Source organism: Tursiops truncatus, chromosome 20, assembly GCF_011762595.2.
Source record: "Tursiops truncatus isolate mTurTru1 chromosome 20, mTurTru1.mat.Y, whole genome shotgun sequence".
In the NCBI taxonomy this organism is placed as follows: Eukaryota; Metazoa; Chordata; class Mammalia; order Artiodactyla; family Delphinidae; genus Tursiops; species Tursiops truncatus.
In genome coordinates this window covers 37,221,572-37,509,303 of record NC_047053.1, presented here as the reverse complement: position 1 = coordinate 37,509,303, position 287,732 = coordinate 37,221,572, and the positions used below count along the sequence as shown (strand labels likewise).

The following is a 287,732-nucleotide window of genomic DNA, read 5'->3' as shown; positions in this document are numbered from 1 at the left end:
CTCCCACCCACCCACTGGGCACTGAAACAGCTATACTTCTGCCCCTCCCAGACCTTACACAGACTCACACACGCCCCCAGCACAAAGCATTGCACTAATCTCATTACACTCCTTCAGTTCCCAAACATGCACACGCACCTCTTTCGAAAACAAAATATCTTTTCATCACTGAAAAATGACCGAGTTGGGAGCAGTCGGTCATTTTACAACCCTCTGCTCACTGTTGCAAAAAACAAGTGTGTAGAAATGAAGAGAGAACCATTTGAGCCAGACAAGGGTGTTTTAAAATAAAAAACAAAAAACTATAAAGTTATGAGGATGAAATATTAATGGGAGAAGTCTTTTCAGTCTTAAATTTGCAATTTCAGTGGACTCAAGGGAATCAGCCTTTTTCAGCCTCAGGAATGCTGAAATTTGTAGGGGTGTTGATGAAGTTGGAGGAACACCCCAGAGTTCTATGAGGGGACCTGAGTCTAGGAGTCCACCAGGTAGACAGAGTGGAGCTTGACCTAGCCACAGGCTTCCCCTGACAGGGCCTCGAGAAGCCCTGTGGTCTACACAGGGACAACCCCCTTCCTGCCTGGTGCAGCTCCCAGTAGAAGGAAGCCCTCAACTTAGGCAGACGGAGGAAGGGCGCCTCGGAGGAGCCTTCGGCCCAAGCCGCTTCCCCCTCTCAGGCAAGATAGCCCCAGAGTTCTTTCTCCGATCCTCAGGGACAGAGGCTGCTCTGAACTGACTTCCCAGAAAGAACTACCCCCCCCAGACATCAGTGCCCCCTGGAATATTTGGAGAGGGGTCTAAGTCCCAAAGGCCCCCCCATCCCAAAGCCTGAATACACTTAGGAGTACCAGGACCAGACTGTTTCTGAGTCTGCTTATGTAAATTATTTTTTCATAAATATTTCTGCCCGTTTCAGAGCAGAAATGGGCGTTGTAGTGTTGAGTTTGCGGTTTGAGGTCAGGCACGCTGAAGCTTTTAAAGGTTGGATCGAAGACCCCAAAACGAGAGCACCTTGACAAAGGGGAAAAGGGAAAGGTAGTTGAAGAAGGACTCCCTAGGTGCAAAAGGGAAGATCGGATTATACTCTCTGACCCTGAGCGCGGCGGCTCCCCTAAATGACCGTCCCAGTAGAGACGTGGCCCTCCTTCCTTCACCCCGGGATGGATGGCGCGGAGCAGGGACCGGGCCGGGAGCTGTCCGCTCCCGGGTGCTGACGCTCTTCCAGCCTCGCGCTTTCTTCCTGCCCCAGAGGGAGGCCGAGCTTCCCTGGCTCCAGGGAGTGCCGCGCAGCGTGAGGCCCTTCCCAATGCCTGGCCTGCCGGAATTCTGGGCGGAACTCTCCTACAGTTTTCGGAGAATTTCACTGGAATCCTTTCCAAATTTCACCGCGTTCTCTGGAATTCTCGTAGGATCGCTTCTCTAGCGTGAGATTTAGAACTGGGCCTTTCGTTCTGAGGATTCGCCCCTGTCGGTGGTCTAAGGCGGGGGCTCTTCTAGACCTCTCAATCACCCCTATTCTTAGGAGAAAGAAGTCGGCCCACCTTCAATCTCCCTCACTTCTTGCATGGAGTATGGACCAAGGTGAGAACCTCAGACCCAAATCTGAAGGAGTCAGTTCTGCTCATGGCATGGTCATGGCCTGGCAGGGGCAACTGGAGAGAAAAGGAACTCGGTACACATCCCGAGGCCTGAGTCTTTTCCTGCCCTAAGAGCAAGGTTAATTGGGATTCCCTCCCATTCAGCTGGCTTCCCAGAATGCCCTCTGAAGTCCCGGGCTGGGTGGCATCCAAGTGGCTTGGGGCCCGACGCAAAAGACCCCTCCACGTGGCTCCCCGGGCCAAACCATAGACTCCTGCGCTTTGCTCTTCCACGCGGCTCGATTCTGTTTTTGAAGCCAGATCCCAGCCCTTTCCAAGGATGCTGACGACTCTTGGGCCGCTGCGTCTGTGGTCACTTCGGGTGGACGGAGTGCCCGGGGCCCCTTTTGGGGCGGGGATCCCTAGCGCCTCTGCATCTTGTGAAACCGGCGTCCTTGTGAGCCGCCCTTTTCCCAATTCCTGACCCTTCCTCCACCTCTCTGCACTCCGGCTGCTCTCTATTCTCCCATCACCCCCCTCCCCAACACTCAACTTCCCTGGCGAGATGGCGAGATGAGCAGGAGAAGAAGATGCGTGTGGACACACGGCCCCAAACTCCCCCTCGCAGGTCTTTTTCTCTCGCTGCTCTCCCACTTCTGCGCGCACACACGGAGAAGCTCCAGGAACAGAAGGAGGTGTGTTTGGGGGGGCGGGGAGGAAAAAAGGGGCCAGAGCGGTGGGAGGGAGAGGGCAAGGGGAGACGTCGCATGCCCTTCTTGCCCGAGCCTGAGCAACAGGATCTCCAAGCAGGAACCAGCCCGTCTCAGCTCAACCCCTGGGCTGCCAAACCGAAGGCTGGAGCTGAGATCAATCCGGAGGGCATCCTCCTCTTGACTTTCCCACCCCCGTTCAAAGTCCAGCGTTTGGAAATGACTGGGAAATAGAGATGTCTCTTAGTCCAGGCCATTTGTACATCAGGGGAAAGAGAGGGAAAGCACTACTGATTCTCCCCTCTCCGTTTAACCCTATTTCAGCCAGTATCTGGACTCTGACCCCCCAGTGAACCTCCAGTGAACCCTCAGCTCTGATTTCGTCACCCAGGGGAACAGCTCCATAAATCACTGAGTACAATCCAGGGAAACTGAGCCCCATTGGAGTCAACGACAGGGAAGTCCTGACACACCCTACACTCTACTGTCTTGTGTTTACTTCTCTCTTTTTCCCTTTTATGGGAAAGTCCACAAGATGGGAGATGCAAGGTTTCCCCCTCAGAGGTTAGAGGTTTCATTCCCTCTTGGGCAACATTTTCTTCCTCCTCTTCCCCAAAATCTTTAACCTGAAGTTGCCTGCTCCTTGGAGGAATCTGTTGATTTGAGGGAACATTGAGATGGAGGGATAGTTCTAGATTCCACAGTTTAATTCTCAAGGAAGGCAGGAAGAAAGAGACAGTGGAGGCCAGGTCTGACCAGCCCTGGCCTTGACATCCACTCCCAGGCCCCCCGTGTGACAACCAGGGTGAGCACAGGATTCCACACCTGACTTGCCCATATGTGCTCAAAGGAGAAAGCTTTTTCTTTTGGTGAGATGTAGGAGGGGGCAGACGGGCCTTGGCTGTCACAACAGGCTTCTCAGCTCACAGCCCAAGACACTGTCACTTTTCTTTCTTCAGGGCTGGGTGCCCAGGCACTGGCCACAGGCCCAGAGGGGAGGTGACGACCTGAGCGGTGAAAAGTCTTGAAAGCCTGTTCCTTTTCCAAATCCTGAGGTGGCTTCTGCCTTTCTATTCCTCATTCTTTTAAAATTCTGGACTAAGTTTTCCTGGTTGAGAAGTGGTAGGAAAGGGCACAGACACCTTGGGAGGGTCGTTATTGCTCTCTGACATTTTCTCCACCCTAAAGCAATGGGGTAGGAGCACCCCACCCGCTCAGGAGTGCCAGCATGAGAACGCCCAGACCAAGCCTGGGCTCACAAGCAGGCGGGCAACCTGTTTCTGGGGGCAGATGCCAATGAATGGGAACCTCAGCCCCAGTGCGGGGAGGGGAAGCTGGGGCACTCGGGGCGGGGGAGAGGGCGAGGGAACCCCTAGATGCTGCCTGTGCCAAAGGAGCTGGGGCACTGCGTTGGGTGGAGACGCTGCCCAGATGTGTGCCTGGGTGTGCTCTGCTGCTGCCCACTTGCCTGCCCACTCCAGCGCAGGAGCCCAGCGCAGCCTCCCAGGCGGACTGCGGTTGCAGGGTTCCAGAGCCGAGAGCGTGTGCCCGGTGTTCCGTTATTCGAACCTTTCTCTGGGCTTCTCTCCACTTCTGTCTGCGTCTCATTCCTCTTTTCGGAATTAATTGAATTAGGAACAGGTCTTTCTGGGGCGCTTCCACTTCCCGCCCGAGGCTGTGCTAGCCAGGAGGCCAAGGCTGCGAAGTCAGGTCCGCCAGGGCCGAGGGAGCCCCCAAACCCCTTTGGGGACCCGCGTGCCAGTTCCTACCCTCAGCCAAGTCTTCGCCAAGGGCACAGCTGGGCGGGGTCTGGGCAGTCCGCCCGGCTTGGGACATCTGTTCTCGCCAGAGTCGCATTAAAGGCGAGAGGTGGGCGGGGGTGGTGGTGGTGGTGCTCAGAACCAACCCCTCAATCCCGAGTCGATGCCTGCTTTCTCGACCACAGGCGGAGGCAGCAGGGGACACTGGACTCGCAGAGTTTTTTCTTTCCCCTTGGGAAAAGCGAGCGAATCGTGTGGGGCAAGTAGGGATTTCTCTCTTGCCTTCATCTCTCCTGCTGCTTAATCAGATGCCACATCCGGCCTCACTCCTGGAGGGCAACAGGGTACTCCTGCCCTGCGGGAGGTGCCCAGGAGTCCCCGGGGGCGCCGGCGCCCAGGATACCGTGGGCCGGCCGGCTGTGGAACGGATCCCGCTTGCAGCGAACGAGCGCTCGGCTGGGCTCGGAGGCAGAGGCCGGGGCGCCGCGCAGGGGGTGGGTTCAAAACAACTCAGTTAAAACAGCGAAAACACTTGGGTTTATATCGGGGGGAGGGCGGTGCTTTTTTAAAAAATCTGAGAAGAACCACACAGCCCCTAAGCAAAACCAAAACAAAATCCTTAACTACTGATCTCTTTGTAGCAAAAGACAGAAAAATTCCTCAAACACTTCTCCCTTGGTGCCTCCACGAGAAAAGCTCCCGGCTGGCTAAGCCCGGCGCCTGGACACCTCTTCACCACCCCAGCGCCCTGGCGCTGAGCCCAGGTCGCCCCCTGCCCACCCTTCGCTCGCGCGTTGGTGCCAGTCTGTGCCACTCAGCCGGTGCCCGGTGCCCGGTGCCAGGCGCGGGGGGAAAGCGGGGAGGAGCTGAGGCTCCAGCTTAAATTCCATGGCATCTGTTCATTATTATACAGTGAGGAGTTTTATATGGACAGCTAAATTAAAGACAGATTTTTGCCAGAATTGCAGATCCCATAAAAATGATGACACAGGATGGGGGCTTTTGCTTTAAAAAAGAAAGAAAGAAAAAATTTAAAAAACAATCCAACAAACCACAACCCAAACCCTTCTGTGCCCTCTCCTCCGACATTGTGGAGTTTCTTTGCCCCCTTTGCCTGCCTCCCCTTCTTCCACCAGCATGGGCTGCCCAGGGAGAACAAAACCCCAGTGGCTCTTCATGCCCGCTCTGCTCACAGATGCCCAGTGACCAACCAGGTCGCTCCCACAGCCGCGGGGAGGGGGGGCGGGGCAGACAGGCAGAGGTGGAATAGCCAAGTCCACCTTGGTGTGGAGGGTCAGGATGGGAACTGGAGCTGGGAAAAGAGTGCCAGAAAGGGGCAGGAGTCAGGGGGCCTGACCTTTCCACATTCCTAATTCAAAGGGCAGGCTGCATTTGGGGCTGCTTGCCAAGGCTGGGGACAGCCGGTGAGTACCAGGCATGCGGGGCCCTCCAATCCAGGGCACCAGACAGTGCCCAGGTCCCCCTCTCTAATGGAGAAGGTGATCCAAAGATTGGGCACTGGGCACAATTTGCCCTGGAGTGGGAGTTGTGGAATTTTTAATTTCAGAGATTCTAGACGACTGGAACCTACACCTTAGTGATAGTCTAGGGCTTTGCAGGGGTTCAGAAATTCTGAGTTCTGGGTCAGGGAGCAGACCTCCCAGGCTCCAACTCTGGAGCTCTGGTTGCAACAACTCTAGTTGCAATGATTTGAAGTTCAGGGATGCTGTTGTAGGGTGCTGGGGGAGGCTGGAAGAGTCTGGGCAGGCAACCCAGGGAGGATGGAAGGAGTGAGGGCCACTCTCAGGGGTTCAGACACGTCTCCCCAAATTAGTGGGAACCTTTCTTATTTTTCTTTCATTCAATTTTTTTTTCAGGGAAGAAAAATATCTGTGGAGTTCTGTGTCCTCCAGACAATTGCACTGTCTGTGTCTGTGTCTGTGTCTGTAACTGTCTGTGTGGCTGTCTGCTCATCTCCCTCAGATTTGGAGCTGACAGAATTCATATCAGAAGAGTGAGCACAGGGACATCTGTGTGCGGAATGACTGTGCCTCCTCGAACCTGCCAATCGCTCCTGGCACGAGCTGGGTAACAAATGCCTGTTACCTCGGAATGCTGGCGGGTGGGGGTGGGGTGGGGGAGGGCGCCTGGCACCACCCGGCTGCCGAGCCCTGCCAAGGCCCCCGCCTGCCCTCAGCGGGTCCCGCCCGCCTTCCCCGAGTTGGGGGTCCACGGAATTGGATTGCTCGTTAATTAGCAGCGGTTAGAGAATTTGGGTGTCTCTCAGCCCGGGCCGACCGGCCTCGTCAGCCTCCCTAATCCGGAGCCTCCTCCCCTCCTCCCCTCCCTCCATGTTCTCCGGATAAGCTCCGGGTTTCTACTGAGGGCGGGCGGGCGGCCAGCTGGGGATGGGGTGGCTCGCGGAATGCAGGGAAAGGGGTCTCTGGAGGGAAGAATTCCGCCGAAGTTGCCAGGAGGTGTTTCTGTCTCGAAGCGGGAGGCTCTGTGCGGAGGGGGTCTGCATAGACGCGGCTGGGCTGTGGGGTGGGGCAGAGAGACCGTAGATCGCGGACAGAGGACCGAAGAGAGACGGGGCTGAGGAGCTGCGGCAGAAGGGAAGGAACGAGAGAAGGCAAGAGGCCGAGCCGCACCGTCCCCGGTTCCCTCCGCGCCAGGAGCCTCCGAGACTCGGCCCAGCCCGCAGCCGCGACCCCGCGGGCCTCCGCCGCCCCTCGGCCCAGGCCTCCGGCCGCGCTCCCCGATCCATCAGCCGGTTCTGCTGTCGGAGGTGGGGGAAGGGAGGGCGCCACACCACAGCCGGTGCCAGCTTGGGGTGGGGGTGGGGGTTATTGCGAGGAGGGGCGGAGAGCACATCTAAAATTCCGAGACATCTGTTCACCCAGGGAAGAGGCACCGGGCGCAGGAAGGTTGGGCGCCCCACCCGCGGTTCTGCCCGCGGTTCCAGGGGCGGGACTCCCGACCCCCCCGACCTCAGCCAAGCCCCCACCCCCAGCCACCAACGCTGGCCTGCACAGGGAGGAGGAGGGGGGCGCCGATCTGGGGATCGGACTGGGGGTGTGAAATTCAGGAGCTGCTGTGCTACTGGTGGGTCCTCAGAAGGGGAGAATCAGGGCCCAGGAGGGCTGTGTGGGGTGGAGATCCTGCAAAGGAGGATGTGGAAGGATGTCTGTCAGGCTAGATCTCCTCAGAGCACCCACAGACACCCTCCACAAACACACAACTCAGAGATCATACACACTCAGATATGAATGCTCCCCTTCTTGTAAACATGCATAACTGGCCCCCTTCACACTCAATCACTTATTCATTCAAGCAGTTTTACAGATACTTGGTCTGTGCTGGGCCTGGGCTAGATAGTGGGGACATACCTTCTTACCCAACAGGAGCTGTGAGCACATTCAGATACCCAAGTGCACGGGCCCTCACACTGCCCTGACACTCACATAGATCCTAGTGGGAGGGGGACCTGGAGGGAGGAGGTTCCAGTGGCAGCACCCTCCTCCTCATCATAAGCAGCTTCCCCCAGGGGAGCCCAGGGCAGTGTCTAGGAGCCCCAACGGGGGGCTCTGGACCCACTGCCAGGCACTTCTCACTTGCTTACCTACTCCTTATGGGTGGGAGCCCCTGCCCCCAGGTTTTCCCTGAACAAGTTCCAACCCCATTGCCCATCAAGTCTTAATGACAACCTCTCTCTCTCCCTGCCTTGACCTGGCACCTGCCCCTCCACCTGGGCCGCCCTAGCTGGGCTAACAGAGGCCAGGCCTCTCAGCTGGGAAATGTCCACGTGGTTGCTACTTAAAAACTGATTTATGAGGCCGTGGCGGCTGCGGAGGTTTGGCCTGCGGTCCTGGTAGTAATCAAGGGCATATGCCCATCTCGCCTGGCACTGCCCAGCTTGTGAGCCCAGCCCTGGCCTCTGCTCTCCTGTTGGGATGGGAGAGGCATAAAAGGTACCAAGTCTTCTTTCTCTTCAAGTCATCTCTCTCCTCCTCCACTCTCTTCCTTTTCCTCCTCCTCCTCTTCTTCCCTTTCCTCTCTCCCTCCTCCTTTCATCCCTCCTCCTTCCCTCCCTCCCTCCCTTTCTCTTCCTTCTCTCCCAAGTGGCACGGACCAGCCTGTGTGCCGGGCTGGCGCTCACAGCTGCAGCCCATCTGCTATGATTGAATAGTGACAGTGATGAGACAGGAGCTGGGGGGAATGGGAGGACATGGGGGCTGCCCTGCCACCCCTCACCCCTCCTTGTGCCAGCCCCCACATGCTTCCTTGACCTCCAGAATGAGGCCATCCGTTTGGCCTGTGAAGGGTGGGGAAATCCCACACCTCTAAATAGTGGGGGAATTCCTTTTCTCCCAACTAGATTCCTGAGAAGAAAGAAGGTGAGGGGTAGGTAGAAAAAAGGCAAAGGAATCGAGGTTGGGAGAGCAGTCTGGAAGAAATGCCCCACATGTCCACATCCGTACAGGCTTGAGCAGGACCGAGGCACCAGCACTGAATAGGGTGGGGTGCTGAGGCTCCAGTCTTGGTAGAGAAACACTGTTGTAGGTCCAGGGTCCAGCTCTTTCAGGAATCCAGGAAAACATCCTTAATGGTCCCTGAGGCACCCTGTTCCCTGGACCATGAGGTTCCCCCTCTGTACCCCAGCAAACCTCCTGGCTCCTTCTCTTCAGGAGTAAATTTGAAAAGCCGGGAAAATCACAGTGCCCAAAGGTGGACCTGAGACTGTAGCAAGAAGGTCTAGTCATAGATGAAAGATTTCTCAGCTGATCCTAGTGCAAGACCAAGATGCAGCAACAACATGGAAACTAGCATATGTTTGGAGTTTATTATGTATCAGTAACTGACAAGCATTATACATGACCTGATGAGCACCTCAACCACCTTATGAATTTGGGACTCTGGTTATACCTATACTATAGGTAAGGACACACATTTTGCCCAGCTTGTATCCTAGGCTTGGCTTCTTCCCTCTTGATAGGAAAAAAAGAAAGAATAATTACGAGGTCAAAAAAACTTTAGGAAAAACAAACAAACAAAAAAAAAACTTCAGGAGATCCAGTATCCTTTCTCTTCCACTTACTCTTCTTCTTCTGCTTCTCTTCTTCCTCTGCCTGCTTCTCATCCTAAGTCAAATATCCACTCTCCAGTGACCATCCACACATGTTGCTTTCTCTTCCTGCCACTGGTGTAAATAGGTGGAAATACCCCCAAGGGGGCACCCACTCTTCCCATCCCACCCACGGGGAAACCACACAGGCAGATTTGATTGCATCTGGCCTCACCCACCCTGTTTGCTAGGGCAGCTTCTCCTCACATCCATAGTCTTGGCCCATGGGGTCTTTTGCTTGAAGCTCTGGGTGAACGATGCCACTGTGAACAGCTCCAGGACTTCCAGTCTAATCTGGGCCTCTGGGAAGCTCGAGAGAAGCAATTTGCTCCACCTGGCATTCTTCCTCTGCCCTTTCCCTGGACACTGTAGTCTGTCTGGGTCATTCATGCCCTCTCTCACTCCTCCCATCTGCATCTCCACCCTCCCCCTTCCTCATTCTCCAATCTCTTTCCTCCTCCCTTCCTTCTTTCATCCTCTGTCTATCTTCACAATTCTTTCTCTTCCCCTTTCCTCTTTTTTCTCTCTCTCATTTCCCCCTTCATTCTCTCTTGCCTAGTTATATGGTAAACGTTTTGGTCCTTGAAATCCTCCCCTCCCAATCAGGAAAGTGGGCATTACTCGTGTTCCATAAATTTCACAACTAAGAGGCTGCTGGTGGGAGATCCATTCTTACTAGGCAATCCTACCAGAGGGAAGCTTTTATCTCAAGAGAGGGAGATAGTAAACCATAATCCAATCTTGTGGATAAAATTAAGCAGTCACTAAATCCCTGCAATCCCCAGAACAAATCCAGATCAACATTGTTGTCCACTTGCCCAACACCATTTGGGATAAGAAATCATGTGGGGAGCTATTTGCAGGGTCACTATTGGGTTTCCCTGGTGTCTCTCTCCTTACTATACTGTTTTAAGATCCTCCAGGGCAAGAAGACACCCTGAAAAAGACAACTGGGGGTCAACAGAAAGCACACATCCAGGGTCCCTCACATGCCATTGTACCCTTACCAAACTCTTTTCATTCTTGGCCCTGAAAGGCAAAGATAGATAAATCCTTGAGCCTGATACTGCACTTGGGCAGGAATGGGGGACTGAGATCACCTTCCATTATCATCTCCCTCTCCTTGTCCCAGTGTTCACAATATTTTGTTTCTCCTGGTATCTTCTAAACTCTCTCTCTCTCTCTCTCTCTCTCTCTCTCTCTCTCTCTCTCTCTCTCTCCCCCCTTTATCTGTGGATTTCCCCCTCCCTTCTCTTCTCTCTCCTCCATTCCTTCTTTCTTGTCCATTACCTATCCTAAGTCTCTTTCCAGCTCTTCCTTCTGTAAAGAGGTCTGTCTGATTTCAGCACCACGGACAGAGGCACTGGGTGGGTTTGCCTGACCGGCGGGGCCGGACCCTAGCGGGTCTACTTCTGCCTGCCGGGATCTGTGCAAGTGGTGACTGCCCACGAGTTACTTTCGGCGTGTGTGATTGTGCGTGTGTGTGTGTATGTGAGTGTACCCAAGCCTGTGTGAAGCCCGTGTCTGTGCCTCTCTGGGGCACACGCCTGTGGGCATTTCCGGGTGCATCTGTGTGTTTGTATCTGTCTGTGCTGTGTCCCCGCCTGCTGCCTGTGTCCCTGGCTGAGAAAGGGGACGGGATGGGGACGCTCCGTTCTGGAGGTGGGGGAGGGAGCGGGTGGCTTAGTATCCCAGCCAGGCCTGGGGGGCGTCTTCCTTGCCCAGACGTGCTCCAGTCACCATGTGGCATGTGTGCCAGCCGGCACAGGCTGAGGGCATTCTGCCCCGGCAAGGGGGGAGGTGGAGGGGGATGCAGGCAGCTGGAGACAGGCAGGAAGAGGTGGGAACTGAGCTCAGAACTCAACTCTGGGGCCAGGCCCTTTCCATCCTGCATGAACTCCACTCACAGTCACGGGCATGAAGAAATATACAGATTATTTGCCTTTGTGAGGGCCTAGACAGCCAGATACCTCACTCACACACACACACACACACACACACACACACACACACACACATATCCTGAGGGAAATGCATGGGAGGCAGGTCTATTCCGGCTTGCACATGTGTGCAAGTCACCTGGCCCTTTTTGTACCAGTTCCTGCACAAATGCACACACACATACACAAACGCCCAAGCCATTCTTAGAGTGTGGGGGAGGCTTTGTGTCACAGAACAGGACATCATCATGTGAGTGGGCCCTTCCCTCCAATGATACCAGGCAACCACGGTAAGGGTCTGGTAGCTCCTATAACAACTGTTCATTGCCCGACAAACGGGCGGTGCAGGCCCTGGGGTTTTCATCAGGAGCGCCTGCCCTCTGCACCCAGGTAAATCTGGGGGGATACTGCTGTTTCTATGCTTCATCTGGGACAGAATGAGTGAGGGAGAGGGGACAGGCATCCGGATGGCTGTCCTCTCCATCAGTCACGCGCTCCTCGTGAAGTGCTCATCCCCCTCACAGAGCCTGGCGTACTGGAGACAATCCTAGATTACTCATCCCAGTTTCAATACTAAGTGGCTGTGCGACCCTGGGCAGGTTATTTCTCAGTGTAATTTAAATATGACAGTTCATGTAAAGGACTTAGCTCAAGAGAGTTGTCATTAAGTGCTCACTATCTGTATTGTGACATTAATACTATGGAAAGAGTGGTTAGCCAGATTGGATGAAATAATGTAGCTAAGCTTCCAGCACAGTGTCTGACCCATAGTGGGTGCTCAATGCATAGGAGGATAGTATAAATTTAGTGGTAGAATTTCAGGAATTTAGGCAGTTAAAGGGAATTGAGAATGAATGACAGTATTCTCTCTCCAAACTTGACCGGCATGCACTCCCAAGCACAGCGGGAGTGGAAGTTAGACTTGCAGAAAAGCTGAAGGGCAAGCGAGGAAGCAAAGGACTGGGGAGGTGAGAGGGAACCCCACTGTTGTGGGGCAGCCAGATCTCTGTCCTTCAGAAGCCTCTAGAGGGTCTCCATTCAAAGTCTGAACCCATCGTCCACATGTCTTCCCTCTTGTTTCTTCTCTTGGCTTCCCCATCAATAAATGGTACCACTGGTTAGTTGCTCAAGCCAGAAACCTGGCAGTCATCCTCAAGTTCTCCCTACCTCACTCTCCACATAGACTCTCACCAAAAACCACTGATGTACCCCGAGTCCAGACACCTCTCTCCTTCCTCAATGCTTCCCCCCTAAGCCAGCTCATGTCACTTCTCATCTCAGTCTCTGCTCTACCTCCCACCTTGCCCCCCTGCAATCCAATCTCCCACAGCAGCTAGGGTAATCTTTTTTTTTTTTTTTTTTTTGTGGTACGCGGGCCTCTCACTGTTGTGGCCTCTCCCGTTGCGGAGCACAGGCTCCGGACGCGCAGGCTCAGCGGCCATGGCTCACGGGCCCAGCCGTTCCGCGGCACGTGGGATCTTCTCGGACCGGGACACGAACCCGCGTCCCCTGCATCGGCAGACGGACTCCCAACCACTGCGCCACCAGGGAAGCCCTAGGGTAATCTTTTAAAAATATAAGCTGGGCCTTTCGCTCCCTGTCTTAAAATTCTGCAGTGGCTTCCTTAGCACGTAGAATAAAATCCAAACTCCTTACCTGCTGGGTCTGGTCCCTGCTTCCCTCCCCAGTGTCATTTTCTGCCTCTCCCTCTTCATACTCCAGCTTCACTGGCCTTTCTTTCCACTCTGCAAACATTGGAAAGATCACCTTCCCACCCTAGGGACTGAGCTGCTTTCTTGGCCCAAATCAATCCCCTCGCCTCCCTCTCACTCTTTTTGTGACCAGCTCCTTTTCACCCTTCAAGTCTCAGTTGTCCCCTCACCCCCATGAGAAACCTTTCCTGATGTCTTTATCCAAAGTGGTGCCCTGGTTATTCTCTAGTTCAGCATTCTGTTATTTCCTTTGCAGCACTTTACTTAACTCTTCATTTTATTTTTGTAAATTTATTTTATTTATTTCTTTTTGGCTGCATTGGGTCTTCGTTGCTGTGCCCCGCCTTCCCCTAGTTGGGGCGAGCAGGGGCTAGCTACTCTTCGTTGCGGTGTGTGTGCTTCTCGTCATGGTGGCATCTCTTGTTGTGGAGCACGGGCTCTAGGCTTGCAGGCTTCAGTAGTTGTGGCACGCGGGCTCAGTAGTTGTGGTTCGTGGGCTTAGTTGCTCCGTGGCATGTGCGATCTTCCCGGATCAGGGATAGAACCCATGTCCCCTGCATTGGCAGGCGGATTCTTAACCACCGTGCTACCAGAGAAGTCCTTTATTAGCTCTTGACTTGGTGTCTGTCTGTCTCTCCTGCTGGTCTGTAAGCTCTCTGAGGGTAGGGACTGTAGTATTTGTTCTGTTCCCACGGTAAACTCTGGGCACAGCATGCAATAGGTACTTAGCCAATGTGTTTGTATGGTTGAATTGATGAGTACTTTGATATATTCGAAGAGGAGTGGGGGAAGGGTAAGCAGGTCCTGTAGCCTGGGCTCCAGCCTGCCCCATTAGGGGTCTGTCTCATCTCTCTTTCTTCCTCTCAGGGGGCCTGTCTACTGGCAGCCTCCTAATTATATTTTACTTGACTATAAATCTTTTCGTTAAATGTAATTGAAAAATACACCTTTCCAATCATCACATTAACCTAGCATCCACTCTGAAGCTGTAATTAAAGACTTCCTAGAATCTCCCACTGGCTTGGGAAGAACTGGCTCAGAGATCATCCCCTGCCAATCCCAAACGTGTCAGCAACAGCCTTCCTGCCTCAGAGAAGGTGGAAGCACAGGACACATGCTGCTCACAGTTCAGGTTCAGGGGGTCGAGTATATTTTCCCTGTTCTCTCCCCGCTGCAGGACTCAGACAGCTGAGAGCAGTGCTCAGACCCCAGGCCAGCACTCCCTCTGGGACCTGAGGTCTGCAAGATCCCCCCTCCTCATTCTCTCCTGGGCTCTGGCTCAGAGCTGTCTCAGGTGGAAAGTCAGGGAGTAAGGGGAAAGAGAATGAATAAAAGCTCTCCCAGCACCTCAGATGAGTCAAGTCTGTCCCAATCAGTCTTTGCAGCTCGCTGAAAACAGGCTGAGGAAACTGATGCTGTGAGGGGCTCTGCAATACGTAGGGATACAGTCCAAATTGAAAGGCCAGGCTCTTAGAACCTAACTCATAATATTGCCCCTCTCAGAGTCCTGGTGCTGCCCTTGGTGACTGGTGCCCTCAGGCTAGCCCCTCTCCCTTTCCAGGACTCTAGTTCCTCAACTCTTCTGGTTCCCTAAGCCCAAAACTCCGGAGTCATTCTTGATAATGCTCTTTTACACCCGCACCTGATTCAAAAGCAAATCTGTCTGCTCGGCCTTCAAAATAAATCCAGAATCAGAGCACTTCTCATCTCCCCACTGCTACCACCCTGGTGCAAGCTGCCATATTCTAGCTCCTGGATGCCCACAGCTTCTGTCCTTGGTCTGCTTCAGTCTCTTTTTGTTGTAGCAGCCAGAGTGATTATTTATTTATTTAATTTTTGGCTGCATTGGGTCTCTGTTGCTGCGCACGGGCTTTCTCTAGTTGCGGAGAGCAGGGGCTACTCTTGGTCGTGGCATGCAGGCTTCTCATTGCAGTGGCTTCTCTTATCGCAGAGCACGGGCTCTAGGCATGCAGGCTTCAGTAGTTGTGGCGCACGGGCTTAGTTGCTCCGCAGCGTGTGGGATCTTCCAGGACCAGGGCTCGAACCCGTGTCCCCTGCATTGGCAGGCGGACGCTTAATGACTGCGCCACCAGGGAAGCCCCTATTTATTTATATATTTATTTGAAATATAGTTGCATACAATATTACATTAGTTTCAAAGAGTAACTTTTTAAAAAATAACAGCTTTAGGGAATTCACTGGTGGTCCAGTGGTTAGGACTCTGCACTTCCACTGCAGGGGCACCAGTTCCATCCCTGGTGGGGGAACTAAGATCCTGCCAGCCGCATGGCCAAAACAAACCAACCCACAAAAATAACAGCTTTATTAAGATATAATTCACCTATTTAGGTGTACAAGTCAATGGCTTTTTAGTATATGAATGGAGCTGTGTGACCAACACCACAGTCAATTTTGAACATTTTCACCACCCCCCAAAGAAACCCATACCCCTTAGCACTCACTCCCCATTTCCCCGCTAGGCAAACAAGATTAAACATCACCTTCTCTAAGAAGTTTTCCAGACTACCCCATCCAAAACTGTGCCTTGTTTCCCTTTCCCCCTTCTTGCTTTTTCTGTTGTTGTTGGTACGTATCACCACCTAAAATACTATGTCTGTTGCACATTTATTATGTTCACTGTCTAGTTTCCCCATCCCCACATCACACTCAACAAGGTTCCTGAGGGGGGCGCTTTATTTATAGTAGCACTCCCAGCACCTAGGACAGGAACAGGTACATAGTAGGTGCTCAGTAAACAAATGTTGCATGAATGAATGAACTCAATAATAAAGGTATTGAGATCAAGGACCTCAAAAGTGGCATCCATTCTCTAGGGGCTGGCAATGAAGACCCATCCTGGGGCCAGCTCTCTGGTGCCTGGATTTCTCTTTCTCCTTACTCTTCCCTCTTGGTCTTCTTTTCTTTCCTGCTTCAGGCACATATTCCCCTCACCTCCACCCTCTGGGCAATCCTTATCACAAACTCCCTAATCTGTAGACTTGACCCTCCTCCTACTCTCATTCTGCCCTGACCAATCCCTGGCTCTTCCCCATTCTGTTTTCAGACTCAACCCTGGAGAACATCAAGCGGGCGGTCTTCGGCAGGCTATTGGAAGAATTGTCGGTTTCACTGCTTGAGTCCTTCAAGAGTGATGAGCCCTCCAGTAAGCGTTCACATTACTGTGCATACAACTTTGGCCAGGCCCTGAGTTGAGTGCTTTGGACCAGCGCTGTCAGATAGAACTTTCTACAATTATGGAAATGCTCTATTTCTTTTTCTTAAAATTTATTTTATTCAAGTATATTTGAGTTACAATGTTGTGTTAATTTCTTCTGTGTAGCAAAGTGATTCAGTTATATATATTCTTTTTTTTTTTTTTTTTTTTTTTTTTTATTAAGAGATTAACGTAGTTTAATCACACCCAATTTACTTTCTAGGTTAGCTAAGTAATATTAAATGGTGATAATTTTTCTTTGAAATTACAAGTACAATCTGCACAGACATGATTTTGAGAATAATTTAATACGTTAACTTCGCCATACAACTATATTGTAATGTCATATTTAAATGTAAAGAAACGGATCCTTACAAGACCAAAGTAACCCACAGTCCATGAGACTGGATTTTCCTTTTTCCTTTTTTTTTTGTTTCAACAAATGTGCACCACGATGGTTCAACAAGTAAGGCAAATGCCGTGAATACGAAAGCTGTAGTTTGCAATATACCACATCTAGAACCCAGGGGAGGTGAATTAGACACAAGTGGTACTCATTCTAATTAAATGATCAGGAAACATCATGACAAGTTGGTCTGCAGCATCAAAAGTGTCCATTTAAGTGTCTTTTTTCTTAATGATCAGAGGTCCCACGTTGTCTCCAGTTTCTTCATTGTGTTTTGTGTGAGAGCCATCACAGAGTGGGAACTTCTTGGACCTCCAACAACGGCAGTACACAGCTTTATCTCCCAAATCCTCCATGTCAAAAGCATGTACTACCTTGGGGTTGTCTTTCTGGATGTGAGGGTTTACCATAGATTTGTTGCGATGATCTTTGATATAAAATCTTTTGTAAGCTAGATAACCAACTGCAGCTGTCCCAGCAGCAATGGTAACCGCTGCAATCCATTCAACTCGTACGCTGGAAGTCATACTCATGGCGCCGTCGCTTGCAAGAATGTACACAAGACACTGAGCACAGACCGGCTCGAGTGGACAGCGGGAGTCAAGGTAAAACAGATGTCTGTCCTAAGGGCGAACTGCAGGCTGCCTATATATTCTTTTTCATATTCTTTACCATTATGGTTTATCACAGGATATTGAATACAGTTTCCCTGTGCTATACAGTAGGACATTGTCGTTTATCCATTCTAAATGGAATAGTTTGCGTCTACCAACCCCAAACTCCCAGTCCATCCCTCTCCCTCCCCACCCCACACCTTGACAACCACAAGTCTGTTCTCTATGTCTGTGAGTCTGTTTCTGTTTTGTAGATAGGCTCATTTGTGCCATATTTTAGATTCCACGTATAAACGATATCATATGATATTTGTCTTTCTCTTTCTGACTTACTTCACTTAGCATGATAATCTCTAGTTGATCCATGTTGCTGCAAATGGCATTGTTTTGTTCTTTTTTTTTTTTTTTTTTGCGGTATGCGGGCCTCTCACTGTTGTGGCCTCTCCCGTTGCAGAGTTGTTCTTTTTTATGGCTGAGTAATATTCCACTGTATATATGTACCACAACTTCTTTATCCATTCATCTGTTGATGGACATTTAGGTTGTTTCCATGTTTTGGCTATTGTGAATAGTGTTGCTATGAACATAGGGGTGCATGTGCCTTTTCAAATTATAGTTTTGTCTGGATATATGCCCAGTAGTGGGATTGCTGGATCACATGGTAAGTCTATTTTTAGTTTTTTAAGGAACCTCCATACTGTTTTCCATAGTGGCTGCACCAATTTACATTCCCACCAACAGTGTAGGAGGGTTCCCTTTTCTCCACACCCTCTCCAGCATTTGTTAGGAAATGCTCTATTTCTGTTCTGTTCAATACAGTAGTCACTAGCCAATATGAGATTATCAAGTGCTTTAAATGTGGCTAAATATGACCAAGGAAATGAATTTTAAATTTTATTTAAGTTTTGGACTTCCCTGATGGTGCAGTGGTGAAGAATCTGCCTGCCAATGGAGGGGACGCGGGTTCGAGCCCGGGTCCGGGAAGATCCCACATGCTGCGGAGCAACTAAGCCCGTGCACCACAACTACTGAGCCTGCACTCTAGAGCCCGCAAGCCATGACTACTGAAGCCTGTGCGCCTAGAGTCTGTGCTCCACAACAAGAGAAGCCACAGCAATGACAAGCCCGTGCACTGCAACAGAGTGGCCCCACTCGCCGCAACTAGAGAAAGCCCTCATGCAGCAACGAAGACCCAACGCAGCCGAAAATAAATAAATTTATATTAAAAACATCATTTAAAATTTTTAATTTAATTTAAATCAATTTAAATTAAAATAGTCACATGTGCATGTGGCTAGTGACTTCCGATTGGGCAATGCAGGTTTAAACATGTTATTTTATTTAATCTTTACAATTATCTTGAGGAGTAAGTATGATTGCCACCATTTTACAAATGAAGAAGAGTGGTTAAAAATGGGACCACCCTCCAATCTAGATCACCTTTTCATGACTTCCCCCGCACCATAGCATTTACTGCCTTCTAATATAATTTACTGATGTACTATGCCTGTCTCCTCAGCCAAAATATAAGTTCTCTGAAGGCAAGAATCTTTGTCTGAAACATCCCAGAGCCTCAAACAGTGCCTGGCACATGGTAGGATATCAATGAAATTCTGTTGAATAAATGAACACACATGCTCAAGGTACTTCTGCCTTTGCAGCAGGAGGGCTGGATTCTAACCTGAGCCCCTTTGCTTCCAAAGCCTGAGTTCTTTCCCTTGAAGCCATTTTCTCTTAAGTAGTCTCCCCAGCTCCCTCCCCAAGTTCTCTTCCTTGGTGACCCTGGCCTGACCCAGGAGTTCCCTGCTCCTGCAATTTCTAGCCCAGGCAGAGATATGGCTTCTTTTATATGACCTTGGCTATGATGCTCATGAATTTTACTAAACTTTACCAAAACTCAGAGATCCTCCTGCCTTCAAGGCAGGAGCCCTGGGTCTGTTTTTCAGGCTGTGGCCCCAGGAGGTCTCCCCCTCCTCCTTGGTTCTCTTCCCACCTCAGACACTGCTATTCCTTCCCCTCTCTGCTGAGGAGGGGCTGGGCCAGGTGGCCTGGTCATTTCCTCCTTTCAGAGGGACACCTCTGGGGATGCAGCGACATGAAGGTAAGTAGGTAGAATCCTCCCCCATCCCCTGAGTCCCACCCCATGAGGAAGGTGATGAGGTATGTCCTCATGGCTGGGTGGAGGGGCAGGGGCTCTTCCTTGAAACTGGCAACTGGGGTTATTCATGACTCCATTAGGAGAGATGAGAGTTAGATAGCAGGAAGGACCTCCCAAAAGTTCGGAAATGAAGTAAAGGTATGAAGCCTCTTCCCAACTTAAGGGTTAAGAGAATTAAATGCACTCACTTTCCTGTACACTTTCTTGTACATCTTCCTGAATGGTCAATCACAGGTAAAAATGACTGCCGGCTCTCCCCTCAGAGCTCCAGAGCTCGTCCTTCTCCAACTTCTCTTTTCCACTCCTCCGCACCCCTTTTCCCACATCCCTCAGCTCAAGGCCACTTGCTGGGGCCAAAGGGGAGGGGGGCCAACTCCCTAGGTATCCCAGGGAATATTAAGCCACACCAAGAGGGAAGAGCTGACTTCTGATGTGTGGCCCAACCACCTTCTGGCAGTGAGATGGGAGGAAAGGCTAGGGCTTCAGGTCAGTCCCAGCTCTTCCGGATCATAGCTGTGTTGTCCAGAGAAGCTGGTCAACCTCTCTGAGCCTCAGCTTTCTCATCTGTAAAATGGGACTAACAGTATCTGCCCTACAGCATTATACGAGTTGGAAATGGCTCATGGGAAGTTCCTGGCACAGGGTAGACACTTAATTATTATGATTATTATTACTTAGGCTCCAGGAGGCCCTCTCTTTCATCCCCATGGATGATGGAGGACCTTTTCCGCGCCTTGTTCTCCTATTAGACCAGTGCAACGGTTTCCTTACTGGATTCCCTGCCTCTAGTCTCACTCTGTTCCAATCCAACCTCTACACCCTGCCAGAATTCTTCTTCTAAAACTCAATACAAACACATCACTCCCTTCTGAAAATTCCTCCCAAGTTCCCCACTGCCTACCAGGACACAGGAAGCATAGTGGATTAAGAGTGTGGCCTCTGGGGTCAGACCTAGGTTTGATGCTCAGTTCTGTTGCTTTCTAGCTATGTCTCTTGGACAAGTTACTTAATACCCCTGAGCCTCAGTTTACTCATCTTAAACATAAAATAACAGTATCTGCTTAGTGTGGTTATTGAATGAAGACACAAGGCAATCAATATAAAGTGTCTGACACGTGGAAGATGCTAGCTCTACCTATTACAACAATATGCAAAAGTTGTAACTCCTGAGAATGGCATGCAAGGCTGTCTATACCAGTTAGACAATAGGAAAGACTTCCCAGGTTTTGGGGGGGTTTTTTGCGGTACGCGGGCTTCTCCCGTTGCGGAACACAGGCTCCGGACCGGGGCACGAACCCGCATCCCCTGCATCGGCAGGCGGACTCTCAACCACTGTGCCACCAGGGAAGCCCCAGACTTCCCAGTTTTTAGAGCAGGATTGTCATGATGAAGCAGCTGGCCTGCCTGTCCAACCTTGTTTCTCCCCATCCTCCACTGAACCCCACGTTGTGGTTGGCAAGTGTGTTACTCACCATCCCCCACGCTGAGACTTCTTTCAGCGCCTTTGCACATGTTGTTCTTGCTGCCTTGAATGCTCTTTCCTTGCCCTCCTGGTAAATTCCTACTCATCAGTTAAGACCTCATTCAAGCCTACTGTCCTCTTCAAAGATTTCCCAGACCCCTGAGCAGGCTCAGTCGCGTTCTGGTCCTTCACCAGCCCAGCCCTGACCTCTGCTCAGCATCGGGTTAAGAGCCACATACTTCAGGACCAGGCAGCCTGGGTTTGAATTCTAGTTCTGCCACTTCCTAGCTGGGTGACCTCAGGCAAGTTACTTCACCTGTCTGTGCCTCAGTTTCCTGATCTGGAAAGGGGGGTAATGATAATCGTATCTATGCGATAAGGGTGTGAGGAGTAAATGAGTTACTACGTGTAAAGAATTTGCTCCCACTTGGCACAGGGTAAGTAATTATTATTCAAGCCTCGCTTGCCTTCCAGGGCAAGGTTTGGTCTACATGTGTGTCTTCCTCACTAGGCTGTGAGCTCAGAGGTTAAGGGCAGGAGCTGAATCATAGGCTGCTGCAGAGTAGACACTTGGCACCTCCACCTGGATGGACAGTCACGAAGGCTCTCCTTTATCAAGAGCTTTCTCGTCTGTCCCTTAGGGTGATTCTATGAGCTGGGTACTAATGTTCTTTCCATTTTACAGATGAGGAAACTGAGGCCCAGAGGTAAATGCCTTGGGGTCCGAGTAAGCGAGCAAGTAGCAGAACCAAGGGCTACTCTTGGACCCAGATGACTCCAATCAACCCCTCCTCCTCCCACTCCTGAGCCTCAATTTCCTCATCTATAAAATGGGACAATAGCTATTCTTCCCCTGTCTCAGGTCTACAGTGTGGATTAATTTATGTAAATGTAAGAGATCTTGAGGAAGAATGAGGTTGGAGTCCCCCTTATGAACTGGGTAATGCTTTGTCTAGGATAAAAACAAGAACTTTTCTAGGGGTGAAACTGAGGAGTAACTGAGACCCAAAAGGCCCCAAAGCCCCAATTCACCCCTCTCCTTAGGGTTTGTCTGGAGCCTGGGGCCAATTCAACAACCTCCCCCCTTTCCTGGACCCACTGCCAGCCCCTCCGCCCCTTCACCCGCCACCCATTGCCACTGGAAGACAATGGTGGGCAGGCCCAGCCTTTGTGAGAGAGGTCAGGCCAGTTCATCTTGGGCTGGGCTGGGGAGGGGCGCATAGGGGGACCAGGGGAAGGGAGGAGAGAGGACGGCTAGTGGGGACAGACAGCAGAGGGTCTGTGAGGGATGGGAGGACGTGGGAGGCCAGAAGCCTGAGGAATAAAAGCTTGAAACAGGCTTTGGGGAGCTTTTCCTCCGAATGTAGATTTGAGCTCCTATTAAACTTGCCAAAAATTTGTGTTAGCTAATGGATTCTTAATTCTGTCTAAAATGAGAGAGGGAAAATTATGCCATTCATCTTGTATTGGTTTGAAATTACATCTGACACCTAATCGATCATACTGTGGAACATTAACTCTTTGGAAGAGGCCCAACTTCTCCTCTCTCCCTTGCTTTCCAGTGTTCTCCAGCCGCTCCCACCCCCTGACTCCTTCTTTTGTATTTCATTAACTAAGCAAAGCTCTGGCTGTCTCTGGGGGTGAGGGGTGGGAGTTAGGGAAAGGGTTCATTTGAATCAAAGGAGATAAGCAGGCCCCCAATCTTGTGCCCAAAACCAGAGCCCCAGCTTCCAACCTTCACGTGACCTCTCTCTGCCTCCTTTTTCCTGTGCATCCTGAGATCTGGAAGCACAGAATGGAAGGCATTGGGGTGTGGGGTGACCTCAGAGCCACCTTGGGGGCACCAGGGAGAGGCAGGGAGCCAGTCAAAGCTGAGCTAGCACCTGGGGCTGGGGCAGGGGCCGTGGCAGGGGGCTCACCTGCGACTTGCCTGGCAGATGGGTGAGACGGAGGAGGGCAGATGACAATAGATTTGCCTCTGGGGATCCTGATGAGCTCTGACTGAAAACCCCAACCCCAGACCTGCTTTTCCAGGAGGAGGACTTTCTGGCAGCAGGGAGAGCCCACTGGAGGCCGACAGACCTGGGCTAGGATCTTGGCTTCACTGCTGATGAGCTGTGTGACCTTGGGCAAGTTACATAACACCTCTGAGTCTCAGTTTCCTCCTGTGGCACAGAGCTTTCTGTGAGGGTGAGAACTGGATGAGACTATCCAGGTAAAACTGGGACAGAGCCCGTCGCCTGGCACACAGTAGGTGCCCAATAAAGGCGACAGTCAGAATCCAGACCAACACCCTCCCTCCCCACTTCTGCTGCTTCCCCTCCTCGCTCCCCTGCCCCCAACCCCATTCTTCTCTCCCACCTCCAACTCCCTGGCCCCTCCCTCAGGGCAGACACAGGGCTGAGAAGCCACAGGGTCAGGTCAGGCCAGGAGGGCCAGTCAGAATCTCCTCCTAAGAGGACACCCAAAGGAGGCCTGGGCCCCTGGGTCTCTGCAGCGCCCCCAGCCCTCTTCCTTCCTGGAGCTCCTCTGTCTCTTTCAAGAGTTGTGGGAGTTATCGCCTGCATGGAGTTCTCTCTCAGCACTCCCCTCCCTGCCCGAAAGGTAAGGTCTCTTGAGGAAGGGGATCTCCCGGAAGCGAGGCCAGGAGGAGCGGCAATCCAGCTGGGAGAGAGACACCTGCTTCTATTGCAGCATCTCTGACCTCTGCCTGCGGATTCCAAAGGGCTCCTGTCCTCAATCCCGGCATCCCATCTTTTATTGGCGAGGGGTAGACTGGACTGGGAGGGGGGCTTGGTCCCTCAAGAGCATGGGAGGGCAAAGGGAACCAGGTGGGTGTGAGAGAGGGGAAGGGTGCAGGGACACTGCCACCATCTCTATTCCCCAGGGGGTACCATGGATTCTCCCCTTGGCTGACTTCGGGCACTAAGGAAGGAGAAGGTTCCAGCGCCCTCCAGCTCCGTGTCAAGGGGGTAATCATGGAAGGAATATAGCATGCAGCTGGTCTCTGGTGCAGGACGCCATGGGAAGCTGAGATGCCTTTTCATGAAAATCTGGGCCATTTCTGGACCGTCTCAGTGTAGACTACTCTCGTTAAGCACCCACAAATACTAGAATAAATAAACGTGCCGATGAAGGGCCCAGGCTGGTTTAAGTGACCAGTCAAGGTCACACAAGGAATCATTAGCTCCTATCAGGTACCTGCTCCAAAGGCAGGAAAGAACGGCCTAGAATGTCCTCACTGCATTCTCGGGCCTTGTGGAGGAGCTCCAATGCGGGGGGCTAAGAATGATGGGGAAGTCTCACCTAGCGCCCTCATTTTACAGAGGAGGAACCCACGACTCAGAAAGGGGGCGCAACTGACCGGGGCCACAGGGTGAGGCAGGCAGCCGAGGATGTGGGCCTCTGGCTCTCAGTCCCCTGATTTCCCCACCCGCATCATGAGTCTGAAGGGGTGTTTTCTGGGTCACTTGTCCAGCAGAACCCACATGTTTCTGGGGAGGGGCTGGAGTTTGGGGAGGGAGTAAGGAGAGATGCTGAGAGATGCTTTCCCTGAAGAGTGAAGAGCAGAGGGGGTTGGGTGAGGGTTTCTTAACTCCACCTCCGGCCCCAACACACATACAAACACACAGAGGCAGGATTCTACTTCCCAGTGTCCCTGCTCTGGGGAGCTTGCTGTTTCCCAGGAGACGCCTAGCGGAGATGCCCCTTCCTGCCAGTCTCCCTGGTAGCCACTAGGCGGCTGTGGCTCCCTCTTCTGCCTAGAGACACCACAGCAAGGGTCTCACGTGGTTTGTATTAATAGGAAGTGGAGCCCAGGCCTATAAACGCTGAGGATGGAGCAGGCCAGCCAGGAGCAGGTGGGAAGCAGGGTCAGTAGGTAGACTCAGGCAGCTGCTCACAGGGCCACATTGATCAAGGGCCCTGGACGGCCTGGCATGCCTAGATACGTCTGGTGACCAGAGGGGAAAGAAATCCTCCCTCCCTGACATCTTTTTTCCCAAATTGGGAATGTTTTTATTGTGTTTTTACCTTGAATATGAAAGTAATGCATGATTGTTACAGAAACAGATAATTCCAACAAAACAGAATAAACAAAAGCTCCAGGCTCAAATTCTAGGCTCTGCCTTTTCCCACAGGAAAGCAATTAGCTTCTGGCTCAAGAGTCCAGGGCAAGAGGCTGCTGTGTTCAGGAAGGAAGGCGGAAGCATCACGACACTGCGGAACGTTCTATAATCTGGGGGATCCTCCTGAAGTAAATACCCTTGTATTAGAGAGGCTGACATGTGTGTCTGTCTGTTTTGCCCCCGGATCAGTGGCTTCAGGGTAAAGGTCTTCCCACCCACTCTGTGTTATTCCCAAACTCCCACCTGCTGGGTGCACCAGTGTGGTCACCCAGGAAATACAGACTGGAAGAATAAATGAATGAACTCACCCATGAGGAAACACGCCCAGAGATAAGACACTGAGTTGCCAGAGTGGCCCAGATCAGGTTCGCAAACCCCACTATCACTGGAAAAACTGGCCTCAAATCCTTCACCAGCTTTCTCTCTCCCAGGGCTGAGGAAAGCTGAAGGTTGGAGTTAGCCAAAAAGCCTAAGCGTATATAAGAAATAGTCCACGTTTGGCCCTTGGAAAGGACAGGGCCCAGGCACTAGAGGGAGACTGTCATGGCTTGTAGGAAGAGAGGCCCCATGGAGAGAGGCATGGAGAACCTGATGTGAATTAGAAATTAAGTCTATGCCAGATTAAGCTCTAGGAGAACTCTTTTTTTTTTTTTTTTTTGCGGTACGCGGGCCTCTCACTGTTGTGGCCTCTCCCGCTGCGGAGCGCAGGTTCCGGACGCTCAGGCTCAGTGGCCGTGGCTCACAGGCCCAGCCACTTCGTGGCATGTGGGATCCTCCCGGACCGGGGCACGAACCCGCGTCCCCTGCATCAGCAGGTGGACTCTCAACCACTGCGCCACCAGGGAAGCCCTATGAGAACTCTTGAACAACAAGATTTGATAAGCTTCTGGGCTGGTGAATGTATCATGTGCTGGGAAGGTGGTGCACCCCAGTTCCATGAGGATCCTTCTGGACCTTGCCCTGTGTACCCCTTCATCTGCTGTCTGCTGTTCTTTTGCAATCTTTATAATAAACTGGCAAATGGAAAAAAGAAAAAAGAAAAGAAAAAGGGAGGGAGGAAGGAAGGAAGGGAGGGAGGGAGGGAGGAAGGAAGGAATGAAGGAGGGTAGAAGTTAAGTCCATGCCATACCAATGAGGTGGAGAGTTTTGTCCCTTTACCCTGACAAGGAAGCAGCTCTGGCTGGAAGGTTCCAGGTCTTCCTCCAATTAAAAAGGGATGTAAGCATATGGAGACTTAACCTCCTTCAAGGAGAGAGCAGGGATCCACCCAGCACAGCAGCAGGGATGGAAGCCAGCCCCTCATCTCCCTTTCTCTTTCTGGCCAGAATTTAGGCAGGGTCCTGCCATCAACATATTATCCCATTCAGCTATTGACAACTGTCAGGGGAGTCTTAACCCCATTTGACAGATGAATAAACCAAGGCTAAGAAACGTAAAGTCACTTGCCCAAGTCACAAACCAAGTAACTGACCTAAGAAGAGCCTCTAATCTCAGGTCTGGCCCCAGATGCTCTTTCCACTGAGGCCTCCCCTCAGCACTTGGTTTCCTGGGGGCCAGGATTTCATGGCCAGACCACCCCTGCTAGATGTGGGGACAGGTTCTCTAGAGGCCCCTGGCCTTCCTTTGAGCGCAGATCCTTGCCATGTCCTGTGTTGTTTGAGCAGACGCTGTCCCTACTTCCCCTAAGAACTGTACTTAAGGCACCCAGGGAAGCATCTGATAAGACATGTGCCACCCTGTCTTGGCCCATGTGATCAGTTCTCCTCAAAGATGTCACATTCCCCATTTTGCCAAGGCTTGTTGCACCGAATTTCTCAGTCCATCACTGTGCTCCCTCCCCACCCCAAACCATCCGTACCCTCCTGTGGAAGGGGCAAAACTTTTGCTGAAGGCAGGCCCGAGGCCGGCGGTGTTCTTGGCCCAGGGAGGGCATCTTGGGCCCTTGGGACGGAGTTCAGAGCCGGCCTCAGCTCCGCTCCTCCTTGGGGCCCTCCCCGCCCACCGGGGGCAAAGGCCGGCCGGCTCTCCCTACCCGCTCTGCCTGGCCTGCCGCAGCACGGCACCGAACACCCGGCAGCCCGAGGAGCGACTGGGGGCAAAGGCCGGGGAAGGGGCCCGCAGATGCGGCCTCGGCCCCCCCCTTCCTTGGCCGGGGCCCCCACGGTGTCGGGGAGCAGGAGGAATCAATCAGGATAATGAAGCCGCAGCCTGCCACGCACCGCGGGGGCACTGAAGAGCCGGGGCCGGTGCCAAGTCCGCCAGACGGTTCGGAGGAGCCGAACCCGTGGCGGCGGCGGCGGCGGCGGCGGCGGCGGCGGCGGCGGCGGCGGCGGCGGCGGCGGCGGCGGCGGCGGCGGCGGCGGCGGCGGCGGCGGAGGAAGCCCGGAGTCGGCGCGCGGAGGCCGAACGCAGCACCGCGCAGGCCCCTGGCAACCGCGCCTTGGCAACCGGGACGCCCAAGAGAAATCTTAAAGCTGCAGCGCCTCTTTCCTTGCCGCCGCCACCGCCTCCTGGACCCCAGGGGAAAGGGGCGTGCCCTTAGTGGTGGGAGTCAGGCTCTGTGCCTCTCGGGATTTGGGGGTCTGACTCATACCCTCACTCGTTTGTTTATCAAATGTAGATTGAGCCTACGCGCCCAAGCAAGGGCTAGACTGGGGAGGGGAATGGGCAGTGATTAAAAATTGAGCGAGGTCCTGCCAAGAGGAGTTCACAGTCTAGCGCGCAAGGCAGACCAGACTGGCTGAGGTGAGCAAAGAAAGCCCGGTGTTACCCAGGATGAAGGGCTTCGGCTGGAGGGCTGAGGGGCTGTTACAAAATAGTCTCACAGCACCTGCCTTGCTCCAGGCTATGGGTTAGCTGCTTCTTTCCTGTTATTATACCCCCACCAGCCCTGTGAGATGGTATTATTATCATTATCGATCCCATTTTAAAGATGAAGAATTAGAGGCCCAGAGAGGTGAAGGGACTTAGCCAAAATCTCGTGTTATGTTTTGGACAATCTAGGACCGATTTACATGACTTCTTACGCTGGCCAGTTTTCATTACAGCATGATGTTTGGAAGGTTAGGCTTGAGTGAGGACTTCCCAACACAAATCGTGTAAGAAGTGGGGAGAAAGGGTAGCTGAGATAAGAGATGGCTACTTCTCCCTTCTGCTGCCCACTACCCTGACCCTGTCTGTCCTGTCCTCATGTGCAGGCCTGTATGTGGGCAGAGGGCTAGAAGCGGTGACCTCCGGAGTTCCCTCTGGTTCTGTGATTTGATATCTCCTGCCTGAAGTCCAGGCACTGTGCCACTCCTCTGGGCAGTAGTAGTTGGCAGGGGGCTACAAACTGGGGGAGATTCCAGTCTTCTGAAAAAGGGGGTCAAGGGTGATGGGGGAGGATTAAAGAAGTGGTAAGGGGTCTTTGGCAAAAGAAAACCTGAGTCAATATCATTAGGCAGGCTGGGCCTCATCTTCCTGTCTCTTGTCCACCTATCTTTCTCTTTCGGCACATCTATTCAGGTAAGAAATTTGTGCCAGGGCCTGAGGTAGGCTCTGAGGCTGTTGGTGAGGCAAAAATCATGCTGGCTTTGGACCCAAGCTCATCTGGTTTTAAATCCTGCTCTGACACTCATCAGCTATGTGAGTTTGGGCAGGTGGCTCAATCTCCCTGAGCCTTATTCAGTTTCTTTATCTGTAGAGTAGAGGCATTAATATCTACCTTTCATAATACCTTTACTGTGAGACTTAAATGCAATGAGAAAAATGTATATATGGTGTTTGGCACATGGCAAATGCTTATCAAAAGGTAAATTTAAAGATGTCTTTGCTTCTTTTGGTAGTCTAAATGTCCACATCCTGATCCCTGGAACCTGTGAATGTTACCTTATCTGCAAAAAGGGCCTTTGCAGATGTGATTAAGTTAAGAATCTTGAGATAGAATATCCTGGATCATCTGGGTGGGCTCTAAATGCCACAGGTGTCATTATAAGAGAGAGGCAGGGGAGATTATACACACACAGAAGAGGAGAAGGCGACGTGAAGACAGAGGCAGAAATTGGAGTGATGTGCCCACAACCAAAGAATGCCCAGCAGCCACTAGAAGCTGAAAGAACAGATTCTCCCTTAGAGCCTCTAGAGGGAGCACAGTCCTGCTGACACCTTGATTTGGGCCCAGTGAAACTGATGAACTACTGGCCTCCAGAAATGTGAGACAATAAATTTCTGTTATAAGTCACCAAGGTTGGGGGAATTTGTTACAGCAACCTGGGGAAACCAATACATTTACATTGGAAATTCCATCTTGAACAAAACCCAGTGCCTGCCCTCTAGGAGTTCACAGTCTAGTGGGAAATGAGAGAAGTAGACAGTGCACAGGGATGCCCAGAGGGTGGAAGGGTAAGGTAGGTAAGGCTGTTGTAGTTGGAGAAGAAGTTAGCCAGGTGAGGGGCTAAAGCAGGAAGGGCATTCCAAACAGAGGAAACAGTGTGGGTAAAGGCACAGAGTAAGAGAAAACACTGTCTTCAGGAAACTCCCCACGTTTGGAATGGCAGGTGCATGGGGATGTGGGGGGTGGCATGACAGAACTGCTGAGGTGGGAGGCAGGGGCAAGAGAGCCGAGTAGCTTCCACCCCTGAATGGAATCAAGCTGTCTGCCCTGGGCTGGCACTGGGTCCCCAATCAGAGAATCCTAGACTGTCAGTTATGGACAGAAGCCTTAGAGACCATCCTGTCCAGTCCTGCCATTTCACACATAGGAAAATTGAGGCCCATAGAGAGAGTCCATCCGGGGAATAAGCTAGAACCAGATGGCCACACTCTGGCCTCTCTTGAGCCTGGGTGTCCCATATCTGAGGGTCTCAGAGACACTGCCTGGTGGTTCCTCAGTAGCCCACTTCCAAAAAGCACAGGCCCTGTGGTCTCTAAACAAAGAGGGGATTATTTGCATATTATTTGCATGTTGTTAATTAGATGAGGGAGGCAGATTCACTCAGCCCCTTCCCTTCATGTCCCCCTGTCCTGTCTCACTCCCATTGAGTTCTTCTTCCTCAACCATCTCTTGCCCTCAGCAACTTCTCCCATGATTCCAGCCCAGGCCTCACCCCTCAAAGCCCCTTACCTAGCCCCAGCCCAACCCCTACTGTGTTGTTTGGTCCTGTCTGGAAAAAGTACCTGGTGTGTCTTTAGTATATCTAATCTGGATGGAGGTTCTTGGAGCATGTTGTAGTGGAAAGGGAGTTGATGGGCTTTCCAGCTCGAGGTTTTCTCTGAGAATGGGGAGCGGTGAGCTCTGTCTCCCGGTAGCCCAGGGGCCATCTAAATGGGGCTATGGAGTGAGGGAGGAGGGTGCTCCTTGGGGATCTGGGGGGCAGGTGCCAGCTGCATGCCCCAGGCCTGCCCCAAGCCTCTTGGCTGGCAGCCACACCAGCCCACAGAAGAGCTGCCTCCTTCTTTTAGGGAGGGGGAATCCTGGGGAAGGTCAGGGAGCATCACTTGGCCTAGCAGCCTAAGATGGATAAGGTTGAGGTTACCATGCGAGTCCTTATGGATCCTCCAATGGGGACAGCACATCCAGATTCTGGGGCTGTCATCAACCCCGTCCAGAAAATTATGAGGCACTGTGCTAAACTAAGCCCGGTGTCTCCCTGAGGGTAGACGCTCAATCGAGTTTTTCTGATAATGAGGGGAAACAGGTAAGGAGGAAGGCGAGTCACAGAAAGGCACAGGCTCTGCCTCTCTCACCTGCCATTAGCCCCCTCTTCTCTCTGAAACCAAGGCTATGCCCAGAACCTCTCTCAGATGAGATGTCTGAGCCTGTCACCTGATGGCCACTGGAGAAGGCACCACACTGTAGCCATGACAGGTACACAGGATGAGCCCCCTACGCCATCCTGGCAGAGTTGATCCGGGCTGACTCAAGGTAGCTGCCGGGAGCTGGGGAACGTTGGTGCATTAGGATTCGTGGAAAAACCTGAGGCACAGCTCTGGCTAGCACCTTGCAGAAACCAACTTGCTCTGGTTAGGACAGTGGTCTGGATATGAGAAGAAAGACTGACCTGCACATGTGAATAATTCTTCTCCATGTATGAGTGATGTACAAGGTGCGTGTATACATGCTACAGGGGGACTCAGGAAGCATTCTGACCTGCATACACAGCTGTGTGTACATATCCCAGTGTGCACAAGTATATGTGGCATGTGAGTGTCTTCATGGAATTCTACCTTTTCTCTGCTCTGGGACTTCTTTTCTTGTTTTCTGGTAAAACGGGAAGTGGGAATGTCAGTTTCACCGTCCCCCTTGTGTAGAGGTCCCCTGCCTCCATTTGCCCATGACAGCAAGCAGTGGATCCCTCCCTGGTCCTGAGTGGGGGGTTCTAGTTGCTTACTGGCCTGGATGACTCCATCCTGCACCAATTCCTTCTTCCCCTAGTGTGCCCCATGCCACTCCCACACCTAGTGTCCAAGTCAAGGGGAGAGGTGGGAGGAAGTGGGGTGATGCTATGGGCGTGGGTGTAGGAAGGGTGGATCAGATACTGTTCGATTTTGCCCGGGTCCCTCTGGATCACTGCTGCTCATTTAAAATTCTGATTTAAAGCCGAGCGGCTCTTTAAATTTCCACATTAGCATGCTGCCCTGATGCCAGGCCAAGATGTTGGGATGGATTTGGCAAGAACGCCTCCAACAGCAGCACTTGCCAGCAATAAAACAACGCATGAATAAAAGAAGGCTGGCTTGGCGGCAGCGGCAGCCCAGGTAGCTGGGTGAGTCAAGGAGGGGCCCTCATATGCAGAGGCTCAGAGACATGAAGGCCTGTGCAGGGCACATGTGAGTGTAATACTCTGCGGCTGTCTTGGCCCTCACCCTCAATCTGTGCCTGCAGTGGAATCTGGAGGGAGGGCCCGGGAAGGATGGTGGTTCCTACCCTGTGCCTGTCTCACCCCCCTCTCCACAGGGTTATCTTCCTGGAGGGGACAGATGTTGCTTTTGATGAGGACACAAGGACTTGGCCCATAGCCTGAGTTGTCCTACTTCATTAGGGGCCCAGAGAACAGGTGGGGTCAGAGAGAACAACACTGCCTAGAATGGCTTCCAGATCCATGACCCCGGGTGCCTAGGTGCTGAGGGGCACTGTCAGGATAAGGGGGCTGGGTGAGAGGCTGCCATGAGCACTGGGTATTGGTCCTGAGCTGGGTGGGAGAGATGCTCTGGGCTGGGTGGTTGGCTAGAATGAGGAGTGGCCAGGGAGAGCAAAGGGCGGCTGGGCCTGGCCTAACTCGAACTTTCTGCAGACTCGGGAATGTTATTTGAGGTTAGATGGCAAGGGCAGCAAAGAGGTCAGATAAAGCGCTGGACTGAAGCCTGGCCACTCCTAGAGGTCATTTTGTCCACCCCTGCTTCCCAGGGTCTAGAGAGTTCAGCTCCAAAGGACTTGAGGCCGCTGGATTCTGTGTTCCTCTGCTCCAATCACCTGGCCGAAGCTCATCACCAGCCCCCAAGAGATTTCAAGGAACAAGCGGACTATCCTGCTCTTACCATCCAGCCCTCCCACTTGGTCAAACCATCTTCTTCCTTGAAGCCCAGGGGAAGAGACAGAAGCAAACAGAGGGGTGATAGCAGATAGTCTCTGCAGTCTCACCTAAGGCAGTAAGGCAGAAAAGGGGGGTTTTATGCAGAGCACCCTTCCCCAGTGGAACTCCTCCCTTCCAGCTCACGAGTGATTTCAGGCCCCAACATGGGGAGACATTGTTGGGACTTTGAATTCTCTCAATCCCTGGAGAAGCTGGAGGGCAGACAGGCAGGACCAGGCTTGGGCAGGGCAAGGGCCCCATATCCTGGGACTTGGCCTGTCCTGTCCTGATAGCTTTTTCCAGGGAAAATGAAGTGGCCTGGCCTCCCAGGCACCTTGTTCCCTGTTCCACACATTGCAGATGAGTCAACACTGGGGTGGGGGTGTGGCTACTAAGCTGAGTTTAGGCCAGAGAGATGTCCTTCTGTCATTTTTTCATTCACTCAACAAATATTTTCCAAAGAGCTGCTTTATACTAGGCACTGTGCTGGGCACTGGGAGCACACTGGTGAACACAGACAGACATGGTCACTGTCCTTGTGGAACTTTCCATCTGGTGAGGGAAATAGGATCATTATTCAAATGACTGCACAAATAAGTATGAAATAACTGCACTAAATGTTATGAAAGAAGACTATATAGTACCATGAAAGTATATAATCAGGGGACTTGGCTGAGTCTAGGGAGCTGAGGATGAGCTTGCAAAGGAGGCAGAGAAAGAGCAGCTAGAGTGGTAGGAGAACGGCAGTGACATCACAGAACCAAAGGACGAGGTGCTCAACTGTGCTGGGAGATGCTGCGAGCTGGTGAGACACCTATTTGCCCTGACTCTTCACCTGCTAGCTGTGAGTACAGGTATGGAAAGGCTCTGGCATTGTGCCTGGCTCACAGTGGCGCTCTGTAATGTTAGCTCCCTCCCTAAGCTGAGCCTCCCTCCAGGGACCCCAGATTTCTGGAACAAAGGAACTGCCTAGGCTTAGCCTCCTCTGTCACCTCAGGCCCCAAACCCCAGCCTTCCAGTGGTCAGTGAGGGACTCTGGGCCTCCCCACTTTAGTCCCTTTACATAGAGCTCTACCATCCCCCAAACTCCTTCTTCCTTTGCATTGGTCTTCCATGAAGAGGGGCTGGGGTTAGGTCTTGGAAAAAGATGGCATTCTGGCTGTGCTTCTGGGGCTGCGTCTGAGAAGGCAGTTGGAATCCTCAGCAGCTCTCAAAGCTGCCTGGGGTGAATCTGAGGGTCTTAGGTAGTGAGAGGGAGCAGTGGGGAGATGAGGAGGGGGGCTGCCCACCCAAGGCGGCGTAGAGCCCAGAGCCTTTTCCATTGCAGACACCCCATCTGTCTCCCACAGAAGGCTCGGGTTGGGGGAGGTGCCGAGGAGGGGGGTACAGAGGGTGAAACTGTACAGTCTGAAAGTGAGTACAATGGCAGTGAAGGTGCTGACTGGGGAGAAGGTGGAGGGTCAGGACGGGGAATCGGCAGGAAGAACTAGAGGTCAGAGGCTGGGAATGGAGGTGGGGAGGGTAGGGGCACTGCATGCTACTCTCCCATATAGCTTTGTGTTTGATTTTGATTTAAAGTTCCCTACCCCACTGACAAGAGGGCAAAGAATCACACTTTTCTGGCTAACAAACTAATGACGTTCCTAAGCCCGGGGCCAGGCTGGATTCATGATGCTTCTCTCTTCCCAGCAGTCAGACCTTTGCCAAACCTTAAAATAATATTTTAGTTAAATTGGATGGCTTCCAAGGTGTTTTCTTTCACATATTACTTTAATTGATCCTGCTAAAGTCCAGGGAGGTAAACATTATTATTATTCACCTGTAAATAAAGCAACAAGGAGTTTCAAAGATTAAGTGAATAACTTGGATCACAGGAGAGTAAGGAGAGGGGACCGGAACCCAGGTCTCCTGACTCTACGTGCAGCCATTAGGCTACTCTTGGGCCTTCCTTGCTCCTCATTTTTGTTGATTATTGTACCACCTCCACTGCCAGGTCAAGTCTGAGGTTTTCTAGTAGAGAGCTCAGAACTCCTTCCCTGAAAAACCCAGGCCTTGTTGAACACACATCGACACAGAACCCCCCTTTCTAAAGTCTCATCCAGACATTAGAAAACTGGACATCCCCAGAGGGGTGAGCCTACCATATACGGAAATATGAGAGCGCCCTAGACCGGAAGTGGTGAGGACGGAGGGACGGGGCAGGGTGTGGGGAGAGGAAAATGCCAGGCCAGGAAGCAGCTCTGTTGGCATCCATTCCAGGTCCTGAGTGGACCCTTGGGAATCCCTTTGGGGAATCCTTCCCCACATTCCAAGTTCTAAATACTAGTTTTTTTCCTCTACCTATACTTAAGAGAATATGATTCCACAGCTTCCCTACCTACTCCAGTCTTTTCTCCAACTCTTCCCTGTTTGGAAATTCTTCCTAGGGTGTAACTTTATAAGGCTGCAGCTTATTCCTTCTAAAACAGATGCCAAGGGAACCCAAGACAGGGCTTCGGCTATTAAATATAAATAGACAAGGGAGGGAAACTGAATATAGAGACAGATATTATATCTCTCAGTCTCTGCGAGTTATTAGGAAGAAGGCACTAGTGGTTGCTAAGCAACAGGTCTCCATAGATGACAAGGCACCTAGAGGAAAAGCCTCCTTTGACTGAATATTGGGGTGAGAGAGTAGGGAGGGTGGGGGTCGAAGGGCTATAGACTGGCAGGCTGGGCTTCTGGGGAATGGTTGGTGTGTCCTCCAAGACCAGCCCTATTACCCAGGCCTTAGCAAACTCCGCCTTTATAGCCTTCAGGATTGGTGGAAGGAGGAAGGCCTCAGGCACTCCTCCCTTCCTGCCGGGAGGCAACCTGGTTTCCATAGCAACCCAGAAACAAACCTGGCCTTGTTTTGCTCATGGCTTCTCTGTAACCCCCTCAAGGAGCACCAGCTTTCATAGAGCCCTTTCTCTGACCCCCATCTTCTGATTTGAGGGGCAGAGCCCACAGAAAGGTTAGGGGTGGGGATGCCACAAAGCTGGTACACTTGGCTCTAAAATGACCTGTTAAGACTCTAAAGGGGGAGTGACTTTTAGGGGAAAGGACTTCCAGGTGTCCTCTGACCTCTGCACCTCCTAAGGGCTGAAAAAAGCAGGGGCAAGTGGTGGCATCAGAAGCAAATTCTGGGCCCAGGCCTCCTTTCTAAAGATCAGGTACAGGCTGGGGCTGGGGGGTCAGGAAGAATGAGGAGGCAGGGTCTTTTTTTTGCCCCTTGGCCGCCCAGACCCCCATCCTCCTAGACCTGAAGTCCTCTGTCATCAAGCCCCGAGAATGGAGATATAGAACATTAACGTATGTCAAGTATAAGTGAGTGGCACCGAGGGGCATAATCTGTTTTTCTAATATGACCACAAGCAGAGTGTTAGAAGAATTAGGCCGACAGCTGCTGGGTTCCCCCTCCCTTTCTACCCCCCCTCCTCGCTCTCCCTCTCCCTTGCTCCTCGGCGTTTGCACACACCAATGGCAGCCGAGCCCTGCTCGCGATTTCTCTTAATCTTCCTCCACCATCCTGCGCTCTTTCCGCAGGCGGTGCTGCGAAACCGGCAGAACTCCGCGTCACACCTTACTGCTCTCTGAGATTGCTCCACAGAGAGCTGAAGGAGATGGCAATTCGGCGCTGATGCCGGCTGGCAGCAGTTGGGAGAGGGGAAGGAGGAGAGAGAAGGAGGAAGGGAGGGGGGAAAAAGTTGGCACGGATACCAAGTTTTTCCCTAGAGAGACATGGTTTGGGGGGGGCGGTAGAGAAGAAGGGAGAAAATGACACAGAGAAAAGGAAATGAGGAAAAAGAGGCAGAGGGAGAGTGACAGAGGCAGACGGAGAGAATTAAAGTTCTCTCAGACATTCACATGTCGGTATCCTTAGCACACCTCACTCATGACCCTCTAAAGATCACACCACCCAGTGGGGGTTCCCAGCCCCCACTCTCTCTCTCCTTCTCTCTCCCCCAGCCAACCTGGAAGTCAAATAGGCGGAGGCATGTTGTGTGTAGTGGTGCAAGTGTGTGTGTGTGTGTGTGTGTGTGTGTGTGTGTGTGTATACGCCTGTATGTTGTCTGTTTTGGATCGCAGTAGAATGCAGTATGTAAATGAGATGGTTATTACCGCAATGTTCATCAAGCTGAGCCGAGAAGACATTAATAGCCTGATGAATATGCATGTGAATTTGTTAATTAAGTTAATTATTCTGCTGAAAATGCATTCGTCTTCCAAGGACATTTTCCCAATGATTTTTACATGCTCTAGCCATTAGTCATGCTATATTTTATCAGGGAAATGAGTTTGCTTAAGTTGTAAAAAAAAAAAAAAAGAGAGCAAGAAGAGAAATAGAGAAAGGAAGAGGGAAAAAATGAAAGAGGAAAATGTGTTGAAGTTGAGAGTCGGAAGGCATCTGAGGCCAGCCTGAAGTTTGAGGCCCAGCTGGGCTTTTGAAGCCTGCCCTCGATTTTTATGGGTATCTCACTCTACAATTTTTGCCCTTTTTTTGATGACAAACTTTTTTTTTCCAGTGCCAAATTTCCAACACATTAATTAATTGTTGTAGCCAATTAACTGTAGTTGTGCAAATGAGTTTAGCACTAATTACCATGCAGTGCCTGTAATCACATAAAAAACTTGCTGAGAGAGAGAGAGAGAAAGGAGGGATGGGAAGGGAGTGGTGGCAGGAGAGGAGGGTACCTGGAGTAGAGGGGCAGCCAAGGGAAGGGAAGAGGCAGGGGCCCTGAAGTTTCCTGATTAGGCGCCATCTTGGCTTCAAGGGCAGGTAGCTGTCTCCACATTCAGGACCTCTGACAATCAGGAAATCTCAGAGGGGATAAAAGCCAGTAAATAGTGATCTCCTTTTGTCTAAGAACTTCCACCCAGGGAATTTCCTGACGGTCCAGTGGTTAGGACTCCATGCTTTCACAAACAAGGGCACTAGTTCAATCCCTGGTCAGGAAACTAAGATCCTGCAAGCCCCTAGGCACAGCAGAAAAAAAAAAAAAAATAAGTCCACCCAAAAAAGAGGTTTAGAATGGACATCTCTGGTTGCTTCAACAATGCAAAGTACTCCCTATACATTCTGAAGCCCTCAGTGTTTATCCCCCATGGCTGGAATTACTGGATAAGGATGGAGGGCACCATTGGAAGAAGATGTACCATTTCTGATGGGCCATGGAAGATGGAGAAGAGTGATATGCGCTCTCAGCCTGGTTCTGGAGCTTTAAGTAGACAGAGAAAGTTGTTATAAGTCCACCACAGCTACTAGAATAGGCCAAGGGAGCAATGGTAACATCAACTGTAAAAAATCCAGTTCCAGCAGGAGGTGAGAAGAGGCAGCGTTTGGGCTGACTCTAGGTTTCCACCTGTCAGCTTCTACCAGTGCCCAGAGGCTGGGGGATAGACCAAATGATTTCTCTAGCTCCTTCTGACTTAGCTGTCCATGATTTGGAGAGAAAGAGCAGTGGTAAAGTGAGGACTAAGTGTGAACTGGCATTTTTCTTTTTTTTTAAGCAGATAAAGGCTTGTTTTTTATTGAATGAGTGATCTGTGTAATTGCCGAGGCCACTCTGAACAGAGAAGAGGGAGAGAACTTTATGTCTTTGTCTCTTCCTCCTTGGACAGAGCCTTGACGATTTCCTCCTTCTTGGCCTGGAGCCGCTCTTCGCGCTTTTGGGCTTCCTTGGTCTTAGACCTGCAGGCCTCAGCCTGGTCCGCCAGCAGCTTCTTGCGAGCCTTGTCTGCCTTCAGCTTGTGGATATGTTCCATGATAATCCGCTTGTTTTTGAACACTTTACCCTTCACTTTCAGGTACAGGCTGTGATCACGTGGCAGTCAATCTTCTTAGAGTGATGGTATTTTCTGAGCAGCGGGCGCAGAATTCTCGTCCTCCTCAACCAGGTTACCTTCTCGGGCATTCGAGCATTGGTAGCACCCTTTCTCTTACCTATGCCCATGTGCCTGCCCTGCCGGTGGGCCAAGGTGTATTTCAAGGAATGGACTGTCACAGGCTTCCAGATGATCAGCCCACCTTTGATCAGCTTCCGGATCTGCTGATGGGAGTTGGCATTGGTAATTTCATTAGTCTCATTGGGGTCCAACCAGACCTTCTTTTTGCCACAGCGGAGGACACCGAAGCCAAGCCTTTTCTGAAGCCTGAGCATACTCATGCCTGCGGCCGCAGCAGCAAAACCATTTTTGATTCCACTTTGCTTTCCCCGAACCATGTCCCAGACACTGAGCCTGCCCAAGGGGTGTGTGTATGTGTGTGTGTGTGTGTGTGTGTGTGTGTGTGTGTGTGTAAATGACCTATAGTTCCCCACCACACTAAAATAAAATTAAAATGCTATTTCTCCCTTACTGCCCCCCGCCCCAGAATAGAGAGCTCACTTGTCATGGGACTCAACTTCCTCAGACCTCAACAGAGATACACTCAATTTCACATTTCCAAGGAGACCCTTGACCATTTATGCTCTGATGGACACCCAAAGGCTGAGTCCTCCCTTTCCTATTCTAGGCCCCAGGTCTGTGGGCAGATTGCTCATGGGCTCCATCCACTTCAGTCTTGAAGCAGCAAAGGGGAAACAATTTGAAGGGCATAAGCCGTATTGCCCCCCGCTTCATGACACTGATCTTCTAACCTATGAACCAAAGTTAGCTGTGAGGACCTGAAGTGGTCCAGGCTGCTCCAGTGCTCTTCCTGCCTCCGACATCTCTCTTCTGGTTCTGCCTATACCCTCTTCCCAGCAACCTTCGTCAAGGTCTGAGAAAGCCTGGTGTAGTAGAAAGAGCCCTACCGTCTTGAGTTCCAAGCTCTTCTTTGCCATTTAACAGCATGTGATTGTGGGAAAATCATTTACGATAAGCCTCAATTTTCCCTGTCTATGAAATGGAAATAATAATAGGTACCATGCCTGAAGGGTTAAGGAACACTCAGGACACCAAGTAAAACAGGCTCTTTCATTAATTGCTAGCGAGTACAAAGTGGGAGCACAAAGCGTTCCTTTTATAAAAAAATTTTTTATTGGCGTATACTTGACTTACAATGTTGTGTACAAAGTGTTCTTTAACAGGTGAATGGTTAAACTGTGGTACATCCATATCATGAAATAAATAAAAGAAACAAACTACTGATACATTCAAAAACTTGAGTGGATATCCAGAGACTTACGCTGAGTGAAAAAATCCAATCCTAAAAAGTTACATAGTGTATGACTCCATTTTTCGAAAGAAAAAATTTTAGAAGTGGAGGATAGATTAGTGGTTGCCAAGGGTTAAGAAGGGGGTGATGTAGGCGTGATTATAAAAGAGCAACATGAAGAATCCTTGTGGTGTTGGAACTGTTCAGTATCTTGACTGTAGTGGCAGATGTAAGAACTTACACAGGTAACAATATTGCGTAGAACTTACTATACACACATACACAGGTAAAACTGGGGAAATATGGATCGAACTAATGTCAGTATTCTGGTTGTGATGTCATACTATAGTTTTACAAAATGTTACTACTGGGTAAATGTGGGCAAAATGTACAAGGGATCTCTCTGTATTATTTCTTACAACTGCATGTGAATCTACAATTACCTCAATTTTTTAAAAAGGATATGATAGATTATTAATGTTTCTGCTGGGTTTAGGAGAAAGAAGGGGCTGCCCATGTGTTTCCATTGAAGAATTCCAAAGAGGAAGATTAAAAAATATTATTCTTATTATGGTACATCAATAAAGTGATCATACCTATGGGGAGGGGGGATATTTGTATCTGTTGACCCAATAATTTCACTTCTTGGAATTTACTATAAAAAAATGCATGAAGTTTTAGGATAGGATGTACATCATGGTATTATTTATAACAGTAAATATGTCTAAATGATTAAAATAGTGGATGAGCGTTATACATCATAGCAGATCTAGGTGATGAAATACTCTATAGACTTTAAACATACTTAAAAAAATATATACACTGAGCACAATGCCTGGCAGTCAATAAATGGTAGTTCACTTTACTGGGATGTTCTGGGTATTAAAAGGCTAATATAGGTAAATGCACTTGACAAACTGTAAAGTGCTTGGCAAGTGCTCTGTGTTGCTATCTTGTGTTTTTTTTCTTTTTTGGCTGCACCATGTGGCATGTAGGCTCTTAGTTCTCTGACCAGGGATCAAACCCATGCCCCCTGCAGTGGAAGCACAGAGTCCTAACCACTGGACAGCCAGGGAATTCCTCTGTGTTGCTATCTTAATGGCTGTCTCTCCCAGCTCCACCCTAGATGAAGCTGTACTTCCAGGCAGAACACTACCTAAGGAACTCCTAGCTGGAGGCATGGGAATGGGGAAACTGACTTCTTTGGGAGTATGAGTCAAAGGATTGGGGCTACTTCTGTTCCAGGAGACTGCCACCCCCTGCTCCAAATCATCAGTAAAACTATGGACATTCTCCCCACCACACGCACATGCTCACATTTGGCCTATAATTCCAGGGGACTCATAGAGTCTTTGACACGGTGTCAGCCCTGATGATTCCATAAAATTAATAGACTCTATTGTATCAACCACTGTTGACTGAGCACCTACTCAGTATCAGGCACTGTCCTAGGTACTTTACACACATTATTTCACTAAACTCTCTTCACCACCTTAAAAGGTTGTTTATCTGCATTTCACAGACAAGGACACTAGGGCTAAAAGAGGTTAAGCGACTTACCTAGGTGGCACAGCTCGTAAACGGCAGCACTGGCATTACACTCTAACCGCCACACATACTACATTTAGAAGAAATGAGGAGGAAACTGCACTGAGGCCCCCATCTGGAGGAGCCCCAGAAAAATACCCTTTGTTCTTCCAATGCCCCTTGGGTGGACACAGACTTAAACTCATACCAGGCAAAAGAAAAATCTCTGAAGAGAAGTAGGTCCATTCTGAAGTCTTATATCCCATGAGTAAGTTTTTCCATGTGTCTAAACTCTATCCTTTCTGCTAAAATCCAATCCCTTTTCCTCTCTTGTTTCCAGTGGGGATGGTGAATATATGACATGGTGCCCCTCCATGAAAGGTTCTGAGTCAGGAGGGGATCGAGGAATTTCTCTTTCCCCAGGACTACTGAGGCCTCAGTTCCCTTGGTCTCTTGGATCTTCCCCAAGGTATCAAACCAAAAGATGAGGAGCAGAAAATGGACCAGGAAGAAAAGCAGAGAGAGTAGCCTACCCAGACCAAGGAGACCAACTTGGAGGACGGCCTGGGACTCTTTCAGGACCTAAGTCCTGGGCTCAGGGTGAAGTTAAGGTGGTCAGTTTTCCCCACCAGGCTCAGCAGCCAGCTTCATGTTTGACATCTACCCAGCTGTGGAGGTCTGGCCAGCATCCCTCACGCCAGAGCCTCTTGTTTGTCGCAATGTGACATCTCTATAGAAAGGAGGGATCTGGGGCTTCTGCCACTCTGCATTTATTCCTCCCGTCTCAATACTACCTTGCTGTACTTGCTCAGGACCAGCCAGCCTAACGGGAGGAGCTTAGAGAATAATCTGAGGAAAAAGAATAATCTTATGAGGAGGAGGCTGGGATCCCAAGACTAGGTCCAAAGCTCTTTTCTCTCAACATGAGAGCCAGGAGGGAAACTGGGGCCTGAGTCTAGACATAGATTGGGAACAAGAGGTGTCTTCCCTCCCTCCATCCTTCCTTCCCTCCTCCACGCACTATTCTACCCTGCCAGGGCCTAAGCATGCTCACAGCTCACTTTGGCTTCCCTTGGCCCATCTACCTTATGGACAGGAGAGAGTTAAAGGCATGGTATGGGCAAGCTATAAATTTCCCATCAGTGTGGGGAGAGGAGGACTGTTGGCAGGGAGGGGGTTGGGCTGGGGGGGGAGGGGGAGCTGGGAAAAAGCCAGGAGGTTGTCTCTAGGTAACAATAAACACTGCAAGCAAGGAGCAGCTGTTACACTTACTCTCTCTGCATCACAATGCTGAAATAACACTAATAAACCAGTGTGCCCAATACACAGAGATATATGCATTTAGGGCCAAGCCCCACTGTACCCCTAGGGCTGCCCTTCGCTCCAGGTCAGGGGCCTTGGTGCCAGTGGACGTACCTGTCTTGGCCTGGCTATACTTATGTGGAGGATGAGGACTGGTGAGTCAGTCTCAGAGCCAGAGTGGCATTCTCAGAGGAAGGGGGTGATTCCAGGTTCAGATCCTGATGGCATTCACTGGTAGGAAGAGGTCAAATGGGGTAACTCTTGGCTGGGAGTTGGGAGGAGGGGAGGAGAATGAGAAAGAGAAAAGTATAGGGAACAGACAACTACTTACCATGTCTTCTCAGATTGGAGGGCAGGAGGTAGCCAGGAGTGGAGTCAGCTGAAGGGAGGTGGAAGAAAAGGGGGACTGAGGAGAAGGTTTAAGAGGAGGAACACGTGGTATTGAGGAGTGATCCTTGTATCTCCTGGGGCTGAACTCCCTACACCTGCCTACACCCCACCTGGTACACCCAGGCTCCCCCTCAGCACCACTTTTATACCAGAGCCAGGTGATATGTCAGTTCAGTTCAGGATTGGGCTTTATTATGGGTGTTCCAGCAGGGGCCCCTGGGCTCCTGATGCTGCCAGGGAGAGCTGGGGGAGTGGAGCTGATCCCATCTCCCTACACGAAGAGCAGCTGGTCTGTCCCTTCCTCCAATCAGAACTGTCTCTGGATCCCCAGGAGCATCCCGCAGAGGGCCCCTCATCCCAGCTGGACAGCAGAGCCGTCATCGGTGAAAGCAATAGAAATAGGCAAATGGAACCTTAGGCTCTGTCCGAGAACTCCCCTCCTATTCTCCTCTGAGGTTAGAAGGAGGATATCTATTATGTGTCTGGATACACTGGTATCCGAGATCCCTGTTTCCTTTTGCTGAAACAGGGAGGCCCTTGGGACTGTGGTCAGAAGCACAGCTGATTCTCCTGGTCCACTTTCTGGCCCTGTTCTGCTGATATGACCTCAAACACAGTAGTCTATCATCCCCTTGATTCAGAAAGTCAGGAGAAGATGCACATTGCCTACCTGACCTGTAAGGGAAGAGAAAATCAGCACCTTTGAAGATCATGGTTTCTGTTTCCAGCAAAAGAGTACTGAGACCAAGTAGTGGTAATCCTTCCAGGTTCTGGTCCTGTAATAGTGCCTTTTTCTTTTCTTTTTTTTTTAATTTCTAAGTCGTGCGGTGTCAGCTGGGTACCCAGACCTCCGGGCAGGTAAGTGAGAGTAGGGAGGAGTAGCTGTGTCTGCCTGGAAAGCCCCTTTCCTGAAAGGTGCCTAGGAGCACTGAGCTGCCTCAGCACAGAACCCTCTGTGCAGCCCATGGATACACTGGGGCAAGAGTAACTAGTCTCTCCTATCCTTTCCTCACTGGGAAGCCTCTCCCTGGGAATGCTCAGCTTCCCTGCTATCTTCTCTCCCATTTCCCTCTCTTCTTTCTTAGCTGGGGCCTCTCCTTGCCCCACAATCCAGATGAGAGACCTCTATCCACGGCTCAGAGTGGGGGAGAAATGGGGTAAAAGAGAGCTCTAACAGGCCTGGACCCCCTTCCCCTCGGTTGTTTTCATGAGCCACCCCTGTTGCTATGAGCCACCAGAACCTTGAACTCAGGTGAGCTGCCAGCAGCCTTCTCCCGCCCCACAGCCACTCCAGCCAGGAAGATACGCACCTAAAGGGCCCCAGAGCCCACTGTCTTCCTACTCGCAGGGCCACAGCCCCCTCCTGCATCCCTAGGAATCTGCACCACAGACACACTGGGATGAGTTAGAAAGAAGTGCGACAGACCCCACCACGCGCTCTGTGCTGGAGCAGAGGGCCAGCTGCCTGTACAGCAGAGCAGGATCACCAGCCAGGAGAGCCGGCACAACTTGGGCACAGAGCCTTGTTGGCATGTTGGAGGGGGCAGGGGAGGGGATGGGGTAAGAAGGCTGTTTCAGGAGCACACATCTCCTCCTGCCTCCCTCTCTGGGCACTGTTTCTTCTCCTTGGCTTCTCTCCCTGGGTACTGATGGACATCATGGCGCTGCCACCTCTGAAATATCTTCCTTCACTTCTTCCATGGCTCTGGGAGCTAGAGAGGGGATCTGCATGATAACCTTCGAGGTGCTGAGGTGGGAGGTTCAGACATCCAGCTCTCTCACCAACCAATGGGACACACTGAGGGAGAAGGAGGAAAGGAGTCCCATCAGAGTAAAAGCTAAACCCTGGGCCAGCAATGAGCTCCTCAACAATTCCCTCTTCTCTAGAGCGCATGGGATTCTGGGTACCGCTATCTCTGCCTTCTACTTACTTCAAGTCTATCCCTCCTTCCCTGCAAAAGCTCAGGGTTTCTTCTGGATTCCAGAGTAGGCTCCAGGCTCTGACTCCAGGGCTGTAGATCTCATACCCTTGGCTAAACCTTGGGAGTATGAGGCAGGGCTGGTGGGGATTGAGGGGAGGGAGATCTTGTTCCTTAGAGAAACATCAAGAATCTAGATTGAATGCTTTAAGGGCCTTTTAGCCCCTCCAATATACCTCTAATCTTGGAGTAGGGGTGGACAAGGGGTGAGAAAGAGGGCCTAGAGAAAGCCTGACACCTCCTCTCTTTCTTCACTGCGTGCTCCTCCTCTGCTGCTCTCTGTTTCGGAGGAGAAGCAGCAGCTCTGAAACAGGAGCCATCTAATAACCCCCCTGAACAATACTCAGTATGAACGGCCTGCCTTATGTTATGCAGCCAGCCCCACAGGCGGGACTACAGGCCTCAGTTTCCAAATTTCCCCTCTCTAACTTCTCTCCTCTTTCAGGCTTCGCCCCCATCTCCCCCCACAAGAGAATCTTCCTTTTCAACTCCCTGGCACAGTTTTCCTCCCCCACCCCCACTTCTGCAGGCCCTTGGAAACAGGGGAGGAGCTAGATGGAGTCTATCCAGACTGTCCTGAGGCAATGCAAGGGGGCCCTTCTCATCTTGTTTGGTAGCAGAAAAGGCAGAGAATTAGGTAGCCAAGGAGATGACCCTGAGTGTCTAAGACAGGGCAGGGTGAGTCTGGGGGCACTTAGAGAGGTGCATCTTGCTCTTCCCTAGGGACTCTGGGGATATTAAATGGTGTACTAAGATAGAGGAGAAGACAATTCTGGGAGTAAAGGATAAGTATTGGGGGTTTGGAGGGTGTGACGAAGTTTCTACCCATACTGCTTTCCGCAACTTAGTCTCATGAAGCACAGAAAAAAGAATGTTGAATTTTTTGAGGAAGGAAGGAGATGCCAGGAAATGCCATCTTTGGCAACTTGGTGGGCAAGCCACTTCTCTCCATCATTCTTTCTTAACTCTAGTGTCTGAATAGTGAAGGAGGTGGGGGTGGGAGATGGGGACAGCTGGAAATGTGCCCCTCTCTCCAGTGTGCACCAACACCGCATAGAGCCAGATGGGGCTTGACTAAGAGCTCTGGGCCATGGCACCGTGTGAATACAGGGGCATTTCTGACTCAGCTTTCAGAGCCTTGAGTTTTAATTCTGTCTCTCTTCTTGGCTTAGACATGGGACAAGACCACTCCTCGCTACATTTTTTTGGCATAATTTTCTCTAGCAGCTTATACTGCAGCAGAGAAACTTGTGATAAGATCTCAGAAAAAGCTCAATATTTAGTCACCATTGGGGGATTTATTTCTTGGTTAAGGAACTGGGGAAGTTAGTGTATTTCCTTCCCTGTGGACCTTTTAGAATATGGTAAAATCTCATGGGAGTGGGAGGTTATGGGGGATCTGTCTACTTGGAAACAAGGGAATGGATGAGATGACCTCTGGAACAGGCTGTACAAGGGAAATGTTCCCCCAGTAATGCACCCACCTGACTCCCCTGAGTTGCTTCCAAGACTTAGGAGCCAGAGACGCGAGACTCCAAGCAATAGAGAATAATATTCTGCCTACCCTCTTCCCTTGACTTTCCTCCTCACACCCTACGTACTTACATTTCCCTGTGTTCCCAGGAACTCTCCAAATCCAGGAAGAAAAGCAACTCCAGGGCAGGATTCAACTGATTTCCCTTCTCTGGGTCTCTGTTTTCACATCTGTAAAATGAATCGTTTGGCAAGATGAGCTCCAGCTTCTCTTCCTTGCAACAGTAAGGGTCTATGATTCATACCCTAAAGGCACCAGCCCTCATTTGCATGCTGTTTTGCATGTAATCTCAACGGCACTTATTTTATGTCTAAACACACAGAAATATCTTTGAACCCTGCCCTTCTCCTCCCTGTCACCACAGTCTCTGGTTCTACGGTCCCTAGTTCCTGTCCTCCCCTTCAAGGACCTCAAAGCTCTGTCCCCACCTTCCTTTCACAATTTTACAGCACTCAGTGGGACAAGCTCAACCAAACAAAACCTCGGGAACAAGAAAACAGCCTTACCTAATATCCTGGCTGCAATTTTGGGGCCCCAAACTGAGTCAGCTGGTACAGTTCCATCCTTTTTGGAGGTCCTGGCCATTGGGGGGAAATCCTGGTACCTCTCCCCAGTGCCTCCCCTCCTCCTCCACCTTGCTATTCTCCATGCCAGAACGCAAAGTGGCCAGTGATTGATGGGCCTGGGTTCCTGGTAACCGCACCCAGTGGCCCAATCCTCCTCCCTTACCCAATCCCTCCCCTGTCCCTATTCAGAGATCAGATTGTCTCATGTTGGTCCCTGAGGTCCCATTAATTAAAAATACATCCAATTAAATGGCAGGTGAAAACGTGCTATTGGAACTCTCCACCCCCCTGCCCCAGCTTGGTCCTCCCCACCCCCATTTTAAGGCTCAGCTGTGCTTTGAGCTGAGAAAAAAAAGAGAGAGGGAGGAAGAAAGAGGGAGAGAGAAGAGGAAGACATAGAGGTGGGGGTATTCGGCGGGGGAGCTATTTGAACTTCTGCCAGGGTAGCATGTGCCAGCCTGGGAGGGTGGCACTGTGCCCTGGTGTCTAATTTCTGGAGGTGTGAGTAGGTTCAGTCAGCTGGGTACCCACTTCCATTTCCCTTAAAGGGGCAGAGGGAAGTCAAAGGGTGTGTCTAGCTATACTGCCCTCCTTCTGGGCTTGGTGAAGGAAGGAGTAGAAGTATAAATGGTAGAGGGCCCTTAAGAGGGGGTGTGATGTTCAGGGGTTGGGAGAATCTGAGGCTTCCGTTCTTGGCATATCCCTGCTCTTCCCTGAACTGCAAAGAAGATAACGAGAAGCTGTTTGGGACCCAGGTGGCAGGGCATGGCTGTGCTCCCAAGCCAGGCTGTACCTACCCCTGCCCACAGGAAAGCTGAGAAAAAAACGGAGCGATGAAGGAAGGAGCCATAATTTGGGTGGGAGCAGATGGGTCAAATAGGATAAAATATACAAGCGTGTACATTTGTGTGGGCAGCACCTTATAGGTAAGAGGATCCGGAGGGACTTGTCCTATTTGCCCTTTCTCTAGGCAAAAAGAAGCAGCAGTAGTGTGAAGTCACCTCAAACTGGCAGCCTGTGAGTAGGGCATCTCTGCTCCTCCACATTTATGGTGTCCCCAGCATTTTGTCAGGTAAGGCATCAGCCCCACCCTCCACCCCTCTAAAGCCCTCTGGCCCCAAGCAATGCAAAGCTAGTAGGCACTGAGAGATGTTGGGAGAAGAGCTAGGAAAAAAAGGGTGGTACTCAGAATCCAGGCAGTAGTGGGGCTATCTGCCGACCGAGGGCCCCCGTCTGGCCTCCTTGGCAGCCTCAGTACCTCCTCACTTCACTTTAACGCTAATTGGAGATTTTAATCTGCACTGCTGCGCTGCTCGGGGTGCTGGGGGGAGCGCCAGCTGTGCAGCAATTCCAGCAGCACCGACTGTTTAATCAAGCTGTCCTCCTGGGGAGGGGCCCTCGATCATGGGGGTAGGAGGGAGGAGGAGAACCTCTGTCACCTCCCTTAGCCTGTTCAGCCTGGAAGGGCTTCATGGAGACTGAGGGTCAAATATGGGATACCTCATCCCCATAAGGGCTCCACGGCCACTTGGATCCCTAGCAGAGACATTACACAGTACGGGGGCGGCATGAGGATCAAGGGTCAGAGCAGCCGCCCTCCCCATCCTGCTTTCTGAAACTACTGTCGTCGCAGCGCCCCAGAGTGGCCTGGGTGTCCTCCAGCCATGCAGGTGGTAAACATCCTCCAGACCATCTTGAGCTCTGCGGGTTTGTGCTGGGGGAGGTGACGGGGGCATAGAAGACTGAACTTTCCTAGTCTCTCAGTCTCTCTGAGAGAGTCCTCTCCCCAAAACTCTTTCCTAAGAGAGCTAGTTCTTTAAGAGCTACTTCTCTTAAAACAATTGTAAGAGATTTTTTTTTTTTCCTCTCTGAAAAACCAGATACCTCCACCCTCTGGGCCAGAAAGAGACTGTCTTAGAGGCTGGGGACAGTGGGGTGGACAGCTGGAGCCTGCTACACCTTGAAGGAGAGAAACACATGTGCAAGGTGTTTTGTGACTAGAGCTAGGGGGCTTCCCAGGTTCAGCTGGGAATATAGTGACATGTCAGTCCACTAGGGAAGAGCATTCAGGGTCTCAGGCCATTTTTAAGGAAGAAGAAGTGAAAGAACAACTAATTATTCTTCTGGCTCCTTGGGCCCCTGGTCTCAGGCTCTCTGGGCGGTGTTTCTGACCCCTATCTTGGAGAAAGATCGCAGAGTCCCCCTCTCCCCTCACCCAAACTGTCTGCGGAGGGGCAGGAGTTTTAATTGGTCAGCAGTGCCCTCGTGTGGCAGAAACCAAGACTGCAGCCGCCCAAGTGGACCAGCAGCTTTGAGGGATCAGACATCCAGGTTGACAGAGAGGTAGGCAGGGTACCCCAGGTGCCCAAAGCTTACTTACTGCTCAGCCACTTCCAGAGACATTTCCTACTTTCTAACACCTACTCTGTCCTTCCATCCATCCCATCCTAACTGCTTCACCTCCAACTCAAGGTATGTGCCTACCGGGGGAGGGAGCACCTTACCCAGACCTGGCGCTTATTTAGGCCTGCTGCTTGTGCTGTCTGGATTGCAGGGGTGAGAGGGGCATTGCTGAGAGATGAGACCTAAGGTCAAAAGGGTAAGCTGATGTCAACTCCAGTGGCAGGAGAGGCTCTGGCACCCCTGCCAACTCCCTATAAGTGCCAGACAAGAGCTGCCACCCGAGCTCAAGACAGAGTATTACCTATTGCTGGGTTCTTCCCTGTAGCAATCCGTTCGCTACCCCTTGGAGGGGTCTGGGAATGAATATGGAGAGACTCTTAGAGTCTGAGATCCTTGTCCTCAGGAATGGACACCAGATAAAACCTTTCCCTCAAAAGATTCAAGTATTCCCCAAGGATGCCAGGCCACTGGACAGAATGCACATCTGGACTTCAGGCTTTCAGCTCGAAGAGAAGGGTTGCCTGTCATTAGACCCTTCCCCTCCAGTGTCAAATACCAACCATTTACTGTTTACTGTTCCCTTCTTTCCACATGCACTAAATGGGGGAAATGTATTTGTTTTGTTTTGTTTTGTTTTTTTGCGGTACGCGGGCCTCTTAATGTTGTGGCCTCGCCCTTTGCAGAGCACAGGCTCTGGACGCGCAGGCCCAGCGGCCATGGCTCACAGGCCTAGCTGCTCCACGGCATGTGGGATATTCCTGGACCGGGGCACGAACCCGTGTCCCCTGCATCCGTAGGCAGATTCTCAACCACTGCGCCAGGGAAGCCCGGGGAAATCGTTTTAAACTACAGAAAAGGGGGTAGACAGTTAACATTGGGAAGGGCTTTCTAAAATTTAGGGCTGGAAGTCACCAAGGTGGAGAGCTGAGTCACAGAGGCCTTCCCCTTGTTGGAGATATTTAACAACAGAGAGAAATAGTCCCAGGGAGAAATATGACCCTGTTTAGGGTTGGTGGGTAGGGAGAGGAGCACACCTACCTGGCAGCAAGAAGGGTAGGGGTAGGCATAGTAGGTTGGTGACCTGCCCAGGTCTAGGCATTGAGGATGGAAATAAGCAGGCTGGCAGACCTCTACTTCTCGTGTCTTTGCACAGTGTTTGGACAGGGGGGATCTCCCATCAAACCTGGAAATGATGTGGAGAAGCTGATGAGAGGTAGTAAGAAGGGATATCAATGCCCTACCCTCACGCAAAAGAAAGAAAGAGAAAATAGCTTCTTGGGGAAGAAGAAAGCAGGACTATGTGTACGTATGAGGTGGTGGGTGAGCGGGGCAGGTGCTGTAGAGAGGCTGAGAGTAGCCAATATCAGCATCACACTATTGAGGAATATTCATTAGCACAGCTGTGGCCAAGAGAAAAGAACAGGAATGAAATGACCACAATGCCAATTGACAGGGTTACCCACTCCAGCCAGGAGGGAGGAATTGCTAATCAGAAGACAGGACACCATCATAGGGTCAAGTAAAAAGCTAAGGATCTCCCAAGGCAATAGAAATAAAAGCAAAAATAAACAAATGGGACCTAATCAAGCTTATAAGCTTTTGCACAGCAAAGGAAACTATAAACAAAACAAAGAGGCAGTCTATGGACTGGGAGAAAATATTTGTGAATGATGTCACCGATGAGGGCTTAATTTACAAAATATACAAACAGCTCATACAACTCAATAACAAAAAATCAAAGTACCCAGTGAAAAAATGGGCAGAAGACCTAAACAGACATTTCTCCAAAGAAGACATATAGATGGGCAGTAGACACGTGAAAAGATGTTCAACATCACTAAGTATCACCTCACACCAGTTAGAATGGGCATCATTAAAAAGTCTACAAATAACAAATGCTGGAGAGGGTGTGGAGAAAAGGGAACCCTCCCTACGTTGTTGGTGGGAATGTAAATTGGTGCAGCCACTATGGAAAACAGTATGGAGGTTCCTTAAAAAACTAAAAATAGAGATACCATATAATCCAGCAATCCCACTACTGGGCATAATATATCCAGATAAAACTATAATTTGAAAAGATACATGCACCCCTATGTTCATAGCAGCACTTTTTACAATAGCCAAGACATGGAAACAACCTAAATGTCCATCGATAGATGAATGGATAAAGATGTGGCACATATATACAATGGAATATTACTCAGCCATAAAAAAAGAATGAAATAATGCCATTTGCAGCTACATGGATAGACCTGGAGATTATCATATTAAGCAATGTAAGTCAGAAAGAGAAAGACAAATACCATAGGATATCACTTATATATGGAATCTAAAATATGACACAAATGAATTTATCTATGTAACAGAAACAGACTCCCAGACATAGAGAACAGACTTGTGGCTGCCAATGGGGAAGGGGGGTGGGGGGAGGGTTGGATTGGGAGTTTGGGACTAGCAGATGCAAACTATTATATAATATATAGAATGGATTAAATAACGTCCTATTGCAAAGCACAGGGAACTATGTTCAATATCCTATAATAAACCATAATGGAAAAGAATTTAAAAAAAAAAAAAAAAGCTAAAGAAACTCCTCTGGAGATCTTTGGGTATAAGAACTTCCCTGAGACTGTGTGTGTGTGTGTGAGTGTGTGTGTGTGTGTGTGTATTAATCCCTTACAAAAGCAGGCCAGTGGCCTCTGATTGGCTTAAGGTCCCTACCTGGCCTTAAAGTCTGTGAAAGAGACTGAATTTTGCAGGGGTCCGGATGTCAGGTAATTGATGGACATTACCAAATTCCTCAGGGGCCATCACTCCTACTGCTGCTGCCACCTGTAAAAGAAAATTCAGGTTATATTAGAAATGAGATAAGGGATTAGACACCAAAAACGGTCTATGGATTTTCACCCAGGGAGCATGGCCTTGGTAGGTAAAGTGATGGCGATGATCACCACTCTTCTAATTCACAGAGCTGAGAAGGATTCTGGTGAACCTTAAGTATGCTCCCAAAGAGAGTTGTAAGTGTTCTAAGATTCCTAGCTCCAGGGAACTAGCTCCCAGTCTGATAAAGTAAAAAACCATGGTTCCTATACTTAAAAGTTAGGAATTCAACAGAAATAGAAGCTGTGAAACCCAGAATTATAAAGGGCAACGAAGGTTCAAGGCTAATGGAAAGTTAATGCAAGAAAGTGACTCAAAGGAGGGCATCTAGTTTTAGATCAGATAATCAGATTGTATTTGAAGCCTCTCTTGTCCAAAACAGCTTCTTGAAGAAAGGCTCAGAGGCCAGAAAAAGGTCCTATGAGATAGAAAGGAGGTTTGTGGGACAGCAGATTTGATGCAATCTGGGCAGGTAGGTCTATACACTCCCTGTGTAGGGATTAATCTGCATGGGGACCAACTCCACATTCCTCCTGTGCTATCAACCAGGGTGTGATGGAGAAAACGTAAAGATATGTACTGGGATCTATATGTCAAGAGCAGTCAATACTCATTTTGCAGCCTCCCGGCCCCTCTGACCCAGACCTATAATTCTTTCTATCTCTAAACTGCCTTACTCCCTCCAAGATACTGCTTCCACTTTAGGAACTCGTTAGCATTCCCCTCCCTGCACATCAATAGCTCCCAGACTCATGCTCAGAAAATAAGCATTGGAAGGGACTGTAGAAACATCTGGGAGAGGTCCAAAGAGGGGAGGGGAGTCTCAGTACCAGAGTGAGATGACTTTAGACCCTGCTGTGCATGTCAGTCCATTGAGCACACTATTCAGGGCTTAGGTCATTGTGGAGCACACCACCCTCCTTCCGCCCCAACAAAGGAGAAAACCAACCCAAAGCTAAATAACAGGGGGGAGGAGTACAGCCCCACCCCCATTTGCCTGTAATCTCAGAGACTATTTTATTTTACTCAGAGTTCTATAATCCCTTCTCTCATTCAGCAATTCCCCTTAGTTTCCCAGCAAGTGAGGTGTTTTCTTTCTCCTTTCCTTCTGATTTTATTTTTCAATATAGCTGTATTATAATGCAAAGGAGCCTGAGTTGAGCTTTGGGGTAAATTCCTCACAATGCCTCTGAGGATCTTTCCCCTACTATCCAACCCCCAGAGATAGTTGGCAACGAGCTCCTAGAACTATGGTGTAACTCTGAGGCATCAGGATATTTGGCTGTGGCTTGCCACTTGCTTCCCAACGAACCAGAGTTCTTGACTCTAAATAAAAATTACAGTTGTACAATTTTCATGTCATTGAAAGATTAATCTTTGAGGTAAAAATATATAAAGCTTCTCAGTTTTTCTACTAATTTTTTTAAACCTAACTTTCCCCCTCAATCTGTCCTTCCCCCCTCAAAATCTCACAGCCCTACCTTCCTTTCTGGAGGAAGCACAGGGCTGTCAGGAATTGATGCTCTTGGATTCTAATCTTGGCTGGCTGCCACTAACTCACTGTGAGACTGTGGACAAGGCATTTCCCTTCCCTAAGCCTCAGTTTCTTGCTCTGTAAACTGAGAAGTTGAATTAGGTGGTCTCTAGTTCCCTTTCTAGCTCTGGCCATCTATGATTCTATCAGGAAGAAGACACAAGTGTCCTTCCATCAGGAAGTGAGATATTCCTACCCTTCACACCTTTCTCTCAGGGCCACTGCATAAAGAAGCTCCCCTGTAGATGCCTGCCTCTCTCATGCTGGCTTAACTAAAGGGACAAACAAGTGAGTTCCAGTAGGAGGCCAAACTCCTCTGATTATGAAGAAAAGATGTTAAAAAGGTGATCTAATTCTAACCTTGAATCTTGAAAGCAGATAGGAGAAAAGGCAGGTATGTGGCAGGAAAGAGTATGACAAGCATGCCCCCCTAACACACTGAGCACACTCACCCTAGGGAGCCCCGTATAACCAGTGACTGCTTAGCCAACACAACTGTGTGTGGATGGAAGAAGAAAGCGAGGACATGTGTAAACACTTCAGGAGCATAGACGTAAATGTCCGATCAATGCATATACACTCACTCCTGTTCTCTCCTACTTAGGCCTATACATGCCTTGTAAGAAGCTATAGTGGGAGGGGACACCACATCCCAGTCTTCTCCCTCCCCAAAGTCAGAAAGGAAGAGACAGTGAGACAGGAGATACTTGGCTTCCTATAAATTGTTTTGTCCTTCCTCACAGCTGCAATCAGAAGCTAAGGGCTCCCGCAGGCCTTGTTCTGATCTGCTGCAGGCAACAGAGGGTTTTTGAAACCGAGAGGACTTGGCTGCGGCCCCGTTTCAGCTGCCATTGGGGCTGGCTAATGGGCTCATTCGGGAAGACCCCCGCCGGCTGCACTAAAGAGTCCCCTGCCGACCCCTTCCCCAGTCCCAACCCAATTAATAAATGGGGGCTCCCACTTTATGGCTCTGGGAGCAGGAACCAGAGATACAAATGACCCCCAGGGAGGGAGAGAAAAAGGCCTTCCAAGAATCAAGCCAGAGAATTGTGCATCCACAGGCACATGCTGCCACAGGCTAGTCCTATCCCATTTTCAAAGCATTAAAGGGGAAGAAACTGGCAAAAAAACTGTATTTTCTTTCCCAGATCCAGAGTGGGATAGCATTCCTGAAGTCTGCGGGTACACCCCAGGAATAAACTCTCTTTCACTTGGTTCTCCAACCTGAAAAAGGCAGAGTGCAGGTGATCATCTGGGCACATAGCATGTGCTCAACTATTTTCCAGGGGCTGTGCCTCCTCCTAGACTCCGCAATAATGAACATAGACATAGTCCATCAATTGGTTAATAAAGTAAACACTTTCTACTTATTAAAAACAAAGCAGCTACCTCTTTCCAAGTTCTCATCACCAGCAACAGCATAAATACGTCCTGGGGTTATCATCTTCAGCCTATCTTCTATTCCTCCCCTCACATCCAAACTATCATCAAGTCTTGCTAATTCTACTGCCCCCTCTCTTTCATCTCCTTCCCCTTGTCCTACTCTAGTCCTGGCTCTTGGGGCCTTACATCTGGTTAAGAACAATAATATCCTAGCAAGCTTTCCTGCTTCCATGACCTAGTATAGCTGCAAAAGGCCTCAACGTCATATTCATCTCATCATGCTCTGCTGTGTTACTGCTTACCAAATCAAATTCAAATTCCTCATTCAGGCCAACAAGATTGCTCCTCCAACTTCGGTTCCTAATATTCCTTTCCCGTACTACCCTGACTACTCCACTCATAGCCCTCTGCACAAAACACATAAGCTTTCCATAAGTTTTCTCCCTCTGATCACCTTCCTCTCTTCTGTTTCATGTCCTCTATCCTCATTACCTTCGAGGAATCTTTTCTGGTTAACTCCAGTTTTTCTGATTACTTCTTTGCTTTGGTTCCTTCTGTACTATGTTACTATTTTATTTTATAACCTGCATTAATGTACTTATTTCCCTACTTCCCACCAGGTATAAGCCTCATCTCTCACTAGACCCAGAAGCTTCCTAAAGTTGGGACCCTCTCATCATCTTCCCCAGAAGTTGCCCTGTACTCAGGACATGATCCAGCTAATGATATTACTGCTCCCCATAGAAGCAGCCCTCATGGTATAATTCGGGATATCATATCAAACAACTACAAGAAATACAATCTTATTCTCAATGTCAGTTTTCAGGCTGCCACCTACCCTTACCAACATTGAACATGACTTCAAAGTGTGTTGCAAAACAAAACAAAAACCTAAAAAATATATATATATACAGTAACCATAGGATTTTGTTTATCTTCTTAATTCATAGTATATATACTATTTTTTTAAGACCCCTTAGGATGAGAAGCCCCATTTTGTTCCCTATTTCTAAGATTAATCCTATGTTCTCAGGTCATGACCTGATTTTCTAGAATGAAATCAATCCCAGAGGCAATAGTAATCTTGTTTCCTACCAGCCTTGTCTCTAGCCTGCCTCTGACCCATCACATTTTTGGAAGGTACCTAGGAATAGAGAAGTTATTCATGAGTCTCTCTCAACTACTTAGCAAGTACTTCCTTAGATTAACCTCACTCTCAAATGTTGACTCCACTTCCTCTAGTTTAGCCCTGTGTGCTTAGACAGGCAAAAATTATCTGCCACACCCCTTTATCTCCTACATATTGCTCAGGACAATAAGGATTTGCCTTTTATTCTTTCCATCCCTTGGCCTCAAGGTGCTTAATAATCCAGATAATAAAAGCAAAGGTACTATGGTATCTGACACAGTAGGTTCCAGACAACGTTAGTTCCCCATTCTTTCCCTTCTTCCTCCCAACACTTTCTCAACCGTTTTGGGTCTGTTTTTTCACTGGCTAACGACGGCACTGAACTAGACAAACTAATGTCCTTTTGTAGCTCTAACATTCTGTGACTCTAATTCACATCTTCTGGTTTGTTTGCTCTTCTATGCATCATCCTCACTTGGGTCTAAAATGAAGGGGAGAGGAATAATTAGCTTGCAGGTTGACCTAAAACATACAGAACCACTTGCAGGAGAGTTTTAGAACTCCGAAAATACAAATAATTTTTAGCTTGATGCATCCATATCATTTCCTTCTTATTCCTGAAATACTGTCTTGAACTACATAGATAGCAGTGCTAAGAAAAATGTCCTTGATATAAATTATTTGCTTAATATAATCTAGCTTCCCTTGTGAAACTGTCTGCAGAGCATCCCCCAGCTTAAGGGTTCCAGGCTCATCCTCCAACCATAAAGGTAACACTACTGTAATCAAGGGGACACTTTACTCTTTAATGGGGCTTCCTTGAAATGAATTGTGAACCTTTAAGGCACTTATCCCCTTTCAGTACCCCAACAACAATTTTTCCTTCCATCCTCATATCTGTATCTCTTCTTTATAAGCAATGATACACTGTTTCTTTCTGCAGCCCCACCCCCAGACTCCTCTGGTTCTCCCTTCTTTCCCTTATTTCCATCTCCTTCTCATATTGCTTCATTTTATATGAGGTCTTTGGTCCCCTAACAGAAATTGCAAATACTGATACAAGGCCAAACCTAGAAGTTCCTGAATTTATAAAAGGGATCAGACTCCTAGGCTTTCTCTAGGTCTCTGAATTCAGCCTCCTTTCTCCAGGGCCAAAAGCATTCAAAACTGCGTTAGCCTTGGTAGGGAGGGCTATCTGTCTACAAGCTGATCCTCACCAAGGGTGTCCCTCATCAAACACAAGAGGAAGAAAGATCCTCTCCTTGAGACAACCCATCAGGCAGGCGCCTTCAACTAAAGACAAGACGCTCTCAAAGACCCAGGCTCTGCTCTTCACTTAGCTTTGCTACATTATAGCCTTTTTAAGGTTTCTCCATGTTGACGGCGTCAGGGATGGTTTGGCTCGGATACAATGTCCTTCATTCTTTTAGAGCTATCAATATTATCTTCAGGTTACAACTATGCCAGAGCAAAGCATCCCCAAATCCATCTATTTCCAGGTCCTAGGGAACATATGTCTGAATGAATTTACTTTATGGCTATACCCTCTCATTCCAGAGAAGTATGATGTGGCTGAAGGCTGCATATTGAGAAGGCTTGGCTAACAACTACCCACCTAGGGAGTATTAAAGACTAACAGCATATCAGCCTCTTTCTCTCAGCCTTGGACTAGCAATTCTTGAGACAGAGATATGAGAGCAACCCAGTGGTCCAGTGTTTTGGCAACCTAGTGATTAAATCACCAGGACATCAAAGCAACCCTCATCTGCTTTCTCAAGGATAGCAGGGCCCTCTTTTCATCAAGCTTTACTTCCTATAGACACCATCTGCAACCGAGCTTCGAAGTGTTATCAGCAAAAGCAACAGTCTCAGGATATGAGGGAAGAGAATGAAGAAGCAAAGGTTAACCAGTTAAAGAATCTCTTGTACCCCACACAACATATATTAAAAGCTCCTTTCATAGCTTTTAGCAATAAGAAAGTTATCTTACTTTCTCCTTCACCTCTCACCCCATTAAGTTGAGGATTTGGAATAGACATTTGTCTCCTGAATTGCTTCTCACTACCCTTCAAAACTACTAAGCAGCAATAACTCTAAATACCCTGCAGGGTTAATCAATCAATATTTCTGGCAGGACTAAAGCATGTGAGTTGGGTAGTGAGTTGGGAGAAGAGAGAAAAATAGGAAATGAAAGGAAGTGGGTGGACAGGAGATGGAGAGATAGCTGCACATGGTGAGGAGTGGTAGAGTACCACCAGTAATTCATTTAGGTGTCATACCTCCCCCAACTGGCTTGGAGTATACTCTCACTTGAGAGTATTCCTAAGGCTATATAGGAACACTAGAAATGCCACACCTGGACAGTAAAATTAACCAAAGTGTCCAGGAATGCTCACCTTTCCTCTCAGGACAACCAGAAGACTCAGCAGTTCCATTTTTCCCTTGGAATGTTTGAATATTTACTCACTTGAGGAACTCCCCACTTCCATTCCACCTAGCCGTTCAGGATGACTAAGTTGTGAACAGAGAAGTAACTCAATACCAAAAAAAAAAAAAAAAAAAAAAAAGGCAAGCTATTGGGCAGTCTTTAGTAACAATGTAAATCCCAGTTCAGCACAAAGAATATTAACTGTTAACTTCCTTGAGGCATTAACCTTACCACACAGTTAAGGATGCCTGTCTAGGAAAAGATAGTGCCCAAGAAATTTAGGTACTGAACAGTATGGCTTCTACTTAGAAATAGCCTTGAGTGTGATAGAGAAAAAAGTCCAGGTTAGTTAGGTCCTCAACTTTCAGGCCCAGAATTGAAGACAGCCATTGCTATGAAGTGGAAACAATATTCTCTACTAGGTTGAAGTTCACACTCCTAGTCATGAACTTGCAGTACATTAAGATCAAAAACGAATTCCTTTTCTCTGGAGGGTAACAAGGAACACAGGACTCCAGGAAGTGGAACAATCTTGAGCCCTCCATTCTCCTTCTGGGTAAAGACATGACAGCCCACAGGCAAGGAAACATCTTACTTAAACTGTGGGGATTCAAAAACAAGCTGGCAACCCTCATCATCACGTTTTTGAATCAGATTTCTTCCCAATTTCCTTGTGCTGGTGTACCCCTTAACCTTGTATGATTGCTTACCCCACTCACAACTTCCTGATACCTGTTCTCCCCTCTTCCTGTCTCCTGATGCTTTTTTTTTTTCCTGTCCTCTGCCTACTTATGTCATAACTAGCAGGACTGTAGCACATATTACAAGGGAACGTTTAGTCCCCAGTGTCCTAAACCATGAAAGGGAAGGGAAAGCAATTTTCTCATGTGGAGACAGGAAAAGATTTTGGAAATAATAGGAATTTTACCCTTATAAATAACTTCTATTTACTTCCTGGATTGGCAATGTATCAGGAAATCTCAACAGAACTAGCAACACTAATCCATCCCCATGCTGGCCCTACTCAAGGCAACACAGGAACTGGCATGAGGGTGAGAGTTTCTGATTTAAGAGACTATTTTTTTTTGGTCTAAACAGCTTCTTACCAACTTCTCTTGATGACAGTTGAGCTCAAACCCACTTACCTCTCCTTTCAGGAGGAGTCAGGGTACATGAAGCTCAACTCTTTTGATGGCCTAGCACCATCATTACTTTTGTACAACTGTTTTTTACTTTAGAAAATCACATCTTATGATTTCCCCCAATTCTTTATTCTCTAGTTCCTAGTCTAGTGTTTTGAAGCACCTCTTCAAATCCTGAGAACTTTTTTTTTTGTGATAATTTATGAGTCTACAGAGATTCTGAGACAAAGAACCCCTAGGATAAAGTGGAGGAGAAATGCCCTTTATACATATAATTAGATCTGCTCAAAGGGTACAGATTAAGAAGTAAATGCAATGGAGCAAAAGTGGTATAGTAACAGGAAATATTTAATTTTCCAATCTCCACTTTCCATTTTTATAAACTGAAAGAAAAAATTTAATATATTACAAAATATCTATACATAGACAAGGTAAACCCGATGGGGGGCAAAAACAAGAGAGAGAAAGGAATACAGTGTCAGGAACCTAAATCAGGGAGAGAGGTGGCAACTGACACTTTTCTGATGCAGCATTCTCTCTCAAAACCTGCTGGTAACCATTTTAGTACTGTAACTATATATGCATATCACACACACACACACACACACACACACACACACACACACACACACACACACACACACACACACACACACACACACACACACACACACACACACACACACACACACACACACACACACACACACACACACACACACACACACACACCTGGGTGATGTCTATGGAATAAGCTAACAGAAATCCGACTTACAAATTTGTGCCAACTGCCCTGATTTTAAACATATAGATCTGATGTTTTCAAATCCTTATTGTTCCCATGGACAGTTGAAGGAAAAAACTAAAGAAACTGGGTCAGGCAAATTTGTTTTCAAAACACAAAAATGATCATGGTCAAACCAGTTTTGCCTCTCATTCGTGAACAGAATCAGACTTCTCATCTGTTCAAAATAATGTATTTAATGGACAATATCTCCCATGGTTCAGTAACTAAAACCAAAACCACTTTTGAATATAATTGGGTTTGTAATTTTCTAATAGCCAAGCAGAAATTCTGCCAAACCTGTACTTCCATCACGTTTATAGATAACATAGCTGAAAAATTAGCAAATACCTCTTCTTCCTCCAGACAGATTACAGGTTGTTTCTTTGTCCCTCCGCCTTTAGAAATAGTCCAAAATATTTTTTTTCTTTTTAAAGGTTAGACTCCCAAAATGGGGGTGGGGGTTGAGATGGGATCATACATACACAAACACACACACACACATACTCACCCCCATCCCTAGTAGTAGGGATGGGGGAATGGAGACTTAAGTATATTATTTAGAGTATTTGGCATAATTAAAAATAAGGGGTGGAGAGGGAAAAACACTATTGATGACTGCTGATAACCAAAATACAATTAAAATATATAGAGAATTTTATTCATATTTGATGGGAAACCGATTTTTCTCACTGGATACTTTTGAAAGTATCCAAGGCTTAAGTTCTTTAATCAAAAATGGGAGAGCAGGGCTCAATGACTCTAATTCAAATATTCTAAAATATAAAGGCCCATGTCTGAGGACTAAGAAGTCAACAGACAAAAGGTTCAGATGAACTTTAATGCAATTTACCAATAGCATGTCAGTGAGCCTAGCAAATCTAATCGGACACACTGGTATAAAAAGCCATCAATGCCAAAATGGCTAGAAGGTTCTCTTTTTAATCAGTGTTTGGCCCTGAGGGCAAGGCCAGACCAAAACCCAGAGAATAATAAAGAAATGCACACACCGAATATCTGCCTATTTCAGTAACAGGGGAAAATAGTCTTCATGTAAGTATCAGAAGAGGGTTCTTCTTTCATTTCTTTAAAGTTTTTTTGTTGTTGTTGTTTTTGTTTTATTTTTTAATTAACGCACCTCTCTCTTACAAGTAGTGTTTATTTTTTAATATAAGAACTTGGCATTGAAACATGAAACTTTGAGTTGAGGTCTGTAAACTATTCTCCAAGATGCTGAAACGTATTTGCCTTTTCTTTGTAAAACGGGACTAACCTACGTTTCACAAAGGTCTAGGTCTGTGCAGATAATTTATTTAAATGTTTATGTTTTTAAAACACATTATATGCTGGTACTCACACAAAACTGGAAGCCAGAATGAGAAACCTCCCAGGTTATCCCACCCTGAAAGCCTTTCCCTCTTCCATTTTGTTTATAATAAGGCAAAATTCTTGCCATGAAGTCATAATTTAACCCCTTTTACCAAAACCAAAATCAAACCTCTCTGGAGGAAAATCCCTAAAAGAATTGGCAGGATATACATGCTGAGATGTGTATATGTCAATACTGTTCTTTCTTATGGTCTGCTCTTTTAAAATTATTTTTTAAAAAAAGGTCTCAGGTAGTGATACATCTTCAGAAAAATATCCACCCTAAACTAAGTTACATTTCCATGTATTTTCAGGATGTATTTTTTTCTCTTTGACAATATTACAATGCTCTGTTTCAAAGGTTTTTCTTGACATAAAAATATATGCGTAAACAATATGTATGCTAACTGATCTTAGTAGCCCTCCATGTATGGAGGCATCATCTCCTATCCTAGCTCAGCAGCAATGTCCTAGGCTGGTTGCATCTACAAATCAACTTCACCATCAGAACGTGGTTTTAAAAAAACCAAAAAACATTTTAGAATTGAAGATTTACAGAGAACAATATAGGAGTTTGAATTTCCTTTCCTTTATTTCAAAAAAAGTAAAGAATTATCCCAGGTTTTTGGGCATCTCAACAATTATTTTTTTCCAAACAAATGCCTCAAAAAAGAGAGGACAGAGAGAGAGAGCGAAAGAAAAACTATAAAGATGGGGTAAAAAAGGTAAGAGATGGGGTAAAGTCTACCTACTTGCCCAAGAATGCCACTTTCTACAACCTGCTTCATGTGCAGGGAGAGATAGGGCATGTCTTTTCTCAAAGTGGAGCAAACTTTAAGGACAAGCAATTTATTTGGAAAAAAGGTATGTTCAAGATGCTCAATGGGGTAAAAAAAGAGTTCACTTGAAAGCAAAAATGTGAGATGGTGGAGAGGAAGGAAACATTTATTTAAATCAGCCAGTCACTCTGTTTCCCTTATAGCAAAAGCCTAAGAGCAGCTCAAATTTTGTGAACACTATTCTCTTAAAAAAACAAAAACAAAAAACCCACAAAACTTTAAAAACCTAAAGAGAGCCTCTCCTGAACCATCTCAGAATTGAAACTGTTTCCTTTTTCTTCTGCTCAAGAAGTACAGGCAATGAACTAATTAAACATTTACTTTTCAATTTAATGACCCTCTCCGTATTCTCTACTTATATTTACTAGGTAGAGCTGAAGTAAATGTTCTGGCTATAGCCCATCCAGGGGGAACTGGTGCCAACATCACTATTTTATAAGTCGCTTGCTAGTGGCAAGTGAGCAAGAAATACAACAGACAGCTTTGCAGTAGCCAAATGCAGATGATTACCTCACTCTGGCAAATGATTTCATTAAAGGTTCAGAGGACTGGGTGGAAGGATGGATAGGGAAGGAATCGTTCAGGACTCTGAAGTCTCTGGGTTAGTAAGGAACTCCTCTCCCTCTTCCCCCTCTTGGAGGGACTCTTGTAGGCCCCCGATAGAGTTTTCCATAAGCAGAAGACTGAGCTGGGGCCCCCCAGTTAAGGCCTGCTCCTGAGCTGCTGGCCCCAGTGGTTCCTGGCCCCAGCTCCCCATAGTTTTGCAATTTGGTCTCTGCATGTACCACAGAGTTGCTGCTTCCCTCAGCCTTCAGGAATGGTTGCCCGACCACTGAGTGTAATGCTAAGGGGACCCTGGCAAAACGGAGGTCCTGGTCCCCTGGGAACTGCACTGACCCTGTGCCCTGGTAACTGCTAGACTCCCCAAGGTGGCTCACAGAGCCCGAGAAGGTCCTGTTCTTCACCAGGGTCTGGGCCAAGGATTCTGTCAAGGCTGGACCAGAGTGGCGTTCATCAGTGTCAGTGGCACTGAACCCTGTTTCAGGCCCATCATTGTTTCCGTAAGTCCTGTTGGGATGGGGTCGGGTGGAGTAATCCATTGGTCTCAAGGCCTGGTGCTCATGTGGCAGGTGGCCAGGAGGCTCTGCTTCAGGCTGGGATAAAAGTTGCAGCAAGGCGGCTGTCACGGCTGGGTTCAACTCCTGGGGGGCGCTGGAAAGATCGCCTTCAACCAGAGGGGGTGGAGGTGGCGGCGGTGGAGGTCCGGGGGGCTCAGGGGGCCTCTTCTCTGGTGGAAGAATGTGAGGAGGACATGCTGTGGAAGGGTTACTTCTTTTAAACACCATCTTAAAAATCACATGTGACTATAAACACAAACACACAGACACACACAGACACACACACACACACACACACTGCCCGACATAAACAAATATTAATACAAGTAACCAAATATATATAAAGAATAAAACCTTGGGATCAGGAAATCGCAATTTATAAATAAAATCAAGTGATTAAAAGTAAAACAGTTGCATTCTGGATCTAACAGCTGGTGTAAAAAGATCATATATTTCAAATGATTGTCCTGATTTTTGTCTGAGATTTCCTCCATTTCCTTCCTTAAGGAATTGTCCTAATATGTAGGCTGTTGGTAGCCTCCCCGCCCCTTTTTTGCTGTTGGATCAAAACATTAATGAAAATTAGAAAGAAGGAAGATGAGAGGGAACAATACAAATGCTGTGGTCACATATCTAGGACATAATCTTGCTGTACAATAGGAGACCTTATATGGACTTAGCTAACACATTTTACAGAACGTTTGATGATATAAGGTTAACACGTAAAACAGAACTAAAAGAATATACAGGAGAGCTGAAATAAAGTAAAAACCTTCCATTACCGTCATGTATAAATTATACACTTGCTTCTCCCAACTTGAGTCCCTTTTCCCCATAATCACATTCTGAAGAATAGGATATTAACCACCATACTGTCATTCAGTTTCCTTTGTTACAGTAATTATAAAAAATCACTATAGCAATGTCATGCAGAATGGGATGTTGATAAACATCTGTTTATCTTGGAGACAGTGACAAGAAACGAGTATTTAGAAATGTATTGAACTAATACTACACTCTGTCTTTCCAAAGATCTTACTAGAACCACTCCCTAAAGTTTTTGTCACCCACTGCTGGATTACTTTGCCTAACCATGGCAATCATTGTCCTTAATGAACTCCTGCCAAGGCAAGAGACTAGACATGTACAATGGCGTGAGTTTGAGGACACACAAAACCAAGTACAATCAGAACTGTGACTTTAGAGAGTTGGGAGTCATCCTGCTGAAGAAAAGACTTAAAGTTTTGGGATATCTTCCAAATGATTGATTTTTCTGTTCCCTATGGAAGTATATTTTTAAATGTCCATATAATCAATTCTTTATTATTATCTGAGATAGTGATATAAAGTCATTACTCAGGCAAGCCAAAAGTAGTTTTTATAGTTATCATTAGGTATTTTGGTTGTATATTTACCACAATTATATTTTGCAAAAACAATCAGGAAAGTAAGCATGCCCTTAGCGTGCAGATGAAAGTACTCTGAAAACACTACAAAACTGTTGAGCAGTAGGAGGATAAGGTCGGTGTGTAACATACAAGTAGGGTGACCAAGAGTCCCAATTTGCCTGGGACTGAGGGGGTTCCCAGGTTGCTTTCAGTTTTAAAACCAGGACAGTACAGGGACAAGGTGGTCATCCTATATACAATACGCACCCAAGCTACTTGTTAACAGACTGGCTGGTTGACTAGGTGGTAGAGAAAACTGAATTAAAGGACAAAAGAATTAGCTATAGAAAACTCACAACTTGAAAAGTAGACATCCAGAAAAAGGAGAGCTAACTGGACTACAAACATCTATAGATTTCAGAGCTTTTTGCCGTGAACACTACATATCTCACTACATAAGAACATCAATCACAGTACCAGTTATTTTTTAAAGTATTTTTGGTTTGTACATGAAATGGAACACCAGTTTTTTTGGGGTTTTTTTGTTTGTTTTTTTAATACTAAGGGCAAACAACTTTAAAAATGCCTAACTGCAAAAATGGACAAAGCTACACTTATTTTCTTCCATCTATACTACTTTTCATATTTGCCTTTTATGTAAATAGCCTAGTTGTGTTTCAACAGAACTAATTCTTGAGCTCACATTCTTTCACATGTATGAGAGGATGAAGACTATTTCAAAATAGCAAAGGCAGATGGATTGTAAAGAACTATTAAAGGTTAATAAAACATCTTAAGAGAATTAAAAGTAAAGATCACATTAAAAAAACATACTGTTATAAGATTCAAAGTATTAACAATAATGCCAATCTTTAACAGCCTGTACCGATGGCGGGAGGGATTAATGAAATACACAAATAACTTAAAACTTCATTTTACTCATTAGATTTCAACCAAAACCCTTTCCCAACGAGTACAGAATAGCTAAACAGTAGCCAAAGTGATAGATTTTTACCTTCTCTGGCTAACTCAGTCTGCCCTCTGGTGGAAGTGCTAATGAACACTAAAATGGCCAAATGAGAGGTAGCAGGGGAGAAACAAGAACATAGAGACATTGGAGAGACACCAACGGGATAATCCAAAAGTGACTGTAATCATTAGGAATGGCATTTCTACTCTCCTCTGAAAAGTAAATCCAACAATTTCTGGCCATGAGCCAGGCCTTAATTTTAGTTCAATTTCACCATTTGGCTGATAGCTTGTTGACTCAATTACTGGGTGAATTTCTTTCAATCACTATGCCATTGAACTTGAACAACTTCTTTCAGATATTTTGATTATAGCTGAATTTTTTTTTTTTTGGTTGGGGGGTGGGTGGTGGTGCAAGGAAGGAAGGTATGAGAGATAAGACAAAAAGGCCTACTTTAATTCTAGATTTGCTTTCTCTGTTATTCCACGTCCTGGAGTCTCTTAAAAACAACTGGAATTGTTATGGCATAATAGCAAAGTGAATTAAGAAACACATTAAAAAGAAACACATTAACAAAGTATAGGAATTCTAGTTCTGCCTCTGCCAATAATATGATTTCAGCAGTGGGACCATAGGCAGGCTTATTTAAACTCCCTGGATTGCAGTTTCCCTATCTATAAAGTAAGCGGGTAATTTTATTTATGTTACCTTCTGTTTTTTTTTTAACTTTACATATGATAAATAGTTTATATATTTGACCTTGTGCTAGTGGAAATAAGGCATATATTCTCCATACCAACCCATATGAAATGTGAATGCAACAGCCTAAAAGTTGAAGGTTAGTGTACCCCATCAGACCTTGTACATCTTCTCATTCCCCAATTCATGGGGTCTTCATGGACAGCAAAAATTTCCAAGGAGTTGGAATCACTTTCAGATAAGTAAAGATTTTGCAAGTAAAGACTGTGAATCAGAATTCATTAGAAAATTTAAACTTCTTTTCCCTCGAATAAATTGTATGCTGTGGTCATCTGAGATCAAGGTATACATATTTCCTTTTTTCAGATTTTTTTTTTTAATATAATGCTCAATTCCTAATCTGGGGTCCATTTAATTATCTCTTTCAGGAACACAGATTTAAAGGAATCATTTTTATATGCTATTTTTTGGAAAGGAAATGTACTTTGTTAATTATCTACTTAGAAATCTCAAATTATTCTTCAGGAGATTAACAATGATATCTTATTAGGGCTTTCTTGACTGTATGTTTCTGGCGAGACTCTGGTATCTAGCATCCACTATACTAGAGTACAATTGACTATTTGTACAATCTGATAATGGTTTGTTTGGAAGGCAGATTTTCAAGTGCCAATACTAGCTGGCCACCACACACACAGTGGTTCAAGATGCATCACTAGCTACAGTTGTGGTTTCCTTGTGTGAGAACACAGGGACTTTACTTACCTACTTCCTAGGAAATGGAAAGATGGAAAAACAATCAGTACATGAAAGGTGCTTTAAGAAGCTTTGAGACTTAAATAAAAGAAGCTGGGCAAGAAATACAGCACTTGGTGCTATGTTCTCCTGTAGACTAGGTGACAGAAAGACTGAAACCGAGGCCACTGATGTGAAAAAGAAAATGTTAAGAGATTTTTAAGAGGATCAACAGCACCTGAGCTCAATGAGATTCATGACCGGTCTGTTTACCTGCTGCCTCCTCCTGTGGCATTGTGGGAGTTCTTCGGGGCCCCTGTGGCCCACTGTTCTTGTCACTGTTGTTTTCCTCCAGGTTGCCTGCTGGCTCCTGGGTTTTCATTAGTTGACTCAAGAGAACTGCCAACATATTCTGCATGTCAGCTGGTGTGCTTGAAGCTTCAGGGGTTGTCTGTTCTGCGGAAGGTTGGACCACTGGGGCAGGGGGTGCCTCCTTCAAAGATTCCTCTGGGGCCGTGGGCTCTGAGTCCTGCTGGTGGGAAGTGGCTTCTGTTAGGGCACTGATGGATTGGTTCAGGGCCTCCAGCTGCTGCTGTATCTCTGGATTGGAGTGGATGTTAAGCAGCTGCGCCATTTGTGGAATACTCAGGTCGGTTTGGCTCTGGAGCAGGTTCAATAACACTGCCAATTCACTTTGATTCAACTGCTGTGTGATGTCACCGAGGCCTGTGGAGAGACAGTGGAGCCAATATAAGAGGATGAGGCAAGGCAAGGACCTCTGCCTTCTTCAATTGGCAATAGCAACTTACGATACCCAATGAATGAAGTTTCACTTTGAATGTCTCATTTTTCATGCCTCCAACTGTCATGACACATTTGTTATTCTTTATATTTTCACTTAAAAATACAGGGACTAATTAAAACATCTCTGTATTGTGAGTAAAAGTGACTTCATTTTATCTATATTCTTCAAGGTCAGTGATTTTCAACCCTTACTGTACATCAGAATAGGAGAGGTTTTTTGTTTGTTTTTTTAATATCTTTATTAGAGTATAATTGCTTTACAATGAGAATAGGAGAGATTTTAAAATTCAGAAGCCTCAGGTCCCATCCCTAGAGATCTGGCAATTGTTTGGAGGTGTTTACATTTAAAGCTTTTTAGATGATTCTAATGTGCAGCCAGAATTGAAAACCACTGTTTTAAGTGGACAAGGAAGGAAAAATGAGCCAAGGAAGGAATAGCTGTAGTTCAGAAAAAATGGTTGCACCACAGGAGAGCTACTTTGTTGTTTATAATAATTCATTATTACACAGCTTTTGATATATTTAGATCAAATAACAGGCTACAGAACTAACTACATTTAGCAATTGTGACTTAACATGATTAAATTCTAAGAAGGTCTTATCAAATCTAACATAAAACAGGGCTCCAGTTATGTTAGAGAGCCATGGGTAATCTAATCTTATATTAAAACACACATACACACACAGGGCTTCCCTGGTGGCGCAGTGGTTGAGAGTCCGCCTGCCGATGCAGGGGACACGGGTTCGTGCCCTGGTCCGGGAAGATCCCACATGCCGTGGAGCGGCTGGGCCCGTGAGCCATGGCCGCTGAGCCTGCGCATCCGGAGCCTATGCTCCGCAACGGGAGAGGCCAAAACAGTGAGAGGCCCGCGTACCACAAAAAAACAAAACAAAACACACACACACACACCCTTGCACTTGACCTTCAAAATCTGCCAAGTGCTTAGTAAAAGCACAAAGGCTCTATCCCAGCACTGCCAGCACTGACCTATTGCATCCCCAGCCCCAGGCTCCACCCTGCCAGGAGCAGGCTGAGGTGGTGCTGGGCTGCTGTTCTTCACAGGCTCAGCACTTGTCCCTGAGATAGTTTCTTTTCGAGAGGCTTTGGGTGGAGGTGGCTCCTCTACCAAAACACCACTTTGTCGCTGCCGTCGCCGTTTCTTACTCCATAATTCATGGCAATCCTGCCAGTGGGGGAGGCTGGAAAAAGACAAAAGAAATGTGTGTGGGAATGCAGTAGTGAGTGAATGGAGGAACAAGAGATTAAAATGGGAAGGCAGCGGCTTCCCTGGTGGTGCAGTGGTTAAGAATCCGCCTGCCTGGGCTTCCCTGGTGGCGCAGTGGTTGGGAGTCTGCCTGCCAATGCAGGCGACATGGGTTCGTGCCCCAGTCCGGGAAGATCCCACATGCCGCGGAGTGGCTGGGCCCGTGAGCCATGGCCGCTGAGCCTGCGCGTCTGGAGCCTGTGCTCCACAACGGGAGAGGCCACAACAGTGAGAGGCCCACATACCGGGGGGAAAAAAAAAAAAAAAAAGAATCTGCCTGCCAATGCAGGGGACACGCTGGGTTCGATCCCTGGTCCGGGAAGATCCCACATGCCATGAAGCAACTAAGCCCATGTGACACAACTACTGAGCCCGCGTGTAGAACCTACAAGCCACAACTACTGAAGTCCATGCGCCTAGAGCCTGTGCTCTGCAACAAGAGGAGCCACAACAATGAGCAGCCCACACACCGCAACAAAGAGTAGCCCCTGCTCCCCGCAACTAAAGAAAGCCTGCGCACAGCAATGAAGACCCAACGCAGCCAAAAATAAATAAATTTTAAAAAATAAATAAAATAAAATGGGAAGGCAAAGAGCAAGGGGAAATAGAAAGGATAAGGAAAATATAAAACTAACCAGAAAAGTTAGTAAACAGATAGTAGCAGTGTAAATAGAATCATGGCATATTGTAGTCTGAGAAACTAAAAATCCAAAAGCCCAAAGAATTTCTTTCTACAGTGAGAAATGAAGATGTTGCTAATACCACAGACACACTTGCTATATAAATGCCCATATTCCAGTCAAACAGTTAAGTTTTATAACTGTTCTTGCTTGGCATAACAAAAATAAAGGAGACCTTTACTGGTCAAGTTTCAGTTGGGAATAAATAGAACAGAGGTGACTGCCTTGTTAATATCTACAAAAAGTCCAGGCAAGGTAATTTAAATCTTGGAACCACGTGAGAATATCATGATTAAATCACCTCTGTGTAAAATCGATTTATGTATTACTTGGTCTGTAAGGACCAAAAAACTGGTTCTTTCTTCTTTCTGCCCACTGAATTTCATGACTGGATATTTTCATTTGTGAGGTTTATTAGTATATTTTAACGTATTTCCAGACTTTCCTATACTCAATAAATTCCAGTAAGTCAAACCTTACCACAATAAAGATTATCATAGCCAAAATTTCTCTATAACAAGTTTCCAATTTTTACTAAAAAGCTTACATATTTCAATCACATTCAGTGTATCAAAATTCAAACACAATAAATGAATTCGAACATTTCTTTGGATTATCAGATTTGTAGATATTACCTGTTCGTGTACTAACATCTCATACATTTAAGATACACAGTATTTCTATAAGAAAGAAATGCCCAAAAACTCTGACATGAAAGCTATAATGCTGTCAGTGAGAGTCAAAGATTTTTATCTATCAGAATGTGAGATGTGAGTGTAGAACCTCTGAAGATCTCATACAATACAGGAAATTAATAAGATTCTGATGGAAGAAAGACACATTCATAGACCATATTTTCTATATCAAAATTCAGGACATATGGCTTGATAGTGAGACAAACTATTTAAAATTAGGACTGTCCTTGCACGTGTGGGATAACATGGTCACCACAGATATAGGGAATTAAAAAAGATGAAATGGTTAAAAGCAAAAATTAGAAGGAATACTTTCAAAGAGGTTATATAGAGCAATATGCTGGGGATCCAGGGACAAAAGAAGATAGCATGAGTCCAGTTAGAACAAATATCATATCTAAATCTATTCCTTGTTTAAGAAAAAAACATAAAGCAATAAACTTATCAACCATAATACTCAAGGACAACTCTCTATTTGGTTGGCCACTGCAGTTCCTTTTTTAAAAAACCTATTATTTTGAGTTTCTCATCTCCTGAAGCCTCGGGAAGGTTTAGGGTCACTACATGGCCACCAGCACTTACTCTGGAGGATCCATTTTGCTGAGCTCGACATCTTTAAGGAAGTCACTCTGCAGGGTCTGTTCAGCTGTACAACGTTTGCTAGGATCTAACGTCAGCATGTGGTCCAGTAAATCAAGTGCTGCTGAAGGAATGCTGTGAAAAGGAAGAGAGAAAGAATGAGTTCACAATGACCCCACAGTTCTTAAACCGGTGACCTTATGTCAAAGGTCTCTGAATTTCCAGCTCCATGTAAAACTATGGGAAGGGAGTTGGAACCTGGCTAAACAAGCAAGCAGATTTACTTCCACAAAGGATTCAAGAAATGCAATAGTAATACAGGTAGAAAACATGAAGCCAGCAGTTTTATTCTTTTTGTTTTAGGAAGATCAAAAGGACTATGAGAAAACTTGTATATCATTCAAAATAAAATGGTTTTCTATCAGCTAAAGCCTTCATATGAGAAAATTACAAAAGGGCTATGATAAAACTCATACTGCTCAAAAATAAAATGTTTTCCTATGGTGTGTTTTCATAATAAATTGGGACAGCACTAACTCCCTAGGACAGGAAAAAGTCAAGTCCAAACAACAGCCAAACACAGAAACTAGATGTACACATCTGTCAAACTCACAAAGAGAATTCTTCTCGTAGGCGCCTTCTATATTGCTTCTTCGGTTTCATTGTATTGAAGTAGGGCAGCTTGATAACATCAGGCCACACAGCTGGACAAGGGCTACCACAGAGTCGACTGAAAACAAAGCAAAAAGCAAGAACAAGGAAGTCAGTGAGTCAGCATCATAAATTCTGGAGATTCTAGAAGCAGAAATTATTACCTCCTCAGGTCTGGGGGATCTTGGCTTATTAAGTTAAAAGGCATGCAGAGAGATAAAACCTGACCGCACTGCTTTAAGGACAGAAGGAACAGGACAGAAAGACTGGTTACATGATAGTGAAGAGATAATACTGGCACAATAGTCCAAAATGATCCACAGATTTGGTTTTGTAAAACATGTTCTTAATCCTCCACATAGGTTTCAACTACCAATTTTGTTCTGTTCAGTTAATAATAATTTCAAAGCGCTGAGCTGGTCCTATAATGTCCCTAAAAGGGAAAACTAGCAGAAGAGAGCCTAAGTCTGGAATTTTGATGGAAAACTGAATTTACTGCATAACACATGAGTTACACACCACCTTTAAAAAAAAGTCTACATTAGGGCTTCCCTGGTGGCGCAGTGGTTGAGAGTCCGCCTGTCGATGCAGGGGACACGGGTTCGTGCCTGGGTCCAGGAAGATCCCACATGGCACGGAGTGGCTAGGCCAATGAGCCATGGCCGCTGCACCTGCGCGTCCGGAGCCTGTGCTCCGCAATGGGAGAGGCCACAACAGTGAGAGGCCAGTGTACCACAAAAAAAAAAAAAAAAGGTCTATATTAGCCTGTCGTATTCTTCCCCTTAATCTTATTGAAAAGAAATAAAACAAAACAGAAAACAAAACTCAAGTTCCATCCCAACCCCAGACCTTCCCCAAATCCTCTATTACAGACTCCCTTTTATAATTATCTGTTTATCTGATGCATCACTTACTAAACTCTGAGTTCTCTGAGCAGGGACCTATCTTATTTATCTCTGAATCCTAAAGTTTAACAGAGATAGGAATTTATCTCAGGCTCTAGGAACAGGCTCAACGAATGTTTGCTGGATAAAGTTGATCTTAATCTAACCTAAATAAGAATGCAACAGCCATCCTGAAAACAGCATGCTTTTATATGAAGAACTAATAAAAAAAAATGCCAAGAAAGACCTAAGAAGTAAGTGGAATACAACTTCTTTCCATATACAACCCATGACAAAATATATGGTAAACCTGACTGAGTGAAGAGAAACTTACGTAGACATAAGGAGCATAAACTCACTTAGTAGAATGACTGAAAAGTGTTAGAAATTAGAGGATGAGATTACCTATCACCCCTGGGCACTCAGAGCACATGCACAGCTGTACCTGATCAGTTCTAGCTGAGCCAGTTCCAGATTGGCTTGAAAAATTGGCTTCTTTGTGAACAGTTCCCCAAGGATGCATCTAGAAAGAATAAAAATGAGAGGTCAGAAGAGAAATCCCTGGAGCCTATTTAAAGTGTGTCTCAATAAACTTTTATAGTATATCAGACTGTATCTGATATACTAAATAAGCCCAAAACTCAGGGTCTGAGTTTCATAAAAGAAAATATTTCTTGCAGTGAAAATAGTACAAAAGATTTAGATTTGCTGGTAGATCAAACTTTTGCCACCTATAAAGGACAGTCTATAAGCAGAAAAAAGGAGTCAAGAAGCCTTTTCTATCAATTCCACTGTAAATTTAGGAAATAACTAAACACTGAAAAACACACACTTCAATTTTACAAAGATGCTCAGCAGTTTCAGCAAAAAGAATATTAGCCTTTTTCATTCATCTGCTCTACAGAATGTGCACTATGTACATGTACAGCCCTCTTGGCACTGTATTTGTAAAGAAAAGTTTATTGTCATCAGTCAGGATCAGTTTCAATAGGACTTTCAAACACATTATGCTTAAACACTCTTATCATTTTGAAAAGGCCTTTCAAAACTATATTGACATATTTACACAGTCTCCAAGTATCTCTCCACAAATTACTTAATTACAAAAGGAAAACTGATAACTATTTAGTGTGGAAAAAAGACAACACCTTAACCAAGTAACCAAAATTAACATCATCAGTAAGAGGCAAACAGGGTTCATGTAAATACAAATGTAATACCCTAAAAAAAAAACACTTATGAAATAAAAAAGAATGAAATTCTGCCATTTGCAACAACATGGATGGACCTAGAGGGTATTATGCTTAGTGCAATAAGTCAGATAGAGAAAGACAAATACTGTATATTATCATTAATATGTAGAATCTAAAAAATAAAACAAATGAATGAATATAACAAAACAGAAATAGACTCACAGATAGAGGGAAAAAACTAGTGGTTATGGGGAGAGGGACTTGGAGAAGGTCAAGATAGGGGTAGGGGATTAAGAGCTACAAACTACTATGTATAAAACAAATAAGCTACAAGGATACATTGTACAGTACAGGGAATATAGTCAATATTTTATAGTTACTTTAAATGAAACATAATGTACAAAAATTCTGAATCCCTATGTTGTACACCTGAAACTAATATTATAAATCAACTAAACTTAAAAAAGAACACTTATGGAATATTCCAGCCAAAATCAAAACCAAAAAAAGGCTAAGGAACTGTTCCAGATTAAAGAATGAAAACTAAATGTAGTATATGATAAAGGACTGGATCCTCTATCAGGTGAAGTATTGTTTCCAGGACATTATGAGGGTACCGACAAAATCAGAGTATGGAATGTAGGTTAAAGTACTCTATTAAATATATTGTATCAATGTTAAATTCCCTGTATTTGATAATTATACTGTGATTGTAAGAGAATATTTTTGTTTTTAGGAAACGTACACTAAATATTAAGAGGGAAAGGAGCATGATACATAGAACTACTTTCAAATAGTTCTGGAAAAACATATATGGTATACATATATAAATGCACATTTTATTCTATGTATATACTGTACGTTGTATTATATGTAAGTACATATATATAATACATATACATACCACATAATATATACATATGTGAATATAAAAGGAAATGTGGCAAGATGTTAAAAATTAGTGAATCTGGGCTTCCCTGGTGGCGCAGTGGTTAAGAGTCCGCCTGCTGATGCAGGGGACACGGGTTCGGGCCCCGGTCCGGGAAGATCCCACATGCCGCGGAGCGGCTAGGCCCGTGAGCCATGGCCGCTGAGCCTGCGCGTCCAGAGCCTGTGCTACGCAACGGGAGAGGCCACAACAGTGAGAGGCCCGCGTACCACAAACAAACAAAAAAAAAATTAGTGAATCTAACACAAATGATCTCAAAATAATTAATGCTGAGTAAAAGATGCCATAGGGGCAGGGCTTCCCTGGTGGCGCAGTGGTTGAGAGTCCGCCTGTCGATGCAGGGGACACGGGTTTGTGCCCCAGTCTGGGAAGATCCCACATGCCACGGAGCGGCTAGGCCCGTGAGCCATGGCCGCTGAGCCTGTGCGTCCGGAGCCTGTGCTCCGCAACGGGAGAGGCCACAATAGTGAGAGGACCGTGTACTGCAAAAAAAAAAAAAGATGCCATAGGGAAAAAAGAGCATATATAGTATGATTCTGTTTACATAAAATTCTAGAAATGGAAATCAATCTAAAGTGATAGAGAGCAGAACAGTGGTTGCCTGGGAATGGGATGGTATGGACAGTAAAGAGGGACTACAAAGGAGCACATGGAAAATTTTGGAGGTGACCTTGGTGATGGTTTCACTGGTGTATATAAATAATATGTCAAAAAAATTATACACTTTGAATATATGCAGTTTATTGTAAATCTCAATTGAAAGGTTAAAAAAAATCAGTGAATCTGGATAAAGGTTATACTAAAGTTCTTTGTACTATTCTAGCATCTTTTCTGTACATTTAAAATTATTTCAAAATAAATTTAAAACATGAAAAAAATTACATGAATACTCTATACTTTTTTGTGTGCCTGAAATATTTCTTTTTTCAAAAAGTGGGGAACAAAAGAGTGAACGCACCTCTTCTAACCTGTGCTCTGAAATGAGATTAATTTACAAATATTCCCAAAACCAACGTTTTCAGTCAGCCCTCCGTATCCATAGGTTCCTATCCATAGATTCAACCAACCATGGATTGAAAATATTTAGAAAAAAAATTCCAGAAAGTTCCAAAAAGCAAAACTTAAATTTGCCACACTGGCAACTATTTACACAGCAATTACATTGTATTTACAACTATTTATGCAGCATTTACATTGTATTAGGTATTATACGTAATCAGAGATGATTGAGCGTATACTGGAGGATATGTGGGAGGGTGTGTGTAGGTTATATGCAAACACTACACCATTTAATATAACAGACTTGAGCATCCCCGCGTTTTGGATGCAGGGGGTCCCGGAACCAATCCTCCGGTGGATACAGAGGGACAACTGTATATAGTTTAACTTTGAAATTTTTCAGCTTGACAAAATTTGAGAAAGCAAACAAACCCAGCTTTTAAAGTTATTAGCACCTTTCTTTTAGTATTTGTTAACCTCAAATTCTTATTTCCAATATTCTCACAAACCTTATCCAAAGAAAGAAAAGTATAAGTAAAATTTAATTCTGTTTCTAATATTAACTGCCAAATCAAATTCCAAATACAGTGTTATCACAACATGTAAAATAAAACGCAAAAAGAACAAACCCAGATGAGTTTTCACACTCTAGGTATAATGTGTTGTACTAGTCTTTCTGGTTTCTCCCCGGATTTTCAAACTGAACTGCTCCATCAATTAATTCTGTCAAGAACATCCCACAAAAGTATCCTCTGAGAGACTACCATGGATCACCAAAGCAGTAAGTGCACATCAAAAGTCAAGCAAAATCTCAATTCAATGAGTCACTGAGCTTTAAAGAAAGTATAATTTTCTATAATTTGAATTTCCAATTGTGTTTTATTTCAGTTTCCAGTCCTTTGGTGGGGAAGACATCATTATGTAATCAACACTTTGCTACTGCACTAATGTAGCAGGTTGCACAGAAATAGTACCAACAGAGCTATGAACTTTCCCTGTGCATCTTAATGGGGCATTAACTTTAGAGCCTAGTTGTGACAATTTAAATGCTAATACTGTTAGAGCAAATAGTCCAGAACACAAACATGCCCAGCTTGAGTCAGTAAAATTTAACTAAAGCTTCATTTGAATTGGGTAGGCTACTACAGAAATTATGCTCTTTCTCCATCACCCTTTTGAATTTTGAAATAAAAGCCCTATACTGCTCCTTTTAAAGAATGACATTAACAGAGGAGAGAAAATGGAAAAAAGTGATACGCTCCACTGGGAAGTATGTGTGTCAGAATCCTAAAGTACGGAGGTCAAGGTCAGTGTGCATATATAAATCATACAGTGTAAGAAAACAATTAACTAGGGGACTTCCCTGGTGGCGCAGTGGTTAAGAATCCGCCTGCCAATGCAGGGGACACGGGTTCAAGTCCTGGTCCGGGAAGATCCCACATGCCACGGAGTCACTAAGCCCATGTGCCACAACTACTAAGCCTGTGCTCTAGAGACTGCAATCTACAACTACTGAAGCCCACGTGCCTAGAGCCCGTGCTCCACGACAAGAGAAGCCACCGCAATGAGTAGCCTGCGCACAGCAACAAAGAGTAGCCCCTGCTTGCCTCAACTACAGAAAGCCCACGTGTAGCAACGAAGACCCAACGCAGCCAAAAATAAATAAATTAAATTTATATATTAAAAAAAATGAAACAACAAACACAGCCCATTTAAATGTCTATGCCCCTAACATACAAATTGTGGCCTCTAAGTATCATTTTGTACTAAAAGGAACTAAGACTCCTTAGAGAAATGGCCAATTCCAGGTCTGTAGCAGGAAATGAACAGGATGAGCCTAGAACCAGAAAACAATGAAGGCTATCAAAGACTAATATGGTTGAGTCAAAAGGTCCCAAGAATTAACCTGCATAAACTCCCACTGACCAAAGACTGGACAGTTTGAAGAGGAATAAAGATGATAACTACAACGAATTAAAACATGTCAAATTTGTTTAAATCCATGAGTTCATAATGAAACTAAAAAACAAACCCCAAATAACTTCTCTTTGGTCATCTTTGGAGGATAATAGTAAGCCACCTCATTATTTTGAAAACTGGTAAATAAAATGAAATAATTCAACCTTTAATTAAACCTTTTCAACTTCTTTTTTTTTTTTTTTTGGGCTGTGCCACGAAGGTTGTGGAATCTTAGTTCCCCTTCCAGGGATCAAACCAAGGCCCTCAGGAGTGAAAGCATGGGGTCCTAACCACTGCACCACCAGGGAATTCCCTAATTAAACCTTTTCTGTATCATCTGTACCCAAATAGATAAACTGTCTTTATTTCAAGAAAGAATAAAATGATTAGACTATCGTATCACAAAACAACCACAAATGGATTGATGGATGTGGATCATTAATAGCTAATAACATTTCAAAAAGAGACAATTACATATTATATAAAGTGGTGTGTGTATGTGTAAATCTGCTCCCATAGGGATATTTTATTAGACATTGTTTAGAACTGCTTGTATAAGAGGATAATAAAAAGTAGACTAATTTGTAATGCATTTTTAAATTGTTTTTAAGTTCTCTACAGATAATGTATCCAGTTATTGCCTGTACTATGGGCAGAGGCTCCCACTGCTACCTACCCCCAACTCTGATGTACAAGTGACTATGTAATCTGTCAGAAGTACTCAAAACCACCTGTAAAATAGTTTCAGGGTCAGTGGGTATTGGGAATCAAACCTGAATTCACCTACAATTTACAGGAAATAAAAAAAATAGAGAACAATGCTAAAAGATCACCATGAGAATGCAACCAGCAAAGTCCAGATTATGGGAAATTCTGTAGGACAAATGACCCAGTTTCTTCTAAAAAACATTATAAGAGGGGGGAAAAAATCCTAAGAGTGATGGAGGGGGAATCTATAATTAAAAGACTTGAGATAATCAATTACAATCTATGAGCCTTATTTGAATGTATTTGGATCCAAATTCAAAGTAAGCTTAAAAAAAAAAAAGAAAATTGGGGAAATGTTAAAAAAAAAAATGTGTCTCATATTAAGAAATATTCAACAGATTTCTTTGAAATCTGGCTAAAAGTTGATCCCCATCCTTTTGAACTTAAATAAGAGCGGCAAAAAGCCAAAGTAGAGATAAAACAGGTTACAAATTCAACAGTATGTGAGTTACAAACAAAAGAAAAGGTGAAAAAAGCCTTACCCACAGCTCCAAACATCTATTGCTGGCGTATAACGCTCCTCTCCCAGCAGAAGTTCTGGAGGTCGGTACCACAGAGTAATGACTTTGTTTGTATAAGGGCGGCTGAAATGTAAATCATAACCATGACATAAATTTACAATGGTTACAATGGTTTCTGATGAAAAATACTTGTACAATTAAATGCAAATTAAAATAGCTGCCAACTGGAGACGGGATCATCAAAACAGCTCCATAGCAACCTAAGAGTTCAAAAGTAAACTGGACAGAAGGTGATGAAGAAATAACTTCCATTCCAATTTGGGTTGATTTATTTCAGTCTAAGGCAGATTCAAGAATTTAGATATAATTTACTGTCTAAAATCTAGGTGGTAACACATTTAGAAAATTAGGGAACTCAGAGAGTTAGGAACTCAGAGAGTTATTGCAATTTGCAGAATACTAGCATATCCAAGAATGAAAAAGACTCTTTTCTATTTCCCGCATGTAATTTTGTTGAATGACTCACCTCTCCTCAGAATTATAGAGCCGAGCAAGTCCAAAATCTGCTAGTTTGATTTGCCCACTGTAAAACAAAAATTAATTATTTTCATAAGTAACAACAGCAGCCTCCAAATTACACCTAAAAAGTCAAGTGCTAATTTAGGAGTTAAAGGAATTACAAAAATGAATTTTTAACCTCTGCTCTTTCAGTTCTACTCTTAATGGTCACTCTGCCAGATTAAGCCTCTTTTGAGGACTCCACTATACAAAGCCTTAGAGAGTTTTTTTTGGACTACTACTGTATTTTTGGATCTGACTCCTTAACTAAATATTTCTTTTATTTCTTGGCAAACAACAGTGGCTAGAACCTGCTAGATTAAATACCTACTGTTGGGGGAAAACGGAATGGGCTGTTTTAGATTAAGAGAGATTTAAGAGGCCTAACAACTAAATCCAATTCATAATCCTTGACTGATTCTGGTTTGAATAAACTAGCTATACAAAAGGCTTTTTTTTTTTTTGGCAATGCCACAGGGCATTCGGGATCTTAGTTCCCCAGCCAGGGATTGAACCTGGGCCCCAGCAGTAAAAGTGCCGAGTCCTAACCACTGGATCAAACGTAATGATATCTGTAATTTACTTTAAAATACGTCAGGCAGAAAAATAAAAAGGGAGCAAATATAGCAAAATGTTAATTGTATATGTATTATTAATTATATTAGTGTCTCAAGTTTTTCTTATAATTTGACATTTTTCATAACAAAAAGTAAACTGCAACAATTCTGTGGCCATAACAGATTTTTCAAACAGAGAACATACCTTTGATCTGAACAAACAATTTTTATGATGAACAAGGCCCCTTCTACCAACAAACTGCCATCACTTCCTATACCATAAAGATACACAATTATGACTTCAGAGGGGTTCTCAAACGTTAATTCGAAATAAGAATCACCTGGAAAGCTTGTTAAATGTTTTCTGGGCCCCATTCCCAGAGATGCTGATTCAGTAGGTCATGGTCCATGAATCCGCATTTCCAACAAGCCCACAGGTGATGCCAATGGTGCTAATCCGAGAACCACACTTTGAGAACCACTCCCTTAAAGGGATCACATCCACATTTCACTCTGCTAAATATTCTGTCTTTGACAGTGATGTCAAGCAATATTTTAATAAAATGCAACACAAAATGTTGGGAAACTATTTAAAAACCATCATTAACTATTTTGGATTAATCATATTTATCTAAATTCTTGTGTAGTCTATTTATTCACATTTACAGTTTGCCTTACATCTTGCAGAATGAAAAGCCAATTCACCTTTTTTAAGGGACTGGGGAGATCTCAGGTGCCTGATAGCTCAGATCAAGCAGAAAAGTGAGATAGAAGAGAAAAAAAAAGGGCTCTTCTAGGAGGTGCTCTTCAAAGTCTGAGCAATGGGACAAAATATTAAAACAAAAAAGCTACTAGCAACGAAATTTTACATTAAATCAACTCTTACCATTCCTCGTAAAGATTACGGGCACCTTACCCACCTGTCCCAGACATCATCACATTTTAAGTTCGATTTATAAGCAAATTCTGAGAGAAGCAAAAAGGAAAGAAATAGCTGACTTGAGCCCTATATTGAGACAAAAAGCGTTCCTCAAATTTCTTGGTATCCTTACTTTGATCCCAAGACTCAAAGTAAGTCCTACTATGGTAGGACTGAAAGTTGAAATGGCAATAGATATACAGTTATGGAAAATGAGGCTAGACCTAAACATCACCAGCACCTAGCGTATTTCCTAATCCATCCCCTCCCTCCCCCCCTCACTCTCAGTAAATAACCTTCTTCATTGGAGACAGAAGCCATCAGGTGGGACCTATTTAACATACTTTTACCTATAAACTTATTTACACCTCTAACCTTGCTTTCTCCTTTCCCTTCAATTACAGAAAAGTGCGTCAATCTCTTTTCTTATTCAAGGATAATCAGTATTACCACCTCTGGCCTTGACCCCCATCTCCTTTAGAAACTCATTTCTTTAAATTACTTTGGTTCTTTCTTGAATCTTCAACTTCCCCCTCTCTACTGATTTTCTTTTTGCTTAGCATTTAAATAAGCTCAAACCTCTGCTTCTTTAATAAAAAAATTAATAAAAACAAAAAACTGAAGTCACACCTACAATCACCTTCCCATTAATTGTGCTACCCACCCACTTACCCCACACTTTCACCACTGACCTTTTAATTTTCAGATTCTCTCTTTGGGCCTTAAAATCTACCTGCATCACCTGACATCTATGACCACTCATTTCCTAAACCTGCCTATTTTGCATTCATATTTCCTTATTTTCTTCCTCTCTGTCTAATCAGCCCCTGGGGTTCCATCTTCTCACATCTTTTCTATGCTTGATAACTCCTAAATCTACAATGCTAGTTTGAAACTCCCATGTGACCATATGCCTATTTGATATCACTACCCTGGATATATAACAGACATATCCAAAAGGGGTTTACTCTTCCCCCGACGCATCCTGCTGTTCCTTCTGTATTCCCTATATTGACCACTGTGCCACCCATCTAGATAGTTTCTCAGGTCAGAAATCTTTGAGTTAAAGTACTTTGATTCATTCGCCACCATTCACTCACTCATCAAAGTCTACTGATCTACCAAGTCTATCCTGCCCATCCTCTTCTAGCAATGCCTTGGTTAGTTCAAGCACTGACCATTTCTTACATTGTTCTTAATAAGTCTCTCTGCCTCCAGTCCACATGCTATATGGTGACCATTTAGTGATATTTCTAAAACAGAAGACTAATTATGTCTCTCCTATATCTAAAATAATTTGGTGTCATTTATACTTGTGTAATTAAGATAAAATAAACATCATGGAGCCCAACGCTGCTCTCCTCCCTCTCTCGTCAATGCTTTCTCTTCTTTCTCCACCTGAGGACTCCTCTCTAGGCCATCTCACCAAGAAGTCTCTGTGCAGACAGAACTAAATGCGCAAGAGCAGAAGCTGGCTGGATCAGACTACACCATGAGACTCTTGCATCCTGCTTAGCAACCTGAGAAGGAAATTCACTTTAGTCTAAAACCTTATCAACTTCCTGAATATGGGAAGTCAGGGACAGAAAGGGGCCTGACCCACCAGAAAGGACACCAAGCAGGACTGCAGTTATTCCCTGGCCTGAAATATCCCCCAATAGAGGAGCAAAAGGAACAGAAAAAAGTATATTAATACTATAGTCCAGAAAGCTGCAAGATGATAGCCATCATCAAATTTCTGAAGCACTATTACTGTGGATACAGATTAACCAAGCCCAGCTTTAATGAGAATTGTGGTGGATCACAGGGATAGTGACAGAAAGGAATGACATATATATATATATATATATATATATATTTTTTTTTTCCCCCAAAGACTTTTTTGTTGTTGTTGTGGACCATTTTTAAAGTCTTTATTGAACTTGTTACCATATTGCTTCTGTTTTATGTTTTGTTTTTTTTTGGCCGTGAGGCATGTGGGATCTTAGCTCCCTGACCAAGGATGGAACCCGCAACCCTCGCATTGGAAGGCAAAGTCTTAACCACTGGACCACCAGGGAAGTCTCCAGAAAAGAATGATATTTTTAATATCGTGTTTTGTCTCAAAAAGGTATTTAAGGGCTTCCCTGGTGGCGCAGTGGTTGAGGGTCCGCCTGCCAATGCAGAGGACATGGGTTCATGCCCCGGTCTGCGAAGATCCCACGTGCCGCGGAGCGGCTGGGCCCGTGAGCCATGGCCGCTGAGCCTGCGCGTCTGGAGCCTGTGCTCCACAACGGGAGAGGCCACAACAGTGAGGGGCCCGCGTACTGCAAAAATAAAAAAATTAAAAAAAAAAAAAAAAAAGGTATTTAACTACAAATAACAATTTTACAGTAATTTGTACAATTAATAATGCATTAATTGTATAATTTAAAAACAAAAAATTAACCAGCACCCTTCAATGGCTGTTACCTGTAAATAAAATTTAAGCTCCTTAGCAAGATGTACAAGATCTTTAAATTGGCTCCTTGCAACTGTCCAGCTTCATCTCTTGCCATTATGTGCTTCACTCTTCTTGCCCTAGCAATACTGACTCCTTTACAGTTTTCCAAACATAACGTGTTATGTTATCTTCACATTTATGTGCTTCTGTACATGCACTCTTCTTTTGCCTAGAAATGTGAACCTCTGTTGTCAGTCTTTCTGATAAATTCCTGTTCATTCCTCAAGACTGCATCTTCCCAGATGCTCCCAAATTCAAGGGGGGAAAAAAAAAAGCTTAATAAATGTTTATTGAATTGAGCAACTTATTTGTTTAGCTTCCCTACTAAACTCTGAAATCTTCAGGGACCAACCATCCCATGTGGGACTTTTAGTGCTAAAACCAGGACAGTCTCGGGCAACACTGGAGAGTTGGTCACCCTACTCCACAAAGACAGGAAATATGTCATAACCATTCCATATTCCCATCTAGATAATGTTTGTTAAATAGAACTGATCCGAAATATTTAAAACAAAGGGTGCATCAGACAAAGATGGCTATAAACAGCCCACTACCTACAGAACAAAACACTGGCCTTATTTCAATGGTACCAGACTTGCTTTTTATTCCTCAGTATGTAGGGCTATCACCAAAGACTACTGTAACGCAACTGATATCACCAACGCAATTTAGGCAAATAGCCAGAGAGGAAGAAAGCAGATGATAAAAACTTCTGAAGAATTAACACTGTTCTTCACCAAATTCCTGTCTGTCTATACTATTAAAACCCAGGAGTAAGTGCTGGGCAGCAAGGTCAGTCACCAACTACCTCTGTGTTTACTCTGAAATTCGATAACTGAGAAAGTCTCAAGAGCACTTAAAAGAGCAGGTATGTCTCTCCCCACTAAACAAAGGAGAATGTCATTAAGAACTCAATGTGTGTTTGAATTTGCCTAAGACCACAAAAGTATTATTTACTAACTATGGCAAAAGCTCTTTGAATATTCCTATAGGATGTAAGTAATTCTCTAAAATGTCTGCATTTAAAAAAACCTTTACAATCCTACCTCTTTTAGTCCTTATCAACACTGAGTCTGGAGACTCTGCTGATCAGAGTACCCCTATCACAAGTTGTCCCTAAGGTACAGACATCAGATGTACGTAAATGCAAAAAAGTGCATTACTGGGTTTACCTATAACCCCAATTAACTAGCTGAAACTAAGGGTGTCAGAAGAGATGAAGAAAATGCTTAACCTCATATGGTTACTGTGTTACCTGTTGTTCAGCAAAATGTTAGAACACTTAATATCCCGATGCAGGAAATTCTTTTTGTGACAGTAATCCAGTCCTTCCATTAGCTGTTTCATAAATGACTTGATATGATCCTCAGAAAAGTGCACCAAACCAGATTCCAACAGTCCCATTAAGTCATGGTCCATATACTCAAATACAAGGTAAAAGGCTCCTACACAGGATGAAGGAAAAAATTAAAAACAAGAGAAAAAAAAAAGGATGCCAAAATGACAATGCGTCAAATTTTAACATAATTTTGGAGTTGACCATAAGCTTTCTGGAAAAACCACTTAATTTTACACATGAAGAAACTAAAACTCAAGCAGTTGAATAACTTGCCCATTCTAACAATAAATAACAGAACTATTTTTTGAATTAATCTTCTGACTCATAGTCCAGTGCTCTTTGGACTACTTACTTCTCTAAAGGGACAACTGCCCCAATTAGATTGTATAACTAGTCTTTTATGATCTAAATCAGTTGGCAAATTACAGACTCCTTGGGCCAAATCCGGCCTGTCTATTGCTGTAAATAAAGTTTTATTTGTAATATACAAACATGTCCATTTGTTACACATTGTCTAAGACTATTTTGTAGAAATCTTTACCCTAGTTAACAGCACTCACGTAATAACGCCAGGGGTACATTTAGTACGAATTATTAATGAAATTTATAGTATTTAAGAATTGAAAGAAAAATGAATCATCTAATTCAACTCCCTAAATTTAAAAGTAGATAAAAGGCTAAGAGAATTATGAAAGATTTGAAATCCACATTATCTTTCCACTTTCAACAGGTGCATGATAGAAGCAAACACTGTAACATACGAAATACTAGACCTAGTTAGACAATGATCCATCCAGTCTAAAATTCTTCTCTCAGTAGCATAAAGGCAAGGATTCTTCGTCTACGGGATAGGCTTCAAGGACTCTTTGAACTCTCTAAATAGCATACAACATTTTAAACACATGTGTATGCAACATTTTAAATGTATATTTTTGAAGAGTGAATCCATAAGATATTTTAAAAGGTTCATGACTCCCAAAAAGTTAAGAACCACTGCATTAAAGGAATATCTTAGCTTTAGCTAAGCCCTCGTATGAATTAAGAAAACACTAAAACTGCAGAAGAGAGTGGATAAAGGACACAAACGGACAACTCAAAAAAAGAGGAAATAAGTAAAATTGATAGACATGGAAAAAAACTCAGAATATAAAGAATGCAATCCAAAATAATGATATCATTCATACTTCACCTATCAGGTAAGATGACAATTTTTTAAAAAGATAAACTCAATGTTAGGGAGGATAAAGTGGGATGGGACTCACTGGTGGGACATAAATTATTACTATCTTTCTTAAAAGCAATCTAACATTAAATATGAAAATTCCTTTGACCAAATAATTCTACTTCTAGGAAACTATATTAAGAAATAAATCAAAATACAAATATTTATGCACAAAGATGCTCAATGCAGTGCTATTATATTTTTTTAAACTGACAACTAATTGTTCAACAAGGACTGGTGAAATAAATTTGGATTCATCTATCTTTATGCACAGTCATTAAAACATGTTAATGATACAAGAAATTGCTTATGACAAGTTATAAAACACTAAATACACTTTGCTCTTGGTTATGTTAAAATAAATACAATATATATAAAATATAAAGTACTAGAAAAAAAATGCCAACATGCTAATACTACAGTGATCTTCTATGGATGCTCATATACTGGGAGTGGGAGAGAAATGATTGCCATTTTCCTTTTCTTACTCGCCTATGTTTTCAATTTTTCCACAAGGGGCATGCATCACATCCATTCACTCACTTAATATTTTATGATTAAAGAAATTTTTTTTAAGTTTTTGGCTGTGCCACACAGCATGTGGGATCTTAGTTCCCTGACCAGGGATCAAACCCATGAACCCTGCAGTGGAAGCACAGAGTCTTAACCACCCATTATTTTACGATTTTTTAAAAAAGAATTTAAACAGTACGAGGTAAATTATTTAAACAGTACAGAAGGACATGGATGAAAAGCAAGCACCTCTCCAGAAGCAACCAATTAACACTTTCTTACGCATCCTCACAGAAACTAGCTATACACTGTATTTTTTTTTTTTTTTTTTTTTTTTTTTGGCGGTACGTGGGCCTCTCACTGTTGAGGCCTCTCCCGTTGCGGAGCATAGGCTCCAGAGGCGCAGGCTCAGCGGCCATGGCTCACAGGCCTAGCCACTCCGTGGCATGTGGGATCTTCCCGGACCGGGGCACGAACCCGTGTCCCCTGCATCAGCAGGCGGACTCTCAACCACTGCGCCACCAGGGAAGCCCCTACACTGTATTATTTTTATAATCAGAAAAGTTTAAAAAAACACACCCAGAAATATACCTAGTATACTTAATTCTATTCCAATCTAACTTTCATAAATTTATCTAAGCAGGATTTCCTCTTTTCTTTAAAACTACTTCTACTAAACTCAAGAGGTATTACCCCCCTAGAGCTAATATATTTGAGGCTCTGTAAAGAAGTCCAACTTAACTTTATCCATTACCCTCCTAATTTTATGTATTTCAATCATATTCTCTGTTAACATCTCAGGCTATATTCACAGATGCCACCTCTTCACAGCTGCCCCTCTCTAAACCTTCAGATTTACTTTAATAAAAGTAGGCTGGATGTCATATATAGACTACTTCAAACATAAGTATGAAAACAATAAACGAATGTATCCCCATAGACAAAAGTTACAAATCCAGGAAAACAAACCACTATGTGACCTGAAAACTGTTTTAGAAATACCTGCTTTGGATTCAAAACTGTATAAGTACAAAACTACATTAAAAAAAAGGATGTGGACTTCCCTGGTGGCGCAGTGGTTGAGAGTCCGCCTGCTGATGCAGGGGACACGGGTTTGTGCCCCGGTCCCGGAAGATCCCACATGCCGCGGAGCGGCTGGGCCCGTGAGCCATGGCCACTGAGCCTGAGCGTCCGGAGCCTATGCTCCGCAACGGGAGAGGCCACAACAGTGAGAGGCCCACGAACCGCAAAAAAAAAAAAAAAAAAGGATGCATATAAATGAAGGATGTAAAAATGAGAGTAACTGTCAAATCTGGGTTTTAATTTCCATTATTGTTATTACAATTTGTAAAAAACAGAAACAAAAAAAACCGACTTCAAAACGTTGGTTGGAGGAGAATCTTATATTGTTCGTGTGCTGGCCTTATTAGGTGTTAACAGCAGACTCTAATTTTAATGATTAACAATGATTTCTAAAAGTATGAGTACAATAATGACGAATGGACATTTTATAAAATAAGCACTGTTCAGCACAAGAACAATCTGTTAACATCTTAATTCTGATGTGGATTAAAGAAAGAAGCTGGACTTCAGTACAACTTGTTAAAAAATGCAAACAGGCAAACAAGCTAAGAAAGGGAAATAAGATGTACCAATCTCCCATGCAGAAACATGATTCTTTGCTAGTACCTTTGTCCTTCTTGAAATCCAGCGCGTCTTGTTTATCTGTGACAATTTCCTTCATGTTAACAACACTTCGGTGGATTAGCTGACGAAGGATTTTGATCTCACGAATGGCTGTGATTGGGAAGCCCTCTTTCTCATTGTCCAGTCTCACCTTCTTCAGGGCCACTAGCTCTCCTGTTACAACAAATTCAAACTGTTATATTACAATTAGCATTTTTTGGCCACCATCATGAATCAACCAATACATGCTCTTGCTCTGAAACAGACTTAATGCCTACTTTTTTTTTTTTTTTTTGCAGTACGCGGGCCTCTCATTGTTGTGGCCTATCCCGTTGCGGAGCACAAGCTCCAGACGCACAGGCTCAGCGGCCACGGCTCACGGGCCTAGCCACGCCGCGGCACGTGGGATCTTCCCAGACCGGGGCACAAACCCATGTCCCTTGTATCGGCAGGTGGACTCTCAACCACTGCGCCACCAGGGAAGCCCCTTAATGCCTACTTTAATGCTACATGGCAGATACTTTTATACTGTTAAAAAAAAAAATCCCCATGTTCCCTTTCTTATCTTTGTCTTTTTAAAGATTTTAAAAAAAATTTTTTTTTTCTTTGCGGCACACGGGCCTCTCACTGTTGTGGCCTCTCCCATTGCGGAGCACAGGCTCCGGATGCACAGGCTCAGTGGCCATGGCTCACGGGCCTAGCTGCTCCGCAGCATGTGGGATCTTCCCGGACCAGGGCACGAACCCGTGTCCCCTGCATTGACAGGCGGACTCTCAACCACTGCGCCACCAGGGAAGCCCTTAAAATTTTAATTCAATATTCTGTTAAGCCTAAAAATTCTGTATTATTAAAATATATCAATAATCCAGCTACTTCATTTTATCTTCAAGGACTAGCCCCTTACCAAAGAGCAACTGACAAATTTTATTTTTACCTTCTCTTAAATTCCCAGCAAGTTTATTATAAAACATTTACAACGGACAGAAGGAGGAAGGTTTTTAGACAGTAATAATTATACTATTCTTTTGGAAAATTTTAGTCTATTTCATAACTTTTGGAGATCAAATAAGAACTCAAAGTTTACTTTTGCTAAATCCACCTAAGACATCAGTACTGCTAAATTTTTAACCTTCTGACATCTAAAATGTTGTGGCAATATTTACCTGTGTCTTTGTCCTTGGCTTTATATACTTGGCCATAGGTTCCCTCTCCAATAATCCCAATAATGTCAAACTTGTCCACACAGCGTTTCCCCCAGTCACTTTCTGTTTGTCTTCTTTCTCCATAACGAGGACAACAAATTCTAAAAAAGGCAAAACAAAAATAAAAACGAACAAAAAAGTTATTTAAAAAAATTAAGTGCATTCCTTTTTTTCTTTTTCTTTTTTATTTATTTTTTTGGCTGCATCACACGGCTTGAGGGATCCCGATCAGGGATCAAAACCGTGCCCCCTGCAGTAGAAGCATGGAGTCCTAACCACGCCAAGGAATTACCTAAGTGTATTCAAAGAACAAAACAGAATTCTTTTATGATGATTTCTCTGGCTCCTGAGTCTTTTATCAGTTTCTTTATTAAAAAAGCAGGACTCAAATGATATGAAATAAATAGTTTAAACAGTCTCTCACAGTGGCCAATCTCTCACAGATTTTTTTTTTTTGCTTCAGGAAGACATAAGATCAAATAACAATAGATTTGCTACTTTATTGAGTACTGGCTTCCTCAGCCATAGAATGGGAAAATAATCCCTACATCATAGGGTTACTATGAAAGTAAAATATAAAACTTTGGCAATAATATGTGCTCAATAAATGGCAACTATTTTTACTACCAAGAGAAGAATGCTAACAATCTGAAGATCAAACTCAGATTCTACTACATTTATGGCATGGCAATTTATGTAGTTCGGGGAAAAAAAATCCCCCATCTGTTAATTCTTCATTAATGTGTACATGGTTGACACCCTCTGAATTAAAGGATTTTTTTCTTCTTCAATACGCTAAGTATTATGAATTCAAAAGATACACTGGGATCAATGTTCATGGTATACTTGGATTTGGGAAATTATTGTTTTTCTAAAAAACACAACATGGTATCTATGAGTGTAGATGAAAGGATTTTATCCATTAAAATAAAATAAGATCTACATTACGCCCAATCCTCTATAAGCCTACTGGTGTAGGTTGTGGTCCAATGGTAAGGAAGAAAGCTGTAATTAAGGAAGGGTCCCTCCAAAAACTCACTTTGGTCTCTTTTTGTATGGTTGCTGAGGTGGTGTGATTGCCTTTGGTTCTGGAGAGTCTGGGGGAGATGGATCCCCACCAGGGAGCTCTGGAGGGAGAGGGAGGTCTGTGAGTAGGTGACGTGGCCTTTGTTCCTTCTCCTTCTTTACAGGTTTTGAAGGTAGAGTTTCTTTCGGACTAAACAACAGAGAGGAAAAAATGAAAAAGATCACAATTACTTAAAGGATGTGCAAATAAACCTTTTCAAAGATTATAATGTCTGGCTGTTAAAAGATTACAAAGATTTTACTTTTAAGGGGAAAAAACCCCAGTAATATAACATAATGAAATGGAGTTTATCACAGTTAAAGAGACTTGGATTTTGCAAAAAGAAATCTATAGTATATTAAAAAAACTAATAAAAAATTTGGCATATTATTTGTAGCAACTTTTTTTTTTTTTTTTTTTTTTTTTTTTTTTTTTTTGCGGTACGCGGGCCTCTCACTGCTGTGGCCTCCCCCACTGCGGAGCACAGGCTCCGTACGCGCAGGCCCAGCGGCCATGGCTCACGGGCCCAGCCGCTCCGTGGCATGCGGGATCCCCCCGGACCAGGGCACGAACCCGCGTCCCCTGCATCGGCAGGCGGACCCTCAACCACTGCGCCACCAGGGAAGCCCCTGTAGCAACTTTAATAAACTTCTTTAATGTCCTTCCTAAGATTCTATGTGGATTTTTATTGAGATGAAATAAAATGCAGGAAGTTATAATCTTAAATTTGCAAAGCACCAATGCAACTCATGAAGTCACCAAACCTGCTCCATATTTTAACCAGCAAAGATTTAAATGACTGAAAGCCCAACAATGTAATATTGGGTTGGCCAAAAAGTTTGTTCGAGTTTTTCCATGTTCCAGAAAAGCCTGAACGAACTTTTTGGCCAAGCCAATACTATTATGTTACTAAAGATGTGGCGAGAAACTTGGAAAAAGCAAATAGTATTTTACAGTGTTTTGTAAGAAATACAGCTAAGCTGAAAATCAAAATAAGTGAAAAATATACTTATTTATTCTACTGGCTGGGAAGCAAAAGGCAACCATATCCAACCATCCAAAATGGATAAATAACCTTCAAACTAAAAATCTAAGGAGAAGAGTCCAAGAGACTATTTCAGAATCATTAAAACACTGATAGCAGAAGGTCTCTCATGATAATCAACAAATTTTAATAGTCAGTGGGGGAAACAGAAGGGATGGCTTTCCTGGAATAGACTAGAAAATTCAGTTTTCAGATCCAATTTTTAACCACCTCTATTTATGAGTAAAGGAAGGATTTTGTGCCATGCATGTCCTCAGAAAAGATAGTGCAGCATACTAATTCATGCCTACAAATAAAACCATGCTAGATAGTCTTTTGTATTCCATCACAGTATCAGAAGATTAAAAAGAATCTGAGAATCCTAACCACAGTACAAACCTCCTCTATGTTTTCAACAAGTGGTTATTTAAAAAAAATTTCTTTCATGAATACTTCCACAGAACCATAAAGAACAGATCTACCCCTTGCAATGTATGTTTGTTTGTTTGTTTGTTTTGGCTGCGTTGTCTTTGTTGCTGGGCGCGGGCTTTTCTCTAGTTGCGGAGAGCGGGGTCTACTGTTCGTTGCGGTGCACGGGCTTCTCATTGGGTGGCTACTCTCATTGCAGAGCACGGGCTCTAGGCGCGTGGGCTTCAGTAGTTGTGGCACTCGGGCTCAGTAGTTGTGGCTCATGGGCTCTAGAGCACAGGCTCAGTAGTTGTGGCTCACGGGCTTAGTTGCTCTGCAGCATGTGGGATCTTCCTGGGACAGGGCTCGAACCCGTGTCCCCTGCATTGGCAGGTGGATTCTTAACCACTGCGCCAGCAAGGAAGCCCCACAATGTATCTTTTTAAAGCATACTGCTGCCCTCTGTGTGTGAAACACAATCTCAAAAGCTACTACTTCCTACCAATTTTCATCATTTTAATCTCTTATAAATCAGACAGAACAATAGAATCTAGTTTGTACCATATCAACCAGAACTGGGGTAGTCAATGGAGAGCAAAACAATCACCTGAAACTTTCTGTTAAATTACTGATAGAGATGAACACACAACATTATTATAATTTGCACTAAGATTTTTCTACCCTGGGAACAAAGCCTGTTACCAGAAAACTCTTGAGTCAGGATGCCATATAGATTTTTTAAATTTCCCCAATTTTTAAGACATTTGGGAAAGAAAATTCCTAATTTTTCAACTAATGTCAAAATATTTTTTATAAATTTCAATTCCTCATGACTCAGAAATAGATTCCATCTTGGTTCTGTGTCACTAGAATCAAATTATCTGAATTCTTTCACCATCATTTACGTTCAGTCTATATTTTATATTTACACTTGTTTTATCCAAAATTTACTTTATGGGTTCAAATATTGTTTGCTACTGTGAAAATGTACATTACTTCTGAAAAATTATATTTTTAGTATGTTTATGTCAAGAAAGAATGAGTGTTTGATGGGATATGTACTACCAGTTCAGGGCACAAGTTAATAGAGGTCAAATTCTGTTTCAATAAATTCCAAATGTACCAAAAACCTTGGAATAATGATGACCCATAAAATTGCAGTGCTTAACAACATTATGCTCTTCAGCCTTTAGTGTAGGGCACTCACTAAAATAAAGCTCTATATAGTTCTGAGGGCATACAGTAGATGCAGAGAGCCTAACATATTGGAGCAGATACTGAACATCTAAGTCATTACTTGAAGATTCAGTACCAGGAAGTGCTGATCTACCCTACCAATATCAGTATTTCCTGGTTCTCCATTTATACCTGCAGATGGGTTCACATGTAGTGACAAGGTTGCATAATGCTTGTATATAATTAAAAAAAAAAAAAAGTTGCCAAGCTCCAAGATGCTGAAATTTTAGAATCCGGATAGTCTCTTGGAATTTATGATGCTGGATTTAATCTGTAGGTACAATGTAACACCTCTAATAAGTCTTTATTGTTAATAAAGAAAAAAAAATATGAATTTACATATGAACTATGTGAAAAGAAATTAATTTTTTTGGGGGGGGGGGTGGCCGTACCACGTGGCTTCAGGGCTCTTAGTTCCCCGACCAGGGATAGAACCCGAGCCCCCTGCAGTGGAAGCACAGAGTCCTAACCACTGGAACATCAGGGAATTCCCCAAAATTAATTCTTATTAATTTTCAAAATGTAAAATAAACTACTTTAAATAGATCATTTATCTCCTTCCCCTTAAAGCAGGTTGTTTAAAAAGTGATTTATTTTTACAAACTTCTATTAAAAATTTGAGTGAATACATTAAAAACATTGTATTAGCATTCTAGTAAAAAACAAGCATTCTATTACAAAAATCCTAAAATCTAATCTGAATGTTTACCCAGGCCTATTCTACACGAGCTCAGTACTTTAAAAATACAGCCTTTGAGAATAACGTAGACTCTATTCAAGTCTGATAAAACTCCAAATGAACAAGGCTTTCAAAAAAATAAAGAAAACAATATTAAAAAAACCCTATGTGGTTAACTGAAAATTTTTAAAAAGCAGCAGATCCCCATGAATAGCTATGTTCATGAAGAATGTACCATATCACGGTGGATGTTTGGCAGCCTTTGCTTCTTGAAACCAAGAATTGTACACCATGAATCATAAAGGTTTTTGCAGTACCATTAATTAAATTCACTCCTGCATTTGATACCTGGGTTAATACACTCCTGCCCAATATATATGTTTGAAAGAAAAATTTCAATCTTTTCCCAAAAGGACAAATCCTCTAATACAAGCTTTATGTCATCCAGGTGGCAAATAATTTAACTACATGCCCGATGTCATTTCACACAAGCCCTGACTCTGGCTCCTTCAGCAGTTTTACTTATTCAAATAATCAATATTTAATGACTGCATTCTGTGTTCTATGTTTAAAACACTGTAGGCAATAAAAAGATGTGTAAGTCACATTCTCAACATTTAAGCTCCTGAAGCCTCACATGAGATAAAGTAGGAGGAATATGAGTCCCATGTGCAACTTTCAGATTCCTTCCTAAAAAGTTTTCTTACATAAAATTATTTTTCGGGACATCCCTGGTGGTCCAGTGGTTAGGACTCCACGCTTCCAATGCAAGGTGGGCAGGTTCAATCCCTGCTCAGGGAACTAGGGTCTTGCATGCTGCACGGTGTGGCCAAAAAATTTTTTTTAAATAAATAAATATTTTTCATGTGAAAGATAGGTGCAGCTGGTACATGGATAGGGTGGCACCAAATAAGTAAATAAAAACAAGAACAGAAAAACTATCTTGAATTTATAGTTTTATAGTGAAAAAATAAAACTGATAGTGGAAGAAATCTTCACTTCCATTTTTCTACCTTTAGTAAGGACTATAAAATAAAATAGTTACACTTTTGGAATCAGAATAAATATATAACAAAAATAAGTTTTCTCACTTCATTCTCTCTCTTACACATTTTTAAAGATAGCTACACATACTCAAATAAGCACTGAATGGTCTTACTTTACCCCTCATCTGCAATCTGAAAGATAAAAATTCCTATGTGCTTTCTATCAAAATTGTTCCACCTCTGGAAACCTGCACTCCATGCTGACGCATGGTAGGTAGGTTCAACAGCTATTTGGTTAGCCAAGTAAACATTTCAAAAGCAAGATCCTTAGCCACACTGATATTGTCCTAGCCACTACGTAAACTAAGATTTAAACAAGGTTCCTGCGGATAGACAGTGGCCTAGGTTCCCTTTGGATGATACTCAATTGACTATTTTCCAACAAAAACTGTAAAAATATATCGCTTGTATCTATGAGAAGTATATTGTGTACCTCAAACAAATTTTTCTACATAAATTTCAGGTTCTGTTCTCCTTTGCAGTTCTCAGGATGTGGCAGAATTCATAAATACCTATTAATATTAGAAAGAGCATGTGAAATTTTTCTTTAAAATCAGATTTACAGCTATGTATAGTAATGGAGCCATTCTTTTAAATAATCTCTTTCCCTCTCATTTATTGCACTTGCACCTTCTAAAAAAAGTGCAGAGTGTAATCTGAAAAAATATAGATCTAAAGGGCTGAAATGTATCACTGTTCAAACTACTGATGTCACCTGGAAAGTAAGGGAAGCTTGGGAATTGGTCTGGGATGCAAGACCAATAATACTTATTTTTGTGCTTACAGTGGAAGTTTGTTGCGATAAGTGAAACTCATCCTCCAGAACAAGAGGGCAGAATCTCCACAGGAAAAAGAATAATACAAAGATTGCCATGGCATATGTCACTGCTAAATCATGTTTGTTTGGTGGTACTTGCCTGGCTAGGCCTGTCAAGAAATTAAACAAATATATTTCCTAATGCCTTCCATGAAATCAGATTCATGCTTCAAATTATTTCAGTTTTCAACACTCAGAGGACTCATTAAAATTAGAGCTCTTCCCATCACCCCACTGTGAATTTATATTCTAATTAGCAAAGATTCTACATATTGTTCTTTTCTTCTTACAGGATAATTAATTTTTTTAAAGCATCAGGAGGAAAAAAAAAGTAGCTATAAAAGACATTTTTGGGACCACTGAGGATATTATTATTATTGATATGCTACTGATATTATTTAATAAATGAATGATAAGTTTTTTAGGGTGATAAAGGTATTGTGATTATATAGGAAAATGTTCTTGTTAGGAGAGACATGCTAAAGTATTCAGAAGTGTCATGATATCTACAGTTAAAACAAATATGGCAGAAAATTAACAACTGGTGAATCAAGGTGAAGAGTATACAGGTGTTAATTATATTCTTTTAACTTTTCTGCAGCTATTTAATATTAAAATTTTCAACATAAAAATTTAAGGAGAAAAACACATGATTTTTAAATTTGAATCAAAATTATCAATAAATACACTTATGAGAAAAAGGGTTACGTAGACCTCAAACTGTAATTCTCTTTTCCTAATAAATGTCATATATAAGGACTTTTCCACTGAAAACCAAACATCAAAGGCATTTCCTATTCATGAAAGCATTCTAAACAGCCATTCATTAGATCAATTTTGACAAAGCTTGAGAACAAAAAATACATTACACTTAGAACAAGAGGGTTAAAATTTCCCAGTTAACCACAGGACTTACCTATCCATGTCATCATCTCCCAGTAATAAGGGTGGGAGGGGCAGAGGAGGCAACGTTGAAGTTTTTAGGTGTGGAATAGCAGCTGTTACAGACACTTGAGTCTTCACAGAAACCTGTACAGGGGGCTGAGAATTTGCCTGAGAGGACAGAGTTGATGTCCTTGGGTGAATAGAAGGGGGCAAAGTTGAAGTACTAGAAGAAAGAACCTGACTAAATGTTGGTTGGGGAGGAGGCAGAGGTGGTTGCTGTGGAAGAGCTGGTAGTGGAGGCAAAGGTGGCAAGGGGGGTGTCTGAGGCGGAGGGGTAGTAGTTGGTAAAGGAGGTGGAGAAGTAACTGTGGGAAGAGGTGGAAGGGTCTCCTTTTCAGATGTCTCTGTCTCTTTTGGAGTAGCAATCTCCTCTTTTAGTGCTACAGGTTTAGAGTCTCTTGTTCCCTGTCCTTTTGAATCTTTAAGAACAGGATGCTTCTCAGAGTTTTCATCCAACTTTATTTTCCCTGTATCTAAAGAATTTTTGACCTCTGTATTTAGATGTGTTACATTCACCAGTTCGGTATCTGGGGCAGATTTTTCCAATTTTACACCTCTGGGTAACTTTTTAGACTCCAAGCCTGAATCCTTAGCCTCTACTGAACTGTTCTCTTTTCTAGGCAAAAATATAGGTGAACCCTTGGATTCCTTTCCATCCATTTTTGCTGCAGCGGCTGCTGCTCTTTCCTTCTTTTTCCTACTGAGTTCAGCTCCCAAGCTGGAGTTCAGTGGAAGCCTGACAGGTGAGATACTGGAATGTCGACTGCGTGACCCGGATCTCTTCTTTTTACTATGAGAAGATGAGTGTCTTGAATATGCGGGACTTCTACTTCTAGACTTCATGGATTTTCTACTGGAAAAAGAAAAAAGCAGTTTAAAATGGATAGACTACAGCAATGTGGAATAGATCAGTTAAACAAACTATGAAGAACTGTAACTTAAAAAACCCACTGAGTATTTAGCAATCTTAAAAATAGATTAGGTACCATCAAATAATAATAATAATGTATCAATATTGGTTCATTAATTGTAACAAATGTAAGATGTTAACAATAGGGGAAACTGAGTTTGAGGACATAAAATAATTCTTTGTACTATCTTTACAATTTTTCTGTAAATTTAAAACTGTTCTTTACTTTAAAAAATAGATTAGAAGGAAATAAATCCTGCATGGCAACATATTTCAATCATATAATCTAAAAATTATCCACTACTTATTCAACTGAAGGAAGATGGATGGATACTTTTTTCCCATGTTAGAAAATACCCATATTCACAATGATTACTTTTAGCACTTTGGTTTAAATATCTGATAAACTGAAAACATGATTTTAAAAAGTCATACTTAATGCTAAACGTGGGTTATATCAATTAGGAAGTTAAAAGTAACTAGCACACTTCAGCAAAACCTAAATTTTTTAAACTAGACAGCTATTTTATTGAGAAATCCCAGGAAAAGTTTCTGTTCCTTGTATCCTCACTTTATAATTAAGTTGCACCTATACTAAACAAACCCCCAATTACAAGAGTTAGGATTTACAAAAACTAGATAAACCAGAGAAACTGTCTTACCAAAATAATTTATTAGAAGTTATTAAAACTATGATGGCTTCTAGTACTTTCAAATATAAAATGATTTCCAATAAACTTTTTAGGAATTCATAAAGCAAGGTATTATTGCATGTTCAACTTATCTTCTCCATTATTAAGGAAGGATTGGAAAGTAAAATCTGGGAATCTATAAGGCAGATTATTCTAAATTAAAACCCAAACCCTCATTAATTCTTTTTTGCTTTTTCATAAAGCCTAATGTGCTCAGGCCTCAGTGTGAGGAGGAAAAAAAATCAGCACAAAAAATGTGACTGGACAAAAGATAATTTGCGCAGTAGTGTAAAACAAATTGTTCCCATTCCAGATCTTCAATATCTCCCTTTATCGTTGATCATTGGTAAGGCTGATGTGATTCAAAATGTTTCAAAACAAATAGCATATACATGGTAGGTGAAACAACTCACATGATGTTAGTCATGATTTTCTTATACCTATAATGCTTTTTGGAAACTTTCTTCCACGTTTATTAAAATGTAAAGTTATCATTGGAATCAAAGTGCTCAAAACAACAATAACAACAATGTATATATGAACATGAGGATATAAAATACTGAAAGTAGTTAAGTGAATTTACCAAGTATCCACTTACCCTTCAGAAAACTAATACTTCTCTTATAAATAAGTGGCTAAAACAAGAGGTTTTCTCTGATTGAATTATAGGCTGGTCTAAAACTAACATTATCTCAGAAAAACACTAAGTAATGTCAGAGACCGTGCTCTACAAACCACTGTTTCTTTCATCTTTCAGCATGACTAAATCTTCCTAAGGAACTCTGCTACAAACCTTAAACTTCTGAACAGAAGCCTACAATTAATAGGACGTTTGGATGGCCATAAGTTATATAAACGTTACATTTGAGGTCCAGGTCCACTCTTCAAGGAAAAAAGGGGGTATAGGGAACAACAAATAGGTAAATGCAGGCAACAAAAAAAATTGTCTTCAAAAACAAATGTATTTTTTCCCTAAATTAAGTTAGGTCCCACCATTTGAAATGAAATTTCTACTATTAATCACTAATAATTTGGTGGATGCAAAGACCTTGCGTTTCTGCCAAAGCATTTTCAGTCTTTAAAAATGAAATCTTTTGTTTAATCTTGACTGTCTCTCAAGGAAAAAAAAAGAGAATACCATAAAAGGGATCTGTATGTTTCTCCACCCTGACTCTAAGAAATTGAATGAGGAAAACTACATACATAACGCACACACACAAACACATAATGCTCTTTTCAAGCCAACTAAAAATGTGCATGTGACTCCAGAATTATTATGTAGTGTTTATATTTGTGTCCTATAATACTGTGTCTCCAATTCTTTCTTGATTTATTTTTACCATCACTGCACTAGTTCCAACTAAGTGAGTAGAGGAAGAGAGAACTTGAGATTTGAATCCAAAAGGAATCACTGCAAAGTAGCAGTTTTTACTGAAACTTGTTTTAGTGTTTTAGCCTCAATGTAATTCTGTATTCCCAAACCCCATAACAATCAAAAATTCTCAGAACAGGCTTAATGAAACTACTCCCTCAAGAAAACAAATATTCTGAGAATATTTCTAAGGCATCCTTAAAAAACTAAGCAATTTTACAAATGGTACAGTTAAGACATCCATTTCACTGTATATAAATTTACCCCTCATCCCTCCAAAAAAAAAAAAAGTGAACTCTAGCTAATGGTGTACATGCTAAAGTGTTTATAGTGAAGTATACAGAATGGAACTTCACTATAAACTTCAAGTAAGTATGCAACTTACTTTCAGATGAATCAAAACAAATGAAGGTGGAGAGATGGATAGAGATGATAAAATGTATAGCAAATATTAATTGCAGAATCTAGGTGGGACATACTTGAGTCCTCACTACAATTCTTTCAACTTTTCTGTGCTTGAAAAATTGTAATAAAATGGAGGGGGAAAGCCTAAGGAACTTCAGACTCTAACAGCTAGGAACTCCTGTAGCTTGATGAATTCAAACTAGTTTACGAATAATTATAACTTTAAGTCAGCAAAAATTACTCACACTGACATATAAAAGACATGCATGGATTTTTTCAAATTCGCATAATTTCTCTACTAGTGTTCAACAACATTTCCCTCATTCATTGATAGAATTTACTGACTGGCTCCAAGTACCAGGCACTGTACCTGGCTATGCACTCATATTTACTAATTAATCCTCACAACAACTCTAGAAGTAGGTAGTTATTATTCTCATTTCACACACAGAGAAATTAAATTATACGCCAAAGGTCACAAAAGCAAGATTAGGATTCCACTCAGGTATAACTCCAAAGCCCAAGTTCTGCTTTTGAAGAAAAGCAAAGAGGAAGGTACATCTCACCACCTAGGAACAAGAACAGTTTTCTGTAGACAATTCACTTCAACAATTAAATTTCAAACTAACATGACTTTCTCACCAAAAATATCACAGTGAAGGTACTATTACCAATTTTTAAGAGAAAGATTTTGAAATTAACCTGTGGTCACAAATAAGTCAATGGTGATGCTGTAAATAAAATCAAATTATCCTTGGAAACAATTTCTGCTAGGTTATACCATAAAAGGGAAAAAGAACTAATTGGCTGAATTTCCACTAGAAACATCACATAAAAGACAGGTGTCTCGAGCTTCCCTGGTAGCGCAGTGGTTGAGAGTCCACCTGCCGATGCAGGGGACGTGGGTTCGTGCCCCGGTCCGGGAAGATCCCACATGCTGCAGAGCGGCTGGGCCCGTGAGCCGTGGCCGCTGAGCCTGCGCGTCCGGAGCCTGTGCTCCGCAGCGGGAGAGGCCACAACAGTGAGAGGCCCGCATACCGTAAAAAAGAAAGGAGTCTCTTGTAAGTTATCAAAAAATTGTCAATTAGGAAATAAACTTACAAGTTTGGAGACTCAGTGGACAGCACAAATGGTAGATGACTTAGGCAAATAGCCCCGAGATAATACAAATGAAAAATTTTAATTTCTTACATCTCCAATCAGGTCCAATGAAGCCTAAGGCACTAATACCAAAGTGATTTTTAAAAAGTTAAGACAAAGCAACTGAAATAGCTGGATAAACTCTGGGCACCAGTATCAATCCTATGCAGTCAGTAAGCAGAAGCCTATGATTTTTCTCACGTGGGAGCTTACAACTGAAGATCCCACCACTGGAAGTACCTACCTTTAGCAGCTGTAGGCATGTGAACTCTGCACTTCTCCAATTCTGGGTTAAGAGGAGACCAGACTCACCTACATGATGACTAGCCAATAGCAAAGTGTTCCAGTCAATGATGAACACTGGGGGCTTCAACAAAATGTTAACATGTCTAATCACCTGTTCCTCATAAGCCACCGAAAGAAGGAACGGGCTGTTAGACAAATAGCTCACCTGGGGAGCGGACTCCGGCTCAGAGAGCGCTTGCTCAGGAAAGGGCTGCTGGACCGCCTTCGGCCGTAGGGACTGGGTGATCTCCCACTGTAAGAGCCACTCCTTTCATAGCTGGAAGAACGTCGCCGGCTATAGGGACTCACAGACCTCTGTCGTCTACTGTAGGGACTGGGTGACCGTGTGCTGGACTGGTAGGCAGAAGGCTCCTTGTAAGGTGGGCTGATTGACTGCCTTCTTGAGGTACTTCCCGGACTCTTCTTGTAGGAGTCGTAATTGCTAGAGGTGTGAGATCTCGGGGGACTAAGGTCATAATCTTGGCCGTAAGAAGCTCCTGAGGGGCTATCATCTTGCTTGGGGCTGTCCGACCACTTCCGGTGGGGACTCCTGGACCTCCGTTTGGGGCTGTCCACGGTTTTGTAACTTTTGGGTGTTTCCCTTTTCCGATGACTTTTACTCCGGTCTTTGTGCCCGGACTTCAACTCGCGTTCTTTCCGGGTCTTCTCCTTATGGAGTTTGGATGACCTGGATTCCTTGTTGCTGCTGCTTTTGGAGACCTGCGTCTTTCCATGGTCATCATTCTCCTCATTTGAACGCTTTGAACTTCCTGATATCCGGTCCTTCATCGATCCCGACTTGCTGGAGGCTTCCAGGTTTTTTTCTTTCTCTGACTGTTTAGTTTTTAGCAAGTCCCGGGAACGTCTGTGCTGGTGGTGACGGTGTTTGTGGAGGCGGTCACTCCGATCAGTCCCGCGACGTTCATCATTCTCCCTCCGGTCCAGTTTGAAGGCCATGTCGTCAGAGAAGGTATCGGAATCAGAGCTAATGTCATCATACTCCACCAAAGGTTTGATAATTGTACCCAAAGGTGCTGCTTCGGGGGTCACCAACCCCATGTCTTTGGAGTGCTTGGACCTATGCCGCTTGTGCTTCGACACCAAGCGGTGACGCTCCCTGCTGTTGGAGCTGCCACCTCCCGATGACGGCTGCAAAGTTCCAGAAGCTCCTCCACTCCCGTCCTTCTTGCCCCCATGTCTCTCTGGATTGGGCATTCCCTTTCCCCTGGCCTCAAAATGGGGAAAAAGTTCCCCAGCACTCCAAAAAGTAACCCCCACCCTCCCCCCCAGCCCCAGCCCCACGCCTACCAAAGCGCCCCTACAAGGGGGTGGGGAGGGAAGGGACGGTAGCCCAGGCTCCTCCTCCCTCCCGACTCCTCAGCACCCTCCTACATGAGGTGGGGGGTGAAGGAGCCAGGGAAGAAATGAGAGTTCCTCAGCAGTGGAGTTGCGAGACAACGGGTAGCCGCTCGAGTCTGTTTCCCCTCCTCCCCACGCCGAGCCAATCCTCAGGCCCAGGCGCCGGGGAGGTCGAGGAAGTAGGAAGCCGACGGCCCGGGGCTGTGGGGCCGACTCCGGCTCTGGGGCCCTGTGAGGACTGCGCGGGCCCTTCCCCTTCCCGGTAGCCCGGCTCGGGGCGGCTTCCTGTCGCTGGGGTCCCGCGGCCTAGGTGCCTCACGCCCCCTTTGTCCCTCGCTACTGAAAGAGTCCCTTTTCTAGCTTCCGCCTCACCTCAGTACCTCACACTCACTCGCTCCCTCACAGAGGCTCACAGTCACACACTAGGTTAAACCGAAACAGCACTGGGAGGAAGGGGGAGGGGGTAATCCCAGGAAATATCGCGAGAATCTGCAGTACTCTCGCGGTATTTCGTGCTTCCTTTCACCTCTCCCCACTGCCTGCTCAAACAACGCGAGAGCAAGTCCCGGGCCAGAAACGCATTCCGCCAGATTCTCGCGATAAGATCCCAGCTCCGCGTTTGAGCAGAACTTTATTGAAACGGACTTAGGAGGAATTTTTAAATTCAAGACTTTATTAATAACTCATTGAACAAATACATATTCCCAAGTTCCGGCGCAAACTAATTTTTGCATACTCTGTAACAGCTCCTTTAAATACCACGATGAAAATATTGTCAACAGAATAAAGAGCAAATGTGGGGCTATTTCAACCCAAGTCCCTAAGTATTAACGATTCTTCCCACTTAGGTAGCATATACTACTACGTGCATTATTACTAATTCTCGTACTGCCCTGCAATAACACAATTTCCTCATCCCTATTTTACAAATAAGGAAACCCGGACTCAGAAAAGTTGAGTAAGTTACTTAGGGTAACAAAGCTAACCCAGCAAGGGCCAAAGAAGAGATAAAAATTCACGTCTGGGGACTTCCCTGGTGGTGCAGTGGTTAAGAATCTGCCTGCCAATGCAGGGTGCGTAGGTCCGGGAATATCCCACATGCCGTGGAGCAATTAAGCCAGTGCACCACAACTACTGAGCCTGCGCTCTAGAGCCCATGAGCCACAACTACTGAGCCTGCATGCTACGACTACTGAAGCTCGCGCACCTAGAGCCTGTGCTCTGCAACAAGAGAAGCCACAGCAATGAGAAGCCCACACACCACAGTGAAGAGTACCCCCTGCTCGCCACAACTAGAGAGAAGTCCCGGGCACAGCAATGAAGACCCAACACAGCCAAAAAAAAAAAATTCGTGTCTGACCTTAAGCTACAAGCTCTTTCATTGTGTGGCACTACCACTCTCCAGTCTGCTTAAAATCTTAAGAATCTTGAAAGCTCATCACCTCTTGAGATCATCTTCTGGCTCTTTTGGAATCATTTAGCCATTTATCTTCACACAGAAGATTATAGTTATGAACAAGCAAAGCATAGTATTCATGAACAGGAAAAAGTATCTTACACTGCCCCTCATTTTTTATCTTTCAAAATTCCTTGGCACATGTTAACTCATTCCATTCACAACTTACCTCTTCACAACTTACCCCTGAAATAGGTTGCATTAGTGAGGCGACTAAGGAACAGAGAAGCTAAGTGGCTTGTCCAAGCTTCCCCATTCTTTTCTTCAATAAATATGTGTGTGGGACTTTAAGGTCCTTCTCCGTGTACTAGTGCCCACTGAGACCCCTCAAGAAGGATATAGACAATATATTCATACCTCAAAACATAAGGTAATAAATGTCATAAGAATGATACAGAGCAGTGTGGAGGTTCAAAAGAAGGTTGGGAGTGGTAAGAGCAAGCTTTATAAAAGTATGACATTTGAGGGGCTTCCCTGGTGGCCCAGTGGTTAAGAATCCACCTGCCAATGCAGGGGACACAGGTTCGACCCCTGGTCTGGGAAGATCCCACATGCCGCGGAGCAACTAAGCCTGTGTGCCACAACTACTGAGCCCGCGTGCCACAACTACTGAAGCCCGCACACCTAGAGCCCGTGCTCCGCAATGAGAAGCCACCGCAATGAGAAGCCCGTGCACTGCAACGAAGAGTAGCCCCCACTTGCTGCAACTAGAGAAAGCCCGCGCGCAGCAGCGAAGACCCAACACAGCCAAAAATAAACAAATAAAATTTTTTTAAAAAGTATGACATTTGAGTTGGACCAGAAAACGTAGATAAGGATTTGTATATGAAAAGAGCATCCAGTAAATTAGGAGCCAGAAAACATTCTGAATGAAGGCAGAAAAATCTACTCTCCAAATCACTCCCTGAAAATGTTCTTGTTGCTTTGGGTCACATGGGTACAAAAAAAGTTTTTTACTTAAATGTTTGAGCCCATAAATCTTCATTAAAAAAAAATGAAAAAGACAGGGAATTCCTGGCTGTCCAGTGGTTAGGACTCTGTGCTCTCACTGCCAGGGGCCCCGTTTCCATCCCTGATGGGGGAACTAGGGTCCCACACGCTATGCAGCTCAGCCAAAAAAAAAAAAAAAAAAAGAAAAAGACCAAGTTTTTCATGACAACTTTTTAATCATCTACAGAAGTAAAATTAATACTATCAAGAAAAAAGAATAAAAGAGGATAGAATTAAGTACTTGAACTCAGGTGTGGTAACTCCTCATTCATTGCTGCAAGAGGGCCTGGATGTAAAGGTCTCCACCAGTGTCTAACATGATGGCAGATGACATGAGACTTAATGAGCTGATTAGATGAAGTGACTGGTCCACCTTATTAAGCGTTGGCATGAGTTCATCAAAATTACTCTGATTTTTTCTTTTTTTTTTTTTGTGGTACGCAGGCCTCTTACTGTTGTGGCCTGTCCTGTTGTGGAGCACAGGCTCCAGATGCTCAGGCTCAGCGGCCATGGCTCACGGGCCCAGCCGCTCTGCGGCATGTGGGATCTTCTCAGACCGGGGCACGAACCCGTGTCCCTTGCATCGGCAGGCAGACTCTCAACGACTGCGCCACCAGGGGAGCCCCATGTATCTTTTTGAGTTATAGTTTTGTCCAGATACATGCCCAGGAGTGGGATTGCTGGATCATATGGCAACTCCATTTTTATTTTGGGGGGCAACCTCCATACTGTTTTCCACAGTGGCTGCACCAATTTACATTCCCATCAACAGTGTAGGAGGGTTCCCTTTACTCCACAACCTCTCCAGCATTTATTATTTGTAGACATTTTAATGATGGCCATTCTGACCAGTGTGAGCTGGTACCTCACTGTAGTTTTGATTTCCACATTTCTCTAATAATTAGCAATGTTGAACATCTCTTTATGTGCCTGTTGGCCATCTGTATGTCTTCTTTGGAGAAATGTCTATTTAGACCTTCTGTCCATTTTTCGATTTTTTTTTTTTTTTTTTGGTTATTGAGTTGCATGAACTGTTTGTATATTTTGGAAATTAAGCCCTTGTCAGTCTCATCATTTGCAAATATTTTTCTCCCAGTCTGCAGCTTGTCTTTTCGTTTTATGGTTTCCTTTGCTGTACAAAAGCTTATACGTTTGATTAGGTCCCATTTGTTTATTATTATTATTTTTTAAAAGATATGGTACATTTTTAAAAATATTTATTTATTTATTTAGGCTGTGCTTGGTCTTAGTTGTGGCTCATGGGATCTTAGTTGCCGCATGCAGACTCTTAGTTGAGGCACGCATGTGGGATCTAGTTCCCTGACCAGGGATCGAACCCAGGCCTCCTGCACTGGGAGTGTGGAGTCTTATCCACTGGACCACCAGGGAAGTCCCCTGTTTAATTTTGCTTTTATTTCTATTGCCCTGGGAGACTGACCTAAGAAAACATCGGTATGATTTATTGTCAGAGAATGTTTTGCCTATTTTCTCTTCTAGGAGTTTTATGGTGTTATGTCTTTAAGCCTTCAAGCCATTTTGAGTGTGTCTAAATTTTTAAATACAACTGCTGAGATTGGCCAAAACTGGTGAGAATTGTGCCTTTGTAAAACAAGGGTTGCTTCCCTCTACAGAAAAACTTTGAACTCTGAAATTCCAGGACTGCATGATTTGCTTTATTTGCATGACCTCTCAGGGCAGGGAGTCAGGGCAACTCTGGGAAGCCCAAGGTGATCAGTCAGGTGATGACTGTAGTTTCCCTGTAAATCCCCCAAAGCAGGTCAGAAAGCTTCTCCTTAGGCTGTACACAAGGGGAAATATTTAACTAAAGTTATAATAATTTTCCCTCACCCCAAGGCCAATTTGTTAGTTTAGATTTTGGTTTAAAGAGTCCTCTGGAGTCTCCCACAAAGCTTAGTCATTTAAAATTTGTCCATCCTCCTCTTCTTGGCATATAAGATTACTCCTATGTGTACCTTAAATGCTTTTCTTATTTAATGACACGTCTCTCCTATCTTTACTTTTAGAGTACAAATTTTTCCACAATGTCATTTCAGCTGCATTTTCGGATGAGAAATAATAACTTATTCTATTCTGTGACTAAAATTTGGTAAAGTTTATTCTGTTTTCAAGTTTTATATGATTTAACATTTCCTAGCCACACTTAATACAGACATTATTGTTTATTTGTACAGAGAGCTTTCATGGGGAAATGTAACTGTGTATCCAACAGTGATGCTTTGGGCGTAAGAATAAATTAACAAAAAATTTTTCGGTGCCTACAATTACAGTGACCAGTCATATTTTCAGAACTCTAAATCAGGTGAGCCCATCAAGGGCTGGGACTGTGCTTTCAAGTTTATATTACCAGCTCCTAATACACAAGTATTAGGACTCCACAGATATTTGTTGGATGAAGAGTACTTTGACAACAGGAAAGGAAACAGCATTTTATTTTATTTTTTGTTTCTATTTATTTATTTTTTGGCTGTGCCACACGGCTTGTGGGATCTTAGTTCCTCAACCAGAGATCAAACCCAGGCCCTTGGCAGTGAAAGCATGGACTCTTAACAACTGGACTGCCGGGGAATTCCCACAGCATTTTAAATATGAACTGTCTTTGGAAATTCTCATTTGGATAAATGCTTTTGCTAGATTTACATGAACATACTTTTACACTAAAAAAAATTTGTTGATTATCTGAAATTCAAATTTAATTGAGTGTTCTGTATTTTATCTGACAACACTATCAGTTTATCCCAACAATATGTATTGAGTCTCTGACATGTGTCAGGAGCTAGGCTAGGCAGTATCACTAGACAGTAGTGAAAGCAGCCGCCCTTCCTGGATTTGATAGTTTAGCAGGGAAGACAGGCATTGAATGCATCATCATGTACTTAATTAATTTTGATGGTGAAAGTGGTATTAAAGAGAAATTTGAAATAATATAACGGAGGACCTGATCAAGTGACGTGTTAGAGAAGCCTTGCTTCTCTAGTCCAGAGCAAGAGACATTTACATTGAGATCTGAATAAGTTGGCCTCAGTGAGGAGAGGGGGGGTGGGGTAGGGAAAGACCTCCCAGCAGTTAAAAAGGCATGTTCAAGGACCTTGGGAGAGGAAGGAGTGAAGGAATTGTCTGCAGGTGGAAGGTCAGTGTGGCTGGGGTTTGGCAAGGGGAGAAGAGCTGGGTCTAGAGAAGCTTTTTAGGCCCAGTAAAACATTTGTCTACTAAGCCCAGGTACAGTGCTAGGTAGTGGGGATTCAGAAATGAGAGGCAATTCCTGCCCCGAGAAACTCACTGTGTAGTGACTGAAAGGAATGAGGGCACGAGGAATAGACAAGAAGTAAAATTTAAGTTCTACTTTCAAGGAGCATGGTTTATATCTTTGTGGCAATAAGCATGTGGCAAATAAAGATTTATTCTTATTAAATTTACACTGCTGTGCCTGCTCATCTGAACTGCAGTTACCTGCTGGAATGGCTTTGGAGGATGTTTGCATATCATTTTTGAAATATGGGGAAAGTCTGAGACTAAAGAACCAGTGGAAATCCATTGCTTAATATCCTTACAGCAAACTAGGTAAAATCCAACTTTTCAGCAGTTATTCTCAAGGGTGTGTATGGAAAAAAAGAACATTGAAAAAAAAATGCAGCCTTAACTATTTTAAGAACTTCCACCCAATGCTAGCACAATTGTATTTTAGCCTGGCTCTTGTTCCAGTGGCCACGAACTTATCGGCATTACTCCAGCTTTCTCTTTGGGAGGATTTACTGATACAAGAGATATGACTACACATTCTTTGTGATTTGTAGTGTAGAGTATTAGCTAAACTGCTTGTTTTCACTATGATTACAAAAAAGATACAATCAATTGTGAACACCTTTGGGATCCTAAAGATAATTAACAGCATCCGATGATCTGACTGCTGCAAACAAGTTTTTCTTAATCCAGAATCTCCCAGATCTTCAAAAATATTGGAATTGCTCAAGAAAAATATTTCTGAAATTAAAAAGAAAATTAGGACATGTAAATTAAGTGTACCGGGCTAGCTTGGGACATTGTTACAAATACCCAACATTTTTTTCCACCTAGTATCTCAAGAAAGCGAGTATTTTAATAAAATATTCCCGATAACAGTATTTTCGAAGAGCTAGTCTTTTAGTAAAGAGAGCTGGGGATTTAAATTTGCAAACTGCTTAAAAGCCAAAACGAAAGTGCCAATTTTCGCAGAGGAGCCGAACACTTCCAACTAGCAAACTCCATACCTACGGCCGAGAAGCCTAAGACAATTGAGAGAGAAGGAAGGGTGGGGAGAATCTCGCGAGTAGCAACGTATTAACCATTTTTCGCGATATTTGGTGCCCAACCCTTTTCCTCTCTCTCGCAGGATCACGGTTAATCTCGCGATCTTTCGGAAGTTCTGTTGCGGAAGATGGCGGCGGCCGCGAGCACCCTTCTCTTCTTGCCGCCGGGGACTTCAGACTGAGCCTTCCCGGGAAGAGTGGGGACTGCAGGCGCCCTGCGTCCCGGGAGCCCGAACCAACTTGGTTCCTCTGTTAGTGGTGAGGAGGGGCATATCCTCTTGTGTAGGACTCAGGCCCTTCCCGCTGTCAGGATGAAGGCTCAGGGGGAAACCGAGGGTGAGTGACTGAGGGGAAAAGCAGGGGGCGGGACACAGCTGGGGGAGCCAATCTCTGAGAGGAGCTGGGGGGCAGATGCTTCCGCGGGGGCCACTCTCCCGAGGGCTCAGAGTCTAGGAGGCGGGATGTGTGTGAGTTTTAGATTCCGACTGCCTTCCTTGGTGATGGAGAGCTTTGACTTTGGGGAGATGGGGGCTCCCAACTTATGTTAAGGTTTCCTGCTTAGCTAGGGGCAATCATTTGGGCCTCAGGGCATTTTTAGCCTAAAGGGATGGGAGACGCGGCGAGTGAATGTAAAACTTGCTCCTTCCAGAAGAGAAGTGTGAATGATGACATAAAAACAGTAATACAGCGCTGTATGTCAAAGTACTGGAGAATGTTTTCGCGTGAATGAAATGATTAGGTACTTATGGTATTAAAAGCCAGCAGTTCTCAAGAATGTCACAGTGTTCACATCTTGTGCTATTGTATATTCTAAAAATGCGTTGAATTTCAATCTTTCAATGTCTGAACTAATTCAGAACTGCTGAAAAACAACTTTCTGTGTAACCTTACATAGATTCTCTGACGTTCCACTTTACAGTTTAAATGCTTCCTTAGCATTTTGGACATAGTTCTGTTGATACAGCTCACTATTATATACTTGTCTTCTCCAATGTGCTCTGAGCTATGTAGATCAGGATCTTGCCTTACTCATCATTATACAGTCCCTGGCACATAATAGTTGCTCAAAAAATGTTTCATTAGAGCATTTTTGTAAAGATATTTATCATCAGGCTTCTTAAGGGAAAGAAGGGGGGGTGTGTTTTGAAGGGGAGGAAGAAAAAAGGTATACTTCTTGGTGCAGAGGAATGACAAGTGTAAAATGGAAACTAGATGAGGCAGTTTTGTCTAGTTTGCTCACTGCTGTATCTCCATCATGTAAAATAGTGCCTGAGTGAATGAGTCTTGAAAGTGGGAATTGTCAGACATTTCTCCAGAACTATAAATTGGCTGAAACAAACCAAAAAACAGTTTTCCAGAAGATGAAGGCATTGGAGGGAGGAGTTGAATCTTGATTTAGAAGATGTCACTACCTCAACTCAGATTGCTGACATTCTATACATCTTTCAATGGCACCTTTTCTGTAACATCCCCACAACTAATTACAAACTTTTCCTCCTTTGAATTTCAGTAGTAATGTGTCTCTGTTTTTAAGAACAAATCTCATTTTGCTTTGTGTGACGGTTATTTTCACGTAACTTACCCACACCCCCTCACAGGTGTCATCTCAGGCATATTGTATTTTTACACTGCCAGTGGTCTCCAGCACAGGTCCTTGCTCGTGCTAAGCAGTTACAAGAATTACAGGAGTGTTGGAGGGTGTAGGAGGTTCCTTCACACACTATCCAGGAGCCATTCTTTTCTGCCTTTCTCTTAACTTTTCTGGAAACTCATCCTTTAGTCATTGACATCTTCCTTGTTCATATAGTTTGAGTTTAAATAGGAAAAATCTGAATGGCAAATAAAGCCTGTTTTCTTGATAATACTTATAAATTGATCTCTTAAAATTATGTGAAAAAATTAAAGTCTGTATTTTCACTTTGAAAACCAACTAACCGTAGTTAGGCCATGTTCAAATGTGTGCTCTGCATATATCATATAAGGGATTTCACGAATACCATGAAATTATTTTGTCACTAAATGGTAGTCTTGATCCTTAAACAGCATTAGAGATGGTTCTTTTTTTGGTTCTCATTAAGTTTGAATAGAAAGCAGTCCCCTTCTATGGTGTTTGTTAGACTAGACCCACAATTGTATGTGTCTTCTTGTCATTAAAAACAAATTCTTCATATGTTTTGAAGTAAATCATATTGGAAAATATTTTAACTGAGCTCTTACCAGGATGAAGTATGGGAGTTTTGTTTGCAAGAAAAATTGTGGAAGGTCTTGAAAGAACAGTTGCTAATGATGTTTTCTGATTTATATCTTAGAGTCGGAAAAGCTGAGTAAGATGAGTTCTCTCTTGGAACGGCTCCATGCAAAATTTAACCAAAATAGACCTTGGAGTGAAACCATTAAGCTTGTGCGTCAAGTCATGGTGAGGATTGTGGTGAAGTGGATAAAGTGTTGTGCTTAGATAATTATTTAATAAGCTAAGCTCCCTGTGTAGGCTTTTTCTAACTAGTTATTATGGTGTGTCTTCAGTTTTATTTCTCATAAAATCATAAGCACATGATGGCTTTCAACTTTTAAGAGTCTACCTAAGAAGGAGGTATATTTATAGAATTGTGTTAATTGTGAGTTATAGTACACTGGGGTACTTTAGGCAAAGTGCTAAGAAATACACCTATAAAAGATACACCTGATAGGGAGTTCCCTGGTGGCCTAGTGGTTAGGATTCCTGGCTTTCACTACCGTGGCCCAGGTTCAGTCCCTGGTTGGGGAACTGAGATTCCACAAGGACCACAGTGCCGCCAAAAAAAAAAAAAAAAAGATACACATGACAGACTGATATAGAGAGACATTTATTTTTCACTTCCTGTCAAGCTCCTTGATTCTAATGTGCTAATACTGTCACTGTATCTTTTCTGCTAGTTGAGTTTGCAATTCATTTTTAATTAACTTCACCTGTTTACTCTGTGGCCCTCTTTCTCTACAGTACTACTTCTCCTTTCTGAGTCATTCACCAGTATGGGGAGCCCTTAGTTAGGTGGAATACAGGGAGTGGGGTGAGGGTAGAGGCTGGATGTTAAAAGTTCATCCATATGAATCCAGTGGTAGTAAAATGTTACACGAGTACTTTTTTATGACTTGACCTGGGCAATGGTTATATGTCTGTGTTCACTTTGTAATAATTAACGATCTCTTCACTTCAGATTCATATACTTTTCTGTATACATGTTATACTCAGTGAAAGTACCCCTCTACCAAACCTTACACCGGGTCCAGTGTAAGTTCAGTTTAATAGATTTATTAGAGCTTAAAATGATCATATCAGTATATAGCCTAGTAAAAAAACTGAATTTGCTGTCAAAAAACCTGTATTTTAGTCTTGACTCCAGTACTTCTACCTAAGTGACCTTGGACAGATTATTTGTTCTTTCTGATCCTCAGTTTCCTCATCTGGAAAGTAGAGACACACAACACCAGTTTTTTGCTGTAGGGATCAAATGAGATAATGGACACCAAAGTGTCATGCTGCTAAAAGATTTCTATAACTAAGTTCTACAGATATCTTCTGGCTCAGGATTGTGTACATAAAAGAGGTTTTTTGTTTTTTTTTAGAAGTCTTAAAGAATGGCAATTTTTCCAGTCTGGGAATTCAGAGGTTGTCATTTTTATACTATAAGGCAGCCATATTCTAGTTTGAAATATGGTCTATAAGTGATATTGTCATTAGGGAGACATTATGACATAGAGGGATTCCAGGTGGCTACTAAGACCCTCTTTTGGGTTACCAGTTCTTGGTTTGGTCACCATAGCTTCCATTGTCTACTTCTCACTTTTGCAGATTCAGAAACCTACTTTTATTGGTACGTAAAAGATTTTGAAGAGTTTTCAACAACTGACATACTAACAAAATTTCAGTAGATTAACGGGGAAATCAGAATGCCAGTTTATTAATTTACAGCAGAGTGTTTGTCTTTCCAGCTACCAAAGTACTGGTATCCATTGTCCTTGCAATGGACAAGGTCCTTGTATATTCAAGGTACAAAGGGAGCTAGATTATTAATTAGTCAGATATTTGTGAGGGTGGAATTAGAGCCAAGAGAGATGGATTTAGGGCGTGGAAAAGTCTGAAAAACTATCCTTGTATCATAAAACTGTTCATACTTCTGGGGACTAGAATGTTGTGCAAAGAGAAACTTCTTCCCTGGATATGTTTAGAAAAACTATGCTAAATTTTTTGCTCTTTGGCTTTTTCTGGACTACGTATCCTGTTTCTTAGAGTCAATCTAGTTTGACTAAGGTCTGGCTGTATTTCTTAGATTACATGCATATCACCTTATTAGATTTGGGAATTGTCCCATCTGAGCCACCCCATTTAAGTTACTGAATCTTAGGATGTAGTCACTTCTACAGGAGGCTGATCTCATTTATTACATTTTGATTCTTCCTAATTTTTCCCTGAAAGTTATCTTACTTTAGATCTGGAAATACCTTTGGTATAGGCTTTTTTTTTTTTTTGGCCATGCTATGCAGCATGTGGGATCTTAGAGATCGAACCCACGTCCCCGGCGTTGGAAGTGCAGAGTCTTAACCACTGGACTGCCAGGGAAGTCCTAGATCTGGAAATACCTTTTTCTGCTTTCATGGATATGGATATGCCTGTATCCATGTATATTAACCTTTCCTCTTTTGGATGGATGGACAGACTAACAGTTAAAAATCTATAGATTATCTAGAATATATAGAAAATATAGAGTATATAGACTATACCATAATATATAGACTATCCTGAAATGTTATTTCTGGGATAATGTGTATGTTTACCCAAAACACTGTTGGCTTTGTTAGTTTTTACCTGAAATGTTTTCCTTCTTAATACAGGAGAAGAGGGTTGTGATGAGTTCTGGAGGGCACCAACATTTGGTCAGCTGCTTGGAGACGCTGCAGAAAGCTCTCAAAGGTTTGTAAACATCTTTGAAATATGCTAATTTCTTTAAAAAAAAACCCAGTTTAGGAAAGACTATTTTATACTTACACTAGAAATATAAATTTGAGATAGGTCAACCGTTCTATGCTAGGTGTTGTTCTTGCTTTCATTATGGAGTTGAGATGAGCTCTTACCTGAACTTTTGAAACATTTATTTTTTATCCCATTTTGGAGGTTGGTAGAAACTCAAAAGATAATTGATGGAGGGTAGCTATAAGATTGCAGATAGCAGGGGAAAGTTTTTTTCCTTCACATGTTCTCTCCTAATTAACTCAATAAGAAGATGGACTTTTTGACTCTAAGAGATTTTTACAGTGTTTATAAAGAATGTTTTCAGGCAAGCAAACATAAAATTCAAATCATGAACTTGATTATTCAAGCTTATAATTAGTACTTCTGTCTGTTTTTGAAGGAAAATGAAAGTAAAAACAGATTTTACTCTGATTATCACAAATGAACCTGATTCAGCTGAATATTGTTTTTTTTTAAATTGTGGTAAAATGTATATAACAAAATTTACCATTTTAACCATTTTTAATTGTACAGTTCAGTGGCATTAAGTGCATTCACATTGTTGTGTAACCATCACCACCATCCATCTCCAGAACTTTTTCATCTTCCCAACTGGAACTCTGAACGCATTAAACAGTAACTTGTCATTTCCCCTCTTCCCAGCTCCTGGTAACCACCATTCTATATTCTGACTCTAACAATTTGACTACTCTAGATACCTCATATAAGTGTAATCATACAGTATTTGTTCTTTTGTGATTGGCTTATTTCACTTAGCATAATATCTTCAAGGTTCATCCATTTTATAGCATATATCAGAATTTCCTTCCTTTTTAGGAAAGCTGAATAATATTTTATTGTATGTATACATTATATGTAAATAAAATAACATTTTGTTTATACATTCATTCATTGATGGACACTTAGGTTGTTTCTATCTTTTGGCTATTGTAAATAATGCCACTGTGAACATAGAATATTTGTTTCTATGCTGGTTTTGATGTTAATCTTCCTTATTCTAGCATTAGCAGATAAATGTGTCTTTTTTTTAGCCGCACTGATCGGCATGTAGGATCTTAGATCCCTGACCAGCAATTGAACCTGCGACCCCTTCAGTGGAAGCGCGTAGTCTTAACCACTGGACCTCCAGGGAAGTCCCTAAGTGTGTCTTCTTTAAATTAAAGATAACGTGTCCCAAATGAGTAATGAAAAAGAGAGACGAGAAAGGTGCAATCATTTTTTTCAAATAGATCTTTTTTTTGATCCTTATTACTGCTTAGGCCACAGCTAAGCCTTACCAATGAACTTTATGCGCATTATAAGCATTTGAACTATTGAATATGTTTCTGGCTTTGGAAGGATAGATATACTCTTGAGATGTTTCTGACTCTGAAGAATACAATTTATTTGGAACATCTTTTGTGATTTCCTTTTTTCACCCTTTTGTAGTAACATCTTTACCAGCAATGACTGACCGTTTGGAGTCTATAGCAAGACAGAATGGGTAAGTAGTCTATCTGTAGGCAGAAATGTTTAACTTAGTGTTGACTTTGGGTGGCTTTATTTATGTGTCTTCTATTAATTTTTGTTTTGATTTGTTCCTGCTAGACTGGGCTCTCATCTCAGTGCCAGTGGCACTGAATGTTACATCACGTCAGATATGTTCTATGTGGAAGTGCAGTTAGATCCTGCAGGACAGCTTTGTGATGTAAAAGTGGCTCACCATGGGGAGAATCCTGTGGTATGTGTTGTTGATATTTCACTGGAATCTGTGGGGTTTACTTAGGGACATTAATTTTAAAAGGAATTGTTGGGGTTTGAAATAGCTTGGGTTTAGGTTTTTTTCATGAGCCACTATAGAGATGATGTGATGGGCTACAACATCAGTAGCTGTAGAGTGGAATTTAGTATAATCTGGGTCCATCTCTGACATCATCCAGAGGCTTTGACAAAAGGAAACACCAGAGGAACCCTTTCCATTTCATATCAACAAACATGAGCCGCAATTGAACAATAGTTTCTGGGGATACAAATAATTTAAAGTTCCTACCTCAAAGAACTTATAATCAAGAAGGACAGATAATCTTGTACATAACTAATGTCTCTGAAAAACCCTGTAATAGAGAGGAATGTAAAATGTGTATAACCAGACAGTTGAATATGGATTCCAAGGATGGCTTTAAAGAGAGGTCCTAATGTTTTAAACAAGCAGCTGAAAGTTGATTCCTTTATAAGCTATTTCATATATATTTTAATCTTTAATTTCCTGACCCAACCCATGGTTTACCAAGTAGGAAGAAGATATTTTTGATATCTTAATATAAGAATCTTCTATAGTTTTAATGTTTTTTTATAAAGCATGTGTTATTAATAAAAGAGAAAAACTTTTGATGTCTTCAAGTGTCTTAAAGTAGTTTAAAGTTTTAACATAATTTCTTTAATTTCAGAGCTGTCCAGAGCTTGTACAGCAGCTAAGGTGAGCAGATGACATTTATATTCCCTGATACTGGCAGACAGTGCTATTCTTTTTTTTTTTTTTAATTGCTTTTTTAAATTTTTGGCTGTGTTGGGTCCTTGTTGCTGCGCGTGGGCTTTCTCTAGTTGTGGCGAGCAGGGTCTACTCTTGTTGTGGTGTGCGGGCTTCTATTGCGGTGGCTTCTCTTGTTGTGGAGCATGGGGTCTAGGTGCGCGGGCTTCAGTAGTTGTGGCATGCATTCACAGTAGTTGTAGCTCGCGGGCTCAGTAGTTGTGGCACACGGGCTTAGTTGCTTTGCGGCATGTGCGATCCTCCCGGACTGGGGCATGAACCCGTGTCCCCTGCATTGGCAGGCGGACTCTCAACCACTGCGCCACCAGGGAAGCCCGACAGTGCTATTCTTTATAGCTAAGTTTTGAGGATGATAGGAAGTTACTTTCCTGAGGAACAAATTTATTTTCTTGGGTCAAGATTTTTCACAGTCTGTACTTGTTCACTTTCAGAATTGACTTAGCTTGATTTTTTTTTTACCCTATTCCGTCTATCCCAGGGTTTCTCAACCTTGACAGTATTGAAATTTGGTTTGGGAAATTCATTGCTGTAGGGGGATGCTCAGATCATTGTTGGATGTTTAACAGCATCCCTGGTCTCTCCCAACTAGTTGCAATATCTCCTGAATTATGATAATCAAAAATATCTCCAGGTATTGTCAGGTGTCCTCTGGAGGGCAAAATCACTCCTGGTTGAGAACTACTGAGCTAACCTTAGGAATTCTGTGTGGAACAAAAATAAATAGAACCTAATTATTGAATCAAAGAAAGCTTGAGAAATTTGAGTCTATACCATGAAAAGAACTTTTTTTCACTTCAACTTTGAGAAAAATTATTTTCTACTTAAGGTATATGGGTCCCATTATAGTAAAGTGCTAGGCTTGAAGACAGTCTCTTTTAGTAATTGATGTTTTTTGCCATTGGCTTATCTTTTCTCTTTGAATTGAGTGGAAATTTTCATGCTTAAATTTAAACCCAGAGTTAACTCTCTGGGAATTTGAGAAAGTCATTACATCTATTTTATATTTTAAATTATAGTGAAGTTATCAGATATCACATGGAGGCGTCTTAGAAAGGGTGTTAATATTGAGGAAATAAGTTTTACACTCAGTCTTCTCAATGATCAGTTTAATGTCCTTATAGCCAAATACACCAGATTTGAACGAGCTTTGAAAAATTGCAGTGTAACATAAAAAATAACATTTTATGATTTCATTAACTCAATAAGTCTAGCAAAGTTGTATTACCAGAATAGTCCAGGAAAAAAATATGTCTGGCTCTAATGTGGAGTAGGAGACCATACCAATTTATGAACTGATGGTGTTCTAAAGTTAATTTGTAGGCATGTTTTAAAGTGGGAACCTTAGGAAGAATATTGGTCTTTACCTGGTATTTTTTTTTTTAAATTAATTTATTTTTGGCTGCATTGGGTCTTCGTTGCTGCGCGTGGGCTTTCTCTAGTTGCGGCTAGCGGGGGCTACTCTTCGTTGTGGTGTACGGGCTTCTTGTTGCGATGGCTTCTCTTGTTGTGGAGCATGGGCCCTAGGTGCCCAGGCTTCAGTAGTTGTGGCTCGTGGGATCTAGAGTTCAGGCTCAGTAGTTGTGGTGCAAGGGCTTAGTTGCTCCGCTGCATGTGGGATCTTCCTGAACCAGGGCTCAAACCCATGTCCCCTGCATTGGCAGGTGGATTCTTAACCACTGCGCCACCAGGGAAGTCCTACCTGGTATTTTTGATCACTTTGTATAGATGGTAATTTTAAGGTAGGGAATATATTTTGCTGCTGCTCTTGCTTCCTTTTAATGTCTTCATGGCACTTTGGGCAGTAAGTGGTCAATAAATGCCCGACCAAGTATCTGACGTTGTCAGAGCAGTACAGCTTTCAAGGGACATTTTTTTTTGTTTTTAAGTTTGAAATAGATGTAGAGAGTTAGAATTGTCGAGTTATGTTGGATTCCTGTCCACAAAACCTTATTTGACTAAGAAACCATGCCTGAATATTAGGCTCTAGGAAGCCAGGGGTTCATGGTAGTAGTTACTTTTTCCTGGGGTAAAGCTAGTCATAGGAACATTTTGGAATATGTGGTTTGCCTCCACAGTACCCATTCCCCTTTTCCTTAGGTCTCCCATCTCTCTCCTAGTGTTCATTTTCCTTCTTTGCTCTTATGTTGCCGTATACATGAAAAGTGTTCTATCTGTATACATGAAAAGTGTTCTATCTTCCCAATTTATTTATTTCCATTTTCTCTCCAAAAGTTTTTTTTCCTCATGACATCCAATCATCTCACTTACAGATTAAGAGGAGAAGAAGTGATTTATTTAAACCAAGTCTCATTACTTAAGAGCGAATTACTATATGAGTTATCGGGTCTTTTTGACTATCTTTTATACTGCTTATTAGCACCTCCTTCAGAAAAATGGGGCAGAGAAAGGGATACACTGCATTTTCTTTTCCTACTTTTGATTGATTCTAGAAAACTTTGGGGGAAAAAGAGTAAAGTAAATTATTAAGATTAGTTTTATATAGCCATGATTTTTGGCACTTTGCTGATAAGACTGAATAGTAATTGTATGTTTTATTCTCTTCCCTCTCCCCTGAACTTCTTATAGGGAAAAAAATTTTGATGAATTTTCTAAGCACCTTAAGGGTCTTGTTAATCTTTATAACCTTCCAGGGGACAAGTAAGTATTTTTATTTTTTTGCTTTTTTTGGAAAAATTAGTATAAATCTATAAACCATTTTGTACTTAGAAATTTGCCAAGTCTTCGGCCCTAGCTCATTTGTGATTTCTACTCATACTGACAATGTATAGCTCAGCTTCCAGCTTAATGTCTTTTAAAGGTATATTAAATAAACAAATATCTGCATTAATGGATTATAGTGCTAGAAGATAATCCTTGAGATGTCTTCAACATACTGATTTCTAGGCTGAAAGAAATTGTTATGGAACTGGGTTGCCACTTTTATTTTTTAACCTACCTGGGATTCTGTATACCTGCTTGGCTCTTTTAAGTAGAGATAAAAGTTAGCTTTGGTAGATCAGTAATGATTTTTTAACATTTTAAAGTTTTATTTTGTTTTTTAAATAGATATCTTAGTTGCCTCCAAGGTAGACTTGCTCTCTAGGCTTTCATGTTTGTGTGTGTGTGTACATATATTTGTCAACTATTTAATTCTTGTTTTCTTTATTTACTTTCTAGCAAACTAAAGACTAAAATGTACTTGGCTCTCCAATCCTTAGAACAGGATCTATCTAAAATGGCAGTTATGTATTGGTAAGACTGGCTAAAGTGTCAATTCTGTTTGACCTTGTTCTTAAAGTTTTTCGTCTATGGGGTTACTAGGCTCTTATTTTTCTAAATATATATTATAGATGTATGTTACTATGCATCTGTGTTTTACCTGTATTGTACATCTTGTCCATATCCTTTCAGTTCCCAAATGATTGCATTCCATTTTCTGAGTATCAGTATCCCTAAGTTGTTGGTTGGTATTCCTTAGGTTTTTTATTTTTTTAAATTTTTTTAAAATTTTTATTTCTTAGGTTTTATCAGAAGACTTGTCAAACCTGGCCCCCCTTTTTTTTTTTTTTTTTTTTTTTTTTGCGGTATGCGGGCCTCTCACTGTCGTGGCCTCTCCCATTGCGGAGCACAGGCTCCAGATGCGCAGGCTCAGCAGCCATGGCTCACGGGCCCAGCCGCTCCGCGGCATGTGGGATCTTCCCGGACTGGGGCACGAACCCGTGTCCCCTGCATCGGCAGGCGGACTCTCAACCACTGCACCACCAGGGAAGCCCTGGCTTCCCTTCTGATAAATAATAGTATAGTTGTAATTTTTGTTCACCATATTACATACATATTACATACAATACATGTATTACATAATACATACATGTATTCTTAGAAATAATCCCTTCACTTTGAAGTTGAAATACAATTGTTAAATGCCCAGGTACAACATAGAGTCATTAGGATAGAATTATAATATGTTTAAGAGCTGAACTCATTATCACATTGTACACTAATACCTTCAGGGCTTAAATATAAGCAAACATAGATCATTTGTCTTGCAGGAAAGCAACCAATGCTGGTCCCTTGGATAAGATTCTTCATGGAAGTGTTGGCTATCTCACTCCAAGAAGTGGGGGTATGTGATTCTATTTTACCTGTTTAGAAAAATGTCTAATTTTAGTTGAGGGGTTATTACAATTTCACCTTGGGTTTATAAGCAGAAGGTGAAAATTACCAGTCATTTGTGTTTCTGGTTTTTTTTAATTGAAATATAGTTGATTTACAGTGTTATATTGGTTTCTGGTATAGAGCAAAGTGATTCAGTTATATATATGTGTGTATATGTTTTTTTTTCTTTTGCACATTCTTTTCTATAATAGTTTATTACAAGGTATTATGTATGGTACAACAGTAGGACCCTGTTGTTTATTTTATTTATAGTAGTTTGTATATGCCAATTCCAAACTACCAATTTATCCCTCTCTCATTTGTGTATTTTTTTTAATGGTTTCTAAGGTGTCAACACCTGCCCTCCCCTAGTTTTGTTTTTAAAATTGTGAAGTAAATTGTTGCTGCTAGAATCAATATTTATGCTTCTGTCATATTTCATAAGCTGCTTTGGATCATTAGTCCTCATATCTGAAACTCTTTTCTTGTATATAGGTTTATAGGAATGGGAATGTTTTTCTTTATTTGTAATTTACCTGATAAAAAAGTAGTGATAAGTTTTATTTTGCATAGGTCATTTGATGAACTTGAAGTATTATGCTTCTCCTTCTGACCTGCTGGATGATAAGACTACATCCCCTATCATTTTGCATGAGAATAATGGTAAGACTTTCACTGTAAATTAACTGAAGGTTTTGCTCAGTGTTTAAAAAATATTTTCAAAAATTTGAATGCCGGGCTTCCCTGGTGGCGCAGTGGTTGAAAGTCCGCCTGCCGATGCAGGGGACACGGGTTCGCGCCCCGGTCTGGGAAGATCCCACATGCCGCGGAGAGGCTGGGTCCGTGAGCCATGGCCTCTGAGCCTGCGCGTCCGGAGCCTGTGCTCCGCAACGGGAGAGGCCACAACAGTGAGAGGCCCGCGTACTGCAAAAAATAAAAAAAAAAAAAAAAAAAAATGTGAATGCCCAGGCCTGCCTGTACTTTCTGGTTTGCTACTCCCAAATAAATCTGCCATCCCTACCAAAGTTTTCCATTTCTACCAGAGTTTGCATCTGATACATACACATACACTCCTACAGATACACATATCTATATGTACACATACATACATAATAATAAAAACTTAATAATTCCTTTTGAATAAGTAAATGAGTGAATAAAAAAATGTAAACCATCTGACTTGAAATAATTCCCTTTAATCATTACTTTAAAGGTAAAGAAATTAGCCAACTTACTAAAGAACTAAAATAATGGATCTTACTTTGAATTTGTACTTTTTTTTTGGCTGCACAGCACGGCTTGATGGGATCTTAGACCAGGGATTGAACCCTTGCCCTTGGCAGTGAAAGCCCGAAGTCCTAACAACTGGACCACCAGAGAATTCCCTATATTTGCACGTTAATAGACTAAAACATAATGAGAAATGGCCTAATACCTCATTTGGTCCCCTTTTAACTTCAATCATTGACTATCCTATAATCATAATTCTACTTAAATGCTTTCTGAAGTTGGAGAAAATAAGTAAATATTGGTAATGAGCCTTTAAAATTTTTTTTTCCTTTGACTGCATTGTTTCCTGTATTTTGTTTTATTTACTGACAGAAATATTGGTTGGTTAGAAAGATAACTTGTAGTGTTTCTGAGTTATATAGGTATTATAGTATCTGACAAACAAATTAGGGCTGACAAATTTTACAGAAGTTAGCTTTTAGCTTTTTTTTTTAATGTTAAGATACTTATAATTTTTTCTTTTTTTTAAAAAATAAATTTATTTTTTTATTTGCTTTTATTTTTGGCTGTGTTGGGTCTTCATTGCTGTGCGCAGGCTTTCTCTAGTTGCGGTGAGCCGGGGCCACTCTTTGTTGTGCTGTGTGGGCTTCTCATTGTCATGGCTTCTCTTGTTGCGGAGCACGGGCTCTAGGCACACGGGCTTCAGTAGTTGTGGCACATGGGCTCAGTAGTTGTGGCTCACAGGCTCTAGAGCACAGGCTCAGTAGTTGGGGCACATGGGCTTAGTTGCTCCGCAGCATGTGGGATCTTCCAGGGCCAGGGATTGAACCCATGTTCCCTGCATTGGCAGGCGGATTCTTAACCACTGTGCCACCAGGGAAACTCAAGATCCTTATAATTCGTGTTACTTTGGAGAATACCATTTTTCTTTCCTTTTCTCAGTTCCTCGATCTTTGGGCATGAATGCATCAGTGACAATCGAAGGAACATCTGCTATGTATAAACTCCCAATTGCACCATTAATTATGGGGTCACATCCAGTTGACAACAAATGGTAAGTTAAATATAATTGTAGGTTAGCAATGTCCATTTATTTCAACCTTAAGCCCAGTAAGAAATGGGTATTACTTTGACTTGGCTCTTCCCCCAGTGGACTTTCTAGAGATGGGCTTTTTGTTTTACCCATTTAATTTCTCTTTTTAATATCTGCATGTTCCTCTTTGAAGTCTGCTCATAGAACACATTCTTATCCTGAGAGAGAAAGAAGAGAACTGTGCTACTTGCACTGGTTTAATGATTGCTCTATGGGATTTTCCTATGGGACTTTATGTTGATTTAGAGCTATACTGAAGTAATAACTAGAGAACGTGCCTCAGGATAGATGTTTGGTAAGATACTCTAGGGTTAACAAACAGAATATTTTGGAATTGGGGGAAGGAAGTTCAAAGAGTGAACTTTTGATAGGTTTTGTGAGTAGGTGGTTATATGATACAGACATGTCTAAGAATGAGTGTTTAGATTTTTCATTTTCACATCATTCAAAATCCCAATCCTCCACCTTTTCTTTTTTTTTGAAGGACTCCCTCCTTCTCCTCAATCACCAGTGCCAACAGTGTTGATCTTCCTGCCTGTTTCTTCTTGAAATTTCCCCAGCCAATCCCAGTATCTAGAGCATTTGTTCAGAAACTTCAGAACTGCACAGGTGAGTTTTAGGAAGCATCAGGAGCTAATAATTGTTATAAAAGTGAAAAGCAAACTTCACATTCAGATTATCTTAGACCTTTCAGTCTTGGCCTCAAAAAACCACTGATGGGTATAGATGTCATGGTGCTTTTGCTTATTAGTAAGTACTTTTTGAATAAATGGGCGAATGAAGTAGAACTCATGAAGGGAAAACTGAGCTGTCAACGTTTGCATCTCACTGTGATCATTGTATTGATCTTTGTTTTTCTAGGAATTCCATTGTTTGAAACCCAACCAACTTATGTACCCCTTTATGAACTGATCACTCAATTTGAGCTGTCAAAGGACCCTGACCCTATACCTTTGAATCACAACATGCGATTTTATGCTGTAAGTAAGTCCTTATGAATTGTTGTAGATTATGTTTGGACCCAAGATCAGAATCTTCCTTTTATAGGATAACTGAGGTCAGATGATGTTCTTTTGGACCGCTGGATCATGTCCTATTTCCTCAGTCAGGCAGGAAATTACAGAAATCTGTGAAACATACTGAAGGAAAAGCATGAGCTTCCAAGTCAGGAAACAACGTACATTTCATTATTGAAATTTCAGGTGAAAGTGTCTTAATGGTATTCTGAACTTTTACAAGCACATAAGTAGGTATTAAGAGTTATTGCTGTTTAATTCTTTCAAGTGCCATGAGCTTATAATCTGCAAAGTATTTAATGGAGAAGAAAGTACTGGAATGAATAAATTAAGGAGCGTTTTAAAACCACATCTGGACTTGAATTTATTTGAATGTTTGACAGTCTGGAGTAAGTAATAGTTCCCAAATTCTGGCTCTGTTATAACTATATAGGGTGTTATTAAAAATATAGATTTTGCACTTGTGGTCCAGGGACCTCTCTTATACAGATTTCTGAGGTAATTTTTATATTAGCTAGATTAGGAAACCATTAGCGGAACATTTACAAAGAAGGGGTCTTTTCAGCCAAGCGAGTATTTGGCATTTAACATTAGCTGACCAAAGAACTGACTGTGGAGCTTTAATATTCAGCAAGAAATTGCTGATTTTTGAGGAGTAGGGTTTTTTTAAGGATAGTTTGTGGTTGGAGTACAGTGGGTGAGTAAATAGCATTCGTTTCCTTTGTTCTTTTTGCCCAGGCTCTTCCAGGTCAGCAGCATTGCTATTTCCTCAACAAAGATGCTCCTCTTCCAGATGGTAGAAGTCTACAGGGAACCCTTGTTAGCAAAATCACCTTTCAGCACCCTGGCCGGGTTCCTCTTATCCTGAATCTGATCAGACACCAAGTGGCCTATAACACCCTAATTGGAAGCTGTGTCAAAAGAACTATTCTGAAAGAAGGTACTGCCTTTCCTTTTGATATACTTACTGGTAAATGGAAACTGATTACTCTAGTAGTTCTCTAATTTTGTGGCCCATCATATCACCTGTGGAGCTTTTAAAACTACATACATTTGGTTTTCATACTCAAATGAACTTAATGTGGGAGAAGTTGGGAATCTAGTTCAAGCTCCATGAATAATTTTGATGGAACCAGTCTGTAAATTGGCATTTGGAAACCACTGGATTTTGTTGCAATGGACTTACTCTTGTTCTGCATGCAGCAATATAATTGGGTACCTAAGGGCCTGAACCTTGCAACAGATATATAAGGTAGAATTTGGGATTCTGCAGGAAGAGAGGAGTTCTTGATATCTAAATTTTAGGTTGTTAGGACAGTGGTTCCCACATTTTAGTCCTGAGTATATTTCCTCTCCCCATTCTTTGGAGAACTTAATCATATAGCTTAAAAAGGGATGAGACCTGTGCCCTTCTCTTTTTTCTCCCAGGATGCTGGAATGCTGATGTTTTTCAAACAGTTTGCTATTAGAAATCTTGATACGAATTTTGGCTTCTCTAGTTAACCATAGTTAATTTTTTACTTTAGTTGTAAAGCACTTCAGTGATAGAGCTGTATCAGCACAAATGGTAGGCAAGAAGAAATGGAAGGTAAATCAGGAGACATCTTTTATGGGAATAAGAATTTCTTTAGAAATGAGAAATTTTAGAAAGTTGGAGTAATGACACAGAGCATGTGCAAGTGTCCTTATGACCCTTCTATTTCACATATTTCAATCCTAGGAGAATTTTCCACATAGCTTCACGGTATTTAAAAATGAGTTTTTGTGAGGTAGTTATGAAGTTAGTCCTACAGAGATGCATGCTTTTTCCCAAGAAAGTATATAATCCTTGTCTCTGGGCTGTCAGCCTGTTTGGCTTAGAAACCAATGATAGAGAGAGAGAGAGAGAGAGAGAGAGAGAGAGAGAGAGAGAGAGAGAGAGAGAGAGAGAGAGAGAGAGAGAGAGAGAGAGAGAGAGAGTGTGTGTGTGTGTGTGTGTGTGTGTGTGTGTGTGTGTGTGTTGGGATTAAGTGCCTTCATTTTAGAAAACTGAAGTTTAGTTACTTATTTGTTTTGGAGTATTCGTAACATACACTGGTAGATTCCTTGGAATCTGATACCTTCAGTCACCTGTGGGTGACATAGTAGGTTTTGTGTATTAAAAAAATGTGTGTGGGATTTAGTTTCCAATGAGGGAGAGAAAATTTCATAGTTAATAATTACCATTTACATGTCTCAAGTCTTTTATTTGGTTGATTATTTTATGATCCTTTTCTTTGCCTTTTAGATTCTCCTGGGCTACTCCAATTTGAAGTGTGTCCCCTCTCAGAATCCCGTTTCAGCGTATCTTTTCAGCACCCTGTGAATGACTCCCTGGTGTGTGGTGAGTTATGTGGGTGGCTAGCACCTCTCTCAGGGCAGCAGTTTGGTCCCTTTATCTTTTTTGGAAAGTCAGAAACTGAAGCTGACTCTATCTTAAATGCCTCCTATATATTTTGTCTTTCAGTGGTAATGGATGTGCAGGACTCAACACATGTGAGCTGTAAACTCTACAAGGGGCTGTCAGATGCACTCATCTGCACAGATGACTTCATTGCCAAAGTTGTTCAAAGGTAGCACTGGCCCTTTTCCATCAGAGTCCCATTAAGAGGTGTATAAGGAATGTTGTTTTCAGTATTAGAGTGAATTGGAAATTTAGTAGGAAAGCATTTAGTCACTGCTTTGAATTCACCCTTCTCTGCTTTTGCATCAGAAGCAATATGAGCTTTTGGTTTTATAAATCTCATTATGAGAGTAATAGGAAGTAAGGTAGGTAACTTCAGGCCCCGCATTAGGGTTCTTTTATGAGGGAGAGAGCTGAAATAAGATGTAGATCTTTTTCCACTTTTTCCTCTGTGTCATTTTTTTTAAAACACATACAATGTGTCACGTGGCAGTATGTGGGAAGATCCTTAAGCCAGTCAGCTTTCCATAAACATTAATATGTAATTTCAAGATTTTTTTGGAGTAGGTACCAGTGGTCTGTTTAGTAAATAAATTTTATTGGAACACAATAAAACATACCTGTAAGTGAACACATCTTTTCATTTACATATTGTTTATGGTGGCTTTTGAGCTAAGATGGCAGAGTAGTTGGACAGAAACCATATGATCTTTGAAAGTCTAAAACATTACTATCTGGTCCTTTAAGAAAGGTTGCTGACATATTCTAGAGCAAAATATTTTCAAACATGTTTATAAACATAAATTTATCTGTAACATCAAAAGTGCTTTGCTTTAAAATAAAAAAGATTTACTGCCAGTGGTAGCACTTTTCATAGTATAGCTTTGGGGTGATCTAAGCCATTAAAGTTTAGAACTTGATGGGTCAAGAGGTTTTTCTAATGATTCATCAATTAAGATAAATTATATATACCATTAATCACATGTAAAGCCCAAAAGGACGGCATTTTCTTACTAAGTTCATTATTACCAGTTTTATTTTAGTTCAGTATGATGTCTAATTATTTGGACTCTTGTTTATGGTTGGTTTATTTGGTGGCACTTCAAAAGAGGTTGATGATTGCCTTTGGTCCAGATTGTTTTGTTTTTTTTGGGGGGGCTGTGCTGTGAGGCTTGCGGGATCTCAGTTCCCCAACTAGGGATTGAATCCGTGCCCCCTGCAGTGGAAGCAGGGAGTCCTAACCACTGGACCACCAGGGAATTCCATCCAGATTCTTTTTATTTTTAATTTTTTTTTGGCTGCGTTGGGTCTTTGTCACTGCACGCAGACTCTCTCTAGTTGCAGTGAGCGGGGGCCACTCTTCGTTGCGGTGCGTGGGCTTCTCATTGCGGTGGCTTCTCCTGTTGCGGAGCATGGGCTCTAGGCGCACGGGCTTCAGTAGTTGCGGCACATGGGCTCCAGAGCACAGGCTCGGTAGTTGTGGCACACGGGCTTAGTTGCTCTGCGACGTGTGGGATCTTCCCGGACGAGGGCTTGAACCCGTGTCCCCTGCATTGGCAGGTGGATTCTTAACCACTGCACCACCAGGGAAGCCCCCAGATTCTTTTAGAATGAGTTTACCCAAAGCTCTGGCATTTCATAGAACTGCTCCTGCCTTGCGGGTTATTTGCCTTGCCTGAAAGCTGCTTATTGTAAACCTTTTGGCATATGTAAGTCTCAGGCAAAATTAAAGCCTGTTTTCCCAAATAAAAAATTGGTTTCATTAGCAGCTAGTGCAATATTAACTTTGTTTTTTCCATCTTATTTTACAGATGTATGTCCATCCCTGTGACGATGAGGGCTATTCGGAGGAAAGCTGAAACCATTCAGGCCGACACTCCAGCACTGTCCCTCATTGCAGAGACAGTTGAAGACATGGTGAAAAAGAACCTGCCCCCGGCTAGCAGCCCAGGGTATGGCATGACCACAGGCAACAACCCAATGAGTGGTACCACTACACCAACCAACACCTTTCCGGGGGGTCCCATTACCACCTTGTTTAATATGAGCATGAGCATCAAAGATCGGCATGAGTCGGTGGGCCATGGGGAGGACTTCAGCAAGGTATCTCAGAACCCAATTCTTACCAGTTTGTTGCAAATCACAGGGAACGGGGGGTCTACCATTGGCTCGAGTCCGACCCCTCCTCATCACACGCCGCCACCTGTCTCTTCGATGGCCGGCAACACCAAGAACCACCCGATGCTCATGAACCTTCTTAAAGATAATCCTGCCCAGGATTTCTCAACCCTTTATGGAAGCAGCCCTTTAGAAAGGCAGAACTCCTCTTCCGGCTCACCCCGGATGGAAATGTGCTCGGGAAGCAACAAGGCAAAGAAGAAGAAGTCATCAAGATTACCACCTGACAAACCCAAGCACCAGACTGAAGATGACTTTCAGAGGGAGCTATTTTCAATGGATGTTGACTCACAGAACCCTATCTTTGATGTCAACATGACAGCTGACACGCTGGATACGCCACACATCACTCCAGCTCCAAGCCAGTGTAGCACTCCCCCAACAACTTACCCACAACCAGTACCTCATCCCCAATCCAGTATTCAAAGGATGGTCCGACTATCCAGTTCAGACAGCATTGGCCCGGATGTAACTGATATCCTTTCAGACATTGCAGAAGAAGCTTCTAAGCTTCCCAGCACTAGTGACGATTGTCCACCCATTGGCACCCCTGTTCGAGATTCTTCAAGCTCTGGGCATTCTCAGAGTGCCCTCTTTGACCCTGATGTCTTTCAAGCCAATAATAATGAAAATCCATACACTGATCCAGCTGACCTTATTGCAGATGCTGCTGGAAGCCCCAGTAGTGACTCTCCTACCAATCATTTTTTTCCTGATGGAGTAGATTTCAATCCTGATTTGTTGAACAGCCAGAGCCAAAGTGGTTTTGGAGAAGAATATTTTGATGAAAGCAGCCAAAGTGGAGATAATGATGATTTCAAAGGATTTACATCTCAGGCACTAAATACTTTGGGGGTGCCAATGCTTGGAGGTGATAATGGGGAGACTAAGTTTAAAGGCAATAGCCAAGCTGACACAGTTGATTTCAGTATAATAGCAGTGGCTGGTAAGGCTTTGGGTCCTACAGATCTTATGGAGCATCACAGTGGTAGCCAGAGTCCTTTATTGACCACTGGGGACTTAGGGAAAGAAAAGACTCAAAAGAGAGTAAAGGAAGGCAATGGCACCAGTAGCAGTAGTCTATCAGGGCCAGGATTAGACAGCAAACCAGGGAAGCGCAGTCGAACCCCTTCTAATGATGGCAAAAGCAAAGATAAGCCTCCAAAACGGAAGAAGGCAGACACTGAGGGGAAGTCTCCATCTCACAGTTGTTCTAACCGACCTTTCACCCCACCTACTAGTACAGGTGGATCCAAATCTCCAGGCAGTTCAGGAAGATCTCAGACTCCCCCAGGTGTTGCCACACCACCCATTCCCAAAATCACTATTCAGATTCCTAAGGGAACCGTGATGGTGGGCAAGCCCTCCTCTCACAGTCAGTATACCAGCAGTGGTTCTGTGTCTTCCTCAGGAAGTAAAAGCCACCATAGCCATTCTTCCTCGTCTTCTGCTTCCAACTCAGGCAAGATGAAAAGCAGTAAATCAGAAGGTTCATCAAGTTCCAAGTTAAGTAGCAGTATATATTCTAGCCAGGGGTCTTCGGGATCTAGCCAGTCCAAAAATTCATCCCAGTCTGGGGGAAAGCCTGGCTCCTCTCCTATTACCAAGCATGGACTGAGCAGTGGCTCCAGCAGCACCAAGATGAAACCTCAAGGGAAGCCATCATCACTTATGAATCCTTCTTTGAGTAAACCAAACATATCCCCTTCCCATTCAAGGCCACCTGGAGGCTCTGATAAGCTTGCCTCTCCAATGAAGCCTGTTCCTGGGACTCCCCCATCCTCTAAAGCCAAGTCTCCTATCAGTTCAGGTTCTGGTGGTTCTCACATGTCTGGAACTAGTTCAAGCACTGGCATGAAGTCATCTTCAGGGTTAGGATCTTCAGGCTCATTGTCTCAGAAAACTCCCCCATCATCTAACTCTTGTACAGCATCTTCCTCTTCCTTTTCCTCAAGTGGCTCTTCCATGTCATCCTCTCAGAACCAGCATGGGAGTTCCAAAGGGAAATCTCCCAGCAGAAATAAGAAGCCGTCCTTAACAGCTGTCATAGATAAACTGAAGCATGGGGTTGTCACCAGTGGCCCTGGGGGTGAAGACCCAATGGACGGCCAGGTGGGGGTGAGCACAAATTCTTCTAGCCATCCTGTGTCCTCCAAACATAACATGTCAGGAGGAGAGTTCCAGGGCAAGCGTGAGAAAAGTGATAAAGACAAATCAAAGGTTTCCACCTTGGGGGGCTCAGTGGATTCATCTAAGAAGACCTCAGAGTCAAAAAATGTGGGGAGCACGGGTGTGGCAAAAATTATCATCAGCAAGCATGATGGGGGATCCCCCAGCATTAAAGCCAAAGTGACTTTGCAGAAACCTGGGGAAAGTAGTGGAGAAGGGCTGAGGCCTCAGATGGCCTCCTCCAAAAACTATGGCTCTCCACTCATCAGTGGTTCCACTCCAAAGCATGAGCGTGGCTCTCCCAGTCATAGTAAGTCACCAGCATATACCCCCCAGAATCTGGACAGTGAGAGTGAGTCAGGCTCCTCCATAGCAGAGAAGTCTTATCAGAACAGTCCCAGCTCAGATGATGGCATCCGACCTCTTCCAGAGTACAGCACAGAGAAGCATAAGAAGCACAAAAAAGAAAAGAAGAAAGTAAAAGACAAAGATAGGGACCGGGACCGGGACAAAGACCGAGACAAGAAAAAATCTCATAGCATCAAGCCAGAGAGTTGGTCTAAATCACCCATCTCTTCAGACCAGTCCTTGTCTATGACAAGTAACACAATCTTATCTACAGACAGGCCCTCAAGGCTTAGCCCTGACTTTATGATTGGGGAGGAAGATGACGATCTTATGGATGTGGCCCTGATTGGCAACTAGGAACCTTACTTTTTAAAGCAAAAACCATGGCCAGAGAAAAACTAAGTGTATAGGCAAATCACCATAAGGAGTGAGACAGGTCTGATTTTGTGTTTTAAGAATCTTAAATGGCATGGCTTTGACACCAAGTGGGGTGAATTTAGAAAGGCATAGCCAGACCCTACTAAAGAGACCATAGGGTTTGATTCTGGTTACCACGAATCACTTGTTCCTTTGCCAGAAAAAAAAAAAAAAAGTTAAAATACTTGCTTATGAAAGGGAGGGGGTGGGAAGGGCTTAGGGAGAGGGAAGGGTGGGAACCAGTTTTGTGGGAAATATTCATATATATTTTTTCTCCCTTTTTCCATTTTTAGGCCATGTTTTAAACACATTTTAGTGCATGTATTTGAAGGGCTGGGCAGAAAATGAAAAAGCAATACATTCCTTGATGCATTTGCATGAAGGTTGTTCACCTTTGTTTGGGTAGTTGTCCATTTGAGGCGTGGGCAAATGAAGGACTTTGGTCATTTTGGACACTTAAGTAATGTTTGGTGTCTGTTTCTTAGGAGTGATTGGGGAGGGAAGATGATTTTAGCTATTTATTTGTAATATTTCAATCCTTTATCTGTTTGCTTTTATACAGTGTTTTTTTCTAATTCTATGAGGTTCAGGGTTCAAAATGATGGGAGGTGGAAGAACGAGGCTTATTTGGTGGTAGGGAGCTTGGAGCTTGTGCTGGTACTGCAGTATCAAGCTGAAGCAGATTAGTCAGAGTCCACCTTTGGAGTTACGTAGAAAACCAAAATGGTATTTTTGTTTTAGGAGGTTTTTCATATGGTTCAGACATCATAGGAATATTAAGAGATATCTTTCTGTGGAGGTATTGATTTATAGTTTCTTTTTCCTTTAAAGAAAGCTGGGCTGGCTTTTTGGGATGTAAACGTGTTTTCAGATGCAGTGAGGTTTAAAAGTGGGACAGCCTCTTTGATCCAGTGGCATGAAAACCAGTACAGAATTAATAGTTCTCCTATTTCTACAATGTGCCAAAAGTCCACATCCCAGCATTTTGTTAGTAGGAGAACTGATGCCATTCCTGAGAGCTGGGCTCCTTGTTTCCCTTCATCACAAGGATAAGGAGTCCAGACTTTAATTATTCCATTGTATGCTCCCTTAGATAAAACAGTAAAAAATTTGCAGCCATAGTTCACTTAAAACAGTTCCAAGCTCACTTGAAGTAATGCGGGGGGGGCCTGGAATGCTAGGTGGGTATGAAGATAAACCCTTGCTACTATGTAGCAACACAATTGGACCTTTTTGGAGGAACAGGTCTGAGTCTGGATTCTGGGGGACATCAATAAGAAGCCCTTCTCATAAATATAGAAATCCAGGAGACCATTTGAGTGCAACACAAGTTCTCAGTATTTGGAGGGTCCTCTCAAAATTCTGCGGCCTTACTTTGATTTTGACACCTGCACTGTGCCATTCCTGATGATTCCATTCAGGTTCTGTGTCAGCAGGACGGGGCATGATCCCCAGCACAACTCTTCTGGATTAAAAAAAAAAAAAAAGCCAGGTGATTCATTTGTGTGTGTGTGTGTGTGTGTGTGTGTGTGTGTGTGTTATGTATGTGTGTGAGATAAATGGAGTGACTTCATCAGATATTGAAGATTTCTATATTCATCCCTTTCTGCAGGTTGGAGTTAGCATAGAGTTGGAAAATCAGCTTTGGCTTTCTTTCCTGACTGTCTCTGATTTCCTTTAGTGTTCTCCCTTTTCTGGTCATCAGCTCACAACAACTCTGCCACTTTTGTGTCCCAAGGTAATAAGAAGTAGGAAACGAAACATTGCAAAGTGGAGCAAGAAAAGTTATCGGTTACCGTATCAGAGTCAAATGTCTTGGGTGACACTAAGGAGGACATGGGCAAGGTGATACCAGAGTGCTTTATCTTGTGATGCTGATACAGTAGCAGCCTCTCAGACACACAACCAGGTTGGATTTCTCACCTAGTTTTGAATCCTATCCCATTGGTTTCTGCAGGAAAAAAAAAATGGTTTTTAAGTTGGTCTGGGTGGGGAAAATCTTATGGGGAATGTACTGCATAGTATCAGGGGCTCAGCTCCCCCAAGCAGAGCCAACAAATACCAAAATGAGTAAACTGGGAAGCTTTTTCTCTCTTTCTGTCTTCATCCCAGATCAAAGAATCCCGAGTTAGGATCTGGATGAAGGATAAGCCCCTGACTTGTCGATGGGCACACCCCACACACTGACCCAGCATCTGAACTTGCTTAACAGGGAGCCGGGGCTAAACTGCTTCACCCTGCCTGAGAACCAGGGAGCACTGCATTTCTCCACAGGGTGGAGGAGAAGAGGCAGAATAAACCAAGCCTGGGACACCTCCCTCCTGTCTAGGTGTACTCATTCTCCTGTTTCAAAAGACGGCAAGGACATGAAGTCAACTTCTACCTATCTTCTGCTGCTGGAGTCTTTATGTATTCTTAGTTTGACCTGATTCCTCTTCTGTCTTTTGGCTTCATGTTAGGGGTTCTTGGTCAAAACCTGCTCTGATGTACATGAAGATTCCAGGTTCAAAAATCAATTTCTTTTAAAACAAGTATTGGGGGGGGAGGCGGTGGGAATGAAGCAGGATATAATTGCCAAAACTAGGCTTGAGGTTGGTGGCTCTTGGAAGGATTTTCCTTAAGGCCTAGGTTTGAAAATTTAGGGCAGCACTATTATGAATTCTCAAAAGAAACCTTCCAGGGAGCCAGTGAGTCATAGTATCCAGCTGAGTCACTTAAAGCAGATTCCAGTATAGGAAACTCATTATTCACAATCCCTAAGCAATCTCATCTTCTTTTACCTTTTTTTTTCCCCCCCAATCTCCCTCCCCCCTGATTTCTACCCTTGAGTTAGTTTTTTGAGGGGTAGGAAGTACTTAACATATCAGAAGCTAGGTTGGGAAACATGCTCAGTTGCAAAAGCTGAGCTTTAAATTTTGTTTCAAAAATGTACATCAGGAGCAGATGGGGAGGGTCTTTTCTAAAATCTTTTCAAATTTGATTTTCTGTGCATATGGCCGTTCTGTAAATACTTGGGGGTTTTTCATTTTTTTGAAAGTAGATAAAAATCTGTGGGATTTTTTCCCCCCAAACATTACAAAAACGTGTTTATTTACATGCGAATAAATTTCTTTGATAAAAAGCAACATGCCTATGTGTAATAAATTTTTAACCTTTGAATAATTTTTGTTTATTCAGCTTTTTAAAAGTCCAGTCAAAAAATTTTAACTAACAAAGTAAAAGTCTTTGCTGAGTATTACTTGAAATTAACTGGAAAGTATAATTGAAATTAGGGAAACAGACCCGTGAAAGTTTTCATCTGATTTATCTGCTCAAGCCAGTTTTACTAACTTTTGCAGGCCTTCGTCACTAAATTCATCAGCAGTGCTTGCTGGGAGAAAACTGCTCTTAGATGAGATGCAACTAAAATGCTGTTCTTATTTGACTGAACTGAAGCAATAACAGTAAAAGTATCTGGGACGGGAGGAGGCTGTAACATCTAGACCTGGCTTTGTGGGCCTGAGAATGAGTTTCTGAAGCTGGGTTCCTTGCTTAGGAAGCCCTTTCTAGGATAAAAAAATTTTAAAAAGTTCTTGAAGAGTTGGTTCATAAGCCTTCCAGCAAAAATATGCCTATTTTAAAAGATCTCCAGCACTAGTTGCTCTTAAATAAGCTCATCTCTTAATCAGACATTCCTAATAAGCCAGTCACTGAATGTGCAAGTGAAAAGAGGTAAGAAGACAAACTCATCTACTTTGTAATACAGTTAGAAGTGGTCCGGCCAGGACTGCTAGAATTTATGATAGTTTCTAATATTTTATCTTTGGGATACAATTCTGTAGTTTGTCGCTCTAAGGGTAAACTCTTATTCGTTAATTCATAGAAATTAGATCATAAGTTTTGAGACCTTGAGGGCTGGGGTTGCTAAAATATGACACAATCTAGCTTCTATAGAAAGAGTCATAATGAATGTTACGGCTGGGCAAGCGCCCCCGCCTGCTACTTCAGACACGCTTGTTTCTCCCGCCAAAGTGGCGTCAGGATCAGGTTCTCACCAACCAGAGCCCTGATTGGAGGGCGGGTAGGCACTAGAGCCCATTGGGTGCCTGCGGCGGTCGGGCGGCGGAGGAGCGGGTGAAGCCGAGGCCTTTCTGCCTCACCCGCCCCCACCTCCACCAAAGCGCGCCCCTCCCCCGGCTAAAGGAATGGTCGCCCAGCTCCTGCACTGCACCCCCTGACCCCAAGGCACGAGGTGCGCCTTGCCGCACGTCCCCGGAGCAGAGGGCAGCACAATTGTCCCTCTGTCCTCCTGATCCATGCACAGGAAGATCCACGCTCCGCAGCGGCCCCCCAAGCCTCCCTGCAACACCTGGTAATGCAATTCACGGGGGCGGGGGAGGCGGCAGCAACGGCGGCGGCGGCGGCGGCAGCAGCACTGCCCCAATCTAGAGACAACCAGAGACGAGGAAAATGGCTCCGAGTAGGGACCGCCTGCTGCACTTTGGGTTCAAGGCGACAGTGAGTGATAGGGGAAGGGAGTTGGGTGGCTGGGAAGGACATGTGCGCCAGCACAGGCTATCGGGGAAGCGACAAGACTTAGGGGGCTGGGAGGACAAGACAGACAGCTCAAGTGCTTAGTGAGTTGGTGCGTGCTGTTTGCCCGCGGAGGAGAGGAGAGTGGGCTCGGGTGCTGTGTGCAGTTGTCCTGCTTTCTCTTCTCTCACCGGTCGGCGAGCACGCGCGCACTCGCATCCGCCCCACAGCCCCTCCCATACATAAATACACACAGACACATAGGCACTTCCCTGCCTCTCCTTCTCGCGGTGGGCTTTCCTGCCTTGGAGGCGAGAGCGGGCTCGTGCCGCCGCCGCCGCCGCCGCCGCCGCCGCCGCCGCCGCCGCCGCCGCGCTCCGGCTGCTCCCGGGCTGATGGTCGCCGGCTGCACCCGGGGGTGGGGGAGGGGTGGTCCTGCGCCGCCGCCGCCGCCACCACCGCCGCCGCGCGCTCCTCCTCCCCCTCCCCACGCAGTTCCGAGGCCCGGGCGGCTCTGCCCAATGAGGAGCGGCGTTGCTGGTAGGTGGGGAGTGTTTTTGTTTTGGGTTGAAGTTGAGGCTGAGGAGAGAGAAGAGCTAGCGACGAGCAGTCGTCGCCACACCGCGGGAGGTGGAGGAGGCCCTGCCGGAGTCGAGAGGTCTCTCCTCCCCGCCGACGGCCCCTGCCCGCAGCTCCTCTGCCTCCTCTCGGTGCCGGAACTCACGGGCCTGCCCGGGGCCCCCAGTCTTTGCACTCCGCACGCCGCAGCGCCCGGCCCCGGCCGCACCCGCCGGCCCCATGAGGAGGGACGTGAACGGAGTGACCAAGAGCAGGTTTGAGGTGTGCGCTTGGAGGGGGCTAGGGTGGCAGGAGGAAGGCGATTCCCTCTCTCGTGCCCCGAAAAATTCGCTCCGCACTGAGCCTCCTCCCTTGTCTGGCGCCGTCACCCCCCGGCCTCTAGGACTGCCAGACTTCTCTCCCCCTTTTCGCGACCCGAAAGCCCAATGCAGCCCGGCTTCCCTCTTCCTCCCGACCGGTCGCCTCCTGCCTCTTCCACCAGCGGGGCCCCGGCGGGGGATTAGCTCTGGCGCCCTAATTCCCCCTCCCCCCAGTATCACTCAGCTTTCCATTCTTTACACAACCCTTGGCTTGCCTCCCTTCACCCGGCAGAAAAAGCATCACAGCTCCGATCGACCGGAGGGAGCTAGCTTCTTTTCTTTCTGCCACTTTCTTCGTGAAGCGAGGGGGAAATTATGGGCTAGGGGGCTTTTCTCCGAGTTTGAGAGACCTTGGTTAAACTAGGGAAGTGGGGGTGGTAGACTGAGATGATAGAGACGACCACGAGTTTTCGGTGCTGTTTGCTTTGGGTATTGTTCTGATACTTCCTCTTCTTTCCCGTTTAGTCTGTACTTCTGTAGCTCATTGTTTCTGGGAACTCTTAGACGTGTACAGGCTTTGAGGTTGGGACGAAGGTCTGAGAGACTTAAAATCCATTCAAGTCTCTTTGTCTCTAAGAACTCCACCTCTGGCGAGAGAGGTTTATAGTAATGGAATTAAGGAATGGGTGAGGAAATAAAACATCCGAAAGCGTCTTTAGAGAGTAGTCAGTGTCAGGAAGTGGTTCCTTTGGGAAGTGAAGTATCGTAGCTACAGGTGAATTACAGTAGTATAGTAATATACGGGAAGGTGTTTTGAGGGGATAAGAAAGAGAAAGAAACTACAGCAAGAAGAGTAAATGTTGCCTGGCCTTTTTTGGCAGAGAATCAGGCTGACCTGGGATCACTCACAGCTCAGTGTACATCTCACTTGGTGTTTTTCTTCATTTCCATTTGAAGGATGAAATTGTAAGACGGTGAGACAGAAGTTTCAGGAAGCTTGCCAACTAGTTGCAGAGGATGAAATTGTTACCCAAGGTCTTCAGTTTAGTCTATTCCTTGATTTCTTTTTATGCTTATGGGAAAAATATTTTAATTTGCCCGTAAAGATCAAGACAGGGAGTGTTGGGGAGAGTTTAACTGCAGAGCTACAGTGTTACTGTTGCAGGCCAGGAGTGGAGAAAAATCAAGGAATTGGTCTCCTTAGAGTCTTCCTATTTACCTTCATCATGGGAAGGAATTATTATAGTAGATATGTTTTGGTGTTTAATAGAATTTTATGTTGCCCTAGTGTAGAGAGACCCAGTAAACTTAATTTATGATGGTTTCCTATTCAGTACTACTGTAAAAGTCCAGACTGCCATTAAAATTACTGAATAGATATTTAGCACTTAACAGAAATCTTCAAAGGGAAACCCAAATGCTGAAGAATTGAGTGGAGGGTGGCCTTTTGCCATTACAGTCAGCTCTTTATCATTTTGCTATTCACTTTTAGGTTGTGTGAGTAATTGTTGGAAAGAGTTCTTTGTAGTTTGTGCTTTAAAAATGCATTGCTATATCCTGTTTTTGTAATTATCTTATATTTTAATTTGTAGTTTATCTGTACTGGTGGTACTAAAATAATAAGAGAATGTATTGCTTTCTTGAGCATGTCTGGGTCTTTAAAATAAATTTATTTATTTTTAATTTATTTTTATTCTTGCCTGCGCTGGGTCTTAGTTGCTGTGCGCGGGCTTTCTCTAGTTGTGGCGAGCGGGGGCTACTCTTCATTGTGCTGCGCAGGCTTCTCATTGTGGTTTCTTGTCTTGTTGCAGAGCACGGGGTCTAGGCACGTGGGCTTCAGTAGTTGCAGCACACCGGCTAGTTCTGGCGCACAGGCTTAGTTGCTCCGCAGCATGTGGGATTTTCCTGGACCAGGGCTTGAACCCATGTCCCCTGAATTGGCAGGCGGGTTCTTAACTGCTGTGCTGCCTGGGAAGTCCTGCAAGCATGTCTGTTTACCTTGATTGGTACAACTAAAGTTTTCTTAACGTGTCTAAGATAAAAAGGGAGGGAAAACTCCTTCTTCTGCAGTGTTTATTTGTAAACAAAAGGCTACTCTTATTATGAAGTGAAGTGTTCATGCTGAAATAAAAATGAGAAGGGACTGGAAATGATATGTGTTAATGAGTTTCATTGTCTGATGTTTCTTAAAGTCATTTACCCCTTAATGACCTAATTTACAGGTAATAAAGCAATAAACTTTGGTCTCTCATGAAGTAATAAACCTTGCTAATTCGTTGAAAACATTTTAAATGTTTACTTTCAATGGATAAAAGATGTAGATAAGATGAAGCAGCCTTTTCATATCTAAAATATTTACATTATTTTTTTAATTCTCAAAAATCACAGGTTTTTAAAGGACTGATAATTTTATGATTGTAAGCAGATAGCTCTGAAAATTTTTGTGAGTGCGGGAAATTTCTATAGCAAATATATAACAACTAATTTCAAATTAGTTATGGTTAATACAAAAAGTGAAAGATTGTTTTCTTGGCCACATTTTTTTATCTGGGCAGAAGATAACTAAAGCTTATTGTTTTTTATTTAATTCTTTAAAACCTTTTTTAGGGAATATTCTGTGTATTATGCTTTTGGATGTTGTAAGTGAAGGCCACACACTTTAAATCTCACACTCAGTGGTAGAGTTGTAGAAAAAAAAATTTTAAGTTAAAATCAAGGGAGAAGAGTATCTGTTAGGCAGCTATGTAGTATCCTGTAGAATAGCCAAGTAGATGACTGTTGGATAAAAGAGTTTAAAAAAAGATATGGAGGTGTGAAAATTATTGTTGTTCTTTGCTGTATCACTTTGGCATTAAATCTGTACTATAATAACCCTTATAAGTTAACGTAATGCGTACTGAATTGTCTTAGTCTTCTAATTGAAATTCATTAAAATCCTTTTTTTTTTTTTTTCTTCGGTACGCGGGCCTCTCACTGTTGTGGCCTCTTCCGTTGCGGAGCACAGGCTCCGGACGCGCAGGCTCAGCAGCCATGGCTCACAGGCCCAGCCGCTCCACGGCATGTGGGATCCTCCAGGACCAGGGCACGAACCCGTGTCCCCTGCATCGGCAGGTGGACTCTCAACCACTGCGCCACCAGGGAAGCCCCAAATACTTTTATATTACTTGCAGTACACTTTGTTTTGTGGCAAATTTTGATAATTTCCTTTCAAATTTAATAATGATTATTAAATATGTCCTGTATGCCAGGTGCACTGAGCTAGATGTCTTACCTTGGTTACTTCTAATTCTCACAATTCTCTTTTGAGGAAAGCTAGGGCCCAAGAAGTATTCAAGTTGCACAGCTAGTATTTTTGGGAGCCAGGATTCCAATCTGCAATTTTTTTTTTACTCCACTCTATCATTCTGCTCTGTTTTTAGCATAACATAGTATAAAAGCCCATAAAATGTGTGGAAAAGAGCTTTCCTAAAGTTCTTCATCCAGTATATTTTATTTTGCTTTTGCTATCGAGAGAATACAGCTATCCTTCTTTTTAAGTGCTGTAGCCAATGCTATCTTAACATAGTGAAATTAATGACAGACATGTGTAAATATCTAAGCTAGCCCTTGAATCCAAGTTTAGATTTTTTTCAGTTAGGACTCTCCACTTGTCATACTCTTAGTAGCTCCATTATGAGAATGTAGTATTATTGGAGGAAAAAATTCTTATTTGGGTTTATTAAAAAGTATAACTTAAAAAAAAAAGTTATAGTGGTAACATTCACTGACATTCACATACCATTTTACAGTTTAATCAGTCCCCGGAGATGTTAAGACTCACATAGCTAGGAAGTGATGAGTTCCAATTTGGGTATTTTGAATCCCTGTTCATTATTGTTTTTCATTATACCTCACTGCCTCTCTGATAAATCTGTAATACTACAGTTTGTATGATTAGGTTGTAATATTTCTTTACCTGCTTCATTTTATTGCTTCAATTTGTCCAAAATAAGAAAAATCATAAACTGTTCTGTGGCAGAAAGAAAATACTGCTTTGGGAGTTAAGAGAACTGGATATTAGATAACCTTGATTTTTGTCACCAACTAACTGTAGCTTTGGTCATCTCTTTTCACTTCTCTGGTTTGGTCATTTACCTCTTCTGTAAGAAAAGGGAGTTAGAATCAATTATTAAGGTTCCTTTTGTTCCAGATCCTATGAATCTGTAATTTTTGAATAAAAGCCGACCTTGGTCCTTTCTTCTGAAATAGCCACTCCAGTATTTTGTTAAAGTTTGTAGGCTCAGTCACACAGTACAGTTAAGACTGCAGTAATGACCCTTTTTCTCCCTTAAGGTTTTATCTTCTAACCTAAAGAACATTCTGCATAGTAAATAACCATATTTTCCAAGTTGGTGCATGTGGAAAATGTTATATTTTCCAGTGGGTGAGAGTCATTTGTGTCACTCTATTTGAAAGGCCTTGCAATGGGAAAGAGTACTAGTAAAACTAAGGAATTTTGTTTTTAATGCTTTAGAGATTGGTTTGAAAGCAATTATCTAACATTACTATAGAAAATCCAAATTAAAAGTCTGGGCTTTTTAGGCCCATTCAGACAATCTGTCCTTTTTTGAATAATGTTACTGATATTTCTTTATTGTATAATCATGGGTCCTTTTGAAGCACAGTACACTGTATCATGTACTTATATTGTAGTCATTCATTATTTAAAATAAACATATGTTTGTGTCTTGCTACAGTATATATAAGATAAACAGTTATGTATTGAAAATTATGCTTTCCATTAAGTCATTAAATTTTTTTAACTTGGCAAAAACTTCACAAGATGTATTGTTGATATTTAATCCTAGTTATAAGATGTGATCTATTTCTTTTTTAAAAAATAAATTTATTTATCTTATTTATTCATTTTTGGCTGTGTTGGGTCTTCGCTGCTGCGTGCGGGCTTTCCCTAGTTGCGGCGGGCAGGGGCTACTCTTCGTTGTGGTGCGCGGGCTTCTCATTGCGGTGGCTTCTCATTGCGGAGCATGGGCTCTAGGCGCACGGGCTTCAGTAGTTGTGGCACGTGGGCTCAGTAGTTGTGGCTCACGGGCTCTAGAGCACAGGCTCAGCAGTTGTGGCACACGGGCTTAGTTGCTCTGCGGCGTGTGGGATCTTCCCGGACCAGGGCTCAAACCCGTGTCCCCTGCATTGGCAGGCGGATTCTCAAGCACTGTGCCACCAGGGAAGCCCCGATGTAATCTGTTTCTACATTGAAGATTTTCATTCATTAAAGCAGTATTTCTGTTGGAAGTATCCACACTTTTAAAGTCATGTCTTCATGTTCTAGGCCTTTTGTCAGTTTTAGCTGTTAGTATTGGTGGTGTTTTTTAATCTTAATTTTAAAAAATCCTTCAATTTTCATCCTCAGAGTTGCCTCTTTTGAAATTTTGGTCTCATATTTCTTCTAAATTAATGAGTACTTTTGTTATTGCTAGCCCTTAGATTACTGTTTCCCAACTGGTGACAGATTGGAAACTAAATTAAAAATTTCAGTAATCTAACTAATACTGTGGTCTTGCAAGGGTATTTTTAGATGTCCAAAATAAAATATTCCGTTACACCAGGAAAATCCAAGGGAGGGAGGAAGAAGAAAGAATGCCCTTAAACTGACCAAATTTAGCTGCTTGTGCAGTTGTCTTTACACTGTTTTCCTATTTAATATCCCAGACTTAGTGAATTCTTAGATCAGACCCCTACCCAAAAATTGCCTCAGAAAAATGAAGGCATCCACCTGTGGTTTTATAGTTTTATGTCTTAATGCACTTGAACCCATTTGATAAAAAGATTTTAACTTAATAGCAACTACAGTAGGTGGTGGTATTGAACTATGCAGTAGTATTTATGCTTGATTCATGTTGCTTTATTATATAACTTTAAAAAGAAAGGTATGTATTCAAAGGTAATAAATCCAAAACAGATTTGCATTAGCTTTTGAAGACTATTTCTGTTAAAAGAATGGCTTTGCTGGCTAGTTATTTTCAGCACATATCAAGTAACGATTTAGCAGGCATGTGATTTAAAGCTATAGGTAAGTAACCTATTTATTCCCGAATCATATTTCCTCCAATTTGATTTTATGATATTCTGTTGGCTTTAATAAGCCTCATATCTGACAGTTGTAATCAGGTGGAAATGTAAGTAATTTAATCCATTTTGCTGTCTTCTAAGTTGCTCTGAGGTAAAAGTCACCTATTAAAACATGGTAGACAAGGGTTTAGTCAGTTATGAAACATATATTGGCAATGTCTTCTGTCATTTTTATCCTTGATCCCAGGAATTTCTAGTAAAAAGTAAAAAAAGGGAAATAGAACACTGAAAGTAAATAGTAAATTGATTTTATGCATTACTTTGGTGCTAAGACAGAAATCATATCTAGTAACAAGGAGGTGAAGGTTGGCAATATATCGAATGCCTGCCCAGTTTTATATAATCAAATGTAAAAGCTATTGTGATATTTGTTGGTGAGTGTAACTTTCTGATTAACTGAAGGATGCAGGCAGATATAATTTCACGATCATTTATTTATTTATTTTTGATTTATTCTGCTACTTTATTTTTATATAATATTTCCTACATGACTTAAAGAGTTATAAATTAATTATATTTTAACAAGAGTGGATAATTATGGGTACATGCACAGACAAAACTCAAGAATTCAGAGTCAGACTGTGGTTTATTCCCTATCTTAGAATTTGTAGCCAAGGGTTTCTTTGTTTTTTTTTTCCCACCAAGAAGAAATAGATATCTCGGGGACTGAGAAAGTGGGAGATCTTTGCTGACATGAAAAGAGTTGTACTTTCAGAATGGGTTAGAACAACAAGGGGTGCATATACTAACTCTTCGTGATCATTCAAAAGTAAAAAATGGAAAAGCATTCTCAGTTTTACTACAATTTACAATAATAAGAATATGCCATAGGTATAGCTATTCTAAGTACTTTTTTTTTTTTTTTACTATATGCAGTATGAAGGTATTTATGTGGCAGGAGGGACAGGCCAAAAGAAAGCAGTAAATTTCTAGATTAGGGCATGTTTTTAAATGTAGAGTACCTCTTCTTTTATGCTTTCTTTCTGTCATCCTTGGTTGACAGCTTAGGCCCTGGAAAGGTCATCGCCAACTGCCTGTGTCCTGAATTGCAGTTACCAGCGAAGAGCCAGATTTGTTTTGTTCTTTGTTTTCTTTTTTCCTTTTTTGAGGTGGGTGGGGTGAAAGGAAAAAAAAGAGAAGGGATTTGCAGTTCCTTGAAAATTAACAGTTAAAAAAATATATTTCTGAAGAACCTAGGGGCAGGACAGGAATAAAGATGCAGACATAGAGAATGGACTTGAGGACACGGGGAGGGGGAAGGGTAAGCTGGGACGAAGTGAGAGAATGGCATTGACATATATATACTACCAAATGTAAAATAGATAGCTAATAGGAAGCAGCCGCATAGCACAGGGAGATCAGCTCCCTGAGAGCACCTAGAGGGGTGGGATAGGGAGGGTGGGAGGGAGATACAAGAGGGAGGGGATATGGGGATATATGTATACGTATAGCTGATTCACTTTGTTATAAAGCAGAAACTAACGTAACAGTGTAAAGCAATTATACTCCAATAAAGATGTTAAAAAAAAGAGAAAATTAACAATTTAATATTAACTATAAATGTTAGCTGCAAGGTTTTCCAGAGTTTTTTGTTAGAATACGTTATCCATTTTTTTGTCATCTTATTTTTTGAACTAGATCATCTATGTACTTTAATGTTCTAATTTTGAAATTAATTTGAGTAAGGAGAGGACGGAAACATTAAGATGGGACTTCCCTGGTGGCGCAGTGGTTAAGAATCCTCCTGCCAGTGCAGGGGACATGGGTTCGAGCCCTGGTCTGGGAAGATCCCACATGATGCAGAGCAACTAAACCCGTGCGCCACAACTACTGAGCCTGTGCTCTAGAGCCCGTGAGCCACAGCTACTACTGAGCCCACGTGCCACAGCCACTGAAGCCCACGCCCCTGGAGTCTGTGCTCCGCAACAAGAGAAGCCACCACAATGAGTATCCTGCGCACCGCAATGAAGAGTAGCCCTGGGGCTTCCCTGGTGGCTCAGTGGTTGAGAATCTGCCTGCCAATGCAGGGGACACGGGTTCGAGCCCTGGTCTGGGAGGATCCCACATGCCGCAGAGTGGCTGGGCCCGTGAGGCACAATTACTGAGCCTGCACGTCTGGAGCCCGTGCTCCACAGCAATAGAGGCCACGATAGTGAGAGGCCTGCGCACCGCGATGAAGAGTGGCCCCCGCTTGCCACAACTAGAGAAAGCCCTCGCACGGAAACGAAGACCCAACACAGCCATAAATAAATAAATAGATAGATAGATAGATAGATAGATAGATAGAGTAGCCCTGCTCACTGCGACTAGGGAAAGCCCATGTGCAGCAACAAAGATGCAATGCAGACAAAAAATAAGATAAAATAAATCAATTAATTTAAAAAAAAGAAAATGAAAACGTTAAGATGATGTCTTTAGGATTTTACAGGGGGAAGTAACTTCTGAACTATGAAATACACGTGTTTGTATATTACATACACATACACGTGTGTATCTATGTGACCTTGGGTTAATTGCCTTCTGGACCCCACTATCTGAACTCTAAGGTTCCTTCTCACATGGAAATTCTGTGATTCTCTGTAAATAAATCCCCCAACTTGCTGTGAGTTAGATATTAGATATTCAATTTATTGCCAGTGTTCTTACATTTCTTTGTTTTTAACTGCTGTTAAACACAAAACACTTACTTAGCCTTTGTGACCTGAACCTATATTCTGCTTTGGATTCCTGCTTGTTTTTGCCCTGAATTTTGATAAAAATGGAGGTGGGCACTGGCAAAAGAAAAAGACAAAAAGTATGGTATGTGTATATACCACAAGTACGTGTAAACCATATGTACATGTATATGTATATACAGCTATGGTGTATCTGTCCAAATGACCTTCGCCAAGGGAGTGAGGAATGGATATGATTGTGTGATATCCTGGAGTTTAGGGTGTTATGATTCAGTTTTTAATATTTATGGAATTTATGTATTTATATATAGAGAACCTATTTAAGAGCATTAGCTTTGAAGTCTGAGTTTGAACCCTGGCTGGGAAAAAGTGTATTAAAAGGAAAGAATATAACTAATGATCTCTTTTCATCTGATTCAATTTTATATATCAGGTTTATTGAACAGGAACATCTATGAATTTTAACCAATGTAGTTGAACAGTAATTAACAGTGTTTCAATTTGGAGTTTATACTGTAACCATTATTGCATTCATTGTTAGGTAAATGTGGATATATGTCTCCTAAGATGAGAATCTGGAACTAAATTGTAAGTTGACATTTAAAACAGTCAGCTTTTACCCCAGAAACTGGTCATTCTTCCATCTCTGATTTGTAGAAAATAAAGCTATGGCATGACTGAACATGGACAAGTAAGTAGGGATGCATTTATTTTTTTAAAAGAGCACCGCATTGCTAATACCCTTTCCCCACACTCATCCTTATCAGTTTATTTGGAAAATTATTTACATGTCCTTCATTTGAAGACACTCACGTTGCAAAAATCACATCATAACTTACTTCTGCAACCCGTTTGTAGGAAGGAAACATGATATATTTTGGAAGTATCCTTGGATAAGTTAAAGCATTTATTTAATAATGTAACTTTCCTAACATTATCATGAATGGTAACTTCAGGAAAATAAAGGACTTTATATTCAGTGTTCTTAGTCACAGCTGACTGGAGTTATACAAAAACAGCTTCCCAAATCTAGATCTACACAACAACAAAAAATGCAGTTTTACTGAGGTCAACACGTTCCTTAAGAAAGAAAAATTGTATTTAGATTTTTTGCCTCAGAAGGTGGATTATAGGCCCTAAATGGTCCAGACAGAAAAGTTTGGCCTATAGGAATCAAGAACTCAAGGGGCCTAATGTTGACAGTACGGTGAACTCAAACTGAACGCTGGGGAAAACCACTTACTTCTCTGTCTTTACAGCTCTAAAATAAGATTTCCAATATCTATTTCCCTGTCTTAATACAAACTGGATTAATGTTAAAGATTAAACCTAATATAATGTTGTATGCCAATTATACCTCAATAGAAACAAAAAAGATTAAACCTAAAACCTCTAGTACTCCCTGAGTTAAATGGGTATTATTAAGGAGAAATAAATGAAACTAAATTTAATTTATGGCAACTGAATTCCATAGTAGAGATAAATAAGTAACAACCTGAATGTCTAATCAGAATCACCAGTGAAGTTTGTTGTACAGTACTAATCCCTTGAAACACTGGGATAAAGAGTACAAAGTTAACTTGTATTTGCAAGCTGGGAAATCAATTTACATACCATAGATTTGCCATTATAAAACCAATATCTCTTCCTAAGTTTATATCCTATCCTAGATGTTTCAGCCCTAGAAACAGGAACAATATTTAATGTATAGCACCTAAAATACAGTTCTTTTACAACTTGTACATTTTACATGAATCAGATACGTTCAGTTTTACTAATGAAACCACCACACCACACTACAGCCTCTCAAACTACCAAGAACAAATATGTCTGGGAACTCAGCAAAGCTTATCTGACCTTGTCCGGGGCACAGAAAATCTCATTATAGAAAACCAGGGCGGGCTTCCCTGGTGGTGCAGTGGTTAAGAATCCGCCTGCCAATGCAGGGGACACGGGTTCGAGCCCTGGTCCGGGAAGATCCCACATGCCGTGGAGCAACTAAGCCCGTGTGCCACAGCTACTGAGCCTGAGCTCTAGAGCCCGTGAGCCACAACTACTGAGCCCGCGTGCCACAACTACTGAAGCCTGCATGCCTAGAGCCCGTGCTCCGCAACAAGAGAAGCCACTGCAGTGAGAAGCCCTCGCACCTCAACAAAGAGTAGCCCCTGCTCGCTGCAACTAGAGAAAGCCCCCGCGCAGCAACGAATACCCAACACAGCTAAAAATAAATAAATAAAATAAATAAATTAAAAAGAAAAAGAAAACCAGGGCATGGTATTGATAGTTCAGTTCTGTTCAGATTTTATTTAGCACCAATATGTGTCAGATATTGATAGGTGTTAGAGGTACGAAGCTGCTCCAAAGCATTGTCTTTTCCTCAGGGAGTTTGTTGTCTAGTTAAGAAGAAAACTGCATGAGAAAAATAATTTAGTGGGTTCTGGTAAATGCAGAGATAGCTATATGGGAGCGTGATAAGAACCAATTTCATGAAAAGCATTCATACTTTCTGTTATCCTCATACTGCTTATATGAGACGCATTACATTTTACTTAGTGCTTTTAAAAGAAAAAATCCATTGAGGCTGCTTTTAAAAAATATTAGCACTATACTGTCAGGTGTAAGAATTTATTTTTTTAATAAATTTATTTTTTATTTATTTATTTTTGGCTGCATTGGGTCTTCGTTTGCTGCGCGCAGGCTTTCACTAGTTGGGGCGAGTGGGGGCTACTCTTCGTTGTGACATGTGGGCTTCTCCTTGCAGTGGCTTCTCTTGTTGCAGAGCATGGGCTTTATGTGCGTGGGCGTCAGTAGTTGTGGCACATGGGCTCAGCAGCTGTGGCTTGCGGGCTCTAGAGCACAGGCTTAGCAGTTGTGGCGCACCAGCTTAGTTGCTCCGCGGCATGTGGGATCTTCCCAGACCAGGGCTCGAACCCGTGTCCCCTGCATTGGCAGGTGGACTCTCAACCACTGTGCCACCAGGGAAGTCCAAAATTTATTTTAAAAAGTACAGGTATGAATTACTTATACTTATCTGTACCAGGGACAACCAAGGGAAAAGAGGTATGTTTTCATTAGTAATTTCTTTGGTTTTACTGGTACATCTTTAGGGAAACAAAACAGTGGGACTACTAATGATAGAGCTAATCAGAGTAACTGCTCTTCTCTAAAGCTGGACATTTCTCAGAGATGTAAGCAGAAATTAAACAGGGTTAGAAGAAGAGTAACAGGAAAGTAACACTTTCACCAGTAATTCCAGGAATTAATTATATAGTAGGTAGTTATATACATATTGTTCCATTTGTTTTTAAAGCAAAGAATAAATTTTGTTAAGGAATTTATGAATGACTGAATAATACTGACCCTCATTTATGGAGGGCATCCTGCTAACCTTCCTTTAGTAGGGCAGATATTTTGAACTGCCTTAAATAACCACTTAATATAGTGTTTTACACATTAAAGAGCATGTTCCCATTTATGATTTCATTTGAACTTAAAAAAAAATCTTGTATGTTAGGTAGGGGATATTTTTCTGCTATTTTATAGGTAGGAAAGCAGATACTCTGGAAGGCTGTTATTTTACCAACATTAAATAGCTGAGTATAAAAGCCGGAACTTTAATCCAGTTGACTTGAAGTTTCTTATACTTGCCTCTAGGGCATGCTGACTGAGAATATTTTTTTTTGCTTGCTTGCTTTCTTTTTCTTTCTTTCTTTCTTTTTTTCTTTCTTTCTTTTTTTTTTCTTTCTTTCTTTCTTTCATTCATTGGAGTATAATTGCTTTACAATGTTGTGTTAGTTTCCGCTGTACAGTGAAGTGAATCAGCTGAGAATGGGTTGTTTTTTTAATTTTATTAAAAAATTTTTTTTGGGCTTTCCTGGTGGTGCAGTGGTTGAGAGTCCGCCTGCCGATGCAGGGGACACGGGTTCGTGCCCCAGTCCTGGAAGATCCCACATGGTGTTGAGTGGCTGGGCCCGTGAGCCATGGGCGCTGAGCCTGCGAGTCCGGAGCCTGTGCTCCGCAACGGGAGAGGCCACAGCAGTAAGAGGCCCGCATACTGCAAAAAAATAATAATAATTATTATTATTTTTTATTTTTATTTTTGGCTTTGTTGGGTCTTTGTTGCTGTGCACGGGCTTTCTCTGGTTGCAACGAGCAGGGACTACTCTTCATTGCAGTGCGCGGGCTTCTCATTGCAGTGGCTTTTCTTGTTGTGGAGCACGGGCTCTAGGCGCACAGGCTTCAGTAGTTGTGGCACATGGGCTCAGTAGTTGTGGCTTGCGAGCCCTGGAGCGCAGGCTCAGTGGTTGTGGCTCATTGGCTTAGTTGCTTCGTGGCATGTGGGATCATCCCAGGCCAGGGCTCGAACCCATGTCCCCTGCATTGGCAGGCGGATTCTTAACCACTGCACCACCAGGGAAGCCCCAAGAATGGGTTGTTGTGAACAGTTTACCCATTGTTATTCTTTTGATCTATAGCAAGTATTTATAAGATGTTTGGTTAGGGTTGATTAACACTTGAGTTTGTGGCGAAAGAATTGAGCACAGTTAATTTTGTGGGGACTGCAAAACATGGGCATTGAACCTGTACTTTGGCTTACTAGCCAACTTAAGTAACTCTTAAACAGCCATGAACAAATATTCTGGATAAATCACGCTAAGTTGTAAATTCCTTTCAGATACCTATGTAATAAATTACATTTGTAGCAAAAGCTGTTAGTGTATCATTCATATGTTGAATAAAACTGATTTGATTACCTTCTTTACTATAATTCTTCCTCATGAGAACTAGGAGTGAGATACTAAAAGTTTTATAATAAGTATTTGTAGAATCTTGAATATAAGTTTATAAGGCTTCATGTTCAGCTTCTTTGCAAGTTTTGCTCTTAGGCTTGATGTATAAAGTCTGGGCAGCATTTTACTCAATTTATCATAATATATTATTAAAGATGAAAGGTAGCAGTATACCACTGTTGAGTGAAAAATAGTAAACATTTAGGATATAGTATTTTATGAATAAACAGACATGTCTAGATAAAGATCAAGTAGGTTTAGTAGAATAAAAAAAGTTTAATATCGGAAAGAATACCAAGAAGCAATATTATCATCTTCTAGAGTGTTTAAATTATTTAAATAATCTGAAATTTGCATTAAAAATGATCCCATCCATAAAATTCACGCTGTTCTGGAGTTATGGCCAAGATCTATCTGACCCTTCTAACAGCTATCAAATATATATTTATATGAAATGTGTGATAATTCACTACATTACCTTTTTAGTCTTGTCTATACTATATACCTACCTAGGATCCAGTTTTATTTTTCTATACTTTACATGTTCTGGCTGTTGTCAAGTGACTGGGGTCTTGTCGGTATTTCCAGTAACGATATTGTTTCAGAGATGAATTAACAAAATGAAAAACTACAGGATTCAATTCAACATTAGGCTGGGAACCAGGGGAGAATATATATGCTCCACATTATCCTTTTTATTTTTTTAACATCTTTATTGGGATATAAATGCTTTGCAGTGGTGTGTTAGTTTCTGCTTTATAGCAGAGTGAATCAGCTATACATGTACATATATCCCCATATCTCCTCCCTCTTGGCATCTCCCTCCCACCCTCCCTATCCCACCCCTCTAGGTGGTCACAAAGCACCGAGCTGGTCTCCCTGTGCTATGCGGTTGCTTCCCCACTAGCTATCTATTTTACATTTGGTAGTGTATATATGTCCATGCCACTCCACATTATCTTAATTGGAAATAATGTTTTTCTCTTGTGGAATTAGGCCTGGATACGCATTCAAGTTGAAGGTGCATAGCCAGCCAAATATTATTTGTAAGTAGTTGTTTTGCTTAACGCCAGTGGTACTAAAAAGGAAATGATCAAATTGAAATCTAAGTAAAACTTAACCAAGAATTAGCCTAGTAAACTTTCTTGTAGCTTTTATTTACTGTGGCTGGGTTGGACTATGGCTTATTAAATGGCATGCAGTCTCCGTGAAGTGTACCATTATTTTAGACAAAGTCAGTTTTAGCATCATCTGCTTTGGCCGTCCTAAAGTTGCCTCAGATCTCTCAGTTTAATGTGTTTCAGGGACGTGTCTTTCTTCTGCCCACTTGTATTTTGCAAAAATAAGACAGTTATAGGCCTATGATTTAATTTGGGACTGGTAATGGGGGTTAAATTAAGTTGTTGCTTTAGTATTTGTTCTTGGAAGAGAAGTTAAATTATAATTTACTATGCACCTTAAAGTGAGTTTCAAGTGAAAAGCAATTCCTCCATCTCTCTGTTCTCTAGAAGAACAATTGTTAACTGTTTAATATGTATCCTTTTAAAAATTATTTATCTATTTAATATGTATGGATATGTTCACATTTTATGATCAAGCAAAATTATGCTGGACATACAGTTTAGAAACTCGCTTTTTTCTTCTTTTAAAAAATTATAGTAAGTTTTAATTTATATAAGATATATGTGGATACATTTTTATTTAAAAATTAAAACATTTTGAGTATGATAATTCCTTTTTATACTGCTCATAATCCTGATCCTCTCCACCTAAAGAGATAAGGGCCAGATAAACAACAAGATCCTACTGTGTAGCACAGAGAACTATATTCAATATCCTATGATAAACCAAAATGGAAAAGAATTAAAAAAAAAGAATGTATGTATATGTATAACATATACACATTGCTGTACAGCAGTAGCTAACACAACATTGTAAATCAACTATACTTCAGTAAAAAATTAATTAATTTAAAAAGGGGGAAACCAAAAAAAAAGAGAGATAAGGACCAATTTTAAATTTGATGAGTGTCCTTGCAAGTCTTTTTCTGTGCTTTTACATAGCCTTAGTTTTCTGTGTGTGTGTTTATGTAAGTTGCCTCATACTGTATCTGGCATTCGGAAATTTTAACTACGATATGTCTTAGAGGTCTGTTAGATATATTTCTTTTCACAGTTACATAATATTCTATTATATGAATATTCTAGTTTGTATAGCTAGCTATTAATTAACCTTTAGGTTTTCTCCTTTGCATCACAAACACAAATGCAATGAATGTTCTTATATATGTGCAAGTGTTCCTTTATGTTAAATACCAAGAAGAGGGTTTTCTGGGTCATAGGGAATATATGATTATTAAGTTTATCAGATATTGTCAAATTGCTTTCCTAATTTATGTTTTGGCCCATAGTGTGTGAGTGAACTTGTTTCTCCACATCTTTACCAACATGTGATGTTTCCCAACTTTAAAGTTTTTCAGTGATAGAAGGAAAATTGTGTTTTATTGTATTTTGTATTTCCCTCATTACTACTGAAGTTGAGTATCTTCTTGTTTTAGTCTTAATGTTTTAAGTCGGGGGTCGGGGTGGGGTCGGGAGTGGGGAGCATGGGAGAGCAGGGCAGGTCATAAATGGACTTATTGGCCGTTTTGCGCTCTGGATTTTATTCTGACAAGGGAAGCCATAGGGATTTTTGAACAGAAGAGGAACATTCAGGCTTTGAAAGGATCACTCTTGCTTTGTAGAGAAGTGGTATATATATAACTGGTGTTAAGGGTTCTTGGAGTAATTCAGAAAAGTAATGGTATCTTGTATGAAGTTGATTGTGATGGAGGTGTAAGAAGTAATTGGATCCTGGATATATTTTAAAGGTAGAAATGATAGGATTTACTGTCATTAGGAACCTATAAAGTTGGTGTATTGATTTTTGTGTATTCATTTTTGTATCCAGTTAGCATGCTCCGAGCTGCAAATAGTAGAAAACCCTTTTAGTGGCTTAAAGAATAAGGTGTTCCTTATCTCACATTATAAGGAGTCAAAAGCAGAGCTTTTACCAGGATTAAGAGCCTTGGTTCAGAGAGGTGGTTTTCAAACTTCAATTTGCTTGGAAATTGAAAACTGGAAAAATTGAAAACTGGAAAACTGGCAAATCACCTGGGCCCATGAACTTGCATTTCTAAGATATATAAAGGTGATGCCTAAATGAGTACCACACTTTGGGTAACACAGACTTGGAGCCTAATAATTAGGAGGACTTTAGGGTTTGAGCAAAACAATGGAACCATACTGACTGGGTTCAAATCTTAGCTCTGCTATTTCCTATCTATTTTAAAATTTCAGGTATATTGATCTCAAGGGGCTTTTTTGTTGTTCTTTTCTAATTTTATTGTGTTACATATAAGTGTATTAGTGGTTTATGATAACAGGTGTTTTTTTTTTAAATTTTATTTATTTATTTATTTGGCTGCGTTGGGTCTTCCTTGCTGTGCGTGGGCTTTCTCTAGTTGCAGCGAGCAGGGGCTACTCTTTGTTGTGATGCATGGGCTCTAGGCGCTTGGGCTTCAGTAGGTGTGGCACGCAGGCTCAGTAGTTGTGGCTCACGGGCTCAGTAGTTGTGGCTCGCAGGCTCTAGAGCGCAGGCTCAGTAGTTGTAGCGCACGGGCTTAGTTGCTCTGCAGCATGTGGGATCTTCCCGGAACAGGGCTCGAACCCGTGTCCCCTGTGTTGGCAGGTGGATTCTTAACCACTGCAGGCAGGCAGGTGGATTCTTAACCACTGCGCCACCAGGGAAGTCCCGTGATAACTGGTTTTTGAAAGTTTCTTTGTGGCCAAGTACATCATCAGTTTTTGTAAGTGTTCTGTGTTGGAACAAAGTAAGATTTTGTTTATTGAATGCTTGGGTTTGATGTGGGGAAAAAAAAATCACAGACACAAAATTTTAAAATTAGACTGCCTTTTTAAAGGGTGCATTGTAGGAAGGAAGAAGAGAAGTACTTACCAGTCAGAGACTGGAGACCAGAATACCCCGTTTTCTTAACATTTCTTAAAATTATGGTTTTTCTATTTATATCTAAATATGAAATTGTGATGGATCAACACAGGAGGCAAGCCTCAGAACCCTTAAGAAGACTCTTAGGTAGAAGAGGGAAAAGCCTAATGATGAACCCTAAATACAAAGGGGACCTCATATTTCTGACTTACAACATTTTAAAAAGTCAGTTTAAACTTGGAAAACTTCAAAAGGGCTGATGACACTTTTGAAAGGGATCATACTGTTTGTCCAATAAAACATTAAGGATTTATTATTTTATTAGAGTCTTACCAATCCCTAATTACTGACATGCAGTACTGTCGAATTATGGCAAAGCTAAATTTTTTATCAGTTCATATTTTGGCTGAGATTGCTATTTAAAGCTGTGTGACTTTGGAATACATTTAATCTCTGCACCTCAATTTTTTAATTTAGGAAATGGAGACAAAATAGAATCTTTCTATCCAGGGTCGTTGTAAGAGTTACATGATATATAAAGTGTTTACAAGGCCGCAAGGTATACAATATACATTCAGTAAGTTTATTGTTATTATTTGACTCAATTCATTACACATATCTCTTAGATCAAACTTGTAATATGTGGTATTCAAATCCTCTAGGTTTTTATTAACTTTTTGTCTATTTTGTCTCTCTTTTGTCCCCTAATTAATTAATTAATTTTGGCTGCGTTGGGTCTCTGTTGCTGCACACTGGCTTTCTCTAGCTGTGGTGAGCAGAGGCTACTGTTCGTTGCCGTGTGTGGGTTTTTCATTGCAGTGGCTCCTCTTGTTGTGGAGCACAGGCTCTAGGCATGCGGGCTTCAGTAGTTGTGGCTCGCGGGCTCTAGAGTTCAGACTCAGTAGTTGTGGTGCACGGGCTTAGTTGCTCCACAGCATATGTGATCTTCCAGGACCAGGGATTGAACCCCTGTCCCCTGCATTGGCAGGCGGATTCTTAATCACTGTGCCACCAGGGAAGTCCCTATAGATAATTTTAACTCTCTACCTTATAACTACCCTTATTTTATTTTATTTTTTTTTTTGCGGTACGCGGGCCTCTCACTGTTGTAGCCTCTCCCGTTGCGGAGCACAGTCTCCGGACGCGCAGGCTCAGCGGCCATGGCTCACGGGCCCAGCCGCTCCGCGGCATGTGGGATCTTCCTGGACCGGGGCACGAACCCGCATCCCCTGCATCTGCAGGCGGACCCTCAACCACTGCACCACCAGAGAAGCCCTCTCCTTCAACTCTTAATGATTTTTTCCTTGAATTAATTTTATCTAATAATATTGCTGTAAAGTCATTTTATTTTTGAGTATTGGGCTTACTTTGGGTTCTCACATTCTAGATTTTGGACTGGTAGTTCTTTATACTATTTTTTGCTCATCCGTGCTTTAAAAAAATCTACTATTATTATTGTCATTATTTTTAATATTTCACCAGAGTTTTTAGTGGTCCTTAAAAGGTTCATTAAAATAATCTGGTCCATTACTCCCAAAAGCAGGAGAAGTACCTGGTTCACTTTTCTTCTTCTGAAAGTAGATCCTTTTAAAAAGGTTCTTTTACCGTGGACCTAAGTGGTGAACTTACCTAATTACTTATGTGTGGAAACATCTTTTTTTCCTCCTCATTGCTAGGGTCATCTAGGGTGGGCTGGGTACAAAGTTCTCAGTTGCAGTTATTTCCCCTGAGTACTCTAAAGATATTTCTCCATCATCTTCCAAGTTCTGTTGTTACTGAGGAGAAGTTTCCTGTGAATTTATTTTTATCTTTCTTCTTCAAAGAGCTTGTTGAGTACACATTTTTTTTTTTTTTTTTTTTTTTTGCGGTACACAGGCCTCTCACTGTTGTGGCCTCTCCCATTGCAGAGCACAGGCTCCGGACGCGCAGGCTCAGCGGCCATGGCTCTCGGGACCAGCCGCTCAGCGGCATGTGGGATCTTCCCAGACCGGGGCACGAACCTGTGTCCCCTGCATCGGCAGGCGGACTCTTAACCACTGCGCCACCAGGGAAGCCCGAGTACACATTTTTAAATTATATTTTTTATTGAGATATAATTCACATTACAAGAAAGTTCTCTTTTTTATAGTATACAATCCAGTGGCTTTTAGTATATTCACAGATATGTGCAGACTATCACCAGAGTCAATTCTGGAACATTTTCTGCACTTCAGAAAGAAACTTGTACCCTTTAGCCATCACTCCTTATCCCCTATCACTCCCTTGTTCTAAGCAACCACTCATCTGCTTTCAGTCTCTGTAGATTTCTCTTTTCTGACTTTCATATGAATGGAATCATATAGTATGTGGTTTTTTGTGACTGGCTTCTGGACTTTGCATAATGTTTTCAAGGTTCATCGATGTTTTAGCATGTTTACCTTTTTATGGCTGAATAATGCGTTGTATGGCTATACCACATTTTGTTTATCCATTCATTTATTAACAGGTATTTTGATTGTTTCCACCTTGCGGCTGTTGCGTATAGAGCTGCTATGAATATTCTTATGCATAAGTATGTGTTTGAAACCTTTTTTCAGTTCTTTTGGGTATGTACTTAGGAGTGGAATTGCTGGGTCATGTTGTAATTCTATGTTTAACGTTTTGAGGAAGTGCCAAACTATTTTCCACAGCAGCTGCCCATTTTGCATTCCCACCAGCAATGTACAATGGTTCAGATTTCTCCATATTCTTACAGTTATTCTTTTCCCTTCTTTTTTCTTTTTCTCAAATTATAATATCCTAGTGGGTATGAGGTGGTATCTCATTGTGGTTTAGCTTTGTATTTCCCTAATGACTAATGATGTTGAGCATTTCATGTGCTTGTTGGCCATTTGTATATCTTCTTTGGAGAAGTGTTTATTTATATTCTTTGTACATTTTTAAATTGGGTTATTTGTATTTTTATTGTTCAGTTGTGAAAGTTCTTTATTTTGAATACTAGACCCCTATCATATAATTTGCAAATGACTTCATTGCATGCTTTGTAATTTTTTGCTGAAAGCTGAACATTTTGAATATTAAAATATAGCAACTCTAGAAATCACATTCCCTCCCCTCCTGGGTTTGTTGATGCTGCTTATTGTAGTAGTATTGTTTGTTTGTTTAGTGTCTTTTTCTGAACTAGTTCTATAAACTCTATTCTTTGTCGTGTGTGGCCACTGAAATCTCTGTTCTATTAGCTTAGTAGTCAGCTAATGATTGTACAGAGATTTCCTTAAACATCTGGAACCAGAAATTCTCTCAGTCTTTGCTGAGGGGCTTCTTGTACATGTTAGGGCATGCCTTCAGCACTCAGCCAGGCAGTTTACAATTATGCCTTAGCCTTCACTTCCTGTTTCTGCAACGCCTCAAGATCAACCAGCAGTGACAGCTTAGGGTCTTCTCAGGTTTTTCCTGAGTGTGTGCACAACCTTGGGCATGCATGTGGCCTTCTAGATTCCCAGGATATAGGAGCTTTTCAGTACCGTTATGGACATCTCATTCTCTAGCCCTTTCCCCTCAACCTCTTTGGTTAGTCTATTGTTTGCCCCAATTGTTATCTGTTCCTTAGGCAGCAGTGACTAAAACATTTGCCTGTAAATGTTTTGAACAAAGTGGAGTAATTTCTTTAGCACTAGGCCCCTTTTGAGTTGGGCAAAATAAAGACAAGCCTTTTGAGCTGATCTTCCAGGGAGCAACCAGACAGGTCAAGACAAATCATTACAATACTTTGAAAATGAGATATGTTCTGGTTCCTCAGTTACCAGCAGTGCGGGCTGTTATTTTCAAGATAGTGCTACTGTAAATGTGGGGATTGGGGTAACTTAAAATGCCTCAAAGCTCTCTGTTCTTACTGAGATTCAGCCTTTGTTCTTGAATATACACTCCGTGGACTGTTGCAAGCCTTCGGTTAGTTTCTGAAGTTCAAAAATATTTGATTTTGTCAGTTTTTTGGTTACTTTTATGGGGAGGTGGGATTTCAAAATTCCTTATTCCACCATTTTTGCTGATGTCACCTCTGAGTACGCTTTTGATCTGAGGTTTTAGAAGAAACCCAATTCTGGCTCCCTAATTTTGAAATACTCCAATTATACTAAAAATGTACTTTCTCAATTTCTAATTTTTATTCTGCAGAAGAGTGACCACAACCACTAGTTTGGCCATGTCGTCTCCTAATCATTTTTACGTACTACTTATTTTTAACCACTACAGTTACTGATGATGATTAATTAATACAGTGAATTTGAGTGGTTATTGTCTTTGTCCTATATTATAGAAAGGTATCTTGAGATAGCAGCTTAGATTCTATCCATTTCATTTGAATTCATCTCCTCAGTGTAAACTGAATTATTTTCAATTTTAGGTTTATAGGATGTATAATTAGCTTTTATTTTTTTAATAAATTTATTTAGTTATTTTTGGCTGCATTGGGTCTTCGTTGCTGTGCAGGCTTTCTCTAGTTGCGGCGAGCGGGGGCTACTCTTTGTTGCGGTGCGCAGGCTTCTCATTGTGGTGGCTTCTCTTGTGGAGCACGGGCTCTAGGCGCGTGGGCTTCAGTAGTTGTGGCACGTGGGCTCAGTAGTCATGGCTCGCAGGCTCTAGAGCACGGGCTCAGTAGTTGTGGCACACGGGCTTAGTTGCTCCATGGCATGTGGGATCTTCCCGGACCAGGGCTCGAACCCGTGTCTCCTGCATTGGCAGGTGGATTCTTAACCACTGTGCCACCAGGGAAGCCCCTAATTAGCTTTTAAAATTCCTAGAGCATGCAGACAAAAAAACAGAACTGGTGATAATGACCCAATGTATTGCAGAGGAAATTTGACAAGGGAAAACAACATCTTAGTTATAAGATTAATTATAATCTGGCAGTCTTTGATATGCACTTGCTGTGACTTTAGAATGAGTAGAACCTGAAATAGCTAGAAACCATAAAATTCTCTTTACTTTTACTTTAAAGAAACATTTAGCCCTTCAGTCAGTCAGTGCAACAAATATTTATATTATGATTTGTCATGTGTAAGGCACTGTGGTTAATCCACTTTCTAAAAGCTTACAGCGTAGTAGGTTAGAAGATTGTCAACACAGTAAGAAAAAATTTAAGATCTATAATAGAACTATAAGCAAAGTTCTGGATTATAGGAAAGTAGGAAAACATTTCCACCTAGAGATTGGGATTTCTGAAGAGGTTTCAGGTAAAGCATCCCTTATCCTTTCTGAAGTTCTGAACAAATAAAGAAAACAAGAGTGGCAGGTAGGGGTCAAAATACCACTTTTATTACTAACAGAGACCAGGTTGGAGGATACAACTTTCAGTACGTGAGCCAAATTGTGCCTTTTAACTGAAGTCCTTTAGGTAGACCAACCTGCCTCCAAGCAGTGCTATATTGACTCAAGCCTCCCTATGCAAGGGAGCGTCTGGCCCTAAATAAGCGGCGAATGCTTGCGCCACACCTTGGAAAGGTAGAAGCACAGAGATGGGCCAAGTTTGCTCTTCACTCTTCTAAGATTAACTAGTCGGACAGGTTCAGATAAGTCACTCTGTCTCTGTAAGTAAAGAAGTACAGAGAAGTCAGGAGTGTGTTTAGTGCAAGTCCTTCCTTATGAAAACCTGAAGTGGGAAAAAGGCATTCCCTCCTAGGAGAGAGAATCAGTGAAGCTTTCATGGAGGATATGAAATTGGAGCAGAGCATTTAAAAAATGGATTGATTTCTAGGTAGAAGACATAAAGCCATAGAGATGAGAAAGTATAGGCTTTGTTTGAAAAAGAGGTAGTAGTCTAATTTAACCGAGCATTTGAGTTCTTGGTTTCAATAGTGTTATCCTTTGGGGGTTATTATCAAACATAAACATTTAGCTCTTGAACAGTAGTTGGCTCTATTTCAAGGTTATTTGACTTAAAAGATTACAAAAACCATCCCTTTCAGGTTTTAAGACAGCAAAGTAAAATTATTTCCAGGCTTTTTTGAAAATCACCTAAAGACAGGAATAAACTCCATTTTGAAAGGATAAGACATCTGTAATCCTACTTGTATAGGAAGAAGGAAAGCAAAAAGAAGTAGTAAGTGACCTAACAGAGGAAAGGAAGGTCAAACTCTATAGAGGAGAATACTGGCAAGAGACAGATCATGATTTCTCTGCAAGACCCCTGAAAAGCTCAGTACATGGAAGTACCATGTACCACAGATGGAGGCTGAGAACAGGGAGCATTGTCTGAAAAATCTATAATGGGGGATGGACCCCTCTCTGCAACCACCCCCACCCCCATACTCACCCCATGCACCCTGATCAGTTGAATGACTGCCATCAGACTTACAGAAGTCAGGACATTATTCTTTGGAGGAATTGAACATGAGAAGTTCAGGACCTAGGACACTAAGCCCAGAGGCGAATGAGGCTAAGATGCCACAGTGAACAGTGGAACCTGCTAGTCTCCTTCCCTCACGTAGTTCCAGAATTCCATCAGGCAGGTAAGGGATTAGAGTCTTCCTTCTAGTAAGAGAAGGCTCCAGAGAAAAGGTAGCTGAATTTAAAATTCTGCTTATGTATCAATAGGCTTGTGCCTATCAGTGTTGATTTTTTAAAAAAAAATCTGTAAACATGTTTTTGTTTATTTTTTATGGCTGTTGGCAGACAACCTTGTAAAGTTATTCATGACCAAACTCTTTATAGAACTGTCCCATAAAACATACATTCTAGGAAATCTTCAAAAGCCTTGGATTAGTAAAATGGAGAGAAAAAAAGGGAGGGGGGCTAACTAATAAAAGATTGCCAACATTTTCTTAAATGTGTCATATACCATTGATATTTTAAAACAAAATACAGATTAATTTAAACCAACTCTAAAGGGTATAATCCCAGCATTTAAAAATGGAATGCATGTAGATTTATGAAAAATATCATTGTCCTAATAGTTTTTGTTTTGTCTTGGGTCACCACTGGTTTGGGGAGATAGGGTCAAGCATACTGCCAAAGAACAGAGTTATCAAGCCTGTGTTCTAGGCTAAGTCCTAATTTGTTTGTACATCCGGTAATGACACTGGCTTGCTTTTTCTCAGTCTGTGTTGATTTTAATTTTGATTTTTTAAAAAGATTTATTCATTATTTATTTATTTTTGGCTGCATCGGGTCTTACTTGTGGCAGGTGGGATCTTCGTTGAGGCATGTGAGATACCACGTTGCGGCGCGCGGGCTTCTCTCTAGTTGTGGTGTGTGGGTTTTCTCTTCTCTAGTTGTGGCGCACAGGCTCCAGGGCGCATGGGCTCTGTAGTTGTGGCGCTCTGCTTCCAGAGCGCGTGGGCTCTGTAGTTTGCGGCACATGGACTCTCTAGTTGAGGCGCGTGAGCTCAGTGGTTAGTTGTCCTGCAGCATGTGGGATCGTAGTTCCCTGACCAGGGATCGAACCTGCGTCCCCTGCATTGTAAGGCAGATTCTTTACCACTGGACCACCAGGGAAGTCCTAATTTTGATTCTTTTTTAATGTTTAAGAAAAATAACTAAATGTAAATCTATTTTAGTATATTCTGTATGCCTATGTAAATTACATTTCTTTATTTATGTTGGTTCCCTCTTTGGTTTCTTTCTTTTTTTGTATCCAGCTTTACTGAGATATAATTGACATATAACGTTGTGTGAGTTTAAGGTACACAGCATGATGATTTGACATACGTGTATTTTGCGACTACCACAGTAAAGTTAGTTAACACATCTGTCATCTCACATAGTTAATGATGTTTGTTTTGAATGTGTTTTTATTTTATTTTATTTTGGCCATGCTGCATGGCATGTGGGATCTTTGTTCCCTGACCAGGGATCAAACCTGTGCCCCCTGCAGTGGAAGTAGAGTCTTAACCACGGGACTGCCAGGGAAGTTCCAGTGATGTTTGTTTTGTGGGAGAACATTTAAGATCTACTCTCAGTGGGCTTCCCTGGTGGCACAGTGGTTGAGAGTCTGCCTGCCGATGCAGGGGACGCGGGTTCGTGCCCCGGTCCGGGAAGATCCCACATGCCGCAGAGCGGCTAGGCCCGTGAGCCATGGCTGCTGAGCCTGCGCATCCGGAGCCTGTGCTCCGCAAGGGGAGAGGCCACAACAGTGAGAGGCCCGTGTACCGCAAAAAAAAAAAAAAAAAAGATCTACTCTCAGCAACTTTCAAGTATACAGTATAGTAATTAATGTTCACTATGGTCACCATGCTGTAGATTAGATTTACAGAATTTCTTCAGCTTGTAACTGGATATTTGTACCCTTTAACCACCTTCTCTCATTTCCCCCACTTCTCAGATCCTGGCAACCACCGCTTATGAGATTATACAGTATTTGTCTTTCTCTGATTTATTTGACTTAGCACCATGCCTTCTAGGTTCATCCGTTTTGTTGTAAAAGGCAGGATTTCCTTCTTTTTTGTGGCTGAATAATATTCCATTGTATATATATACCAATGTTTTCTTCATCCATTAATCTGTTGACAGACACTTAGATTGTTTCCATATCTTGGCTGTTGTAAATAATGCTGCAGTGAACATGGAGGTGCAGATATCTCTTTGAAATAGTAATTTCATTTCCTTGGATATATACCTCAAGTGGGACTGCTGAATTATATGGCAGTTTTGTCTTTAATTTTATGAGGAACCTCCATAGTGTTTTCCATAGTGGCTGTACCAATTTACATTCACACTAACACTGCTCAAGGGTTCGCGTTTCTCCACCTCACCGATACTTATTATCTCATGTCTTTTATTTTTTGCGGTACGCGGGCCTCTCACTGTTGTGGCCTCTCCCGTTGCGGAGCACAGGCTCCGGACGCGCAGGCTCAGCGGCCATGGCTCACGGGCCCAGCCGCTCCACGGCATGTGGGATCTTCCCGGACCACGGCACGAACCTGCGTCCCCTGCATCGGCAGGCGGACTCTCAACCACTGTGCCACCAGGGAAGCCCCCTCATGTCTTTTTGATTATAGTGATTCTAACAAATGTGAGGTGATATCTCATTGTTGTTTTTTTTAAAATAATTTTTAAAAAATAACTATTTATTTATTTCTGGCTGTGTTGGGTCTTCGTTGCTGTGCCTGGGCTTTCTCTAGTTGCGGTGAGCAGGGGCTACTCTGTTGGGGTGCGCGGGCTTCTCATTGTGGTGGCTTCTGTTGTTGCAGAGCACGGGCTCTAGGTGTGCGGGCTTCAGTAGCTGTGGCATGGAGGCTCAGTAGTTGTGGCCCACAGGCTCTAGAGCGCAGGCTCAGTAGTTGTGGCACACGGGCTTAGTTGCTCTGCGGCATGTGGGATCTTCCTGGACCAGGGCTCAAACCCGTGTCTCCCGCATTGGCAGACGGATTCTTAACCACTGCGCCACCAGGGAAGCCCCCCTCATTGTGGTTTTGACTTGCGTTTCCCTGATGATGTTGAACACCTTTTCATATACTTTGGAAAAATTTCTGTTCAGATCCTTTGCCCATTTTTATTTATTTATTTATTTTATTTCGTTATTATTATATGAGTTTCTTATATATTTTGGATAATAATCCCTTATCAGATATATAGTTTACAAATGTTTTCTCCCATTTTATAGGTTGCCTTTTCATTTTGTTGATTCTTTTGCTGTGCAGAAGCTTTTTAGTTTGATGTAGTTCCACTTGTTTTTTGCTTTACTTCTTGTGCTTTTGGTGTTATATCCAAAAAAATCATTGCCAAGACCAATGTTAAGGAGCATTTTCACTATATTTTCTTCTAAGAGTTTTAGGCCTTACATTTATTTAAGTCTTTAATCCATTTTGAGTTAATTTTTGTGAGTGATGTAATATAGAGGTCTAATTTTATTCTTCTGCATGTGAATATACAGTTTTCCCAGTACCTACTGTTGAAGAGACTATCTTTTCCCCATTGAGTCTTCTTGGCTCCCTTTTCAAATATTAGTTGACCGTATATTCATGGGTTTATGTCTGGGCTCTTGATTCTGTTCCATTGGTCTGTGTGTCTGTTTTTCTGCCAGTACATAATGTTTTGATTACTAAAGCTTTGTAATGTAGTTTCAGGTCAGGAAGTGTGATGCCTCCAGCTTTGTTCTTCCTTCTCAAGATTACTTTGGCTATTCAGGATCTTTTGTGGTTCCATATAAACTTTAGGATTGATTTTCTATTTCTGTGAAAAATGCATTGGAATTTTGATAGAGATTGCATTGCATATGTAGATCACTTTGGGTGATTTGGTTTCCAGTCCATAAACATGGATATATTTCCATTTATTTGTGTCTTCAATTTTTCTCATCAATGCCTTACAGTTTTTATGTACAGATCTTTCACCTCCTTGCTTAAATTTATTGCTAGGTATTTTATTTCATTTTTAATTTTTTTAATTGCAGTATAGTTGGTTTACAGTGTTGTGGCAATCTCTGTTGTACAGCAAAGTGACTCAGTTTTATACATATAGACATTCTTTTTAAAATATTCTTTTCCATTATGGCTTATCCCAGGGGATTGGGTATAGTTCCCTGTGCTATACAGTAGGACCTTGTTGTTTATCCATTCTAAATGTAATAGTTTGTATCTACCAATGCCAAATTCCCAGTCCATCCCTCTCCCTTCCCCCCTCCCCCTTGGCAACCACAGGTCTGATCTCTATGTCTGTGAGTCTGTTTCTGTTTTGTAGATAGGTTCATTTATGCCATATTTTAGATTCCACATACAAGTGATATCATACGGTATTTGTCTTTCTCTTTCTGACTTACTTCACTTAGTATGATAATCTCTTGCTGCATCCATGTTGCTGTAGATGCCATTATTTCATTCTTTTTTATGGCTGAGTAATATTTCATTGTATATATGTACTACATCTTCTTTATCCATTCATCTGTCGATGGACATTTAGGTTGTTTCCATGTCTTAGCTATTGTGAATAGTGCTGCTATGAACATAGGGGTGCATGTATCTTTTAGAGCTATAGTTTTGTCTGGGTATATGACCAGGAAGTGGGATTGCTGGATCATATGGGAATTCTATTTTTAGTTTCCTGAGGAACCTCCATACTGTTTTCCATAGTGGCTGCACCAATTTATATTCCCACCAACAGTGTAGGAGGGTTCCCTTTTCTCCACACCCTCTCCAGCATTTGTTATTTGTAGACTTTTTAATGGTGGCCATTCTGACTGGTGTGAGGTGGTACCTCATTGTATATTTGATTTGCATTTCTCTAATAATTAGTGATGTTGAGCATCTTTCCATGTGCCTACTGGCCATCTGTATGTCTTCTTTGGAGAAATGTCTGTTAAGGTCTTTTGCCCATTTTTTGATTGGATTGTTTGCTTTTCTGTTGTTGAGTTGTATGAACTGTTTCTATATTTTAGAAATTAAGCCCTTGCTGGTTGCATCATTTGCAAATATTTTCTCCCATTCCATAGGTTGTCTTTTTTTTTTTTTTAAATGGTTTCCCTTGCTGTGCAAAAGCTTGTAAGTTTGCTTAGGTCCCATTTGTTTATTTTTGTTTTTATTTCTATTGCCTTGGGAGACTGACCTAAGAAAACATTGGTACTATTTATGTCAGAGAATGTTTTGCCTATGCTCTCTTCTAGGAGTTTTATGGTTTCATGTCTTATCCTTAAGCCATTTTGAGTTTACTTTTGTGCATGGTGTGAGGGTGTGTTCTAACTTCATTGATTTACACGCAGCTGTCCAACTTTCCCAGCACCACTTGATGAAGAGACTGTCTTTTTCCCATTTTATATTCTTGCCTCCTTTGTCAAAGATTAATTGACCATAGGTATGTGGATTTATTTCTGGGCTTTCTATTTTGTTCCATTGATCCATATGTCTGTTTTTGTACCGGTACCACACTGTTTTGATCACTGTTGCTTTGTAGTATTGTCTGAAGTCTGGGAGAGTTATTAGGTATTTTATTTTTTTATATTATTTTAAATGAGATTGTATATTTTCATCTAGTTTGTTCTTAGTATATAGAAGTGCAACTGATTTTTGTATGCTGATTTTGTAACCTGCAGCTTTAATGAATTATTAGTTCTAATGGTTTTATGGTGTAGTCTTTAAGATTTTTCTGTATAAAATCATGTCATCTGCGAACAGAGATACTTTTACTTCTTCCTTCTGATTTGGATGCCTTTTATGTCTTTCCTACCTAATTGCTGTGGTTGGGACTTCCAGTACTGTGTTGACTAGGAGTGTTTAGATTACCTTTGTCTTGTTTCCGATCTTAGGGGAAAAGCTGTCAGCCTTTCACCATTGTGAAGTCAGCTGTGGGCTTGTCATATATGGCCTTTATTATGTTGAGGTACATTCCTTCTATATCCAGCTTGTAGATGGTTTTTTATCAGGAAATGATGTTGACTTTTGTCCAGTGTTTTTTTTTTTCTATCTATTCAGATCATATCATTTTGGTCTTTCATTCTGTTAATGTGGTTTATCACATTGATTAATTTGTGTGCATTGAACCATCCTTGTGTCACAGGGATAAATCCCATTTGATCATGGTGTATGATTCTTTTAATGTGCTGTTGAATGTGGTTTGCTGTTATTTTACTGAGAATTTTTGCATCTAAATTCATCAGGGATATTGGCTTATAGTTTTCTTACAGTTTCCTTCTCTGGCTTTGGGTAATGCTGGCTTCATAAAATGAGTTTGGGAGTGATTTCTCCTCTTCAATTTTTGGGGAAGAGTTTGAGTAGGATTGACATTAATTCTTTCTTATGCTTCCTAGAATTTCTCAGTGAAACCATCTAGTCTTGTGCTTTTCTTTGTTGGGAGGTTTTGATTACCGATTCAGTCTCCATACTCATTATTTATCTATTCAAATTATCCACATCTTCATGATTCAGTCTTGGAAGTGTTAAAAAAGAAAAACAAAACCTGTTGCACATTAAAATGTTGAAGAGTTTATTTGAGCAGACATTAATTTCAATTGCATAGCACCAGTCCAGAAGTGATTTTAGAAGTGCTCCATGCACAGGAGCTACGGGCAAGGTTTTTATAGACAAGGCACCGAAGCAAAACAGTTATTTGATTGGCTGTATCTTAAGGAGTTGCCTTACTTGGGATTGTTCTTAAGTTTCATTTTCTCAGATTCCAGTGCATTTATGCTGGCTTAGGTTTTGGTTTGCAACGTGGGCTACCAAGGCATTAGAACCACCTCAGACAATTAAACCCCAATTGCCTCCTTGTTTAATTACCTTAACAGTAAGTGGTCATGCTTCTAGGAATTTATCCATTTCTCGTAGGTTGTCCATTTTATTGGGGTATGATTGTTCATAGTAGTCTCTTATGATCCTTTATATTTCTGTGGTATCAGTTGTAATGTCTCCTCTTTCATTTATAATTTTTTTCTTTCTTTTTTCATTTATAATTTTACTTGAGTCCTCTCTTTTCCCTTGGTTAGTCTAGCTATAGGTTTGTCAATTTTGTTTATCTTTTTAAAGAACCAAGTGTTAGTTTCATTAATCTTTTATATTGGTTTCCTTTCTCCATTTCGGTTATTTCTGCTCTAATCTTTATTATTGCTTTTTGCGGACATTGGGCTTAGTTTGTTCTTTTTCTAGTTCCTTGAGGTGAAATGTTGGCTGTTTATTTGGGATCTTTCTTTTTTCTTAATGTAGACATTTATAGCTATAAACATTCCTCTTAAAACTGTTTTTGCTGCATCCCATAAGTTTTGGTTTGTTGTGTTTCCGTTTTTGTTTGTCTCAAGATATTTTTTGATTTCCCTTTTGATTTCTTCTTTGATCTATTGGTTGTTCAGTAGTGTGTTGATTGAGTTCCACGTATTTGTGAATTTTCCAATTTTCCTTCTGTTACTGATTTCTAGTTTCATGCCTAGTTTCATGATATTGTGATTTATAACACATATATTTTGGTCTTTGTTCTTGGTTCCTGACTCACAACTCCCAAAAACCCTTGTAATTTCCTAAGCAAGCAGTAGGAACATCTTTTGTTCTCAGTTCAAAGCCATAAAGGTGAAATGGGTGTCTTTTTGTTTACAACAAGCCCCTTTCAACCACACCTGAGTTTGTTAATAAGGTGAATTTTTGAAGGCCCCTAGGTAACTGAATGATGGAGACCAGTTGCCAGGGGAGCCAACTATGATTAGAGGGTTGGAACTTTCAGTTCCACTCCCCATTTCCCCCTTCCCCGCCTCTGGGGAGGAGAGAGGAGCTGAAGGTTGAAGCAGTCACCAATGGCCTGTGGTATAATCAATTATGTCAATGTATTGGAGCCTCCATTAAAAAAACCCAAAAGGATGAGGTTCAGAGATCTTCCATGTTGGTAGCATCTGCATGCCAGAGGGGTGGTGCACCCCAGTTCTTATGGCGACAGAAGCTCCTGCACTCAGGACCCTTCCAGACCTCACCCTGTGTTACCTCTTTATCTGGCTGTTCATCTGAATCCTTTAAATAAGCTGAGAGGGCTTCCCTGGTGGCGCAGTGGTTAAGAATCCGCCTGCCAATGCAGGGGACACGGGTTTGAGCCCTGGTCGAGGAAGATGCCGCGGAGCAACTAAGCCTGTGCGCCACAACTACTGAACCTGTGCTCTACAGCCCGCGAGCCAGAACTGCTGAACCCCTGAGCCTGTAACCTGAGGACGAAGAGTAGACCCGCTCACCGCAACTAGAGAAAGCCCGCACGCAGCAACAAAGACCCAACGTGGCCAAAAATAAATAAAAATTAAATTAAGTAAATTAAAAATAATAATAATAAACTGAGAGACATACGTTAATGTTTCTCTGAGTTCTGTGTACCACTTCTAGCAAATTAATTGAACCTGAGAAGTGGGTTGCAGGAACCTTTAATTTATAGCCAGTTGGTCAGAAGCACAAAGTAACACCCTGGACTTGCAATTGGTGTCTGAAGTGGGGGTAGTCTTGTGGGACTGGGCCTTTCACCTGTGAGATCTGATGCTATCTCCTGGTAGATAGTGTCAGAATTGAGTTAAATTTGTAGGACACCCATTCAGTGTCTGCTAAGAAATCGGGTATTGCTTGGGTGTTGGAAAACACACATCTGAATACCATTGTGAGCAGGAAAGATACTTGATATGGTTTCTGTCTTACTGATCTTGTTGAAATTTGTATTGTGGCCTAACATATGTTCTGTCTCGGAGAATGTTCTGTGTATGCTTGAGAAGAATGTGTATTTTGCTGCCACTGGATGGACTGTTCTGTGTATGTTTATTAGATCATTTAGTCTGTGATGTTGTTAAAATCTTCTGTTTGCTTATTAATTCTCTGGAAGATCTGTTATTGAGAGTGAGGTGTTAAAATCCCCTGCTACTGTTGTATTGCTGTTCGTTTCTCCTTTTAGTTGTTATATTTGCTTTATATATTTAGGTGCTCCAGTGTTGGGTGCATAAATATTTACACTTGTTGTATCTTCTTGATGAATTGACCCCCTTTATCATTATACAATGACCTTCTTTGACTCTTGGTTTCTTTATTTCTGTCTTCCTTTAGTGGAACCAGGCTTAATGTCATCTAGTTAAAGCTCCTTCAATGGAACAATCTACTCTATGACATCGCTGATATTGGAGAGACTGGCTGACCAGTAATGGGGAGAGCTCACAGCTTTACACAGTTATTTAAGCCAAATCTGTCTTAAACACATTGTCTCCGCTTCTCCTAGGTTGGTTATCTTGAACAGTATAGAGCTACTTGATTGTAAAGGACAATTCTTCAGCTCTTTAATAGCAGCTATAATGTTCTTCCATTGAACATTTTGAGTATTCCTCTTATCTTTACCATCTTCCACAAAACTTAGCTTTAGAACCTCTCAGTATCCTGGGATCCATTTTCTAAATGATATTTAGTTGATTTCCTTTCTCAAATGTGACGTTAGAGTTATTGACAACCACTCAGAATATACAGTAGTTTTGTCCCTTGGTCTGGTCTGCTTTCCATTAGTGTATCCTAAGATACAGTTTTTCTTTTCTTTTAAAATTTGTTACAGGAAGTCACATAAGTAACTCATGATAAACTAAAACTCCCTGTTTTTTGTGAAACTAGGTTTCTAGTTTCATATTTATATAACTGGTAATTGCTTAATTTTAGTGAGAGATTTAAAAAAAATTTACCGTTTAGTTTCCTCATTTTTTAAAATTAATTAATTTATTTATTCATTTTTGGCTGTGTTGGGTCTTCGTTGCTGTGCGCGGGCTTTCTCTAGTTGCGGCGAGCGAGGGCTACTCTTCATTGTGGTGCACGTGATTCTCATTGCGGTGGCTTCTCTTGTTGCGGAGCACGGGCTCTAGGTGCATGGGCTTCAGTAGTTGTTGCTTGCAGGCTCTAGAGTGCAGACTCAGTAGTTGTGGCACACAGGCTTAGTTGCTCCGTGGCATGTGGGATCTTCCCGGACCAGGGCTCGAACCCATGTCCCCTGCATTGGCAGGCGGATTCTTAACCACTGCGCCACCAGGGAGGTCCCTAGTTTCCTCTTGATACAGTCCTTTTAAAACCATGTTGAACCCTGATTCTGTTATCCTAGGTTATTATTTATCCTAATGAGTTTCATGGTATCCAGAAGTTTAGTAAATATGCTTATGACTTTATTCAAGTTACCTAAAACTATTGCATGGGTATTTTGGCTAAACATGGGAGTTTGACTTTAATACATTTATTTCCTTTCTTTTCAAATAGCACTAACATTATAATAAAAGAATAAAAAGGAGTATAAGATCACAGGCACAAGAATGACAAAAAAAATTTTAGAAGATAAAAAAATTAGTAGAAAAGTGTTAAATAATTTAGCCAAGTAGAGGGAGGTACACTCTGGGTTGTCTGCAGAGACTAGCAAGCAAGTTTACAAAACCTCCAAAAAGACTCAACACTTGGTAGTAAAAAGTGAAAATATAAGAATGAGGCTTGAGATTAAAAGTAGGTACTGGTTGAAGAAAGTCTTTTTTTTTAATCCAAAATGTGTTTATTGCGATGGTTTCCCGTTCATCTTGATTCTGGGGGCTTTTAGTGCTGCTTCGGTCTGAAGGAACATCCTTCGGTAAGCCTTGCCTTTCCTCCTGTGGGCTGGCAGAGGACAGTAGAGCAGCCAACACACAGAACTACTGTTTGTGCATGGCCAAAGACAGTGGTGGTTTTATAGCATCCTGAGCATTTCACATCCATGAAATAGGAATTAGGGCACTGCACCAGGCTCTTCTTCTTGTGTTTCCTCTTCTCCTCTTCTGGAGAGTAACGAAGGAGATCCTTTGGGAGAGGCATGTTCTCATGGGGAGGTCGTCACCGTCAGAAAGGCTGAAGAAATCTTAAATTAAGTGGTTGAATCCTATGTAAACTACTTCTTCCCCCTCTAGGAAACTGGGCATTTTTTTCTTCAAGAAAATGGAGGCTGAGGGTTCTGGATCCAGGAATATCAGATGTATGAAAAGGATAGGGATATGGAGCCAAACAGTGAACTTACAATAGCTTCTTCATGCCATGAAAAGGAGTGGACAGCCAAGGATAACCTGATAGTTGAGGAAAGCCTCCAAAATGAGAGGCCAGACAAACACATAAAAGAAACAAGGTAGAGAGCAGAGAGGAAAAAACTGCGGGTAGGGCAGAGGGGAAGAGGTATTAATCTCTAAGAAATGAAATGTTGCATCTTCAAAAAACAGAATGCTCTTTTGAAACTCTTTCAATAAATAAGAAATAACTCTTGGAAATAAAAAATGATACCCCCCCAAAAAAAATTAGTGTAAAGATTGGAAGTAAAGTTGAAGCAATTTCCTAGGAATTAGAAAGAAAATATTAAATGAGGAAAATAGGAGACAAATAATTTAAAAAATTAAAGATAGACCAGAAGGTCCAATATTTGACTAATAGGAATTTGAGCAAGAGAGGACAGAGAAAATAGTGGGAGATGATACCAACAGATTTCCAAAGCATTTTCCAAACTGAATCATAGATTTGCAAGTTGAAAGATCTGATAGAATAATAAAAAAGACACAGACCAAGAGGACTGATTATGAAATTTCAGTAAACTGGGGATACAGAGGCTGTACTAAAAGCTTCCAGCAAGAGTAGCTAGAGGTTACATTCAAAGGACTAATCAGAATAGCATTACATATCACAGTAGTAACATAGGAAGACAGAATGCATTAAGCAGTATCTTCAGATATCTTCAGTGGAAAGGATTTCCAACCTATAATTTTATTCAGTCATATTATCAATCAAATGTGAGTCTAGGATAAAGATATTTTTAGACGTGCAAGTGACCAGGATTTCAGTTCTCATGAGCCTTTTTTCCCCCGTAAGTTACTAGTGAATGTACTCTTAAATAGGAAGGGAAAAGAAATCGGGTCCAAGACTCAGAATTCAGTCAAAGAGAAGAGCCAGGGGAGAGCCCAAGGTGACAGCTCTGTACCTAGTCTAGAGAGTCCCCCCACAGAGGGAAGCAGAAGAAAGACCAAAGGGTTCTGGGAAGTTATGGCTCTGGGAAAAAGCAATATCTGGTGTGTTTGAGCATATGGAAAATATTGATAGACATGTGACAGATGCTGGAGCATTTGAGGAAAAGTTAAAAATATATAGAAAGTAGGAAAAATGAGGTTGTCATTAATTTGTAGGGACAAAGAGTACATGGTCCTATTGTTCTGCTGGCTCAGCACTCAGTAGTATCTGTCCAGTATTACATTCACACTCACTCTTTATTTAAACAAAGATTGTCATAAAATTACATAGGGTATGGAGGCTAGAGGTAGAGGTTGATGTCGATAGGTAATATCTAAATTTGATAAATCAAGCATATTTAGAAAAACAGAGGTAAATATCAAAAGAACCCCCTAGAAGATTCGATAGGGTATAGGGGTAGGGCGGACCCTACTGTTTTTCCAATGTCCTTTTGTCTTGGTTGAATTTTTATATAAAAATTCAGTTAAGTTATATGGTATATTATAGAGACCTCTTTCTAGATATATATATATCAATTAATAACAGCCAAATATTTAGCTATATCATGCATCCTTTGTTTAGCTATCTTGTTCATAATAGCACCACTGTCTTATTCATATCATGGCCTAGGAAGTCTAATAGATTTCCTTTGTTAATTTGGTATCACTTTTCCTTAATGACTTTCTTACAAAGTTATATCTTCCCTTCCTTTTTAAAGAATCTTTGTTCTGATTTAACATATTGTTTCTTTTGGTTCCTTTTAAATCTAAAATATAATTTCTGGCATGCAGTTAGGGTATCTAGGGTACTGTGTACTTTGTTTCTTACATTATCTAAAACAGGGGAATGCTTTTTCTACAAATAAGTAGCATGGCTGTATTAAAATACCATTGCTTTGGAAATATTTCCATAGCAGTAAGATGATTTAGAATGTGTGTTTGTGAGTGAGTTGTAAAATTACTATCTGACATATGTCTTGGAAAATTCCACAGATTCTGCCAGTTTTCAGTTTCTGGCACATCGACTAGAATTTGTACATGAGGAAGTCAAACCCTACTTTGCTCTGATTTACCACCCGCTCTGGCATTTTGGAATATGAGATTCAGTTAAATGCTTGCTAATCCTGAGTCAGATCCCATCATGGCCTTGTTGTATCTACTAGTAGTTCTTTTGTGTGTATATAGTGTGGTGGAGCTGGGGTAAGTGGAGGAGAAAAGGGGAGGACATATAATTATATTGCCACCTTGACTTTAAAATTCTTTCCTTTCACTTCATAACTTCAAAAGAAGTTTTCAGTAGGGCATGGAAGATTTCCAGGATTGAGCAGTACCCAAAATGAGTTCCAGTCATATCCAGTAGTTCATCGAAGTTCATGGAGTCGTTGGTGCTCTGGAATGTTGCTGTGGATAGTTAATACTGATTAAGTGGAAGAAATTCTCAACAGAAAACAGAATAAAAGTGTATACTTATTTTAGACTGAGAGCAATGAATTGGTAGTGGATATTGATTTCGGTTAAAGAAACAGAAGTCAGGATAAAAGAAAGCTTGTAATATTGACTCAGATATTAGAAAGTGTCCATAGCAGAAAGTTTGATCTATTAAGTAATGTATCTGTTTTCTAAATGTATCCCTTCCTTGGTGTTTTTATCTAGGGATTTCTTTCTTAAGATAAATTTAGTCATGATATGGTAATGCACTGACAGCAGTTTGCTTCTAAAAAGCAATTATATTTCTACTAGGGACAAGATGTTGGGTGGAGGAATTACAAACTTACTTTGTTTTAGGTTTATTTAGGCATACAAAAATGTTTTCCTCTTAGATTTTGGCGAGAAATCAGTTGGAAAAACATCTGGTGTTGGTTGAGTGAGGGAATGGCATAATCAGTAAAAACTACTTATAGGAAAAAATCGTTTTAAAAAAATCTCTGCAGCTTCAACTCTGGATTTCTTTATGATGGTTCATTCTTAATCTCTCTCAGAAATTTTCTTCCCACCAAAGATTTTACCTGTGTTGGGCTGCTTCAGTATGTCTCAAATTTTATTCAAATCTATGAAATTTAGATCACAAGTCATGAACTTTTAAAATGTAGAATGTTTTCATAGCTTTTGCTGTCTAACAACTGCTCTAAAACCTAGTGGCTTGAAACAGTTATTCAGTCTGGCACTTCTTCTAGTCACCCAAAAAGGTTGCCCGTGAGGCTGCAGTCCTCTGGTGGCTTGACTGGGACTTGAGTGTCTAAGATGGCCTCATTTACAGTCTGAGACCTTGGTGTCACTGTCAGCTGGTACTCTTTTTCCACAAGGCCTGTCATCATTCACAAGTTTAGCCTGGGCTTTCTTACATGGTGGCAGGAGTGTTTGAAGAAGGTAAAGTTTTGGTTAAGGCTTAGCTTGGAAATTGCAGTGTTATTTTCACCACATTCTTTTGGTCAGATCAAGTCATCATGTGAACTCAAATGCAAAGGGTGGGAAAACAGACCCCACCTATTGAAGGGAGGTGCAGCAAAAGCCCACTGCAAAAGGGTATTGTAGCAAGGAGATAAGATTCTTCAGAGGCCCTTATTATAAGGTTCTACCATGGTCTGCCCTCTGGCTCCAATGGTTTGCATTCTTGTCTCATGCAAATCATTCCCTCCCAAGACATCTGAAAGTCTTATATCCAAAAACAACCTGTATAAATACACAAATAAATAATGGTGAAAACCTGTAACTTGTTATCTGCATCTGATTTAGAGGTAGATGAGGGTCCTCACCTGCAGTTCCTCTTGATCCAGAGACCTATGAACTAAAAAGAAAAGTTATCTGCCCCATACACTCAACATATACCGTTATTCACAGAGATAGAATAACGGCAATATACATTCACCCTAAAAAGGGGAAGTAACAGGAGGCATATAGCATATATCGATTCTGAAATATAGCATATATCAATTCTGAAATATAGCAGACGCATTGTCAGGTCACCTACTCCAGGTGAAATGGAACAGGACCCTATGGTCCTTCCCCACCATGTCCTCTGCCTCCTTTTGTCTGTAGAAAAACTTTAGCTAAAGAGTTTAATCAGAGAATTGAGAAAATGCAGAAGCAAAGGAAAACAGTCAAACAAGACCAAATATTGATAGTTCAGTTATTAAACAAATTCAAGGACCTTTAGTTCCTTCTCATGGGCTGTAGATAATATTCTGTCCTTTGAGCTGTTTTGTAGATATTGCAACCCCCACCAGGTGGAAGAAGTTTACTACATGATGACCAGACTGTAGCCATGGCATGAGCTGCCATAATTCTGAGAACTGTTCTCAAGGAAATGGGAACAAACCGACCCTGGAACTGAAGATTAACTGTACTTAAAATCAGGATGACGCTGATCAGACCACCGCATGACCAATTTCAAGATGACTGTCAGAGCTGACTATTTGGTTCCTGCATGTAGCCCCCTACCTCCGCCTATACACACCTGAAACTCCCCTTTAAAAGCTCTTGCCCACTGATTGTCAGTGGGGAGTTGGCCTTTGGGCATGAGTCCACCCTCTCCCCTCCTTGCCGGCCTCTGAAATAAAGCAAATTTTACTTTCCACCAACCTTGCCTCTCAAGTATTGGCTTTCGAGCAGCAAGCAGCTGGACCCTACTTTTGGTAACCCAGAAGCAGGAAACGTGCCTTGATTGGGGCCCATTTCTGCTTCCTGGGAATGGTTCCCTAATCCGTTGTTCTCTGTGATTCTTGGTACTGCATTATGAGCTCTTAACACTGCTTTCTGAGAGGTCTCTCCTTTTACATAAGAAATACCTTATGAAGCTAAGTAGCTTTCTCAGGGTACTTCCTCCCTATAGAAAGTTGGGAACCCAGTGGCCTTTTTTCATTTTAAATAGTTTCTGTCCCTTGTTGTACCCAGCAGGTACAACTTCCTTTAAAATTTCTGAAATTTTCTGTGAATCTGGTTTGTGTTATTCCATGTCCCAAAAGCTACATCATTATAACTCTTTAAAGACAGTCCTCTCCTGACTTTGGTTGTGTCTATCCGCTGTGGCATAAGTTCCCTTTAGCTTCTTAGAGGCCATTATGTCTAGTCAAGAGAGTCAGCTAGGTATGGCTTTAAAAGTTTCTGAATTAAAAGACAATTGTATAACCTTTCGTTAGGCAGAGTTCACATGTATGATATTTAGAAGCATGATGTGTTAAAAAAGGATAAATTGGACTATATCAAAATTAAAAATACTTGTTCTTCAAAAGACACCATTAAGAAATAGAAGTCATGACACACAGAATGGGAGAAACTATTTGCAAGTCATAGAGTAGATAATGAATGTGTATTCAAAATATATAAGGAGCCCCTAAATCTCAATAGTAAGAAGATAAACAACTCAAAAGGGAAAATGATTTGAATACACATTTCACCAGAGAAGTCTTCTGAATGGCTGAAAAGCACATGAAAAGATGCTCAACAGCATTAGTAATTAGGGAAGTGCAAATTGAAACCACAATGAGATACCACCCCATTAGACTGACTGAAATAAAAAAGGCAACAACAAGGAACGGTAAGATGGGGACAGACTGGAAACCTCGTACATTGCTGGTGGGAATGTAAAATGGTGCAGCTACTCTTGAAAACAATTTAAAAGTTTTAAATAAACTTAACCATAGGACTTCCCTGGTGGCACAGTGGTTAAGAATCCGCCTGCCAATGCAGGGGATACGGGTTCGAGCCCTGGTCCGGGAAGATCCCACATGCCGCGGAGCAACTAAGCTCGTGTGCCACAACTACTGAGCCTGAGCTCTAGAGCCCGCGAGCCACAACTACTGAGCCCACGTGCCACAACTACTGAAGCTCACATACGTAGAGCCCATGCCCCACAACAAGAGAAGCCACTGCAATGAGAAACCCGCGCGCCACAATGAAGAGTAGCCCCCACTCGCCGCAACTAGAGAAAGCCCATGCGCAGCAACGAAGACCCAACGCAGCCATAAATAAATAAATAAATTTGTTTTAAAAAAAACCAAAAAACACTTAACCATATGATACAACCCAGAAAATATCCACCTTAGAATTTATCCAAGAGAAATGAGAACATATTTCAACCCAAAGACTTGTATGAGAATGATCATAGCAACATTATTCATAATAGTAAAAAAAATTGTAACAATCCAAATGTCTGTCTGCTAGGAATGAATAAACAAAATATAGAATTCCATACACTGGAATACTATTCAACAATAAAATAGAATGAACAACTGGTACATGCTATAACATAGGTGAACTTAAAAACATGCAGAGGGCTTCCCTGGTGGCTCAGTGGTTGAGAGTCCGCCTGCCGATGCAGGGGACACGGGTTCGTGCCCCGGTCCGGGAAGATCCCACATGCCGCGGAGCGGCTGGGCCCGTGAGCCATGGCCGCTGAGCCTGCGCGTCCGGAGCCTGTGCTCCGCAACGGGAGAGGCCACAGCAGTGAGAGGCCCGCATACCGCAAAAAACAAAACAAAACAAAACAAAAACATGCAGAATAAAAAAAGATGCAAAAGATGACATATTTTATGATTCCATTTTTTTTTAATGCCCAGAAGGGAAAATCTACAGAGACAGAAAGCAGATAAGTGGTTGCTTGAGGTTGGGGATCAGCACAGGGATTGATTATAAATGGGCATAAAGGATATTTTTGGGATGATGGAAATTCATCAAAACTGAATCGTAGTGATGGTTACACAGCTTTATAAATTTACTAAAAATTATTGAAGCGTATAATTAAAACCAGTGAATTTTACGATATTTGCATTATGCCATAATAAAGCTGCTAAAATTGCTGTATACAGATGAAATCCCGTGATGGTGAAAACTTAGGAATTATTACAACTTTTTTTTTTTTAAACAAGAAATGTATCATATCCCTTGAAATAAATGGGCCATAAGTTGAATCTTCAAACTTTTTTCCTCAGGTATTTTAATCGTTATTTTTGTAATGTAGTCAGTCTGTTGCTGTGTTGATGTCATTTGCATGTTATTTGCTGAATTTAGAGTAACATTCAGTTTATTAAATTTCTTTCTTCCTCCCCTCCCCTCCTCTTCCCTCCCCTCCTGAGATACAAAGTGAAAAAACCATGGAAACCTGCTGGGAATTTACAGTCAAAAAGTATTTCCTGATCTATTTAGTAAAAATGACATTCATTGGTTGAGGAATTTCTAGGCATTGTGTTGCTTACCGACTATACTGGGTTGAACTAAACAGACAAGGCCCCTTTCCTCTCAGAGTTTACACTCTGATGTAATGGACACATCATCCTAGAGGAAGGAGTAAAGAAAGGGCACACTCTCTCTCATTAAGGATCCTCCTGATACCACACACATCACTTTTTCTTACATTCCATTGGCCAGAACGTAATGAGAAATAAAGTCTTCTTTCCACACAGCCATGTGCTAGCTAAACATTGGGAATTCTGTTACTCTAGATGAGTAGAGAGGATATGAGGGGATACTAGTATTCTATTGCCAAAATACATATATTAACTTCTGTATTTCTTCCATAATGCTTGAATAACATAGGTCAGACCTTTTAATTTCCGTTTTTGGAGTTAGTAGCTATACTTTAATCAGCAGGGGTCACTGTTGCGAAAGTATTTCTTTTCCTGTTTCCTTTGTTCAACCCATCTGCATTTCCCACCCAGATCCTGTATTTAAAGCCTCTTGAATTGGTTTCCTGTGTCTTTTTTGTGTGCTAAGCATTTAAGTTTACTATGTTAGTAAACTAATACCCAGAATGTGCCAAAGATTTAAAAACTGATCAGAAAGGCTAAAATAATAGCCAAAAAAAAAATGCTTCTTACTCTTCAGGAACTCTATGTTGTAATTACAGTTTGCAACAAGTGGTTTCACAGTTATATTTCTCAGCTAGGTTATTTATAGAAAAACGATTACAGTTTTATACAAAACAACAATAAATGCTAATGTATGACAAAACAAATCACTTAGTTTTTTAAAAACCTGAATATTTAAGAATGTCCTATCCCTGTAAGACAGGGGGGCTGTTTCAGTGTCTGTTTTTGTTTGTTTAGGGGATGATGTCCTACCTTGAAAGAAATAATCAAGAGAGAACAATGTAGTTGTTCTCATGTTCCCCCCCACAATATCCTTGTAATTTTTTGTGGATAGATTATTAAAATATATAATAATCTATCCACACATTAATATGAAACCAGATAACCTAAGAATGTCAAATGTTTGAACAGTGACTTTCTCTACGATTATATCTAAAACCTTCACAAATTTGTTATAATTCATTATATCCTTGATATAATTGGATTTGACACCCTTTATATTTTGTATGAGAAACCTAGAGTTTGGATTCAGCTGAAATAGTAAGATATCTAAAACATGTATTCTATTGCTTCTGTGAAACATTTATTTTACAAACAATACCATGGGGACTTCCTTGGTGGCACAGTGGTTAAGAATCCGCCTGCCAGTGCAGGGGACACAGGTTCAACCCCTGGTCCAGGAAGATCCCACATGCCCTGGAGCAACTAAGCCTGTGTGCCACAAGTACTGAGCCCACGTGCTACAACTACTGAAGCCTGCACACCCAGAGCCCTTGCTCCGCAACAAGAGAAGACACCGCAGTGAGAAGGCCATGCACCGCAATGAAGGGTAGCCCCCACTCGTCACAACAAGAGAAAAGCCCATGCGCAGCAACAAAGACCCAATGTAGCCAAAAAATTAAACAAACAAACAAAAAAAACCCAATACCGTGAACTGGAGCAGAAACCATTTGGGTTTCCTAGAAAACATCTAAAATTAATGTGTGTCTACCTCTAGGATTATTTTCTAAGCTCCATTGCTATGTTACTTCAAATAATAAAATATTCTGATTATGTGTTATAACTGTAATTTCTTAAGTCCTGAGATTCTCAATCTATTTTATCTGTTCCATTGGTTCTCAAACTTTAGGAAGCATCAGTATCACCTGGAGGGCTTGTTAAACTACAAATTGCCCGTCTTTCCCTCCACCACCCCTGGCATCCTGTTTCTGATGCTATAGGTCTGGAGTACAGCCCAAGAATTTGCATTTCTAACAAGGTTCTGTTTGATGCTGATGCTGTTAGTCAGGTGACCATGGTTTGTGAACCACTGATCTTTTTCTTGCAGACTTGGAGTAGGATACATATGTGCAGAAGGAATTGGAGGGAAATATAAGCCTGGACAGATATCCTATACACATGATGTTTCCCAGATACTCCCAGGACACTGTCTATTCCTTTTTTTCTTTTCTCTTTTCATATACCTCGTGTTCTTACAGAGACAACATTTGGTCTATTTAGAGTGACTTAGGGGAAGAAATTGCTGCTGGGTGTGACTTTTTTTTTTAATAAATAAATAAATTTATTTATTTATTTTTGGCTGAGATGGGTCTTTGTTGCTGTGCGTGGGCTTTCTCTAGTTGTGGTGAGTGGGGGCTACTCTTCGTTGCGGTGCGCAGGCTTCTCATTGCAGTGGCTTCTCGTTGCGGAACAGGGGCTGTAGGCATGTGGGCTTCAGTAGTTGTGGCACGTGGGCTCAGTAGTTGGTGGTGCATGGGCTTATTTGCTCTGCGGCATGTGGGATCTTCCCGGACCAGGGCTCGAACCCATATCTCCTGCATTGGCAGGCGGATTCTTAACCACTGCACCACCAGGGAAGCCCCTGGATGTGATTTTTGTTCCTTTTTGTATCTAGAATTGCACAAATCATGTGAACGACACATAACAGGTTTATATTTTTTATCAATTTAATTACCCTGTATATTCAAGTGAGCAAAGTGCCTTGGTGGGTGAGGTACGTAGCATTCAATTAAATACTTTGAATATACAAGATAAAGAGCTTAGTATTTCTAGTATAAAAATGATTATCTTTTATATTTTGTGGATTTGAGTTGGGCATAGTCTAGTATATTGGGTGCTTAGCTTAGTGATATTGTTTTATACTTACTAACGTGATTTTTCCCCAAGATCTCAAGCTTAAGATATATGTTGTGTGCTAAGAAGTCCCCCAGGCAGGTCTCAATTTTGGATACATTAGCTGTCTTTGCTAATGTTACTTATGTCATCATAAATAACATAATGTTATAATGTTATCAACAAGTAACATTGTTATTTATGTCATCAACCCTAGATTATTCAGGGTATACTTTATAACTACTTCATGCATTCTTTCCTATAAGTGTACCTGAAGAAGAATGATCTTAATGGTGTAGAGTCTTAGAAACCGTGGAATTTGAGAACTTGTTTAGGAGGAAATGTGATGGCTTCATTTTGAAAGTCTGCCTTACAGAAAAGGGATATGATTTTTTCTTAATACCTTCCATTAATGGGTAGAGAATTTAGGGAAGCAGATTATTCTTTGATGTCAGGCAATTTCCAAAAACATGTAATTGTCAGGCAGCATTACTTTTATTTTAACATAGTGTGTTTGTTGCACTGAAACTTGGTAGATGATCCAACTTTCCATCAGCAAGTCCTGTAGCTTCTTTAAAAATCCTTTTGTCTACTTTTTTTATTTTCCACTTCCACCACCCCTGTAATCTTACCTGCATCATCTTTTACTTGAACTATAATTTTAATATATTTCTAGCTTATCTCCTTGATGCCAGTCCAAAATTAGTATTTGCTTATTTCTGTGTTCTTCATTGTAGAGCAGGGGCTCCTTAAGTACAGAGATAACATCTTACTGTTTTTGTATTTCATTGCCTAGAAAAGTGCCTAACACAGGGTGTTCAGTAAATGTTCATTGTATGAAGTCAAGAGGCGTCTATGTAATACCTAATAGCAGGGACTGAACATATTCCTCTCAGCTTCAGTGACATGTGTATTGTTTTTAGTTGCTTTTTATTGGATATATAGATATTTGGTTTTTTTATGTAGCTTACTAGACGGCTCTGTTAAAAGTACCCATTATGAGTGATTTCATTAATTTGTTAAATGATCCTGCATTCATCCAGAATGCATGTGGTGGTGGTTATGAGGCATTATTACTCTTCTGCATGATATATAAAACTTGAAAGAGAACATTTCCTATCCTAGGTTTCTGAACATCTCTGTGAACAAATAAATGTGAGTTAGATTTGGAGAATAACCTTACCTTAATGGCATTTTTAAATGGTCACTCTGTACTGATATGCAAATAAACCTTTTGTAACTCAGTTTCCTTATATGTACAATGAAGATTAAGGGTAGTATGAAGATTCAGTACACTAATACATAAAATACACTTAAAATAGCATCTGGCACATAATGTCATCCTTCTGACTGCTATTAGTTCATTTTTTTCTAAAGACAGGGAACAAATTAAATGTCTCAGACATTTTTTAGCCTAAAGAGTTTCTGAAAATATGACTTTGGCTTATAACACCCACTGTACTTATTCACCTCTCTCCTAAGAGGATTACCTCTAAACTGTTGAGTTGAACATAATAAAATGTTAAGTGACACTTGACACAATGATTTTGTTTTTGCAGATGTTCTCAAATAGTGATGAAGCTGTAATTAATAAAAAACTTCCCAAAGAACTCCTATTACGGTAAGTCTAACTTTATGCTGTTTTTTTGTGTGTGTGTGTATCATATTTGCCTGTTTAAAAAAATTTTAGACTTGTTGCTAATTTTCATATATGTACAGGATCTGGATTATGTAGATTTTAAAATTTATTGATTCTTTTGTTAAACAATCTTATTCTAGGGGTTATAGCCTTTTAAAAATTAAAAAGACAAGTTATTTGACACTTTGCTCTGTTAGACTTATGATTTTACCATCCTTATTTTTAATGTGTAGAAACTACATTTGGGATCACTTGTAACATAAAACACACAGCTCCCAATTTATATACCTCTGACTTAGGAATCACCTGGAAAGAAACAGGCATCCAGGGAAGTTATTTTCAGTGCCCATTATTTGGGCACATAATCATACCATTCTTTGTTCACTTTTGTAGAATATCATGACTGAGAAAGGCACATTCTCTTTGCAAATGTTAGAAGTTAACAAGATACTGTGCTCGGGACATTTTTTTCTTGCTCATAGCTGCTACTGCAGTCTAGCCCATAACCAGCCCAGTCCCTGCTTCAGGGTGAAAAATTCTGCACTAGTGCTGGTAAAGAGTATTCCTGGCATTCCTAAGTATTTGCATGCTGAGTCCTCCACTAGATTGCAAGGTCCATGGAAGCAGGGACAAAATCCTATAAATATTTACGTAGGACTTACACTTTGAAGATGCTAAGAAAAAGGAACTGAATTGAACTTGGAATGAATGTTTTCTGTGAAAGCAAAACATACATATGTGCTGGTTGACTATAGTGTAAAGAACCTCCTAGACTACCCAGAACCATTGGAAAAATGTATCCTGAATATCTTGGGTATCCCTCAAATTTCAGCGAAATTTTAGCCATCTTAAAGAAAGATATTTTTAAAACAGGTTATGTTCTTCACTGTTACCATAAACTGAGTACACTAAGACTAAGACACACTTATTTTCAATATTAAGCATTATTTTGTACTGCAGTAGTTTACCTTGAGACTCAGAAAGATATATGGAAGTTATTTGACTCTTTGGTAACTGGCTGCATCCTGTTGTGGTTATATTTTTATATTTTATTAGAGTTTTTCTGTTTTTGCCATGAAACTCAAATTCCTTACTGTGGCCTACAAGACCTCTCATGATATGGCAGGGGAATAACATGATCTGGTGTATATTTTTAAAGAATTAGTCTGGGTACTATGTTCCAACCAGATTGGGGGATTGGAATGGAAAGCAACAAGAAAACTTTTAAAGAAATCCAGGCAGGAGATAAGAGTAACACAGATAACATTTTCTGTAATTTTTTACACTGCATTGCCTGCCCTGGCCATTTCTAGCTTTAGTCACTGTTTCTTTCTCTTTTCCCCTCCCTTCCCCTCCTTCCTTCCTTTTTGAGATATAAATTGACGTATAATCTATTAGTTTCAGGTATACAACGTAATGATTCAATATTTGTATATATTGCAAAATGGTGGCTTCCCTGGCAGTCCAGTGGTTAGGACTCCATGCTTCTACTGCAGGGGGCACGGGTTTGATCCCTGGTCGGGCAACTAAGATCCTGTATGCCATGTGGTGCAGCCAAAAAAAAAGAAAAAAAAAAGATATATTGCAAAATGATCACAACAATAAATCTAGTTAATATCCATCACCACAGGACTTCCCTGGCAGTCCAGTGGTTAAGACTTCGCCTTCCAATGCAGGGGGTGTGGGTTCGATCCCTGTCGGGGAGCTAAGATCCCACATGCCTCGTGGCCAAAAAAACCAAAACATAAAACAGAAGCAACATTATAATAAATTCAATAATGACTTTAAAATTGGTCCACATCAAAAAAAAAAATCTAAAAAAAAAAGAAAGGGACTTCCCTGGTGGCACAGTGATTAAGAATCCACCTGCCGGGCTTCCCCGGTGGCGCAGAGGTTGAGAGTCCGCCTGCCGATGCAGGGGACAAGGGTTCGTGCCCCGGTCCAGGAAGATCCCACATGCCGTGGAGCGGCTGGGCCCATGAGCCATGGCCGTTGAGCCTGCGCGTCTGGACCCTGTGCTCCACAGGGGGAGAGGCCACAACAGGGAGAGGCCCGCGTACCGCAAAAAAAAAAAAAAAAAAAAAAAAAGAATCCACCTGCCAATGCAGGGGACACGGGTTCAAGCCCTGGCCCAGGAAGATCCCACATGCAGTGGAGTAGCTAACCCCGTGCGCCACAACTATGGAGCCTGCGCTCTAGAGCCCATGAGCCACAGCTACTGAGCCTGCATGCCACAACTACTGAAGCCCATGCACCTAAAGCCCATGCTCCGCAATAAGAGAAGCCACCGCAATGAGAAGCCTGTGCGCCACGATGAAGAGTCGCCCCCGCTCACCGCAACTAGAGAAAGCCTGCGCACAGCAATGAAGACCCAATGCAGCCAAAAAAATAAATAAACAAAAATTTATGAAAAGAAAAGAAAAATATCTATCACCACACATAGTTATAAAATTTTTTTTCTTGTGATGGGAACTTTTAAGATCTACTCTCTTAGCAACTTTCCAAACATATGTTACAGTATTAACTATAGTCACAAAGCTGTATATTACATCCTGAGGACTTATTTATAAATAACTGGAAGTTATGTGTAACTTTTGGCCACCTTTACCTATTTCACCCACCCCCCACCTCTGGAAACCACCAGTATGTTCTCTGTATCTATGAGTTCCATTTTTTGTTTTTTTGTTGTTTTTAAGATCCCACATAAAATGGGATCATACAGTATGTGTCTTTCTCTCTCTGACTTACTTCATGTAGCATAATGCCTTCAAGGTTCATTCATGTTGTGGCATATGGCAAGATTTCTTTCTTTTTTAGAGCTGAATAATATTCCATTGTGTGTATGTATACGTATATATATACACACATATACATTCACACACATATCTCACATTTTTTTAATCCATTCATCCACCAGTGGACACTTAGGTTGCTTCCATGTCTTGACTATTATAAATAATGCTGCAACGAATATGGGGGATGCAGATATCTTCTCAAATTAGGGTTTTTGTTTCCTTCAGATAAATACCCAGAAGTAGAATTGCTGGATTATACGGTAGTTCTATCTTTACTTTTTTAAAGAACCTCATACTGTTTTCAGTAATGGCTATACCAATTTACATTCCCACCAACAGTGTATGAGGGTTCTCTTTTCTCCACATCCTCACCAACACTTGTTATTTCTTGTCTTTTTGATAATTGCCATTCTGACTGGAATGAGGTGATATGTCATTATGGTTTTGATTTAGTTGCTGTTTTGACTTTACTCTAGTACCTGTTGATGAGCTGTAAGGTCTATAGTTGCCAAAACAGGTGGTATTTTGGGGAAGATTGGATAAAGAGGAATTTCTGTATCAACCAGTTTTTGTTACCACAAACAACTCCTAAATCTCAGTGGCTTTTTCTTACCATTACATGAAGCTATGGGTTAGCTGAGGCTCTCTTTCAGGCAATGGGTCAACTTTTTGTTTAAACCATTTAAGCCAAATAGGAAAGAGACTTTTGTGGTATCTTTGAAATTACACTAAACAGATAACAATAGTTTAGTGTAACTATTGATAAATTCTATCCAGGGCATTTGTAATTTTTTGAAATTCGTTGAATGTAATATTTCCTTAAGAACTTTGAATACCTTGATAAATATCTTGTGGGGAGACATGTGTTGTTACAAGACTATGTGTTGTTACTCATTTTTGTCCACTAATTTTAGCATTCATTGCTGTTACCTGAAACAGTTACCACTGTTATGTTTGCCAAAGTTTTATATTTCTATAATTCTTCCTGCATATAAATTCTATTTCTATTATTCTAATTAATAATAATTAGACTTCTACTGTAAGGAAGAGACTTCAATTACATTTACTTATTTATTCAGTTATTTATAACAGTATAAACTCATGGATATTTGTTTTATTTTATGAATTATATTGTTACTATCATGACTTATTGTTCAGCCTTTTTATGTCTTCTGAATTTGTGTGTGTGTGTGTGTGTGTGTGTGTGTGTTTGGAATTTCATACCATGTCTGTGTATTAGCTATTTTATTTTATTTTTTTTAATATTGTAACAAATTCAATAAAGACTTTTTAAAACTATGTATTTATTTGGTTGCACCGGGTCTTAGTTGTGGCTCATGGGCTCCTTAGTTGCAGCACGTGGGCTCCTTAGTTGCGGCTCACCGGCTCATTAGTTGTGGCATGCATGTGGGATCTAGTTCCTTGACCAGGGATTGAACCGGGGCCCCCCTGCATTGGGAGCATGGAGTCTTATTCACTGTGCCACCAGGGAAGTCCCTGTATTAGCTATTTTAAAAAATACAGATTAATAAGTAGCATAGAATATTTGGTTTGATTAGATTTTAAGTTACATGTTAACATTATTTGATCCACCATATATCAATCTACAAGCAGAAAAGTTGTGTTACTAGGGCTGTACTATTTTCTTGCAAACCCAGAGCCACAACCAAGTTACCAATGAATTAAGGAAGTGTTCTTATTTTTTCTTAACTGTAACTTACTTTACCTTACTAATTTTTCTCCTTCCTTTTTGAAACAAAGTTTATTAGTAATGCTCTAGCAAGCTGGAATCCACTGCTTGCATAATGTGAAATTCAGTTAGCAGGATTGACAGTACTTCCTTTGAGAGAAGAACCATATGCATTTATTTAGAAGTACCTCTTGAAAAATGAATGTCAGTGTTTATAAGATAGAGACTCTTATGTGTTTTCCAAGAGCTAATGTAAAGTGAAATTACATTACATTCATTAAAGTGAAATGCAAAGTGAATCTTTGTTTCTCGAAGATTCCTTCTGAGGATGATATTGATAACTGTGATAATAATGTGAGTGGTAAGACTGCTTGAGCCCACACATGCCCTTTTGACTATAAAACAAAGTGCAGTTTCAGAATGAGGATTACCATTGCTTATAAGAATCTGAAACTTTTTTCATTAATTTTTCAACTCTTGGGGTGTTGGGTCATAATTGTCATGCAATATGTAATACGTACGTGTGAGTTGGTAGATGAACTTTTTGAACTTAGATGGAAAGAATGAATTGGCTGGGATTTTTTGTCTAAAAGAGATAATCATGCTGTGTTGGGGGTCCCCAAGACTACTCCTAGGTTTGGTGATTTACTGGGAGGACTCAAGGCTATGAGCATATAGTCATACTCATGGGTATGATTTATTACTGGGAAAATATACAGAGCAAAATTAGCAAAAGGAAAAGGCACATGGAGTGAAATAGAGAGGAAACCCGGTGTAGGCTTATGAGTCCTTTCCCAGTGGAGTCACACAGGATGTGCTTAATTCCTCCAGAAATAAATTATAACAAAAAAAGTAAAATGTTGTCTACCAGGGAAGCCTATCAGGGAATAGTGGGAACCCTCCCCAATCCAAATTCTCAAATGCCATCCAAGGGTCAGCACTGCAAGCAGGCCTTTCTAATAAGGATAGGCCTGCTATGTGAACTCTTTTCTGTACACATGCTATCTTATATTCTCTTCCAGGAAGCTTACAACATTGATGCTATCTAGTAGATTTTCATTCAGTGTATTTGCCAGGAATTTAGGGCAGATAGGGGTTTGTGTGTTTTCTTACTTTTAAAGGCACATAATGATGAAGAACATGGACTCTGGAATCTGAACACCTGGATTCTGTCATTTACTAGCTGTAAATTGAGGATTTTAGTGCTTACCTCTTAGAGTTATCCTAAGGATCAAAAGGGTTGATAAACGTAAAGTGCTTATTAGAAGAGTGCCTGGCACATAGGAAGTGCAATAAAAATGTTATGTATATTACTATTGATTTCTATTTTTTACTCATAGACCATAAAATGATGTGATTAGATGCTAAGACTGCCAAAAGTGATCATCTGTCAACTTTAAGGTGCATTGGCAGATGTTCCTGAATGAAAGAACAGAAAACCAATATTGCTCTTACTGAGCGTTTAGTTTTCTAGCCTTCTCAATTGTCCAGAACAAATCAAAGAAACAGGAAGCAAGCTGGAAGAACAAATGTGCATTTTACTCAGCGGATGCATGCCAGCCATTTCTCAGGCCCTATGTACTCCTTTTCTTTTTTTCTTTAGACACAGTTATTACAAATTTGATTATGAATAGCAGTACGTAAAAATGGGATCAGAAGAGTTATGTTAATAGAGGGTCCACTGAGTTTTAAGAAGTAGCAATCTGATAGTAAGGGAGAATATATAAAAACTAATTTTAAAAACAAAAGCAGGGGATTTCCCTGGTGGTCCAGTGGTTAAGACTGCACGCTTCCAGTGCAGGGGGCACCTGGTCGGGGATCTAAGATCCTGCGTGCCCCGTGGTGCTGCTAACAAAAAAAAGAGAAAGGAGAAAAAGGAAAAACAACAAACCAACAAACAAGTAGGATTGAGAACAGAGCAGTGGATCCCAGGTGGGAAGGGGTGGTGGGGAGGGTGAAAGGTGTAAAGGGGGTCAGCTGTATGGTGGATGGATGGAAAATAAATTTTTGGTGGTGAGCTTGTTATAGGGTATACAGAAGTAGAAATATAATGTTGTACACATGAAGCTTATACAGTGTTATAAATCAGTGTTATTTCAATTAAAAATAAATAGTAACATTCAAAACCAATACAGTACAGGGTTGCTTATTTAATGAGGAGACGTTTTAGTCGCTTAGTTACCCATGAGGATTTCACTGTATAGGATGACAAGTGATTTTCTTTATGAAAGCTATGCAATATCAAGAAATAATTAAATTATATTCCCTTAAACCTTTTGGGGAGGAAGTGGCTCAAGTGATAAATTTAATTAAATACCAAGAAAAATAAGTCAGTACATCTTGTTCTTTACTGATTTTTAACACAGTAGTTACATATATGACTATAAACGTATATTTAGGCTGGTTTTTTCCTATACCATGTATGCATGATGCATTTTCTTTTGAGTTTGCTACTGCAATTAATCGATATGTTTTCTTGGTGAGAGAATTTTGCATTAGCAGAATGGCACAGTTTAAAAATTACTACAGACCTCATTCTTGTACTTTGTATTCCTTCAACTTTCTTTCTTTTAAAGAATTTGTAGAGCGGTTTTGGGTTTACAATAAAATGAGAAGAAGGTGCTGAGATTTCTCACGTACCCCCAGCCTCACACATGCATAACCCCCCCACCCCCAGTATCAACATAACCCACCAGAATGGCACTTTTTTTTTTTGCCGAGGATGAACCTACGTTAACACGTCATAATTATCTAAAGTCCATAGTTTACCTTAGGGTTCACTCTTGATGGTGTAGATTCCATGGGTTTGTACAAATGTGTAATAATATATCCATCATTACAATATCATACGTAGTATTTTTACTGCCCTAAAAATCCTTCACGCTCTGCCTATTCATCTCTCTCCCTTTTGATCTCCATAGTTTTGCTTTTTCCAAAATGTTACATAGTTGGAATTTCTTTCAACCTTACCATAGGAGCAAACATGCAGTGTACCAGGCATTATGTTAGATATAGAAATAAACAGGAGTCGTTGTCCTCAGAAGCTCAGCGAGTAGTAGAAAACACCAACAAGAAAATAATCAATATAGAGCTATAATGGAGGTTTGCCTAGACCATTACAGCAAGCTCACATGTAGGACTTTACAACCAACCTTGGAGAGTTCAGAAGATGCTTTCAAGGAAATGAGACATGAGTTGAGTCGTAAAGGGGTAAGTAGTGATTAACTGGACAGAGAAGAAGAGTGAGGGAGAAGAACATTTCAGATGTGAGATTATTGTTTCCCCTTCGTGGACAGAGGCAAAGGGTCTTTGATTCAGCTATACTACAAGATTTGAGGCTCAATCTCTTTTGCATAATACACAGTATTGCAGTTTAGGATTTTTTTCTCCTAAGGTTTGCCTGGCAAGCAAACTGTCATTTGTGATACTGTTTATATTGGAGAATTTACAAACTTTGCACATACAGTCCTTTAGTAAATTGGATGCTGCCTGTGTATAGAACTTCATCTCCTCCCTGGTTTGCGTGTTTCTTCATAATTGCCATTTGCTTTTTTTTTTTGGCTGTGCCACACGGCATACAGGATCTTAGTTCCCCGACCAGGGATCGAACCTGTGCCCCCTTCAGTGGAAGCGTGGAGTCCTAACCACTGGGCCACCAGGGAAGTCCCACAATTTGCTATTTTAATATTTCCAAGCCTTACACTTCATTGCCTGGAGGAGCAACAACAACAAAATATTCTGAGGAGTAAATTGGATGTTTTATTTTAGGTCTGTCAGGGAGAGACTTCAGCTCTTGTTTGGCTCCAGATTTTCTTAGCCAGTAGCAACTCCTGTGCTGCCTTGATAGCATGGTAGTGATGGACTATTAATAAGATTAGACACACTGCCTTTGTTTAGGTCGTGTATATATGTGGACACACAGAGCTGTTTGTGTTTTGAGACTAAGAGCCACCTGGCCATGGGAAGATACTATTTTTTTTCCAAGTCCTTTTTGTCTTCCTATCATTAAACATCCTAATACCGTGAACTCCCACCAGGCTCAGCTTGATATTGTGAAGCTAGTTTTTGTTTTTTGGGGGGTTTTTTTGGCTGCATTGGGTCTTTACGATGGCTTCTCTTTGTTGTGGAGCACGGGCTATAGGTGCGCAGGCTTCAGTATTTGTTCTATCCCATTTTTTCCTTTATTTTTTAATATCAATATAGACTCATGGATTCCTACTTTATTCAGTGTGTTTTAATCCCATTTGGGTTATCCTTGTTTTCTGCTCAGAATGTTTCAGACTTAGCCAGTGGGAGCCCCTACAGTTATATTCTGTGTTCTTGGAATATGCCCCATCGTTGTTTGAATATATCCTCGTGTTTTTTTTTTGTTTGTTTTTGTTTTGTTTTTTGCGGTATGTGGGCCTCTCACTGTTGTGGCCTCTCCCGTTGCGGAGCACAGGCTCCGGACGCGCAGGCTCAGCGGCCATGGCTCACGGGCCCAGCCGCTCCACTATCCTTGTTTTTTGACACAAGATATTCTAGGACCTTCTTGTACTTTTCCTGACCCAGTCCTGGAATCAGACATTTTTGCAAGGAGCTCAGGGATGTTTTTTAGTGGAGAATGGTATTTAGAAGCTAAGATCTCTACCCTAGCTATGCTTATTGCTACTGGAGCATCATTGCTCGTAGATCTTCTCATCAGGTAGAGCTAAATACATGTTTGGGGGTGGGTGGTACGTAAACATATCTTTATGCAATTTTATGTCTGTCTGTATCTATATATAGGTGGATAGATAGATTAAAAATGACAATACTCTTACATAACTAGTTTATACTAACACCCCCAATCCCAGTCTAATACCATAGGGCTCATTTTAGCTCTCATCCTTTCCATATTTATAACTGTCTTCTCTAAGGGAGAAATATGACTCTATCCACAATATGTTTACTTATTTACTCAATCTTAGAATGCACATGAAATAATTAACCCATAACGTTGTGAAAAAAACCTAATTAGAGTTCATTCATTATTTATAGTTTTTTGGTGTGACTTTTGTTTGTTTTGGTCTTTTGCCTGGTGATATACAGAAGATACTGAGTTCAAAATTTACATTGGAAAAAAAAAGTTACATTCTCTTTTTTTACATTATTCATTTAAAATATAGTTCAGGGCTTCCCTGGTGGCGCAGTGGTTGAGAGTCTGCCTGCCGATGCAGGGGACACGGGGTCGTGCCTGGGTCCGGGAAGATCCCACATGCCGCGGAGCGGTTGGGCCCGTGAGCCATGGCCGCTGAGCCTGCGCGTCCGGAGCCTGTGCTCCGCAAGGGGAGAGGCCACAACAGTGAGAGGCCCACGTACCAAAAATAAATAAATAAATAAAATTAAAATAAAATAAAATATAGTTCATTTTATTCATCTCTGTTTGTATTCAGTTTGGGGTTTTCCTTTCCATCCTTATTCAATGGATTTATTTGTTTGTTTTTAGCAGATAGGTAACTTGGCAGTTACCAACCTACAAACTTTGTGTCCCCTGTGGTGGTTGGCCCCTGAAATGTAAGTTCAGTTCTTCTAACTTTAGCAGCTTGGAGTCTGCCCCACACACGTAGTATTCAGAGGTCACTCAGAGGTTTGGACAGGATTTGTGTTCTCCTCACCTCACTCTGGCTCTCTCCCTTCTCTCCTCACTTCCCATTGCCTGTGGTTGCTCCAAACTTTGTTCTCTGGTTCTCCTTCACAGATTTCTATCCAAGTTCTAAAGGCCCCAAGTATAACCTGCCCTCAGGATAAAACCCATGAAAAAACAAAACAAAACAACTGGAAAGTCGCTTGTTCTTCCCTTTTCCTCTTTAGTAGCTACCTGCATTTGTTCACTCTCCATTGCCTTCAGATGGTTGTTTTGTTTTTTTAAATTAATTAATTAATTAATTTATGGCTGCATTTGGTCTTCATTGCTATGCACGGGCTTTTCTCTAGTTGAGGCGAGTGGGGGCTACTCTTCGTCGTGGTGCGCGGGCTTCTCATTGTGGTGACTTCTCTTGCTGTGGAGCATGGGCTGTAGGCGCACGGGCTTCAGTAGTTGTAGCATGTGGGCTCAGTAGCCATGGCTCATGGGCTCTAGAGCACAGGCTTAGTTGCTCCGCGGCATGTGGGATATTCCTGGACCAGGGCTCGAATCCATGTCTCCTGCATTGGCAGGCAGATTCTTAACCACTGCGCCACCAGGGAAGCCCCAGATGGTTGTTTTTATATTTTGTTCAGAGTTTGAAGTTAGAAGATTAGAACAGTGAAAATTTACTCAGCTGTGACCAGAAATAGAACCGATTTTGTTTATTTCTGACTATATAAAACAGACATGGTTTCAGAAGTCAGATCTGTACAACAGGAGATATGTTCCTCCACCCCCACCTTTCTACCCCATCCCCATCCTCCATTTTGAATCATTTAACAAGAGTTCTGACGGAAGAACGATTCTTTTTTTTAGTATTTATTTATTTTATTTTGGCTATGCTGGGTCTTAGTTGCGGCATGTGGGACCTTTAGTTGCGGCATGCAGACTCTTCAGTTGTAGCATGCATGTGGGATCTAGTTCCCTGACCAGGGATCAAACCCAGGCCCCCTGCACTGGGAGTGTGGAGTCTTACCCACACCACCAGGGAAGTACCTGAAGAATGATTCTTGACCTTCACTTCTCTTGAGTATTAGATTTCAAACTGAGGCAGATGCCATCTTTGACATCCATTTTTTTTGTCAGTGGTTATGGATTAACTAAAAGATTGAGCTTCACCTAGAGATGTGAATTTGTAAATTAATGATAAAACTTTGCTGCCATGCACTATTGTCATCCCTCTAGCCTGGTATATTTCAGTCTGTGATCAGGTGGTTAAAAACATGAAGGTGTACTTGTTTTGCAGTTTGCTTTAAAAATATCTGAATTGTTGACCTCAAAATTCACATCTTTTATAAATGTTTTTGAGAGTGATAAATTAGTAACCTTTATAATGTTAGTAAGAATCACCTGGAGAGTGGTTTTAAAAAAATATTCTGCAGATATCTGGGCTCCACACTCAGAAATTCTGAATCCGTAGGTTTGGGCTAGGAACCAGGAATTTATATTTCTATTAAACACTCTAGGTATTGGGTGGGCCAAAAAGTGCCTTTGGCTTTTTAAGTAAAAATAAAAGACACATTTTTCATTTTTACCAAGAACTTTATTGAACAGCGTATTCACCCTTTTGTTCACTACCTTCTGCCATTTTTCAGGCAACTTCATAATTCCATCTTCCCAAAACTTTTTATCTTTTTGAGCAAAGAACTGTTCCGGTTGCCTTTCACAGTCTTCCATGGAATTGAAATTTTTTCCATTAAGAGAATTTTGTAAAGACGGAAATAAACGGAAATTCGAAGGTGCAATGTCTGGTGAATGCGCCGGATGAATCAGAACTTCCCAGCCAAGCTGTAACAGTTTTTGCCTGGTCATCAAAGAAACATGCGGTCTTGCGTTATTCTGATAGAAGATTTTGCGTTTTCTTTTGACTAATTCTGGATGCTTTTTGTCGAGTGCTGCTTTCAGTTGGTCTAACTGGGAGCAGTACTTGTTGGAATTTATCGTTTGGTTTTCTGGAAGGAGGTCATGATAGAGGACTCCCTTCCAATCCCACCATATGCACAACATCACCTTCTTTGGATGAAGACCGGTCTTTGGTGTGGTTGGTGGTGGTTCATTTCACTTGCCCCGTATCTCCCCTGCTCCACATTGTTGTACAGTATCCACTTTTCATCACCCATCACAATTTGTTTTAAAAATGGAACGTTTACGGGGCTTCCCTGGTGGCACAGTGGTTGAGAGTCCGCCTTCCGGTGCCGGGGATGCGGGTTCGTGCCCCGGTCCGGGAAGATCCCACATGCCGCGGAGCGGCTGGGCCCGTGAGCCATGGCCGCTGAGCCTGTGCGTACAGAGCCTGTGCTCCGCAACAGGAGAGGCCACGACAGTGAGAGGCCCGAGTACCGCAAAAAAAAAAAAAAAGAAAGAAAAAGAAAAATGGAACGTTTTCATTATGTTTCAGTAGAGAATCGCTTGTGGAAATATGGTCAGGAAGGGTTTTTTCGCTTAATTTATGTGGAACCCAAACATCAAAGCGATTCACATAACTGAGCTGGTGCAAATGATTTTCAGCACTTGATTTGGATATTTTGAGTATGTCGGCCATCTCCTGCGTGGTATAACATTGACTGTTCTGTTATTGTTTCGATTTGATCGCTGTCAACTTTAACTGGTCTACCTAACCATGGAGTATCGTCCAGCGAGAAATCTCCAGCACGAAACTTCGTAAGCACTTTTGACATGTTCGATCAGTCACAGCACCTTTCCATTCGCTGCACAAATCTTTCTTTGCGTTTCAGTTGCGTTTTTACCTTTCTTGAAATAATAAAGCATAATATGCCAAAAATGTTGGGTTTTTTCTTCCATCTTCAATATTAAAATGGCTACACAAAAATTCACCAATTTTGATGCCTTTTTTTTTTTTTTTTTTTTTGGCGGTACACGGGCCTCTCACTGTTGTGGCCTCTCCCGTTGCAAAGCACAGGCTCCGGACGCGCAGGCTCAGCGGCCATGGCTCACGGGCCCCGCCGCTCCGCAGCATGTGAGATCCTGGACCTGGGCACGAACCCGTGTCCCCTGCGTCGGCAGGCGGACTCTCAACCACTGCGCCACCAGGGAAGCCCGATAAGTCTTTTTTTAAACACACACTGATATGACAGCTATCACATACAGTCTAACAAAATTCTTTCAAATGAAGTTAAAGACAACTAAGTGCTACTAGAGCCACCTTACGGAAAAAAATGAACAGACCTCTTGGCCCACTCAATACATTGGTGCAAGTGATCCATGAACCGCACTTTAGTAAACAGTAAAGCAAAAGAATACGAACTAAACCTTGGGAAATGCCTTCATTTGAAAACAGAAGTATAGTAAGTGGCAATTACAAGATGGTATCTGAGAAGCCAGAAGAGGAGGTTCTTAATAAGGGAATGGTCAATATGTTTGGAGGGATAAGGCTTATTGAAGACTGATAACGGCCTTTGGATAGCACAAGAAAACCATTAGTGTTCTTCAAGGTACAACTGCAATTGAGTAGTAAAGATAGAAATTAGATTGTAAAGTGAGAAAAAAGGAGTGATGACAAAAAACCCTTTTCTCTTTGACTGTCTCCACCCATATTGACCCCATTGTTTTTTTACTTTCAGCAGCACTTATATTTTCAGGTCACACATTATATCGGTTAATCATAAGCTGCCCTGTGTCTACATGTTTCTTTTTACAAAGGCTATATGCTTCTGGAAGGCAAATACGTTGTTTTATATTATTGAATTTCCTCTCTGCCTAATAGAGTGCTGGTTATAACTAAGAACTCTGTGAACACTTAATGACTTAACCTTTTTTCTTGTGTGACTGTGAATTAACAAGATTAACTTTTTTTGTTTGTTTTGCTATCCAAGAACATTGTGTGTTATTAATTATTTTTGTCTTGATTCATGTCCTTAATGATACAGTTTCTTAATAAATTTCATTCTGTTTCTATTATTGCTAGTTGTAGGGAAAGCTATCAATTTTTCATCTTTTAGCCACATCTTTAATATTAATTCTAGTAATTTTTAGTTGTTTCTTAGATTTTCTATATATTTGTCTCCTGCCCAAAAAAAAAAAACTCTTCCAATTATTTATAGTAATTTTTTCATCATTGCTTTAGCCACAGCCTCCAAAATAAATGTTGAATGAAGGTGATGCTATCAGTCATTCTTGTCTTGTTCCTAACCTTACCTAGTTTTCAAAATCCATTCCTTGTTAGACTCTAGGTGTTTCCCCAGTTATCTGCTATCATTGCACAGCTATAATGATCTTTCTTCTTTTGAGTATTTGAAACCATCCTTTATGATTTCATTAGGATAGAATCCTAGACGTGGATTATTAAGGTGAAGAGTATTTTCCTTGACAGTCTCAAATTTACAGAAAAGTTGCAATATGGTACAAAAAACTTTTCTTCCTGAGCCATTAGAATAAATTGCAAACCTGATACCCCATGAGTAGGTCCTTAATATTTTATTTTGTATTTTCCAATCCAGCACCACATAAGTCTAATTTCCTCCCTTTCCATATTTGAATTCCCTTCTGTGACAAACCTGTCATTATCCTTAATGTATTTTGTTATTTACTCAGACTTCCTGATTGTAACCAATCTCTGACTGCGGCTGCTCCCTTTCACAAGGATTCCATCTTCACCCCACTGGGTTCACACAACTCATGCCAGACCACTCCCCTCCTCTTGCACGGACACCCTTCTACTCTGCTTGGGTTCCAAAACCCATGGTGGATTTCTGCTCCATGTGGTTGCCCTCTTCATATGGCCCAGGCACTGACACATTATGGTAGGTCACCCCAGTGTATGGATGCCCTCACTTCTTTTGGGCTTCAATTCGTCATGTGAATCACCTACACGGACATCCTTCTCAGCCCCCTCAACCTGTGACACCCCACACCAGGCTTCCCCTTCACCCTGCTTGTCCAATATCTCACTAGGTCACCCTCTTTGTGGATGCTGTCCTTCCTCATATAACTCAGCATTCTACTCCTATACTCAAATATATTCACACAAAAACTTACACGTGAAAGTTCATAGCAGCATTATTCATAGTAACCAAAGTGGAAACCATCCAAATGTCCATCAACTGAAGAATGGATAAACAAAGTATGCTATATCTATATAATGGAATATTATTCAGCCATAAAAAGGAATGAAGTACAGATGTGTGCTACAGCATAAATGTATGATTAAAAACACAGCAAGTGAAAGAAGCCAGACACAAAGGCCACATACTGTATTAGCCTATTTATATTAAATGTCCAGAATAGATAAATCCATGGAGATAGGGGTTGTCAGGGGCTGCAGTAAAGGGGCAATGGGGAGTGACTGCTAATGTGTACAAGGTTTCTTTTAGGGGCGATGAGAATGTTCTGAAATTAGATGGTGGTGATGACTGCACACCATTGTGGACACACTAAAACTCACTGGATTGTGTGCATTAAAATGGTAAATTTTATGGTTTGTGAATTTCCTCATGTGTATATAACTTGTATATAAACTTAATTTATAGTAAGTAATATAATTTATAATAAATGTGTAATAATAAATATAGTTGTGGTAAAATATACAATTACATAATACATTTTTACTTATATAAAATTTGAAACAAAAAATTCTGCCCTTTATTGGGAGAAAGTGATGGCCTGAACCTCATGATAGTGATAGGCTAGAGAGAAAATAGACTCAATCAAGAGATTTTTAAGAGTTAACGTTCGGCGACATATTTGCTGGTTGATTTGACGCATTGTCAGTGGGGGTATGTATTGGAAAGGAGTGAAAGATGATGTGCAAGTTTTTTTCCTTCTACTAAGTAGATAGTGGGAATACTCACTAAGATAAAGAAAGTAGGCGGAGAAACAGGACTAATGGGAGGAAAACAATGAAAATAGTTCAGTTTTGATAATTGAAAATATCAAAGTAGAGCTGTCAAAAGGCAGATGTATATACAAGTCTAAAGCTTAGCAGCATGATTTAGAAGTCATCAACATATATATAGTAACTAAAGCCATGAGACACTGTATTATATTTAGCTCTTTTGGATTTACCAGTACCCGTGGGAAATAAGGAAACCAGAAGGAAACACAAGGCCTCTCAGACACTGAAATAAAGAGCTTTGGGGCCAAAACATCATATATAGCCTAGTGGTTGTCCTGTAGATGGGCAGCCTTTGGGTCAGGTGTCCAACCAGGTTCAGACAGATACCAGCTTGGCATCATCACCTGGTAGTTGATGTGGAACTCTTTAGAAAAGAGCTGTACATGGTAGATGTTGAGGTTTGGCCATACGTCCAGACAATTGTACTCTTACATATTCTCTCTTGGCTTAAATATTTTATATTAAGGTGATTGATGTCTTATGAGTTAGCAATATTTCATGTGTATCTTAATCTAATATATGTAAATCAATATGTCAGCTATAACTGAAACCTATTTGATTTTTATTTATTTAATTTGTCTCCAGAGCATCTGGGGTAGCTTAGATCGGGAGCAAATATAATAAATACAAATAAATAATCAGAATCATGAGAAATGTAAAGAAAAGTAGAAAACCAAAGCCAGAAAGTAAACAGATGCACCCTTGTACGAGCCTACGTAGTTGCTATAGATGGATCTCAAATTTAGCTTTAAACTCCTTGATAGCATAAATGAAATGTCATTCTTAACAGAAAAGAAGAAAAATACATATTATTCCATAAAAACAGAGTGCTTCCTAGCACTGGTTTCTAAGAGAAATTTCTCAAATGGGAGTTTACTTAGATTTGGTAGTTAAAATTCCATGGCTAAATCAGTCACAGATTTCATATGGTCACATCTTGTACATGGGATTACCAGATATGGATAGATTAGGTTTGCATAATTTCTGCTGAATATAACCTTGGTTAAAATAATAGTTAAGGGCTTCCCTGGTGGCACAGTGGTTAAGAATCCGCCTGCCAACGCAGGGGACAGGGGTGGGAGCCCTGGTCCAGGAAGATCCCACGTGCTGTGGAGCAACTAAACCTGTGTGCCACAACTACTGAGCCTGCGCTCTAGAGGCCACGAGCCACAACTGCTGAGCCCACGTGCCACAACTACTGAAGCCTGTGCTCCTAGAGCCCGTGCTCCGCAACAAGAGAAGCCACCAATGAGAAGCCCGTGCACCACAACGAAGAGTAGCCCTGCCTCGCCGCAACTAGAGAGAGCCTGCACCCAGCAATGAAGACCCAACACAGCCAAAAATAAAATGAAATAAATAAATTAAAATTAAAAAAAATAATAACAGTTAACTGTAAGTAACTGGATAACAAGACCCATTGTCTGATGTGTCTCCTCTTCGTATTTTCTTATTTGAAATAAGGTCATTTCAAAAGTGAGTAGGAGACGTAGTTTTCTCTCCTTTATGGCCAGGGTTGTGCATCTGGTTTATTTAAGAGTGATTTTGCATTGATGTTCAAGTTTAAAAGGAATGGGGGACCAAAGCACAGTAGGAGGTTGAAGATTATCTGATGTAGCAGATTATGTGTACCAGCTTTGATTCAGTTAGTAATATGGAAGATGTTATCTTTGTGTTCACATTAATAACTAAGCAAGTACAGAGAACTTTTATAACTTAATATATAACAACTCATTCTTGTCTAAAGAGTCAAACTCAAATAAGTCCATTATAGCTACAGGTAGCATACGTTGCTTTTGGCAGAATTCTTCACAAGATCATGGTTAATTACATAATGTCATAATTATACCTGAAGTCCTCTTATCAGTTGTCTTAAATGGCATCATGCTCTTATTCAACCTGTGTTTTTCACTCATCCATATGTCAGGAGCATTTTCAAGAATGCCAATGATGAGAAACACATTTTCCCTTTCCTAGAATGTAAATTATATTCCACAGGATTCTTTTTTTTTTTTTTTTTCCACGTGGCATATCTGCATTTTTGCTTCTTTGGAGGCAGAGACTTTACTCATATTCCATTTCCCTCCCATAGTAGTAGACCACCCATTTTTAGTTGCGTGTCCAGCCACTACAACTAAGATGATACATCCCAGTAAAACAGGAGCGTAGCAAACCTACATCTGTAGTCTGCTAATGAAGACACTAGCATATCGTTGTTGGTTTTTTTTTGCGGTACGCGGGCCTCTCTCTGTTGTGGCCTCCCCCATTGCGGAGCACAGGCTCCGGACGCGCAGGCTCAGCGGTCATGGCTCACGGGCCCAACCGCTCCGCGGCATGTGGGATCTTCCCGGACCGGGGCACGAACCCGTGTCCCCTGCATAAGCCGGCGGACTCTCAACCACTGCGCCACCAGGGAAGCCCTAGCGTATAGTTTTAATGAACAAGTCCTGCAAACCGATGGTCTCATGAGGAATAGGTTTGCAACTTTGAAAATATAGTATAGTTTCTGTCAGACAGTAGACAAGTATCAGAATTCTACATTCGGAGCAGGCTTTAACACTCATGTGGCCAAAGATCTGCATCCAGTGCCTTAAAATTTTTTTTAACAAATAAAATATAAATCACTCATGAGCCCAGCACTTTTTAAAAAAAATGAAAAATCATAAACAAATGGCTTCCTTGTTCCTGCTTTCTCAACACCCCCCCCCACAAAAAGCCTCTTTTCCCCACAAAGCTAACATATATCCTCTTATATTTAGATATATAATATGCACAATGCTTACATGCATGTGTTCATGTGTACCTATTATATTTTTCAAAAATGAAAACATATAAAAACTGTTCTACAACTTGTTTTTGTTTCTGTCATTTAATAATCATTGACATCTTTTTAGGTCCGTTCATGTAGCTCTGTCTCATTCTTTTAAATGGCTGCAAAGTGCAAATTTTTTTTTGTACCATAATATATTTAAGCATTTTTTAATTGATGTATGTTAAGGTCATTTTCGAACTTTTTGATATTTCAAATAATGCTGCCATAAACATTCTGATAACTATCTTTACTCATACTTTTGCTTCTACAGGATGTAGTGTCTGTGTTTTTTATTTTATTTATTTTTAAATTTTATTTTATTTTTGGCTGTGTTGGGTCTTCGTTGCTGTGCGTGGGCTTTCTCAAGTTGCGGCTAGCATGGGCTACTATTCGTTGCAGTGCGCGGGCTTCTTATCGTGGTGGCTTCTCTATTGCGGAGCACGGGTTCTAGGCACATGGGCTTCAGTAGTTGTATCGTGCGGGTTCGGTAGTTGTGGCTCGCGGGCTCTAGAGCGCAGGCTCAGTAGTTGTGGTGCACGGGCTTAGTTGCTCCGCGGCACGTGGGATCTTCCCAAACCAGGGCTCGAACCTGTGTCCCCTGCATTGGCAGGCGGATTCTTTCTTTCTTTCTTTACTTATTTACCTATTTATTTATTTATGGCTGTGTTGGATCTTCGTTTCTGTGCGAGGGCTTTCTCTAGTTGCAGCGAGCGGGGGCCACTCTTCATCGTAGTGCGTGGGCCTCTCACTGTCGCGGCCTCTCTTGTTGCGGAGCACAGGCTCCAGACGCGCAGGCTCAGTAGTTGTGGCTCACAGGCCCAGTTGCTCCGCGGCATAGGGGATCTTCCCAGACCAGGGCTCGAACCCATGTCGCCTGCATTGGCCGGCAGATTCTCAACCACTGCGCCACCAGGGAAGCCCTGGCAGGCGGATTCTTAACCTCTGCACCCCCAGCGAAGCCCTGTGTTTTTTATTTTAATGGGTACTATTGAACTACTCTCCAAAAGAGTCGTACCCATAGATATCCCCATGATATGAATGGAGTTACTGATTTTGTTATACCTTCTCCAGGATCATGCTATGCTTTTTAAATTTATTTAATAAACAGAACTATATTAAGAGGTATTGCTCAAGAAGGTTTGGGACTTTTGTCATAAGACTGTCAAGCCAAAGGAAGTTGGGAGTAAATCTTCTTTTGCAGAACCATACCATGGGTAACCATATCCCCAAATCTATTCTCGGTATTTACTTTAGCAGCCAGCTCCATGTTCTCCAAGAATCTAGTATTAAGGGTTTGGTTTTTTTTTTTCTTTCTTTCTTTCTTTCTTTATACAGCAATAGATTTATTTATAACCAGACCCCGTCTTCTTCCACATAATGTCTCAGAGACCTGGCCAAAGTCTTTTTGTGTGAGTGGGGAAGGTGAGGCCCACTTTGCCTCAAAGCTAGGCCGGTTTTTCAACAATCTATTGATAAGAGAAGGAGGAGGACTTTTATTGAAGCAGTCAAGCAGGATCCTTCAACAATAACAGACCTTTCATTCTGCGTCAGTTTTCTTATCTCTTTGATCATAACCATTCTGGTTATGGATAATAGGTGTCCTCAAGAAGGAATTATGTAAAGGGTTAAAGTGTAAGGTACCAAGCCTGAAGATGATGAAAAGCAGGAACGTTCTAAGTATAATGTTTTATTGTTCTGGCCTATCATATAGAAATGTCACTGTCGTTTCCCCTTGATTTATCCTACAAATACATACTTATAGTGATGTTTTTTATTTAAGGTAATGTTACCATATTTAGAAGAATAAATGGTCACTGTGAACCTCCTCCTCTCCATCCTCCATCCCCACCCCCACCCCCCCAATCACTGTAACTAAAACTCTGGCAGCTTATCCCGTCAATCCTTATATTTGGGTTTCTAAAGGTAATTGTCTCTATTGTCAAGTACGTAGAATAAATAGAAGTCAGAAGCTACTAAATAATAGCAGACATTTAGACAGACTGCTTGTGGAGTGGTAGAAGGGATTTAAGCACAGAGGCTTATCACATACCAGGGAGCCAAATCAGGAGTGGAGAGTCCAAGCTCTTATTGCTTGATAGAGGAGCACAGCGACTGTATTTGTCTTCTCTCTCTCTTTTTAATGTATCATAATGTCAAACCCAGGTGAAAAGCCAACTTATGGGAATTTTGACATTAAGTACCCCAGGCAGTACATTCTAAGAATGAAATTATGATTGTTGGGGCATGTGCTTCAGAGAGTCTCCTAGGTCTGCATTTGATCTATAGCCTGAGGTTTCATGTCCATCTTTATTTTGTAAAGAATCTATCTGTTGAAAGTTTACTAAAGTCTAACTAGGATCGTTATCTAAAATTTCTCTCCTGTGCCCCCGCCATGTGTAATATTATATTTATACAGATTGCTCAGGGATTAGTGGTAATTTGGCAGAAGCAGGATCTTTAGACCATGAAGCTCCACATAAAGGCAGTATATAGTGGATGACAGGAAAAAGCAGCAGCATTTAAGCAGTGTAAGAAGGTTTGTTGCATTAGATAAACTTACTGTTTTAGGAATTGAGGTACCTGGGGGTATATATATTTATTTGGGAATGATTTGTAATCAGTATTTTAAAAGGTGGGAAATTTATTTTATTTATTTATTGAATTTTATTTTATTTTTTTATACAACAGGTTCTTATTAGTCATCAATTTTATACACATCTGTGTATACATGTCAATCCCAATCGCCCAGTTCAGCATACCACCATACCCACCCCCCCCCCCCCCCGTGGTTTTCCCCCCTTGGTGTCCATACGTTTGTTCTCTACATCTGTGTCTCAACTTCTGCCCTGCAAACTGGTTCATCTGTACCATTTTTCTAGGTTCCACATACATGCGTTAATATATAATATTTGTTTTTCTCTTTCTGACTTACTTCACTCTGTATGACAGTCTCTAGATCCATCCACGTCTCAACAAATGACTCAATTTCGTTCCTTTTTATGGCTGAGTAATATTCCATTGTATAGATGTACCACGACTTCTTTATCCATTCGTCTGTCGATGGGCATTTAGGTTGCTTCCATGACCTGGCTATTGTAAATAGTGCTGCAGTGAACATTGGGGTGCATGTGTCTTTTTGAATTATGGTTTTCTCTGGGTATATGCCCAGTAGTGGGATTGCTGGATCATATGTTAATTCTATTTTTAGTTTTTTAAGGAACCTCCATACTGTTCTCCATAGTGGCTGTATCAATTTACATTCCCACCAACAGTGCAAGAGGCTTCCCTTTTCTCCACACCCTCTCCAGCATTTGTTGTTTGTAGATTTTCCGATGATGCCAATTCTAACTGGTGTGAATTGATACATCATTGTAGTTTTGATTTGCAATTCTCTAATAATTAGTGATGTTGAGCAGCTTTTCATGTTCTTCTTGGCCATCTGTATATCTTCTTTGGAGAAATGTCTGTTTAGGTCTTCTGCCTAAATCCATTGTTGGATTGGGTTGTTTGTTTCTTTAATATTGAGCTGGATGAGCTGTTTATATATTTTGGATATTAATCCTTTGTCCGTTGATTCGTTTGCAAATATTTTCTCCCATTCTGAGGGTTGTCTTTTTGTCTTGTTTGTGGTTTCCTTTGCTGTGCAAAAGCTTTGAAGTTTCATTAGGTTTCATTTGTTTATTTTTGTTTTTATTTCCATTACTCTAGGAGGTGGATCAAAAAAGATCTTCCTGTGATTTATGTCAGAGTGTTCTTCCTATGTTTTCCTCTAAGAGTTTTATAGTATCTGGTCTTAAATTTAGGTCTCGAATCCATTTTGAGTTTATTTTTGTGTATGGTGTTAGGGAGTGTTCTAATTTAATTCTTTTACATGTAGCTGTCCAGTTTTCCCATCACCACTTATTGAAGAGACTGTCTTTTCTCCATTGTATATTCTTGCCTCCTTTGTCATAGATTTGTTGACCATAGGTGCATGGGTTTATCTCTGAGCTTTCTATCTTGTTCCATTGATCTATGTTTCTCTTTTTGTGCCAGTACCATATTGTCTTGATTACTGTAGCTTTGTAGTATAGTCTGAAATCAGGGAGTCTGATTCCTCCAGCTCCGTTTTTTTTCCCTCAAGACTGCTTTGGCTATTCGGGGTCTTTTGTATCTCCATACAAATTTTAAGATTTTTTGTTCTAGGTCTGTAAAAAATGCCATTGGTAATTTGACAGGGATTGCATTGAATCTGTAGATTGCTTTGGGTAGTATAGTCATTTTCACAATATTGATTCTTTCAATACAAGAACATGGTATATCTCTCCATCTGTTGGTATCATCTTCAATTTCTTTCATCAGTGTCTTATAGTCTTCTGCATACAGGTCTTTTGTCTCCATAGGTAGGTTTATTTCTAGGTATTTTATTCTTTTTGTTGCAGTGGTAAATGGGAGTGTTTAATTTCTCTTTCAGATTTTTCATGATTAGTGTATAGGAATGCAAGAGATTTCTGTGCATTAATTTTGTATCCTGCAACTTTACCAAATTCATTGATTACCTCTATTAGTTTTCTGGTGGCATCTTTAGGATTCTCTGTGTATAGTATCATGTCATCTGCAAACAGTGACAGTTTTACTTCTTCTTTTCCAATTTGTATTCCTTTTATTTCTTTTTTTCTCTGGTTTCCGTGGCTAGGACTTCCAAAACTATGTTGAATAATAGTGGTGAGAGTGGACATCCTTGTCTTGTTCCTGATCTTAGAGGAAATGCTTTCAGTTTTTCACCATTGAGAATGATGTTTGCTGTGGGTTTGTCATATATGGCCTTTATTATGTTGAGGTAGGTTCCCTCTATGGCCACTTTCTGGAGAGTTTTTATCATAAATGGGTGTTGAATTTTGTCAAAAGCTTTTTCTGCATCTATTGAGATGATCATATGGTTTTTATTCTTCAGTTTGTTAATATGGTGTATCACATTGATTGATTTGCATATATTGAAGAATCCTTGCATTCCTGGGATAAATCCCACTTGGTCATGGTGTATGATCCTTTTAATGTGTTGCTGGATTCTGTTTGCTAGTATTTTGAGGATTTTTGTATCTATATTGATCAGTGATATTGGTCTGTAATTTTCTTTTTTTGTAGTACCTTTGTCTCGTTTTGGTATCAGGGTGATGATGGCCTCAGAGAATGAGTTTGGGAGTGTTCCTTCCTCTGCAACTTTTTTTTTTTTTTTTTTTTTTTTTGCGGTACACGGGCCTCTCACTGTTGTGGCCTCTCCCGTTGCGGAGCACAGGCTCCGGACGCGTAGGCTCAGCAGCCATGGCTCACGGGCCCAGCTGCTTTGCGACATGTGGGATCTTCCCGGACCGGGGCACGAACCTGTGTCCCCTACATCGGCAGGCGGACTCTCAACCACTGTGCCACCAGGGAAGCCCCTTCCTCTGCAATTTTTTGGAAGAGTTTGAGAAGGATGGGTGTTAGCTCTTCTCTAAATGTTTGATAAAATTCACCTGTGAAGCCATCTCGTCCTGGACTTTCTGCTTGTTAGAAGATTTTTAATCACAGTTTCAATTTCATTACTTGTGATTGGTCTGTTCATATTTTCTATTTCTTCCTGGTTCAGTCTTGGAAGGTTATATATACCTTTCTAAGAATTTGTCCATTTCTTCCAGGTTGTCCATTTTATTGGCATAGAGTTGCTTGTAGTAGTCTCTTAGGATGCTTTGTATTTCTTCAGTGTCTGTTATAACTTCTCCTTTTTCATTTCTAATTTTATTGATTTGAGTCCTCTCCCTCTTGATGAGTCTGGCTAATGGTTTATCAATTTTGTTTATCTTCTCAAAGAACCAGCTTTTAGTTTTATTGATCTTTGCTATTGTTTCCTTTGTTTGTATTTCATTTATTTCTGCTCTGATCTTTGATTTCTTTCCTTCTGCTAACTTTGGGTCCTGTTTGTTCTTCTTTCTCTAGTTCCTTTAGGTGTAAGGTTAGATTGTGTGTTTGAGATTTTTCTTGTTTCTTGAGGTAGGCTTGTATAGCTATAAACTTCCCTCTTAGAACTGCTTTTGCTGCATCTCATAGGTTTTGGATCGTCGTGTTTTCGTTGTCATTTGTCTCTAGGTATTTTTTGATTTCCTCTTTGATTTCTTCAGTGATTTCTTGGTTATTTAGTAATGTATTGTTTAGCCTCCATGTGTTTGTGTTGTTTACATTTTTTTCCCTGTAATTCATTTCTAATCTCATAGCATTGTGGTCAGAAAAGATGCTTGATATGATTTCAGTTTTCTTAAATTTACTGAGGCTTGATTTGTGACCCAAGATGTGATCTATCCTGGAGAATGTTCCGTGCGCACTTGAGAAGAAAGTGTAATCTGCTGTTTTTGGATGGAATGTCCTATAAATATCAGTTAAATCTATCTGATCTATTGTGTCATTTAAAGCTTGTGTTTCCTTATGTATTTTCATTTTGGATGATCTGTCCATTGGTGTAAGTGAGGTGTTAAAGTCCCCCACTATTATTGTGTTACTTTCGATTTCCTCTTTTATAGCTGTTAGCAGTTGCCTTATGTATTGAGGTGCTCCTATGTTGGGTGCATATATTTTTATAATTGTTATATCTTCTTCTTGGATTGATCCCTTGATCATTAGGTAGTGTCCTTCCTTGTCTCTTGTAACATTCTTTATTTTAAAGTCTATTTTATTTGATATGAATATAGCTACTCCAGCTTTCTTTTGATTTCCATTTGCATGGAATATCTTTTTCCATCCCCTCACTTTTTCTGTATGTGTCCCTAGGTCTGAAGTGGGTCTCTTGTAGACAGCATATATATGGGTCTTGTTTTTGTATCCATTCAGCAAGCCTGTGTCTTTCGGTTGGAGCATTTAATCCATTCACGTTTAAGGTAATTATCGATATGTATGTTCCTATGACCATTTTCTTAATTGTTTTGGGTTTGTTTTTGTAGGTCCTTTTCTTCTCTTGTGTTTCCCGCTTAGAGAAGTTCCTTTAGCAAATTTGTTGTAGAGCTGGTTTGGTGGTGCTGAATTCTCTTAGCTTTTGCTTGTCTGTAAAGCTTTTGATTTCTCCATCGAACCTGAATGAGATCCTTGCTGGGTAGAGTAATCTTGGTTGTAGGTTCTTCCCTTTCATCAGTTTAAGTATATCTTGCCACTCCCTTCTGGCTTGTAGAGTTTCTGCTGAGAAATCAGCTGTTAACCTTATGGGAGTTCCCTTGTATGTTGTCATTTTTCCCTCGCTGCTTTCAGTAATTTTTCTTTGTCTTTAATTTTTGCCAATTTGATTACTACGTGTCTTGGCGTGTTTCTCCTTGGGTTTATCCTATATGGGACTCGCTGCGCTTCCTGGACTTGGGTGGCTATTTCCTTTCCCATGTTAGGGAAGTTTTTGACTATAATCTCTTCAAATATTTTCTCGGGTCCTTTCTCTCTCTCTTCTCCTTCTGGGACCCCTATAATGTAAATGTTGTTGACGTTTAATGTTGTCCCAGAGGTCTCTTAGGCTGTCTTCATTTCTTTTAATGCTTTTTTCTTTATTCTGTTCCGCAGCAGTGAATTCCACCATTCTGTCTTCCAGGTCACTTATCTGTTCTTCTGCCTCAGTTATTCTGCTATTGATTCCTTCTAGTGTAGTTTTCATATCAGTTATTGTATTGTTCATCTCTGTTTGTTTGTTCTTTACTTCTTCTAGGTCTTTGTTAAACATTTCTTGCATCTTCTTGATCTTTGCCTCCATTCTTTTTCCGAGGTCCTGGATCATCTTCACTGTCATTTTTCTGAATTCTTTTTCTGGAAGGTTTGCCTATCTCCACTTCATTTAGTTGTTTTTCTGGGGTTTTATCTTGTTCCTTCATCTGGTACATAGCTCCCTGCCTTTTCATCTTGTCTTTCTTTCTGTGAATGTGGTTTTTGTTCCACAGGCTGCAGGATTGTAGTCTTCTTGCTTCTGCTGTCTGCCCTCTGGTGGATGAGGCTATCTAAGAGGCTTGTGCAGGTTCCCTGATGGGAGGGACTGGTGGTGGGTAGAGCTGACTGTTGCTCTGGTGGGCAGAGCTCAGTAAAGCTTTAATCCACTTGACTGTTGATGGGTGGGGCTGGGTTCCCTCCCTGTTGCTTGTTTGGCCTGAGGCAACCCAACACTGGAGCCTACCTGGGCTGTTTGATGGGGCTAATGGCGGACTCCGGGAGGGCTCACGCCAAGGAGTACTTACCAGAACTTCTGCTGCCAGTGTCCTTGTCCCCGCGGTGAGCCACAGCCACCCCCTTGCCTCTGCAGGAGACCCTCCAACACTAGCAGGTAGGTCAGGTTCAGTCTCCCCTGGGGTCACTGCTCCTTCCCCTAGGTCCCAGTGCGCACACTACTTTGTATGTGCCCTCCAAGAGTGGAGTCTCTGTTTCTCCCAGTCCTGTCGAAGTCCTGCAATCAATTCCCACTAGCCTTCAAAGTCTGATTCTCTAGGAATTCCTCCTCCCGTTGCCGGACCCCGAGGTTGGGAAGCCTGACGTGGGGCTCAGAACCTTCAGTCCAGTGGGTGGATTTCTGTGGTATAAGTGTTCTCCAGTCTGTGAGTCACCCACCCAGCAGTTATGGGATTTGATTTTACTGTGATTGCACCCCTCCTACCGTCTCATTGTAGCTTCTCCTTTGTCTTCGCATATGGGGTATCTTTTTTGGTGAGTTCCAGTGTCTTCCTGTTGATGATTGTCCAGCAGCTAGTTGTGATTCTGGTGTTCTTGCAAGAGGGAGTGAGAGCACGTCCTTCTACTCCACCAACTTGGTTCCTCCTCCGCCATTTGAAATTTATTTTATTAAAGAGAGCCATCAGGGTGGTAGCAAGTCCGCCTCAGGGGAACAAGAAAGTTTCAACGTTTCCGTCTATGGACAGATGTAGAAAATGTGGTATACAGCTTTAAAAAGGAAGGAAATTCTGATACTGCATGCTACAACATGGATGGACCTTGAAGACATTGGTGCTAAATGAAATAAGCCCGTCACAAAAGGGCAAATACCGTGATTCCGCTCATATGAAGTACCTAGAGTAGCCAAATTCGTAAAGAATGAAAGTAGAGTGGTGGTTGCCAGCGGCTGGGGGAGAGGGAAACGGGGAGTCATTGTTTACTGTGTCCAGAGTTTCAGTTTGGGAAGATGAGAAAGTTCTAGAGATGGATGGTGGTGGTGGTGGCACAACAGTGTGAATGTACTTAAATGCTCCTGAACTATACCCTTAAAAGTGGTTAAATGGTAAGTTTAATGTTATGTATATTACCCAAATTTTAAAGAGTAAAAAACTTTATTTACAAAATGCATATAACTTTGTCTGATGTAATTATTAACTCAGTTTATTCCAAGTTCTAAAATGTGATTGACAGCCTCTAATCACTAAACAACAAAATTTTGCTCTATTAAGCTAACTCAGAGTAATAATGGAAAAGAAAGTGTAGCTTTCATTCGTCTCCAGATTAATGCTTCCTGACCTCCATTTTGTAACACTCCAGCTATCTCAAGGAATATCGTCTTTAAAGTACACGCTATGTTGTACCTTTTGCCACGGGCACAAGAGCTTTACTTGTTATACAGATCAAAATGATCTTTAAGGGCGTTCACGAGTAAGGAGAACTGTAGGCACAAGTAACCCATTCACTTTATTCCCAGGATGCTCTGACCTGTTTTTACAGGTGGCTTATGGTATAGAGAGTTATCGTCCTTTAGGCAAATTAATTATTTCAAATAATAACGCTACAAAATAAATATTTAGCCTCTCTAAGACTGAGAAGAATTTTAGGTGGTGTGTCCTGACATTGATGTGTTAACTGAGTTTTATAATTTCCCAAATTGGAATTAAATATATAGAGATTTAACATTTTATAGTTGCTCAGTTTTAGGTTTTACCAATATTTTATCTTTTTTCCTTCATAGCTGTAAAATTCTTTATAAACATAACCATCCCCTAGCCTGTTTCTTTTGATAACCAGAATGTGGAAATTGGTTTTTTACTTTAAAAAGTATCAGAAATATTTTATCATCCCTTGATGTGAATAAATGAACTCGTTATGGTACTTACACGTACATTATCAAGTAAAAGATTACCTTTTCCCCCTACATTTTTATGGGCAGTATTGTAAATTGCCCCAGCTTTTAGTGTTATTGTTTAAAGAACATCTGCCCTTTTGTGCATGTGTTAACATCGCCAATTATTTATAAGCAAAAATCAAGAGAAAGTAATTCATCATATAATAAAGTTTTCCTCTGTCTCTTTTTAGGATATTTTCTTTTCTGGATGTTGTAACCTTGTGTCGCTGTGCTCAGGTCTCCAGGGTAAGAATGGCTGACATGATTACAAGAGCATCCCTTCCTGACATTAATGATAATCAGCTTCTGTAGTAGACCGACTATTTACTTCAGATGGTAGTTGTATGTTATGTTTCCAAGGTTGTGGTTTCACCCATGGGATACCCAAACCCATGTTAATTCTACAGTGGAATTCTACTATATGTACTATCTCTAACTTTAATTTTTTGAAATTCTTGACTATTTGTGTAATACAAACAGAAGAAACATTTTCAAGGAAAAAGCACTAAACATGCAAATTAAAAGAATAGGCTTTACTCAGAACTGTAATAATATAGTATTTCATTATGTTTCCCTTATTCATTTTATGTACATACATGGAAGGCTCTTGATATCTCCCTATATTTTTTTTCTCAAAAGGTTATAGCTAGAATTTAATTTTTAAGAAATTGTAGAGCAAACCAAATTCCATTCTCAAAGTCAGTTTCTGCATTACTCTTACTTATCCATTTTTGTCAATTGACATTACTATGACAAAATAGTGAGACATAATCTTATTGCTGCCCCTAATATTAAGAATAGAATCTCTGTTGTGGGAAAATTGCTTTATGAATCATTCATAGTCTCTTTTGTAATACAGATATATAATAATTAATAAAATGAATGAGTACGTACAGTTATCATCTTTTTATAAACTGGACAATGGCTTTTTGATGTTTAACAAATACTTATTGAGAACCTACTATGTACCAGGTATAGTCCTAGGTGCTGAGTATGTAATATGGTTATGTCACAATACTCAGCATCAGAGTATTGTGTTTACCTCTGTTAAGTGGACCCAGGTTTTCCTTCAAATTTCCATCACCAATTTCCTTCAAAAAAAACCCCCACAAAACTTGCCATAGAAAATCCACCTCATCTTGCTAACTTTAATGTAATTTCTACATCCTAAAAGCCATACTAAATCTGTATCTCAGCTATTTAAGAAACAATCAGGCATATTTTGATGATTTCTATTCATGACAGTTCTGTTCCTGGTACCTGAGTGGTTGCCTTAGTCATGGCTGGTACAAATGAGTGGGGTTTCTTTTTTGTCTCCATATGAAGCTGAGGTCATCATTGAGAAACAAAATTCCCAGACCAGTGTCTTAACCTGTTTGGTTGCAGAGTCTCATCTCAAGAATGTTGATTTGAGTGAGTTTTAATTGTTGTTTTCATGTTCAGGTTCCTCTTCCTTCTTAATGTGTTTTAACTTAAAAGGAAGCAGAATGCCAATTTTCATTACATCTGTACAATTGGAACATCGGTAGTTAGCCTGTTATTCTCTGTACTTGAAGTATTTAGTTAATTTGCTTTAAAAAAAAAAAAACAACAAAAACTCTAGAGAGGAACCTGTCATTCCTAATTTTAGTCTCACTTTAGCATGTGTCCTGCTTGCTGAAGAAAATAGTATAAGGAAATGAGAAGTATCAAATCAGAGATAGAGTTAGCCTAAGAATCTAGTAAACATATGATCTTTAAAGGTTTTATCTCTTGTCTCCCATGGAGCCATTTAAGAAACTGTTGGAAAAATATGAAGCCACAAAAAGAAAAGTAACATCGAAATCCTGAGAAAACCTTAAGGATTTCTATAATAATAACTTTGTTAACCCTCATACCCCTGACATCTTTCTTACTGATTGTGTGATAGTTACCTGGGGCTTATAAGGGTATCTTTAATTTCCGTTTTAGAATTTCAGTATCGAATCTGTGTTTTGAATTGTTGTAGTAAGAGATAATATTCTAAGTTTATAACTTAACAGTGTTAAGACTTTTGTTTACACTTTAAATTTAGTAGGGAAAACGTTTAAAGGCTTTCTGATTAAAATACAGAACGATCCGCAAAAGGTTAACTCTTAGTGGAGTCATTTTTCACCTTATCCTGAAAGGCTGAAAATCTTGGAAGCTTTCTTGCCTCCCTTTAGGTAATTAAAGAAATGTATGAGAAGTCTTAAAACTTTCAGTGTTTAAAATTACCACTGAATCAAGTTGAAGGAAAAGATGACCAATTGAAAAACATGCCTGAGTGAGCAAATTGGTAATGAGGAAAGCATTAAGTCTCTGTCATGTATACTGAGAAATGATAGTGTCTTTTGTAAATCCCAGGTCACCATATCACAGTTTTGGGTCCAAACAAGTGATGCTATGAATAGCATATTTTTATTGAACATGGCATATGTATTGAACACACTACATTCAGAGTGCCATCTTCTTTCTTTGGTTTCACACTCACCTCGTTCCTAGTTGAGGGATAGAGTAACAGACTTGCTTTTCATTAGCTGGATTATCTCATTTTGAGATTGGAAACTCAAGTTAGAAAACAGTTTCCGGCTGTGATACTTATCACAACCTGTTCTTTCCCCAGCCCGCTAATGTAAGATCTTTCGTAGCTACTAATTTCTGTACCCACTCATTTATGAGATAATCTACTTGGAGAATAAAGTATGAATCAGAAATAAGACTGACTTTTGGGGAGTTAATGGTGGAGGTGCTAAGAAATTTTTTGGTCAATTTCAATCATTAGTAGGTTGAATTGTGAACTTGAATTTTGCTAGCTTTTCCCCTTCATTTCAGCTTCTGTTCATTCTGTCTCTTCTTCTTCAAAATAGGCCTGGAATGTTCTGGCTCTGGATGGCAGTAACTGGCAGCGAATTGACCTGTTTGATTTCCAGAGGGATATCGAGGTATGACTGCGTGGTGTGTGGCCCCATCTCTCTCGTTAGAATGTAATTGCAGCATATAGGACAGATTAGCCCCAACCACATAAATCTCCTTTCCCAGGAGAGAGAGACTGTTCATTTCAGCGCATCTGAACTTCATGGGAGCTTGCAATTTTCCCAAGAACTGGTTCAGTTTTTGAGAATGAGCAGAATTATTTTACTGAAATAATACTGAGTTATTTAGTTTTAATAGGACTCATTTTTGTTTTTATTTTTGTGGTGGAAATGTGAACCTTTGTTTGCTCTTTTTAAGGAAGTCTTTTCATTATTTGTTTATTTAAAAATAAGTGGAGTTAATTTACTGGAGCATGATATCTGCATAAATTCTTCTTGATGAGCATTCTGGGTTCTGGGGGAGCCTATAGATAGTTTTTGTAGAGAATGAATTGGATTACTTTTATTGGGGAGAGATTTTTTCCCTTCTCACTTCTCCCCCATATTTTATCTCTTAGTATTGCCTATTTTCTCTAAAATGGAGAAGAATGGCTTAAGCTTAAATTATTTTAACCTGAATTTAAGCTCTGTAGTCCTTGGTTTTCTCATCTGGAGAGTGGAAGTAATAGCTTCCTCACTGTGTTATAAGGATTAAATTAGATTTAGATGTAGCTATTTTTTCTGTTGGGTTTGTTTTTTTTTTGAGTTCTAGTGGAACTTAGTGGTCTTGAGAATCCATGTAAGAAGTTAAAAAAACCTCACATGAACTTTATATTATCTTCATAAAGTACTTTTATTTTATTTTATTATTATTTTTTTTTTGCGGTACGCGGGCCTCTCACTGTTGTGGCTTCTCCCGTTGCGGAGCACAGGCTCCGGACGCGCAGGCTCAGCGGCCACGGCTCACGGGCCCAGCCGCTCCGCGGCATGTGGGATCTTCCCGGACCGGGGCGCGAACCCGTGTCCCCTGCATCAGCAGGCGGCCTCTCAACCACTGCGCCACCAGGGAAGCCCAGTACTTTTATTTTTTAATATGTTTTTTAAAGACTTTTTTTTTGATGTGGACCATTTTTAAAGTCTTTATTGAATTTGTTACCATATTGCTTCTGTTTTATGTTTTGGTTTTTTGGCCACGAGGCATATGGGATCTTAGCTCCCCAACCAGGGATCAAACCCACACCCCTTGCATTGGAAAGCGAAGTCTTAACCATTGGACTGCCAGGGAAGTCCCATAAAGTACTTTTAAAATGATACCCACCGACGTGCTGGATTTTTCTGTTTTTCACAATTCTCTGATCTTCATGGATGTAAATATTTAAAGCAGCCTGGCCTACAAAACCATTCAGCAAGCTTTTGTGAAGTGTTCATTGAGTCTCTGCTGTATTTAGAGCACTATAGTAAATACACAGAAATAATAGAGAGAGTTAATGTCCTGTGGCTGCAGGAGGGGAATCTACATTGATGAAGTGGCATAAGAGAACTACAGAGCACCATTTCCTCAGATGCAGGGTATCTTACAAGAGGAACAAAGTAAATAACAATATAGGGTTTAGGTATGTTTCAAGTAGATGGGTTAATCAGGAAAGCTTTCTCCCAGTAAGTTGAAATTTTCATATTGATTTAATTAGGTCTTTAAAACGAGTAGAAGTCTCTTAAAAATGAGGATGTGGTCTTTTCAGAAACGATGTGGTGGCTTACCTTTGTATACCTGTCTTCTTTTTTTACAGGGCCGGGTAGTGGAGAATATTTCAAAAAGGTGTGGGGGCTTTTTACGAAAGCTAAGTCTTCGTGGGTGTCTCGGAGTAGGAGACAATGCATTAAGGTAAAAACATAGCTATCGATTAACTCATCTTCTTGACTGAAGTGAAGAACAGCACCAAACACAGCACTGTCTCACCCAGAAAAGGCTGGAATAGTTTTCATATTCCTAAGCTATTCTGAACCCAAATACACGTTCACTGCTTATAACACAAATATCCAGTAGTGGAATGTGTGGTTTTGAGAATAAAACAAGAACAAGTGCTCCCCCCAAAAAGCCAGATTCCCCATATTATAAATGGTTCGTTTGGAGCTTTGAGTAAATTTTTTTAAGTTTGCTTACTCGAAGTTAGGATAATTTTAACTTTGGTTGACAAAAAGATTGATGTTTAAAAGTTTATGGTTGAAAAGTAATTTATTCGTAATTGTGAACAACTTTTTGTACCATTTTGTACCAGTAATATCCATTATTACCACTATTGGTATCTTCTGTTATTTTTTTAATGCCGAGAATTGTGCCCGTTTCACCTCAAACCCTTCACTTTCTTTCCTGTAAAGGACCTTTGCACAAAACTGTAGGAACATTGAAGTACTGAATCTCAATGGGTGTACAAAGACTACAGATGCGTAAGTATTTTATGTTTTAGAAGGGTAAGTCATAGCCTCTTGTGTCCTGCCTATACTAGCTTTTAATGCAGACTACTAAATATATTTAGCAAATTTCATTTTGGTTTTATAGAGGAAAGATGTTTAAATTTAGAAATAGAATAAGATACTTATCTTAGAATTTGGTTCAAATTCTGTTTTGATTTTTAAAAGAAAACTTAAAATTGTAGTCAGTGAATGTGCAGTAGGAAATACTAATATAGGACTACTTACATTTCAAAAAGACACGAGTAGCTATCATTCAAAAGACACATAAACAGGTGATGCTATAAAAAGATGTAAAATCTTAAACATAGCTTAGAGTAATCAATATAGAGAGTGTTTATTAAATGACTCTTTAAAAGTACAGTGTCTTGTGTCAGTCACAATATAAAAGAAAGAAAGCATAATCCTCCATCCTTCAGAGTTTACTGTCACAGACCCAATAGGCATAAGAAGGTAGACATAAAAAACATTCAGCCTAAGGCTCTATTGGTAATAACATGTATCAAATAACATTTAAATATTATGTAGGGAAATTGTTGCCTATTGGAAGGTGAAGAAGATGTTTACACAGGGAGTGGCCAGGATTAGTCAGTGGATCCTCCTGTTTTTCAAAAAGGCCTCATGAAAGAGATGGGCTCTTTAGAATTGCTTGAATGAGGGAAAGTAGAAGACAGTCCAAGCACAGAGTACACATTGTTTATTTTATTGCTTTCTTTGAGGTTACAACTGGTTAACTTTTTTGTTTTTTAATTATTTTATTTTATTTATTTTTGGGTGCGTTGGGTTTTGTTGCTGCACGCGGGCTTTCTCTAGTTGCGGTGAGCGGGGACTACTCTTCGTTGCGGTGTGCACGCTTCTCATTGTGGTGGCTTCTCTTGTTGCGGAGCACGGCTCTAGGCGCACAGGCTTCAGTAGTTGTGGCACGTGCGCTCAGCAGTTGTGGCTCGCGGGCTGTAGAGCGCCGGCTCAGTTGTGGCACACGGGCTTAGTTGCTGTGCATCATATGGGATCTTCCCGGACCAGGGCTCGAACCCATGTCCCCTGCATTGGCAGGTGGATTCTTAACCACTGTACCATCAGTGAAATCCTGTAGATGCTTATCTTAAAAGAAAGGTTTAAAATCAAATCTTCCACCTTTGAAAACTAGAGAAAGAAAAATAAATCTACATAAGTAAAAGGAAGGAAATAAAAAAGATAATGGTGGAAATCAATGAAATAAAAAATGGGCATAGAGTAGAGAAAAATCCATGAAACCAGAAGCTGTTTCTTTGAAATAAAATCAATAAGCTTGATCGACCTCTGTCGAAATTAGTCAAGAAAGAAGACACAGGGGCTTCCCTGGTGGCGCAGTGGTTGAGAGTCTGCCTGCCGATGCAGGGGACACGGGTTCGCGCCCTGGTCCGGGAAGATCCCACATGCCGTGGAGCGGCTGGGCCCGTGAGCCGTGGCCGCTGAGCCTGCGCGTCCGGAGCCTGTGCTTCTCAGCGGGAGAGGCCACAACAGTGAGAGGCCCGCGTACTGCAAAAAAAAAAAAAAAAAAGACACAAATCACCAGTACCAAGACTGTAAAAAGAAATATCACTAAAGTTTCTACACAGATTCAAAAGTTAATTAGAGGATGTTGTGAGCAATTTTATGCCAATAAATTTGACAGCTTAGATGAAATAGATAATTTCCTTGAAAGACACAAATTACCAAAACTGTAAAGAAATAGAAAATCTGAATAGCCTTATATCTTTATAAACTGGATTGGTGATTAAAAACCTTACCACCAAAAAATAAAAACAAAAACCTATAGGCTTGCACAGTACTGAATTCTATCGAATATTTTAGAAAGGAATAATCTTTCAAAAAAATAGAGGAGGAGGGAAAACTTTCTAATTCAGTATATGAGATCATCATTACCATGATATCAAAAATAAAATAAAAATTACAGGAAAAGGAAACTACTGGCCAATATCCCACATGCACTTGTAAAAATCCGTAACAAAATATTATCAAATTGAACCCAGCAATATATGAAAAGGGTAATAAATCATAATCAATTTGGATTTATCTCAGAAATGTAAGGTTGTTTTAACATGCAAAATCAGTCAGTGTTATTAAGTTCCAACTTAATAACAGATCAAAGAAGAAAAATCACATGATCATCTCAATAGATCCAGAAAAAGCATTTTACAAAATTAAACACCCATTAAGGATAAAATCTCTAAACAAACTAGGAGAAGGTAACTTCCTCAACCTGATAACTTGTATATATGAAAAACCTAATTTTAACATTGTATTTAGTCATAAAATACTGAACATTTCCCCCTAAGGTCAAAGCATGGATATTAGGTCTACTACATCTATTCAACATTGTACTGGAAGTCCACCTAGTACAATAAGGGAAGAAAAAGTGGGGGTCATACAGATTAGAAAATAATTTTTAAATGGCATGATAGGGTTCTAGCAAGTTCACGGGAAACATGGCCAATATGCAAAAATTAATTCTGTATCCGTAAACCATCAACGAACAAATGGAAAATGAAATTTTAAATATAGCAACATTCGTGGTAACATCCAAGAACATAAAATACTTAAGGATAAACTTAATAAAAATATGTGCACGTTACATACACTGAAATCAGATTTCTAAAAATTGAAAGTAGGTCTTAAAAGTTTTCATGGACTTCCCTGGTGGCGCAGTGGTTAAGAATCCGCCTGCCAATGCAGGGGACACAGGTTCGAGCCCTGCTTCGGGAAGATCCCACATGCCGCAGAGCAACTAAGCCTGTGTTCCACAACTACTGAGCCTGAGCCCTAGACCCTGAGAGCCACAACTGCTGAGCCTGAGTGCCACAACTACTGAGCCTGAGTGCCACAACTGCTGAGCCTGAGTGCCACAACTACGAAGCCTGTGCGCCTAGAGCCTGTGCTCCACAAGAGAAACCACTGCAATGAGAAGCCCGTGCGCAGCAACGAAGAACCAACGCAGCCAGAAAGAAAGAAAGAAATTTAAGTTTTCATCACGAGAAAAAAAAATTGGAGCCGTGCGTAGTAATGGATGGACTTATTGTGGTAATCATTTTGCAATATATGTGTATATTGAATCATTTTGTTGTACACCTAAAACTAATATAATGTTACATGTTAATTATATACCCAATTTTCAAAAGCAAAGTATGATAATAATAACTTGTTAAATAGAGAATATCAATTAAAAGAAATTGTAAAATATGAGCCAAATGGAAACTCTGGAATTGGAAATACAGTATCTAAAACATACATAGCATGATGGCTATAGTTAACAGTACTGTATTGTATACTTGAGAGTAGATTTTAAATGTTTTCACTGTAGCAACAACAAAATGGTATTTATGTGAGGTAAACAGTGTGTTAACTAACCTTCTTGTGGTAAACATTCCACAACATATATGTGTATCAAATCATCACATTGTATACCTTAAACTTACATAATGTTATATGTCAATTACATGTCAGTAAAGCTAGGGGGAAAAAAACCCCAGAAAAACAGGTAATCAATCAATAAATTTAGAGATCTGTAGGGCTTCCCTGGTGGCGCAGTGGTTAAGAATCCTCCTGCCAATGCAGGGGACACGGGTTCAATCCCTGGTCTGGGAAGAGCCCACATGCCACGGAGCAGCTAAGCCCATGAGCCACAACTACTGAGCCCATGTGCCACAACTACTGAAGCCCACGCGCCTAGAGCCTGTGCTCCGCAACAAGAAAGGCCACCGCAATGAGAAGCCTGCATACTGCAACGAAGAGTAGCCCCCACTCGTCGCAACTAGAGAAAAGCCCTTGCGCAGCAATGAAGACCCATGCAGCCAAAAATAAATAAATAAATGTTAAAAAAAATAAATTTAGAGATCTGTAGCAATTATCCATCCAGTCTAAAGAACAGAAAGATTAAAGAAAAATGGACAGAGCCTCAGAGACCCGTGGAACAACATCAAGAGTAGAATGTGAATGAATCCCAGACAAGATAGAAAGAGGCAGGAAGAAAAGAAAAAGTGAGAAATTAATGGCAGAAAACCTCCCAAATTTGATGAAAAACGTTAATCTACAGATCTAAGAAGTTCAGTGAACCCCAAGAAGGATAAAAATATCCATACCTAGACATGTTAGGGCCAAACTGTTGAAAATTGAACACAGAAATTTTTGAAAGCAGCAAAAGGAAAATAATTCACGTATACAAAAAGAATATTTGGTTAATGGGTGACCTAATCAGAAATAATGGAAACCAGAGCCATGTGACATACTCAGTGTGCTGAAAGGAACAAAACAAGAATTCTGTATCTAGCAAAACTGTCCTCTGTAAATGTAGGCAAAATAATGACATTCCCAGATAAACAAAAAGGGAGAGAATTTGTCCCTAGTAAATATGCCTGGCAAGAAATAGTAAAGGAAGCCCTTCAGGATGAAAGGAAATAAATACCAGACAGTAACTCGGATCCCTAGGAATTGGTAAATGAAAAGCATCGGAAACGGTAAATATGTGGGTAAATCTAAGACTCTGATTTTTTCATATCTTCTCTTAACTTCTTTAGAAAATAGAAGATTGTATAAAGCAATCATTATAACATTGTATTGTTAGGTCTATAATGTATATATAGAGGTAATATATGAAATATATTTGAACATATGAAAATAATAGCACAAAAGAGAGAGGAGGGAACCATTATGTATTGAAGCAACATGCTTGTGCTTTATGCGCATTAAGTTATTGGTTTGTTTGTTTGTTTTAATTTATTTTATTTTTTTGGCTGTGTTGGGTCTTAGTTGTGGCATGTGGGATCTTTGTTAAGGTGTGCAGGATCTTTAGTTGTGGTGCGCGGGCTTCTCTCTAGTTGTGGTGTGCGGGTTGTTGTTTTCTCTCTCTAGTTGTGGAGTGTGGGTTCCAGAGCACATGGGCTCTCTAGTTTGCAGCACACGGGCTATCTAGTTGAGGCTCATGGGCTCAGTACTTGTGGCGCGTGGGCTTAGTTGCCCCGTGGCATGTGGGATCTTAGTTCCCTGACCAGGGATCGAACCTGTATCCCCTGCATTAGAAGGCAGATTCTTTACCACTGGACCACCAGGGAAGTCCCTAAGTTATTGTTTTGAAATAGATTATGGTAAATTAAGATACATATGGTATTCCATGAGCAGACTATAAGAAAATAATTAGAGAAAGAAAAAGGTAAAAAGTCAACAGAGGAATTGAAACAGTACACTTAAAAACAAGAAAACAGTAAAGGAGACACAGAAAAACAAATTCGAAAAAAGCATGAAGCAAACAGAAAAGGATTGCAAAATGGGAGGGAAAATCCAACCATATCAATAATTTTATTAAACGTAGACAGACTGAACTCTTCACCCAAAAGACAGATTATCAATATGGATTAAAAAGCAACACCTGGGGCTTGCCTGGTGGCGCAGTGGTTAAGAATCCACCTGCCAATGCAGGGGATGTGGGTTCGAGCCCTGATCCGGGAAGATCCCACATGCCATGGAGCAACTAAGCCCGTGCACCGCAACTATTTAGCCTGCGCTCTAGAGCCCACAACACAACTACTGAGCCCACGTGCCATAACTACTGAAGCCCATGTGCCTAGAGCCGGTGGCCCACAACTAGAGAAGCCACCACAATGAGAAGCCCATGCGCTGCAACGAAGAGTAGACCCCGCTTGCCACGACTAGAGAAGCCTGCACACAGCAACGAAGACCCAATGTAGCCAAAAACAAAAAGCAAGATGCAATTGTGTGCTGTCTACAAGAGACATGCTTTAGATTCAAAGCCGCAAATAGGTTGAAAGTAAACAGATGGAAAAATGCATACTATGCAGATAGAGCACTCCACCCAATGATTACAGAATAGACATTCTTTACAAACATACTGGAACATTCTCCAGGATAGAGCATAGATTGGGCCACTAAACAAGTCTTAATCAATTTAAGAAGATTAAAATCATTCAAAATATGTTCTCTGACCAGAACTAGAGAATTAAACTAGAGATTCATGACAGAACAAAATGTGGGGAATGCTCAAGTATTTGGAAATTCAGCATCATGCTTCTAAATAATTTTGAACTGAATGAAAATGAAAAGCTACCAAAATTTACGTGATTCAGCCAAGGTAATGATACAACTCTGCATTCCTATATCACAAAAGAGGAAAGAAAGAAAGCTCAAATCAGTAACAACCTTCAACTTTAAGAAAATAGAAGGGCAAAGCCCAAAGCAAAAAGAAGGAAAAAATAAAGATTAGATTGGATATCAGAGAAATAGGAAACAAAAACAGTAATAAAATCAATGAAACCAAGAGCTGGTTCATTGAAAAAAGTTTTTTAAATTGACAAACCTAGACTGAGAAAATAAGAGAGAAGACTCAGATTATCAAAAGCATGAATAAAGGAGAGAACTAAGTAGCCAAAAGACAGATGAAATGTTTATCAGGTAATACCATAAATAACTTCATACTAACAAATCAGACAACCTAGGTGAAATGGACAAATTCCTGGGAAGGCACAGATTACCAAATTTGACTCAACAGAAAAATAGACAATCTGTATAGATCTATAGCAAGTACATTCAGTAATTCAAAATTGTCCCACAAAAAAAGCCCAAGCCCAGATGACTTCACTGGTGAGTCCATCAAATATTTAAAGAAAAAATAACACCAATACTCAAACTCACTCATAAAGTAAAAGAAGAAATACTTCATAACTTGTTTTCTCCGGCCAATATTTTTCTGATACCAAAAATATCTGATGTCAAAGCCAAACAAAGATTTCACAATAAAAGGAAATCTACTGTATTCCTCAGGAACAGAGATGCAGAAATACTTAACAAAATTTTAGCAAACTGAATCCAGCAACATATAAAAGGGTTGGATCTTAACCAACTGTGATTTATCCCAGAAATACAAGTGTGGTATAACATCTGAAAATCAGTTAATGTAATAGTTCATAATAATTAGTAGAATAAAGCAGAGATCAACAAACTTTTTCTGTATGGGGCTGGATAAGGAAATATTTAAGCTTTGTCGGCCATATGGTCTCTGTCACAGCTACTCAACTCTGCCAGTGTTTTACAAACATTGCCAATGTTTTACAGAGTGGCCACAGACAATACATAAACAAATGAGCATGGCTGTGCTCCAATAAAACTTTATTGCATGGTGCTGAGATTTTAATTTCATTTAATTTTCACATGTCACAAAATAGTATCTTCTTTCAACCATTTAAAAATGCCAAAACCATTCTTGACTTGTGGCCATATAAAAATAGGCAGCTGGTGAGATTTACTGCCCTCTGGAATAAAGGACAGAAACCACATGATCATCTCACTATGATAGGCAGCCTCTAAAATGACCCCCAAATAATCCCTACCTCCTCATATTTGCACCTTTGTGTAATCTTTTCCCCTTGAGCGTGGACTGGACCTCGTGACTCATTTCTAACAATAGAATGCTGCAAAAGAGATTGGATATCTCTTTGGAGATTAGGTTACAAAAAGACTGTGACTTCTATCTTGCTCTACTTTCTTCTCCAGCTCTGGGGAAGCAAGCTGCCCTGTTGTGAGTAGCTCTGTGGAGAGGTCCATGTGGCAAGAAACTGAGGTCTCTGGCCAGCAGCCAGCAAGAACCTGAATTCTATCAAAAACCAAATGAGTAAGCTTGGAATTAGATCGTCTAAGGTCTGCCAACATCCGCCTAAATGAGCTTGGAAGGGAATCTGTACCTAGTTACCTTTGAGATGATTGCAGCTGTGGCCAGTAGTACCTTGATGGTAGCCTTGTGAGAGACGTGGCGTCAGAGTCGCCCTGCTAAGCTGCCTGTGCCTATTTTCGTGATCCATGAAAACCATGAGATAATAAATAATTATTGTTTTAAGCTGCTCATTTCTGATGTAATTTGCTGTGCAACAGTAGCTAACTAATACATCTTTAGATACAGTAAAAGCACATGACAAAATGCAACATTCATTCGTGATCAGAATTTTAAACAGGGAATTCCCTGGAGGTGCAGTGGTTAGGACTCAGCAGTTTCACTGACAGGGCCCGGGTTCAGTCCCTGGTTGGGGAAGTAAGATCCTGTAAGCCTCCAGGCGCAGCCAAAAAAAAAAAAATCAACAAACTAGGAATAGAAGGGAGTTTCCTTAATCTGATCAAAAGCTTCCATGAAAAAACTACTGCTAACAATGTACTTAATGGTGAGAGACTGAATGCCTTACCTTAAAGTCAGGAGCAAAGTGCGTTTCTATTCAACATTCTGCTGGGGATTCTAGCCAATGCAATAAGTTTACAAAAAAAAAAAAAAAAAGAGCATACCAATAGGAAGGAAGGAAGACTGTCTCTTTTGGAGATAACATAAATCCAAAAGAAATGCCAGATTTCGACTCTGAAAACCATAAAACATTACTGAGAGAAATTAAAGAAGATGTGTATCAAGAATATATAGAGAATTCTTACAATCAATAACAAGGCAATCCAATTAAAAATAGGCCTGGGACTTCCCTGGTGGTCCAGTAGTCAAGACTCCATGCTTCCACTGCAGGGAGCATGGGTTCAATCCCTGGTTGGGGAATTAAGGTTCTTTCTGCATGCCGTGCTGCATGGCCAAAAAAATTAATTAATTAAAAAAAAAAAAGCCTGAGCATTTAGACATTTCACCAAGGAAAGAGATGAATGGTTAACAAACACAAGAAAGAGTGTTCATTACAAAATTGCAAAATAAAACCACAAGAGGCAATTTGACAAAGGCATTTATGAGGCAATTGAGGAAACTTGAACACAGACTGGGTGTCAGACATTAAGGAATTAAAATCCTTATTTAGAAATATGTCCTGAAATATTTACAGGTAAAATAATATGTCTGGGATTCGCTCTAAAATACTGAAACAAACAAAGGAGAAAAATAGATGAAATAGCAATAGTAGAATATTGATAAATGTCAAAGCTTAATGATGGTACATGTGCATTCTCTGTTATTCATTCTTGAGTATATTTGAGATTGTCTGTAATTTAAAAAAATTTTAAATGAGGAACTTGACCACTGTGGGAAAAGAGCCTTTAAGGAATTCATAGAGGAAAGCAGGCAGTAATTTACATAACTTAGTTTGTTTCAGCCCAACACTGGTCCATCCTCTGTATACCTTGCAAAAATCCTATTTTTTCATTACTGCCATGCAAAAGGTTATCTGAGCAGAAAGAGATTTAAGTGAAAGAGCAGAGACAGAGGTTTTGGGCTTCATGTTTCACCACTTGCTGGCAGGTACTAGCTATCTTTCTGGTGTTCCAGAATTTACAAAATGCATGTAGATCTCTTATCAGCACAAATGTAGTTTGCTGTCAGTAGCTACTAACATTTCCAAATGTGAATCAGGCACCATCTTCCCCTCATGCACATTCTCATAAACAGCACAGCTTTTTTTATCCTTCGTAAACCTGCCTCTTCCTCAGCATGAAAGGTCCCTGGATTTATAACTGCTTTTATTTGGGGTATGGAAATTTTACAGTTCTTGTAACATGTGAGAGTCATGTATGATATTCCAAGGATGTGTTCGTATTTGTTTATTGAGAATTGTGTATGATATTGGTATATCATACTAATATCCTTAGTAGGATGTGTTCTTATTTGTTTATTCATTATTTTCTCCTTTTTCCATTTTTCAGTACATGTACTAGCCTTAGCAAGTTCTGTTCCAAACTCAGGCACCTTGACTTGGCTTCCTGTACATCAATAACAAACATGTCTCTAAAAGCTCTGAGGTAAATTTCTTACAACAAGAATGTCCAATAATCAGAACAGATACTTATTTTTTTATTAACTAAAATAAAGTTGGAATTGAAGGAAACTATGTTTTATAGATACGTACTGTAGTTCAAAATAGATCTTTTGTTTTACTACTTGCCCAAATTACAGGACACATTCAGGTGAAATGATAGAGGTAACTAGGATTTCTGAACAGAATAGTACAGTTTGTACATGAATGAAGTGCTTAGCAGGATTCTGTATATATAGTAAGTGCTCAGTAAGTTTTCATTGTTTTAATGTTACTGTATTTTTTAAAAGTGCATTACAAAAAGGTATATCTTAAAAGGAGGGTGAAATGCCCAATGTCTTTGTACTTTTACTTTTTTATCAGCCTTTTATAAAAGATCATGGTGCCATGTATTAGTTACATTTATGAATAGTAAGAATTAAGCCATTAAAAGATGAAATGTAAATTTAGTTAAGTAGAGTGTAAGTAATCTGAAAATGTGTCTCCTTCTATACCTTCCTTATGAGCACTGAACACATGTATCTAAGGCTGGTGTAGGATAATAAATAAGATAGTATAACAGTGTTTATAGTTCATAAGTAATTCACATAAATGATCTCATTTATTTTGAAATCTTGCGAGGTAGATAGGACAGACACTTTACAGATAAGAAAATCTAAAACATTTTTGAATGCCGGATACTGTGATTCAACCATGGGAGGTAACTGAATAAGATATTGTTGCTGCCCTTAAGTTGCTCAGAGTCTCGTAGAAGAAAAAAAAAACTAAATGTGTTGCCATATTACAGCGGGATAAGTGCTATGGTAGAAATGAGTGCATTAGTTTGGGGAGAACATAGAAGGGCTACTGCTAATCTTGGTTTAAGAGAGGTTCTGTCAGGCTTCCCGAAGTGACTTGCCTGAAGTCACACTATTAATGTTGAAGAATAAACTTGAACTAAGATCCCCTGGCTTTATTTTATAAAACAATTAAAGCAGTATTTTCCAAAGAATGCCACAGAGCTTGGGATTCTTCCATAGTTTAAATGTGAAATCAAAGATCAAAGATGAAGCTAGTGTTTGATAGAAGGCAGAGATCTCATAATACAATATATCCTAAATTCAGCCTGTGGAAACTGTACCCTAGATACTTCCCAAGAGAGAGAATTTACAGATCCTTTGTAAGTTTTTAAATAAAAGTTTAAATGGCCTCATTATTACTTTGATAAGTACTTGAATTATTTGATAGAGAATTTGAGTTTGAATCTGACTCTTCATTAATTACTCTGTTAACTTGAACCAGTCGCTTAATTTCCATTTCCTATATAGAGACCGTTACATTTGTGATAAGTGCAAAAAGAATATACTTTGAAAAGTATAAACCTCCATAAAAATCTGATGTATCTGAAAAACAGCATTGTGCCTGAGCTTGTTAGTTAAGGTGGATTTGAGCTAGCCCTCCTAGTGATGTAGGACATGAACACCATGAGCGTTGATAAATGCCCCTTTTGTTACAGAATTGCCTGTATTCTAAATCTACATTAAGTAAATATGTCCCCAACTAGATGGCCAATAAAATGAGACTTTGGTGCCTTTGGAATTGGATTTAGTCATATGTTTGTTTCATTTTGTTTTATCCTAAGTGAGGGATGTCCACTGTTGGAGCAATTAAACATTTCCTGGTGTGACCAAGTAACCAAGGATGGTATCCAAGCACTAGTGAGAGGCTGTGGAGGTCTTAAAGCCTTATTCTTAAAAGGCTGCACACAGGTAATACTCCCTGTCTTACTTGTGAATGATAGAGGCACCATGAACTTGGTGGGCAGCCCAAGATGTTGGCTTGAGAGATACATAGTAGTTGTGTATTACTGACCAAAGACCCATGCTTACCAAAAATTAAAGGGTTTTCCCTAGAGTGAAAAAATAGAAGAATTAACATCTGCCTGACCAAAGATAAATTTTTGAGGGGAGGCAAGATGGGAAGACAAAATCATAATACGGAACAGGTGCCACAGGCAAGAAGGGTTTCATGTAATTTAATCTGAAAAGACAACTTGTCATGTTGTCACTGCCTGAGACCTTGAACTGGATAGGCAAGGAAGACAGTCTTGGCAGTTTCCACTAGTTTAACTACCAAGAGCTTTTCTTAAATGTGCCAAGTATACAGCAAGCTACATTTTATAGTATTGATGCTAATTTCCTGCCAGTCACATCACAAATCCAACATATTTTGTCATTAAAATTTTTAATATCACAGTGTTTTACAGTGGGAAAAAAAAAGGAGTTGACATGGTAACAACACCTGGAAGGAAATGATCAAGAGTGAGTTTAGAAGTGACTGACAAAGTAGAGCTAGGCTCTTATTACCTTATTTTATTAATGGTTGCTAAAACCATGCCTTGTATTCTATTCAAAAATGCCCTCATTCTTTCACCATGAAGGGAGGATTTCCACGGTTTGAAACAGAGCTTTGAAAGTATGACCACCTTAAAACAACAACTTGAGCTCCTGGTTATTTATGGAATCCTGAAAAATATTGATTGGGGTGCGTCATTATAGTCAATTACTTGTGATCTGTTCTCCGCACTGTACGCATAGCACTGATCTTCTAGCAGCAGATAAACTACAGATTTCTTTCTCAGCTCCTGTTCCCAAAAGTTTGTTGTTAAGAAACTTTACAGGGAGTGTAGCAATGTGAAAGTTATTTTAGTTTCAAAATCCCTCAGCAAAATGCTGCAAGGCATCTTTAATTTATCAGAAGAAAAATCCATAAACATTAGGCAATGTTTATTTTATCTTTCCCTTGATTTGGTGATAATATGAATTTGACGTGGTCAGAACTGATAACAAATACTGATAACTGTACTAATCATTTGAATTACACGTTTATATGATCATAGTTCATTGTTTCTGGTTCATTTGTTCCTTTGAAAGTTGGTTGGCTATACTTAGAATGTGTTGATGAATGTGTACACTCTTAAATCTTTAAGATTTAAGGTTTTAATATTTTAAACAATGTCAGTAATAATTTCTTCTCTCTTTTTAATCTTTCTAGCTAGAAGATGAAGCTCTCAAGTACATAGGTGCACACTGTCCTGAACTGGTGACTTTGAACTTGCAGACTTGCTTAGTAAGCAGTCCTTCCCACAACTCTTCTGTATTAGTAATTCATTTCAATAATATTATTGTAAGAGTTTCAGTCATAAAGACCAGTAGTTTGTCTGCTTCAACTCTGGGGATGCAGTAATCATAGATGACTTTTTAAATGCTCAACAGTACTCGCCCCTAGGGGCTTTGACGTAGATGAGATAGAGGGTAGCTTATACAGAATTCCAAATAAGCTAAACTGTAGCTCCACCCCTTTCTCTTCTACTTAAGAAAACTCTACTTTTTAGAAGTAAATTTTTCACAGACTACGGCATTTAAAATATTTTTGGTAAATTAATTGCAGTCACACCGACTAACATTTATCAGGGAGTAATGACTATTGGGAATCATTGATACAAGCAGATGACAAGCAAAATGTACCCTTTAAATTATTTTCAAGTAGTATTTGTAGTTCACATTTGGCTTGTTTAGACTATCAGCTTTTTTGTGTCTATCCCAAACCCCCTGAATTTTGTTCAGAGAATTTGCTGAAACTATTCAGGATCCTAGAACATTGACAATACACCTTTAGCTTTTGCCTCTTGCCTTGAAAATTGCATATATGTGTTGCCTTGGAGTGAGAGCCTCTCATAGCAATGAAAAAAGTTGGTGAGGGTTTTCTTTGTTTTTGCTAAGCCTTCTGTGTATAATACTCTCTCCTTCTTGTTTGGTCACCTGAAACTTTAGAGCATAGTGGTTGTTTAGTTTAAAGATGACACATATAGGGCCACGTTTTGTGCAATTTAAGCACCCTGCCCTCCCAGCCCTTAAGGGATGGTGCTGATAGCGATCTGTTTCAGAGGCTCCTAGAGACTGAGTTAAAGGAATGATATTTTGATTTCCATAGTTGCTAACTACCAGAATTTGCCTACTTTCATTTATGAAACAAATATTTGGCCTGAAAGAAAGATCTTACACAGCTATTGTAAACACGAAACCGTCATCTTACAGTGGCAGGAAAAAACTGTTCTTGCACATCTTCAGATTTTATTTATATACATACATAAATATACACATGTGCACTCTGTATATGTGTGTGTGTGTGTTACGTACGTACACACATACATACATATAAATACATGTATACCATACCTACCGTTTGCCTTTTTAGTTTCATTTCCTTTACCCTTCCAGCAGACAGAAACCAATTAGTAAGCATAAAGAACCAGCTCTGTCATGTTTATTTTACTGTTTACCTTCACCCAGATCATAGGGCATGAGTCATTCCTTCTGTCATTCTGTACAATGTGATGAAATGATTCTCAGCATTCGTGACACTTCTTGAAGTGTCTGCCCAGAACTATTGAAGGGACCAAAGTACACACTTAATGTAGTCTCTTTTTCTTGACTAATTTGAAAACACAGAAGTTTAGTAGATTTTGCTCTTTTAACAATTTAAAGTATTGGTAATATGACTTTCTTCCTCAGTAATCCCTTGTAGATTTCAAAACATTAAGAAAGAAAAGGCAGCACAGCCCTCCCAGTATTTTGTTAATAATGTGTGACGCAAACTCCATTGGCCTGCTAAATATGCAGGTTTATGGATTGCTGCTTCTCTCTTTATTTACATTTCTTTCAGTTATCCTTGTTTAGTAATAACTATACGTCACATTTGTGTGGCACTTTTTTTTTTTTTTTTTTGCGGTACACGGGCCTCACACTGTTGTGGCCTCTCCCGTTGCGGAGCACAGGCTCCAGACGCGCAGGCTCAGCAGCCGTGGCTCACGGGCCCAGCCGCTCCGCGGCACGTGGGATCTTCCCGGACCAGGGCACGAACCCGCGTCCCCTGCATCGGCAGGCGGACTCTCAACCACTGCGCCACCAGGGAAGCCCCTGTGTGGCACCTTTTTAAGGTACTTCTACATGTGTATATGCCTCATCAGTTTATTCTCATGACAGATCTTGCATCTGCCTTAGCATCCATTTTTCATCTGTATGTTGTTTCAGTTCTATAATACTGAGAACATACTGATTTAGGCAGTGAATATTTAAAGTTTGATTTCTGTTTCAGTTGTCCTTGTAACCTAAGAATACTGTTTGATTAAACAGAAATGACAGGAGAGCTTTATTCTGAGGCTTACACAAAATTAGCAAATCTATCAGGACAAATTAAAATGCTGATCATATCCAACATGTTAAGATTTTTATATATGACATCTTTTTTTTAATGTAACATCTTTTGTGTTTTTTCATTTTAAAATAATATAAAATAATAATTTAAAACATACAAAATTATATTTGAGTTGGATACAACTATTTATCTCCATTAAATTAGGATAGTCTTTTTTTTTAATACATCTTTATTGGAGTATAATTGCTTTACAATGTTGTGTTAGTTTCTGCTGTACAACAAAGTGAATCAGCTGTATGCATACATATATCCCCATATCCCCTCCCTCTTGAGCCTCCCTCCCACCCTCCCTATCCCACCCCTCTAGGTGGTCATAAAGCACTGAGCTGATCTCCCTGTGCTATGCAGCAGCTTCCCACTAGCCACCTATTTTACGTTTGGTAGTGTATATATGTCAGTACCACTCTCTCACTATGTCCCAGCCTCCCCTTCCCCCACTGTGTCCTCAAGTCCATTCTCAACATCTGCATCTTTATTCCTGCCCTACCACTAGGCTCATGAGTACCAATTTTCTAAATTCCATATATATGCATTAGCATACAGTATTTATTTTTCTCTTTCTGACTGACTTCACTCTGTATGACAGACTCTAGGTCCATCCACCTCACTACAAATAACTCAATTTTGTTCCTTTTTATCGCTGAGTAATATTCCATTGTATATATGTGCCACATCTTCTTTATCCATTCGTCTGTCAATGCACATTTAGGTTGTTTCCAGGTAGGATAGTCTTTATATTATAAAACTAAAATTTAGAAATAAATGGATTTATGGTTGATATGAGATTACAGCTGTGATCCACAGGTTGTTTCATTTTTTTAAAGTACCTTAATATCAGTATCAATTTTGAACTTGTAAATGCATTTATACTATTAAAATACTGCTGTTTTTATCTGTTTTCTAGGTTTTAAAATCATTTAATTGAACCTACACCATGATGCACCCCATCTGTTCCCAGTCTTGTCAGTCCCATTAGGTTAAAAGAACCCTGTTATAGCTTCTTCCCTTTGCACCAGAAATGAGCACAGATTCTCTTGAAAGCTAAATCAAAAGGAACTGGAAGGAAGAAACAAAGTGTATTCATTTTCTTTTAGGTCTGCTACATGGTTAATATCAAATCTGCTTTTATTTCTTTTTGGCACTTGTTTCACAGAGGTAACTTTTTTCTGTCTTTATCTTCTGCCAAGTTACTAATAACTATGGGTTTTTCCCTCTTGTTTTTTTTTTAGCAAATCACAGATGAAGGTCTCATTACTATATGCAGAGGGTGCCATAAGTTACAGTCCCTCTGTGCCTCTGGCTGCTCCAACATCACAGATGCCATCCTGAACGCTTTAGGTCAGAACTGCCCACGGCTTAGGTAAACATTTCTTGGTTATCTCAAAAAATCAGGGGAAAGGAGCAGTGGCCTCCTTCACTCATATTTATTCCTTGGAACCTTGAATTTTTTAAGGTAGACACTACAAGGCCACTACTACCCTTTCAGATGCGCACCTACTTGCTTTGTACCTCATTTGATTCCATGTAATTGGCCTGAACCAGGGGGTAATAGTCCTCATTTTCTGCTTCTTGGCTATCCATACTAGAAAAATATCAACATTTTATCACATTACTTGAGAAAAGAAATAAAGGCATTTTCTCTTATTAATGCTTTCATATAATTCCTTTCTGAAGAAAGTTTTGAGAAGCCCACCCTGTGATCATTTATATTGTAGTAATGATGCCAGGTACATAGCAGGGAGTATTTAAAGAGAAAAAACAGCTCTTCCTTTGTGCTGATGGTCTTTTAAAGCAAGCTTTATTTCTCTGTGGCTCCTCTTCTCTACCTAAATACAGGATTGGCTGACTATTCACTAAGAATGCAGTGTTAGCATGCACATGGTATCAAGCCCATATTGATTTTGTAAGAGCACACAGCACACTATTTGTAATAAATAGGGATAATCCCCGTATACCTTTTTTGTTCTTTAAAACAAAACTTATATTGTATTTACTATATAGTAAACATGTCAGCCACTGTTTTAAATTATTTACAAATATTACTTCATTTAATCATCATAACACCATACAAGCACTGTTATTATCTCTATATTATAGGTGAGAAAACCGAAGCACAGGTCAAGTAACCTGTTCAAGGTCTCACAGTTAGTAAGTGCAGGAGCAAGTGTTCCATCTCAGGCAGTCTAGCTCCAGAACCTATGAAACCACTTGTCTTACACATAAGAATCATTGTAAACCAATAAAAACTTTCTTAAAACTTTTTTGTAATCACCTGGCCACGGGCCTTCGTAATCTCGGAAGCCTAGAGTAGAATACTCGCCAGGAGCTGAGGAGGTAGCCAGTCTTCTCTCTAAAAAACATTACGTATTACCTTTTTCTGTTTTAAAGACAGGGATGTTCAGCTCCATTCTCCTTCATGGTTTATTTTATTGTTAGAAAAGAAAGGCTCTCAAATGTGATACTTAAAAGTTGGGTTCAGTCAGATCATACTTTCCCATTAGATACAGTATTTTAATTGATTGTCAGTTGATAATGATTCCTTATACTTTAGCTTTATGTTTTTTTTCAACTTCTATAGTAATTTGTAAGCAGACATACAGTGTTCTTTGGTACTGTCGTGCAGGCACCACCAGACTTTTCACAAAGAAGAGCTACTATTTTTGATTCCCCAGCCCTGTGGTTGATATTTAGGGTGGTGTTCAGCAGTTCCGATAGGGGCTCAGCTGCCCTCTCCACTGGGCCTCCCTGGGAGCCTGTGGGAGGAGGCAGGAAGCTTAAGGGTATTTTTTCATAAGTATGGAATTTCATATTTGGGACAGGTCTATGATTAACCAGTCCCGTCATAGTATTTTGAAAAGCTATTTAAATCTTAGTGAGCCTACATGTAAAATAGGGAAAGAGAATAATTTACTTTAGCAACAGATTAACTGAGACAGAGTATTTATCTCCATCTCCTTTGTTTTCTAGGAGCAGGCTGCCCTCTGGGGGTAAGCAGTATGCCATCAAGAAGGCTTTTAAATGCGTTTCTCATGCATTTTGGCATTAACTACAAGCTTCTATTATATTCTTCTGATTGCATCACCCTAAAATGTGGTATTTACAGGACCACTTTATGATGACTCCATGAAAATGAATAGCAAGATCTGTATACAGACTTGCTTAGCTGTGAATGTAACTCCGTGTTATATAGTCCTTAGGGAATAAGAGGTTGTTTTCTTAAATTCTTGCTGTTTTAATAAACCCAGTTTTCAGGGACCAATGGGTTGACTTTCACTTTGTTTTTTTAACAGAATATTAGAAGTCGCAAGGTGTTCTCAACTAACAGATGTAGGCTTTACCACTCTGGCCAGGGTAAGTGTTTTCTTCAGGTTCTGTAGGTTTTGTTCAGGGTTTGTTTTATTTCAGAAGAATGAGCAATGAGGGAAATGTGGAATGGCAGCAGAATTGAGGGTGTAGGATGTGGGGGGACGTCTCTGTGGCTGGTGTTCCTGAGCGTCCTTGGGCTGCAGCTACAGGCAGCTGCTCTGGAAAGGCAGACGTGCGTTGGATACCATGACATTCCTTCGTGAGACTTGATTTTCCACCTCCTTATAAGATATGTTAAACTAAGTGGGAATTTCCTAGTGCTTTTGAAAGAAGCTTATTTGGTTATTTGGTATGCAACTGGTGGATGAGAGTAATGTTGAAAGAAACATATAAGCCTGATTTAAATGGAGAGGTTTTAAGAGATTTTCTGTATTCTCCACAAGATTTTAATACATGGAGTGGTTTGTAAATCACTGTATAATAATAGTATTTAAAATTATACCATCTTTGACGAGTGTAATGGAACATGGGAAGGGCATTTGCTTTCAGGCAGATCAGTGGAATACTAATGGGGGCGGGGGCAGCCCATGGCATAACTAGATGAGGACATACAAATTCCCCTTCTGTGCTTACAAAGAAATCATTTTCATTAAATTATTTTTCGTTGAAAGGATCTCTGTATTAGTTCAGTATCAATGTTCAGGAAATTTATTCCCTTGGACTTTTAAGACGTTAGATACTTTTAAGTGTGGAATAGTTGAGAAATTTCACGGTGATAAAGGCCTTTTAAAAATGTGTAATTAGGGACTTCTCTGGTGGCGCAGCGGTTAAGAATCTGCCTGCCAATGCGGGGGACACGGGTTCAAGCCCTGGCCCGGGAAGATCCCACATGCTGCGGAGCAGCTAAGCCCCTGCGCCACAACTGCTGAGCAACCCCTGCTCGCCATAACTAGAGAAAGCCCGCACACAGCAATGAAGACCCAATGCAGCCAAAAATAAATAAATAAAAATAAATTTTAAAAAAATGTGTAATTAATGGAATAAGGCAGGAAGTGATGTAAGAATGATACCAACACTGAAGCTCTTAAGATTTCATCAGTCTATTTAATACTACTTCTTAGTTTTCTCGCCTTAATTTTTTCCCAACTTTAAATGTTTGTACTGTAATGTTTGGGTTTATATCTTATAGAATTGCCATGAGCTTGAAAAGATGGACCTGGAAGAGTGTGTTCAGGTAAGATTGTGGATTTTTACTCAGAAATATAGTACGGTAGAGACTTACACAATACACGCACATCAGAACATTCAATTCCCTACCCTAGTATAGTGGGGAGCCTGCAGCACTGCTGACTCTCCATTTATTGAGGTGTCCTCCAGGCATACCAGCAGAGGTGCTCATGGTATTTTTGCTAAGGAACTAGGAAAATACATGCCATCGGTAAGATTGCCATTGGAAAGAAAGATGGCTCAGGCATTTAGACCATAAAGATACTAAGATATTTCCTTAGAGCTACAGGGTTATGATGCTAATAAACAATTAAAGGCCCAGCACACTGATAGATATCACTGCCCCTTTTTAGCTTAACTGGACCCAGTGCCCCTTACATCATTAACCCTGGAGACCCAACTCTGTATGGAACCCTGCCCTTCAGGCAGGCAGACTTAGCTTCTTATCAACAGTTTTTTTTTATTACCAATTTTAAGAGCTTTCAGCTTATTAGTTGGCTGGGGAGAAATTTTAAAGAGGGACTCCTAAAAAGAAGATAGAACAGTGAATTTTTTAAATGGTAAAAATAAAGAAGAGAACATACTTCAATAACTATAGACACCAATTTTTCTAAATTACTTGTTATCCGGACACTAAGTCCCTATTAGTTCTTATTAAAGTAAAACTTATTCACATCCATCTGTTTCTTGCACATGCCTAAATGTCCTGTGTGTCCTTTCCAGTGTTAGTCCTTCTGAGTGATGTGCACACGCCTGCCCACTCCAGTCCCCCACCCCTGCCATTTCTTAGCCCCTGTGAAATTATGTGTATTATAACAACAATCTCAGAATTGGAGAGAAATTTGAAAAGAAATGCTGATTTACTCTCCATCCTAAGATAACTATAAAATACTGTTCTTCCTTCAGGAGTTCTTCCTACTGAATGTTCGTAGTTAACCCAGCAGCAGCCTCTTTCTGCCACCCTTAGGGAAAATAACTGACATGCCAATTATCAATCCTGAGTTATGACATGGCTTATAAAAATATGGGCCAGATATCTAAAAATTTGACGATGTTCCTACATTAAATTTTTTCATGGAGCAGCGTCTTCTGATTCACTTCTGTGATGGTTCTAAGGAGGTCAAAGTCCAGTGGGTGGAAGTTATGAGGGAACACATTTTCATTTGTTTCAAAAACAAACAATTTCGACAGACCTGTTCAAAGATGACTAGATGAGTTTAAGCCCAGCCTGGATAGGTTCTCAAAGAACAGGTTCTGGGGCTTCCCTGGTGGCGCAGTGGTTAAGAATCTGCCTGCCAATGCAGGGGACACGGGTTCGAGCCCTGGTCCGGGAAGATCCCACATGCTGCGGAGCAGCTAAGCCCATGCGCCACAACTGCTGAGCCTGTGCTATGGAGCCCACGAGCCACAACTACTGAAGCCCGTGCACCTAGAGCCCGTGCTCCGCAACAAGAGAAGCCACTGCAATGAGAAGCCTGTGCACCGCAATGAAGAGTAGCCCCTGCTTGCCGCAACTAGAGAAAGCCCGCATGCAGCAACGAAGACCCAATTCAGCCAAAAATAAAATAGATGAAATAAATAAATTTATAAAAAAAAAAAAGAAGAAGAACAGGTTCTGGTAGCTGATGGGGTTTCAACCTTACGATTCTGTTATTTGATGAGTGATATCAGGATATCAGTCTAAAATACTAGTGTAGTCAAGAATGACGTATGACCTATGAGTTTTTTGGAATTATACCTAAAATAAACTTATATGTTTCTTTCAGATAACAGATAGCACATTAATTCAACTTTCTATACACTGTCCTCGACTTCAAGTATTGGTGAGTTTCACTGTGGAAGTTTTATGTATCTATTGGATTTAATCAAAACCCAGCTCTTACTTTCATCTTGGTGCCTGGCTACCATTAGGGGAAAGCATATTTCTCCAAATTGTCAACTTACAGAGGACCAAGGGAGGACCTGCGTGAAGGGAGAAACTGAGATAGAAACTGGAAAAGTTAAACATTTTCTGTATCAATGCTTGGAGCTTGAAAACTGACATGGAGAGTATGAGTTCTCGCTCCCACATGAATTACACTCCAGCCTGAACAGTGCTTAAATTTCCAGAGATCCAGGAGATGAGATGGCCTGAAATACGGCTTGCTTCCCATTGGGACCAAGTGTTCCTATAAAATAGAACCAGTCAAGGCTTTACTAGGGGTCGGTCTCTGCTACTGCTTCCAGTAACACTGTGGGAAAGCATTCTGGTTGACTGTTCTGTACCTAGGCTTATTTTGGTGTTTTGTGGCACTTTAAACTATGTTTCGGTCGAGGGTTCTGAGTTTCGCATGGAGGAACCAGGGATTTAAGGAAAACTTGTAAAGTGAAGAGATGACCACATCTTACAGCTGTAAGAGTTATCTTAGGTTAATTAACTGTTTGGGCATGCCCCTGCACCAGGTATTCAACATTTAGTCCAAATTCCAGAAAATTTTTTTACAGGAAAAGCTTAAGCCCCACTTGTCCCTGTAGAGAAGAAAAGTATCAATAATTTGTGTGTGGAGAGCGTGGGGGGAGATATTTTGTTTATCAACTATTTCACAGTCATTATAGGAATTCACAAAATATATTTAGAATCACACAGAGAAATGTTGATCATTGATTGTCAAAAGCAGAACCCAAGCAACTCCAGTATACGTTCTTTATTTCACCACATGGCTCCAGTGATGGCTCCGTATACTTCAGACTCAAACCAGAAAATTCTCCTTTTTGGTTGCACACAGGCCTCTGGGTAGAAGAATGCCATTAAATATTTCAGTGTCCTTCCTTGCTCTGTTTGGCTGCAGAGTCTGTCTCACTGTGAGCTGATCACAGACGATGGAATTCGTCACCTGGGGAACGGGGCCTGCGCCCATGACCAGCTGGAGGTGATTGAACTGGACAACTGCCCCCTAATTACAGATGCATCCCTGGAGCACTTGAAGAGCTGTCACAGCCTTGAACGGATAGAACTCTATGACTGCCAGCAAATCACACGGGCTGGAATCAAGAGACTCAGGGTAAAGATGGTGGCATCACCCTCTGGCTCTAGTGTTCTCAGCACGCTTTCCTTCTTTCTTTATTTTTTCCCTCCATTTCCTTTTTTTAGATTTAGATTCCTGTGATTATTTATATTTATGTGGACATTCAGCAAAGAGAAAAAAAGATGGAGAGCAAACCTAAGGGTAGATAGTTCTTACCTGTTGTTCCAGATATTTGGTAGGAAAATACCCACTGAAGGGACGAAAAGTAGATCTCCTCCCAGCAGAGTCTCTCTGATAACATGCCCAGAGTCAGAAAAGCAAATGTCAGATTTTGGTTCTAAAGGAAAAAAAGGAGTAACATAAAGAAAATATTTAGTTAAATGGGATTTAAATTTTTAATTTGTATTTCCTTTCATATCAAAGTGTTTTGCTGCGGTTCATATTTTTTTAAGGCAACAAATGGATCACATAGTTTTTTACCTTTTCCTTTTGCCCCATCCTTCATAATAGAGAGACCCATGTATAGCCAAATGACTAAAAGACAGATTGCCAGCAAGGAGCTTATAAAAGACTGGATGAATCTATATGTTGGATTATTCAGCTCAACAGACATTTATTGGAACATCTGCCTGACGCCTGTTGTGGGAAAGGCACTGTGTTAATTTGGCCCTTACAATCAACCTTTAAAAATATCCATGTTGGCCTTATGGCATCTGAGTGCATAACGGAGCAGCACACTTCATCTTGAGTTCCAGTTGACCTCAGTTCCGCCTCTCCCTTCAGACCTAGAGGACTGAGAACATAACTGCAATGGGGAGGCCTTGTACCCATATGTCTTCAACACCAAAAGAGGAAGAGAGCCACAGGTCAACCAGAGCGTCTTCTATGGCCTACGTACATTAGGGTTTTTGGACCTGCCTGGCTGTCAGGAGTCTCTTCCACCTCTGAATCCTCAAGAGTCACTTAGCACTTTGACACTCTTAATTTAGCTATTTATGTGCATGTCTAGACTATAAGTCCCCTAAAAGCAGGATCTCCATCTTGACCATCTTTGCAGCCCTTTTACATAACTAGCACAGTGCCTTGAACATAGTAGGAATTTAGAAACTATGTAGTAAAAATTAGAAGCATGTTGTTAAAAGAGGATAATGAGGTTTTTTTTAAATATCAGAAGAAACATTGTCCATAATGGCTTGGAAAAAATTGAGTTTTTAAGCTTATATAATTTCTTCCAGCTCTGGGAACCCCTTTGGGACAGGTTAAGAGATTAGCATGAATTTTTTCCCCAGTTTTATTATTATGGAAGCAGTTATATGAGCTTTTTTGGTCTTTTAGAATAACATGGGATGGTACAAAGTAGAACCCAGGTCTCTCAACATCCCGTCTGTGCTCAGCTTCTGCCCTGCCCTCATGTACACTCAGTCCCTCAGTGGTTTTTCTGAAAAGCAACATTGCTCTTTCTGTTTAAGCCCTCTCTCTTAGTAATGTTTCTGTCTTGTTTCAGACCCATTTACCCAATATTAAAGTCCACGCCTACTTCGCACCTGTCACTCCACCCCCATCAGTAGGGGGCAGCAGACAGCGCTTCTGCAGATGCTGCATCATCCTATGACAATGGAGGTGGTCAACCTTGGTGAACTGAGTATTTAATGACACTTCTAGAGTTACCATGGATCTCCATTGGAAGCGACCCCAGTGTTCCGGGCAAAGGTTACAAAGTGAGGGCAGCGTCCAGATCCCCAGAGCCACACATACATACGCATACCCACTCTCACCCCCACCCACTCTGTCTCTGTGACCAGGGGATTGGGTTTGTGCTGGCTTTATCATGCGGATTGGTAAAACTTCACCATTCCTGTTGGATGTGCCCAGAAGAAAATCAGAAGCAAGGTAGACGGAAGGGGGCATTCCAGCAAACCCAGTGTTACTGCTACTGTGGTTTCTTTATTTTGTTAAGGGGTTTCTTTGGCAGTTTTGGAACAGCAGCTGCAGTCCTCCAGGGTCAAGGAAAGCATAGAAAAACAATACATGTTGTATCCAGGGACCAGAGAGAAGATTTCTTTGCATCCTATCAATGGTAGCCATCCATTGTAAGATGACTGCAGAGCTTCTGTGCTTCCTTGTTCCCATGCCAACATGCCGAGCGTGCTCACAAAGAAGGCTTGTCCATTCCTCCTCCTGTGTTTTAGTATTTGGCCCAGAGGTTTCCTAAATGGTTGCATTGAAATCGCTGTGGTCCAAAAGTGATGACGTATTCACTCAAATTGTCACTCTCTGTAGCACACTGTGTACCTGTCTTTCACTCTCTGTTGCTCCCTCCTGCACTCTTGCTCAGTCTGTCGTCTGTGCACAGTCTGCTTACTCACACTTGTTACTCCTTCGCTGTTGTTATGTTTACAGTTTGCATTTTGGATGATTAGTTGGGGTTACCAAACATTTTTAAGAGAGACATTATCAATAAATATTTTTTTAATTCTAAATTTTACCATTAGGGGACCCTGCCTGAATCTTTGCCAGTCTAAAGGGAAACTATAACAAAAGCAAGAAAAATTCTGAGAAGAAATTGAGCTAGGACTATTTTGATGAAAACAAACTTTGCCTTTTGGTTTCTGTTATATCTTGTGATAAATGATAACATGCATGATATGCCCGGTATTCCCCCTGCACATTTTTCCTTCCATCTAACTTAATAAGGAGAGAGAAATGCCTTATTAGGAAACGGTGGAATGGCAAATCCCAAAACTGAACCTGAAAGCTGCCGCCACCCAAGCTCAGATGTGTTGTGTGTTCACCGAAATCTAGGTGTGATCAGTGGCATCTAAGATTTGTGTCTCTGAGGTTTGTTCTGCGTTAGCAGGAATGCTGCTAGAGGAGTTGTGCGGTTGAGCCGGGTAGTTTCTCTTTCTCCCCCCCATTTCAGCCTATCAGGGGTTCAAGAATGACCCTATCACAGCTGGTCAACTGTATGTCATTGTTGATGGTATCGTATCTAATGTTGGAGCCTCAAAGGACCAGAACCTGTCAGCCATATCCCTCTTGTGCTCCAGAGTTTCTGTGAATGAAATACTGTAGTAGCCAGGTGAAGGCATTGGGGCAGCAGAAAGAGAACATTGAGAGGAAGTAGGGGGTTCAGTGTCTCTTCCCAGCCTGGTCACCAGAGCTGAGGGCAGGGAATTTAGTGCCCGTGACTCAGAGTCAAAGAAGAAGCTCCCCCCACTAAAAAAAGAAAAAAGAAAAATCATGGAGGATGAGGGAAATATAATGAGTTTCTGAAGTACGAGAAGTAGACTTCTAAATATCAAGGCTAGAGACCTTGTGTGATTTTTAGTAGGGTGACTTTTTGTCTTTTAGGACATTAATGTCCAGTCCACTATAATCTTAGGTCATCTTCTGCATGATCCAGGCTGTTATCAGGCTTGTTTTAATGCTTGTAGGTGCTGGTTCTACCAGCATATGTAAGAATAAAGTGTGATTTGTTTTTCCACAAGCGATCAGTTGAAAAGGTCCTAGGAATCTGTACTATCCACCATTATTTAGCGCTTAATTTATTTTAAATCCCATTGTGCCCTTTTAAGCTCAGATTATGTGTGTTTTTCATTTCCCTTCCCTTATCCTCTTTTCAGATTACCATATAAGGAATATACTTTTTAAAGTGAGACCCACTCTCCTGGCTATACCCCACATATACAGATACACACATGTGCACACACACTTCCAGATGTGGTTGATAATATTCAGATCCCTGGGTCCTCACTCAAATAAAACTAAAAAGAAGAATATTTAGGGTGCAGGTGCTCTAACGTACAAGTTTAAAAAAAAAATAGTGTCTGAACAAAACCCTGATTTATTAGTGAGTGTGGATTCGAATTTCCCAATAGTTGAAGCTCTTGAGGTACTTCTTTATTTAAAAAACCCTATTCACCAGTACATGAAGATCTTAGAAATGCTGTTTCTGTTCTCAAAGAGTGTACCCATGTGCAGGTCCATGTGGAGGCGAGCCCTGCCTGTCTGGGCCAAGAACAGAGTCAAGAGAGGGAATAAAGGCCCTGGAGTGTGCAGCACTGGCATGTATGTGGTCAGGCAGGAACCTTGCTCCTTTCTGAAGCAAACTTCTGGCCCACCAAGCTTGGAAGGACATGTATTTTTTATGCCAATCTAAGACCTATGTCAGCTGATGAAATGTACCAGGACTTCGAGAACGCAGAACATGGTAAGTTTTGGTCAGGTGGAAGGGCCCTGCCATCTGAACGTAGTATTTCCTGTCTCATCTTCAGGGACACTCTTGAAAGTCCAATAAGGCTTTACTGATGTAGGAGAAACTCTTCCTTAGGAAAAACTTATTGGTCCATTTGTCTGACTCCAGAGCCACTCCACAATATGCCTTCAATAATAAAAAAAAAATACAGAGCGAACGGAGAGAAGAGATTTGGGATAAGTAAGAAGGTGCCCTCAAAGTTATTATGCATCTGGATCATCTCTTTCCTAAGCAGCCTTTTCCCCTTACATGTTTTAGCATCATCAGTATCTTTTACACCTTCATTGGCCCCATCAAGGTGATGATTCCAGCTTTTTTTTTTTTTTTTTTTTGCATTGACTTCTCGTATGTCCTTTCTATACCCATCCTTGCCCTCTATTTGGAAAGCTTCCATCTCACTCCCAGCAATGCTGCTAATTTATTCTCGTGTCTTCAGTTTAGCTTCCTCTTTGGATCCTTGTCCTGATCTGGGCAAACTATCCTGGGCAGCCTTGAATTCAGTAACTGTCATGTAGCTCAGGCCATTTTTCACTGGGTGATCTTTGATGTTTGCTTACTGGATTTGAAATCAAACTGTTAGACATGAGGAGTAAGAGAATCTACCCTCATCCTTTTTCCAATATTTGGAATGTGAAAGCACATCGTGCTTTATGTAAAAAAATGTTTTCTCCTCCTATTCTGCTCTTTAGTGGATGTAAAAGTATTTCAGATTAAGTGGTTTTTATAAATTTCCACATCCATTAAGTTGATTTAGCAGACATACAAGTCAGAAATTTTTCATATGCTTTCTATCACATTTTAGAGGGCAACCTGGTAAATATTTTTATGAGGCTTTATTTTGGGCTTTCCAAACTGTTTGAATGGTTCAGTATAGCTACAATGCTATATAGCAGTCAAGTTCTTTTATTTCTTCTAATTGCCTTGTAAAATGCATTGTTACTGGTCTGATAACCCACTAATGCCATGGGGGCGCTAAACAAAGTATGAGTTGGAACCTGTCTTGGTTTGAAGTTGTTAGGAAGTGTGAGAGTGTCCCTGGAAAGAAGAGGTGGTTTCCTGCCTGCCTGTGGGCAGCGTATCCTTGGTGACTGTATTGTTTAGAGGGGAGGAACACTTGATCATGGTGGACCCTTGTCCATTTAATGTTTATTGGAAGTCAGATTGCTTATGACAGTTGCCACTAGTGAGAGAGGAAGGGTTTAAAGAAAATTGGACTGTTCTGCTTTTTCCCTCCTTGTGTACATGATTTAAGGTTAGATTTCTATCCTTGTTGTGCATCCTGGCTGACAGACTCTTTCAGTGGTATGCTCTGAGCTTCCGGAACATTTTATACAAAGATTGCCTTCTCTGTCTGCCCACCAGTTCTAGGATTTTTAACCACCTCAAATCCAGGCCATGTGAATTAGTCAAGTCTTGTTTGAGAAGACGTGTAGGATGTTTCATTGGAGGTCTTGAGGCAGAACCCTCCCGCTTACAATGATCTTGGACCAAAGAATGCTAAAGTGTCAGGAGGGTGAGGGGAATTAATAGTCTCAGCCTCTCCTCACCTTTATTTCTCTCATAAATTTTAATTGTAAGATTGGAAGATACAGAGAGCTGTATACAACCATGTCGATAGGGTATAATTAACCCAGGTAATTTGGGAATAAAATTTGGCTTATATTTGCTATATCCAGATGCCCAGACTTAACATCTTGGGTCTCCAGCAAAGAACGTGCTGCTCTAACCTTGCCCTCTCACTTGGGACAAACTTTCTACCTACCAGAAACTACCATTTGAGGCAAGTGAGTTTTCTGCGTGAAGGGCTTCTGCAGCACCGCCCCCGCCACCCCACCCCAACCCCGTGCCCTCCCAAGGCAAGTCTACCTATTTTGCCCATTTTTATTCTTAAGAACATCAGTTCTGCATCTCTGAAGCCTTTGATCCTTTGGAAAGTCAGTAAGACCTTCTCAGCTGAGTCTGAGTGAATCTTTGGAGCCCAAGAGAGTTACCCTTAATTTTCAGCAGAGAAAAAAATTGTTGGACAAAATCATGTGTGTGTTAAGAAAATTCCATAATGTGCTTCCTCCGTCTCTGCCTTCTGTGCTTGTTGAGTAACCCCTTAGTAGAGGTTGGTTCATAGGTGTTGAGACCTAGTGCTTCCTCAGCCAGGGTAGTTCACTGCCCTTTTAGGAAAAAGAACCATGAACAACCAAAACTATATCAGTTGACATTGTTTATTTTCTGTGTTTTTCAGTGTCTTGTTTTGAAGAATTGGGGTGGGGAAATGGTAGTTGACATTCAAAGTAGAGGAGAGGATCAGTTCTGGAACTGGGGTACTTTGCTTCAGGTACAAGCATCTGTCCTGAATATATAGAAACAGCTGAATATGTAGAAACATGTGAATAGGTTTACTTTCCTCTCCATGTAATGAACTCCATGCCCTTCTTAGTGGCAAGGAGGGCTTCTACTTTCTACACACCTAACCAGTGTCATCCAGATGGGGATTGGCACCACTGAACACCACCAGTGCTTCCCATCGGCTTCTGGGCATGATTTTCACCAGGGCAAGAGCAAGTAGGCAGTAAATGAGAATCCCCACCCCAGGGAGAGATAAGAGAAGAGAGGTGTTCAGACACATACCTGTTCTCTTCTGCCATATCCCCAAGAACCCAGGGAAATCTTTGAAGTGATTTTTTTTCTTTTTTTTAATTAAAGTGGATGAAGAAAGATTTACCCCACTAAGTTTTAGCTTGTCACTGTCTCTTATACTACTTGTTGTTATTCATTCAAATCTGTACTACACTGCTGCTCACATACATGTATGTGTTTCTCACCTTAGCCTAACCCTTCTCAGCCCCTGAAGTCATTTTTCTGTTTTGTGTTTTCTTTTTTTTATGGCACTAGCGAATGAGAACCTAAAGTCTTAGAAAATCCTAACTTGAAAAGGAGTCTCTAACTGGCATGGTTTGATTAATTACTTTACCTTTTCCCCCTAAAGACTTGAATGATTTTCTTCCCTAGTGCTATATAATAGATCTGTAATAAGTGAAACCTTTGCTGCTACTTTTCTGGGTTTACATCAGTTTTTTCCTTCCCTTAAAAATAATTTCTTATCTGTGCTTCTCTTATGACTGTTAATTTCTAGTAAGTACAGGAAGAGGTGAACCTGAGATTTCTTCTCTTACTCCCCTCCTCACGCTACCCCCAAGTTATACACTAACCTCTAACATATATAAGATCCATGAGATGGGGCTCATCATAAGATGCTTGTGGGGTTTTTTTCTCATCATGCTGCAGCTCTCAGAGCTGGCCCCTGAGGATCTGTGACTACCCAGTCCGAAGGGTTACTACAGGCAGAGAAAGGCTTTCTTAATTTTGTCTTTCTCCATTCCTGTTTTATGATCACCCTTCAGATGCCTCCCATTCTGGCGGCCTCCTTTTTCCTCCCAGGAATTGTTTCCAAGTAACCTGCCTCGGTCATTTCCCAACTGCTCTCCTCACCTTTGCCCACCTTCCAGTGACCCTGAGAGCACAGACCTGAGAGACGGGGCCTGTGCAGAGCTCAGAGAACTGTGAGGACTACCCCTGCCTTTCAGACTCTACTTGGGGACAGAGATGGATGGGTAAATGGTGCTGCGGGAGCAACTTTTATCTTCAAACCAGGCTGTTTCGCCCTTTGCACTGCCCCGCCTCCATCCCCACTCCCCTGAGGAAGGGGTAAAGTGCAGAGGATGGTTGACTAGCAGGGTCTGATCCCCAACATTGCTGTCTGGCCTAAGCCTTGTCCAGCCATTCGGCCTGCTCTGGAGTGAGAGCTTCAGTGTGTGGGAGCTGCTGCTTGCTTGTTTCTCCACCAGGCCTGCCCCAACACTTAGCCGGTCCCTGGGGCCAACACAGTTCCCTACATGGTGACTTAACACCAGCCTCCATTAGCTGTCCAAGCGACTGCGTTTCCACCCAGTACTTTTGGCGCTTGAGGATGGGGGGAGGGAGGGAGGGTTATTTAAAATAAATAAAATCCAAGGTGGCAGTAGAGGATTCCTTTTGCTTTAAAAATCTTTGGACTAAAAAAATAAAAAAATTTAAAAAAATGTTTTTTTATATATGAATATATAAAGTAAATTGTTATGTAACTATTATTGTTTCCTGTATGTTCTAATTTTTGGTTTATGATGTAATTAAAGGAAATAAGCTGTGAAGACTTTTCATTTTACTGCGGAAATAGCCTGACTTGGAGCTGTGATTCTTAACTTCCTTGAACCCTTGATCTGTAAAGGCTCCTGAGGCTGAATGAAGGGGCTTCTTTTGGGCATCTTTATTTTTTTTTAATATCCTTTAGTGAGTACCCTTTATTTATTTATTTATTAATTGTTTAATAATCTTTATTTAGTACCTTTTCAATAGCCTTTATTTAATACCCTGCACTCCACTTGCTTCTAAGAAAAACAGAAGACATAATATAAATCAGAGTTTCTAAAAAACTTTTGTCTTAATTGGATAATAACAATTCAACCTGAGTCCCTTATCTGTGCAAAGCATTGCCCTTACCTGGACTAGGAAGGAGTGAGGGAGTGGTGTAATGGTTAAACAAACTCACTGCACGTGACCTTGGCCAGTTAACCCCTCTGTCTCAGTTCTTTGTTGGTAAAGTGGGGATAACAGTACCTGCTTTAGAGTTGTGAAGATTAAAAGTGATAAGAGTGGCACATGGTAAACGCTCACATCTACCTGCTTTTAGTCGCTTCATTTCAGTATATTTCAGTATCTAATCTGTGCCAGAGGCTCCTAGGTTGAGAGATGCACAAAGGCTGATGCCTTTGGTCCCTGTCCTTTTGGTGGAGACGAGCAGTGGAGCCAAATCAGCAACCTCGATTTAAATCTCAGGGTATCTACTGTGCCCTGAAACACCTTTGGGGAGCCCTGTGGAATCGGAGGCCTCACTCGAAATCCGCTCATCCTGCATGAGTTAAATTCCTAATCTGGATTGGTCATCTGGGGCCAGCGGGGTCCCACAGTCCCTTCCAGGGGTGCAAGGAAGCAAGCCTGCTTCCTTGTCCATATTGAGACAGCCTTGGCTTTTGAGGGAGGCAAGTTCGAGGTCTTTGAACTTCAATAAGCAGACTTTCCCTTCCCCTGTGCTTTAATCCTGTTAATTCAGCCAGTGTAGAGCCTTCCTCCTTCCTACCTTCCCTAGCCAGAGGCCACCAGGTTTAGGACTCAACAAAGATGATCAGTAAATGATAAATGGGGTAAATGATTAATAATGGCATCTTGGCCTATCTCCCAGTGCATGCAAATGGGTTTTCTCTTTTCAGTATGCTTGAAATTTTCCATAATAAAAATTTTGAGGGAAGGGGATGAAAAAAGAGGAGTGGAATAAAATATGGCCCCAAATCACTTACCTTTTTTTAAAGTACTTTAATATAAAATTGGTTTTCTACACAGAAAAAAAATACACAGAGAAAATCACTTTCAGGTAGATTATAGGCCTAAAAGTGAAACACAAAATTAAAGTTTGAACTTTGAAAAACATTCATAGGAAATTATATTTACCTTAATGTATGGAAAGATTTGTTAAGACCTAAAAATTAAAAGATTAATTTTAATTCAACTACATTTCTTAAATAAAAAATAATAAAGCCCTATAGCCTCATTGTTCAAGAAGAGAGCTATAGTAATTCCCAAGTCTCTAGAACTGAAGTTTTAAATAAGTGATTTAATAGTTGAATAATCTTTTGGAGGCTTTAGTGGTTAGTTTTTGCCCAAACTAATTGGGAAAAGAGTCCAGTCGGATTTATTTATATTTCTGTCCCAGACTCCGTCCCTTGCCCTGGTCTCTTTAAGCAGGGGACATATCCCCGAGAGGACCATAACACCAAGAGAATTGGACAACACATTGAATATATATATATATATATATATATATATATATATATATAATATATATATATTGAATATATATATATATATGTATCTTTACTTTTAAAGGGGATGAATAAAATTTTAAATAAACATGAATTAATGCACTCTGTTCAGCAGCACTGCTTGGGGCAAAAGCTCCTTATCCATATTGCCAGGGGGTTTTTTGCCTCACAGGCTTGGCCAGCTCAGCTCAGCAGGGAAGGCTGTGTCTCAGGGATTCCAACAACTTGCTGTTGAGCAGAAAGAAACGTGAGCCTGGGGGCTGCTTGGCTCCTCCCCAGGGGTAGGAGGACACATGACGATTTGGCTCTTCACCTGAAGCCTGGTGAAGCAGCTGAGGATGTTAACAAGGCTTCTGGTGAGCACAGGACCCCAGAGAACCAGGCTGGCACCAGTCTCCTCCTCTTGCAGCAGGGCACCCCTGGGCCTAGGTCAGAACCAGGTAGTAGCCATCTGGATTCTGCACTGAAAGCAGTAAAAAAAAAAAAAAAGAAAGGGCACCACCGGGGTGAGACGGGCCCCAACCACCACTAGCTGCTGTGCTGCTTCTAAACCCCTAAGCGGCCTGCAGGGCCTCTGCCACACCCAGGTGTTCTTCCAGCCCCACCCTGGATCCAGCTCTTTAGGAAGCCTCCCTGGGTACCGGAGCACAGAGGAGGGATAGAGGGCAGGCATCTGAATACCAGGACCACAAGCCAGCTGATCGGAAATGCTGATCGGAAGTGCTCTGCTCCAGGTGGTGTCCAGCAAGCACCTGCCCTTCTGACTTGTATGACTGTTGGGGGGGGTGGGGGTGTGCGGGAAGAGGGGTAGGGGCCTTTCCTTCCCTTCTGATAAGCTCCCTGAAACTAGGGCATGTCTCCCTCATGAGAATGCGTTTATTCAGTTCCTTCTTCCTGAGCAATAAATGGCTGTCTCGTAGCTGTATGACCCTGTCCCTTTGACACAAAGCTGGTGTTGAGCAGATGTTTACCCCTTGATTGGGACACAGCACCCGTAACACACCTTCAAGGAACCTTTTAATCTCATTTAGGAGGCAGTATTATAAACAATCTTACCCTTTCTAGGGCCTGTGAGACACACGCCTCTCCCTCTCAAAGCCCTACCTTTCTTCACCACAGCCACAAAGTACGACTCATCCTCAAGATTCTGAACCACCTGCAAGGGAGAGGGGTCACTAAGACGATTCTGTTCTTAGAACCAAACGGAATAAGCTAGGACAGGGAGAGGGAGACTGGGCCTGGTGTTGGAAGAATGATCCAGGCCTTTGTGGAACCTTGCAGGGAACCGCTCCCGATTTACCTGGTCACTGAGGAGAATGAGGATGCCCCCAGGGCCCTGGTGGAAGAGCCGATGGATCTGATTGGCTGGGAGGGCCAGCAGTTCAGCCAGTTTCCCCATGAGCTCTACAGCACTGAGTTCATCCAGAGAGATCTCTTGATAAAAGCCTGGGGGTGTGGGCAGCACAGGGGCAGGAGTCAGTGGGGGCTGCGGCCCAGAGGGATCCCCAGATATCAGGAGAAAGGAGAAGACAAGGCGACAGGCTCATTGGGAGGGCCCAGGTCAGGGAAGAAGGAATAAACCTTACAAATCCTCTTCACTTTCACCTCCTATTCCTCACCTTTGGGGAGGCCTAGGCTGAGAGGAACCCCCAGTTTAAAGAAGAGATGGGACACCATATGATAGAATGACAGAATCAGATGGAGTCAGAGTATAGAGCATGGAGGAATAAACCCAGGGAGTCATCCTGAAAGAAGACTAATCTAGTCATGGAAGATGAGAATGCCAAGGGCATCCTGGGTCCCAGGAATGGTGGAGCATCACCCCTTCCCCAGCCCAGAAGAGGTTTCATGCAACCACACCTGAGTTTCTTGTCTTCTGAAGAGGCCAGAACCTCACCTGAATCAGGGTTCTTAGGAACCTCGTTCTCTTGCCTAGAGGCCTCCTGAGCGACATACAAGGTCAGCCGGTGACGGATGGGCCTGGGCCAGGAAAATAGTCTACATTCATACCTGAACTAACAGGTCCCAGTTTTAGCCCTCATCCCTGGGAGAAACCCTGTGTCCTCCCAGGTCTCTAGGGATAGGGGGTCACCAAACTTTTCTTAGGTATTTAGTGAATGCTGGACCCTAGGGGAGAGAAGATGAGAAGAATCCATCTCTGTCCCCAGAAACTGAGTGATGCAGATGGGCTGGCCACAGAAAGAAGTCACAGGAGCCTAACTTTTAAGCCCAATTCTGCTAGCCTTGCTTGCTCTGTGACCTCAGGCAGGTCGCTGTCCTTTGGTCCTGAGTTTCTTCCTTTGTAAAAAGAGAGAAGTGGGGCTAAGTGGTCTTTCAGGAGCCTTTGGCTTGAACAGTCTATGAAACGTGAGTGTCAGCTGAGTTGGTAAGTGCCACTACAGTGGGAAGGGGACCCTGGTTGGCAGTGCCCAGCACCTGGCTCTTAGAGTATTGAAAAGGCGGATCCCGTCGGCAGCTCCACAGATCTGGATAAGGTCCTGGCGGGTAAGCTTCAGCAGATCAGTGCCTGCAGAGTCAGACAGGGCTAGATTAGGGGAAGAGAGCACTGGGATCAAGGGTGGCAAGGGATACAATCCAACATTAGTCTACAAATAGCCCTGGTATGCCCAAACATGGGAACCAGACTTGGATTCAAATCCCACCTGTGCCACTTGCTAGCTGTGTGTCCTTGGGTAAGTTATTTAACCTCTCTGAGCCCTGTCCTCAGGGGTAGTGTATAAATTGTATGGGATAATACACGAGAAGAGAGCCTAGCCAGCATAGTGTGCTTGCCAACTCTTAGTTCTACATAGAAGTTAGTTGAAGGTCACACAGCAAGCCAGGACAGAGACAGGCTTCCTGCCCGACTGTCTGCCCTCAGTCCCCTACAGGTCAGGTCCCTACCAGACCCCAGCCTCACCAGTAAAATTGGCCAGCGACCGACAGTAGTTGGAGAACCGGTGCCGATGCAACCACTGCTGTGTCTCTAGGATGGAAGCTCCAGGGTTCAGATCCTGAGGTATAAAGAGAGCGGTCCAGATAACACCGTGGACCCACGGACTGAGAACAAGGTGGAGGGGAAACATGGCCCCTGCCCTTGGAGGTCCCAAGTCTGAGACGGGAGGCTCATCCTGGCGGAGGCAAGTGCCCAGCGCCATCCGCGAACCATTTGACTATCTGTGGCCATACCTCATCTCCCCACCAGGGGGCAGGGCCACCCTATTCTGGAGAGTGAGGTGACACTGCTGAGAAGGCTTTGCAATAGGGGGTGTGGGAGTGTGGAAAGGAAAGACTCACCTGGGCTGGGCTGCCCCCCAAGGTGTCCAAGGCGAATGGTGGTGAGGAGCAGAGCCTGTGGGGAGCAGGGAGTCAGGCTCAGGGAAACAGTGCGGCCAGTCTCCTGCCCCCCTCATCCTTCCCCAGGCCTGTCCCGGTGTCACCCACGTGTTCCCCAGAAGCTGCCTCAGCTGCACCCTCAGGCCGGCCCCTCCCCCGCTGCCTAGGCTGAGGGGCTCTTCTCTTCATTCTCACCCCCAAGGGCTGACAGAAGGTGCTCGTCCTGCCTCACCTCTCCGGGGGGAGCTTGCAGGAGTTGGGGGAGGTCAGAGCAAGAGGGCTCAGAGGCGGGTGGGGTCCCGAACTGGGCTCTGGCCACGGTGAACACTGCAGGTAGACAAGCAGTGAGGTTAGCCTGGACATTCGGGTGTGTGTGGGGGCGGTGGGCAGTGGTGGCTGTTGGCCTGCCTTGGGCCAAACTTGGCCCCTGCCCCAGGAGTCCCTGACAAGTTGATCAAGTTTCCACACAAAGAAGAGAGTAAACTAGCCTGCAGCTCTGTTTGGGGGATTTGGGGAAGGCTTCCTGGAGGAGCTACAGCAGGAAAGGAGGTGCTCCAGGCAGAGGGAGCAGAAGTGAGGGGCGGCCACGGCAGGGCAAGGAGAGGCAGCCGGCAAGGCGTCATCTCCTGGGAGTCTTGAACAACAGGCAGTGCAGTTTGTCCTCGCAGGAAACAGGTGGAATCACTGGGAGGCTGTGATGATCCTGGAGCAGTCGCAGCCCCTGAGGCCTCAGTTTCCCAGCGTATACAACGAGGATCTTTTCTCCAGACCTCCCCTCCCGCCCCCGCACCCAGTACACACACCTCCATGAAGACTGTGCTCTCACAGGCTGTCTGATACTTGTCTCTCTCATGCACGGGCTGTTTCTCAATCTTCTCCCGGTCAGTTTTCAGTTTCCGGTCAGCTCCTTTGGGCTGCAGGAGGGTGACAAGAAAACCTCAGAGGCCTTCTTCACCTGCCCACTTCTCATTACAGGAGGGGCTCTGAGAAAGAGACCAAGCCCCATCCCTCTGTGCACGGAGAATGAAACAGTCCCAGAGAGGGGAACCGCAGGCTGAGGGTCCGCTGCAAAGCAGAGCCAGATCCACACAGCCAGCAAGGCAGGGTGACAGCCCTGAGAGGGAGGGGACAGGGCCCCCGTGCTGCATGTACCTTAAACACCTTGATGAGGCAGCCAGCTGAATGCAGGTGCTCCGGCGAAAGCTCCTTGTCACAGGGCTTGAAAGTGTCGATCTGAAGGCGGAAGGGAACACCTTTCTCTCCACCTTTTTTCCTAGGAGTGAACTCGGTGCTGATGCAGTGAACCTGAGGTGGAAAAGAAGGGTGCCTCCAGGTCCCACCCACATTCAAGGGATCTCACCTGAAAGCTGTTACCTGTCTGTCACCTGTCAGCCATTAAGCACAGCAACTTCCCACCCCCAACCAGTGTCTATTCTTGAAGCATAACTTTTTTTTTAAGGGGAACAATTTTTTCCAGCTTTACTGAGATATACTTGACATATAACATTGTGTATGTTTAAAGTTTGCAGTGTGTTGATATGGTGCATTTATATATTGGAAAATGATTACCACCCACCATAGCATTAGCCGCTAACACCTCCATCACAGAAACACCCCATCACATAATTACCCTTTTTTTGGTGGTGAGATCATTTAAGATCTACTTTCTTCTTAAAATATAACTTTATTAGGTTCTTTCCCTTGTTCAAAATCCCTCAGCAGCTCCCCAGGGTTATGAGATGAGAAGCAAAGTCCCTGACCCTGGCTGGCATTCAAGCATCTTAAAGAGTCAAGTCAAGCTTTTCTGCCCGGCTGCTCTCTCTCCCCCATCAATGAACCCGCTGACCTACCGATCCAGCCTAATCATCACCTCAATACACCTGCATAGCTTTTTCTCTACCGGGAAAGCTCTCTCTGCTCACATCTGAGCCAATACATCCCATTCCAGAGTAGGGTTGCCAGTTAAGATACAGGATGCCCAGTTAAATCTGAATTTCTGATAAGAAACAAATAATTTTTTAGCATCAGTATTCCCAAGTATTGCATGGGACATACTGATACTAAAAAAAAAAAAATTCTTTAGCTAAAATTCAAATTTAACTGAGTGTCCTGTATTTTATTTGCTAAATCTAGCAGTCTACTCCAGGAAGCCTTCCTGACCTGCACACCCACTGTAGCCCTCCCCAAATCTTGTGAAGAACAGGTAAAGGTAGGGAAGCGGAGGCTCACAGAGATCATGTGACCTGGGCAAGGTCCATGCCAGGAAGTGGTGGAACTGAAATCGTGCCACATCCACCTGACTCCAAATCCAGATGCTTAGACTATAGTGGACACTCAGAAAAGGGACTTACAGGTGAGTTTTGACAATATTTTTCGATTATAAAAGGAAATCTTCCAGCATAGAAAATATGGAGAACACTGAAAAAGTATAAAGAAGAATACAAGCATTTCCCATCACCCCACCTCTCAGAGATAATACTGTTAACATTCAAGTATTGTCTCTTCCTATCTTTTCTCTGGGCAAGGAAAAAAACCCCACAACTTTTGTATACACACACACTTTTATTTTTACAAAATAGAAATCAAACTTTAAATACAAGTCTATATTCCGCCTTTACTTATGGGAAAGCAGTTTCTCTTGTCATGAAATATTTCTCAGAGACATCATTTTAATGGCTACACAATGTCCATTATAAACCTGTACTAAACACTTATATCAAAGTCAATCCTCTTCTGATGGACATCTGATTATTTAAAATCTTTTAATATATAAAGCGACACTGGCATGAATAGCTGGTAAATATATTTCTGTGTACTTATTGAACACTGCGATAGCGGAACTACTGGGTAAATGAGTATGAACATTAAATTTAATAAAATTTGCCCACGTGCCACATACCTACAGAATGGGTGCACCAATTTGCATTCTCAGGATGTGAGGGTGTCTGTTTCTCCAAACCTTACCAATAACAGTTTTTAAAAAGTCTTTGCCAGTTATATATATATATACACACACACACACACACACATATATAATTTTATTAGCATTATTAGCATTTTATATAACACATTATATGTCATATGTGGCAACTATTTTTCCCATTTGATGTCTCCTTTTAATTTTGCCTGTGTATTGCAGACCGTTACTTTCTATGAAGCTAAATTCTGTCCTATGTTTTTTAATTTCTTCCATTGCCTTAATGTTTAACAAGTCCTTGCCTTTGTTGAGATTCGATCAACATTTATCCATCTTTTTTTCCTCAAGGTGTTTCTAGAAGTGGTTCATTCTTATCACGCCCCCCACCACCACCCAAAATCACCTTCCTTCCCCACTTAGGCTGCTGCCACCCACATCTGAGCTCCAGCCTCCTCCCTGTCTCAGCTTCAGACTCACCTGCAGAAAGAGGGAGGTCCTCTTGGCCGGGTCCCAATAAAACTCCACCGTGTTGAGTTGTGAGGGTAGCACTTGGGGTTCTATCACCCCCACGGACAGTGGCACATCTGCAGGCACAGGGTTGCAGGCAGGGAGTCGGGCTCAGCCCTCCCCATCCACAAGGGCCTCTAAGACAGAAAGCAGCCCTAAAGGGTCCCTGGTCCCTCCCCATTCACCTATGTCCAGGATGCGGTCCCCAGGCCGGCTCCACCTCCACCCATCCAGCTGCTGCTGCTCCGTGTACTGCAGGCGCCGGTCGTGGAAAACCACACGCACCACACTCTGCGGGCACAGGAGGGCGCGTGGGCATTTGGGAACCAGTTCCCACACCTGGGGCAGGCCAACCTTTCCAGCCTCTCCCCCACCTTGCTTCCCACCCTCCAGGGGCAGAAGGACTTAGAATCACTAGATCCGTGTCCAGATGCCACCTGCCACTCACAAGCTGTGAAACTGAGGAAGTAACCTAGAGCCTCAGTTTCCTCATCTGTAAAATGGAGGAGTTAATCCCTTCCCACTCGTAGTCACTCTACCCATTTCTTTTCTTCGCTGCACTTATCAGTTTGCGATTTGTAAATCAATTTGTAATTGCATATATTAATAATTTGTGTAATTACATGTTTGTCTCACTCAGCAGAATGCAAGCCCCCTGAGGAAGGAAACTGCATCTGTCTCTTTACCCCTGGATCTCTAGCTCATCGAACAGTTTCTGGCAAAGAATGGGAGCTAAATACTTTTTTTTTTTTTTTTTGAGAAAGAAGGAATCATGTGTGTGAGTAATGCTATGTAAATGTATTTCTAAGTCCTGGTTCTGCTACTTACTGGCTCTGTGTCCTTGAGAAAATACTTAACCTCGCTGTGCCTGTTTCCTCAACAATTCCTGCCCACCACTGAGCTATTGTGAAGGTCAGATTGAAAGGTGGACTTGAGAGGGTTCTACTTGACAATGACATCATAGTGATGACACTGGCTTCCTGCCCAGAGGGATAGTCATAGCCAGCTTTTGCCAATTCTGGAAGGGATGCACCTACCTTCAGCAGCCGGGGCCCCTGGGTGGCATCGCCCAGTTTGGGGTTGCAGAGCATCCTCACCTCATAGGACTGGCCTGGGAGAGATTAAGGGGATGTGTGAGACCCACTCTGAGGGGCAGAGATGCTGCCTGCCACCCCCAGCCTGCCCTGGGCCCAGCCTCCAGAGCTTGCTGCCTCGCTAGCCCCTCTCCTTCCCCAGGCCCAGCTCACCCTGGTTCAGGTAGGTGAGGGTCTCCTCCTGCTGCTTCACAGCTGGCGAGGTAGCTGCGCAGAGCACGTACTGGAAGGCGGGGCAGGGTGGTTCCGCACGGGGGATGTTGGGCGGCTCTTCCTGCTTCAGGTAGGGCAAGGGCAAGGCCTCCCTGCCAGGGAGAGGAGGGCACTGCTGGCTTTCTGCCCTGTCCACCCCATCCTCTAAGAGGCTTTGACTCTTTCTGCCAGGTTCTCCCTTCAGGGAGCCCACAGTGTGCTGTAGCAGGCACCCCTGCAGCAGCCAGGGCCTAAGGGGCCCCTGTTCAGCTCCTCTGGCCTCCAGCAGACCTCCCTTAAGGTACAGATCCCAGATACTACCAAGCCTTTGCAAACATCTGCTATTAATTACTCGTTTGCACCCTCAGGGCTTGCCTGACACCCAGTGAATGCCCACCGCAAGTGTCCTGAGTGGGTGGGTGGTCAGGATGTTTTGAGACGTCCTGGGACCCACTGAACTCCAGGTACATTTGACCACTTCCCCACCCCCAGAGGAACTCAAGATCAGGAGGCCCATAAGCTTTCGCTTGAAACAGGGGGCCCTGACGTGTCCATCTCAACTCAGAGCAGGGCCTTCCGCAGGGACTGTGGGAAGGGGATGTGGCCCTTACCTGAGCAAGCTGCTTGGTGGCCCGGGGTACAGTTCCCCGGGGCTGGGCCACAGGTGCTCCGGCTGGCTGTGCCAGAACAGCATCTTGGAAAAAGAGCAGGACCAGCTGTGTCACAGAAGGCTCAGCACCGGGTTGGGCTGGACCCACTGGGCCATCCACCCGGGGCCTCGGGCTTTATATACAAGAGCATAGCCCCAAAAGGGTGGGGCAAGGCCTCAGCCTCTTATTGGCTGAGCAACCGGGGCTCTAGGAAACTCAGGACCTATTAGGCAGCCCAAGCTGAGGGGAATCAAGAAATGGCATCCCTAGGGCTCCCCACCAATCATTAACTCAAAGGGGAAGTGGTGGTGCAGCAAAACAAGTCACCGGGACGGACATCCACTGCCCCACCATTCCCCCAGAGGCCCAGAACAACGAGGGGCACCCTCAGGCTAAAAGATTGGCCCCAGATCCATAAGCCACGTAGAGAGTCCTGGAGACCTATGGGCCCAGACCCCTCACAGGACCCCATGGGGGGAGGGTGGAGCCTGACCGCTCCAGGGGACGGGAAGAGCGACAAACAACATCACATGGACCAACAAAGGGCCTTTGCTCCCCCTGGCCTCCTTCCTTGTCTCTACCCCGCCCCCATACACACAGGTGCAGTGATGGCCTGACACCTGTCCTGTCGCTGGGGGCTACCTGGCTAGGGGACTGGAGTTTACAGAACATAGTCCAGCTTGCTGTGGAAACAACTCGGGGGGTGGTGCTGGGAGAGAGAGCGTGCCTGTGAGGAGGAGGGGGTGGGCCCGGGAGAGCCCCCCCTCCCAGGGAGGTAGAAGGAGAGGCGCTCCAGCTGGGCTGGTTTCTCTGCCCCTCCTCTGCCCTGGGGCTCAGGGTGCACTGTGTTTATGGACAAATACAGTTTGCCTGGGGGACGACCCCCTTCCCCAGGCTCAGCCCCTGTTGTCACTGTACACAGTCAGCTCAGGGGCCCCCCTGCCCCCACCCCCCACTACTGTGTTGGGTGTAAATAGATAAGGGCCTTGCAGAGAGCACAGATGGGGCTCTAAAGATGCGGCTTGACCTCATGTGACCCTAACTATCTAGGCTTTGTGATTCTGGGGGGCCTCCCTTGCAGGGAGAGGGAAAACCAAAGAGTATGCCCACACACACAATGGGCAGGCAGGGTACCTCCAGGTACCTTGGCCCTTGGTCTTCTCTCATGAAGCCGGACAAAAGGAGGAAAAGGGGATGGGAACATTCCTGACAATGGGGGCCAAAGAAACCTGAGTCCCCAAGATCTGCAGTAAGACCCCCAAGACTTCAAGACTCACCCATTGCCCAAAGCTGGATCCAAGGTCAGGAGGCCCCCCATGGGACCCTGCAAGGTTGGACAGAGCAAGATACCAGGAAGGCCAGGGGAAGGGGAGTAGGAGGGGTCCAGAGGGAGGGCTTGGCCCTGGCCTCGGGGGAGCAGGGTGTAAGGGTGGCAGTGGGGCAGAGGGGATGGGGGTAGATGGGGGGGGCGGGGCTTGTTATGCTTGCTATGGGGGATGGAGGTGGGAAAGGTGGAGGCTGGCGCGGGCCCCCTTCGAGGACACCAGTGGAGGGGACTCCTGCTCCATAAGCCAGTCCCACCCCCTGCACCGCCCCCCAGCCTGTCCTCTACCTCCCCCTCTGAGCACCCCCTCTCTCCTACTCATATTTTAAAAAAATATTTACTGGGCTTCCCTGGTGGCTTAGTGGTTGAGAGTCCGCCTGCTGATGCAGGGGACGCGGGTTCGTGCCCCGGTCCGGGAGGGTCCCACGTGCTGCGGAGCGGCTGGGCCCGTGAGCCATGGCCGCTGAGCCTGTGCGTCCGGAGCCTGTGCTCCACAATGGGAGAGGCCACAGCAGTGAGAGGCCCGCGTACCGCAAAAAAAAAAAAAAAAAAAAAAAAAAAATATTTACTTATTTATTTGGCTGCACCGGGTCTTAGCTGTGGCGTGCAGGATCTTCTTTGCTGGCAGGAGGGATCTTTAGCTGCGGCATGCGAACTCTTACTTGCGGCACGTGGGATCTATTTCCCTGACCAGGGACCGAACCCGGGCCTGCTACACTGGGATCGCGGAATCTTAGCCACTGGACCACCAGGGAAGGCCCACCTCTCCCTTACTCCTGCTGCTACTCCCTCCTTCCGCCCATCTCAGAGTCTCTGGGCTTCTGTCCCCAAAGAGGTGTCCCTGGGCCTGTTGCTGGTTTTCCTTGGCTCTGTCTCTCCAAGGAAAGAAGCCAGGCTTGAGGCAGACAGAACCTGGTCACTGAGAGCCCCCACCAGACCCATTCGCTGTACCTCCCGGGCCAGCACAGCACAGGGTATAAACAGCCCATCCAAGGCCCAGAGAGGCCTCAGGAAATTTCTGGTCCAGGCTCCCCACTCTCAGAGGAGTCTCAGCCTCTGGGTGGTCTGAGGCCCCCACGAGGCAGGGACACATTTCTGAACCTACTTTCCTCATCGGTAAAATAGGATCAAGGCCTCCGTCCCACTCAGTGTGGCCGTGAGGATCCAAGGAAGTTCTGTGGAGTTGCACCTTATCCCAGTGTTTAACCCTCAGGAGCTTCCCTTGGGGTAGCGAGGACACCACTGAGGGCCCCAGCCTCCTTGGCGGTGTCCCTCGCTAGTTCTGGAGGTACAGACATGACTGTCCCAGAAACTTCCCCCAACACAGATGAATTTCATACCCCAAATGCTCTATCATTTTCTAGGCCACGGCATAACACGATCCTAATAATACCCTCGGGGTTCCCTGAGCCAAGGAAGTAAGTTTTTATCTGTCAAAATTGCTGAGAAATAAGTCAGTGTCTTTCTCCTCTAACCAAAATCTATCGTTTTGTTTTGTCTTCTATCCCAGGCAACATTCCAACCCGGAGAGTTGGAGAGTGAAGCCTACCACTCCCACAGAGAAACAGAGGCGGAGGGGAGTGTTCTTCATTCATTCATTCATTCAACAAACTGTTATTGAGTGCCTACTATGTACCAGGCTCTCTCTCCCTCCCTCCCTCCCTCACTGGTGTGTGGGACCTGGGGCAGGGTACCTGGGTGGGTGGAATCCTAACCTATCCAGGGCTCAGGCACCGCTGTTACCCCTACATTAGTGGTCAAAGGGTCTGGGCACTGAGTTCCAGGGAAATGATTTTTATTTTTTTATCTTTTTTAAATTGGAGTATAATTGCTTTACAATGTTGTGTTAGTTTCTGCTGTACAATGAAGTGAATCAGCTACTATATGTATACATATATCCCCTACCTCTTGGATCTCCCTCCCACCCCACCCCCGGCCCTTCCCACCCATCTAGGTCATCACAGAGCACCGAGCTGGGCTCTCTGTGCTATATAGCAGGTTCCCACTAGCTATCTCTTTTACACATGGTAGTGTATACAGGCCAATCCTAATCTCCCAGTTCGTCCCACCCTCCCCTTCCCTAAAAGGAATGGATGAGAGCACGATTTTTCAGACACACATGCACGCACACAGGAAGCTGGCAATACCATATGGCAATCCCTGTGTGCTCTGTGTGTCTGTGTACACGAATGCCCCCACCCTAGGAGGGTGGTCCTTTTTTCCAGCAAACTGTCTCCGAGGCCTCTGGGTGTGCAGCTCCACAGGGCACCACACTAAACAGCGCACCCCTAGAGTTCGAGGATGCACAGGCCTGGCTCTAAGTCTCCAATCTTTTATTCCTGAGAGTCCCTCTCACCACCAGTAAGTCTCACCTTGGAAAGGTACTCTGTTCACGCTTCAAACTTACTGCTCCCTTCTTAAAACCCTTCCTGCAACCCAGCCAGCTGGCATTTATGTTCCCCATGTCCCTCCTCTGCCCTTCACCAAATTCCTTCACAGCAGTCGTCTGATGTGCAGTTTATTCTTAATGTACTTTGTCTAATGTTTGTTTTCCCATCAGAGTGGAAGCCCCTTGAAGGTAGGGACTAAGAGGTAAACACACCTCTCGATAGACCCTGAGTGCAAGCGCAACTAGGTGGATTTAGGTGGATTTAGGCTTAGCCTTTCTGAGCTTCGTGCGGCAACTATAAAAAGGGGATGGTGGGCTTCCCCAGTGGCTCAGTGGTTGAGAGTCCGCCTGCCGATGCAGGGGACGCGGGTTTGTGCCCTGGTCCGGGAGGATTCCACGTGCCATGGAGCGGCTGGGCCCGTGAGCCATGGCCGCTGAGCCTGCGCGTCAGGAGGCTGTGCCCCGCAACAGGAGAGGCCACAACAGTGAGAGGCCCGTACTGCAAAAAAAAAAAAAAAGGGAGGGGGGGATGGTGAGAACCTCTGCCCCACAGGGCTGGATAATAATGAATGAGATAATGAGCCCTCAGTAAATGTAGGTGTCTTTTTCTCTACATATCTCCAGTGCCTAGTATATCATACAGGTTTATTTATTTAACACTTAAAAGTGTAGGTTTATTTATATAACACTTATAAATGTAGAGGGTCTTCTTATTTAGCAAACAGTTCTTCAGTGCTCAGTATGACTCCAGAGTGCTTTTCAGTCTATCTTCTAAGACAGATGCTATTTTTTTTCTATTATTCTATTATCACCGCCCCCCTCATTATACAGATGGTGAAACTGAGGCTCCGAGAGGTTAAGTAACTATCTCAAGGTCACACAGCTAAGAGAAGACACAGCCAGGGTTTGAACCAAGGCCACCGGGTTACATTGCTCCTAATGACTGTACTATGACCACTCTGCTGGACAAATGTGTGTGGAATTCTGAAATTAACCAGGCAACAGTCCAACCTGGGGAGCTGGAGAATGAGGTCTACCACCCCTCCCCCAAAGAAAGAGGGGCTGATGGGGGGCAGTGTTCATCGTTCATGCATTCATTTATTTAACGGCTCCCAAAGAAGTATCAGACCCCGGAACCTGGATGGCAGGGACCTCTGGCCTTTCTGAGCTTCGGCCTCTTCAACTGCAAAATGGAGAAAAATACTTTCTGTTCCAGTCCTGGGCTGTGAGCCCTGAGGATGAGTAAATATGAATGACAGTGGCTGGTCTGCTGTGGTTTTGATAGATGGGGGCGGGGGGGTATTAATAACGGCAGGAGGAGCAGGAAACGGGATTTTTGTCTCCTCAAGGATGGCTATGGCTTGACAATTCCCTTGGGATGAGCAGCAGTGGAGGCTGCAGGAGGGAATTCCCTGGCGGTCCAGTGGTTAGGACTCTGCACTTTTACTGCCGAGGTCCCGGGTTCAATCCCTGGTCGGGGAAATAAGATCCCACAAACCGCGTGGCAAAAAAAAAAAAAAACGGCATTGCAGGCAAGGGAAGCAGCTTTTCGGGGGTATGCGACCCTCCAGGTCCCACTGCACGTTACAACCACCCCTTGAAGTAAGAAGGTCCCCAGTTACAGTCTATGCAATTTGTCCAAGGTTATTAGCTAGTGAGGGTGGGCTGGAACCTGAGTCACCTCACTGCCATGCACCCAGACCAAGACACAGGACTCCTTCCAGGCCATCCCTGCAATGAAGCCTTGGCCAGAAGACCCTGAGCCCACTACTCTGGCTCTGTTTCCACGTGGCTGCCCTTGGGAGCCAGAGGGATCTTCCTAAGACACAGGAATGACCATACCATAATCACTCGCAGCGCTATTCTCAAGCTGGGCTATGGAAACACCTGGGTAACCATGCCCATATTCCAGGGCATCTGTGGCACACCATAGTTAGTGCTTAAAATCATTTGTTGGTTTATTTATATAACAGAGAGGTTAAGTAACTATCTCAAGGTCACACAGCTAAGAGAAGACACAGCCAGGGTTTGAACCCAGGCCACCAGGTTACAGTCCTTGGACTCAAAGATATGAGTATAGATATTCTTGGACTCAAACGCAAGGCTTGCACAAACATTTAATATAGAGACTTGTTTTTATTTACTTATTTAATTTATTATTATTATTTTTTGCAGTACGCGGGCCTCTCACTGTCGTGGCCTCTCCCATTGCGGGGCACAGCCTCCGGACGCGCAGGCTCAGCGGCCATGGCTCACAGGCCCAGCCGCTCCGCGGCGTGTGGGATCTTCCCGGACCGGGGCATGAACCCGTGTCCCCTGCCTCGGCAGGTGGACTCTCAACCACTGCGCCACCAGGGAAGCCCTAGAGACATGTTTTTAAATTCCTTTCAATTTCTGAGTGAACCACTTTGCCCACCTGCCCCCCGCCCCGCATGCCTCCATGGTACCCCTGGATGGTTCACCTGGGTTCCAATGAGCAAGTTTGAGAAGCCCGTTTGTGCAGGAAAACGCATCTTCCTGGCCCAGCATCCAAGGCTGTTTGTCCACCTTTTTCTGCCTTTCCCTGTCACCACTCCCTCTCTCCCTTGCTTACCGGCAACTTCCAGAACAGTCTTTTCTGTTTCACACCTCGGTGCCTTTGCCCGGGCTGTTGCATGTGTCTAGAATACTCTGGCCCCTCTGCCTTCTAGTCCTCTTGATGGCCTCTGTCAACTCAGCTGAAGGCGCATCTCTGTCCCCGCTGCTTCCTACCCCCAAGTCTGCTCAGAGGGATCCTCTGGGCAGGAGGGCACTCTCTGGGTCAGGATTTACAGGAGGGCCTCAAATGCAGGAAACTGGCACCCCGGGTGCCCAGAGCCTCTTTAGGCACTTAGTAGGACCACATGGTTTAGATGTCTCAAATGTAGACCCTCAAAGGCCCCACCTACACACTCCTCCCTGGAAGACATCCAACGTTGTTTTCTGTGTAGTCTGCAGGGGGCAGTGTGGACCCAGGCTGGCCCCAGGATCCCCAGCTGCTGTTTCCACTGGGTCTAGACTCTCCCAGCCAGAAAACCTCTCCCCAGGAGGAGTTAACAAGCTGAATTCCAAAGGAGGAGTTACAGGCAGGCTCCATCCTCCCTGCCTCGACATCTCTTTGGCATCATCACCCTCACGCTTCTCCCACTTAGTAAGCCAGTCACCCTCACCCCTAACACCCAGATCCAGTTGCTTCCAGACTTCATCCTCCCTCTTTTCCACCAGCTCTCAGCAGCACCCTGCAGCCCAGTCTGTGCCCAGGGCCCCTCTGCAGCCAAAGATCCTCCTTTAAGAGTTTAGGGGCCCTCAGTGCTCATATCTCTAAAATTCTAACCCCTAACAGCCCCATCCCATCCACTGGGCTCCACCTCCTTGCTCACCCCAAAGTGATGACATTGCTGTTACCTTGGTAACAGATGCTTTGTGGGTGGGTATGGGGAATGGACCAGGGAAAGAAAGGGGTGGCTTCAGGACACTATCAGAGGCATGGGAGATGTGGGTGGGCAAACTGGCATAGGGCCTGGGGAGGGGCAGCCAGGGGCTGTGACCCCCACCACAGGCTGCTGTCATCCCTATGTCCCCAGCCTCAAGGGGAAAAGAAATAGAATAGAAGGGGACATCTTTGTGGAAAGAGAGGTTTCCTTACAGAGAGAAAGGGAAACATCCCCAAAACCATTATCCCCCTCCCATGGAAACAAGTCTCCTGGACAGCCTCGACTTGGCAGGGTAGGGAGAGGGGTGCACACACTGGAGCCCGTGTTGTTCCCCTCCAGGGAGCCTGGGGCACAGAGAGAGGGAACAGCTCACCCAGGGCGTGTTAGGGACAGCGCCACAGGCAGTGGGAAGGCGGCTCTATGCCAGTGTCCCAAGCTCCAAGGGTTGTTGGCAGCAGCGGGTGGAGGGGCCCTTCTCCAGCCTCTGGGGACCTAGCTGTCGCAGATGCCACAGCCAGGAAGTATGTCAGGCACTTGCATAAGAGTCTTCTATATTTCTGTAAAATCATAATTACCGATGCCTGCCGTGGGCCTTAGCTCATTAGAGCGGTATCTGCCTCTGAGGCCCTGGGGTGGGCTGGCAGAGGGACGTAGGGGAGACTGGGCAAGGCCAGACCTTTCACTGTGTTCTCGGCATCCCCAGCCCCACTGAGGCTGGGTCCTCTTCCTCTCCCCAGCTGGGAGATGAGAACCCAGACTTGACCTCAACCGTGATGAACCCCCCTACCCTAGGAGCCCCGATTCTAAAGCTGGAGGGAGAGGCCAGCCACTCATGTGCTCAGCTTGGGCTGTCCTTGGTAACCCATGGGGGCAGAGGCCACAGCAGGGAGGGGCTTGAACTGAAGGTGTTTGTGGGAGAAAATAGGTCAGTCCTTACGGCAGAGGCAATCCCTCACATTAGAGAATCTCAACACCTTAGTGGAGGGGCCCTGGGTCATTTAGGCCAGCGGTTCTTAATCTTTTGGGGATCTAAGATTCTCTGAGGAGCAGATGATAGCTCTGGACTCTCCCCCAGAAAATGCTTATCCTCCAAAATTTGATACAGCTTCAAGCGGTTCACGAACTCCCTGAAACTTACCTACAAGCCCAAGGTTAAGAATCCTTAAAAAAAATTTTTTAAATATTTATTTATTTATATATTTATTTTGGCTGCATCGGGTCCTAGTTGCAGAACGAGGGATCTTCGTTGCAGCACGCAGGCTCTTAGTTGCGGCATGCATGTGGGATCTAGTTCCCCAACCAGGGATCGAACCCGGGCCCCCTGCATTGGGAGTGCAGAGTCTTACCCACTGGACCACCAGGGAAGTCCTAAGAATCCTTCATATTTTTTTAAAATAAAATAATAATAATAATTATTTATCATGCACTTACTCTGTCCAGCTCTTTACATATGTTAACTCATTTAATCCTCAAAAGAACACTAAGAGATATACAATTATTGCCCCCATTTAATCCAACTCCATTTCAAACTAATCTAGTCCAGTTCTGCCAATCAGAAGACAAGGAAACCAAAGACCCTCCAGAGACGGATAGCTCTCTGCCCAAGGTCACAGAGCAGGAAAAAAGGGCAGACCAGGATGAGGACCAGGTGCTCTTAATGTCTTAATGTGCTGGACATTGTGCCATATGCAGATTTGAAGCCATCTGTCCATCCCTCCATCCATCCCTCTGTCCCCAGGCTCCCGAGAGCCCAGCGCCCATGCTCATTCACTCAGCTCTCCTAGTAAGAGGCCCCCTGGTAGTTCTATCATGACGTCTGGTCTGAGAGCCCTTCTGAGACTACGGCTGCCACTCATCCTCCTGGACCACCTTGCTGCTTTCTGCCCTGCTGCTTTCTGCCCATCTGACAACCCCTCCTTTCTGCCCTCCAAATCTAAGATGTTCCTCCCAGAGAAGCTAGCCCAGTTGCTCCTGCCCCATCTCTGAGCCACTGCAGTGGGAACTGTTGGCACTGAGACAGTGACTCAGACTGAGATCATTAAAGACCGCTCTGAAACAGGAAGGCCACAGGCCAGAAAGGACATCCAGAGGTCATGGGATCCAGCCCCCTGCCTCCTCCACAGCTGCCCCACCTCAGATTTCTAAAACCCAGACCAGATGGGCCCCAGGGCGTACCGACTTCCCTGCCTTGCCCCACTGATTCCCCTGGGAATTCTTTCCCACGTCTAGTCAGAGTCTCCTGGGTCGGTTCTCTCATGGAGTAGCAGGCTGCAAGCAGCCGAGGAAAGCGAGGGAAGGAAGCTGTTCTTCTCTCTACCTCAGAAAAAGACCTCGGAAGAGACAAATCTCCCAGAAGGAGAGAAAGAAGAAAATGAACTTTCTGTGCCTATCTTCTCTGGGCTAAGTGGTGTACTACACTGTCTCATTCATTCTCCCGGGAGTGAGGTAGGCACAACCTCCATTCTGCTGATGAAGAAATCAAGGCTTTAAAAGTTACCTACCCAGGGCTTCCCTGGTGGCGCAGTGGTTGAGAGTCCGCCTGCCGAGGCAGGGGACACGGGTTCGTGCCCCGGTCCGGGAAGATCCCACATGCCGCGGAGCGGCTGGGCCCGTGAGCCATGGCCGCTGAGCCTGTGCATCCGGAGCCTGTGCTCTGCAACGGGAGAGGACACAACAGTGAGAGGCCCGTGTACCGTAAAAAAAAAAAAAAAAAAAAGTTACCTACCCAGGGTCAAGTGAATTAGTGACTACACAGGTACTGGACTCGAAGGAACCCAGAGCCTCTTCTCTTTGGAGGGAAACAGGGGTACCTCCCCCCAGGAGGCCTCACAAACACAGACGAAGCCCCTGTTTGCTCCAGCCCAGGACAGGTAGAGATAGAGGGCTGATGACCCCATCTCAGGCGCTCCAAGCATTTCTAAGTCTGTGTTGCCTAGGTGGGGGTCGTTGGGCTGACCTGTGCTGGGCAGGAGGGAGGAGGGTGGCCCTCAGAGGGGAGCAGTTGGTAATGAATGGGCCTTTGGGGAAACTGGTCTGAGGGCTGAGGCCAGGTTCTATTCAAACTCCTTTCAGGAAAGCTAGCACTCAGAGAGTCTGCAGTGTGTGGATCTGGAGGGGGAGGGGACTAAGCCCCCACTACCACAAACCCTCCCGTCCACCCTTGTCCTAATTCTGCCAGTGGCAAATAAATCTCTACTCCTGGACGCAGTAACCTGAGCAGTGCTCCACCGGTGAGCTCATCCTCAGGAGGAGATAGATGGCATGAATGGCTAGGTGCATGGGGGGAGGGCGGGCGGAGGACGGAACACTAGGTTCAGCCCCTCCTCCAGGGCTGGCATAAAGGCAGGACCCTCTTGAGTGCCACCCACCCCCTCATCTCATCACCCACAGCAGATGAGGAGGAAGGAGACTCAGACCCAGAAGTCTCTCCACCCACACCCAGGGAAGGATTCTCTCAACCTCCAACCTACCTCCATTTTCTTGGATAGGCCCAGAGATGAAGCTAGACCTTTTGATCAGGACCAGAAGAGGCAGGAGGAGAGGTAGGGGAAGTTCGGGAAATAGCAGGTAGGTGACATGCATTAGCTTCAGGCCAAGTGGACAGAGGACACCTTGGAGGGTAAGAAACCTCTTCCCCCTCACCTCTCCTACCCCCATCTAACTCCATTTGTGGTAGGATCTTTAGGAGGGGGCATGTCTTGGAGAGGTTTGGGGACCTCAAGTGTGGGGACCGAGGCCTCTTCTCTGCTGCAGTCCAGGCAACAAGACTGGAAAACAATATAGTTGTCCTGCTTTCCAGGACAGGGCTGGCCTTTGACACATGATGTTCATTTGTCCATTCTCTGCTGAGGAAACCCCTACATAGTCCGAGGAGAGACACATTTGGGGAGAGTGTCTCCAGGGCAGAGAGACATCCAGTTAATTGGGCGGAAGTGTCCCCATTCTTCACGTCGCTATCAGGAGGTCCTACCTTTATCTCACTTTCAGCTATCCTTCTGCAGATCCAACCTATTTCTATTCCCCCCCCCCAACCCTTCCAGACTCGAATATGATCTCCTGAGGCTTCCTTCAACCTTGTCACGCCCCCAATTCCGGGTTTTTCAGGTAAAACTGCTCCCTCCACTTCTTTACCCTCCAAGCCCCTCCCCATCATGTCAAGCCCCCCCCCCAGGCTCCGCCCAGCTCGCCCTCCTGGCCACCGCGGCTGCCAATAGCTGAGAACCTTATTTGCATAGAGGCGCTGGGGAACTGCGGAGGGAAAGGGGAGGGACCAGGCGACCTCCTAAATCAAAGTTGGGAGGCGAGGACTGGGCGGAGGGGGTGCCCGGCTGGGGCCGGCGGGGGGAGGGGAAGGGGAGGGGGTGGCGGGGCGGACGTAGAGGACAGTGAAGCGTGCCGGACACTGACAGCTCCATCGCTCCCTCCCTCGGCTCATCCCCGAGTCCCCACTTCCCTCCTCCCCTCGCTCGGAGCAGCATCCTTGGTCCTCACTTCTGGGGTCGTCCTGCTCCCGCGGCTCCGTGTAATTACCTCCTCTCACCCACGAACCCGGGAACTTTCTCCGCCAGCACCCGGGAGTGGGGGGGGGGTGCTTTGCCTGGGCGGGTTTCTCCTGGGGTTCGTTGGGGGGCAGTCTCTAGAGAAGGGCTTCAGGGTCCCACAGAGACGCCTGCCACCCTCAGCCTGCCTCCAGCCGGGCTGCCGTCGGGTCTCGGCACCCTCTCACCTAACCATGACCGAAATGAGCGAGAAGGAGAACGAACCGGATGACGCGGCCACCCACACCCCCCCGGGGACCGTCTCTGCCCTCCAGGAAACCAAGGTAACTCGGGAGGCGCGAGGCCTGGACCCCTGCCCAGCGCGCCCCCAGCCCGGGCGCCCTCTTCCCGATGCGGTTGCCACTGTGGCCTCGGGTGCCCTGGGGTCACAGTAGCGGGGCCCGTGTGGTCCCTAACGCTCCGCGCGGCGACCCGGGAGCAGTGGGCTCGTGACGAGGGGCCACAAGGAGCCCCCATCACACAAGCACGACACGCCCTTGAGCGCGTGATGAGCGGACGCTCCACCGCGACCCTCCAGGGAGATTGTATGTAACTCGCGTTTGTTGGAGGGAGTCGGCGCAGCGAAGGCGGAGGCAGTGTGTAGCGGTGTGTAGCGGGTGTGGGCTGGTATACTCGCCCGCGTGTGCGTGCGAGGCGCACCCCTCCCGTGTCCGCCAGGTCTCTGTCTGTCCCTCTCTCTTTGCCTGTGTCTCTCTGAAAATGTCTCTACAACCTGTTTGTCTCTGTCTTGGTATCTCTCTGTGTGCGTCTCGGGTCCTCTCGGCGTCTCTGTGTGTTTATTTCTGAGTCTCTCTAGATGTCTCTCTCTGACCCGCCGCAGTCCTGCATTCGCCCCCCTCCCAACCGGGTTAGGCTCGGGGACATGAGGCCGCGGCCGGGGGCTGCGCAGCTTCTGAGTTCGCAGCTGGGGGCTGCTGCAGGGCGGACCATCACTGGCGGGGACCCGGGGACTGTTGTTGCGGCTCCGGATGAGAAAGACAGGCAGCCCATGCCAGCGGGCCGTGTGCCGGGGAGGGGGGCGGGGAGCAGCTAGAAACAAAAAGGGAAGTCATCATAATTAATGAATGTCATAATTAACCCTAATTATGTATGATTGCTACTCCTGCGGGAGTCACAATGAATAAATTATTCCCCAAGGAAGTCAGGCGGAGCGCAGACTCCTGGCGCTGAAGGCGGTGGGGTGGGGGAGAACACTGCTCACATTCAACCCCCCCCACGCCTCTATTCTGCCTGCTCCCTCCCCGAGTTCTAGGTGCTGACCCGCAAGAAGTTCTGCAGGAAGCGACCTGAGCGGGGGACCTGGGGATGGGGAGAGAAGAAGGGGCAGTGCTCTCTCTGCCCACCCCCCACCCCCCCAGATTTCAGGCCCAGACTACTCTCTCCCTTTCCACCCTGGTAAATTGTTCCCACCTGGCTTCTGTTACCCAGATGAGGAGGGGGGCAGTCAGGACCAGAAATGGGTGGGGTCTTTGGCTCCCCCTGGTATCACTGGCTCATCTATAGCTCTTTCCAATGCCCATCTTCCTCCTAATTCTGTCTTGACCGCCCCCAGGATATGAGGTTAATTCAAGGTCAAGGTCTTCAAGGGAGTGACCAAGGGAAGATGAGTAGGACCAGAGTGGCTGGTGTCTGGCTGAGGCACCCCAGGTAGGCTCCCCATGCCTAAACCAAAGCGACCCGGTGGGTCTCCACAGCCAAGTCTTCAGATTCACACTTGACCTTCTCCTGCTCCCTTCTGAGAACCAGACCTTGGGCTCTCAGACCACAGAGGTACCTCCCCCTCAGAGAGCCAAGTCTACTGGGAAAGGAATGAGGTGTTGGGGGGCAGAATATTGCTTGGAATATTTGTGACAGCTTCTTTCAAGCAGAAGATCCCCATCCTGAGGGAACTGAGCCGCATCCTGAGTTCCAGCGCCCCTGAGCTTCACAGCTGCCTTCTAGTCACCCTGGACAGACACATACAAACTCCTTGCTTGCTTCCCAGGGGACTGAGGGCCTCCCAGGTCCTGCCCTGATTCCCACACCACGGCCTGGCCACTCAGCCCCCTCCTTAAGAGTTCTCCAGAGCGGGCAGGAGGGCTGGGCAGTGCTGCCTCAGCAGTCAGCAGGCTGCAGGCTCAGCTGTGTGGGGAGGGGTGGTCAGGGCCTGGCAGGTCTGTACCTCCTTCCTCCCGGCCCAAGGACTGTCCCATGCCAGCACCTCTGGGTCTGAGCCATGGAGATCTGAGGAGCAGGGAAGGAATGGGAGTGTACACCTGACCTGGTCCCTCTGTGCCAGGCCAGTTGGAGCCCTGCCCCTTTGCCGCCCTCCCCGTACCTCATTTATGAAGGACTCAGTAATAACAACACAAGCTGGATTGCAGGTCTGGGGGAAGGTACTCAGGAGGGCAGAGGTGGGCAGAGAGAGGATTCAGAACACTTGCCAGCCTCCTTCCATTCCCCCACCTCAACTTGTCCCAAAGTAGCTTCTGTCTTCAGACTGTAGAGGTGGAGAAGAGGAAGGGAGAGGGTCGGTGCTGCCCACCCAGCTCAGTTTGAGGCAGGTACAACAGAGGTGGCTGGTGTACTTGTCTTCATTAGGCAGTGAAGTCAACATTCCAGGCCTATTCATCAGTGTTTGGGGCTCCCTGGGGATTTCTTGCCAGCCCAAGTCCAGCCTCCTGCTCACCCTAAAGTCGGGTTTCACTCCGGCACCCAAGCTACTCAGCCACCCTCCCAGTGTCAGCATCGCCCTCTCTGGGTCCCCATCCCATCCTACTACATAGGTCCTGCCAGCACCCCCTTTGCTGCCATCTTTGGAAAGACCCTGCCATGCCAGCTCTGCCATCTGAGTCAGCTTGTGTCACATCTGCCACCACCCTCTGCCAGCTGCCTAGTGCCATTTCAGGAGCTGGCAGGAGCTGAGGAAGGAAAGGACTGTCCAGGGTGTGGAGAGGTGGGGAGGAGGCAGGCAGGCCAGGTCCTGCCTCCAGGAGGGGATTCAGAATAACAGGTCTGATGGTCCAGGCTCCAAGCCAGACAAGCTCCTGGTGCTTTGGGAGGGAATGGGGTCCAGGTGGGCCAGCTTGCCAGGGTGTATGGTGACTTCTTCTCACACCAGGGAATGGGTCCTGGGACAGTGGGGGCACCAAAAAGATAGAGGGTGGGGAGGTAGAGAAAGGTCTTCTCTGGGAACTAGGAGTCCCAGGAATGGAAATACCTGGCCAGGCTGAGCCCAAATGAGGTTTGGGTGGCCAAGCCAGATGTCTCTGGTGTGGGCGGGCATTAAGCCATTTGGCAGAGATGCCGTCATCTGCCCTCCAGCCACAGCCCTTGACATCTGCCAGCCACCCCAGGTGGCATTCCTTCCCACTTCTCCACCCTCCTGGGATCTGGGGCAGAGTTGGGGCTGCCCTGGTGGCAGGGAACATTCTGTTCCAGAGGCTTTTGGTACCCTGCAGGGGTGGCTTTTGGCACTGAGGCCAGGCGGGGACCAGGAAAGGGCACAGGCTGGAGAGTAGGGAGGCTTGAAATCTCATCCTGTGAGGATTACTTTGGAAATAATGGCCTCAGGAGGGGGGAACATTATTGATGTCTTCAAATATTTGAAGAACTGATGTGTGTAAGCGGGAGTATCCCTTCCTGGAGCCAAGGGAGGGACAAGGGCCGATAGGCAGGGAGGCAGGTTTCAGCTCTAAATAGGGAAGCACTTTCCAGCGGTTGCAGCTGCCCAAAGATGGAATGACTGTCCCAAGAGAGGATGGGCTTGCCGTCACAAGAGGTGACCAACAGAGTCAGACAATAATTCAGAGGGGACATAGCCAGAGCAGTGCGGGGTGGGGACTGCTCTATGTGCCCAGTCTTTCAAGTCCCTTCTAACCCTACATTTCATGACAAGCCCATGGCACAACTGAGGGCCAGAGCTGAGGGCCAAGGCAGGGTGCTCCTGGTCACTTGCGCTCAATAGCCAAAGCCACTGGTTCAAGTCCCGGCTCTGCTACTTAGCCGCTGCGGACTCATGATGAGTGAGTGATTTAACCCCCTCAGCTCCTCATCTGCAAAGGGGGCCAATAATTGTCACCACCTCAGTGGGTCGTGCCAGGGTTAATGAGATTCTGCATATCAATTCCAGGACTCTGACAACGACAGTCCCTCATTATGTTCATAAGTTTAGGTTTTGCTTTGGGGACTTGAGCCTGTATTGCTTAGATAGCATCTAACCCTGACTTGGAGGTGGGGAAACTGAAGCTTAGAGAGAGAGGAAGTGAAGTAACTTGCCTTCAGGCAGCAGATTGCGTTCTGCCCCCACCCCCCCAGCACATCCTCCCAGAGACCTCCTGTGCTCTGTGCCCACGGCCCCTGTGCAGAGCAGTGGGTGGTTCACCCGCCCCTCTGGGCCTGTCAGAGCCCCGAGAGCCACATAGAACATATTCGTGTTCTAATTAATTGTCCCTCTGGGCCTCGACCTCTGCCCCAATGCCCAGGCAGCTGGGGCCCGGGGCCCTGCTTCTCAGAGACACACAAAGAAGCCCACAGTGCTGGCCAGGAAGCTGGATTTGGAAGGAGCTGAGCAACTCAGCATGCCAGTCCGCCTAGGGCTCTGGCCTTTCAGCTGGCCTACCGGGCCCGCCTTTTGCCCAAACATTTCCCCCTCTGCTTTCCCCTCTGTCATGTGGCCTGCTGGCCTCCCTAGGATTAGAGGGGCCACCACTTCCATTCCCTTGGCACACAGGCTGCCTGGTGTCCCAGCTGGGAACCCTGGCCAAGTCTCCCTGCCTAGAGCCAGGCCTCTGCCCCCCACCTCCACCCGTTTCTTTTTTTAACTGGTAGAAAGGAATGGGAGGGGTAGGGGCTTTCAACAGGAGGGGAGTAGGGCAGGGGTCTGGCTAGAGAGGTCCAGATCTCACTCCGGGTAGAATAAGGGTGTGTTTGAGTGAGCAATGGGAATAACTCTGGCCTCACCGCAGAATCCACCGTGCACTCCAGAACACGTGCTCTGTTTAGGATTCCAGCCACTTGCTCATCATTTATTCCACAAACATTGACTGAGCACCCACTATGTGCTGAGGCCCGTTATGGGCATTTGAAGCAACCTTCCCCGCCCTCCAGGGGCTCACAGCCTCCCGGAGGAGTGAGAAGTAAAGGACAACATAAACCTGATCGGAGCTATCATGGAAGCCCGTCCAGATGCAGCCAGCCAGAGGAGGGAGTGGTCCCACCGAAGGGAATTCCTGCAGAAGAAGAGACAGCTTCCCAGAGAAGGAAGAATCACAGGAAGCCCTGAAGAAGAAAGCGGGGAATAACTGGATAAGGCAAAGAGGACAAACACGTAAAAAGCGCAGAGGCATGAAACACGGATGAGTTCAAGTCCTCACATGTGGGCTCAGGTGGAGGGCCTGGGCTGCAAGGGCAGGTTTGGCCAAGTTGCAGTTTCATGGCTGGGACAGGGGCTTGGCTGGGTCCTGAGGAGCCATGAAAGGTTTTTTGCGGGGTCAGGGATCACCTCCCTGGCAGGTGCATGGAGAACAGGTGGGGATGGGCAAGGCGGAGGCAAAGAGCTATGGCCCTGAACCCGACAGGGTGCTGGAACCTGAACCAGGGCAGGGCTCTGGGGTGCTGAGGTGTTACAGGGGATGAACTGGAGAGGTGTTTTGGAGGGAGAATCAGCCCTGAGGATGAGGGTCCAGGGTGACCACTCCCCCACTCCCCGTTCAAGGACCGAGGACCTGGTGTGTTTTGGCCCCCAAAGTATTATTTTGTTAAGTCGAGTAAATGGTACCTCCATTCAGTGAAATTCCTGTGCAGCCGTACAAAAAGAATGGTGAAACTCTGTGTGTATTTGTATGGAATGACTTCCAAGAAAAACGCAAGGCACGGGAGAAATAGTATTCTACCATTTCTGCAAATTAAAAAGGAAATAAAGCCTCTTGAATTTGTTTCTATCCAATGTCACATAAAGTTCTAGGTTTCTTAACTGACTTCTTTTTTTTTGGCTGCACGCAGCATGCGGATCTTCCTGTGCCCCCTGCAATGGAAGCACAGAGTCTTAACCACTGAACCACCAGGAAGTCCCTCTTAACTGACTTTAAATTTCATAAGTTCATGAAATGGATGAATATTTTTTATTAAAAAATTACTTTTATAAACAAAAAGTCTAGGGGTGGGGTAGGGAGGGTGGGAGGGAGATGCAAGAGGGAGGAGATATGGGGATATAGGTATATGTATAGCTGATTCACTTTGTTATACAGCAGAAACTAACACACCATTGTAAAGCAATTATACTCCAATATAGAGGTTAAAAAAAAAAAAAAAAAAAGCCTAGGGACTTCCCACGTGGCTCAGTGGTTGAGATTCCGCACTCCCAATGCAGGGGGCCCGGGTTCGATCCCTGGTCAGGGAACTAGATCCCACATGCATGCTGCAACTAAGAGTTCACATGCTGCAACTAAGGAGCCCATGTGCCGCAACTAAGGAGCTGGTGAGCTGCAACTAAGGAAACTGCCTGCCACAACTAAGACCCAATGCAACCAAATAAATAAATTTTTTTTTTTTTTTTTGCGGGACGCGGGCCTCTCACTGTTGTGGCCTCTCCCGTTGTGGAGCACAGGCTCCGGACGCGCAGGCTCAGCGGCCATGGCTCATGGGCCCAGCTGCTCCACAGCATGTGGGATCCTCCCGGACCGGGGCACGAACCCGTGTCCCCTGCCTCGGCAGGCGGACTCTCAACCACTGCGCCACCAGGGAAGCCCCATAAATATTTTTAAAAAACAAAGTCTAGATTTCTTTTTGAAAATTGAGAAACCTGGCAACGCTGGGCTGCCCTACAGACTAGCTCAGCTGGCTGAAGGAGACCAGCAGCTACTCGCTGACTGTCCAGTTCCCACCACTCCTAATTAGGTGCCTGTCCAGCCAGAGCTCCTTTGCTCGAGGAGGTTCCCTGCCTGGCTCTTGTGGGCACCTGGGATGGTGACCTGCCTTCTGGGACTTGGCAGCCTCTTTCTCAGTACTTCATCTCACCTCTGGCTCTCAGCCTTCAGGCTGCCGCTGGCCAAGGAGAGATCCCGGGGAGCCAGTCCCCTCCAGGCTCACAGCCCCTTTTCCTCTCTCAGCTCCAGAGGTTCAAGCGCTCACTTTCCCTCAAGAACATCCTCCGAAGTAAGAGCATGGAGAACTTCTTCTTTCGCTCGGGGTCTGAGCCCAAATGCCCCACCGAGGTGCTGCTGACGCCCCCGACCCCGCTGCCACCTCCCTCCCCACCACCAGCGTCTGCAGACTGGGGCCTACACACCCCAGCCCTGTCCCCCTGCCCGATCTCACGCCCCCTGGCACCACTCAAACCAGTGAGGCTGCACAGCTTCCAGGAACACGTCTTCAAGCGAGCCAGCCCCTGTGAGCTGTGCCAACAGTTCATTGTGGGTAGGTGCCTGGGTGGCAACAGAAGGGGTCGGGGTGAGTGTGGGTGTGGGCCCATGGACCTGACTGCCTGATGTTGGGCTGCTGCTAAACCTAACTGTGCCCCTCCCTCTGGGAGGACACATGAGCACCCTTGGGGGTGGGTGGGGACCCCGTGTTGCTGTGTTTACTAACAGCTCAGGTTCCACCCTGACTGTGTGGAGGTCGGAGCTAGGCCCCAGGCTGGCATGAGGATGCCCAGTCCCTTGCTCCCTCATGCCCTAACCTGCCTCCTTTGCTCCTTGCCCTTGGATGTAGCCTCTCTTGACCACCCCCTCTTGCCAAACCCACATTCTTCCCAGGAAACTCCAAGCAGGGTTTGCGGTGTAAGACATGCAAAGTCAGCGTCCACCTCTGGTGCTCCGAGGAGATCTCCCACCAACAATGCCCAGGCAAGACGGTGAGTGGGGACCACACAGAGATGGCTGGCTGATGCTCCCAGGCCTGGCATGTGGGGGAATGAGTGCCCTGCAGGGCTGGTTCCTCATGTGGGGTGGTGCTTGGGCTTGGGGAAGGCCAAACTCTCAAGGGGCTGTGACCTCCCTGTGCCCTCTCTCTGCCCCACCCCACCCCCCACCACAGTCCTCCTCCTTCCGCCGCAACTTCAGCTCCCCGCTCCTGGTGCATGAGCCGCCACCAGCCTGTGCCATGAGCAAGGAGTCCCCACCCACTGGTGAGTGCCCACTGTTGCCCCTGATCCCACTGTGGTGGGATGAGAGACCCATGCACTCCTCAGAGGAGCACCTGAGTCACATGGCACTGCCCGTTCTTGGCACGACTACCACTCCCTTCTCTTTTTTTTAGACTTCTTCTTCTTTTTGTTTGTTTGTTTTGGTTTTCTTCCCCACTTCCCTTCTTTGAATGCTGCTGTCCTGAATGTAGAGTTCATTCATTCATTCATCCATCCTTTAACAAACACTTTATTGAACACCTACTAAGTGCCAGGCACTGTGCTAGACATGGGAACACAGCCCTGAAGAAGGTGGAGCTCATGGTCTAGTAAGGGAGCTAGACATGAAATAAATAATCACATAAATCATCAATTAACCATCATTTGGTGAATGCCTGAAACGGAAGGATAGGGAATAAAGAGAGGATAAAGTCGGCACCGACCTCATCCACAGAGGCAAAGAAGGCATCCGGGAGACTTGACAGATAGGGAATTAGTCTGAGGATCTGGGGAAGACCAGTGTGGACAGGAGGCAGGCCAGAGGTAGGGAGAGGCAGAGAGTTAAAGAAAGGATAATGAGGATGGGACTGAGGGAGTCAGAGTAAAAGGGTGAGATGGGACCCTGGGTGCAGGGCCTCGGGGTCCATCTTAAGAGTGTTCTTTGGACTTTATTCTCTTTTTTTTTTAATTGAAGTATAGTTGATTTACAATGTTGTGTTAATTTCTGCTGTACAGCAAAGTGATTCAGTTATACATATATATATTATTTTTCATATTCTTTTCCATTATGGTTTATCACAGGATATTGAATATAGTTCCCTGTGCTCTACAGTAGGACCTTGGTGTTTATCCATTCTGCGTATAAACAGTTTGCATCTGCTAATCCCAAACTCCCAATCCATCCCTCCCCCACCCCCCTCCCCCTTGGTAACCACAGGTCTTTGGACTTTATTATAAGGTCAATTTTTGTGTTTTTACAAGAGCATTATGGCTACTGTGTGGGTTGGAGAGGCTGGACTGGAAGCAGGGAGACCAGTTGGGAGGCCATGATGGTTGCCAGGAAAGAGTTTGGTAGCTTGGACCAGGCTGGTAGCAGTGGAGATGGAGAGAAGTGAGCAGATTCTAGAAGTGTTTGGGAGGTAGGATGAGGTGATGGAGTGAACACAGGCAGTGAGGCGGGCAAGGGGTCCAGGATGCTCCAGGTTTGTGCCTGGGCACCGTGGGAGGACACGGAGCTCTCATACCGTGAGGGAGACCTGGGAGGGGCAGGTGAGAGGAGTGCAGATTTCAGTTTAGGGCTGGCTGAGCGGGACAGCCTGCAGGGCAGCCAGGGCTGAGATGCAGGACGTCAGGGCAGAGCGAGGCTGGCAGCAGGGTGCCCGGCCCTGATGGTGACTCCTCAGTAGGGGCCAGCGGGAAGGTGGACCCCGTCTATGAGACCCTGCGCTACGGAACCTCCTTGGCCCTGATGAACCGCTCCAGCTTCAGCAGCACCTCTGAGTCCCCCACGCGGAGCTTGGTAGGTATGGGGAGCACCAAAGGGGAGCCTCGGGGGCAGAGGTCTCAGAGGGTGGGGGGTCCAGGGGTTGAGCCCTCCCCTCGCTGTGTCCCTAGAGCGAGCGGGATGAGCTGATTGAGGACGGGGAAGGCAGCATCCGCAGCTCAGAGGAGGGCCCTGGCGACAGCGGTGAGTGGGACTGGGGACCAGGGGCAGGAATGGAGCGCAGTACGGGCCGCTGCCTGCTGCCTCACACCCTCGCCCCACCCTGGCATCTCCAGTATTCACAGCCCCGGCCGAGAGCGAAGGGTCAGGACCAGAGGAGAAGAGCCCTGGACAGCAGGTGAGGCTGGGCTGGCAGTGAGCCCCCGGCAGGCCAGGTGGGAAGGGGCTGTTCTTCTCCTTGTCACTGATCCCTAGGTGGGTGACAGCGTGCTGAGTGGGAGTATCCCTGTTCCATCATTTATCCTCAGTCTACAGGGATGGGCAATGCCGGGGTGAGTAGGCCCGGGAGGCAGGGGTGTTACCACTCCACTGACCCAGTGCCTACTGTGCCCACTCCTACTGCCCCAAGGGTGGGCAGTTCTAGGGTGCAGCAGGCAGAGGAGGATCCCTCTTCTCCATCCCTGGCCCAGTCCCTTCAGGGGTGTGTAAGCACGGCAGATAGGACAGTCTTCACCTCCCCTGTCATTGACCCAGGAGCGCTGTGCCCCATCTCCTAGCCCCCAGGGTAGGCAAGGTCAGGGCAAGGGGAGAGTAGGTGGAATAAGAAAGGTGTCCCCCCCACAATGACCCAGAGCTTTTCCACAGGCCCCCAGGCCCCTTCTACGGAAGGATGTGGGGCCCATGTACTCCTATGTCGCGCTCTACAAGTTTCTGCCCCAGGAAAACAACGACCTGGCTTTGCAGTAAGTCCTCCAGCGGCCCAGTCCCCGCCCCGGGCAGCTGCCTGGCTCCAACCTCAGGGCTCTGTGCTCCCAGACCTTGGAACACGAGTGTGAGGGAGACCTTCAGGAACCTCCTCCTGGCACACTTGAGGCTACTGAGCCCAAAGAGGAGACAGAGGTGCCAGAGTCCAAGAGGGATTGGTGCTAATGTCATGTTTCCTGCCCCCTGCCCGGCCTCTGTCCTGGAGAGCGTCTGCCATACCTGTGGTCACTCAGGGTCCTCCAAGGGCATCGAGAACTCTCTCCCAGCTGAGGGGGGCATGCAGGGGATCTGGGGGCCTAGGACTGTTGGGATGCAGAGTGGGAGGGTCCCTCCTGCCCCATGTGCTACCTCTGCTCTCTCATCCCAGGCCTGGAGACCGGATCATGCTGGTGGATGACTCTAACGAGGACTGGTGGAAGGTGACTTGGCAGGGTGGGGAGCGGAGGGTGGGGGGTGGTAGGTACATCACTAGCCCGCACCCTCAGAGAACACAGCCCCAAAGACCTCCTCTCCTTCCTCCACCGGCCCTAGCCAGGCCTAGGCCCACCCTCAGGTCTTACTCTCGCTGTGCCCCTCCCCGCCCCAGCCTTGTTCCTCCGTCCACCTTGTGCCCTTTCCAGCCCAGAAGCCACCCGACTAGGGGCTCAAATACAGAGAAGCCAAATCTGGAGGATGACAGCATTGGCTCTGAGTGGGCATTAGGTCTAGAGAAAGCAGTGGGGGTCAGGGGGTGGCACGAGTGTTCATTGCCAGCCTCATCCCCAGGGCAAGATCGGCGACCGGGTTGGCTTCTTCCCAGCCAATTTTGTGCAGCGGGTGAGGCCAGGCGAGAACGTTTGGCGCTGCTGCCAACCCTTCTCCGGGAACAAGGAACAGGGCTACATGAGCCTCAAGGAGAGCCAGGTGAGGGCCTGGGCCCTGCATGGCTGGAGAGGTGGGCGTGGGAGAGAGGCGGCCAGGGTGTGGGCGAGGGCCCTGGAGGAGGATGCTTGCAGCCTGGCAGCAGGAGGGAAGGCAGGCTAGAAGCAGTGGGACTGGGAAGTTCCCTGGTGGCCTAGTGGTTAGGAGTCTGGGCTTTCACTACCGTGGCCGGGTTCAATGCCTAGTCCAGGAACTGAAATTCCCGTTAAAAAAAAAAAAAAAAAAAAGCAGCAGTGGGACTGCAGGGCTCTCCTGTCCTCCCCTCTGGGAACTGGGGCTGGCAGCTAACACAGGCAGAGGGCTGAGTTATGTTAGAGAGTCGGGGCAGGAACACTGGATTAGGAGTCTAGAGGCTCGGGTTTGAATGCTGGCTCTGCCTTTGGGTTCTTGTTAACCATGGGCAAGTCCTTTTCCCCCTGTTACCTCCTCTGTGAAACGGTAGTTTGTCAGGGGTATTAGACCAGCTGATCTCAAAGGTCAGACCCGAAGTGATGCTCTGTGTCTGCTGACTGCCTGGTCTTGCACCCTGTACTCTCCTGGGATCTGCTCCCATCACCCGGGCTCCAACCACATCTGACGCTGGTCCCTTCATCCCCTGGGATGGACCGCCTGGGAGCCACCAGCAGGACTTGGGGCCAGGGACGCAGGCAGTGCCAAGCCTCAGCTTCATGTCTCTTCCGCTCAGATCTGTGTGGGCGTGGGCAGGAGCAAGGATGCTGATGGCTTCATCCGCGTCAGCAGCGGCAAGAAGCGGGGTCTGGTGCCAGCCAACGTCCTGACCGAGATCTGAGAAGAGCCAAGAGAACCCGGAAGCCACCCCTGCCTGTGCCCGGCCCTTGCTTCTGGCCCCAGGAGGGGAGCAGGCCTCTGCCCACACTCTCCCTCCCTCTGCCCTTCTCCTTGGGGCCAGTCACCATGGCTTGGAAGGCTTCTGCACTGAGGAGGGTTTTATTTCATGGGTCCTGGGGTGCCCTGAGGAGGCTGCTGCTCTGAGACTTGGAGGTGGGGAGGAGGAGAGAGTGGGAGGGGATGGGAAAGCTCCAGGTGGGACCCCCTGGTGCCCATGCACTCCCAAAGCCCGTTGCCATGCTGAGTCCAGCCCTGAGAGGAAGTTCCTGGGGAACTTCCCTGCTGCCTCTTCCAGAGACCTTCCCCTGCCCACAGCATCTTTGCCTGCCTGACAGCTCCCCTCTCCTCACAGAGCCTCTGCTTGGGTCTTCGTGTGTGTGACCCTGCAGCTGCCCCTTTGGAAGTGGGGCCTTGGGAAGGTGCCTTCCCGGGTCCCTTAGCCCCAGCTCTGGGTAGGGAGGGAATTCAGGGCTGCAGGAGGATCCTGGTCTCACCACCTCTGTCACTCCATCAATTCTCAGGAAAGTTCTGCGGTTATCTCTCCCATTACTTGAAACCCGGGTGGACAGAGGAGGGGAGGGCTGAGGTCTGGGGAAGTTGTGGTAAATCAGAGACTGTCCCTCAAGTAGCACAGTCACCACAGAGCAGCCTCATCTTACCCTTGTGCACTGGGAAAGGACACCCAAGAGCGGCCTGAACACAGAAACCCGATTAAGAACAAAAGACTGGCCCACGCCTGCTCAAAATAAACCCCAGTTCACTGTCAGGACTCTAAAAGCTCAGTTCCTGTCCCAGTCCTCTCCAGGCCCACCCCAGGAACCCAACCTTCAGGGCTGACCCCGCAGTGACCCTCCCTCACCCCCTCTCTCCAGGCTCTGCAGGGGACAGGGCTGCCTTTGCAGGGGTTCCTTTTCTGGTTGCATCTGCTCCCTTGTCCAGGACACAGAGCCCTGGGAGGAAGAGGGAGTGGGAGACAGACAAAGAATTCTGTTGGAGCACCAGGAGGGGAAGGGGGTAGGCATCCTGGGCGGGGGGGGGGGGGGCCACACAAAGAGGACCCCTCCCTTGCAGGTTGCTTCTCTCTGGTACCAACTTCCCTCTCCCCCCAAGCTCAGAGCCTCCTCTTGTGCCCTTGATCGTGCCAGCCAATGCCACCCCCCATCCTAGGCACAGTCACACATCCTCCTACCCACTGGCCCCTGCCCCACCTCTCCCTCGCAGAGAGGGGTACTCAAGCCACACTGCCCTGTTTGCTGCCATGAGGGCCCCCCCCCCCAGCAATGTCCCAGGGGCGGGCCCAATGCCCACTGTACATGAGGCTGCATGAGGCGTCTGCTGGGGCATTGCTGAGCCCCCAGACTCCTAATTAAATGTTTCTTGTCCCAACCTGTCTGCTCTATCTGCTTGGGCTAGAGGAAGGGAAGGGGGAAGGGGTCGGGGGGTGGTGGAGGTACGGAAAGGGGACAGCCTGAAGATCGGAGAATGCGCTCATCTCCGAGAGGAGGGGTATGGGGACAGCTGGCCCTGACAGTGAGGGTCCCCAAGCCTTCTCATTCCCTTCCACCCAAGCAGCCTGAGCCAGGCGGGATCTGAGGAAGTGGGGCAGGAGGTTTGGGGGACGCCGGAAAGAGAGAGGGTGGGGCTGCGGCCACTTTCGGGTTCGAGGCGCTCCTGCCTCGCGCAGGGGGCGGGCACACACCTCTGCGTCTGGACCGTTCCTGCCCAGGCAGAGATGCCCTCGGAGACCAGCAGTCTCCGTACCCAGGGTCGGGGGCGGGGGGGCTCAATACCCACCCGAGATCAGCCTCGCCCCCGCAGCCCCCTAAACCCGAGGCAGATACGTTGGCGGCGAGGACAGCCGCGGACGGTGGGGCCCTGAGATGACTCATCGGGAGCCTGGCGCCAGGGGGCCGCGGTGGCGCCCCGCCCCCAGCGGTGCCCGCCGCCCACCTGCTCCGGCTGAGCCGCCTCTTTCCCGTCCGCACGGCCGGCCGCGTCATCGCCCAGGCGAGCACGTCCTGTGCTATTTATGGGGAGCGCCGAGAGAGAGAGAGAGAGAGAGAGAGAGAGAGAGAGAGAGAGAGAGAGAGAGAGAGAGAGAGAGAGGGAGAGAGAGAGAGAGAGAGAGAGGGAGAGGGAGGGAGAGGGAGAGGGAGGGAGAGGGAGAGGGAGAGGGAGAGGGAGAGGGAGAGGGAGAGGGAGAGGGAGAGGGAGAGGGAGAGGGAGGGGGGAGAGAGAGAGAGGGGGGGAGAGGCAGAGAGAGAGAGGCAGGCTGCGGCGGTGCCAGGGCAACGCCGTGCTGCCAGAATGCATCCGGCTCTGCCTTCCAGCCCCCCCAAATCAAGGTAGGCCCCGTGGGGCCAGACCCTGGGTCCCCAACCGCTTTCCTTGGGCTGCTTCAGGGATGACTCTAGAGCTTGGAGGTGGTAGGGGGAGCAGAAGGAGGGTGACCCCCTTCCTAGGACCCCTGATGATGGGACTGGATAAAGGGGTCACAAACCCAGTCCAGAGTCTTAAAAAGAGGGGAACTCACACAAACAGTGCCGGGGAAACTATGCCAGGAACTTAATTTTATTTTATCCTCTGAGGACCCAGTGAGGAAAGTGGTGGTGTCCCCTTTTCACAGATGATGAAACTGAGGCCCAGAGATATTAGGTGGCTTGTCCATGGTCATACAAATTAGCCAGCCCAACCTTTCCCCTTTTATACTTGGAGCAACTGAGGCCCAGAGCAGACTAGAAACTTGCCCAAGGTCACCCAGCAAATTAACGGTCAAACTGGTCTCAGAAATTCTATCTCTTGCCTCTCAGTTCAGCTCTTCCCCCACCTGACCCTGGGTTCCTCAGTGGCTTAAACCAGCACAATGGAAACAGAGACACCTTGAAATGCTGGGCGGGGGGCTCCAGGGATCAAGACCCTACTCCACTGGAGAGGGTCAGAGCCTTTCAGCCAAACCTTCTGCACACCAACTTGTGTCTGCACCGGCCAGCAGCTGGCCTGGACCCCTGCCTCCTCCCCAGCTCATCTGACGCACTGCTGAGCACAGCAGCTTCTTCCGGTGGTGGCTGGACCACTAACAGCATGCTCACAGCCTGGGGCTGGGAACAGCTGGTGCCCCCACTGTAGCCTCTGCCCTCCTCCGTGCCCACTCTGGGGGTGGCAGGACCAGCAACACCATTGGCCTGGGGCAGAGGATGTCAAGCAACCTGTGGTGGTGCCAACCCACCGTTTGGCTCTATTGTCTGACCCACACGTGCCCTCCATCCCCCCACCTCAGCCTGAGCTTAAGCTGGCATGTATCCTGCGGGGATGAAGGTTTAGGGGAGACACAAAAAGAGGGGGAGTCTGGGGGCAAGAGACAAGAGGCCTCAAAGGGCAGAGAGATGGATACGAGGCAGTGGGTGGGGACGCAGGTCCCCTCTGTGCAACCCCACCCATTTTGCTAGCACCACTCTCTTTGGCCCCTTCAGCCTTTTTTTTACCCCCCCATTCTTAACACCCCCTCCCCAGTGCTTAGGACATTGGAGG

The 287,732-nt window shown here is 43.3% G+C and overlaps 6 protein-coding genes, 2 non-coding genes and 2 pseudogenes across 22 annotated transcripts; 5 read left to right on the top strand and 5 right to left on the bottom strand.

Annotated features, from left to right (window-relative positions):
* Positions 1-16,327: 16,327 nt before the first annotated feature.
* LOC117309384 (CDGSH iron-sulfur domain-containing protein 1 pseudogene) lies at positions 16,328-17,083 on the bottom strand (annotated as a pseudogene).
* Positions 17,084-23,002: 5,919 nt separating this feature from the next.
* On the bottom strand, positions 23,003-50,398 carry LOC109548259 (large ribosomal subunit protein eL19-like; annotated as a pseudogene).
* Positions 50,399-62,430: 12,032 nt separating this feature from the next.
* On the bottom strand, positions 62,431-103,800 carry CDK12 (cyclin dependent kinase 12). Of its 4 annotated transcripts, none has more exons than XM_033848272.2 (14): positions 102,169-103,800; positions 97,170-98,051; positions 91,017-91,193; positions 89,939-90,078; positions 88,779-88,949; positions 85,271-85,460; positions 80,026-80,082; positions 79,521-79,622; positions 73,616-73,693; positions 72,249-72,365; positions 71,639-71,770; positions 69,405-69,616; positions 67,886-68,338; positions 62,431-64,017 (listed from the first exon to the last, which is right to left on the bottom strand). In XM_033848272.2, exons 1-14 carry the CDS (start codon positions 103,215-103,217, stop codon positions 63,305-63,307), a joined length of 4,473 nt encoding a protein of 1,490 aa, XP_033704163.1. In that variant the 5' UTR covers positions 103,218-103,800; the 3' UTR covers positions 62,431-63,304. The 4 variants fall into 4 exon arrangements, with proteins under 4 accessions (XP_033704163.1, XP_033704164.1, XP_033704165.1 ...); XM_033848273.2 differs by having other exon boundaries at positions 97,170-98,048; XM_033848274.2 differs by having other exon boundaries at positions 62,431-63,990; positions 102,169-103,799.
* Positions 95,119-95,191, top strand: TRNAW-CCA (transfer RNA tryptophan (anticodon CCA)). Its single transcript has one exon. It is a non-coding gene; the product is annotated as a tRNA-Trp (tRNA).
* Positions 103,801-110,219: 6,419 nt separating the features above from the next.
* On the top strand, positions 110,220-133,811 carry MED1 (mediator complex subunit 1). 3 transcript variants are annotated; one of them, XM_019924986.3, is made up of 17 exons: positions 110,220-110,369; positions 112,421-112,527; positions 114,981-115,059; positions 116,548-116,602; positions 116,707-116,839; positions 117,546-117,574; positions 120,233-120,304; positions 120,824-120,898; positions 121,696-121,769; positions 122,375-122,464; positions 123,974-124,085; positions 124,609-124,733; positions 124,986-125,104; positions 125,879-126,080; positions 127,407-127,502; positions 127,626-127,731; positions 129,374-133,811. In XM_019924986.3, the coding sequence occupies exons 2-17, from the start codon at positions 112,441-112,443 to the stop codon at positions 132,612-132,614; spliced, it is 4,695 nt and encodes a 1,564-aa protein (XP_019780545.1). In that variant the 5' UTR covers positions 110,220-110,369; positions 112,421-112,440; the 3' UTR covers positions 132,615-133,811. The 3 variants fall into 3 exon arrangements, with proteins under 3 accessions (XP_019780545.1, XP_019780544.1, XP_033703447.1); XM_019924985.3 differs by having other exon boundaries at positions 110,220-110,447; XM_033847556.2 differs by lacking the exon at positions 112,421-112,527 and having other exon boundaries at positions 110,220-110,447.
* Positions 133,812-136,829: 3,018 nt separating this feature from the next.
* On the top strand, positions 136,830-249,760 carry FBXL20 (F-box and leucine rich repeat protein 20). 7 transcript variants are annotated; one of them, XR_012328714.1, is made up of 16 exons: positions 137,056-137,171; positions 184,499-184,560; positions 213,631-213,685; positions 216,307-216,381; positions 218,079-218,173; positions 218,668-218,736; positions 228,421-228,516; positions 230,152-230,278; positions 231,564-231,638; positions 235,016-235,146; positions 237,077-237,137; positions 238,282-238,326; positions 240,086-240,142; positions 241,148-241,360; positions 242,829-243,042; positions 245,306-249,760. XR_012328714.1 is itself a non-coding variant. In XM_019924988.3 (15 exons), exons 2-15 carry the CDS (start codon positions 184,499-184,501, stop codon positions 242,934-242,936), a joined length of 1,269 nt encoding a protein of 422 aa, XP_019780547.1. In that variant the 5' UTR covers positions 136,830-137,025; the 3' UTR covers positions 242,937-249,760. The 7 variants fall into 7 exon arrangements, 6 of the variants coding, with proteins under 6 accessions (XP_019780547.1, XP_073654110.1, XP_073654109.1 ...); XM_019924988.3 differs by lacking the exon at positions 137,056-137,171 and adding an exon at positions 136,830-137,025 and having other exon boundaries at positions 242,829-249,760; XM_073798008.1 differs by lacking the exon at positions 242,829-243,042 and having other exon boundaries at positions 137,054-137,171.
* Positions 172,527-173,212, bottom strand: LOC101338438 (small ribosomal subunit protein eS27-like). The gene has a single exon (XM_033847560.2). The coding sequence runs from the start codon at positions 172,853-172,855 to the stop codon at positions 172,601-172,603; it is 255 nt and encodes an 84-aa protein (XP_033703451.1). The 5' UTR covers positions 172,856-173,212; the 3' UTR covers positions 172,527-172,600.
* Positions 249,761-251,910: 2,150 nt separating the features above from the next.
* On the bottom strand, positions 251,911-260,225 carry LOC101326865 (transcription factor CP2-like protein 1). Its single transcript, XM_033847690.1, has 15 exons — positions 260,143-260,225; positions 259,493-259,644; positions 259,283-259,356; positions 258,431-258,536; positions 258,216-258,322; positions 255,974-256,126; positions 255,625-255,735; positions 255,054-255,148; positions 254,783-254,837; positions 254,406-254,499; positions 253,922-254,012; positions 253,383-253,465; positions 252,786-252,931; positions 252,590-252,641; positions 251,911-251,948 (listed from the first exon to the last, which is right to left on the bottom strand). The coding sequence occupies exons 1-15, from the start codon at positions 260,223-260,225 to the stop codon at positions 251,911-251,913; spliced, it is 1,440 nt and encodes a 479-aa protein (XP_033703581.1).
* A 5,078-nt stretch (positions 260,226-265,303) lies between these two features.
* TRNAK-UUU (transfer RNA lysine (anticodon UUU)) lies at positions 265,304-265,376 on the top strand. Its single transcript has one exon. It is a non-coding gene; the product is annotated as a tRNA-Lys (tRNA).
* A 6,341-nt stretch (positions 265,377-271,717) lies between these two features.
* Positions 271,718-285,584, top strand: STAC2 (SH3 and cysteine rich domain 2). 4 transcript variants are annotated; one of them, XM_033847689.2, is made up of 12 exons: positions 271,718-271,868; positions 272,029-272,168; positions 278,994-279,300; positions 279,639-279,736; positions 279,919-280,009; positions 281,413-281,525; positions 281,621-281,693; positions 281,786-281,847; positions 282,315-282,412; positions 282,802-282,853; positions 283,200-283,337; positions 284,041-285,584. In XM_033847689.2, the coding sequence occupies exons 2-12, from the start codon at positions 272,079-272,081 to the stop codon at positions 284,143-284,145; spliced, it is 1,227 nt and encodes a 408-aa protein (XP_033703580.1). In that variant the 5' UTR covers positions 271,718-271,868; positions 272,029-272,078; the 3' UTR covers positions 284,146-285,584. The 4 variants fall into 4 exon arrangements, with proteins under 4 accessions (XP_033703580.1, XP_073653348.1, XP_073653351.1 ...); XM_073797247.1 differs by having other exon boundaries at positions 281,410-281,525; XM_073797250.1 differs by lacking the exon at positions 283,200-283,337 and having other exon boundaries at positions 281,410-281,525.
* Positions 285,585-287,732: the final 2,148 nt, after the last annotated feature.

Coding starts and splice junctions, on each gene's coding strand:
- CDK12 (XM_033848272.2), bottom strand. CDS start 103,217: ATGCCCAATCCAGAGAGACATGGGGGCAAGAAGGACGGGAGTGGAGGA. Junction 85,461..88,778: donor GGATTTCAAGAAGGACAAAG/GTACTAGCAAAG, acceptor CATCCTGTGTAG/GAGCCTTTTACCTTGTATTT. Junction 64,018..67,885: donor GCCACAGGAGGAGGCAGCAG/GTAAACAGACCG, acceptor ACCCTTCCACAG/CATGTCCTCCTCACATTCTT.
- MED1 (XM_019924985.3), top strand. CDS start 110,423: ATGAAGGCTCAGGGGGAAACCGAGG. Junction 115,060..116,547: donor GCTGCAGAAAGCTCTCAAAG/GTTTGTAAACAT, acceptor ACCCTTTTGTAG/TAACATCTTTACCAGCAATG. Junction 124,086..124,608: donor CATCCAGTTGACAACAAATG/GTAAGTTAAATA, acceptor TTTTTTTTGAAG/GACTCCCTCCTTCTCCTCAA.
- FBXL20 (XM_033847559.2), top strand. CDS start 137,124: ATGGCTCCGAGTAGGGACCGCCTGCTGCACTTTGGGTTCAAGGCGACA. Junction 216,382..218,078: donor ATTTCCAGAGGGATATCGAG/GTATGACTGCGT, acceptor CTTTTTTTACAG/GGCCGGGTAGTGGAGAATAT. Junction 241,361..242,828: donor CTGGAATCAAGAGACTCAGG/GTAAAGATGGTG, acceptor GTCTTGTTTCAG/ACCCATTTACCCAATATTAA.
- LOC101338438 (XM_033847560.2), bottom strand. CDS start 172,855: ATGCCTCTCCCAAAGGATCTCCTTCGTTACTCTCCAGAAGAGGAGAAG.
- LOC101326865 (XM_033847690.1), bottom strand. CDS start 260,225: ATGCTGTTCTGGCACAGCCAGCCGGAGCACCTGTGGCCCAGCCCCGGG. Junction 258,537..259,282: donor AGGGGCCCCGGCTGCTGAAG/GTAGGTGCATCC, acceptor CTGTGCCCGCAG/AGTGTGGTGCGTGTGGTTTT. Junction 255,736..255,973: donor GCCTCATCAAGGTGTTTAAG/GTACATGCAGCA, acceptor ACCCTCCTGCAG/CCCAAAGGAGCTGACCGGAA.
- STAC2 (XM_073797247.1), top strand. CDS start 272,079: ATGACCGAAATGAGCGAGAAGGAGAACGAACCGGATGACGCGGCCACC. Junction 280,010..281,409: donor CAAGGAGTCCCCACCCACTG/GTGAGTGCCCAC, acceptor GTGACTCCTCAG/TAGGGGCCAGCGGGAAGGTG. Junction 281,694..281,785: donor GGAGGGCCCTGGCGACAGCG/GTGAGTGGGACT, acceptor TGGCATCTCCAG/TATTCACAGCCCCGGCCGAG.